General features: G+C 47.3%; 7 protein-coding genes, 3 long non-coding RNA genes and 3 pseudogenes across 15 annotated transcripts; all 13 read right to left on the minus strand.

Moving 5' to 3' along the window:
* Positions 1-11,460: 11,460 nt before the first annotated feature.
* Positions 11,461-14,335, minus strand: LOC143270392 (uncharacterized). Its single transcript, XR_013047570.1, has 3 exons — positions 14,004-14,335; positions 11,708-11,745; positions 11,461-11,493 (listed from the first exon to the last, which is right to left on the minus strand). It is a non-coding gene; the product is annotated as an uncharacterized LOC143270392 (long non-coding RNA).
* Positions 14,336-36,415: 22,080 nt separating this feature from the next.
* Positions 36,416-144,375, minus strand: LOC143270391 (paired immunoglobulin-like type 2 receptor beta; annotated as a pseudogene). Its single transcript, XR_013047569.1, has 4 exons — positions 143,895-144,375; positions 143,191-143,577; positions 140,810-140,999; positions 36,416-36,473 (listed from the first exon to the last, which is right to left on the minus strand). The product of XR_013047569.1 is annotated as a paired immunoglobulin-like type 2 receptor beta (transcript).
* On the minus strand, positions 64,526-66,049 carry LOC121825506 (paired immunoglobulin-like type 2 receptor alpha). The gene is made up of 2 exons (XM_042268565.2): positions 65,788-66,049; positions 64,526-65,470 (listed from the first exon to the last, which is right to left on the minus strand). Exons 1-2 carry the CDS (start codon positions 65,873-65,875, stop codon positions 65,022-65,024), a joined length of 537 nt encoding a protein of 178 aa, XP_042124499.1. The 5' UTR covers positions 65,876-66,049; the 3' UTR covers positions 64,526-65,021.
* LOC102921134 (paired immunoglobulin-like type 2 receptor alpha) lies at positions 87,125-98,884 on the minus strand (annotated as a pseudogene). Its single transcript, XR_013047567.1, has 7 exons — positions 98,120-98,884; positions 97,417-97,804; positions 93,823-94,023; positions 90,886-90,916; positions 88,504-88,541; positions 88,258-88,289; positions 87,125-87,475 (listed from the first exon to the last, which is right to left on the minus strand). The product of XR_013047567.1 is annotated as a paired immunoglobulin-like type 2 receptor alpha (transcript).
* Positions 112,093-120,039, minus strand: LOC102921433 (paired immunoglobulin-like type 2 receptor beta; annotated as a pseudogene). Its single transcript, XR_013047568.1, has 3 exons — positions 118,703-120,039; positions 118,004-118,386; positions 112,093-112,349 (listed from the first exon to the last, which is right to left on the minus strand). The product of XR_013047568.1 is annotated as a paired immunoglobulin-like type 2 receptor beta (transcript).
* Positions 120,067-121,451, minus strand: LOC102919579 (uncharacterized). The gene is made up of 3 exons (XR_013047571.1): positions 121,223-121,451; positions 120,975-121,006; positions 120,067-120,163 (listed from the first exon to the last, which is right to left on the minus strand). It is a non-coding gene; the product is annotated as an uncharacterized LOC102919579 (long non-coding RNA).
* On the minus strand, positions 129,375-130,907 carry LOC102921738 (paired immunoglobulin-like type 2 receptor beta). Its single transcript, XM_042268570.2, has 3 exons — positions 130,433-130,907; positions 129,732-130,138; positions 129,375-129,545 (listed from the first exon to the last, which is right to left on the minus strand). Exons 1-3 carry the CDS (start codon positions 130,518-130,520, stop codon positions 129,375-129,377), a joined length of 666 nt encoding a protein of 221 aa, XP_042124504.1. The 5' UTR covers positions 130,521-130,907.
* A 4,990-nt stretch (positions 144,376-149,365) lies between the features above and the next one.
* On the minus strand, positions 149,366-197,143 carry LOC121825494 (paired immunoglobulin-like type 2 receptor alpha). Of its 2 annotated transcripts, none has more exons than XM_076560276.1 (7): positions 196,580-197,142; positions 195,862-196,263; positions 190,114-190,284; positions 187,972-188,002; positions 185,616-185,653; positions 152,519-152,550; positions 149,366-152,084 (listed from the first exon to the last, which is right to left on the minus strand). In XM_076560276.1, exons 1-7 carry the CDS (start codon positions 196,665-196,667, stop codon positions 151,959-151,961), a joined length of 888 nt encoding a protein of 295 aa, XP_076416391.1. In that variant the 5' UTR covers positions 196,668-197,142; the 3' UTR covers positions 149,366-151,958. The 2 variants fall into 2 exon arrangements, with proteins under 2 accessions (XP_076416391.1, XP_076416390.1); XM_076560275.1 differs by lacking the exons at positions 149,366-152,084; positions 152,519-152,550 and adding exons at positions 182,816-183,562; positions 185,371-185,402 and having other exon boundaries at positions 196,580-197,143.
* On the minus strand, positions 169,976-175,915 carry LOC102919784 (paired immunoglobulin-like type 2 receptor beta-2). Its single transcript, XM_076560605.1, has 4 exons — positions 174,720-175,915; positions 174,019-174,405; positions 171,674-171,863; positions 169,976-170,378 (listed from the first exon to the last, which is right to left on the minus strand). Exons 1-4 carry the CDS (start codon positions 174,805-174,807, stop codon positions 170,366-170,368), a joined length of 678 nt encoding a protein of 225 aa, XP_076416720.1. The 5' UTR covers positions 174,808-175,915; the 3' UTR covers positions 169,976-170,365.
* A 13,056-nt stretch (positions 197,144-210,199) lies between the features above and the next one.
* LOC143270401 (paired immunoglobulin-like type 2 receptor alpha) lies at positions 210,200-222,596 on the minus strand. The gene is made up of 4 exons (XM_076560329.1): positions 222,548-222,596; positions 221,848-222,234; positions 215,761-215,978; positions 210,200-210,612 (listed from the first exon to the last, which is right to left on the minus strand). The coding sequence occupies exons 1-4, from the start codon at positions 222,594-222,596 to the stop codon at positions 210,487-210,489; spliced, it is 780 nt and encodes a 259-aa protein (XP_076416444.1). The 3' UTR covers positions 210,200-210,486.
* A 5,122-nt stretch (positions 222,597-227,718) lies between these two features.
* Positions 227,719-258,735, minus strand: LOC102923509 (paired immunoglobulin-like type 2 receptor beta). Of its 2 annotated transcripts, none has more exons than XM_076560278.1 (4): positions 258,611-258,735; positions 257,907-258,293; positions 254,980-255,169; positions 227,719-228,147 (listed from the first exon to the last, which is right to left on the minus strand). In XM_076560278.1, the coding sequence occupies exons 1-4, from the start codon at positions 258,696-258,698 to the stop codon at positions 228,135-228,137; spliced, it is 678 nt and encodes a 225-aa protein (XP_076416393.1). In that variant the 5' UTR covers positions 258,699-258,735; the 3' UTR covers positions 227,719-228,134. The 2 variants fall into 2 exon arrangements, with proteins under 2 accessions (XP_076416393.1, XP_076416394.1); XM_076560279.1 differs by lacking the exon at positions 227,719-228,147 and adding an exon at positions 252,900-253,320.
* Positions 258,736-268,141: 9,406 nt separating this feature from the next.
* LOC102923815 (uncharacterized) lies at positions 268,142-269,630 on the minus strand. The gene is made up of 3 exons (XR_006067446.2): positions 269,556-269,630; positions 269,310-269,341; positions 268,142-268,492 (listed from the first exon to the last, which is right to left on the minus strand). It is a non-coding gene; the product is annotated as an uncharacterized LOC102923815 (long non-coding RNA).
* Positions 269,631-271,763: 2,133 nt separating this feature from the next.
* LOC143270402 (paired immunoglobulin-like type 2 receptor alpha) lies at positions 271,764-279,727 on the minus strand. Its single transcript, XM_076560330.1, has 4 exons — positions 279,679-279,727; positions 278,974-279,363; positions 275,581-275,781; positions 271,764-271,921 (listed from the first exon to the last, which is right to left on the minus strand). The coding sequence occupies exons 1-4, from the start codon at positions 279,725-279,727 to the stop codon at positions 271,887-271,889; spliced, it is 675 nt and encodes a 224-aa protein (XP_076416445.1). The 3' UTR covers positions 271,764-271,886.
* Between the last annotated feature and the right edge of the window lie 5,145 nt (positions 279,728-284,872).

A 284,872-nucleotide genomic window follows, 5' to 3' on the forward strand; every position in this document is an offset into this window, starting at 1 on the left:
AAATGTAATTTAAACTATTAAAACCAAAGGTAGGCTGGGCATGACGGTGCATGTCTTTATTTCTAGCATTTAGGAGGCAGAGGGAGAGGCTAGTGGATCTCTGTGAGTTTGAGTGTATCCTGGTCTATATGTTCAATTTCAGGCCAGCAAGTGCTATATAGTGATCTCTTATCTAAAAACTAAATAAAACAAACAAAACAAACAAAACTCCAAAATCAATCAAACAAACAAAAACCTACAAAAAAATTAAAAAACAGAGGTGGATCGTATCCTGATTAGCAATGCCTGAGGTTGTCCTCTGGCTTCCACTTACATGAGCACACATTATTTGCAAACACATGCACTTGCACAAAGAACCGTACAAATCACACAAGGCACCTTTCACAGTTGATCTGCCATCACACATTTACCCAGTCCTCATCTTGAGTAAACATGGCCTCCCAGGCATGGCTATGTGACTCTTCAGACTCCAGTTCCTAACAGTGTCCCCAGAATCCAGACTCTGATTTTATACCCAGTTGTGTTTTCCCATAACAGTGGTGGCAGAGAACAGGCTTAACACTTCCTATTTCTGTCTGAATCATCCAATTCCAGTAACTTCCCTCAAATAACACACAGTACAAGCTTTGTGGGTAATGACCCAGCAGATAACCTCATTGATGAAAATCTGTCCATCTGTCCGCCTTTCCTGTCACACCACCTATCCTCCCACTCCTTGATTTCTTTTCCCCAGGGACAACATACAGACCCTAGACGGAATCCCAGTGTCATCTGTCCAGACTGTGTCCTGAGGAGAGTGGAGGAGATGCTAGAGAGGGTGGAAGGATGGCAGCTGGTGGTGTAGACAGGACACTCAGGCTGCACCTGAGACTTTACATTAGCACAGTTGCCCTGCCCCCATCTGACCTCTTCTTTCTCCCCCAGGATGACATCCTCATCTTCATCTCCCTCATGTGCTGCCAACCTCAGCATGAGCACCTCCCTGCACCCCTGCCAGGGGAACCTCAAGAAGAGACTCTATACTATGTCCTAAAGACCCAGTGAGTGGGGCTGGGTGACCAGATCAGTCACCTACTTCTCTGGTATGAATTCTCCCACTGGTATGAAATCTCCCAGCTTCTGCTGATGCCCAAAGCCAACAACAGAAACTCACAAATCATTGATTGGAGGTCATAGAAACTGAGAAACACACAGGTCCTTTTTCAACATTATATATGTTCTATTAAAAAAAACCCCAAAATACCAAAATACAATACCAACAACAAAACAAACCCGAAAAACTATTTATGGTCACAAATTAGTCCAACTGAATCCAAATAGAAAAATGGTGACATCTTCAAGTTCTCTGTCTCCATCTGAAAGTGAACAAATGGATGACCTGCCTCCCTGACCTCTCTGTACTGTTTAGAGCTTCGGTTGACCTTGTTGTCTGTTTATTTCAAGACAAGGTCTCATGTAGCCCAGGCTGGCCTCAAGCTCAATTGGTGCTAATGAGAGCCTTCAATTCATGATCTTCCCATCACTACCTGTCTATGGTTGGGATTAGAGGCATATTCCACCATCTTAGATTAGATGGGCCTGTGAGGAAAGGAAGCCCAACATGGGATCCAATCAAGCCATGGTCTGTCACCTGAGTAGGAGCATGGTGGGATTGAGACTCTAGGTAAGATGTCAGTGTCCAGGGACATAGGGAGAGAGGAACCAGGATTCTGAGTGTGGACCATGGTCCCTGCCTCTCTCTGTGTCCCTTGTCATGGACACAATTACGTCACTCTCTAAGAGGTCTCACATGGGGGGTCAAGAGAGACACTGAGATGGATTGTTGGAAGTAAGATATTTATTAAAAAGTGTTATTGATTGAATAGACACAGGAAACAGCACAGTAGGGCTCTCAGGACCAGAGACAGACAAATTGACATGTGTTCTGATGGGAGGAAATCAGAGCCCACATGGCAGAAGTGGGGGTTCTCTTCTTGTACTTGTCCAAGGACAGGATGTTTCACACACAAGCCTGCAGCCATGCTCCCTGATTCCCAGGCAGGAGGCAGGGAAGTGGGGAGATGCTGCATGTGTGACCACCACATGATGTAAAGGGACCTCCCTGGTGAGAGATCCTGGCCCCTGGAGTCTGTTAGCTGGGGACTAACAGACAATGTCTCTCGGCAGGTGCCTGTGGGTGACCCAGAGAGGAGGAGGACAGTTTTCCAGAGTCAGTTTTCTTCTTGTACCATTTGGATCCCTAGAAAGCAAACCCAGGTTATTGGGCTAGGCAGCAGGCACCTTTTCTACTGAGCTATCTTGCTGGCTCACACAATTTTTTGTTCATAGAAATTCACGAACTTTAGATTGACATCTGTGGAAAAGGCATGAGACTGAACTAGATAGACCCTCTGCATACAGGAGACAGTTGTGTAGCCGGGTCTATTTGAGGAGCCCTTGGCAGAGTGATTAGGATCTACCCCTGGTGCATTAGGTGGCTTTCTGGGTCTGATTACTATGGTTGGACAACTTGCTCACCCTTGAGACATGGGGGAGGGGCTTGGTCCTGTTTCAACTGAATGTACCAGGCTTTGCATTCGCCTCATGGGAGAACATACTCTTTTGTAGGAGGGAATGGGGGTGGTTGAGGGGACTAGAAGGGGGTGGAGGGGACAGGAGGAGGGATGAGAGGGAGTTCTGTGGTTGGTCTTCATAATGAGTGAAATATTTTTTTAAAAAAATTTAGAAAATGTTATTATCATGATTTATCCTCGTGGGGAATCTCCTTTTTTTTTTTTTTAATGATACAGCTTCTCACTGGCTTGGAACTCACAAATTTGGCTGGAGTATCTGGACAGCCAACCCCACGTTTCTGAAAGGCTCTTGCTTGTCCAGCAAGGAGATTACAATTCCTGGCAACCCACAGGCTTATAATGTGGGTCTCCAGTTCAAGTTCAGGTCCTCCTGCCTATGTGCAAGGCTTTTCTGACTGAATCATCTCTCTGCTCCCTTGGATGCCTCTCATAACAAACTTCCCCACACAGTCCCTCAGCTGCTCCTTTGGATGACAGGCTCTCCCCTGGCTGGGGTTCATCTTTAGTCTCCTGACTTGTAGGAGAAGAAACAGTGTCAGTGTGGCAGCCATGCTGATCCTCCATCTGACTCTCAGCTCTTCTCTGTGTTCAGACAACATTAGGGGCCCAGGGCAGCAAACAGCTCTGCAGCAGACATTCAGGGACAGCTGTGAGAGTCACCAGGACCTGAGGACAGTCCTCAGCTGTCCTTCTGCACAGCACAGCCAATCAGAGGACAGCTCTCCTGGTCCTTTGCCCCTTGTCCACGTCCTTCTCCCTCTGCTTCCTTCCCCTGTCTTGAACCCATGTCTCCTCCCTGCTTTCCCTGCTCTGCACTCACCATGCCTCCCTTTTGTCTCCCTTTGGTCTCTCTAGCTCTTCCTGTGAGTGCAGGCTGCTGCCACCCTGCAGATTCAGCCTCAGGGTTCGAATCCCAGTCAGACTTCTGCTGCCTCTCAGGCTGCTGCTCTCCAGCTCTCAGATGCCCCTCTCACCTATTGGAGGTCTGAGCCCTTCTGACAACCAGGAGATACATGTTCAAGTCCGTATTCTTGGCTTTTTATTGCATTCTACTTGTCTCTGTACCTATCCTAGTCTTCTTCTTAACATACAATTAAATCTGCTCTGATGCCACGCAACACTTGTGGTTTTTTTTTCTTGTGGTGTGTGTGTGTGTGTGTGTGTGTGTGTGTGTGTGTGTGTGTGTGTGTACAAGGTCTCCATGAACTCAGGTGGGCCTTTAATTTGCTATGTACCTGCCTATGACCTTGAACTCCTGAGTCCCCTCTCTGTACTTCTCTCTTGTTTGCATTACAGGTGTTCCCCCAGTGTGTACCCTTTTTTGTGTTCTTAGAATCCCCATGCATTTTAGAACACTAATCTACAACGTTTTGTATCTCTACAAAAATGTAACTGAGATTTGAATGGAAATTGCATTGAATTTTTAGAGTGTTTTGCAATGTGAAGACTTATTGTATAAAAATAACCATTCTGCAAATATCCTTACATTTATTTCCCTAAATTTTTAAAAAATTATTTTTAATGCTTTATGTATATGTATGTGTACATTTGAAACTCTGCTTGCACATGTGGATGGCATCAGACAACCTTCGACAGTATCCTGAAGGAGCTGTCCACTATGGATTTAGGGACAGGTCTGTCATTGGCTTCTCACTGACTGGGCAAGCCTGTCAGCACAGTGAGCCGCAGAGACCCTACTGTCTCTGCCTCTCCAAGTATCTGAAACATTGTCAACTCTTTAGGGGGATCTTGAGGATGGAACTCATGTCCTCCCGTTTCTAGGGCAAGCACTTTACCAACCGAGCCATCTCCCGGCTGTTCTGTGATTTCTCTCACAGTGTTTTGTTTTTAGGACAATTTTTTGCCTCTTTTAGGGTAGCTTCTTCGCAGACATGTTCTTTTCAACTGTTGGTTATTACACGCCATTTTCTTCTGTTTTAATACCATATCCCCAAGTCAATCAGTATCTTTTCACAGATTCCACTTCCTGTGAGATGTTATCCCTGAGCGCTGGTCTACCTCAGACCTTGTTTAGAAGCCACACCTCTTTCCAAATGAGCAGTTGTCCCCGAGACACATCAGTGCCCTCTTGAATCCCCTAGCACAGGCTCTGTGTTCATCTGCACTTGCTCCTCTGATTTCCAGCTGGGATTCTAAGGAAGGAGGTGCAGATTCAGTCCTGGGTGAGTTCAACTCCTTTCTGTCCTTGTGTTCTCTGGACTCTGCCAAGCACAAGCTCAGCCTTTTCCATCTCCAAAGCTGAGACACTCAGAGGGGAAGCTCAGGTGAGGGCTGTCCTGGACCACTTACTTTTTCTTCCACCAGAGAAAGACCATCAACACATACACGGGGGTTATGAGCACAACCATGGCCACCATCACCCGACTGTGGTTCCCAGGTTCACAAGTGAAGGATTCCTCTGGTCCTCTGTGTCCTCCAGGCCAGCTGTGGTGACTGCAGAGGTGATGATGGAGGGGCTCTTCATGGTGGTCCTGATGGCTGGGGAGAGATGAGGAGTGAGCAGATCCCCTGGATGAGGGAGGGATGGGGTGAGTGTCATGCCTTGTCTCCTCTGTGGGATGTGGGATGGGGACAGAGGTTAGAAGTTCACAGAGGGGAACACATGCTGAAGGCTGAGACTCCAGGAGAGTGAGCTCAAATGTTCACTCTCCACCTCTCCTGGAGCTGTGTCCTCAGATTGTCATCTGGTCACAGACAACTAAGCCACAGAAGTACAGCTGATTTTGTTGTGAAGGTTTGTAACATGCAGATAAGACTCAGTCTATAGAGTGTTGCTGCTTTCTGCCTTAGATCCTGAGTTTCATATCTAGTGTGCATATAAAGTGCTGGTTTAAGCTGGTTTGACCTTTAATCTTAGCCCTAGAGCCAGAGGCAGCCAGATTTCTGTGAGTTAAAGCCAACCTTGTCTATACATACTTAGTTCCAAACCAAACAGAGCTGAGAGAGTTGTAATCCCTGTACTGAGGAGGCAGAGACAGGCTTGTCCCTGCGCCTCACTGGTCATACAGCCTAGCCTACTTGGGAATCTGGAAGCCAGTGAGAGACATTGTCTCAAAAAATAAGGTGGATGCCACCTGAAGTTATCCTTTGTCCATTATAGGGACATGACAAATATGCACATTCATGCATTCACAAACACACACACCCGATTTAAAGACCCACATGTTCACACACACTGACTACATAAAAAATGTATAACAGAAAATATGTAATCTTAGCTCTAAGTGTACAGATCAATGCAGAGTACACTCGTTTTCTCTACAAACATCACTATGGTTAATATCCACAACCTACTTATTTGGATCAAAACCCAGCGGTTCTCAACTTGTGGGTCCTTAACCCCACAAGGGTCTCACGCTGCAGAAGATCCTTCCTTGTGGTCACTGACAGGATGGCTGAGCCCTTGAGCCCAGATTCCATTTTTGCTAGGAAGATACGGAACTGACCTCACCATGCCGGGCTGTCCTCTCTTCCATCTTGACCTCCTGTCTTGTCCAGTCTCGTCCATTTCCCATGTGGCCTCTAATCACTGTTTTCTCACCTCCAGATTCCTCCACTCCTGCCCTCCCCTCCTCAACTTTTTCTCATTATGTGTCCCACCATGCTGATTGTCTGTCTGTCTGTCTGTCTAATAACCTCAGGCACAAAAGTGGTCAGTTTCTGCTCACTTCAGACTCAGCAAGGATGGAGGTGATGAGGAAACACATTCAGTCCCAGCCCTAGGTCAGTGTCCCCACCACCATCTGCTCTGTGTCCTCTTCTTGTCCTTCAGGGACTCTTCACAGCACCCGGCAGAACCAAGGCCCAGGGGACACTCTTGTCCTGGCCTGCTAGCTTGCCTAGTCTGTAACTATCCTAGGCTTCCAGGGTATTGTCTCCCTCCCCCAGACAGTGACTCCAGGCTACTCCTTTGTGCTCAGCCTCACTGCTGCCACCTGCTGGCCCCTTAATCCCAAGACATAGGCACTGTCAGACTCTCCTGGACTGAACTCAATTGAATCAACATAGGGACCCTGTGGTGGGATGTGATTTATGTCCAGGATGCTGTAATCAGTCCCCTGTAATGCCAACCATGTTTCCCATAATAGCAGTGACTGGGCCCGGCAGTCATGACACTTTCATGGGGGAGGGGCACTTTCTGTAGAAGAGCAGCCTGGATCTTTGGTGTGTGCAGTGTTTGGGAGTGTCAGTTTGCAGTGTTAGTGCCCGGCTGCTGCTCAGGCTGTAGCACATGCATGCCCGCTCCCTGTAGAATGAATAAGTAAATATAATGGAAGAAATTAAACCCGAAAATGGGCATGGTGGTCCATGCTTTTAATTCTAGCATTTGGGAGGCAGAGCTGTGCAGATGAGTGAATATCTGTTAGCTTGAATGTAGATTGGTCCATATATTGAATTCTGGACCAGCCAGGGATACACAGTGAGAACTTGTCCCCACCCCCAAAAACAAACAAACGAACAAAAACAAGGACCAACTAACCAAACAAATAGTCCAAGGTGCATGGTGTCCTGAGTAGGAGTAATGCCCGAGGTTGTCCTCTGGCACACAAAAACAGAAGCACATACTTCCTTGCACACACGTGCAGCTGCACACAGATACACACAATCATGCAAGGCACCTCACAGCTGATCTGCCACCACTTGCTTACCCAGTCCTCATCCTGAGTAAACATGATCTCTCCAGGCATGGCTCTGAGACTCTTCGGATCTAGTTCCTGACAGTGTCCCCAGCATCCAGACTCTGACATTATACCCAACAGGCTCAATACTCTCTATTTTTCTCCTAAATATCCAGTTCCAGAAACTCCCCTCAATTACCAACAGTGCAGTTCCTGTTCCTGTGGGTCCTGACCCTACAGATATCATTGTTGATGAAAACTGTCCATCTGTCCACCCATCCTGTCATACTAGAATACCACCGCACTCATGATTTGTTTACCCCAGTGATAACACAGACCCAGAGTAACCTGTCCAGATTGGGTCCTGAGGAGAGTGGAGGAGATGCTAGAGAGGGTGGAAGGGTGGAGGCTGGTGGTGTAGACAGGACACTCAGGCTGCACCTGAGATTTGACATTAGCACAGTTGCCCCGCCCCCATCTGACCTCTTCTTTCTCCCTAGGATGACATCATCATCTTCATCTCCCTCATGTGCTGCCAACCTCAGCATGAGAACCTCCCTGCACCCCTGCCAGGGGAGCCCCAAGAAGAGACTCTACAGTGTGTCCTAAAGACCCAGTGAGTGGGGCTGGTGACCAGCTCAGTCTCCTGATCCTCTGGATGAAGTCTCCCAACTTCTGCAGATAGCAAAGGCCAGGCACAGAAACTCACAGGTCACTGAGCCTGAGGTCACAGAAATGGAGAAACTCCCAATTTCTCTTCAACATTATATATATTATTTAAAAGAAAATATTAATTGTCTCACAATTTGTTTAAGTGAATCTAAAGAGGAAACTGGTGACATGTTCAAGTTCTCTGTCTCCAACCAAAATGAGCTAATGGATGACCAGGTTCATGACCTCTCTGGATTTTTATGAGATTTGCTGTTTGTCCGGTTTTGAGACAGGGTCTCATGTAGCCCAGACTGGCCTCAAACTCAGTAGGTACTAATGATAGCCTCCAATTCATGATCTTGCTATCTCTACAGTCAGTAATATTGTTGAGAATGTCGGTGCTGTGAAGTCTTTGCTGTGGGCTCCTTTGCTGTTTCTTCCTTTTGAACAGTGGAAACTGACATGGCAAGTCACATGACCACTAGAGGAACAGCTTTGAGGCTCCTTCCCTGTGCCCAGTTGTCTGGAATGAGGAGATGATGAACAGACATAGATGTTCATAGATGACTGGCCAGACCTTCATCCTGGCAGCCTGCTTGTGTGAACACCTCATGGGTGCTCAGAGGAGACACCACCCCAGCTGCCAAGATAACTGTGACCCTGGCTGCTGCTCAGTTCCGCTCTCCTGGTCCTTTGTCCCATGTTTATGTCCTTCTCCCTTGAACCCATGTCTCCTCCCTGCTTTCCCTGCTCTGCATTAACCACGCCTCCCTTTTGTCTCCCTTTGGCTCTCTAGCTCTCCCTGTGAGTGTAGGCTGCTTCGAACCTGCAGATACAGCCTCAGGGTTCAAATCCCATTCAGTCTTCTGCCTTTCAGGCTGCTGCTGTCCAGCTCTCAGTTGCCCCTCTTACCTATTGGAGGCCTGAGCCCTTCGGAAAAACTGGGCACTTCTTATATGTGATTCATATACATGCAGGCAAAACAGCCATACACACAAATAGAATTATACCTTTTGTAAACAACGCCAGTACATCTCAGCCTATAGTGAGACATCATGCTCTTTATACTGAATTTTATCTGGTGTAAGCTTGTGTAGATCTTATACCTGCTGTCACAATCCCTGTGAGTTCATATGTACAACTGCCCTCTTGTGTTCAGAAATACTGTTTCCACCACCTCTGGTTCTTACACAGCCTTTTGCCCTGACCCCCCTCTTTTTCAAAGATCCTTGAGCCTTCAGTAGAGGGTTGTGGAGGGCCTTATGAGTACTGAGATGCCACAGTCTCTCATTCTCAGGCCATTGGCCAGTTGAGTGGCTCTGTTGATTGTCACCTGCTGCAAGGAGAAGCAGCTCTGACAAGGTTGAGAGACGCACAGATCTGTGGGGACAGCAGTGAAGTTGTTAGAGTCACTTTAATTCTATGTCCATTAAGTAGAGGATGGGAGTGGATTTTCCTTAGGGCCTAAGATTTGTCTGCACACTATTACCAGTGCTAGCTTTGGGTTCCAGTCTTCTATAAGAGCAGCAAGCTGTCCCAACTGCTGATCCATTCTTCCAGCCCCTTGACATTTCAGATACAAATGTACTAGGTAAGGCTCAGAACTGTTCAGATTTGTTCAAGACCCATGATGAACACACAGCTAACACAAGACTGGAGTCCAAGTGTGACATGAAAGCCCATACTCCTCATTCTATCCTTTCACATGCTTAAAACATAAGAATCCAGAAATCTGGTTTTTAAAACATCAGGATAGGTTGAATAAAGGGACTCTCAAATTGTCCTTAGTTCTCTTTGGTGCTAAAAAAAATTAAGGCTCCTGAAAGCAAGGCCTCAGCTACCAACTTACCCAAGGAGAAGGAAATTAAAACTGTATCAAGTGCCCTGCTCCACCAGCTCCACACAGGGCTTGTCTGTGGGTAAAGGAAGGTCCTGGGCCTCAGGAGCCCCTGACCCAGAAGGAAGCAAGGTTCCTCCTGAAGATGATGGTTCCAGTGACCTGGACTTGGAGAAACTCATGGAAGACACTGGAGAGGCAGAGGAGAGAGGGGAGTCGCAGCAGAGGGATGGCTCAGAAGAGTTCCTGGCGGGCCTGTTTGAGGAGTAGTGTGCTCTGGTCCTTCTACTGCTGACTGCCTATCAGTGATCCTGAGCAGATGTTGAATGTCGGGGTTGGTGACCTGCTCCATGCTTCAGGTCAGAGCTGTGCATCATGGGTAATGAATCAGGTCTCTGGGTCCACTGCTTAGGCTGTGCTTCCTTTCATGTCCCTATGGCAAACTGCCTTCTCTGGAAGGTATAGGAGGCTGGGGACAGCAGCAGGACCCAGGCTTGGGGAACCTTCAGGAAAGCATCTCTGTGAGTCCTGGTTCCCCGACTTCCTGGAAACGACCTTAGGAAAGTATTGTAACCATCTGGTGTTTAGTTCCCTGTCTCACACCATCTATCTGGGGTTGATGCTGATGTCCAGTGTGGTGGTCCATGGGAACCAGTCACAGTGTGTGCTGGTTATTACCCTCCCAGATGTGGGTGTACATCGTGTTGACAGGCTGCCAGAATTTGGGACATTCTCTACTTTGAGCAGTTAAAAAAATGTGATAGAGAAGGGAATCTTAGAGGGCCAGAAGTTAAGGGTTATATGAGTGACTCTTAATTAGATTCATTTAGGCAAATTCTGTGGATTGTTTTATTTTGTGAGGAAGATCTAGGAAGTTAGAAAAAGCAACAGGGAGTTTCTCATTTTCTCTGAGCTCAAAAGCCCTGACGTGTGGATTTCTGTCTCTGGCCATGGGTATCAGTGACCCATGAGATTTTGTCTCTGGCTGTAGGTATCTGTGGAAGCTGGGAGTCTTCCCACTAGAAACACAGGTGACTCTGAGATCGTCACCCAGACCCACTCATTTGGCCTTTACGATGGAGTACACAGTCTCTTCCTGGGGGTTCCCATGGACGGGCTGGCAGGGTGGTGTTCCTGGGGAGGCTGGGCTTGAGCGGACAATGGAGGCGTACACGATGTTGTTATCCTGCGGGGACAAGAGGTTGGATGGCAGCAGTGCAGCTGTGGCCACCATAAAGCAGCAGCTGCAGCCTGAGTGTCCTGCCACACCTGCAGCAGCTGCAGCCTGAGTGTCCTGCCACACCTGCAGCAGCTGCAGCCTGAGTGTCCTGCCACACCTGCAGCAGCTGCAGCCTGAGTATCCTGCCACACCTGCAGCAGCTGCAGCCTGAGTGTCCTGCCCACACTTGCAGCAGCTGCAGCCTGAGTGTGCTGCCCACACCTGCATCAGCTGCAGCCTGAATGTCCTGCCCACACCTGCAGTAGCTGCAGCCTCAGTGTCCTGACCACATCTGCAGCAGCTGCAGCCTGAGTGTCCTAACCAACCTGCATCAGCTGCAGCCTGAGTGTCCTGACCACACCTGCAGCAGCTGCAGCTTGAGTGTACTGCCCACACCTGCAGCAGCTGCAGCCTGAGTGTCCTGCCCACTTCTGCAGCAGCTGCAGCCTGAGTGTCCTGCCCACACCTGCAGCCTCCACCCTTCTGCCTCCTTCTTCAACATCCCTTTAACTTCCCTCAAGCCTGACTCTGAGTGGCTTACCTTGGGGTTCTTTTTGGGGTCCATATATTGTCCTAGAGAAAAGGAACACAGAGTGCTGAGGTCAAGCCAAGACAGGGAGGGAGACAGATGGCTGGGAGTTCCAACAGTGAGGTGAGGATATTGGTTACATGGGAAGGACAGGGTGAAGGAGGAAAGGGAGAAAAAACAGAGGGGTGCTTTTGTAAGTGTGGGGTCTTGGGAGAAGAAGGCAGCGAGGTAGGGAAACAGGAAGCTGGCAGAATTTACCTTCAGGTTCAACATTGTCAGTGTTTTCAATGAGGTCCCTGCACAGGAACAAATGGACAACATATCAGAATCTGGACAGGAAAGGGTTAAGACATCAGGTGCTGGGCTGCAGAGATGGCTCAGTTAGGTAAGTAAGTGTCACATAAACAGGAAGTCCTGATTGCAGACCCAGCACCCACAGGATGCTGGATGCTGGAGAAGCAGAGACAGGCAGATACATCCCTGGAGTTCACTGGCCCGGACTAACAGAAGAGCTCTAGATTCAGAGACAGACCCTGTCTCAAAAGATAGAGTAGAGGGCTGGAGAGACGGTTCAGCTGGCAAAGTGCCCACTTCAGAAACACGAAGACCCAGATGTACATCCCTAAGGACCCATGTGAAAAAAGCTGGACATGATGTGCCTGTAGAGTGGGGATGGAGAGAGGAGGATCCCTGAAGCTCATTGTCTGGGCAGCCTGGCCCAACTGATGAACTCAGGTTAGTGAGAGACCCTGCCTCAAAATAAATATTAAATAAAGGTGGGAGAAACTGAGGGGATTCACTACGTGGACCTCTGGTTTCCACACACATGTACAAGTGCACACACATGCACACACACACACACATACACACACACACACACATACACACACACACACAAACGCACACACACGGGCATATGTGGATATGCACCTGCACATGTATACACACAGGAACAATAACAACACACACTAACTGCGCATGGTGGGCATGCTTGTAATCTCAGTGCTCAGGAGGTGGAGACAGGGGACTCCTGATATTCACTGGCCAATCAATCTCGTCCAACTGTGAGCTGCAGACCAGTGGGAGACCCTGTCTGAACTAAACCAAACAAAATACACCCAAACAATAACAACAACAACAACAATAACAAAGATCCAAAACCAAAGGTGAAATTGCTTCGTGGGTAAGGCCAGACCATGAAGACTGACAACTTGAGTTTCATCCCAAGGGTCCACAAGGTGAAAAGAAAGAGAAAGCTCTCAGAAGTTGTCCTGTGATTGACACATGTGGGCTATGTCAAGTCATACCCACACACATGGATACACATGCACGCAAACATACAAAAATCCAATAAACATATTTATTTAAAAGAGTGGATGGCACTGGAGAACACACACACACACACACACACACACACACACACACACACACACACACACGGAGCTGGTTCCCTCTGAATGGTCTCTGCCATCCTCAGTGACTCAGTTGACATCACGGTGTTTGGCCCTCAGCATTAGACTTTCTCTGGAAGAGAATGAGAGACCATTGGGAAGGTGGCCTGGCCGAGGTCTCTCAGCACTAGCTGAAGGGGAGTCATTCTAGGAATAGGCTTGCCCTGGGCAGGAAAAGAGACTAGAAATAGGAAGAACCAAGTCTATTCTCTCTCACTACCTGGAAAACTAGAAGACAAGAAAGTTTCAGATCTCCTGGTAGCTCAGGCTGGGTTTGAGAAAGAAAGGACCTGAGATGGGACTGGAGGAAGGGCATCTGGCCAAAGAAGCCACAGGAAGAGGAGAGAGGGAGGAAGCTGGGATGCAGTGTTGCTAGTGGATGCTTGAGTTATCTGCACAAGGCCCTGGGTTCCATCCCAGCACCTCATAAACTGGGTGTGGTTCGATGCCTGTCCTTCCAACAGTTGGGAAGGGGAGGAAAAAGATCAAGGTCATCCTTGGCTACAGAGTGAGTTAGAGGCCAGCCTAGACTAAATGAGACTCTTTCTCAGAAAAAAGGGGTTGGAGAAGGAAGAGTCAGAGCAGGCCATGTACAGTAGAAAAAGAAGAGGCAGGAATGAAGGGTGGAGAGGTTGGGAGGTGAAGAGAAAAGGGTAAGAGTTGTGGAAGATCTGGAACAAAGGATTCTGGGGCAGCGGGGCTCACTGACCATAGAGAAAGACAGAGAGAAGAAAGGGAAGGATGGGAGAGCTGTTGAATCCAGGCGGATGTTCAAGGCTGAGAGGAAACAGAGACAGAGAGGTCAGGCCAGGAAATGGAAGGAGAGAGGGAGGAAGAATGAGGTCTAAAGTGGGTGTTGTTCTGGGAAGGAGACTCCTGAGACCCTGCACTCCTTGTCAGTGTGAATCTGGTGTCCTGGGGAGGGAGATGTCATAGAGGACAAGGAGGGAGCAGACAGGATGAGTCAGTGGTTAGTGAAGACCCCGGGGTGTGTTTCTCCTTTTTTTAAAAAGAAAAAAAAATTGTTATTTGAAGGGGCTGGAGAGATGGCTCAGTGGTTAAGAGCGCTGGCTGCTCTTGCAGAAGACCCGGATGGCGCTCACCTGGCTGGGGTTTCGGCTTTAGTCCTCTGTCCTGTGGGGAAGAAACAGTGTCAGTGTGACATCAGTGCTGATCCTCCATCATCCCTCTCAGCTGTCCTCTGTGTGCAGACCACCTTCAGAGGACAGGGGAGCAGAGAACCTGCCCCAGGCAGTCAGAGAGGAGCCTGAGCTCCCTCTGCTGGGCTGTGTCCTACACAGCAACCTCCCCAGATCTCTGCTAGGTCCATGTCCACCCCTGTCTCCTCTGCTTCCTTCACCAACCTTGAGTTCCCCTCACTCCACACGTGCCTCATCTACTCTGCATTCACCAGCCTTCCTTTTTGTGACTTTAGAGACCGTCTATTTCTGGATTATATTTTCCTGTACTGGTCTATTTGTCTTGGTCCATACTATGCTGTTTTAATGACCATAGTTTTTTTTTTTTGCCACTTATTAATTATATGGTACTTGGTGTGGCACAGTTTGTATGGAGGTCAGAGGGCAACTTGTGGCCATCAGTTACCTCCACCTTGTGGTCCCCAGGCTTGGACACTGACACCTTTTACCCTCTGAGGGCTACTGTGTTATTTAGAAAAATCTATTATTCATTTATTTATTTAGCTACTGTAGGTTTTAAAACAAATTGTTTTGTTTTTATAATTTTAAGTTTATGTGCACATGAGAGTAGGTGCCTGTAGAATTCAGGAGAGGGCTTCAGGCAGGCCGATAGCCAGAGTTACAGGAGGTTTTAAACTGCCTGATGTGGATGCTGGAACAGAACTCAGGTCCTCTGCCAGAGCAGCAAGTGTTCTTAACTCCTGACCCATCTCTCTGTGTTTTCTCTTCTGACTTATAAATACACCTTTCTTTGTTGTTCTTTGTTTTCTTGGACAGCTCTGTTAGATCCATACAGGCACTTCAACTGTAACCCAAATCAGCGGGTCAGCCCACCCCTGTGCAGGTTTGAGTTAAAAATCTTCACCACAGGCTCACCTATTCAAAATCTTGTTCATATTATGGAGGTTATGGACTGTTTAGCAGGTGCAGCCTTCTGGAAGAGGTGTGTGTCACTTGGGTTGCGTTTTGAGAACTTATTGCCCCACCTCACTTCCAGCTTTCTCCCTGGGTTTTCTGCATGTGTTGCAGATGTGACTTCTCAGTGTCCTGCTTCAGCTGCCCCACCAGTATTAACCTTCTTTCTGGACCACAAGCCAAATCCAATTCTTCCTTCCACAAGTTACTTTTGATCATGATGTTTTCTCCCCAGTGGAAAAGTAACCACCATTACACACTCTCAAACAGACTTCTTTATTCATTCCCTAAATGGGCTTGTTGGTTTCATCAAAGTATTTTTCAACACACTTAGACTTGTTCCTGTTCCCTGGTCCCTGTGTCATCCATCTAATCACTGAGTGTTTGTTTGAGGTCTTCCACACCCAAGGACGACTTTGAACTACTGATCCTCCTGCCTGCCCCTTCCACACACTGGAGTTACAGACATGCACTACCACCCCAGGCTAATCACAAAGTCTGAAAGCTTTTGCCTGGACATTTTCCTGGTTCTAGCCATTCATCCCCATGTGCAGCCCGACTGTGGCAAAGTGACACAGCCTGGCCCCCTCCAGTCTGTTCTCCACTGAGCCATGACTGGACTGTGGGGTTCACAGACTTAGCCCTGCAGAACTTCACTTGAGGAAGCGGCTTCAGGTAGAATCCCAGAGAGGTTAGCAGTGCAGGGCTGCAGTCACCAAACAAACCACAGCAGCAAACAGACCCCAGGTACTCTAAGCACAAGCCCAGAGCCTGACCCTGGACTCAGGAGGAGGCTGTCAGGGATCTGCCCTGGGGAGGCAAGAATCCACCCTTCGCTATTGCTCCTCTAAATCTGACCACCTTGGTTCTTGTTAAAGACAAGGTCTCTCACTGGGACCTGAGGCTCACCAGTTAGCACAGTATAGCAGCCATCCACCCTCAGGGATCATCTGCCTCCACCTCCTCAGCACTGGGATTACATGGAGTGTGGTCATAGAACCTCCAGCTTGCATGGCAGCACTTTCCTGTCTCAGCCATCCCCTGAGGATTCGCATCTGTGCTGTCGTCAATCCCCTTCCAGGACTCTGGTGTGGACTGTTCTGTGGAAACACCCAGGAAGTGCGATGGGGTGCAGTCTTGGACCACTTACCTTTCCTTCTCCTCCACCCGAGGAACACTGTCAACCCCAAGACCCCAGCCAGGAGTACAGCAGCAGCCACTGCCAACCCAACTCTGGTTCCCAGACCCAGGGTCAGATTCTTCCCGCTCTTCTTCCCTTCTGCGGCTGTGAGTGCAGTTCTGGTGAGTGCAGAAGTTGCAGTGGTGGGGCTTGGAGAGGTGGTCCTGGGGGCTGGGAGGAGACAAAGGAAGTCAGCATGGAACTTCCCTGGCAGGCATGATGCTCTGAGGATGCCTCTGCTGTACCCCTTACCCCTCAGACTACTGAAGCAATGGACTCCAGGGAACTGGGGTCACCCAGGGAGTCTCATGCTGGGAGAAGGAAAAGGTTGAAGTCTGGAGAGTTCACACAGTCCTGAGAACTCCTCAGATCAACCTGCAGGAGAGACTGGACAGAGACAGTGATGGTTCACTGGGGGCGGGGCCACACCAGACCTGGGACTGCTCAGCTCTGCACATGTCTTGTCTTCTATTTAAGCCTAACCTTCATGTCAGGGCCTGTCAAAGCCCCAACTAGGCAGTTGTCACTGAACCTCCAGTATGGCCATGCTGTGTAAACCTCTTTCCTTTTCCGTTCCAGTGACCATCTCTTTCATTGTCTTGTTGATGACAGATGGCCAAGCCTGGCTTGTTAGAGCTGCCGGGGACCAGGTTCTGATCCTGCACTCAAGTAACAAGTGGGTCCTTCTTGAATATGGGGGCACACATGGGCATCTTGTCTCCTTTGGGGGGTGCGGGATGAGGAACAGCTCTTAGAAGCTCACACAGGAAGAAGAGAACATTTGCTGAGCCTGAGAATCGGGTGAGCAAGGACAACTCTCTATTTCCTGGTAGGGATGTCCTCAGACCCTCATGTCATCCCTTACAAAGAGCAATCTCTAAGTCGCACAGATCAAAAACAGTCTGTTTTGTTTTTTTGTTTGTTTTTTCAAGACAGGGTTTATCTGTGTAACTTTGGAGCCTGTCCTGGAACTCAATTTGTAGCCCAGGCTAGCCTCAAACTCATAGAGATCTGCCTGCTTCTGCTTCCCAAGTGCTAGGATTAAAGGCGTGCACCACTACCACCCGGCCAAGCAGTTATTTTCTAATAACAGTTCTTGTTAGAGCAGAAGTAGCCGGCAAGTGTGCACAATGCTGCTCTAAAGACCTGAGTTATTGAATGGAAATCTCAGGACTGGACACGGCTTGTCTCCTATGGGTTATTGGTCAGCAAGGCCCAGAGACCCCAATACAACATAGACTACTGTCATTGCTCTTCGATGCCCCCCATAGCTAGATGGTAAGAACCTATTGCTGAAGACACTGCTCGATTTGATGTAGATAAGATCAAAATACATTGTAGAAATGCATGAAACATTTAAATCATTGAACACTACTAAAAATCTTTTCCCTTTTATTTCATGTATATGTGTATTATGTGTCTGTGAGTGTACATACAGAGCCTACACACACACACACACACACACACACACACACACACACACACACACAGGAAGGTACATGCACACACACACACACATACATACACACAGACAGGCACACACACACACGATAGAGATGGACTCCTGATCATGCATGTGCAGGCCACAAGAGGCTTCTGGTGTCCTCTTGCAACATCCTCCACCTCTTCCTCAGAGGCAGGTCTCTGTGAAATGGGGCTCAAGTACCAGCTAGACTGAAAGTCAACAAACTCAGCAATCCTCCTGCCTCCACCTCCTTGGAACTGGTGTCACAGCATATGCAGGGACACACAGCTTCCTATGTGGGTTTTGGAATTTGATCTTAGGTCTTCATGGTCACAACGCCAGTGCTCTGAAACATTCTTAGCATTTTTTAAAAGATAAAGTCCATGTAGTCAAGATTGGCCTTGAACCTTCTGTGTATTAATGACCTTAAACTCCTGATCTCTTTACCTCTACCTCCCAAGTACTGGGATTACAGGTATGTACCCACCCACTTTTAAAAAGGTCTCCTTTAAACTGACTGGTGGAGCACACCTTTAATCCCAGCATTCAAGACACAGAGACAGGCAGATCTCTATTCGTCCAAGGCCTGTCTAGTTTACATAGCAAGTTCTAGGGCAATATAGTGAGACTCTGTCTCAAAAAAATCTTTCTTTTGGTATAAATGTATGTAATATAAGCTATATCATTTGAACTCTGCAATATACTGCTCAGTGGCTTACAGCACATTCATTCTGTAGAGCAGCCAACCATCGCTATTCAGTACCAGACCTTTTTAAATGAAGAATTTCCTTTGTTGTCCTAATTTTAGCAGGGAGTATAAGCAAACAAATGTGTGTGTGTGTGTGTGTGTGTGTGTGTGTGTGTGTGTGTGTGCATGCACATAGATGTATACAAATATATTACCTTCTTTCTCAAAATGTCTAAAAGAACAGAACAAAAACAAAGTTGTTGGAAATATAGTGGTTGAGTCATAATTGAGATGGGAACAGTCTCAACAGCCATCAACATAGATAAAGTCAGACACTAGGAAAGTGTGTCCTGAGGGAGGAAAGGCAGGTCAGCAACCGAGGAGATGCCTCAGTCCTCAAGAACTTGCCTTGTGTTCTGGTTAGTTATTTTGTTAATTTGTCACAAGCTATAGTTATCTGGGAAGAGGAACTTCAACTGAGAAAATGCCTCCATCATTGCCTGTAGGCAAGTCTGTAGGACATTCTCCTGATTGGTGATTGATGTGGGAGGCCCAGCTCACTGTGGGTGGTACCATGTCAGGGCAAGAGGTCCTGGATGCTATAATCCAAGCAGGCTGAGTAAGCCATGGAAAGCAAGCCAGTGAGCAGCACCCCTCCATGGCTTCTGCCTCAGTTCCTGCTTCCAGGTTCCTGCCTGGAATTCCTGCGCCAACTTCCCTTGATGATGGAACATGATTAGGTGTGGAAGCCAAATAATCATTTTCCTCCACAAGTCCTTTTTTCATGGTGTGTTTCACATCAATAGAAACTCAAACTAGGTCAACTTTGAGGTACAAAGTCCTGAGTCGAGGCCCCAGGGACCTGTGTGTGTGTTGCCATGCACTTGTAATCCAGCACTTCAGGGGGAAGATAGGCAGAGCCCTGGGGCTCACTGCCAGCTGGGCTAAACCACATAGTGAGCTCAGCCTAGAGAAAGACCCCACATGAGAGAGAGAGAGAGGAGAGAGAGAGAGAGAGAGAGAGAGAGAGAGAGAGAGAGAGAGAGAGAGAGAGAGAGATATCCCGGGGTCTTTTTGCTTAGACATGAAAGACAAAAATTGCAAAGGAGAGTACTACTGAATTTGGCTATAAAAATGAAATTATGGAAATAGAATTAATAAGCCAACCACAGGGTTCTTTTCAATACTTGTTGTAAATATTTCTCCAGGTGCTATCTTTGCACTAAATGAGGATATTTTGCTTGGATAAAACATTTCTTTTGAGGTCTGTGGATGCAGCTCAGTGGTAGAGTGCTTGCCAAGGTGCACGAGGTCCTGAGTCCATCTCAAGTGCTGCACACAGGAGTGGTCACACACCCTTGTGATCCCAACACTTGGCAAGTGGAGGCAGGAGGGTCAGGAGTTCAAGGTCATCCTAAGCTATATAACAAGTTTGAAGCCAGCATGGACTACATGAGTCTTTGTCTTTAAAAAAAATGGAAAGAAAATGTAAATGACTTTTTATTATTAATTTTAATATTTTAAACCAATGGGCAGTAATATTCAGTTAGTGGATTATTTTGAAAATAATGATGGAAAAACTCATAGTGGGGTGAGGTGTAACTCAATGGCAGAGCCCTTGTCTAGTGTGGGTGTGGCCTGGGGGACCATCTGAAGTCCTGCTAAAAGGAGAAAAACATGTTGTGTCTGCCGGAAGCAGAGAAAGGCATGGCTGTCTTAAATTGATTGTTCTACAAGTGACTAACAGATTATCACCAAGGCTGGAGACATTGGGAAAGGAGGAAGAGGGAGGAGGTGGAATAACAGGAGCCATTTAGGGAAACATGTAGGAGACACAGGAAATGCAGATGTAAGGTGCCTGTCAGGTCTGTCTGTGGAGTTTATCCTGAACCAGCACAGGGTTAAGATGAGGACTGGTTTTCCAGGGGAGGTGGGTGGGTCTAATTTGGAAGGGACAAACCCACCTATCACTGGCACTGCTCAGAATTGGTGATATAATTAATAATAATTGATTATTATTTGACTATTAATTTTATATTCTATTTTCTAAAATTTATTTTTTATTAAATTCTGCACACACATAAAAATGCATATATGTGTGTGTGTGTTTGTGTGTGTGTTTCTCTGTATGTGTGTGTCTGTAGGTGTCTGTGTGAGGGCAAGAAGCTAACTCTAGGTGTTCCTTCCTCAGATGTCTTTCACCTTATTTGTAAGACAGACCATGTGAGCACCTGTAACTGCAACACCTTGGGAGATGGAGACAAGAGGATCAATGGGGCTTCACAGCTCATCAGCCTGGCCCCAAACAGTGAGCTCCAGGTTCAGTGAGAGACCCTGCCTCAAGGGAATAAGGTGGATCTTAATAGAAGAGGATCACTAATATTCATACTTGGCCTTCCCAAGAACAAAAATGGGGTATATGTACACACACACACACACACACACACACACACACACACACACACACAAGCATGCATGCTTGCACCATATATACACACTGCACAAAATCAAGACAGAAGGCAGGCAAATAAACAATAGTGTGAACTGGAGCAGAGGCCATGTGTCTACTGGTTGAGAGACACTTGGAGGTAAAGGGTCCCTTTCAGGGTCTATTCCTCACAAGAATGATCTTGAGCAGCTGTTGAAATCTGCTGGTCTCTGTGTGTCTCTGTATAATGACCATGAGAGTGCCCAGCAGTGGTGACAGGTGGCCGGGGCAATGTCCACACAGTGACTAGGCTGGGCCTGTGTGCACTCTGTGTGGAAGCTGCAGTTACAGCTGCCATGGAGGAGGAGAAGTGACCAGAGAACCTGATCATGGTGAGAACATGAGGGTCTGTGTGGGAAAGATGGGGGATAGGGAGGAAGGAGGGGAAGAGGGAATTGAGGGAGGGAAAAAAGATACTGGGGCAGGGAGAGGTGAGGGATGTGTCCAGAGACTGGTGAAGTGGGGGGACCCAGAGGAGGATCGGTTCACGGGAGCAGAAGGCACCTACTGTGGAAGGCATGAGATATGGTGTAAAGTCTAGATCTAATATGGAGACCCTGACACAGGACCAGGTGAAGGCTGCTCAGTCCTGGAGAGGCCAGATCCACGTGGATTTGTGTCAACGAGGGTGGGGTGGGCACGGCGGTAGTCAGTTTTGGAGAAAGGAGCAGGAGACTGGGCCATCTGGAAAGAGCTGAGGCTGGGGGTGGGGTGGATCTGAGGGCAATGAGGGGCAGCTCAGAGAGAGCAGCTAAGGCTTGGGAATGGTTGTGGGGAAGAGGAAAGTTGGAGTTGTCAGAGCTCTGGGGAGGGACAGAACACATGAGAGGAGTCTGTGGGAAGGAACAGACATGTAAGAGCTCCAATAGCATCTATGTTACTAGCCATGGTCTGATTCTGTAGCGGTAACGCCCGCATTACCGATACCGGTTTACCATGTCTGAGCGAAGGGCTGCGGATTAAAAAATAGAGACAAGAGACAGCGGATCATTCGTACGATTGGATGTCGAATGCCGTTTATTGAAAGAGGGAAGAAACCTTAAATACAGGCTTACAGCACAAATGGAGGAACCCCCGGAGGGCAGAAGTTCGCTATCAATGGTCTACATTCCAGACCCAATGTTCTACATTCTTGCATCTAAGTAGTTAACACCAAATACAGGATGCACCTAAGTTGTTTACACCACAAGCAGGATGTAGGAACAAAGAACCTCCGGTAAGCTCTCTGATGATCCTAAGGTGAGAAGGACACCGGCAGGGAATCTGAATAGGGAGGACACCTGGAAAAGGTCAGCAAGCAAGGCTGCAGCCACTCACAGTCAGGTGCCAGGGCCCATGGCGCCCACAGGTCCCCCCTTTTTATTAAATGAGCTTCTGACTTAGGTTGCGTGGGACAAGCAGACCACCTTACCCGTCATAGAGACACCTGCCCAGGCCACACAAGTGCTCTGCTTAGGTTGATGGCAGCCCCCCAAGCATTACCCGTCTCTGAATATTCATTATCATACAAACTCAACCATGTGAGCTGTAGAGTGACTGCTGCCAAAGATCTCAAAGTGGCACTGGGCTTGCAATCTGTGCGACACAGAAAAGACCAACAGAAGTCCTAACCCACCCATAGCCAGAAGGCTAAAGGCAATTGAACCATTCCCTATTTAAATGAGCCTACCGCAAATAGGAGTCCTGTAAGGTGGTATCCCGAGCAAATGGAACTTGAGTTTTAAATAATTTACAACTTACAAAGCCAATTATAACGTATAAAGGTGGAATTAAATTTATCATGCCCAATAAGAAGAAAGATTAACTAACTGTGGTAGCTACTTTTGCTGCCAGGGTCTCCATTGTGCTAGCTGTAGTAACCAATTATGAAATAGCAATCCCAGAAACAATAGCAGCAGTGGCCACCACTGCTATAACAGCAACATCGATGTCAGAGTCTCTTCTGGAGCGTGTGAGCATCATCTGTGTCTAGCTGCCACGGTCCACTGGCATGGACACGGCTCCAGGAACACGAACCACCAAGGCCCATTTTTCTTGATCCCAGCACTACTTTGGCTGGCAGGTCTGCAAGAGAACAACTGAGAAACATAAAGAAAACAGAAAACAAAAACAGCAAACAAGGAGCAGAACTAATGGCCTCAATAATGGCTACATTCAGGCTCACAAATTTTGAGGTATCTTCAAAAAGGCTAGATGAATTTCAGGAGGCAAATAAATGTTGCACAGAGCCATTCCTGAAAAGTAGGTACTACACCAGCTTGAGGGGGGTTGAAAAATGCGAAAAAGGCTTAGCTGGCATGCTACTGTTAGCAAATGAAGTTTATTGACCTTCAGAGTTATCCTTAATCTCCAAGGTGTGATACATTCTCAATGTGTTTTGAAAAAAGTTACCATACATTACCTTCTGAAGAATCCAACCACATGGCTACAGTTCCTAGGCTTACAATAATGTTTGCCAAGGCTGGCCGTATTGGGCTCTCAATCCCCATTGGCATCAGAAGGGGAGAGTTTTTTACGAAGGCCCAATAGGTCTCTGCCATGTTGGGATTCAGCAGCAGCCACAGGGCGCACACAGCGTTCAGGAACCCACAGAGGAATTTCATTGTCCTGCGGAAAGACACAAACAGATCCCCGGGCCCACACCAACACCAGATCGGGTCCCCTCCAAGTGCCAGTAGAAAGATCTTTCCATCGCACCAGAGGATGATTTGCAACAGGAGCCCTCCAGTGCTTATCTGCAGCAGATACTCCAGCAGAATCCACCGATAAAAAATTTAAAATATATAAAACAAGGGAAAGAATAGAATGTGGAGAGGAGAGATGAGCCCCTAGCTCCCCCCTTTTTACTTTAGCAATATAAGTTTTTAAGGTACAATGGCAGCGTTCTACTATAGCCTGCCCTTGAGGATTATAAGGAATACCAGTCTTATTAACAATAGAAAAATCTTGGCAGAATTTTGAAAATCCCGTACTACTGTAGGCGGGACCATTATCAGTCTTTATGCATTTTGGCACTCCCATGTAAGCAAAAGCATGAAGACAATGATTCTTTACATCCTTAACCTTTTCCCCTGAATGGACAGAAGCAAAAATTAGAGAAGAATATGTATCAATAGACACATGGACATATTGTAATTTTTCAAAGGAAGGCACGTGTGTGACGTCCATCTGCCACACATGATTAGGTAAAAGTCCTCGAGGATTAACTCCCAAATGAGGAACAGGTAAAAATTCCACACAAATAGGGCATGATTTAACTATCTGGATGGCTTGTTCCCGGGTTATGCCTGTATGATAACGGAGAGATCCAGCATTAAGATGATAACGCTGATGCAACTGAGCAGCCTTATCAAAGGCAGAACAGATTAATGTGACAGCCATACGAGTAATGGCGTCAGCCCTCTGATTACCTTCACTTAGAGGTCCAGGCAATTGAGTATGAGCTCTAATATGGCCCACATAAAGGTTATGTGAGCGAGACCATATAAGTCCTTGCACTTGCAATAAGTATTCATGAATGGAAGAAATGGATGGTATGTAGGCTGTTGTTTCCAAAGGCGTAATGGCATGTGCCACATATTGACTATCGGTATAAATATTTACACTCTCATCAGAAAACATCTGTAAAGCAAGCAACAGCGCCTGTACCTCTGCCACCTGGGCAGAAGTGCCCTGGACTTTTATTCTCTTTACTATGTTACCAGAAACCACCACAGCAAAACCACGTGAAGTGCCATCAGTAAATACCACACGGGCCTGAGGAATAGGAGTCATTTGTACTATTTTGGGAAATATAACAGGATTCAATTTAAAAAATTGACACACATCATTGGAGGGGTAGTGAGTATCAAACTGACCCTGCATGGAGCATGTCAATATGGCCCAATCATTATCATTAGCTTGCAACCATGCTACTTGAGACTGGGTGTATGGGGTCACCACAATATCTGGCTCCTTACCAAAAGTTTGAACACAGATCTTGATTCCCTTAAATATAATCTGAGCGACAGCCTGTGGATAAGGAGTGATGATTTTTGCTGGAGAAGCTGGGGAATGTACCCATAAAATAGGACCTGTTTGCCAAAACACTCCAGTAGGTGAATGAGTAAAACAAAATATCAAATACAATAAGGGAGAATTAAGATCTATATACTGCACTTGAGTCTTTTCCAGGGCCTCTTGCACACGTTGTAGGGCTACACGTCCTTCAGCTGTTAATTTACGGGGAGATGAAGGGTCAGGGTTGCCCTTTAAGACATCATACAAGGGGCGAAGCTGACCTGTCGGAATTTTTAAAGTGGGCCGAAGCCATTGAATATCTCCCAGAAAGGTTTGGAAATCATTAAGTGTGCGTAGCTGATCCATACGCAGAGTAATCTTTTGTGGGCATATGCCCATGTATAACAATTCATGACCTAAATAATGATAGGGAAAAGATACCTGTACCTTTTCTGGGGCTATCTGTAAATTAGCCAAGCTAAGAACCTCTTGTAAATAAGAAAAGGCATCAAAAACAAGTTTTTTATCTTTAGCAGCCATTAATATATCATCCATATAGTGAATTATATAAACACCTGGAAAAGCTTTTTGAACTGGAGCTAGGGCCAAAGACACATAAATTTGACATATAGTAGGGCTATTGGCCATTCCTTGAGGCAATACCACCCACTGATATCTCTAATAAGGTTCCTTAAGGTTTTCTGAAGGAACACTGAAAGCAAAGCGAGGACTGTCCTCGGGATGCAAAGGAATGGTGAAGAAACAATCCCTCAAGTCAACCACAATTAAGTGCCAATGCTTAGGAATTGCCACAGGGGCAGGCAAGCCAGGCTGTGTTGCTCCCATGAGAAGCATGGTTTTATTTACAGCTCTAAGATCCTGTAATAGCCTCCATTTTCCTGATTTCTTTTTAATAACAAATATAGGTGAGTTCCAAGGTGAAGTGGAAGGAATGATATGTCCAGCATCTAACTGCTCCTTAACCAACGCATACGCAGCCTCCAATTTTTCCTTAGTAAGGGGCCACTGCTCCACCCATACAGGGTCATCACTCTTCCAAGTGATTTTTATCGGTTGTATTATTGAAGGCTGCTGTGCAGTGCCCTATGGAAAAGACCCTAATCCTCTAGTATCGCCAGGACCCCTAGTGACACAGTTTTTGTCTGCCGCGGGGAGCGGGTCTCCTTGCAACATTTTCCCTAAGCCTCTGTCCGGGCAGTAGCCCTGACTCTTCAGCATCTGTTGTACAGGCTGTGTAGTAAGCACAGCTCCCATACTATCTAACACACCCGTCCCCACAAGTTCACTGGAGTGTCAGGTAGCACAAAGGGTTGAAAAGTTCCTGCATGACCTTCTTCATCCTTCCAGTTTAAAAGTAGCCTGCTCTGTAATGGCATCTGAGCTGTGCCGATACCTTGTAGGTGAGAGGTATAATTTTTAAGGGGCCAATTGGGATCTCAGGATTCTTGTGAAATTATAGATATACCCAGCACCAGAATCCAATAATCTTTTAATATCAATCCCATATAATTTTATTTTTAATTTATGCTGTTTATCATTGATAACTGTTTGTTAAAACACCTTTTCCCCTGTACTTTCAAAGCCTCCAGTTCTATATATTGGCGCCATTTTGAATTTAAAATATGAAAGCAATAATAATTGAGCAATTCTATCACCAGCTTCTGTTTCCATGGTCCTTATTACATGTGCCAATAATAAAAGCATTAAATACAATCTCTATAGGATTTGAAGAGGTAAACTTTAGGTAATCCTCTTTAGTATTTTTATAAAATCTTAAAAAGAGGATTCTTTTTTATAAATTTCAAGTAATACATTAACACAAATAGCCAATTATTAACAATGTGGACCAAACAATTTACCTGTATTTTATTTACTGGAAAAATAATTTTGTAACCTCTTTATCAGTAAGAGATTATCATTTACGGGTTTATCTTAGCAACATTATTTAATAAGCTAATAACCCAATTCATTTCAGGTGTTATATTTTTATAGAATTAAACCAAGAATTTCTAGAAAGCAACTTAAATTGCAGAGCCAAATTTTCAGTAATGATCAACAGACAAGAGCACATCTAATATATAGTTCAAAATTATGAATTTTGTTCCTCTAGTTTATCTACCATGAAAATCCAAACATTTATCAAGACAATCAAAAGAACAGAACATCCTTTATTCCAACAGTATTGACTTAGCATTCAATGTCCTGACCGAAACCATTTTTCACCAGAAGTTAGGCCTGTTTAAACTTTTAGTGCTAGTTCCTTCCCGGCCTCAGCTCGCTGAGGTGAGAGCTGAGGCTTTAGCTTAGCTTTGCTCTGCCCACTGCTCGGGCTCTATTGCCAGCACCTGCCTGGGCTGCACTCCATCACGGCTCTGCCTCCCACGGGCATGTACCTGTCTGTCTGCTGCTTTTGGCTATCTCGTGCACGCCTTTGTCCGCCACAGCCACTGGGCGCACCCCGTACACACAAACTCACGTTTAAATTTCCTACTCCCATGAAGGGACTACCTAATAATGAGTTATTCCCACCATAAGGGAAAAACAGAAAAACATTTCCCACAAAGGGATCCTAAATATTGAATTATTCCCACTCTGAGGGAAAAATAAAAAACATTTGAGCCAAAATTAAGCAAACAGACAGCAAAACTTTAAGCTCTGGGCTCGCCTGCTGTTCAGCCAGCAGCAATGAGGCCTACCTGCCGATTCTTTGTAATTCAGATACTGCCGCTCTGCACTGGCAGGAAGAAAAAACTCAAGAGTTTTCAGCTATCCTGAGAACTCTACAACTGGAAAAAGTCTTTACATCCTCCATTACCACTGGGAAGAGGCTTCTCTCTTTCCTTCATCCTTCCTCTGCAGGGCCCAAATCTTTAGGCCTAGTTTCAAAAATTTTTCCCCTTTTTACCGGGAAAATCCTTTTTTCTTGATTAAAAATTTTCCCCCATTTTTAACGGGAAATTTCCTTTCCTTCCCTCTTCTTTATTGGGAAGATTTCCTTTTTCATTTAAAATCTTTAGCTGTTTTGTCCTTTCTTAACTTTGGTGCCTTCCTGCTTCAACAGTCCAATTAACTGACTGTGAGCTAATTGCACCCATTTCAATCCACTTTTACCTTTAAAAATGCCGGCCGGCCTTCCAAGAGTGTCCGTCAGCTGGTCCTTCTTTCTCAGATCTCGGTAGGAACCTCCATTTGTAGCGGTAACACCCGCATTACCGATACCCGTTTACCATGTCTGAGCGAAGGGCTGCGGATTAAAAAATAGAGATAAGAGACAGCGGATCATTCCTACGATTGGATGTCGAATGCCGTTTATTGAAAGAGGGAAGAAACCTTAAATACAGGCTTACAGCACAAATGGAGGAACCCCCGGAGGGCAGAAGTTCGCTATCAATGGTCTACATTCCAGACCCCATGTTCTACATTCTTGCATCTAAGTAGTTAACACCAAATACAGGATTCACCTAAGTTGTTTATACCACAAGCAGGATGTAGGAACAAAGAACCTCCGGTAAGCTCTCTGATGATCCTAAGGTGAGAAGGACACCGGCAGGGAATCTGAATAGGGAGGACACCTGGAAAAGGTCAGCAAGCAAGGCTGCAGCCACTCACAGTCGGGGGCCAGGGCCCATGGCGCCCACATGATTCCCTCCAGTTAGACCTGCAGAGCCATCAGGCAGGAGAGGAGCCCTGTGCAGGGACCCTGGGGTGCTCAGGAGTCAGAAGAGAATAAGGGTAAAATGACCAACATTCTCTGAGCCTTCTCATGAGGAGGACAGAGTGGGGCAGGACCTCCCCAACTCCACCTCCTTGTGACAAACAACTTCCGTTATCATTCTGGCTTCTTCTTTCCCATGCTGCAGAAGATCCGCCCTGTGATCACTGACAGGATGGCCGGGCCTTTGAGATCATCCCCCGATTTGGCTAAAAGATACAGCATTGATATCTGTACCTTGGACTCTCTTCGCTTACATCTTGACCTCCTGTCTTATCCAGTCTTGCACATTAACCATGTGGCCTGTAATCACTGTTTCCTCACCTCCAGATTTCCTCCACTCCTGCACTCCCCCTCCTCATGTGTTTCTTGTTATTTCTCCCATCATGTTGGTTGTCTGTCCATCTATCTCTCTCTAATAACCTCAGGAAGACAAATGGTCAGTTTCTGCTCACTTCAGACACAACGAGGATGCAGGTGATGAGGAAACACATTCAGTCCCCAGCCCTAGCTCGGTGTCCCCACCACCATCTGCTCTTTGTCCTCTTCTTGTCCTTCAGGGACTCTTCACAGCACCCGGCAGAACCAAGGCCCAGTGGACACTCTCACCTTGGCCTGCTCACTGCTGCCGAGTCTGTAACTGCCCTGGGCTTCCTGGGTGATCGTCTCCCTCCCCTAGACAGTGACTCCAAAGCTACTCCAGTTTCTGAAGGAGACTTTCTACATCCCACCAACCTTCACACACCTCAGAAGAGGATGCCACGGATCAGAGAAGCCCTGGCACATGTCACATGACTGTCACATGGCAGGTTGGCTGGACTTCATCCCATCAAGTACTTGTAGTCCTCCTCTCCACACAGACTTCAGCCTGCCTGCTCAATGCAGCCTCTGAACTCCCCTCAAAGGCCAGGGATCTGTTGCTGGGCTCCCAGGGGGCTGTTCCCACAAAGCACTTGAATGACTCCCTCTAGCTGTGGCTGTTCTAGAACCTTCTTTGGATGAAGTGGGCAAAGAAGGCTCAGAGCAGCAATGTGTCACTGATGACATGTTGCCTGGGACATCTCTGCGAGTGGACACAGCTGATCTGTGACTAGGGTGGAGGTGTGAGGGGTGGGGGCAGAGCTCATGGTTACCTCAGGGCTGGTTCTGTAGGAGGGTCATCCCACCTTTCCTCATGACATGGTTCCATCAGTTTTGTGGAAGACAAGATTGTTCCAGAGGAAGTGGCATCATTCTCTCTGAGTGACATGTGCAGAGGCGACTTCCCATTTCCTTAGATTCCTGCACTGATTGCCTTCTCCATGCTTCCCTGCAGGTGGCTGTGCAGCCGCCTCTGTCACATCTGCTGTCTCTGCCTTCCTCACAGTCCCCACAGTCCCCATGGTCCTCTGATTTCTTGACCTGAACCAGGCTCAAACACTCATGGCCCTACTCCCAGCTGCACATGGACACACTTCTATATCTATCCATCCTGTACTTTGAGATGCAGAGACACAGAATTTTTGGGATGAGATGGCCCCAGATGGTTAGTCAGGAGAGGGGGTGGCACCCATTGTACTTGTCAGAAAGACCACCTGCCTCTTTATTGGATGGTGTCTCATATAGCCCAGGCTGGGCCTTGAACTTATTATGTAGCCAAGGATGATCTTGAACTCCTGCAGATCCTCATCTCTGTTCTTCCAAGTGTTGTGGTGTTTGATGTGCTCCATCATGCTCCTTTGTCTCCTCCTGGAGATAGAAACCAGGGTTCTGTGCAGGTAAGCACTCTACCAGATGAACCCTGTCTTTATCCTCAGGGAGGACTTATCCTAGTCATGACTTCTTACCTCCAGGCTTCATCTGGTCTTTCCTTACAATCTAGGGTCTTCGGGTAAAATGTCACTGGATTGCTAAGTCTCTGCAGGAAAGGCTCGGCATGATGAGGCTGCCATTATGTCAGGGTTGGACCCCAGCATTTTTACTCAACAGGCTCTGTTGGAATCTACAGGATCCCAGCTGCTCCTTGTGCTCAGCCTCACTGCTGCCACCTGCTGGACCCTGAATCCCAAGTCATGGGCTCTGTTTTAGTTTCAGTTCCTAGACTCAGTTGAATCCCCATAGGGACCCTGCTGTGGTATGATTTCTGTCCAGGATGCTGTAATCAGTCTCCTGCAGTGCCAACCATGTTTTCCCCAATAGCAGTGCACTAGTCAGGGTTGTCTAGCATCAGAGAACTTATGGAATGACTCTCTTTTTCTCTTTCCATATCTATATTTCTGTCTGTCTGTCTGTCCGTCTATGTATCTATCTATGTATCTATTTATGTATGTATGTATGTATGTATGTATGTATGTATCTATCTATCTATCTATCATCTATCTATCCATCTATCAATCAATCAATCAATCAATCAAGATAGACATATATATAAAACAATGGCTAGCTGTGAAATGGAAAGTCCTAGAATCTAGTAGCTGCTCAGTCCCATAAGGCTGGGCTTCTCAGCTGGTCTTCTGTACATGCTAGGATCCTGAAGAAGCAGGCTCCAAGGTCAGTGAGTGAATAGATGTGCTGGCAAGGTGAGAGCAATCAGGCAAATAGCAACAGCTTCCTTCTTCTGTGTCCTTATATAGACTTCCAGCAGAAGATGTGGCCCATTTTAAAGGTTTATCTTCCCATCATCCAGATCAGGGTGTGTGTTTTCCAACCTCAAAGGTCCAGACTAGAAGAGGATTCACCCTCTGCAACCCAAGCAGAAAATCTCTCACAGGTATGCGCTCCACTTCTTGGATGGTAGTTTGTTCCAGACAGAGTCAAGTTGACAACTAAGAACAGCCCTCACGACCTTGACTGGGCCCTGCAGCCATGATGCTCTCAGAGGGGAGGGGCACTTTCTGTGGAAGAGCAGCCTGGGGCTGTGGTGTGCACACGTGGGGCTTCTGCACACAAGTGACTGGGTGTGTCAGACTGCAGTGTGAGAACCTGGCTGCTGCTCAGGCTGCGCCCTGTCCCCACAGAATAGATAAGGAAGTGTAATTCAAAAACTAAAGCTCAAGATGAGCTCAGCAGGGTGTGCATACCTTTAGTTCCAGCATCTGTAAGGCAAAGGGATTGGCAAGGGATCTCTGTGTGTTTGAGGCTAGCCTGATCTAGATATCCATTTCCAGGCCAGCAAGGGCTACATAGTGAGATCTTACCTAAAACAAGACAAACAAAACAAGAAAAACAAACAAATGAACAATAGAACAACAAAAACCTACAAACTAACAAAAAGCCCAAAGTGGATGGTGTTCTGATTAGCAATGCCTGAGGATGTCCTCTGGCCTCCACAAACTTAGGCACACATTTACTTGCACACAAATTCACCTACACACAGATAGATAAATCATGCAAGGTACCTTACACAGTGGATCTGTCACCACATGTTTACCCAGTCCTCATCCTGAGTAAACATGGCCTCCCCTGGCCAGACTCTGTGACCCTTAGACTCCAGTTCCTGATAGTGTCCCCAGAATTCAGTCTCTGATTTTATACCCAGTTGTGTTTTCCCATGACAGTGGTGGCAGAGAACAGGCTCAACCTTTCCTATTTCTGTCTGAACCATCCAATTCCAGAAACTTCTCTCTAATAACGCACAGTGCAGCCACTGTGGGCCCTGATCGAACAGATAACCTTATTGATGAAAACTGTCCATCTGTCCACACTTCCTGTCACACCACCTACCCTCCCACTCCTTGATTTCTTTCCCTTAGTGTCAAGGTACACATCCCAGATGGAACTCCAGAGTTACCTGTCCAGACTGGGTCCCGGAGAGAGTGGAGGAGATGCTAGAGAGGGTGGAAGGATGGCGGCTGGTGGTGTAGACAGGACACTCAGGCTGCACCTGAGACTTTACATTAGCTCAGTTGCCCCACCCCCATCTGACCTCTTCTTTCTCCCTAGGATGACATCATCATCTTCATCTCCCTCATGTGCTGCCAACCTCAGCATGGAACCTCCCTGCACCCCTGGCCAGGGGAACCCTAGGAAGAGACTCTGTACTGTACTAAAGGCCCAGTGAGTGGGGCTGGGTGACCAGCTCAGTCTCCTTCATTTTTGTTAGGAAGAATCCCAGTTTCTGATGATTTTTAGGGTCACAACTAGAAACCCACGTCATTGAGTGTGCAGTCACAGAAAAGTCACAGAAACTGAGGAACACCCAGTTTCTTCTTCAACATTGTATATGTTTCTAGAAAAACAACAAACAGCCAGGTATTGGTGGCACAGGACTTTAATCCCAGCACTCAGGAGGCAGAGCCAGATGGATCTCTGTGAGTTCAAGACCAGCCTGGTCTACAGAGTGAGATCCAGGACAGGCACCAAAACTACACAGAAAAAACCTGTCTAGAAAAACCAAAAAAAGCTGGGTAGTTGTGACACACGCCTTTAATCCCACCACTTGAGGGAGGTAGAGCCAGGCAGATCTCTGTGTGTTTGAGGCCAGCCTGGTCTACTACAGAGTAAGAATCCAGGACAGGAACCAAAGGTACATAGAGAAACCTTGTCTCAAAAAACAAAACAAAAAAGAAGGAAGGAAGGAAGGAAGGAAGGAAGGAAGGAAGGAAGGAAGGAAGGAAGGAAGGAAAAAGGAAAGAAGGAAAGAAGGAAAGAAGGAAAGAAAGAAAACTAAAAGAAAAGAAAATGACTGTTTTTGTTTTTGATCTGTGGGACTTAGAGATGGCTCTTTGCTCTGCTACTCTCCCTGGACTTCTGGGAGGGGGGTTGGTTAGGAGAGACACTGAGATGGGTTGCTAGGAGTAAGACATTTATTAAGTGGACAGGTAGAAACCAGCACAGGAGGGCTGTCAGGACCAGAGAAAGACAAGATGACCTGGGTCCTGAGGAGAGGACATCAGAGCCCACAGGGCAGAAGTGGGGGTTCTCTTCTTGTATCTGTGCAAGGACAGGATGTTTCACACACAAGCCTGCAGCCATGCTCCCTGATTCCCAGGCAGGAGGCAGGGAAGCAGGGAGATGCTGCATGTGTGACAACCACATGATGTAAAGTGACCTCCCTGGTGAGAGATCCTGGCCCCTGGAGTCTGTTAGCTGGGGACTAACAGACAATGTCTCAGCAGGTGCCTGTGGGTGACCCTGAGAAGGAGAGGACAATTTTCCAGAGTCAGTTTTCTCCTTGTACCCTTTGGGTCCCCAGAATCGAATGAATGCATTTTATGGGGCTTTGCTGCAAACACTTTTTCCCCACTGGGTTATCTATGTGCTCCCCACTTTTATTTTGTTCGTTAATAAGTAAATTAAAAATACTTCATTTAAAATAAATTTAGAAAAGTTATTAGCATGATTTATCCCCTTTAGGAATCCATATTATTTTTTTCTAATAACTTTTTTTTTATTTTAAAAGAAGTTTTTTTCTTCATTTTACATACCAATCCTTGTTCCCCTCCTTCCTCTCCTTCTGCCCTCCCCACCTCCCCTCATCCCACCTCCCATCCACTCCTCAGAGAGGGAAAGCCCCTTTTTAGGAGTCAACAAAGTCTGGCATACTAAGTTGAGGCAGGGCCAACTCCCTCCTTGCCATGTCAAGGCTGAGCAAGGAATGCCATCCTAGGGAGTCTATTCCAAAAAGCCATTTCATGCACCCAGGATAAGTCCTGGTACCACTGCCAGGAGCTCCCCAAACAGATCTATCCACATAACTGTCACCCACATTCGGAGAGCCTAGTTCAGTCTCATGCCTGTACCCCAGTTGACAGGCCAGAGTCCACATGTTCCCATCAGCTTGGGTCAGCTGCCTTTATTTTCCCCGTCATGATCTTAAGTCCATTGCTATTAAGAGATATTAATGACCAGTGCTTATTTATTCTTGTTATTTTTGGTTTTATTGATGGTGGTGGTAGTGTTTGTGTGTTTCCTTTCTTTGTGCTTTGTTGATGTGAGGTTTTCTATTTCCTGTGTTTTCCTGGTTGCAGCTCACTTCCTTGGGTTGGAGTTTTCTTCCTAGTACTATCTATAAGGCTGGAATATCTTGATTTCTCCGTCTATGATGATTGAAGGCTTTGCTAGGTATAGTAGTCTGGGCTGGAATCTGTGGTCTCTTAGTGTCTGCAGAACATCTGACCAGAACTTCTGGCTTTCCGAGTCTCTATTGAGAAGTTGGGTGTATTGGGTATAATTCTGATAGGTCTGCCTTTATATATTACCTGACCTTTTTCCTTTGAAACTCTTAATTTTCTTTCTTTATTCTGTGTGTTTAGTGTTTTGATTATTATATGGCAAGGGGACATTTTTTTTTGGTCCAGTCTATTTGGTATCCTGTAAGCTTCTTGTACCTTCATAGCAATGTCCTTCTTTAGGCTGGGAAAATTTTCTTCTATGATTTTGTTGAATATATTTTCTGTGATTTTGAGCTGGTATTCTTCTCCTTCTTCTATCCCTATTATTCTTAGGTTTGGTCTTTTCATGGTGTCCCAGATTTCCTGGATGTTTTGTGTAGCTGGAGTTTTCTTTCCAGGTCCCGCCAAGCCCTGGCATTCTGACAGCCCACTTATAAAATAAACACACAGACACTTATATTATTTAAACTGTTTGGCCTAATGACTCAAGCTTCTAGCTATCTAGTTCTTACATCTTAAATTAACCCATTTCTATTCATCTAAAAGTTGTCACGTGGCTCATGGTTTACCAGTATCTTAACATCTTCTCATGGCGGCGGCTGGCAGCATCTCCTGACTCTCTGCCTTCCTGTTCCCAGAATTCTCTTCTCTGCCTGTCCTGCCTATACTTCCTGCCTGCCTACTGGACAACCAGCATTTTATTTATACAGAGTGATATCCACAAGAGTTTTGTGTTAAGAATTTGTTGGATTTAACATTTTTTTTGACTGATGAATCTATTTCCTCTATCATATTTTCAATGCCTGAGATTCTCTTTTTCATCTCTTGTATTCTTTTGCTTATGCTTGCATCTGAAGTTCCTGATCATTTACCCATATTTCCCATTTTCAGAATTCCCTTGGTTTGTGTTTTCTTTATTGCCTCTACTTCCTTTGTCCAGTCTTGAACTGTTTCCTTCACCTACTTGATCATTTTTTCTTGGCTTCCTTGGCTTTCTTAAAGGGATTTATTGATTCCTTTCAATTTTTTTGTTTGTCTTTTCCATCACTTCTTTAAGAGAATCTTTTATTTCCTCTTTTAGGGCCTCTTTTATCTTCATAAAGTTATTTTTAAGGTTGTTTTCTTCTCTTCTTGCCCATTGGGGTGTTCAGGTCTTGCTGTTGTAGAACCACTAGTTCTGGTGACACCATATTGCTCTTTATGTTGTTGTATGTGTTCATACAGTGCTGTCTACCCATCTCTTTGCAGCTGGAGCCTGTGGCTCCAGTGGTGGTTGCTCCTCCTCCAGGTGCAGCTGACCCTGGGGTGTGCTGATACCACAGGGGATGGTTGGGGGTGTGGGAGGCTGCATCTGGGTCTCTGAGGCTTCAATGGGTGGGGGTGACACATAGGATGTGCCTCTGGAGTGTAGAACCTAGAGAGCAGGGCTGTCCAGTCCTGCTGTGCAGACACTCATGTCCTCCTCCAGGTGCAAATGGTTCCTGTGGCAGCTCCTCCTCTCCACATTATTTTTTATGACATGGTCTCCAATTGGCCTGGAAGTCAGCAATTAGGCTAGACCAGCTGGACAGACAGCTTCACGACTCTGTCTGTCTGTTGCTTGTCCAGCACTAAGATTATAAATTCCTGGCTTATACTGTGGATACTCCCAATAAAAATTCATGTCCTCTTGCCTATGGGCAAGGCTTTTCTGACAGAATCATCTCTCTGCTCCCTTGCATGCCTCTCATAACAAACTTCCCGACATAGCCCCTCACCTGTTTCATGGGATGACAGCCTCTCTCCTGGCTGGGGTTCATCTTTAGTCTGCTGACCTGTAGGAGAAGAAACAGTGTCAGTGTGGCAGCCATGCTGATCCTCCATCTGCCTCTCAGCTCTTCTCTGTGTTCAGACAACATCAGGGGGCCAGGGCAGCAAATAGCTCTGCAGCAGACATTCAGGGACAGCTCTGAGAGTCACCAGGACCTGAGGACAGTCCTCAGCTGTCCTTCTGCACAGCACAGCCAATCAGAGGACAGCTCTCCTGGTCCTTTGTCCCTTGTCCATGTCCTTCTCCCTCTGCTTCCTTCCCCTGCCTTGAACCCATGTCTCCTCCCTGCTTTTCCTGCTCTGCACTCACCACGCCTCCCTTTTGTCTCCCTTTGACTCTCTAGCTCTCCCTGTGAGTGCAGGCTGCTGCCACCCTGCAGATTCAGCCTCAGGGTTCGAATCCCAGTCAGACTTCTGCTGCCTCTCAGGCTGCTGCTCTCCAGCTCTCAGATGCTCCTCTTACCTATTGGAGGTCTGAGCCCTTCTGAATCCCAGGGGCCACATCTTCAAACATTATTTCTGCTTTCTGTTACACTCCACTCTCTGCTCATCTCTCCTCCTGTCCTGCACTGTTCTAGTCACCATGGCTTTAGATCTGCTCTGAACACAGTCCACACACTTGGCTCTTGTTTAGTGTGAGCACAAGGTCTCAACAAGCCCAGGTTGACCTTCAACTTTCTGTGTATCTGCAGATGACCTTGAACTCTTGATTCTACTCTCTGTCATTCCCAATACCTGGATGAGGGTGTCCCCTACTGTGTCCCCATGCTGTTTCTTCGAATCTTTGTTAATTTCAGAAGACGATTCATTTATTTATATAAAATTCAATTGAGATTTGAATTCAGATTGTAATGATAATTAGTGTTTTGCATTGTAAGGACTTAATGTATAAAATTTTCCCTTATGCAAAAAAATTTTCCGTCATGCAAATATTCTTACATATTTTAGTATTTCCATATTTTTAATTTATTTTTCATCAGTATGTACATTGGCATGTGTGCACACATGTATGGATGATTGAGAGGATGCTTATGAGAAATTTGTTATGAGAGGGATACAAGGGATCTAGAGAGATGATTCCCTCAGGAAAGCCTTGCACAGGCAGGAGTATGTTGGGTTCTGTCCTGAAGGAGTTTTCACCTATGTTTTTGAGACAGGTCTGTCGTTGGCTTCTCACTGATTGGGCAAGGCTGGCAGCACAGTCAGAATCAAGGATCCTACAATCTCTGCTGTCCTCATGTCTGCCAGCATGGCCACCATTTAAGTGGGTCCTGGGGATGGAACCCGTGTCCTTGTGTTCCTGGGTGAGCACTTTGCCCACTGAGCTATGTCCTGGCTGTTGTGTAACTTCTCAGCACTGTTCTGTTTTTAGGGTACAGATCTTTCACCTCCTTTGGTGTGGCTTCTTCCCAGACATGTTCTTCTCATTTGTGGATTTATTATTCACCATGGTCTTAATGTCTGTTTTAATACCATATCCTCAACTCAAGTAGCTCTATTCAAGTGAGCTGTTACCCCAGAGGCACATGCATGTCCCTTCAATCCCTTAGCACAGGCTCTGTGTTCATCTGCACTTGCTCCTCTGATTTGCAGCTGGGATTCTAAGGAAGGAGGTGCAGATTCAGTCCTGGTTGAGCTCATCCTTCTCCATGTCCCACAGGTGAGAAAACACAGAGGGGAAGCTCAGGTGAGGCCTGTCCTGGACCACTTACCTTTGCTTCTCCAGAGGAAGACCATCAACACACAGACGGGGGTTATGAACACAGCCTTGGCCACCACCACCCCGACTGTGGCTCCCAGGTTCACAAGATAAGAATGCCAACGGTTCTCTGTGTTCTCCCGGGCAGCTGTGGTGACTGCAGAGGTGATGATGGAGGGGCTCTGCATGGTGGTCCTGATGGCTGGGGAGAGATGAGGAGTGAGCAGATCCCCCCTGCAAGAAGGAGTATGGTGATATATTGTGTACCCCAACATATAGTGTACCCTAATAAATTTATCTGGGGATCATAGGAAAGAGCCAGCCACTAGATTAGACACAGAGGCCAAACAGTGGTGGTACACACCCTTAATTCTGTCACTGAGGAACCAGAGATCTGTCTAGATCTCTGTGAGTTCAAGCCCATATTGGAAAGGTGGCACTTGCATTTAATCCCAGCACTTGAGATCTCATGCCTTTGCTACCAAGTATTTGGGATGCACACACGTCTTTAAGCCCAGCACTTGGAAGGAAGTAAGCTGGCAGGGCAGAGAAATGTGTGTATGAGGCAGGAGTAATCGAAAGTCTCTCTCTGGAGACTGAGGATTTGGTAAGGTAGGCTTGGTTGAAGCTTGTTATGTTTCTCCGATCTTTCAGCTTTCACCCCCATATCTGCCTCTAGGTTTTTTTTTAATTAATAAGACCTTTTAAAATTCGTGTAACAAAGAAAGGATGGGGTGAGTGTCACACCTTGTCTCCTCTGTGGGATGTGGGATGGGGACAGCGGTTAGAAGTTCACAGAGGGGATCACATCCTGAAGGCTGAGACTCCAGGAGAGCAAGCTCAATGTTCACTCTCCACCTGTCCTGGAGCTGTGTCCTCAGATTGTCATCTGGTCACAGACAACTAAGCCACAGATGTAGGTAACATGCAGACATGTCTCAGATCCACAGAGTGCTGCCTTAGAACCCGAGTTTCATCCCTAGGAGTCATGTAAAGAGCTGGATGAATTTGCCATGGTCTTTAATCTTAGCCCTAGCAGCAAAGGCAGGAGATCTTTGTGAGTTCAAAGCCAGCCTCGTCTGTGTAGAGAGCTCCACACCAACCAGAACTGAGTGAGCTGAGATCCCAGTACTGAGGAGGTGGAGACAGGCATGTACATGGGGCTCACTGACTAGCTAGCCTAGTCTACATGGCAAACTTGAAGCTGGTTAGAGACCCTGTATCAAAAATAAGGGATGGACACCTGAATTTATCTTCTAGTCTCCACATGCACACTATGAATTGCAAGCATTCACAAACACACACACACACACACACACACACACACACACACACACACACTCACACACCTGAATTAACAGACCCACATGTTCACACACACACACACTCAGAGTATATAAAAATATATAACAAAAATAAATAATTTTGTCCATAAATGTACAGCTCAGTGCAGGTCAGAGTACATCCATTCTCTCTACAAACCTCACTAAGGTTAACTTCCACCCCATTTACCTATTTGGAAACACTAGACCAAAAGTTCCCAACCTGTGGTTTGCTACAAACACAGTTATAGAATATAAGATATCCCGCACATCAGATATTTACAGTATGATTCATAACAGTAGTGAAATTATAGTTCTGAAGAGGCAATGAAAATAATTTTATGGTTGGGAGGTGACCACATGATGAGGAACTGTATTAAAGGGTCTCTGCATCAAGAAGTTTGAGAAACACTACTCTAGAACTATGAAACAGCTCCTTTCTCTCCCTTCCCGGAGCCCTGGCAGCTGCTGGTTGACATTACATCAGGTCACATTGCAGCCATAGAGACTGCACAGAGAACCCGACTGCTGGATGGGGTGGCCCAGACACTGATCTCAGGACCTCAGAGGCAGAGACAGGCAAATTTCTGTATGTTCCAGAACAGCCAAGGCTAAATGGTGAAACCCTGTCATAGCAACTAAAACACCAAAGTATAAAAAAGAGCCATAGAGCAGGATTGTGGTCAAGGACTACACACACAGTCTTCCAGCTTCTGTAGGGCCCTGTGAAGGGACAAGGGTTAATAGTCACACAGTGTTCCACTCTGTTCCCAGTTACTTCTGCTGCAGAGGAGAGGCAGGGATCAGAAGACAGAGCAACCCCACCATGAAACGGGGACGTTATTTCCCAAGAGCCTTGGAGCTTGTGTGGGAGAGGTGAGGGCAAGAGGGTAAGGAAGGAGAGAGGAAATTGTGAAAAGGGGAGGAGACAAGGGAGTGGGTAGGGAGAGGTAAGGGATGTCTCCTGGGGAGTTAGGAGGGGAAATGGGGGTGGTGGTGCTAGATGGCAGTTTACATATGGATCATAGGACACCAAGCACATCCAACGGGCACCTACTGTTGCTTTGGTTGAAGTTGTGTGGAGATGCTCCCTACAGAGACTCATTGGAGCCCCGCCACAGGACCTAATGGATCAGCTACAGCCTGGAGAAGTTAATCCACCTGAGGTCATGGGGAAGGGGAAGTGGCCTGGACTGCAGTGTTAGTTTGGGACAGAAAGGGGGTGAACTAGGAGGCAGAGCATGCTGAGGTCTAGAGAGGGGGTAGGATTCCATCTTATCAGAGAATGGCAGACAAGGTCAGAGGGGCCAGCAAAAATCTGTCACAACCACAAGGTAAAGATCCTGTTGTCAGAGGCCTGGGCAGAGGCAAGGGAAAGGAGTATGAAAGAAATCTCAGAGTTGTGGAGCCTGAGGTGACATCTAGGGGACAAGGAACCAGAGGCATCAAAATCTGAGCCAGGGTGACTCACCAGAGGAGATGATGAGTTGAGTCCCAGCAATTGACTGCCAACTCTTCTTGCCTTCTCTTGTGTTCAGCATAATTTTACAGAAATAAGTGGTCTGGTCCTTGGTTTTCAAGTCCAGGATTCTGAGAACTCCAGATGTCTGAGGCTGTGTCCAGTTCAGGATGAGCCGGTTCTTGAAATGCTCATGTATGAAACCCGAAGAAGAGTTGTAGATATAATCCCCATGGAAGATCTTCCATCTCCAGAGAATCCTCATCTGTGGATCCTCTGCCAACTCCCAGGGGAAGTAGAAGGAGAAGGGGATCTCCATGGAGCTACCCTGGACACCAGAGAGTCGGGCTGGTTGGTTGACCCCAAAGGCATTTAATTTGTTGGATCCTGCAGAGTTACCTGGGAAGGATGGGGAGAATCTGAAAACACTTCAGGGGATGGAAAGGACAACCCAGAATGTCCCAGCCTTCACCCACAGGCTGGTGTGTGACACAGGGCAGAACTGTCCCTATGGCTGGGACAGAAAAGATGGGAAAGTTTGGGTTGTTTCTTCTCTGAGGTATGAGCTCTCTCTTGGGGCACAGCAGACTGCCTGCCTCCCCTAGCAGTCACCTGTGTGCATGACAGTCCACTCTTCCCAGCCCCACTGGTCTCTCTTGTGGTTAAGGCAGAGACCCTGCTAACAAGGTCCCCACCACTCACCAGTTTGCAGACATGCAGCTGACTGCAATAGAAGTAGTATCCAAGCCATGACGCGATTCCCTCCAGGAAATGAGACAAGCGGAGTCATCAGGCAGGAGAGCAGCCTCTGTGACAGGCCCTGGGGCGTACAGGAGTCAGGGGAGAATCTGGGTAAAATGACCCACATCCCCTCAGCATTCTCCTTTGGAGGACTGACTGGGGGCAGGATCTCCCCATCTCCACATCTTTGTGATCTGCAACTTCCTTTATCATTCTGGCTTCTTCTTTCTCATGTTTCAGAAGATCCTCCCTGTGGTCACAGATAATGGGGCCATGCTCTTGAGCCCAGCCCCCTTGTTTGGCTGGAAGATATGGTCTTGACCTCACCATGCCAGACTCTCCTCTCTTGCAGCTTGACCTCCTGGATGCCCAGCCTTTCATTTATACCGTGCTGTCCCCTCTCATTCCCTCCTTATCTCTGCCTCCCCTCCCCACTCTCCCTTACCTTCTCCTATCTTGCTGGTTCTCTGTGTGTCTCAGCTTCTCTCTCATCCCAAGGAAGAGGCCACCTGGACCAGCACATGCCTTTCAGGGAGAGAAAAGCTGACCCATCTCTGACCAGCTGAGTCCAATGCTCAGCTAAGAGATGCTGATGACGGTGGTGCTGGAGTGGATGCTTCCTCAGCCCCCAACTCTAGAACGTGGTCCCTAATTCTGCTCTTTGCCTCCTTCTACTTTCCTTCGACCCCTCACATTTCCCTGGCTGAACCAAAGGCTGGTGGACTCTCACTGTCCTGGGCTGCTCCGTGTCTTTCAGTTCACAATGTCCCTAACTTTTCTAGGTAACAGTCTCCATCCCTAGACATGGGTTCTAAACCTTATCCTGAGCCTTTCTGCACTCCCACCCACAGAGGCTCAGGCCATGCCATCATCACATGGCAGTTCTGCTCAGCACAGAGGTGTCAGCCTGGCTGTAAGACATCACTCAGCCCTACCTCAAAGGCCAGGGACAGGTGATACCTTCCACTAAGCTCTAGAGATGACTTTCTCTACCTCTTGTCATTCCAGAAAATTCTATGTATTAATCGAGCGAAGAAGGCTCAGAGCAGCAATGTGTTGCTCATGACATGTTGCCTGGTACATCTCTGAGAATGGACACATTTAGACGTGAATGAAGATGAGACATGAGAGGTGGGGGCAGAGGCTGTGGTGACCTCATGGCTGGTTCTGTAGAGGGGCATCCCACCCTTCCCCATGACATGGTTCCATCAGTTCTCCAAAGGGTAGGAAGACAAGATTGCAGCAGAGGAAGTGGCATCATTCTCCCTGAGTGACATGTGCAGAGGTGACTTCCCATTTCCTCACATTCCTGCACTGATTGCCTTCTCCATGCTTCCCTGCAAGTGGCTGTGCAGCCGCCTCTGTCACATCTGCTGTCTCTGCCTTCCTCACAGTCCCCACAGTTCCCATGGTCCTCAGATCACTTGACCTGAGCCAGGCACAAACTGTCAGGGCCTCACTCCCAGCTACACAAGGACACTTCTGTATTCATTGCACCTTTGGACAGGCCAAGGCACAGAATCTTTTTTTTTTTTCAAGACAGGTTTCTCTGTGTAGCTTTGGTGCCTGTCCTGGAACTCACTCTGTGGCCCAGGCAGCCTTTGAACTCACAGAGATCCACCTGCCTCTACCTCCTGAGTGCTGGGATTAAAGGTGTGCGCCACCACCCACAAGCAAGGCACAGAATCTCAAGGATGAATTGGCCACAGATGTATAGTCAGTCAGGACAGGGCACAAGGCTATTGTACTTTTCCAATGGCTTTTTTTTTTTTTTTTGTGAGGGTGGTGTCTCATGTAGCCCAAGCGAAGCTCCCAAGTGCTGGGTGACAGTTGTGCCCCGTTTGTGCCCCATTATCTCCTGCTGGATATAAAACCTAGCGTTCTGTGTGTGCCAGGCAGGTAAGCACTCTACCAGATGAACCACGTCTTTATCCTCAGTGAGGTCTGAGAGGGGGCCCTCCTGCTCATGACTACTCACCTCCAGGTTTTATCTGGCTCTGCCCTACTATCTGAGGTTTGTGAGTAAAACTTCACCAGTTTCTAAGTCACCAAGGAGGGGCTGGGTCTGATAAGACTGCCATATGGCAGGTGATGGTCCCCAGTCTTTTTACCAACAGGCTCTAGTGGGTTCTCCAAGATCCCAGGTGCCCCTTGTACTCAGCCTCACTGCTGCCACCTGCTGGGCCCCGAATCCCAAGTCCTGGGCTTTGTTCTAGTTTCAAGTTCTCTGTGGAATGCCCATAGGGTCTAGGCTGTGGGATGATTTCTGTCAAGGACACTGTAATCAGTCTCCTGTAATGACAACCATGTTTCCACTAACAGCAGTGACTGGGCCCTGCAGCCATGATGCTTTCAGAGGGGAGGGGCACTTTCTGTGGAAGAGCTGCCTGGGCTTTGGTGTGCACACAGGGAGCTTCTGCACACATGTGACCATGGGGAGTGTCAGACTGCTGTGTGAGAACCTGGCTGCTGCTCAGGCTGTATCAGGAGTGTGCCCTGTCCCCACAGAATAAATAAGTAAGTGTAATTTTAAAATTTAAAAACCAAGGTGGGGTACGAATAATGGTGTATACCTTTAATTCTAGTATTTTGAAGGCAGAGGAGAAGCAAATGGATCTATGTTCATTTGAGGTTGTTATGTCTCCATTGTGGGGACCCCAAAAAAACCACCATGGGCACCAAATTTGTAAAATCAAGGACCCTTTGTTTCATTCAAGCTCCAAGCTTAGTCTCTCTGTCTGTCCTGACACAGTGGTGAAAACAGAGACCCCTGAGCCTGTGCAGGGTGGGGTGGTTATCATAGCAGCAGTTTGATGAAGGGGTTTCTAGGGTTCGGGACCCTGATTGGCTGACATTTGTCTAGGGGTATAGGTGTGTCCTGGGGATGTTTGTAATGTAGTATTCTCCCTTAGATGTTGGCTCTCCCTGGGTGGGGTCAGCTTATGGCTTTTCCTGGATCCAGGTATTGCCTACCAGTAAGCATGTCACAGAAGCTTGTCTGTACCCCTAAACTTGTCATGGCAGCTGTGTGGTCAAGCTGTTTTGGGGCCCCCTCATTCCTCCCTTCACAAGTACCAATGACAGGACTCAATCATGTGTCCTATCTGTTCAATGGTATTGGGAACTAAGAACTATTAGCTAACATATTTTTCTAGGGTGGTGAAATCTGTATCTATTGCCATTCTTAAAGTCCTGTAGTTCTGAGCTTTGAGTATAGTCAGATTATAATCCTGAATGATTTATATAGAAATGATAGATTCTTAAGGCCATATGATACCTCTTTGGTTCTGCAGAAAGAAGGTCAAGTGCCTTATCTTACTGCAGAACCATTTTAGTTAATAAATTCATCAATTGAGAAACTCTGATTCTATTTTTCTGGTATGACAATGGTCATATAGTCAGCCATTTTTCCCCTATGCCAGGGAGTTTCTTTTTGACCCAGAATTTCAACCTATTTTGGGAAGGGAGCATGGGACGACACATTCTCTTCTGGAACTTCTTTAAGCTAACACTGGGGTGCTGTTGTCAAGGCCCAGAAAGGCTGAAAGGCTAGTCAAATGCTGGGCAATGGGGCATTTGTCAGGAGCATGTGGTTATCTGACCCAGCTGTTGAGACAGGGATCAATCACATTAGCTGTGCTGGTCCACATCTGCTCTCTACAAGTCCAGAGATCATAGCAGCAGTTTGGATGAAGGGATTTCTAGGGTTCAGGACCCTGAATGGGTGGCAGTGAAATCAGCAACTGAAGCTTGGAGGTGACTGCCAGCCAAGTGGAAACCTGTTGAGACAAATTTAAAGTAGGAACAGAAGTTAAAATTTATGAACTTATTTGGAAGTTTCGGGCCCATAATCTTAGTAATTGGGAAGGGCAGGAGTCCCAACAAAAGGAGAGAGAAAAATACCATCCTTAGGAATAGACAAGTGGGGAAATTTAAGCTGTACTTAACTGGAGTCCTTTGAACTCTGTTTAGTGGATCCAAGTATCATGACTCTTTTAATGCTCTGAGGCCTACATGAATTATCTTACAAAATGCCATAAAAATTTTAGATGCATTAGTATTACCAATCTGTACTGAAATCCATGTCATAGACAAAGCAGATAATGTGATCTGTAAAACAGCAGAAGTAGACTCAGACCTTTTATGAGTCCAAGCAAAAACTACAGATTTGGGTTAAAAGCATGTTCATTTTCCTTCTGATCAGAGAGCCAGGTATAGATTAGACAGAGATTTCTTTAGCATGATGGCAAGCACTTTTAAGTTTATATTTAGATGACAATCAAAATAAATCTAAAATGTTGAGCTTGTGAATGAACAGTAAGTAATCAATCTCTACCAGCTCATCAGAACTCTACTATATGTTAAGCTCTGACCTTTTATGTCATAGAAGCTGAAAGCAATATAAAACATTTCTCATAATATAAATCATTAACTTATATCTTCACAACTTGCATGTATATCTTAAATTATTTTTTGAGATCCTCAAAGCTTATAAGCTTTCATATCCTCAGAACTTTATATATCTTAAATAATTCTTAGACCTTTAAAACTTGCGTAGATTTTCATATCCTAAGACTTTTTTTCAGACCCATATTTCAAACTTTGACTTATTTAAACTTTCATATCTTAGAACATTTTCTTAAAGATGAACTAACAAGCTGGCTATAGCCTTGTAGAAGAACGTGCTTGTCTGATGCTGCCAAGCTGACAAAGTTATAGCCAGTCTAGCCATCAATATTATCAGAGATCTTAGAAGGATAAAATTATACCTGAATGCAGATGAAGCAGCTTCTGATTCTATTAAAAATGACAGGGACCAGTCCATTCCCAGTTAGCCACACCCAGGTCTCCATAGTTCTGGAGGCAGAAGTATCAAAACAGCATCAGTCTTGGGCTTCAAGTCCCATCAGGAGAGAATTATTCCTGTGAAATATGGACAAGGGGAAGACTGACCTTATTTGTCTAGGCCAAAGGGGTGTAATCAATTCCCCAGTGTCCTGCTGCTTATCCACAGCATAGGCCTATACTGTCTGGAGACAGGTGTTGCATCAGGGATTCTCACCTTGTGGTCAGCATTGCCATAATCCAAGTGGAGACATCATAACGCCCACAATCTTCTTTGGAGACCTTGAGTCACTGCTAGGATCTGGGAGTCTCTGTCTGATATAATAAGCTTTTTAATCAAGATTTTAAATGCCATATTCTGCAGATCTCTGAAGTATGAGGGCTGTCCAGGTATATCTGAATAGACAAACATTGTTTCTAGTGACTTGTTTTAAGTTCAACCCTGAAAACACTTGCAAGGGACTAAGTAAAGCTCATCCCTGTCATTAATTAAATCAGTCCCATAGCTTATAAATTTAAATCTTTTAAAAAGTGTTCTTAAAAAGGTTAAAATCTCTCAAATGTCTTCCTACAATATCAAAAATAAAGTACTCTACTCTCTTTTACTTCTAGAGGAAGAAAACATGGCATAACCATAATCAGTATAAAGCAAAACCAAGCTCCAAAATGCATACAATCCCCAAGTTGACATCTGGAATTCATTCACAATCCTTTGGATTGTTTAATTTAGAGGCTTGGCCTAAAACATTTCTTTGACCCCACCATTGACAGCATATACATAGCTTGCCTTCTGTGAGAGTCACCAGGACCTGTGGCTGGTCCTCAGCTGTCCTTCTGCACAGCACAGCCAATCAGAGGACAGCTCTCCTGGTCCTTTGCCCCTTGTCCATGTCCTTCTCCCTCTGCTTCCTTCCCCTGCCTTGAACCCATGTCTCCTCCCTGCTTTCCCTGCTCTGCACTCACCACGCCTCCCTTTTGTCTCCCTTTGGTCTCTAGCTTTCCCTGTGAGTGCAGGCTGGTGCCACCCTGCAGATTCAGCCTCAGGGTTGGAATCTCAGTCAGACTTCTGCTGCCTCTCAGGCTGCTGCTCTCCAGCTCTCAGATGCTCCTTTTACCTACTGGAGGGCTGAGCCCTTCTGAAAACCAGGGCACTTCCCATATGTGATTCATATACATGCTGGCAAAACAGCCATATACATGAAACATATTTAAATCTTTTTAAAAGAAATGCCAGTAGCTTTTCAGTCTCTGGTTAGATTTCATGCCTTTTCCACACTGAATTTTATCTGGCCCAAGCTTTGGTAGATCTTGTGCCTGCTGTCACAATCACTGTGAGTTCATTTGTGCAACTATCCTGATGTGTTCAGAAAATACTGTTTCTGTCACCTGGCTCTTATACAGTCTTTTGCCCTGACTCCCCTCTTTCTCAAAGATCCTTGAGCCGTGGGTAGAGGGGTGTGGTATGTCCTGATGAGGACTGAGATGGCACAGTCTCTTATTCTCAAAATGATGTAGGCCCCTTGAGTGACGCTGTTAATTGTCACCTGCTGCAAGGAGAAGCATCTCTGACAGGGTTGAGAGACACACAGATCTGTGGGGACAGCAGTGAAGTTGTTAGAGTCACTTTAATTCTGTGTCCATTAAGTAGAGGATGGGAGTGGATTTTCCTTAGGGCCTAAGATTTGACTACACACAGGTTCTTGGACCCTTTGAAAGTGCCAGGTATGGGTTCCATCTCATGGAATGGGCCTTAGAATTTTGACATTTTATTTATTTATTTTTAATATACATTTTTAAAATTTGTATGTGTATGGGTGTTTTGCTTGCACATATATCTGTGCACCACATTCATACTTGGTGCTCACAGAGGCCAGAAGAAGGTATCATTGTGGCTAGCCACACGAATATGTGGAATATAAGGAGTCTAGATGTATATAATAAGCTATGCCTTGGCTGGCCAAGGCTCTTTCAAGTGGGAAGCCATTTATCATGGAATATTTGGTGTTATTCAGCTTTTATATTCAGCTGCTCATTTTGATGAATTTCTTGTGCTCATAATTCTCATAGAACGTGTATGTATGAGCATCCTGCTTGGGCCAGTACTTAGATCATGTCACAAAGGCAGGGAATTCTGCCTCCGAGCTCCCTGCTCCCTTTTAGCATTTGAATTGGGTGTCTGCCTTTTGCAAATTTCCCCTTTAGGTAGGGGCAGCCTCAAACAAAGCACTGAAGGGCTCTCAGGGGACAGAATAGCTGAGACCATCTCTTGCCTTCAGGCCTACTGGCTCTCCAGAGCAATTGACTGAGAACAAAGGAGGTTTTTACATATCCAGGTACAGGGAAAAGTGGAACAGGATTCCTGGGAGACAGAAGGACATGGCCAGAGAGAAGGGAGGAAGATAGAGATTCTGTAGAGAGTAAGGCAGATCTCTTGTTGAGTTTTTTGAGAGCCAGGAGTAAAGAGCTAAGTAGGCGAGATGGAGGACAAAGGAACAGGATGAAGATGAGGTCAAAAGCATAGGAGCTTACTAAAACTATGAGGACAGGAAAAATAGGCACAGAGAGGTGGGGCCCCATCATCCTTCTGGAGACTTCAAATTCACATAACAGCCTCTATATTAAATGTCAAGGTTTAGACAGTGGTAGCACATGCCTTAAATCCTAGCATTCCAGAGGCAGAGATGCATCTGCTAGTTCAAGGCAACACTGTAAACAGAGCCAGGCAGCGGTGACAGACACCTTTAATCCCAGAGCTTGAGATCTCATGTCTTCATTGGGAAAGACAGATGCCTTTAATCCCAGGAAGTAATGACAGGAAGCAGAAAGGTACATAAGGCATGAAAACCAGAAACTAGAGGTTTTTTAAGCTTTTAGGCTTTTGAGCAGCAGTTCAGCTGAGATCCATTTGGATGAGGACTCAGAGGCTTCCAGTTGTGGAAACAGGATTGGCTGAGAAGTAGGACAGGTGATGTTAGCTGTGGCTTGTTCTGCTTCTCTGATCTCTCTAAGGCTTTAACCCAAATTTCTGTCTCCATGTTTTTTATTTAATAAGACCATTTAGAAATTAATCTACAGAGAGGAACTGAATGTGAGGATGGGGCTCAAGCTGTATAGACAGAATTTTGTCATAGAGGAATAAAGTAAATGGACAAAGAACTTGGTGAATCTAGATTCATTCCCCCGACAATTGTAGCAATTCTTTTGGGCCCCTGGGAAGAATATTGTTAAGGCTGGTCCATGGATAATATTCAAGATGTCATATCCTCTGGAACTGGAGTTACAGGTGGTTGTGAGCCACTGTGTGGGCACTGGGAATTCAAACACAGTCTTCTACAAGAGCAGCAAGTTGTGTTAACTGCTGAGCCGTCTTTCCAGACCCTTGACATTTCAGATACAAATATACTAAGTAAGACTCTGAAAAGTTCAGATTTGTTCAAGACCCATGTTGAACACACAGCTAACACAAGGCTGGAGTCCAAGTGTGACCTGAAAGCCCATGTTCTGAATTCTGATGAAGACTATCATTTCAGATGCTTTAAGCATAAGAATCCAGAAATCTGGCTTGTAAAACATCAGGATAGGTTGACTTAAAGGGACTCTCAAGTTGTCCTTTGTTCTCTTTAGGCCCTAAAAAAATTAAAATTCCTGAAAGCAAGGCCTCAGTGACCACTTACCCGTGGAGAAGGAAATTAAAATCATACCAAAGTGCCCTGCTCCACCAGCTCCACATGGGGCTTGTCCATTGGAAAAGGAAGGAACTGGACCTCATGAGCCCCTGACATAAGAGGCAGCAAGTTTCCCCCCTGAAGATGATGGTTCCAGTGACCTGGACTTGGAACAACTCATGGAAGACATTGGAGAGGCAGAGGAGAGAGGGGAGTCGCAGCAGAGGGATGGCTCAGAAGAGTTCCATGCGGGCCTGTTTGAGGAGTAGTGTGCTCTGGACCTTCTACTGCTGACTGCCTCTCAGTGATCCTGAGCAGATGTTGAATGTCAGGGTTGGTGACCTGCTCCAGGCTTCAGGTCAGAGCTGTGCATCATGGGTAATAAAGCAGGTCTCTAGGGCCCCTGCTTAGGCTATGCTTCCTTTCATGTCGCTATGGCAACCTGCCTTCTCTGGAGGGTATAGGAGGCTGGGGACAGCAGCAGGACCCAGGCCTGGGGAACCTTCAGAAAAGCATCTCTGTTAGTCCTGATCCCCTTTTTTCCTGGTAGTGACATGGCCTTAGGAAAGCATTGTGACCATCTGGTGTTTAGTTCCCTGTCTCACACCATCTATCTAGGGTTGTTGCTGATGTCCAGTGTGGTGGTCCATGGGAACCAGTCACAGTGTGTGCTGGTTATTACCCTCCCAGATGTGGGTGTACATTGTGTAGACTGGCTGCCAGCATTTGGGGCATTCCCTGCCTTGGGCAGCCAGAAAAAAAGTGATAGAGGAGAGGATCTTAGAGGGTCACAAGTTATGGGTCACATGAATGACTCTTAATTAGATTCATTAGGCAAATTATGTGGATTGTTTTATTTTTGTGAGAAAGGTTCAGAAAGTTAGAAAAGGGAACTGGGAATTTCTGATTTTCTCTGAGCTCAAATGCCCTGACATGTGGATTTCTGTCTCTGGCCATGGGTATCAGTGACCCATGAGTTGTTGTCTCTGGCTGTGGGTATCAGTGGAAGCTGGGAGTCTTCCCACTAGAAACACAGGTGACTCTGAGATCGTCACTCAGACCCACTCATTTGGCCTTTACGATGGAGTACACAGTCTCTTCCTGGAGGTTCCCATGGACGGGTTGGCAGGGTGGTGTTCCTGGGGAGGCTGGGCTTGAGAGGGGAATGGAGGCGTACATGATGTTGTTATCCTGCGGGGACAAGAGGTTGGATGGCAGCAGTGCAGCTGTGGCCACCATAAAGCAGCAGCTGCAGCCTGAGTGTCCTGCCACACCTGCAGCAGCTGCAGCCTGAGTGTCCTGACCACACCTGCAGCAGCTGCAGCCTGAGTGTCCTGCCCACACCTGCAGCAGCTGCAGCCTGAGTGTCCTGTCACACCTGCAGCAGCTGCAGCCTGAGTGTCCTGCCCACACCTACAGCAGCTGCAGCCTGAGTGTCCAGCCCACACCTGCAGCAGCTGCAGCCTGAGTGTCCTGCCCACACCTGCAGCAGCTGCAGCCTGAGTGTCCTGCCCTCACCTGCAGCAGCTGCAGCCTGAGTGTCCTGTCACACCTGCAGCAGCTGCAGCCTGAGTGTCCTGACCACACCTGCAGCAGCTGCAGACTGAGTGTCCTGACCACACCTGCAGCAGCTGCAGCCTGAGTGTCCTGTCACACCTGCAGCAGCTGCAGCCTGAGTGTCCTGTCACACTTGCAGCAGCTGCAGCCTGAGTGTCCTGACCACACCTGCAGCCTCCACCCTTCTGCCTCCTTCTTCAACATCCCTTTAACTTCCCTCAGGCCTGACTCTGAGTGGCTTACCTTGGGGTTCTCTTTGGGGTTCATATATTGTCCTAGAGAAAAAAGAACATGGAGTGCTGAAGTCAAGTTGTCACAGGAAGGGAGACAGATGGCTGGGAATTCCAAAAGTGAGGTGAGGACATTGGTTACATGGGAGGGACAGGGTGAAGGAGGGAAATGAGAAAATATAGAGGAGTTCTAATGTAAGTGTGGGGTCTTGGGAGAAGAAGGCATAGGTAAGTGGGGAAACAGGGAGCTGGCAGAATTTACCTTCAGGTTCAACATTCTCAGTGTTTTCAATGAGGTCCCTGCACAGGAACAAATGGACAACATATCAGAATCTGGACAGGAAAGGGTTAAGACATCAGGTGCTGGGCTGCAGAGATGGCTCAGTTAGGAAAGTAAGTGTCACATAAACAGGAAGTCCTGATTGCAGACCCAGGACCCACAGGATGCTGGATGCTGGAGAAGCAGAGACAGGCAGATACATCCCTGGAGTTCACTGGCCTGGACCAACAGAAGAGCTCTAGATTCAGGGACAGACCCTGTCTCAAAAGATAGAGTGGAGGGCTGGAGAGATGGTTCAGCTGGCAAAGTGCCAGCTTAACAAACAGGAAGACCCAGATTTAGAACCTCAAGGACCTATGTGACAAACACTGAACAAGATGTGCCTGGAGAGACAGGAGGATCCCTGAAGCTCATTGTCTGGGTAGCCTGTCCCAACTGATGAACTTAGGTTAGTTGAGACCTTGCCTGAGGGGAGTTACCACATAGACTCTGGATTCCACACACATGCACAGGTGCACACACACACACACACACACACACACACACACACACACACACAAACATGCAGGACACAATACATAATGGAGAGTAACTGAGAGACACTCCATTGATCTCTGGCTTCTACACACATGGACACTCTTGGATGTGCACCTGCACATGCACACACACACACAGGAACAGTAATGACACACACAGAACTGGGCATGGTGGTGCATGCTTGTAATCTCAGTGCTCAGGAGGTGGAGACAGAGGACTCCTGGTGTTCAATGGCCAACCAACCTGGTCCAACTGTGAGTTCCAGATCAGAGCCAGACCCTGTCTGAACCAAACCAAACCAAACAAACCCAAACAATAACAACAACAACAATCCAAGGCCCAAGTGGGATCTGGAGAAATGACTTAGTGTTCAGGCCAGACCATCAATACTGACAACCTGAGAAATATCCCAAGGATTCATAATTGGAAGGAAAGAGAAAGCTCTCAGAAGTTGTCCTGTGACCTCCACATGTGTGCCATATCCAGTCATACACATACACATGTATACACATATACACAAACAAAATGTAATAAAAATAATTATTTAAAAGAGTGATTGGCACCAGAGAACACACTCACACAGATACCCAAAGACACACACACACACACACACACACACACACACACACACACACACACACCAGGAGCTGGTCCCCTCTGAGTGGTCTCTGCCATCCTCAGTGACTCTAGATGAGCATGACCGAGTTCCATTCTCAGAATAGACCTTCTCTGGAAGAGAATGAGAGGCCACTGGGAAGGTGGCCTGGCCGAGGTCTCTTAGCACTAGCTGAAGGGGAGTCATTCTAGGAATCAGCTTGTCCTGGGCAGGAACAGAGACTAGAAATAGGAAGAACCAAGTCTATTCTCTCTCAACACCTGGAAAACTAGAAGACAAGAAAGTTTCAGATCTCCTGGGTAGGTGCTTAGACTGGGTTCAAGCAAGAAAGGACCTGAGATGGGACTGGAGGAAGGGCATCTGGCCAAAGAAAGCCACAGGGAGAGGAGAGAGGGAGGAAGCTGGGATACAGTGTGGCTAGTGGATGCTTGAGTTATCTGCACAAGGCCCTGGATTCCATCCCAGCACCTCATAACCCGGGAGTGGTTCGATGCCTGTCCTCCCAATAGGTGGGAGGTGGAGGAAAAAGATCAGAAGTTCAATGTCATCTTGGCTTCATATTTGGTTTGAGGCCAGCCTGGGATAAAGGAGAACCTTTCTCTGAACAAAGGGGTTGGAGAAGGAAGGGTCAGAGCAGGCCATGTACAGTAGGAAAAGAAGAGGCAGGAGAGAAGGGTGGAGAGGTTGGGAGGTGAAGAGAAAAGGGTAAGAGATGTGGAAGATCTGGAACAAAGGATTCTGGGACAGCGGGGCTCACTGACCATAGAGAAAGACAGAGAGAAGAAAGGGAAGGATGGGAGAGCTGTTGAACCCAGGCGGATGTTCAAGGCTGAGAGGAAACAGAGACAGAGAGGGCAGCCCAGGAAATGGAAGGAGAGAGGGAGGAAGAATGAGGTCTAAAGTGGGTGTTGTTCTGGGAAGGAGACCCCTGAGGCCCTCTCCACTCCTTGTCACTGAGAATCTGGTGCCTGAGGATCCTGAGGTCATAGAGGACAAGAAGAGAGCAGACAGGATGAGTCAGTGGTTAGTGAAGATCCCGGAGTGTGGTTCTCCCATTTTTTTTTATGATATTTGAAGGGGCTGGAGAGATGGCTCAGTGGTTAAGAGCACTGGCTGCTCTTGCAGAGGACCCGGATGGCGCTCACCTGGCTGGAGTTTCGGCTTTAGTCCTCTGTCCTGTGGGGAAGAAACAGTGTCAGTGTGACATCAGTGCTGACCCTCCACCATCCCTCTCAGCTGTCCTGTGTTCAGACCACCTTCAGAGGACAGGGGAGCAGAGAACCTGCCCCAGGCAGTCAGAGAGGAGCCTGAGCTCCCTCTGCTGGGCTGTGTCCTACACAGCAACCTCCCCAGATCTCTGCTAGGTCCATGTCCACCCCTGTCTCCTCTGCTTCCTTCACCAACCTTGAGTTCCCTCACTCCACACCTGCCTCATCTACTCTGCATTCACCAGCCTTCCTTTTTGTGCCCATAGAGACCGCCTCTTTCTGGATTATATTTCACTCTATTGGTCTATTTGTCTTGGTCCATACTATGCTGTTTTCATGACCATAGGGTTTTTTTTTTGCCACTTATTTATTATATGGTAGTTGGTGTGGCACAGTTTGTATGGAGGTCAGAGGGCAACTTGTGGCCATCAGTTACCTCCAACATGTGGCTCCCAGGCTTGGACACTGACACCTTTTACCCTATGAGGGCTACCGTGTTCTTTAGAAAAATCTATTATTCATTTATTTATTTAGCTATTGTAGGTTTTAAAACAAATTGTTTTGTTTTTATAATTTTAAGTTTATGTGCACATGAGAGTAGATGCCTGTAGAATTCAGGAGAAGGTTTCAGACAGGCCTTTAGCCAGAGTTACAGGAGGTTGTACACTGCCTGATGTGGATGCTGGAACAGAACTCAGGTTCTCTGCCAGAGCAGCAAGTGTTCTTAACTCCTGACCCATCTCTCTGTGTTTTCTCTTCTGACTTATAAGCACTCCTTTCTTTGTTGTTCTTTGTTTTCTTGGACAGCTCTGTTAGATCCATACAGGCACTTCAACTGTAACCCAAATCAGCGGGTCAGCTCACCCCTGTGCAGGTTTGAGTTAAAAATCTTCACCACAGGCTCACCTATTCGAAATCTTGTTCATATTATGGAGGTTATGGACTGTTTAGGAGGTACAGCCTTCAGGAAGAGGTGTGTGTCACGTGAGTTGCATTTTGACAACTTATTGCCCCGCTTCACTTCCAGCTTTCTCCCTGGTTTTCTGCATGTGTTGCCAATGTGACTTCTCAGTGTCCTGCTTCAGCTGCCCCACCAGTATTAACCTTCTTTCTGGACCACAAGCCAAATCCAATTCTTCCTTCCACAAGTTACTTTTGATCATGATGTTTTCTCCCCAGTGGAAAAGTAACCGCCATTACACACTCTCAAACAGACTTCTTTATTCATTCCCTAAATGGGCTTGTTGGTTTCATCAAAGTATTTTTCAACACACTTAGACTTGTTCCTGTTCCCTGGTCCCCATGTCATCCATCTAATCACTGAGTGTTTGTTTGAGGTCTTCCACACCCAAGGATGACTCTGAACTACTGATCCTCCTGCCTGCCCCTTCCACACACTGGAGTTACAGACATGCACTACCACACCATGCTAATCACAAAGTCTGAAAGCTTTTGCCTGGACATTTTCCTGGTTCTGGCCGTTCATCCCCATGTGCAGCTCCACTGTGGCAAAGTGACACAGCCTGGTCCCCTCCAGTCTGTCCTCTGCACCCTAAGACTGTGATGTCAGAATCCAGCTGCTGCTCAGGGCACAGCACCGCCCTTCACCTCTCACAGAGACACTGCTGTCCAGACTCTGTTCTCTCCAGCTGACCTGCTTCCATCCAGGTCCAGGGTTTCACCTGGGCAGTGATTTTAGTCAATGATGGTATTAGTGACCACACATCCTGTTCCCTTTCCTGCCTCCTTCCAGGTTCAGCTTGTGCAGTGAAACCACCTCTATCCCCAGAAGGATATAAAAAGAACTCCCCTTCCCTCTTTGGAATCTCTGCCATGTTGGTGGAGCCTGAAATCTTCTTAGCGTGCCCTGTCATGCTGCTATTTACCGTTCTGTCTGTCCATGGCATTGGTAACTCTTATCAAACTCCTTCCTCCCCGGTAATCTGTCTCAGTGATCCTCTTGAAGACATTTACACACACTGATGTCACCATAGCAGGGTGCTGAGGTGGCCACTTCATTTGTTCTCTGGTATCAGAGGCTTGGGGACCTGTCTTACCAGGTTCCCTCTGGTCATCTCCTGCCTCCTCCACATGCACCACACTGCTCAAGAGTTCCTGAGATGGTTTCCCTTTCCTGGAAGCACAGGGAGTGTCCTCTACAGGACTCCTAGCTCTTTCCTGGCTAATGTATTGAAGAGAGGGGAATGAGATAAATTCTCATATAGTCCAGGCTAGCCTTGAACTCAAGATCCTCCTGCCTCCACCTCCCAGGTGCACTGACTGAGGTGTGAATCACCGTTGGCTGTCATTGTTTTCATTTTTTAATCGTAGTATATTTATTTACTTACCGTGTGTGTGTATGCACATGCTGTGGCATGCGTGTGTTAGAGGACAATGTCCGGGACTCAGCACTTTCCTTCGGCATGTGGGCTCTGAGGATTTCCAGTTCCTTGAACTCCGGAGCCATCTCACCGCCTCTGGCTGTCACTATTTATTCTTTGACATCCTGTTTTTTTCTTCCTCTGAGTTCCTCTAACCACCTGTCTCTCCTCTGACCTCTCTGTCAACACCACAGCTCTTTCAGAAATGAACACTCAGCCCTGGGTGGCTCTGCCATCATCTTGCAGTTACTGGAGGAACCAGATGTTCATCCACATGTGATCCTCCAGTTTCAAGCCAGACTTTGGGAAGTGGAGCAATACAGCTTTGCTGAGGCGACCTCCGGTCCCTGGTGCTTCCCCTCCCCAGGTTTCTCCTGGGCAGCCCCTTTCTCCTCTGTAACCATAGGGGAGGACTGATGACCTGTGACTAAGTCAACAGAGATGAACTGAGCCATGACTGGACTGTGCGTTCACAGACTTAGCCCTGCAGAACCTCACTTGAGGAAGCGGCTTCAGGTAGAATCCCAGTGAGGTTAGCAGTGCAGGGCTGCAGTCACCAAACAAACCACAGCAGCAAACAGACCCCAGGTACTCTAAGCTCAAGCCCAGAGCCTGACTGGGGAAACAGGAGGAGGCCGTCAGGGATCTGCCCTTGGGAGGCAAGAATCCACCCTTAGGTATTGCTCCTCTAATGCTGTCCACCTTACTTCTTTTTAAAGATAAGTTCTCTCACTGGGACACTAGTCTCACCAGTTAGGACAGTATAGCAGGCATCCAGCCTCAGGGATCATCTGCCTCCACCTCCTCAGCACTGGGATCACATGGAGTGTGGTCATGGAACCTCCAGCTTGCATGGCAGCACTTTCCTGACTCAGCCATCCCCTGAGCCCTTGCATCTGCGCTGTCAAAAATCACCTTGGAGGACTCTGGTGTGGACTGTTCAGGAAGTGCGATGGGGTGCAGTCTTGGACCACTTACCTTTCCTTCTCCTCCACCTGAGGAACACTGTCAACCCCAACACCCCAGCCAGGAGTACAGCAGCAGCCACTGCCAACCCAACTCTGGTTCCCAGATCCAGGATCAGATTATTTCTGCCCATCTTGCCTTCAGAAGTTCCTGTGGTGAGTCTTGAAGAGGTGGTCCTGGGGGCTGGGAGGAGACAAAGGAGGTCAGCATGGAACTTCCCTGACAGGAATGATGCTCTGAGGATGCCTCTGCTGCACTCCTTGCCCCTCAGACTACTGAAGCAATGGACTCCAGGGAACTGGGGTCACCCAGGGAGTCTCACGTTGGGAGAAGGAAAAGACTGAGGTCTGGAGACAGCCAGAGGAAGAACTGGTCTCCCAGAAAGAGAGTTCACACAGTCCTGAGAACTCCTCAGATCAACCTGCAGCAGAGACTGGACAGAGACAGTGATGGCTCACTGGGGGCGGGGCCACACCAGACCTGGGACTGCTCAGCTCTGCACATGTCTTGTCTTCTGTTTAAGCCTAAACCTCATGCCAGTGCCTGTCAAAGCCCCAAATAGGGAGTTGGGGGTTGCCACTGAATCTCCTTGTTCCTTTTCCCAATCTGGCCATGCTGTGTAAGCCTTTTTCCTCTGCTTTTCACTGTGACTGTCTCTTTAATTGTCCTGTTGAGGACAGATGGCCAAGTCTGGCTTGTTAGAGCTGCTGGGGACCAGGTTCTGATCCTGCACTCAAGTAACAAGTGGGTCCTTTTTGAATGGAGGATGGGCACACATGGGTATTTTGTCTCCTTTGGGGGGTGCGGGATGAGGAACAGCTCTTTGAAGCTCACACAGGAAGAAGAGAACATTTGCTGAGGCTGAGAATCGGGTGAGCAAGGACAACTCTTTATTTTCTGGTAGAAATGTCCTCAGACCCTCATGTTATCCCTTACAAAGAACAATCTCTAAGTCACACAGATCAGAAACAGTAGTTTTTGTCTTTTTTGTTTGTTTGTTTGTTTGTTTTGTTTTGTTTTGTTTTGTTTTGTTTTGAGACAGGATTTATCTGCGTAGCTGTGGAGCCTGTCCTGGATCTCACTCTGTAGACCATGCTGGCCTGGAACTCACAGAGATCCGCCTGGCTTTGCCTCCCGAGTGCTGCGATAAAACCCATGTGCACCACCACCGCCCGGCTAAACAGTCATTTTGTAAAAACAGTTCTTGTTAGAGCAGAAGTAGCCGGCAAGTGTAGACAATGATGCTCTAAAGACCTGAGTTATTGAATGGAAATCTCAGGACCGGGCATGGCTTGACTCCCTATTGGTTATTGGTCAGCAAGGTCCAGAGACCCCTTGTACAATATAGACTACTGTCATTGCTCTTGGATGCCCACCATAGCTAGATGATAAGAACCTGTTGCTGAAGACACTGCTTGATTTTGATGTAGATATGGTCAAAATTCATTGTATAAATGCATGAAACATTTAAATCATTGAACACTACTTAAAATCTTTTTCCATTTATTTTATGTATCTGTGTTGTATATGTCTGTGAGTGTACATACAGGAACCTACATACACAAGCAGATAAGCCTGTGTACACACACACACACACACACACACACACACACACACGGACATACATACATACACACAAACACACACACACACACACACACACACACACACACACACACACACACACACACACGATAGAGACGTGTGCCTGATTATACATGTTGAGACCACAAGAGGCTTCTGGTGTCCTCTTGCAACATTCTCCACCTGTTCTTCAGAGGCAGGTCTCTGTGAAATGGAGGCTTCAGAATCAGCTAGGCTGAAAGCCAACAAACTCAGCAATCCTCCTGCCTCCACCTCCTTGGAACTGGTGTCACAGCATATGCAGGGACACCCAGCTTCCTGTGTTGGTGTTTGAATTTGAACTTTGGTCCTCACAATCACAAAGCCAATGCTCTGAACCACTCTTAACATTTTTTTAAAGCCCTTGTAGTCCAGACTGGTCTTGACCTTGTTGTGTAGTCAATGACATTAAATTCCTGATCTCAGTACCTCCCAACTACTGGGATTACAGTTATATACCAAACCACTTTAAGAAAGGCCACCTTGGGTTCTAGAGATGGATCCGATGGTTAAGAGCACTGGCTTCTCTTCAGGAGGTCCTGAGTTCAACTCCTGCATCCACATATATCACAATGATCTATAATGATATATGGTGTCCACTTCTGGCATACATGCAGGCATAACACTGTATACATAATAAATAAATAAATTAAAAAAAAAGAAAGGTCACATTGGCTGGCTGGTGGTGGTACCAGCCTTTAATCCCAGCACTCTAAAGGCAGAGCTAGGCAAATCTTTGTATGTTAGAGGTTAGCCTGGTCTACAGAGTGACATCCAAGACATGCACCAAAACAGATCTTTATGAGCTAAAGGCTTGTCTAGTCTACATAGCAACTTCCAGGCCAGCTAAGGCTACATAGTGAGTCCTTGTTGCAAAAAATATCATTTTTGTTGGTATAAATGTATGTAATATAAGCTATATCATTTGAACTCTGCAATATACAGCTCAGTGACTTACAGCACATTCATTCTGTGGAGCAGCCACCATCACTGTTCAGTACCAGATGTGCACGCACACATTGATGTATACATATATATTACCTTCTCTCCCAGAATGTCCCAAAAGAACAAAGCAAAAAACAAAGGTGTTGGAAGTACAGTGGTAGAATAATAACACAGATGGGAACAGTCTCTTCAGCCATTGACATGGATAGAGTCAGACACTAGGAAAGTGTGTCCTGAGGGGGAAAAGGCAGGTCAGCAACCGAGGAGATGCCTCAGTCCTCAAGTACCTGCCTTGTGTCCTGGTTAGTTATTTTGTCAATGTGACACAAGCTGTAGTTATCTGCGAAGAGGAACCTCAACTGAGAAAAGGCCTCCATCAGATTGCCTGTAGGCACGTCTGTAGGACATTTTCCTGATTGGTGATTGATGTGGGAGGCCCAGCTCACTGTGGGTGGTACCATGTCTGGGCGAGATCTTGGATGTTATAATCTAAGCACACTGAGCAAGCCATGGAAAAGCAAGCCAGTGAGCAGCACCCCTCCATGGCTTCTGCCTCAGTTCCTGCTTCCAGGTTCCTGCTTGGAATTCCTGCCCTGACTCCCCTTGATGATGGAACATGACTGGTATGTGTAAGCCAAATAAACCTTTTCCTTCCCAAGTTCTTTGGTTATGGTGTTTTTTTTTTTCACAGCAATAGAAACTTGAACTAGGACACCTCTGGATCACAAAGTCCTGAGTTGCATCCCCAGGGACCTGTGTGTGTTGCCATGCACTTGTAATCCAGCACTGCAGTGGGAAGACAGGCAGAGCCCTGCGGTTCACTGCCAGCTGGCCTAGAGCATTGGTGAGTTCAGCCCAGAGAAATACAGAGAGAGAGAGAGAGAGAGAGAGAGAGAGAGAGAGAGAGAGAGAGAGAGAGAGAGAGAGAGAAATCATCTGAGGTCTTTTTGCTTAGACACCAAGAGAAAATTGCAAAGCAGAGTACTATTGAATTGGCTACAAAAATGAAATTATGGAAAGAGAATTAATAAGCCAATCACAGGGTTCTTTTCAATACTTGTTGCACATATTTCTCTGGGTGTGATATCTTTGTACTAAATGAGGATATTTTGCATGGATAAAACATTTCTTTTGAGGTCTATGTATGCAGCTCAGTGGTGGAGTGCTTGCCTAGGGTGCACAAGGCCCTGAGTCCATCTCAAGTGCTGCATACAGGAGTGGTCACACACCTTTGTGATCCCAGCACTTGGCAAGTGGAGGCAGGAGAGTCAGAAGTTCAAGGTCATCCTTAGCTATCTAGTAAGTTTGATGCCAGCCTAGAATACAGGTGATTCTGTCTTTAAAAAAAATGGAAATAAAATAAAAATGTCTTTTTATCATTAATTTTAATATTTTAAAAACAATGGGCTGGAATATTCAGTAGTGAATTAATTTTAAAAATACCGATGGAAGAAGTCACAGTATAAGTGAGGTATAACTCAGTGGCAGAGCCCTTGTCTAGTGTGGGTGTGGCCTTGGGGACCATCGGAAGTTCTGCTAAAGGAGAAAAACATGGTGTGTCTGCCGGAAGCAGAGAAAGGCATGGCTGCCTTAGATTGATTGTTCTACAAGCACCTAACAGATTATCACCAAGGCTGGAGAAATTGGGAAAGGAGGAAGAGGGAGGAGGTGGAAGAACAGGAACCATTTAGGGAAACATGTAGGAGACACAGGAAATGCAGTTGTAAGGTGCCTGTCAGGTCTGGCTGTGGAGTTTATCCTGAACTAGCACAGGGGTTAAGATGAGGAGTGGTTTGCCAGGGGAGGCAGGTGGGTCAAACCTGGAAGGGACAAACCCACTTATCACTGGCACTGCTGAGGATTGGCAATGTAATTAATGATGATTGTTGTTTTACTATTAATTTTATAATTTATTTTCTAAAATGTATTTTTTATTAAATTTTTGCACATACATAATGGTGCATGAATGTGTGTTCATTTGTGTGTCTCTGTGTGTGTGTGTTTGTGTGTGTGCCAGATGTTAACCTTGGGCGTTCCTTCCTCGAATGTCATACATATTATTTGTAAGACAGGCCATGAAAACACTTGTAACCACAACACTGGAGATGGAGGATCAATAATGCTTCGTAGCCAATCAGCCAGCTGTAAACAGTGAGCTCCAGGTCAGTGAGAGACCCTACCTCTAGGGAATGAGGGAGGTCACAGGAGGACCCCCAATGTCCACCTCTCTGGTTTTCCCATGTACAATAATAGGGTACATGTAACACACACACACACACACACACACACACACACACACACACACATACTGTCATACTTTATATATGCTCTACTTCTGTTTAGGATATTCGGTATATTGATATGTATTTAATATTGTTGTCATATTGCATATCGCACTATATATTCCTACCTCTGTTATAAATATCTTGTGTATTGTCACAATTTTGAAGTCATCGTTCTTCACCATACATTTGCTTATAGACTGTTTACCTTATTTATGTGAAGCCTTAGTCCTTAGGTTATTTCGATAGATAATATTTATAGATTTATAGTCGCCTATGCCTGTCATCTCTATAGTTACGTTAGTTAGGTTATCCAGATTTACAGATACATAGGTCAGATGGGCAGGTAATCTTCAAACACTTCATAGACCTGGAGAATATGTCATTTAAATAACTTAGAATTCTGTTGACGTGAGACACAATTGCTCCTGGCTGCACCAATTGATCCCGAGAGAATGTTGGGCTTCTAAGACATTTCCATTTGGAAGTTTGTCTTTTGGCACAAAATGGCCTACTGGGCAAAGAACTGCCCTTGCCTTGATGGCTGACAGTACAAATGCAATGCTCTCCTTTCTGGACAAGCGGGACACAAGGAAAGCGACCACTGTACTCTGCCAAGACAGGGTAAGATGGTCTTTCAGAAATCCTGCTTCTGAAAATGGTCTGTCAGATACTCTAGGCCTGTAGCCAATTTGAATGCACCAACAATGCTGAGAAACATTAGGTGACTGTCCAGGCTGCCAGCTGTCTTGGTCTACTCTTGCAAGATTCCCGAAAGTTGCTTGCATCCATCTACCATTTCTCAGGGACCATTATGTTCCTTCTCAGGTCTTTGATGGGATTGAAGACTAACAGTTATAGTTACAACTTAGTATATATAATATCTTAGATAGAACATATTAAGTATTAGGTTCAGGTTCTTTAGGATAGGACACCTTTGAATGATCTTTATAACATGCTGTTTACCTATGCTCTATACTTCTCTGGATTTTAATATGTGTTTCTTGCTTGATATTGTTTGCATTGGTTGTAGTTACATCTTATCAAGGTCATTATCTCTCATTATTTCTGGACAATATTTGATAACCATTCCTTTGTATATAGTCTTGTATTAGTTTAGAACCTTCTTATTTAGACAAAAAGGGGGAGATGTAGTGGGTAGCCATCCCAGCTTGGTTCTGGAAGTTCCAACCCCCATTGAGACTCTGGCAACTGTCACGCCTACGAGGCGGGGCGAGGGGAGGCGCCTGGGGACCCGAGAGCTGGATGGGCCAGCGCTCGCTCTGGGCGCTCTCTCGGTGCCGGAACGCTGACCGGTGCAGATTGACTGTGCAGAGCTCCGGAGAACACCGCTAGACTGCATTACACCTTCCCCAGACCCTGCGACCTACCCAATACTTAATTTGTGAGTTACGCCATTTAATAAATATCCTTTTAACTACGTGGAGTGGCCAAAATAATTTCTCCAATAAGCATGACCTTGGGCAGGGGTGGAAATCTGCTTGTCTCCCTGTCTCTCTCTGTATAATGACCATGAGAGTGCCCAGCAGTGGTGACAGGTGGCCGGGGTAATGTCCACACAGTGACTAGGCTGGGCCTGTGTGCACTCTGTGTGGAAGCTGCAGTTACAGCTGCCATGGAGGAGGAAAAATGACCAGAGAACCTGATCATGGTGAGAACATGAGGGTCTGTGTGGGAAAGATGGGGGACGGGGAGGGAGGAGAGGAAGAGGGAAATGAGGGAGGGAAAAAAGAAACTGGGGCAGGGAGCCATGAGGGATGTGTCTAGAGACTGGTGAAATGGGGGGACCCAGAGGAGGAAGGGTACCCGGGACCAGAAGGCACCTACTGTGGAAGGCACGAGATATGGTGTAAAGTCTAGACCTAATGGAGACCCTGACACAGGACCAGGTGAAGGCTGCTCCGTCCTGGAGAGGCCAGATCCACATGGATTTGTGTCAACGAGGGTGGGGTGGGCAGGGTGGTAGTCAGTTTGGAGAAAGGAGCAGGAGACTGGGCCATCTGGGAAGAGCTGACTGGGGGTGGGGTGGATCTGAGGGCAATGAGGGGCAGCTCAGAGAGAGCAGCTAAGGCTTGGGGATGGTTGTGGGGAAGAGGAAAGGTGGAGTTGTCAGAGCCTTGGGGAGGGTCAGAACACATGAGAGGAGTCTGTGGGAAGGACCAGAAGTGTAGGATCTCTAATGACATCTGTGGTACAAGGAAGTCAGGACCACAAGGGCCTGACCTGGGATGTGCTCACCAGGAGTGATGGTGATTTGGGTCCCAGTAATCGACTGAAACACCTCCACGCCATATCTTGTGTTCAGACTAACTCGGCAGAAGAACACTGTCTGGTCCGACTCCTTCAAGTCCAGGATTCTGAGGACTCCGGATGTCTGAGGCTGTGTCCAGTTCAGGATGAAACGCTTCCTGAAATGCTCATGTATGAAACCCAAGAAGGAGTTGTAGATAAATTCCCCATGGAAGTGCTTCCATCTCCAGAGAATCCTCATCTGTGGATCCTTTGCCAACTCCCAGGGAAAGTAGAAGGAGAAGGGGATCTCGATGGAGCTGCCCTGGACACCAGAGAGGTTTGCTGGTTGGTTGACCCCAAAACGTCTTTCTCTGTTGGATCCTGCTGAGTTACCTGGAAGGGATGAGGAGAATCTGAAGTCACCTCAGGGAATGGAAAAGAAAACTCAGGGCTGTCTAAGCCTTCACCCACAGGAGGGTGTTTGACACAGGGCAGGACTGTCCCTATGTTCCACTGTCCCAAATGGGACAGGACAGACAAGGACGTGTTCGGCTGGACCCACTCTGAGGATGAGCTCTCTCTTGGGGCACACAGCACTGGCTGGCTCCTCTAGCAGACCCCTGTCCACACGACAGTCTGCTCTTCCCAGCCCCACTGGCCCCTCCTGTGGTTAGGGCAGAGTCCCTGCTAACAAGGTCCCCACCACTCACCAGCTTGCAGACATGCAGCTGACATCAGCAGAAGCAGGATCCAAGCCATGGCCTGATTCCCTCCAGGAAGTGAGACCAGCAGAGCCATCAGGAAGGAGAGGAACCCTGTGCAGGGACCCTGGGGTGCTCAGGAGTCAGGAAGAATCAGTGTAAAGGGGCACACAACCCCAGGGCCTGCTCATGTGAAGGACAGAGTGGGGCAGGACCTCCCCATCTCCACCTCCTTGTGACCAGCAACTTCCTTCATGATTCTGGCTCCTTCTTTCCCATGCTGCAGAAGATCTGCCCTGTGGCCACTGACTGGATGGCCGTGCCCTTGAGCCCAGATCCGATTATTGCCAGAAAGATACAGAACTGACCTCACCAGGCCAGGCACTCCTCTCTTCCATTTTGACCTCCTGTCTTATCCAGTCTCGTCTATTTCCCATGTGGCCTGTAATCACTGGTTCCTCACCTCCAGATTTCTTCCACTCCAGTGCTCCCCTCCCCCTCTGTTTCTCATTATGTCTCCCACCATGCTAGTTCTCTCTCTCTCTCTCTCTCTCTCTCTCTCTCTCTCTCTCTCTCTCTCTCTCTCTCTCTCTCTCTCTCTCTCTCCTTGTTTTTTCCCTCCCTCCTTCCCTGTCTCCCCCTCTCTCTAATAACCTCAGGCACAGAAGTGGTCAGTTTCTGCTCACTTCAGACTCAGCGAGGATGGAGGTGATGAGGAAACACATTCAGTCCCAGCCCTAGCTCTGTGTCCCCACCACCATCTGCTCTTTGTCCTCTTCTTGTCCTTCAGGGACTCTTCACAGCACCAGGCAGAACCAAGGCCCAGTGGACACTCTCGCCCTGGCCTGCTCACTGCTTCCGAGTCTGTAACTGCCCTGGGCTTCCTGGGTGATCATCTCCCTCCCCTAGACACTGACTCCAAAACTACTCCAGTTTCTGAAGGAGACTTTCTATGTCCCACCAACCTTCACATACCTCAGAAGAGGATGCCAAGGATCAGAGAAGCCCTGGCACATGTCACATGACTGCCACATGGCAGGTTGACTGGACTTTGTCCCATCAAGTACTTGCAGTCCTGCCTGCTCTGTGCAGCATCTGAACTCCCCTCAAAGGCCAGGGATCTGCTTCTGGGTTCCCAGGAGACTGTTCCCACAAAGCACTTGAGTGACTCCGTCTAGCTGTGGCTGCTCTAGAACCTTCTTTGAATGAAGTGAGCAGTGAAAAGTCAGACCCTCAACGCTTCCCTTATAACATATTGTCTGGGACATCTCTGAGTGTGGACACAGCTGGTCTGTAACTGGAGTGAAGCGGTGAGAATTGAGGGGGGTTGTCTGGACTCAGGGCTGGTTCTGTAGGAGCATCATACTTCCCCTTCCCCATGACAGGGTTCCATCAATTCCATGGTAGACAAGATTGTACCAGAGGAAGAGGCATCATTCTCCCTGAGTGACATGTGCAGAGGCGACTTCCCATTTCCTTAGATTCCTGCACTGATTGCCTTCTCCATGCTTCCCTGCAGGTGGCTGTGCAGCCGCCTCTGTCACATCTGCTGTCTCTGCCTTCCTCACAGTCCTCACAGTCCTCACAGTCCTCATGGCCCTCTGATCCCTTGACCTTAGCCAGGCACAACCAGTCATGGCCTCAGTCCCAGGTGCACATGGACACACTTCTGTATCCATCCATGCTGCCCTTGGAGACTCAGAGACACAGACCTTTGGGATGAGTTGGCCCCAGATGGCTAGTCAGGAGAGGGGATGGGACCTATTTTAAATGTCAGAAAGACCACCTGCCCCTTAATTGGATGGGATCTGATGTAGCCCAGGCTGGGCCCTGAACTTGTTGTGTAGACAATGATGACCTCAAACTCCTACAGATCCTCCTCTCTGCCCTTCTAAGTGATGGAATGACAGGTGTGCCCCTCATGCCCCTTTGTCTCCTGCTGCAGATAGAACGTAGGGTTCTGTGTGTGCCAGGCAGGTGATCACTCTACCAGATCAACCACATTTTTCAATTCAGTGAGGTCTGAGAGGGGGCTCTCCTGGTCATGGATACTCACCTCCAGGCTTCATTTGCCCTACTCTCTGGGGTCTGTGGGTAAAAGGACATCGGTTTCTAAGTCACCAATAGGGTTGGACCTGATGACGCTGCCATATGTCAGGTGCTGGTCACCAGCTTTTGAACACAACTTGCTCTCCTTGATCCTTCAGGATCCCAGTTGCAACTTGTGCTCAGCCTCAACGGAGCCACCTGCTGGCCCCTGAATCCCAGGTCGAGGTCTGTGTTCTAGTTTCAAGTCTTGAACCCAGTTGCATCCCCATAGGGACCCTGCTGTGGGATGATTTCTGTCTAGGATGCTGTAATCAGTCTCCTGCAGTGCCAACTCCATTTCCCCCATTAACAGTGACTGGGCCATGTATCCATGATGCATTCAAAGGGGAGGGACGCTTTCTGTGGTAGAGCAGCCTGGGGCTTTGGGGTGTAAACAGGGCTTCTGCACACATATGACCATGGGGAATGTCAGACTGCAGTGTGAGAACCTGGCTGCTGCTCAGACTGTAGCACATGTGTGCCCTGCTCCCACAGAATAAAGAAGGAAGTGTAATTTTAAGTAATTAAACACAAGGTGGGCTGAACATAAAGATGCATTCCATTAATTCTATTTTTTTTGGGGGGGGGGGAGGCAGAGGGAGAGGCAAATGGATCTTTTTGAGTTCCAGGCTATCCTGATCTACATATACAGTTCCATGCCTGCAACAGCTATATAGTTACTGTTTCAAAAAACAAATTTTTGAAACAAATCTCCCTCATGTGCTGCCAACCTCAGCATGAGCACCTCCCTGCACCCCTGCCAGGGGAGCCCCAAGAAGAGACTCTATATAGTACTAAAGGCCCAGTGAGTGGGGCTGGGTGACCAGCTCAGTCTCCTGCTCCTGTGCATGAATTCTTCCATCTTCTGCAGATAGACAAGGCCGGAGGCAGAAACTTACATGTCACTGAGTTTCAGGTCACAGAAATGAAGAAACTCCCAATTTCCTCTTCAACACTGTATATTGCTTAAATGAAACTATAAATAGTCACATGATTTGTTTGAGAGAATCTAAAGAAAAAACAGGTGATATCTTCAAGTTCTCTGTCTCCTACCAAAGTGAACTAACAGATAACCAGCCTCCATGACCTTGCTGACTCTGGATTTATGGTTAGCTTGATGTTTGTTTAGTTTTGAAACAGAGTCTCATGTAGCCCAGGCTGACCTCAAGCTCAGTAGGTACTAATGACAGCCTCTAATTCATGGTCTTGCTATCTCTACAGTCAGTCATTGGATTACAGACATAGGCCACCTTGCCTGACTTCCTCTAGAACTTCTTTTAACTGACTGGCTCAGGCCAGGGAACACAAATCCCAAACAGAGGTAGGCATGCTAGAACCCATGTCTGCTCCCCATTCCAACAGTAATGTTCCTTCACCCTGAGGGGATTTGACCTAAATGTTGTTGAGAATGTTGGTGCTGTGAAGTCTTTGCTGTGGGCTCCTTTGCTTTTTCTTCCTTTTGAACAATGAAAATTGACTTGGCAAGTCACGTGAGCACTAGAATAACAGTTTTGAGGCTCCTTCCTGTGCCCGGGTGTCTGGAGAAGGAGATGATGAATGGATATTCCCACTGATGACTGGTCAGACCATCATCCTGGCAGCCTGCTGGTGTGAACACACCAGGGATGCTCAGAGGAGACACCACCCCAGCTGCCAAGATTACTGAGACCATGGCTGCTGCTGAGTTCAGCCTCAGGAGGCTTGGATCCAGTTACACGTCTGCAGACATCTCACAGCTGCCTCAGGAGACTTCACTTCAGTCAGGAGAAGCCCGGGTGACTTCTCCAGGACCCCTCCTGTCTTCTCTAGTCTCATGGAAATTGGGGACCGTTTCTTAATAGACTCATCAAGTTGATATGCCATGAGACATGATTAGTAAGTGTGGCCATATTTTGTGCACCCCAATAAATTTTATCTGGGGATCAGAGGACAGAGCCAGCCACTAGATTAGACATAGATGTCAGAATGTGATGGCACATATCCTTAATCCTATCAGTGGGAAACAGTGATTTGTGTGGAGATCTGTGTGGATCTCTGTGAGTTCAAGACCACACTGGGAACGGAGCCAGGTGTGGTGAAACACACCTTTAATCCCAACACTTGAGATCTCATGCCTTTGCTTGGGAAGCATATATGCCTTTGATTCCAGGAAGTAAGATGGCTGGGCAGAGAAAGGTTTATAAGGCGTGAGGAAACAGAAACTCACTGTCCTGAGACTGAGGATTTTCTAGAGGTAGGAGGTAGTGGCTGGCTTGTTCTAATGCTCTGATCTTTCAGCTTTCACCCCAATAACTGGCTCTGGGTTTTTTTTTATTAATAAGACTGTTTAGCAATTTGTGCTTAAAAAAGAAAAAGGGTTGATAGCTCCAGGGACAGTCAGGAAGAGCAGCGTTGTGCTCTCGGGACCAGAGACAGACACAGGACATCAGAGCCCACATGGCAGAAGTGGGGGTTCTCTTCTTGTACCTATCCAAGGACAGGATGTGTCCCAGCACAAGACTGCACCCATGCTCCCTGATTCCCAGGCAGGAGACAGGGAAGTGGTGAGATGCAGGATGTGTGGCCATCAATCCCCACTTTGATGTAAACTGACCTCCCTGGTGAGAGTTCACAGCCCTGGAGGTCTGTTAGCTGGGGACTGACAGACAATGTTTGTCTCTAGAAGGAGAGAAACATTTTCCAGAGTCAGTTTTCTCCTTGCACCATTTGGGTTCCCAGAATCAAATGCAGATCATTGGGCTAGGCTGCCAACACCCTTTCACACTGAGCTTTCAATCTGCTCCCCACTTTTCTCCATTAATTTGTAATTTTTAAATACTTGTTTTTAAAATAAAATTGGAAAATGTTATCACCATGATTTATCCCCTTGATGAATCCACATTATTTTTTATGACATGGTGTCTCATTTTTCTGGAACTCGGCAATTAGGCTAGATTAGCTGGACAGACAGCTCCATGACACTGACTGTCTCTTGCTTGTCCATGGCTGGGATTACAAATTTCCATCACCTCCCTAGTTTATACTGAGGGTGCTCCCAATCAAACTCAGGTCCTCCAGCCTGTGTGCAAGGCTTTTCTGGTGAAATTATCTCTCCAGATCCCTTGCATGCCTCTCATAAAAATTCCCCAAACAGCCTGTCTTAACCAAAGTTTCATTGCTTTGAAGAGACACCATGACCACGGCAACTCTTATAAAGGAAAACATTTAATTGGGGTTGGCTTACAGTTTCAATAGGTTAGCTGATTATCCCCAAGGTAGGAAGGTTGGAGATACATAGGCAGGCATGATGCTGGAGAGGTAGCTGAACATTCTACATTCAGATAGCAGACTGCAGGAAGAGAGAGGGAGACACTGTTCCTGGCTGGAGGATTTGAAGTGTGAAAGCCCACCCCCAGTGACTCACTTCCTCCTACAAGGCCACAACCTACTCTAACAATGCCACACATCCTATGTGCCACTGCCTTGGGATGAAGCAGACAAATCCTTGAGGCTATCTGTAAATTCTTATTCAAACCAACACACAGGTCCTCATCTGTTCCTTCAGATGACAGGCTCTCCTCTGGCTGAGGTTCATCTTTAGTCTGCTGGCCTGTAGGAGAAGAAACAGTGTCAGTGTGGCAGCCATGCTGATCCTCCATCTGACTCTCAGCTCTTCTCTCTGTTCAGACAACATCAGGGGGCCAGGGCAGCAAACAGCTCTGCAGCAGACATTCAGGGACAGCTCTGAGTGTCACCAGGACCTGAGGACAGTCCTCAGCTGTCCTTCTGCACAGCACAGCCAATCAGAGGACAGCTCTCCTGGTCCTTTGTCCCTTGTCCATGTCCTTCTTCCTCTGCTTCCTTCCCCTGCCTTGAACCCATGTCTCCTCCCTGCTTTCCCTGCTCTGCACTCACCATGCCTCCCTTTTGTCTCCCTTTGGCTCTCTAGCTCTCCCTGTGAGTGCAGGCTGCTGCCACCCTGCAGATTCAGGCTCAGGGTTCAAATCCCAGTCAGACTTCTGCTGCCTCTCAGGCTGCTGCTCTCCAGCTCTCAGAATCCCCTCTCACCTATTGGAGGTCTGAGCCCTTCTGACGACCAGGAGATACATGTTCAAGTCTGTATTCTTGGCTTTTTATTGCACTCTACTTGTCTCTGTACCTATCCTAGTCTTCTTCTTAACATACAATTAAATCTGCTCTGCAGCCACTCAACACTTGTGGGGTTTTTTTCTTGCGGTGTGTGTGTGTGTGTGTGTGTGTGTGTGTGTGTGTGTGTGTGTGTGTGTACAAGGTCTCCATGAACCCAGGTGGGCCGTAAATTTGCTATGTACCTGCCTATGACCTTGAACTCCTGAATCCCCTCTCTGTACTTCTCTCTTGTTGGGATTACAAGTGTTCCCCCATTGTGTCCCCTTTATTGTGTTCTTAGAATCCCCATGCATTTTAGAAAACAAATCTGCAACATTTTGTATCTCTACAAAAATGTAACTGAGATTTGAATGAGGATTGCATTGAATTTTTAGAGTGTTTTGCATTGTGAAGACTTATTGTATAAAAATAACCATTCTGCAAATATCCTTACATTTATTTCTCTAAATTTTTAAAAATTTATTTTTAATGCATTATGTATATGTATGTGTACATTTGCAACTCTCCATGCACATGTGGATGGCATCAGACAACCTTGGAGAGTATCCTGAAGGAGCTGTCCACTATGGTTTTAGGGACAGGTCTGTCATTGGCTTCTCACTGACTGGGCAAGCCTGTCAGCACAGTGAGCCGCAGAGACCCTACTGTCTCTGTCTCTCTGCGTATCTGAAACATCGTCAACTCTTTAGGGGGATCTTGAGGATGGAACTCATGTCCTCCCATTTCTAGGGCAAGCACTTTACCAACTGAGCCATCCCCAGCTGTTCTGTGATTTCTCTCACAGTGTTGTGTTTCTAGGACAACTTTGCCTCTTTTAGGGTAGCTTCTTCCCAGACATGTTCTTTTCATGTGTGGGTTATTACACACCATTGTCTTAATTTCTGTTTTAATATCATATCATTTCTCTTCTCACAGGCTCCACTTCCTGTGAGATGTTATCCCTGAGCGCTGGTCTACCTCAGACCTTGTTTAGAAGCCACAGCTCTTTCCAAATGAGCAGTTGTCCCCTCAGACACATGAGTGCCCCACTGAACCCCCTAGCACAGCCTCTGTGTTCACTGCACTTGCTCCTCTGATTTCCAGCTGGGATTCTAAGGAAGGAGGTGCAGAATCAGTCCTGGTAGACTTCAGCTTCCTTTCTGTCTTTCTGTTCTCTGGACTCTGTCCTGTATAAGTCCATCCTTCTCCATGTCCACAGCTGAGAAAACTCAGAGGGGAAGCTCAGGTGAGGGCCTGTCCTGGACCACTTACCTTTTCTTCCACCAGAGGAAGATCCTCAACACACAGACGGGGGTTATGAGCACAGCCGTGGCCACCACCACCCCGACCTTGGCTCCCAGGTTCACAAGTGATGGATTCCTCTGGCCCTCTGTGTCCTCCAGGCCAGCTGTGGTGACTACAGAGGTGATGATGGAGGGGCGCTGCATGATGGTGCTGATGGCTGGGGAGAGATGAGGAGTGAGCAGATCCCCTGAATGAGGGAGGCATGGGGTGAGTGTCACACCTTGTCTCCTCTGTGGGATGTGGGATGGGGAACAGCTGTTAGAAGTTCACAGAGGGGATCACATGCTGAAGGCTAAGAGTCCAGGAGAGCAAGCTCAAATGCTTACTCTCCGCTGTCCTGGAGGTGTGTCCTAAGACTGTCATGTGGTCACAGACAACTAAGCCACAGAAGTACTGTTGTTCTTGTCATAGATGTAGATAACATGCAGATATGACTCAATCCATAGCGTTTGTTGCTCAGGCCATAGAACCTGAGGTTGATCTCCAGTATCCATATCAAGAACCTGGTGAACTGGATGTCCTTCAATCTTAACCCTAGAAGCAGAGGCAGCCAGATCTCTGTCAGTTAAAACCAGGCTGTCTCTATACATTTAGTTCAATACCAAACAAGCTGAGTAAGATGTAATCCCTGTACTGAGGAGCTGGAGACAAGCATGTTGCTATGGCTCACTGGTCATACAACCTAGTCTACTTGGCAAACTTGAAGCTAGTGAGAGACCCTGTCTCAAAATAAGGGAAGGACACCTGAAGTTTTCCACTAGGTCCATATGCACAATAAGAAATGTGAACATTCTCACACTCACACATGCACAGAAAGACACACACACACACACACACACACACACACACACACCCCTGAATTAACAGACCACCCACATGTTCACACACTCTGAATACATAAAAATGCATAATAGAAAATATATAGTTTGTTTTAGTCATAAGTGAACAGGTCAATGTAGGGTAGAGTACATTCATCTCTCTACAAACATCACTAAGGATAATTTTCACAACATTTACTTATTTGGAAACACTAGACTAACAGTTCCCAACCTGTGGTTTGCAACCCCCACAGTGGTAGTATATAGGATATCCTGCATATCAGATATTTACATTATGATTCATGACAGTAGAAAAAGTACAGTAATGAATTGTCAATGAAAATGTTTTATGGTTGGGAGTCACTACAACATGAGGAACTGTATTAATGGGTCTCTGCATCAGGAAGGTTGAGAACCACTACTCTAGACCCAAGAAACAGCTCCTCTTCCTCCTGGCCCTGAGCCCTTGCAGCTGCTGGTTGACATTACATCAGGTCAACATGGCAGCCACACAGACTGTGCAGAGAACTGTGCTGTGGGCGTCCTCTCATAGGGTGGCTTAGTCCAGTCAAGAGCCACTGCTGGATGTGGTTGCACCTGAGTGTAATCTCAGCACTTGGGAGGTGGAGGCAGGTAGATCTCTCTGAGTTCCAGAACAACCAGGGTTAAATGGTTAGACCCTGTCTTATAAAAAAAACCCAAAACACCAAATATAAATATAAAAATATACAAAATATTAAAAAAGCCACAGAGCAAGATTATGTTCAGCAACTAAGCACACAGAGTCTCCCAGCTGCTGCAGGGCCATGGGAAGAGCACAGGGGTAACAGTCACAGAGTGACGAGGCTGGACCTCAGTGCTCCCTGTGCACGGGACTGCAGTTACTTCTGCTGCAGAGGAGAGGCAGGGATCAGAAGACAGAGCAGCCACATCATGAAAATGGGGACGTTGTTTCCCAAGAGCCTTGGAGCTTGTGTAGGAGAGGTGAGGGTAAGAGGGTAAGGAAGGAGAGAGGGGGTTGTGAAAGAGGAGGAGACAAGGGAGTGGGTAGGGAAAGGTGAGAGATGTGTGCTGGGGAGCTAGGAGGGAAAACAGGGCACTGTGGTGACAGGTGGCAGTTTACACTTGGACTGGAGGACTCCAAGAACATCCGGCAGGCACCTGCTGTTTGTTCTGGGCTTAGGTTGAGCTGTGTGGAGATGCTCCATACAGGGACTCAGCGGAGCCCTGCCCCAGGACCAAGTGAGTCAGTTACATCCTGGAAAAGTCACTCAGTTGAGGTCCTGGAGAAGTGGCCTGGCCTGCAGTGTTAGTTTGGGACAGGTGGGGGTAAATTGACTAGTGGGGGGGGGCAGGCTGAATCCTAAAGAGGTCATAGGTTTCCATCTTAGAAGAAAATGACAGACAAGGTCAGAGGAGACAGCAAAGACTTGTCACAACAGCAAGGGAAAGGAGTATGAAAGAAAGCTCAGAGTTGTGGAGCCTGAGGTGACATCAAGGGGACAAGGAACCAGAGGCATCAAAGTCAGAGCCAGGGTGGCTCACCATGGGTGATGGTCAGCTGGGTCCCTGCAACTAACTGCAAACCCTTCATGCCTTCTGTTGTGTTCAGTTGAACTTGGCAAAAGTACTTTGTCTGGTCCTTCTCCTTCAAGTCCAGGATTCTGAGGACTCTGGATGTCTGAGGCTGTGTCCAGTTCAGGAAGAGCCGGTTCTTGAAATGCTCATGTGTGTAACCTGAGGAGGAGTTGTAGATAAATACCCCAAGGAGGTGTTGCCATCTCCAGAGAATCCTCATCTGTGAATTCTGTGCCATCTCCCAGGGGAAGGAGAAGGAGAAGGGGATCTCGATGGAGCCGCCCTGGACACCAGAGAGGTTTGTTGGTTGGTTGACTCCAAAGGTACTTTTATTCTTGGATCCTGGTGAGTTACCTGGGAAGGATGGGGAGAATCTGAAGTCTCTGCAGAGAATGGAAAGAAAAACTCATAGCTTCCTGACCCTTGACCCACAGGCAGGTGTGTGTCACAGGGCAGGACTGTCCTTATGTCCCATTATCCCATATGGGACTGGAAAGACAAGGAAGTGTTGGGCTGGACCCACTCTGAGGATGAGCTCTCTCTTGGGGCACACAGCAATGGCTGGCTCCTCTAGCAGACCCCTGTCCACATGACAGCCTGGTCTTCCCAGCCCCACTGGCTCCTCCTGTGATTAGTGCAGAGTTCCTGCTAACAAGGTCCCCACCACTCACCAGCTTGCAGACAAGCAGCTGACATCAGTAGAATCAGGATCCAAGACATGGCCTGATTCCCTCCCAGAAGTGAGACCAGCAGAGCCATCAGGCAGGAGAGGAGCCCTGTGCAGGGACCCTGGGGTGCTCAGGAGACAGGAAGATTCTGGGTAAAGGGGCACACAACCCCTGAGTTTTCTCATGTGGAGGACAGATGGAGGAGGACCTTCCCATCTCCACCTTCTTGTGACCAGCAACTTCCTTCATGATTCTTTCTTCCTTCCCACGTTGCAGAACATCCTTCCTTGTGGTCACTGACAGGATGGCCATGCCCTTGAGCCCAGATCCCATTTTTGCCAAGAAGATATGCAATTGATTGTAGACGAAATTCTAAACGGTCTTATTAAATAAGAAACACAGAGCCAAATACAGAGTTAAAGCCTAAGAGATGAGAGCAAGAGCCACGACTCCCTTTAGCTTACCACTCGCTGTCGTCCTTCTCCTGAGAGAGAGAAAATTTCTTCCTGTGTGTGTTGCGTTTTATTGCTTTCCTGTTCTGCCTCCTCATTGGCTCTAAGCCCAGCCACATGACTTCCTCGTCACTGCCTGTCTATACAGACCTCCTGGTCTCTATGGTTGATACTGGGATTAAAGACTGAAGGGTCACCATGCTTGGCTGTGTCCTTGACCACACAGAGACTCTGCCTGCCATGTGATCGGATTAAGGGTAAAGGTACCACCACCTGACTTCTATTCCTGGCTTGCTAATGACCTCTGATCTCCAGGCAAACTTTATTTATTAACAAAAATAAAATCACATTTCAGCACAATTAAAATATCACCACCTTTCCCCTATTATTCTAATAAAAAGAAAAAAATTAGAAAAAGTTATAACTAGTATAAAAAAACTATATGCAAAAGTACAATAATTATATACAATATATACAAGCAATAAATACCTAAACAATGTCTAGTCCATTTGCATTTGACAAACTCAGAGAAAATATTCCATTATCTATCCTATTTTGGTAAGTCCAAAATGTACCTGATTCACTTTCTATCCTAACTTATATTACTAACAGAGAACTATCTTATAATGTATTCCAAATTTATACACTTTACACATCTTAGTGAGTTTCTTTTGTGATTCTTCACAAGGAAAACTATAACTATAACTATCTAATCTTCATCACCCTCAGAGACCCAAGAAGGAAATTATATTACCTAAATAAACAGGAAATACATGTAAGCAGCTTCCAAAATAAATGTGCCTTGACAGAAACAGCCAACTGCCTGGACAGTCACCAGAGGTTTCTCTGCAGTGTTTGGATATCATGTTCAGCCTATAGGCTTAGCTTATCTGACAGACTCAATTGTGAAGTAAGATGTACACAAGGCCTACAGTTCGACCTCACATTTGGTGAGAGTAGTCCATGTACCAGAAACACCTGAATTCCACTAGTGTCCTATCATGATTCAGGATTTTAAATTCTGGAAATTGTTGTTATTTTTTTTTTAAATTCAGCTGTCTATTCTTCTTGGCTTGAGGTTGTGGCTTTAGCAACAGGCATCCTCTGAGGCCAGGTCAATATGGCACCATCGCTGATGTGGCCTTTGCAATCTGGAAAAGGTACAGGGGACCGATGGCTTCTGGTGTGCAGTGGAACAGTAGCTGAAACAGTTATTCTTGAAAGAGTAATTAAGCTGATGGAGGCTAACCTCTCAATGGTAGACTGGCATTTAATAAAAGAGATGAAGCCACCCCCAAGCTGAGAAGAGTGGAATGCAGAGAAGAATGGGATGCCAAGATGAAGCTCAGAGCAGCCATGTGTCACTGATGACATATTGCCTGGAACATCTCTGAGAGTGGACACAGCTGATCTGTGATTGGGGTGGTGGCGTGAGAGGTTGGAGCAGAGGCTGTGGTGACCTCAGGGCTGGTTCTGCAGGAGGGTCACCCCACCCTTCCCCATGACATGGTTCCATCAGCTCCCAGTAGGACAGACGGACAAAATTTTACTAGAGGAAGAGGCATCATTTTCCCTGAGTGACATGTGCCTGCCTTTGCCTCCTGAGTGCTGGGATTAAAGGTTTGCAACACTGCCCAGCAAGGCACAGAATCTTAAGAATGAATTGGCCACAGTTTTACAGTCAGTCAGGACAGGGGACAAGGCCATTGTACTTTTCCAAGGGCTTTTTTTTTTTTTTGCAGGGGGTGGTGTCTCCTATAACCCAAGTTGGGCCTTGAACATGTTATATAGCCAAAGATGACCTTGAACTCCTACAGAAACCCTGTTTCACCCAACAGCAGCCCATTATCTCAGGCTGGATATTGATCCTAGGGTTCTGTGTGTGCCAGGCAGGTAAGTACTCTACTAGATGCACCACATCTTTATGCTCAGTGTGATCTGATAATGGTCCTGAGTTTTCACCTCCAGGTCTTATCTGGCTTTGCCCTACTGTCTGGAGTCTTTGAGTAAAACTTCAACAATTTCTACGTCACCAATGAGGGGCTGGACCTGATGAGGTAGCCATGTCAGGTGCTGGTCGCCAGCCTTTTTACACAACAGGGTCTGGTTGGTTCCCCAGGATCCCAGCTGCCCCTTGTGCTCAGCCTCACTGCTGCCACCTGCTGGACCCCGAGTCCCACGTCATGGGCTCTGTTCTAGTTTCAAGTTCTCTCTGGAATGCCCATAGAGACTCTGCTGTGGGATGATTTTGTCCAGGATGCTGTAAACAGTCTCCTGTAATGCCAACCCTGTTTCACCCAACAGCAGTGACTGGGCCCTGCAATCATGATGCTTTCACAGGGGGAGGGGCACTTTCTGTGGAAGAGCAGCCTGGGGCTGTGGTGTGCATACATGGGACTTTTGTATACATGAGAGGCCATAAAATGCCTCTTTGGTTCTGCAGAAAGAAGATCAAGTGTCTTATCTTACTGCAGAACCATTTTAGTTAATAAATTCATCAATTGATAATTCTGAACCTATTTTCCTGGTATGCCAATGGTCATATAGTGAGCCATTTTGCCCCCTATGCCAGGGAGTTTCTTTTTGACCCAGCATTTCAACCTATTATGGGTAGGGAGCATGAGACATCCTATTCTCTTCTGGAACTGCTTTGAGCTGACAGTGGGGTGTTGTTGTCAGGGCCCAGAAATGCTGAAAGGCTAGTCAAAGGCTGGGCAATGGGGCATTTGTCAGGAGCTTGTGGTTATCTGACCCTGCTGTTGAGACAGGGATCAATCACATTGGCTGTGCTGGTCCACATCTGCTCTCCACAAGTCCAGAGATCATAGTCACTGTGGCAGTGTAGTCAGGAACTGAAGCTTGGAGGTGACTGCCAGCCAAGTGGAAACCTGTTGAGACAAATTTAAACTAGGAACAGAAGTTAAAATTGTGAACTTATTTGGAAGTTTTAGGCCCATAATCTAGTAATTTGGAAGGTCAGGAGTCCCAACACCAGGAGAGAGAAAAATACCATCCTTAGGAATAGACAAGTGGAGAAAATTTAAGCTGACCTTTATTGGAATCCTTTTTACCTCCATTTAGAGCATCCAATTTTTGTGACACTTTTAATCCTCTGAGGCCTATATGAATTATTTTACAAAATGCCATAAAAGTTTTAGATGCATTAGTATTACTAATCTGTACTGAAATCCATGTCATAGACAAATCAGATAATGTGATCTGTAAAACAGCAGAAGTGAACTCATACCTTTTATGAGTCTAAGCAAAAACTACAGATTTGGGTTAAAAACATGTGTATTTTCCTTCTGTCCAGAGAATCAAGTGTAGATTAGACAGAGATTTCTTTAGCTTGATCACAAGCACTTTTAAGTTTATATTTAATTATATATAATTTATATTTAAGTAAATATTTAGCTTAATTTATATTTAAGTTATTATTTATATTGATGACAAGAAAAATAAATCTAAAACGTTGAGTTGTGACTGAACAGTAAGTAGTCACTGTTCTACCAGCTTATCAGAACTCTATTAAATGTTAAGCTCTGACCTTTTATGTCATAGAAGAGGAAAGTGATCTGAAATATTTCTCATAATCTAAATCATTCATTTATATCTTCATACCTTGCATTTATATCTTAATTCATTTCCTGAGAGCCTCAAAGCATATACACTTTCGTATCCTCAGACCTTTATATATTTAAAAATATTCTTAGACCCCTAAAACTTGCCTAGACATTAATATCTTCAGACCTTTTTTTCAGACCCATATTTAAACCTTTATGACTTATTTCAACACTCATATCTTAGAACATATTCTTAAAAATGAGCTAACAAGCTGACTATAGCCTTGTAGAAGCATCTGGTTGTCTGCTGTTGCCAAGCTGACAAAATTATAGCCATCCTAGCCATCAATACTATCAGAGATCTTAGAAAGATAAAATTATACCTGAGTGAAGATGAAGCAGCTTCTGAATCTATTAAAAATGACAGGGACCATTCCATTCCCAGTTAGCCATCCCCAGGTCTCCAAATCAGTGGAGGCAGAAGTATCAAAACAGCATAAATCTTCAGCCTGAAGTCCCATAAGGGGAGAATTTTTTGTTTGGCAGAAGGACAAGGGGAAAGCTGACCTGATTTGTCTAGGCCAAAGGGGTATAATCAATTCCCCAGTGTCCTGCTGCTTGTCCACAGTCTGGGCTGTGTCCTGGAGGCAGGTGTTGCATCAGGGCTATATGCCCTGTGGTCAGCATTGCCATAATCCAAGTGGAGACATTGTTGTGTCCCATAATCTTCTTTGGAGACCTTGAGTCACTGCTAGGATCTGGGAGTCTCTGTCTGATATGATAAGCTTTTTAATCAAGATTTTAAATGTCATATTCTGCAGATCTCTGAAGTATGAGGGCTGTCCAGGTATATCTGAATAGACAAACATTGTTTCTAGTTACTTGTTTGAAGCTCAGCCCTGAAAACACTTGCAAGGGACTAAGTAAAGCTCATCCCTGTCATTAATCACATCAGTCCCATAGCCTTATAATTTAAATATTTTTAAAAGTGTTCTTAAAAAGGTTAAAGTGTCTCAAATGTTTTCCTGCAGTATCAAAAATAAAGTACTCTCTTCTACTTCAAGAGGAAGAAAACATGGCAAAACCATAATCAGTATAAGGTAAAACCAAACTCCAATGAGCACACAATCCTAAAGTTCAACATTTTGGATTCATTCACAATCCTTTTGATTGTTTAATTTAGAGGCTTGGCTTAAATCATTTCTTGACCCCATCCTTGTCAGCATATACATAGCTTGCCTTCTCTGAGAGTCACCAGGACCTGAGGACAGTCCTCAGCTGTCATTCTGCATAGTACAGCCAATCAGAGGACAGCTGTCCTGGTCCTTTGCTCCTTGTCCATGTCCTTCTCCCTCTGCTCCCTTCCCCTGCCTTGAACCCATGTCTCCTCCCTGCTTTCCCTGCTCTGCACTCACCACGCCTCCCTTTTGTCTCCCTTTGGCTCTCTAGCTCTCCCTGTGAGTGCAGGCTGCTGCCACCCTTCAGATTCAGTCTCAGGGTTGGAATCTCAGTCAGACTTCAGCTGCCCATGAGGCTGCTGCTCTCCAACTCTCAGATGCTCCTCTTACCTATTGGAGGGCTGAGCCCTTCTCAAAACCTGAGTACTTCCCATATGTGATGCATATACATTCAGGGAAAACACCCATATACATTAAATTAAATTAAATCTTTGTTTTGAAAATGCCAGCAGCATCAGGCTGTAGTGAAATATCATGCCTTTTCAATAATGAATTTTATCTGGCCTAAGCTCTTGTAGATCTTATACTCACTGTGAGTTCATATGTGTGACTGCCCTGGTTTGTTCAGAAAATACAGTTTTCACCACCTCTGGCTCTTACACAGCCTTTTGCCCTGACCCCCCTCTTTTTCAAAGATCCTTGAGCCTTGGGTAGAGGGGTGTTAGTGTGTCCCCATGAGGACTGAGATGCCACAGTCTCTTATTTACAGGATGTTGGCCAGTTGAGTGACTCTGTTGATTGTCACCTGCTGCAAGGAGAAGCATCTCTGACAAGGTTGAGAGACGCACAGAACTGTGGGGACAGCAGTGAAGTTATTAGAGTCACTTTAATTCCATGTCCATTAAGTAGAGGATGGGAGTGGATTTTCCTTAGGGCCAAGGATTGTCACATAGAGGTTCTTGGAACCTTTAACAGTGCCAGGTGTGGGTTCCATTTCATGGAATGGGCCTTAGACTTTTGACATTTTATTTATATTATTTAATATATATTTAAAATGTTTATGTGTGTGGGTGTTTTGCTTGCATATATATCTGTGCACCACATGAATGCTTGGTGCTCACAGAAGCCAGAAGAGGGTGTCATTGTGGTGAGCCATAAGAATATGTGGAATATAATGAGTCCAGCAGTATATAATAAACTATACCTTGACTGATCAAGGGTCCTTCAAGTGATAACCATTTATCATGTTATATTTGGTGTTATTCAGCTTCAATATTCAGCTGCTCCTTGTGATGAATTTCTTGTGCTCATAATTCCCATAGAACGTGTGTGTGAGCATCCTGCTCAGTCCTATTTTGGGTACGTTCACAGAGTCAGGACCTTCTGCCTCTGAACTCCCTGTTCTCCTTTAGCCATTGAGTTGGGTGTCTGACGTTTATAAATTTCCGCTTTAGCTAGGGCCAGCGCCAAACAAAGCACTGAAGGACTGGGAGGGGACAGAATAGCTGAGACCGTCCTTGCCTTCAGGCCTAGTGGCACTCCAGAGCAACTGACTGAGAACAAAGGAGGGTTTTACATGTCTAGGTAGTGTGAAAGGTGAAACAGGATTCCTGGGAGACAGAATCACATGGCCAGAGAGAAGGGAGGAAGGCAGAGATTCTGTAGAGGGTAAGGCAGATCTTCTGTAGTGTTTCTCAGAGCCAGGAGTAAGGAGCTAGGAAGGAGAGATGGAGGATGAAGGAACAGAGGACGAAGATGAGGTCAAAAGCATAGGATCTTACTAAAACTATGAGGACAGGAAAAATAGGCACAGAGAGGTGGGGCCCCATCATCTTTCTGGAGACTTCAAATTCACAGAACAGCCACTATATTAAATGTCGAGGTTTAGGCAGTGGTAGCACATGCCTTAAACCGTAGCATTCCAGAGGCAGAGATCCCTTTGTATCTCTGTGATTTCAACACTGTAAACAGAGCCAGGCAGTGGAGAAAGACACCTTAATCCCAGCACTTGAGATCTCATGTCTTGCTTGGAAAAGACACATGCCTTTAATCCCAGGAAGTAATGGCAGGGACATAAGGCATGAAAACCAGGAACTAGAGGTTTTTTTTAAACTTTTAGTCTTTTGAGCGGAGTGAGAAGTCATTCTTTGAAGAGTTTCTTTTTTCAATAGATGGTTGATGTTGGGATGGTTACTCAAATCAAGTGATGAGTGATGAACTCCAAGTCATCCTTGGAAATAGCAAATCTGTAGCCCAACATAATTATCCTTTAAACTAGAGAATATCACTTGTGAGAAAGCCATCATGGCCACATGGCTGATCTAGAGTGGAGTGCTGAGTTCTGGCAAACAGCTGCATCTTTCTTCCAGTGAGTACCTAAACAGGGCTGATGTGAATTATGTATAGTCCAGATTTTAAGAATCATACTTTCTCAGGGATCTCCACAAACTAGTGGGTGTCCTCGCTGCCCCTGTGAGACAGCCTCTGTATGGGAGAGGCCTCACGTGACTTTGTCCCTGGTGTTCCTCTGGGGACACCTGTGTGAGAGACTGCATGCTCCAGAACCAGCTCTCTTTGGCCAATGCCGGAGTGTAAAATAGTCCAACGTGGGATTTTTCTTACTGGTAGTAAACAAAGGATGATCCCAATCGGGAATCGTGACTTTTTTTTTTTTTTGATGGTCATATTCTGTTTTGAAATAACCTCTGTGTATTTCATTTATTTTCTTTTACCTGGTGATCTCTGAGCAGGCTTCAGATTTTGACAGTTGATGAAAGATACAACAAGCATTAATGTGTGGGTGAAAAGCTTGGTGAAATTCTGAGTGAAGTTTTAGTTAAAGTTGGTTGAACTTGGGATTGACTGGGAGGCCAAAGATTTAAAAAGCAGAAGATTCTCTCAAGACACAAGTTGTGTGATAATAGTGTGTTTTGTGTGTGTGAATGAGAATTTGTAAATGTTGAATTCTAGGCTCCTACAATCATTGTCAGTGCAGATCAAGCTGCAAGTATTTATGTTTTAAAACTTAAATTATAAAGCTAGTTACGTCTTTCTAACAACTAGTTTTAATGTTTAAGAGCATATTTTACCTACATTACCTTTTCAGGATGTTGAGAAAGATGCATCACAAGCACAGGCTGGAGGCTGGGGGCTAGATGGTTTTGAGGAAGAGGTCTTGGTGGACTCTTTCATAGAGCAAAGGGAAGCAATGCCTTCAAGGAATTGAGCTAAGTTTTAATCTAGTCTTTAAGATTAGAAGTCAAAAACAAAAATATTAAGGAAATGAAAACCTAATTGATCTTTGAAGCATTGTTATGTGGAATTGAGTGGGACTTTTGAGGCCTTTCTTTCAGAAAACAAGGACTTGGTTGTCAGGCCTATATTAGGCCTAAACCTTGGTGCCATGTATTTGTACTTAAATCATTTCAATGGAAAGTGTCTTAATGATTGGAACTTCTAGTGCAGTTTGGAGTTCTTCCATTTGAAAAATGTGATATTTGCATGGGATTGTTTGAATCTTGTTTTCTAGTCCCTCCCCATCACCACCCTCAGAGTCTGAAGGTAGATTTTTCTCTTGATAAAGGAACAAAAAAAGTGAACATCTTGTTTGTAAATTGGTATCTAGTAACTAGTGGTAAACTTGAAATGGTAGAATTCTTTAAAGCCTAATTCTAGGTAGCCTTAGAAAAATGTATCTTAATTATTTTTGAACCTGTATTCACCTTGTTTTTTTCAAATATCTTAAGTTATATTTTCTTTTTCAGAGCTGCTTCTCATTTGGGGCTACTTTTTTTTTTTAAATTGAGGTGTAATTCATAAAAGGGTACATTGTTTTGATGAGACTTTTTACAACTGTGGCTGGATGTCTTTCTTTAGTCTTCCAAGAAGGGCCATTTTACTTTTTTAGAGTTACTTTTTAAAGTCATGAGGTCAACAACTTGGACTACTATGCATGTAAGTGCAAATGCAAATTAAAGCCCAAGTTGACCTCCAGCAGCAGTTCATTCTATGTTGACAGTGAGAGAACACTTTGCCTGTTCGGATACTGTTACTCATGGACTGAAATGCTGAAGAAACCCCTCCCCCTATTTTGTTTTTTGCAAAAATCAAGGTATATTCTAGGGTTTCCTGGTTGACCTCAACAGATAAACTGAGCTGATAGTCTTAGTTCAGAAATGATCTGAATGTAGATTTACAGTCTACGCGTACAGCTGGCTAAGTGAGATCGCTTTTTACAGTTCTGCATGTATCCCATCGGCTCCCCATTAGTTACTGAACTCTTAAAACTGGTATTGTAAAATTACCAGAATGTTTTGCGCTAATTTTATAAACTTTACAGTGCAATATGTGTTCCTTTTCTGAGGCAAACCAAAGGTATATTTCTCAAGGTTCTGCTGCTATCAGCAGCGTTGATGGAGGATCTTTTATACATTTGTAATAGATAGAAATAAACCAGATTGCAGTTTAAAAAAAAAAAAAGAATCCAGAAATCTGGCTTATAAAACATCAGGATAGGTTGACTTAAAGAGACTCTCAACTGTATCCTTTGTTCTCTTTAGCTCTCCCGCCCCCAATATGTAAATAAATTAAGAGGCCCGGCCATGGGAGCACACACCTTTAATCCGTGCACTTGGGAAGTAGAGGCAGGTGGATCTTTGAGTTTGAGGCCAGTCTGGTGTGCAGAGTGAGTTCCAGGACAGGCTCCAAAGCTGCACAGAGAAACCCTGTTGGAAAAACAAATAATAATAATAATAATTGGTGTTTCTAAAAGCAAGGACTGAGTGACCACTTTCCCAAGGAGAAGAAAATAAAAATTGTATCAAAGTGCCCTACCCCACCAGCTCCACATGGGGGGCTGTCCATTGGGAAAGGAAGGTCCTGGACCTCAGGAGCCCCTGACACAGGAGGCAGCAAGTTTCCCTCCTGCAGATCATGGTCCCAGTGACCTGGACTTGGAGCAACTCATGGAAGACACTGGAGAGGCAGAGGAGAGAGGGAGTCGCAGCAGAGGGATGGCTCAGAGGAGTTCCTGGCGGGCCTCTTTGAGGAGTAGTGTGCTCTGGTCCTTCTACTGCTGACTGCCTCTCAGTGATCCTGACAGATGTTGAATGTTGGGGTTGGTGACCTGCTCCAGGCTTCAGGTCAGAGCTGTGCATCATGGGTAATAAAGCAGGTCTCTGGGGCCCCTGCTTAGGCTGTGCTTCCTTTCATGTCGCTATGGCAAACTGCCTTCTCTGGAAGGTATAGTAGGCTGGGGACAGCAGCAGGACCCAGGCCTGAGAGAACCTTCAGAAAAGTATCTCTGTGAGTCCTGGCTCCCTGAATTCCTGGGAGCAAGATGGCCTTAGGAAAGCATTGTAACCATCTAGTGTTTAGTTCCCTGTCTCACACCGTCTATCTAGATTGTTGCTGATGTCCAATGTGGTGGTCCATGGGAACCAGTCACTGTGTGCTGGTTATTACCCTCCCAGATGTGGGTGTACATCGTGTAGACTGGCTGCCAGCATTTGGGGCATCCCCTGAATTGGGCAACCAGAAAAAAGTGATAGAGGAGGGGATGTGACTCTTAATTAGATTCATTTAGGCAAATTCTGTGGATTATTTTATTTTGTGAGAAAGGTCTAGGAAGTTAAAAAAGAGAACTGGGAATTTCTGATTTTCTCTGAGCTCAAACGCCCTGATGTGTGAATTTCTGTTTCTGGCCATGGGTATCAGTGACCCATGAGACTTTGTCTCTGGCTGTGGGTATCAGTGGAAGCTGGGAGTCTTCCCACTAGAAACACAGGTGACTCTGAGATCGTCACCCAAACCCATTCATTTGGCCTTTATGATTGAGTACAAAGTCACTTCCTGGGGGTTCCCATGGACAGGCTGGCAGGGTGGTGTTCCTGGGGAGGCTGGGCTTGAGCGGGCAATGGAGGCGTACACGATGTTGTTATCCTGCGGGGACAAGAGGTTGGAGGGCAGCAGTGCAGCTGTGGCCACCATAAAGCAGCAGATGCAGCCTGAGTGTCCTGTCACACCTGCAGCAGCTGCAGCCTGAGTGTCCTGCCACACCTGCAGCAGCTGCAGCCTGAGTGTCCTGCCCACACCTGCAGCAGCTGCAGGCTGAGTGTCCTGCCCACACCTGCAGCAGCTGCAGCCTGAGTGTCCTGCCACACCTGCAGCAGCTGCAGCCTGAGTGTCCTGTCACACCTGCCCCAGCTGCAGCCTGAGTGTCCTGTCCACACCTGCAGCAGCTGCAGCCTGAGTGTCCTGCCCACACCTGCAGCAGCTGCAGCCTGAGTGTCCTGCCCACACCTGCAGCAGCTGCAGCCTGAGTGTCCTGTCACACCTGCCCCAGCTGCAGCCTGAGTGTCCTGCCCACACCTGCAGCAGCTGCAGCCTGAGTGTCCTGCCCACACCTGCACCAGCTGCAGCCTGAGTGTCCTGTCCACACCTGCAGCAGCTGCAGCCTGAGTGTCCTGCCCATACCTGCAGCAGCTGCAGCCTGAGGTTCCTGCCACACCTGCAGCAGCTGCAGCCTGAGTGTCCTGCCCACACTTGCAGCAGCTGCAGCCTGAGTGTCCTGTCACACCTGCAGCAGCTGCAGCCTGAGTGTCCTGCCCACTTCTGCAGCAGCTGCAGCCTGAGTGTCCTGCCCACTTCTGCAGCCTCCACCCTTCTGCCTCCTTCTTCAACATCCCTTTAACTTCCCTCAGGCCTGAGTCAGAGTGGCTTACCTTGGTGTTCACTTTGAGGTCCATATATTGTCCTAGAGAAAAGGAACACAGAGTGCTGAGGTCAAGATGTGACAGGAAGGGAGACAGATGGCTGGGAGTTCTAAAAGTGAGGTGAGGACCTTGGTTATATGGGAGGGACAGGGTGAAGGAGGGAAGGGAGAAAATATAGAGGGGTGCTCATGTAAGTGTGGAGTCTTGGGAGAAGACAGCAGCAAGGTTGGGAAACAGGAAGCTGGCAGAATTTACCTTCAGGTTCAACATTGTCAGTGTTTTCAATGAGGTCCCTGCACAGGAACAAATGGACAGCATATCAGAATCTGGACAGGAAAGGGTTAAGACATCAGGTGCTGGGCTGCAGAGATGGCTCAGTTAGGAAATGTCACATAAACAGGAAGTCCTGATTGCAGACCCAGGACCCACAGAACGCTGGATGCTGGAGAAGCAGAGACAGGCAGATACATCCCTGGAGTTCACTGGCCCGGACTAACACATGAGCTCTAGATTCAGGGACAGACCCTGTCTCAAAAGATAAATGGAGGGCTGGAGAGATGGTTCAGCTGGCAAAGTGCCCACTTCACAAACACGAAGACCCAGATTTAGATCCCCAAGGACCCATGTGAAAAAAGCTGGACATGATGTGCCTGGAGAGTGGGGATGGAGAGAGGACGATTCCTGAAGCTCATTGTCTGGGCATCCTGGTCTAACTGATGAACTCAGGTTAGTGAGAGACCCTGCCTCAAAATAAATATTGAATAAAGGTGGGAGAAAGTGGGGGGAGTCACTACATAGACCTCTGGTCTCCACATACAATACAGATGCATACACACACACACACACACACACACACACACACACACACACACACAGACCCCAAACATGCAGGAATACAAAACAGAATGGAGAACAACTGAGAGACACACCATTGATCTCTGGCTTCTACACACTGGGCACATGTGGATGTGCACCTACACATGCACACACACAAGAACAGTAACAACACACACAGAACTGGGCATGGTGGTGCATGCTTGTAATCTCAGTGCTCAGGAGGTGGAGACAGGGGGACTCTGATGTTCACTGACCAATGAACCTGGGCGAACTGATGAGTTCCAGACTAGTGAGAGACCTTTTCTGAACCAAACCAAACAAAACAAAGCCAAACAATAATAACAACAATAATAACAAAAATCCAAACCCAAGGTGAAATGACTTCGTGGGAAAGGCCAGACCATCAAGACTGACAACTTGAGTTTCATCCCAAGGATCCACAAGGTGGAAGGAAAGAGAAAGCTCTCAGAAGTTGTCCTGTGATCGCCACATGTGGGCCATGTCAAGTCATTTCCACACATATGGATACACATGCACACAAACAGATAAAATGTAATAAAATAATTATTTAAAAGAGTGGATGACACTGGAGAACACACAAAGACACAGACACACAGACACACAGACACAGACACACACACACACACACATACACACACACACACACACACACACACACAGGAAGCTGCTTCCCTCTGAATGGTCTCTGCCATCCTCAGTGACTCTAGATGAGTATGACTGAGTTCATTCTCAGAATTAGATCTTCTCTGGAAGAGAATGAGAGGCCATTGGGAAGGTGGCCTGGCCGATGTCTCTCAGCACTAGCTGAAGGGGAGTCATTCTAGGAATCAGCTTGCCCTGGGCAGGAACAGAGACTAGAAATAGGAAGAACCAAGTCTATTCTCTCTCACTACCTGGAAAACTAGAAGACAAGAAAGTTTCAGATCTCCTGGTAGGTGCTCAGACTGGGTTCTGTAAGAAAGGACCTGAGATGGGACTGGAGGAAGGGCATCTGGCCAAAGAAAGCCACAGGGAGAGGAGAGATGGAGGAAGCTGGGATGCAGTGTGGCTAGTGGATGCTTGAGTTATCTGCACAAGGCCCTGGGTTCCATCCCAGCACCTCATAAAATGGGTGTGGTTCGATGCCTGTCCTTCCAACAGGTGGGAGGTGGAGGCAAAGATCAGAAATTCAATGTCATCTTGGCTTCATAGTGGGTTTGAGGCCAGCCTGGGATAAAGGAGAACCTTTCTCTGAACAAAGGGGTTGGAGAAGGAAGGGTCAGAGCAGGCCATGTACAGTAGGAAAAGAAGAGGCAGGAGAGAAGGGTGGAGAGGTTGGGAGGTGAAGAGAAAAGGGCAAGAGATGTGGAAGATCTGGAACAAAGGATTCTGGGACAGCGGGGCTCACTGACCATAGAGAAAGACAGAGAGAAGAAAGGGAAGGATGGAAGAGCTGTTGAATCCAGGCGGATGTTCAAGGTTGAGAGGAAACAGAGACAGAGAGGGCAGCCCACGAAATGGAAGAAGAGAGGGAGGAAGACTGAGGCCTAAAGTGGGTGTTGTTGTGGGAAGGAGACTCCTGAGACCCTGCACTCCTTGTCAGTGTGTGAATCTGGTGGCCCTGAGGAGGGAGATGTCATAGGCGAAAAGGAGGGAGGAGACAGGATGAGTCAGTGGTTAGGGAGATGTGAAGAGCCCTGTGTGTGGTTCTCCTTTTTTATGTTATTTGAAGGGGCTGGAGAGATGGCTCAGTGGTTAAGAGCGCTGGCTGCTCTCGCAGAGGACCCGGACGGCGCTCACCTGGCTGGGGTTTCAGCTTTAGTCCTCTGTCCTGTGGGGAAGAAACAGTGTCAGTGTGACATCAGTGCTGATCCTCCATCATCCCTCTCAGCTGTCCTCTGTGTGCAGACCACCTTCAGAGGACAGGGGAGCAGAGAACCTGCCCCAGGCAGTCAGAGAGGAGCCTGAGCTCCCTCTGCTGGGCTGTGTCCTACACAGCAACCTCCCCAGATCTCTGCTAGGTCCATGTCCACCCCTGTCTCCTCTGCTTCCTTCACCAACCTTGAGTTCCCTCACTCCACACCTGCCTCATCTACTCTGCATTCACCAGCCTTCCTTTTCGTGACTTTAGAGACCGTCTCTTTCTGGATTATATTTCACTCCACTGGTCTCTTTGTCTTGGTGCATACTATTCTCTTTTAATTATTAAGCTTTTTAAAATTGTCACTTATTTATTATGTGGTAGGGGGTGTGCCACAGTTTGTATGGAGGTCAGAGGGAAACTTGCAGAAGTCGATTTCCTCCACCATGTGGTTCCCAGGCTTCCATACTGACTCCTTTTAACCTCTGAGGGCTACTGTAGCTTTTTTTTTTTTTTTTTTAAAAAGCACAAAACTTTCATTATTTATTTATTTAGCTACTGTAGCTCTAAAAGTTTTTGTTGATGTTGTTTTGTTTGGTTTTGCTTTAAGAATTTTAAAATTATCTGCACCTCTTTTGGTGTGGATGCCCTGAGAGCAGAGGCCTGTGGGATTCAGGAGAGGGCTTCTGATAATTTGCCTGGAGCTATAGTTACAGGCGGTTGTAAACTGCCTGATGTGGGTGCTGGAGCAGAACTCAGGTTCTCTGCCAGATCAGCCAGTGCTCTTAACTGCGGAGCCATTCCTCCAGCCTCCTGTTGTAACTTTGATAAACTCTGGGATCAGACAGCGGGGGTGCTCCATTATTGGCCATTTTTTTTGTTATTTTATCTCATTTTATTTTTGAGAATGCATGTGAATTTGAGAAGATGAATTATTTTTCAAAACTCCCATTGTACTTTAGATAAGAATTATATTGAATTTACTGATTATTTTTGTAGTACAGACTTCTTTTTAAAAAAATCCTTAATTCATTTTTATTGTATGACTGTTTGCCTGCTGGTATTTCTGTTTGCCACACATGTGTCTGGTCCCTTGTGGCAGTCAGAAGAGGGCATCAGATCCCCTGGAACAGCAGTTACAGGTTATTGTGAGCCATTGTCTGGGTGCTGGAATCAAACCCTGGTCCTCTGCAAGAGCAGCCAGTGCTCTTAACAAATGATCCGTCTCTCCAGCCTCCTAATACAGACATCTGAACTAATTTTTCTATTTTAAGAATGAGCTGATTCCTACTCACCCGCTTCCTCTTTCTTTCAACAATGTCAGCCACTGTGTTTTGGAGAACAAGTCATTTGGTGCCTTAGTTTCCCTAACTGTTTTTTCCGTAACTGTTTTTTTTTTTTTCATGTCCTGGAGTTTGCTCTGTAGACCTGGCTGGCCTCAAACTCACAGAGATCCTCCTGACTCTGCCTCCTGAGTACTCAGATTAAAGATGTGTGCCACTGCCGCCTGGCCTTCCCTAAGTGTTTTTAGATTATAATTTTAGTTTTAGAGATTTATTTTCATTTGTGTGTGTATATATATGTGTGCATGATTGTGTATGCCATCCTGTTCCCATATGTCCAAGGAGGCCAGAAGAGAGCCCTGGGTGCCTGAAGCTAGACTTACAGGAGGTTGTGAGCTGCGCCCTATGGGTGCTGGGAACTGAACTGGGGTCCTCTGCCAGAGCAGCAAGTGCTCTTAACTCCTGAACCATCTCTCTATGTTTTCTTTTGGACTTAAAAATACACTTTATTTGTTTGTTTTTTGACAGCTCTGTGAGATCCACACAGGCACGTCTAGTAGATTCCCAACTCAGCTGGTTAGCCCACTCCTAACTAACCCGAACAATTAAATTGTTTTCATTGTTTAATTGTTGGGGTTAGGTTAGGGTTAGATTTGAATGAAAAATCTTCATAACAGTCTCATCTATTTGAAATCTTTGTCATATTTGGGAGGTTGTGGACCATTTAGGAGATGCAGCCTTCTGGAAGATTTATGTGTCACTGGAGGTGTGTTTTGAGAATGCATTGCCCCTCACCCCACTTTCAGATTTCTCCCTGGTTCTCTGCATTGTTACAGATATGACTTCTCAGTGTCCTGCTTCAGCTGCCCCTCCACTATTAACCTTCCTTCTGGACCACAAGCCAAATCCAATTCTTCCTCCCACAAGTTACTTTTGATCATGTTTTATCACTGCAGTGGAAAAGTAATCGCTATTACACACTCTCAATCTCACTTCCTCTTTCAGTCCCTATATGGCTTGGTGGTTTCATCAGAGTGTTTCTCAATACACTTAGACTTGTTCCTGTTCCCTGGTCCCCGTGTCATCCATCTAATCACTGAGTGTTTTCTTGAGGTCTTCCACACCCAAGGATGACTTTGAACTACTGATTCTCCTGCCTGCCCCTTCCACACACTGGAGTTACAGACATGCACTACCACACCAGGCTAATCACAAAATCTGAAAGGTTTTGCCTTGACTTTTTCCTGGTTCTGGCCATTCATCCCCATGTGCAGCTCCACTGTGGCAAAGTGACACAGCCTGGTCCCCTCCAGTCTGTCCTCTGCACCCTAAGACTGTGATGTCAGAATCCAGCTGCTGCTCAGGGCACAGCACCGCCCTTCTCCTCTCACAGAGACACTGTTGTCCAGATACTGTTCTCTCCAGCTGACCTGCTTCCATCCAGGTCCAGGGTTAGAGGACAATATCAAGGACTCAAGCACTTTCCTGACTCAGCCTTCCCTGAGCCCTCGCATCTGTCCTGTCACAATCCCCTTAGAGGACTCTGTTGAAACACGAAGGACGTGTGATGGGGTGCAGTCTTGGACCACTTACCTTTCCTTCTCCTCCACCTGAGGAACACTGTCAACCCCAAAACCCCAGCCAGGAGTACAGCAGCAGCCACTGCCAACCCAACTCTGGTTCCCAGACCCAGGGTCTGACTCTTCCCGCTCTTCTTCCCTTCTGTGGCTGTGAGTGCAGTTCTGGTGAGTGCAGAAGTTGCAGAGGTGGGACTTGGAGAGGTGGTCCTGGGGGCTGGGAGGAGACAAAGGAAGTCAGCATTGAATGTGATTGGGAAGTGTAAGCCAAATAAACCTTTTCCTCCCTAAGTTCTTTGGTCATGGAGTTTTTCACAGGAATAGAAACTCGAACTAGTACACCTGCCGGCCCCTGCATCCCAAGTCATGGGCTCTGTTCTAGTTTCAAGTCCTCTGTTGAATCCGCATAGGGACCCTGCTGTGGGATGATTTCTGTCCAGGATGCTGCAATCCGGATCCTGCAGTGCCAACTCCATTTCCCCAATAGCAGTGACTGTACCCTGCAGCCATGATGCAGTCACAGGGGTCGGGCACTTTCTGTGGAGGAGCAGCATGGGACGTTGGTGTAATTGTAAGTTTCTGTCCCTCCAGCAGCTCCCAAATACCTGGCAGCTGCTTCTCAAATTTCCACCCAGAGACTTAAATAATTAATATATATTGTATTATATTATATTATATATTAATATAATTATATGTAAATGTTCCACTGGTAGCTCAGGCTTATTACTAACTGGCTCTAACACTTAAATTAACCCATAATTGTAATCCATGTTTAACTTGGTACCTTTTCTCAGTAGCGCAGTCTCATCATGAGTCCTCTGCATCTGCCTGAGGACTCCTGACTCAACCCTTCCTCTTCCCAGCATCCCCAGGGACCTGTGTGTGTTGCCATGCACTTGTAATCCCAGCACTTCAAGGGAAAATAGGCAGATCCCTGTGGCTCACTGACAGCTGTCCTAGGCCACTTTGTGAGTTGAGCCCAGAGAAAGACCCATCAAAGGAAACATAAGGAGAGAGAGAGAGAGAGAGAGAGAGAGAGAGAGAGAGAGAGAGAGAGAGAGAGAGAGAACACTAGGGGTCTTTTTGCTTAGACATGAAAGAGAAAACATGCAAAGGAGAGTACTCTTGAATTTGGCTACAAAATTGAAATTATGGAAAGAGAATTAGTAAGTCAACCACAGGGCTTTTTAAAATACATGTTGCACATATTTCTCCAGGGGGGATATCTTTTCCCTAAATGAGGATATTTTGCTCCAATAAAACATTTCTTTTGAGGTCTGTGGATGCAGCTCAGTGGTGGAGTGCTTGCCTAGGGTGCACGAGGCCCTGAGTCCATCTCAAACAGGGGACACAGGAGTGGTGAAACGCCCTTTTGGTCCCTTCTCTAGGCAAAGAGTTCAAGGCCATCTTTAGTTATATAGTAAATTTGAGACCAGCATGGACACATGAGACTCTGTCTTAAAGAAATGGAAAAAAAGTCTTCTTAATGTTAATTTTAATATTTTAAAAACAATGGGCAGGAATATTCAGTTAATGAATTAATTTTTAAAATTAATGACAAAAAATACTGATGAAGAACTCACAGTGGAGGTGAGGTGTAAGTCAATGACAGAGCCCTTGTCTAGTGTGCACGTGGCTCTGGGTACAAGAAGAAAAACATGGTGTGTCTGCCTGAAGCAGAGAAAGACATGGCTGCCTTAAATTGATTGTTCTACAAGATATCTAATAGATATCTCAAAGGCTGGAGACATTAGGATTTGAGGAAAAGGGAGGAGGCTGGAAGAAGAGAAGCCATTTAGGGAAACTTGTAGAAGACACAGGAAATGCAGATGTAAGGTGTCTGTCAGTTCTGGCTGTGTAGTTTATCCTGAACTAGCACAGGGGTTAAGATGAGGACTGGTTTGCCAGGGGGAGGCTGGTGGGTCTAACCTAGAAGGGACAAACCCACTTATCACCTGCACTGCTGAGAATTGGCAATGAAATTAATGATGATTAGTATTTAGCTATTAATTTTATATTTTATTTTCTAAAAAAATATATTTTTAAAGATTTATTTATTTATTTATTTATTTATTTATTTATTTATTTATTTATTTATTTATTTAATATGTATACAGCATGTATGCCTACAGGCCAGAAGAGGGCATCGGATCTCATTACAGATGGTTGTGAGCCACCATGTGGTGCTGGGAATTGAACTCAGGACCTCTGGAAGAGCAGCTAGTACTCTTAACCACTGAGCCATTACTCTAGCCCTAAAAATATATTTTTTATTAAATTTTTGCACACACAATGGTGCATGAATTTTGTGTGTGTGTGTGTGTGTGTGTGTGTGTGTGTGTGTGTGTGAGAGAGAGAGAGAGAGAGAGAGAGAGAGAGAGAGAGAGAGAGAGAAGTTAACCTTGGGCGTTCCTTCCTCAGATGTCATTCACCTTATTTGTAAGACAGACCACGTGAGCACCTGTAACCCCAACACCGTGGGACATTGAGACAAGAAGATCAATGGGGCATCACAGCCTACCAGCCTAGCCATAAACAGTGAACTCCAGCTTCAGTGAGAGACCCTGCCTCAAGGGAATAAGGTGGGTCTTACTAGAGGAGGAACCCTAATGTCCACTTCTGGCCTTCCAAAGTACAAAAATGGAGTACACACACACACACACACACACACACACACACACACACACACTTATACCATGTATACACATCCCACAAAATCAAGATAGAAGAGAGGCAAGCAATAGTGTGAACTCCACAGAGGCCACGTCTCTACTGGTTGAGAGATGTTTGGAGGTAAAGGGTTCCTTTCGAGGCCTGTTCCTCACCAACATGACATTGGGCAGGGGTTGAATTCTGCTGGTCTCCCTGTTTCTCTCTGTACAATGACCATGAGAGTGCCCAGTAGTGGTGACAGGTGGCTGGTGTAATGTCCACACAGGGACTAGGCTGGGCCTGTGTGCACTCTGTGGAAGCTGCAGTTACAGCTGCCATGGAGGAGGAGAAGTGACCAGAGAACCTGATCATGGTGAGAACATGAGAGTCTGTGTGGGAAGATGGGGAATGGGGAGGAACGAGGGGAAGAGGGAAATGAGGAAGTAGAAAAGAAACTGGGGCAGGTAGAGTTGAGGGATGTGTCTAGAGACTGGTGAAGTGGGGGACCCAGAGGAGGAGGGGTACCTGGGACCAGAAGGCACCTACTGTGGAAGGCACTAGATATGGTGTAAAGTCTAGATCTAATGGAGACCCTGACACAGGACCAGGTGAAGGCTGCTCCGTCTTGGAGAGGCCAAATCCACGTGGATTTGTGTCAACAAGGGTGGGGTGGGCAGGGCGGTAGTCAGTTTGGAGAAAGGAGCAGGAGACTGGGCCATCTGGGAAGAGCTGACTGGGGGTGGGGTGGATCTGAGGGCAATGAGGGGCAGCTCAGAGAGAGCAGCTAAGGCTTGGGGATGGTTGTGGGGAAGAGGAAAGGTGGAGTTGTCAGAGCTCTGGGGAGGGGACAGAACACATGAGAGGAGTCTGTGGGAAGGACCAGAAGTGTAGGATCTCTAATGACATCTATGGTACAAGGAAGCCAGGGCCACCAGGGTCTGACCTGGGATGTGCTCACCAGGAGTGAGGGTGAGTTGGGTCCCAGGAATCGACTGAAACTCCTTGATGCCTTCCTTTGTGTTCATGTGAACTTGGCAGAAGTACACTGTCTGGTCCTTCTCCTTCAAGTTCCAGATTCTGAGGACTCCAAGATGTCTGAGGCTGTGTCCAGTTTAGGCTGAGTCGGTCCTTGAAATCCTCATGTGTGAAAGATGGGGTAGAATTGTAGATATATTTTCCATGGAAGTTCTTCCATCTCCAGAGAATCCTGATCTGTGGATCCTCTGCCAACTTCCAGGGGAAGTAGAAGGAGAAGGGGATCTCGATGGAGCCACCCTGGACACCAGAGAGGCGTGATGGTTGTTTGACCCCATAGGCATTTACTTTGTTGGATCCTGGTGAGTTACCTGGGGAGAATGGGGATCTGAAGCCACTGCAAAGGATGGAGAGGGCAACCCTAGTTTCCTGAGTCATCATCCAGAGTCAGGTGTGGGACACAGGGCAAGATTTTGCTTATGTCCCCCACTGTCACATACAGGCCAGGACAGACAAGGAAGGGTTGAACTGGATCCACTCTGAGGATGAGCTGTCTCTTGGGGCACAGGGCACCCTCTGGCTCCTCTAGCAGACCCCTGTCCACACGACAGTCTGCTCTTCCTAGCCCCACTGGCCCCTCCTGTGGTTAGGGCAGAGTCCCTGCTAACAAGGTCCCCACCACTCACCAGCTGGCAGACATGCAGCTGACATCAGCAGAAGCAGGATCCAAGCCATGGCCTGATTCCCTCCAGGAAGTGAGACCAGCAGAGCCATCAGGCAGGAGAGGAGCCCTGTGCAGGGACACTGGGGTGCTCAGGAGTCAGGAGAGAATTGGGGTAAAGTGGAATATAACTCTTGGGCCTTCTCATGTGGAGGACAGAGTGGGGCAGGACCTCCCCATCCCACCTCCTTGTGACCAGCAACTTCCTTCATGATTCTGGCTTCTTCTTTCTCACACTGCAGAAGATCTGCCCTGTGGTCACTGACAGGATGGCCGTGCCCTTGAGCCCAGCCCCCATTTTTGACAGGAAGATATGGAACTGACCTCACCATGCCGGGCTCTCATCTCTTCCATCTTGACCTCCTGTCTTAACCAGTCTCGTCCATTTCCCATGTGGCCTGTAATTACTGTTTCCTCACCTCCAGATTTCCTTCACTCCTGTTTTTCCCCCTCTTCAATCTGTTTTTCATTATGTCTCTCATCATGCTGTCTGTCTGTCTGTCTCTCTAATAACCTCAGGTACAGAAGTGGTCAGTTTCTGCTCACTTCAGACACAGCGAGGATGGAGGTGATGAGGAAACACATTCAGTCCCAGCCCTAGCTCGGTGTCCCCACCACCATCTGCTCTTTGTCCTCTTCTTGTCCTTCAGGGACTCTTTACAGCACCAGGCAGAACCAAGGCCCAGGGGACACTCTCGCCCTGGCCTGCTCACTGCTGCCGAGTCTGTAACTACCCTGGGCTTCCTGGGTGATCATCTCTCTCCCCTAGACAGTAACTCCAAAGCTACTCCAGTTTCTGAAGGAGACTTTCTATGTCCCACCAACCTTCACATACCTCAGAAGAGGATGCCAAGGATCAGAGAAGCCCTGGCACATGTCACATGACTGCCACATGTCAGGTTGACTGGACTTCATCCCATCAAGGACTTGTAATCCTCCACTCCACACAGACTTCAGCCTGCCTGCTCCGTGCAGCATCTGAACTCCCCTCAAAGGCCATGGATCTGCTGTTGGGTTCCCAGGACACTGTTCCCACAAAGCACTTGAGTGACTCCCTCTAGCTGTGGCTGTTCTAGAACCTTCTTTGGATGAAGTGGCAAAGAAGTCTCAGAGCAGCAATGTGTCACTTATGACATGTTGCCTGGGACGTCTCTGAAAGTGGACACAGATGACCTGTGACTGGGGTGGAGGCGTGAGTGTGGGTGCAGTGGTTCTGGTGGCCACATGGATGATTCTGCAGGAGGTTCACCCCACCCTTCCCCAAGGCATGGTTCCATCAGTTCCCTGAAGGGTAGGAAGACAAGATTGTACCAGAGGAAGAGGCATCATTCTCCCTGAGTCACATGTGCAGAGGCGACTTCCCATTTCCTTAGATTCCTGCACTGATTGCCTTCTCCATGCTTCCCTGCAGGTGGCTGTGCAGCCGCCTCTGTCACATCTGCTGTCTCTGCCTTCCTCACAGTCCCCACAGTCCCCATGGCCCTCTGATTCCTTGACCTGAGCCAGGAACAAACTCTCATGGCCTCACTCCCAAGTTACATGGACAGAAAATTCTATATTCATTGTACTTCTGCACACTCCAATCACAGAATCTTAATAATGAGTTGGTCCTAGATGCACTGTCAGTCAGGACACGGGACAAGGCTATTCTACTTGTCTAAAAGGGCATCTCATGTTTAGGGGGTGTCTCATGTATCCCAAGCTGGGTTTGAACTTGTTATGTACCCAAGGATGACCTCGAACTCATACAGATCCCCCTCTCTGCCCTCAGAAGAGCTGGGGTGACAGGTGTGTGACATCATGCCCCCTGTCTCCTGCTGGTGATAGAACCTAGGGTTCTGTGAATGTCCTAAGTATGTAAGTAAGTAAGTAAGTAAGTAAGTAAGTAAGTAAAAACTCCTCAAGATGAAACTTGACTTTAGCCTCCTTGAAATTCAAAGAGGGGCCCCTCCTGGTCACAAGTACTCACCTCCAGGTTTTATCTGGTCCTGCCCTACTGTCTGGGATCTGTCAGTAAAGGTTCACTGATTTCTAAGTCACCAAGGAGGGGCAAATCCTGATGAAGCTGCCTTATGTCAGCCTCTGGTCCCCAGCATTTTAACACATGAGTGTCTGTATTCAGGCTATTGAACCTTTTAACAGTGCCAGGTCTGGGTTCCAGTCTTCTATAAGAGCAGCAAGCTGTCCCAACTGCTGATCCATTCTTCCAGCCCCTTGACATTTCAGATACAAATGTACTAGGAAAGGCTCAGAAGTGTTCAGATTGGTTCAAGACCCATGTTGAACACACAGCTAACACAAGGTGTGACCTGAAAGCCCATACTCCTCATTCTATCCTTTCAGATGCTTTAAACATAAGAATCCAGATCTGACTTTTAAAACATCAGGGTAGGCTGACTTAAAGGGACTCTCAAATTGTCCCTTTTTCTCTTTAGGCCCTAAAAAGAAATTAAGGCTCCTGAGAGCAAGGCCTCAGCTACCAACTTACCCAAGGAGAAGGAAATTAAAATTGTATCAAGTGTCCTGCTCCCACAGCTCCACACAGGGCTTGTCTGTGGGTAAAGGATGGTCCTGGGTCTCAGGAGGCCCTGACCCAGAAGGAAGCAAGTTTCCCCCTGAAGATGATGGTTCCAGTGACCTGGACTTAGAGCCACTCATGGAAGACACTGGAGAGGCAGAGGAGAGAGGGGAGTCGCAGCAGAGGGATGGCTCAGAGGAGTTCCTGGCGGGCCTCTTTGAGGAGCAGTGTGCTCTGGTCCTTCTACTGCTGACTGCCTCTCAGTGATCCTGAGCAGATGTCGAATGTTGGGGTTGGTGACCTGCTCCAGGCTTCAAGTCAGAGCTGTGCATCATGGGTAATGAAGCAGGTCTCTGGGTCCACTGCTTAGGCTGTGCTTCCTTTCATGTCGCTATGGCAACCTGCTTTCTCTGGAAAGTATAGGAGGCTGGGGAAAGCAGCAGGACCCAGGCCTGAGGGAATCTTCAGAAAAGCATCTCTGTGGTCTTGACTCCCCTACTTCCTGGGGGCGACATGGCCTTAGGAAAGCATTGTAACCATCTGGTGTTTAGTTCCCTGTCTCACACCATCTATCTAGGGTTGCTGCTGATGTCCAGTGTGGTGGTCCATGGGAACCATTCACAGTGTGTGCTGGTTATTACCCTCCCAGATGTGGGTGTACATCGTGGAGACAGGCTGCCAGCATTTGGGATATTCCCTACTTTGAGCAGTTAGAAAAATGTGATAGAGGAGGGAATCTTAGAGGACCAGAAGTTAAAGGTCACATGAGTGACTCTTAATTAGATTCATTTAGGCAAATTCTGTGGATTGTTTTATTTTGTGAGGAAGATCTAGGAAGTCAGAAAAAGCAACAGGGAGTTTCTCAATTTCTCTGAGCTCAAACGCCTTGACGTGTGGATTTCTGTCTCTGCCGATGGGTATCAGTGACCCATGAGATTTTGTCTCTGGCTGTGGTATCAGTGGAAGCTGGGAGTCTTCCCACTAGAAACACAGGTGACTCTGAGATCGTCACCCAGACCCACTCATTTGGTCTTTACAATGGAGTACACAGTCTCTTCCTGGGGGTTCCCATGGACGGGCTGGCAGGGTGGTGTTCCTGGGGAGGCTGGGCTTGAGCGGGCAATGGAGGCGTACATGATGTTGTCATCCTGCGGGGACAAGAGGTTGGATGGCAGCAGTGCAGCTGTGGCCACCATAAAGCAGCAGCTGCAGCCTGAGTGTCCTGCCCACACCTGCAGCAGCTGCAGGCTGAGTGTCCTGCCCACACCTGCAGCAGCTGCAGGCTGAGTGTCCTGCCCACACCTGCAGCAGCTGCAGGCTGAGTGTCCTGCCCACACCTGCAGCAGCTGCAGCCTGAGTGTCCTGCCACACCTGCAGCAGCTGCAGCCTGAGTGTCCTGCCACACCTGCAGCAGCTGCAGCCTGAGTGTCCTGCCACACCTGCAGCAGCTGCAGCCTGAGTGTCCTGCCCACTCCTGCAGCCTCCACCCTTCTGCCTCCTTCTTCAACATCCCTTTAACTTCCCTCAGGCCTGAGTGTGAGTGGCTTACCTTGGTGTTTACTTTGAGGTCCATATATTGTCCTAGAGAAAAGGAACACAGAGTGCTGAAGTCAAACTGTGACAGGGAGGGAGACAGATGGCTGGGAGTTCCAACAGTGAGGTGAGGACATTGGTTACATGGAGAGACAGGGTGAAGGAGGGAAAGGTGGAAATACAGAGGGGTGCTCATGTAAGTGTGGGGTCTTGGGAGAAGAAGGCAGAGCCAGGTGGGGAAAGAGGAAGCTGGCAGAATTTACCTTCAGGTTCAACATTGTCAGTGTTTTCAATGAGGTCCCTGCACAGGAACAAATGGACAGAATATCAGAATCTGGACAGGAAAGGGTTAAGACATCAGGTGCTGGGCTGCAGAGATGGCTCAGTTAGGTAAGTAAGTGTCACATAAACAGGAAGTCCTGATTGCAGACCCAGGACCCACAGGATGCTGGATGCTGGAGAAGCAGAGACAGGCAGATACATCCCTGGAGTTCACTGGCACGGACTAACAAATGAGTGAAAGACCCTGTCTCAAAAGATAAATGGAGTGCTGGAGAGATGGTTCAGCCGGCAAAGTGCCCATTTAACAAACACGATACCCAAATTTAGATCCCCAAGGACCCATGTGAAAAAAGCTGGACAGGATGTGCCTGGAGAGTGGGGATGGAGAGAGGAGGATCCCTGGAGCTCATTGTCTGGGCAGCCCGGCCCAACTGAACTCAGGTTAGTGAGAGACCCTGCCTCAAAATAAATATTGAATAAAGGTGCGAGAAACTGAGGGCAGTTACAACATAGAACTCTGGCCTCCACATACAATACTGGTGCATACACACACACACACACACACACACACACACACACACACACACACGCACTTGTGGATGTGCACCTGCACATGAACACACTCAGTAACAACACACACAGAACTGGGCATGGTGGGCATGCTTGTAATCTCAGTGCTCAGGAGGTGGAGACAGGGGACTCCTGATATTCACTGGCCAATCAACCTCATCCAACTGTGAGTTCCAGACCAGTGGGAGACCCTGTCTCTACTAAACCAAACAAAATATACCCAAACAATAACAACAACAACAATAACAAAGATCCAAAACCAAAGAAGAAATGGTTTTGTGGGTAAGGCCCGACCATGAAGACTGACAACTTGAGTTTCATCCCAAGGATCCACAAGGTGGAAGGAAAGAGAAAGCTCTCAGAAGTTGTCCTGTGACCTCCCATGTCGGTCATGTCAAGTCATACTCACACACATGGATACACATGCACGCAAGCATGTAAAATGCAATAAACATAATTATTTAAAAGAGTTGATGGCACTGGAGAACACACACACACACACACACACACACACACACACACACACACACACACACACCAGGAGCTGGTCCCCTCTGAGTGGTCTCTGCCATCCTCAGTGACTCTAGATGAGTATGACTGAGTTCATCCTCAGAATAGATCTTCTCTGGAAGAGAATGAGAGGCCATTGGGAAGGCGGCTTGGCTGAGGTCTCTCAGCACTAGCTGAAGGGGAGTCATTCTAGGAATCAGCTTGCCCTGGGCAGGAAAAGAGAATAGAAATAGGAAGAACCAAGTCTATTCTCTCTCACTACCTGGAAAACTAGAGGAAAAGAAAGTTTCAGATCTTCCTGGTAGGTGCTCAGGATGGGTTAGAGGAAGAAAGGACCTGAGATGGGACTGGAGGAAGGGCATCTGGCCAAAGAAAGCCACAGGGAGAGGAGAGATGGAGGAAGCTGGGATGCAGTGTTGCTGTGGATGCATGAGTTATCTGCACAAGACCTTGGGTTCCATCCCAGCACCTCATAAACCGGTGTGGTTTGATGCCTGTCCTTCCAACAGTTGGGAGGTAGAGGCAAAAGATCAGAAATTCAAGTTCACTTTTGGCTTTGAGTGAGTTCGAGGCCAGCCTGGACTAAATGAGACCCTTTTTCAGAAAAAAAAAAAAAAAGGTGTTAGAGGAGGAAGGGTCAGAGCAGGCCATGTACAGTAGGAAAAGAAGAGGCAGGAGAGAAGGGTAGAGAGGTTGGGAGGTGGAGAGAAAAGGGTAAGGGATGTGGAAGATCTGGAACAAAGGATTCTGGGGCAGCGGGGCTCACTGACCATAGAGAAAGACAGAGAGAAGAAAGGGAAGGATGGGAGAGCTGTGGAATCTAGGCGGATGTTCAAGGCTGAGAGGAAACAGAGACAGAGAGAGGGAAGCCCAGAAAATGGAAGGAGAGAGGGAGGAAGTCTGAGTCCTAAAGTGGGTGTTGTTCTGGGAAGGAGACTCCTGAGACCCTGCGCTCCTTGTCAGCATGTGAATCTGGTGCCTGAGAAGCCTGAAGTCATAGAAGACAAGGAGGGAGGAGACAGGATGAGTCAGTCGTTAGGGAGATGTGAAGAGCCCTGTGTGTGGTTCTCTTTTTTTATGTTATTTGAAGGGGCTGGAGAGATGGCTCAGTGGTTAAGAGCGCTGGCTGCTCTTGCAGAGGACCCAGATGGCGCTCACCTGGCTGGGGTTTAGGCTTTACTCCTCTGTCCTGTGGGGAAGAAACAGTGTCAGTGTGACATCAGTGCTGATCCTCCATCATCCCTCTCAGCTGTCCTCTGTGTGCAGTCCACCTTCAGAGGACAGGGGAGCAGAGAACCTGCCCCAGGCAGTCAGAGAGGAGCCTGAGCTCCCTCTGCTGGGCTGTGTCCTACACAGCAACCTCCCCAGATCTCTGCTAGGTCCATGTCCACCCCTGTCTCCTCTGCTTCCTTCACCAACCTTGAGTTCCCTCACTCCACACCTGCCTCATCTACTCTGCATTCACCAGCCTTCCTTTTTGTGACTTTAGAGACCGCCTCTTTCTGGATTATATTTCATCAACTGGTCTATTTGTCTTGGTCCATACTATGCTGTTTTAATGACTATAGTTTTTTTTAAATCGTCACTTATTTATTATATTGTCGGGAGTGTGCCACAGTTTTTATAGACGTCAAGGACAACTTGCAGGAGTTGATTTTTTCACCATGTGGCTCCTAGGCTTCCACCCTGACTCCTTTTATGCTCTGAGGGCTACTGTAGCTTAAAAAATAATCTATTGTTCATTTATTTATTTATATTTACTTAGCTACTATAGCTTTAAAGTTTTTTGTTGATGTTGTTTTGTTTTGCTTTGCTTTAAGAATTTTAAAATTATCTGCATGTAGCAGGAATCTTAAAAGTTCTAATTAATAAAATCAAACCCGAGGCCAGTTATTGGGGTCATGCTGGAAGGTCAGAGAGACAGAACAAGCCACAGCTATCTCACCTCGCCGGATCCTCAGCTGGTCTTGTTTCCTCAGACTGGAGGCCTCTGGGTCCTCATTTGGAATAGGTCTCAGCTGAATTACTGCTCAAAAGCCTGAATGCTTAACCAGCCACATGCTTAATCTTCTAGTTTCTGGTCCTCACGCCTTATATATCTTTCTGCTTTCTACCACCACTCCCTGGGATTAAAGGCTGGCTTTCTGGGATTAAAGGCATGTGTCACCATGCTTGGCTATTTCCAATGTGGCCTTGAACTCATAGAGATCCAGAGGGATTTCTATCTCTGGAATGCTAGGATTAAAGGTGTGAGTGCCACCATTTCCTAGCCTTTGTATCTAGTGGCTGTCTGTTCTCTGACCCCAGATAAATTTATTAGAATACACAATATTTTGGGGAACACAATACCACCACATTTCCTCTCTTTTTGTCTAAAATTAAAAAAGCTTATAACTAATACAAGAAAAACTTCAATAAGTATATGCAATATACAGTCAAGATTACATTAACAATGTCTAGTCCATTAACATTTGACAGATCCAGACAAAAAAACTCCATTATATATATTAACAATACCCAGTCCAGTAACATCTGATAAACTCAGACCAAAAAATTTTCATTACTTATCTTATTTAAAACAAGTAGTTCCTTTTTAAAAGTAGATTCCATAATCTCCCTTTTTATCTTATCATATCCATATTCTTTCTCTTTTCTTTTCATAATAGATTCATTAGTCTACCTTTTGTCATTTTTATATCTTCCCCTTTTTCTTCAGTGTAGATTCAGTGATCTACCTATTTATCCTATTATTTCTTTATCTTTTTTCTCAGAGTAGATTCAATGATCTATCTCATATCTATATTCTCTTTTTCTTTTTGCTTTCTAGGGGTGAATATATCTTTAGGGAATCTTGAAAAGAAAATTTTTGGGTTAATCATCAAGTCCTGTATCATTTGTCCATTCTCTGCATAAAAGGAAAGTTCAGGGCTTGTTTCAAGTCCTTGTTCGAGTAGTCTGTCAGGCTGTATCATCTCAGCTAGTCCCCTCAAATTGTCCTGACCAGTTTGTAGTCCAAAGTCGATTTTTCCATGGTGTTAATCGGCTTAATGGCTTTATCATAGTCCATGTGGAATCATCATTGTAGGATCCTGTCATCTTTTTGAAGATTTCAAAGTCACTGTTAGACATAGTCATGGTTTCCTGTGGCTTTTTTTTTTTTTTTTTTTTTGCCTCCTCTGTGGTTTGGAGCAATCACAGTCTGACAAATTTCTGTCTCTCGGAACCATGAACATTCTCCCCTAGAACAGAAAATCTTCACAATTTCTCCCCACCATTTGTCTTGCCAAACTTTTCCAAACTGACCTTTGCCGATGCTTTCTTGTAACACAATGGTCCTGGCAATTCTCTGAACCAGCAGCAGTAAACCCTTCATCCCAGGTAGCAGTATCACCGCAGTCACCAACATGATGAGAAGGAGCTGGCAACGTGGAGCAGTAGCCACTGCTTCCATGGTCCCACCACTGTTTGTGGCTCAGTCTGGGCCAAAGCTTCTCCCAAACCTCCTAGGCCGGCTCAAACTCAGGATCCTCCTGCCTCTGTCTCCTTCAGCAAATCCTACCGGCGTGCACCGCCACCACCACCAGCTGAGTGTAGCTTGGGCCTGAGCTTGGGCTCACAAGGCCACAGGCAAACAGCTTTTTCATGAATCCGTAACACGAACGTTGGGCGCCAGATGTAACAGGAATCTTAAAAGTTCTAATTAATAAAATCAAACCCTGCCGGGCGGTGGTGACACACACCTTTAATCCCAGCACTCGGGAGGCAGAGCCAGGCGGATCTCTGTGAGTTCGAGGCCAGCCTGGGCTACCAAGTGAGCTCCAGGAAAGGCGCAAAACTACACAGAGAAACCCTGTCTCGAAAAACCAAAAAAAAAAAAAAAAAAAAAAAATCAAACCCGAGGCGAGTTATTGGGGTGAATACTGGAAGGTCAGAGAGACAGAACAAGCCACAGCTATCTCACCTCACTGGATCCTCAGCTGGTCTTGTTTCCTCAGACTGGAGGCCTCTGGGTCCTCATTTGGAATAGGTCTCAGCTGAATTACTGCTCAAAAGCCTGAATGCTTAACCAGCCACATGCTTAACCAGCCAAATCTTCTAGTTTCTGGTCCTCACGCCTTATATATCTTTCTGCTTTCTACCACCACTCCCTGGGATTAAAGGCTGGCTTTCTGGGATTAAAAGCATGTGTCACCATGCTTGGCTATTTCCAATGTGGCCTTGAACTCATAGAGATCCAGAGGGATTTCTATCTCTGGAATGCTAGGATTAAAGGTGTGAGTGCCACCATTTCCTAGCCTTTGTATCTAGTGGCTGTCTGTTCTCTGACCCCAGATAAATTTATTAGAATACACAATATTTTGGGGAACACAATACCACCACATCTGCACCTATTTTGGGGTAGATGCCATGAGAGCAGAGGCCTGTGGGATTCAGGAGAGGGCTTCAGATCGATATGCCTGGGGCCAGAGTTATAGGCAGTTGTAAATTGCCTGATGTGGGTGCTGGAGCAGAACTCAGGTTCTCTGCCAGAGCAGCCAGTGTTCTTAACTGCGGAGCCATCTCTCCAGCCTCCTCTTGCAACTTTGATAAACTCTGGGATCAGGCAGCGGGGGTGCTCCATTATTGGCCATTTTTGTTGTTATTTTATCTCATTTTGTTCTCTAGAATGTATGTGAATTTGAGAAGATGAATTATTTTTGCAAAACTCCAATTGTACTTTAGATAAGAATTATATTAAATTTACTGATTATTTTTGTAGTACAGATATCATTTTTTTTAAAAAAAATCCTTAATTCATTTTTATTTTATGACTATTTGCCTGCTTTTTTATTTGTTTGCCGCACATGTGTCTGGTCCCTGTGGCAGTCAGAAGAGGGCATCAGATCCCCTGGAACAGCAGTTACAGGTTATTGTGAGCCATTGTCTGGGTGCTGGAATCAAACCCTGGTCCTCTGCAAGAGCAGCCAGTGCTCTTAACAAATGATCCGTCTCTCCAGCATCCTAATACAGACTAATTTTTCCAATTTAAGAATTCCATCCTAATCTGAACTAATTTTTCCAATTTAAGAATGAGATGATTCCTACTTACCTGCTTCCTCTTTCTTTCAACAATGTCCCCCATTGTGTTTTGGAGAACAAGTCATTTGGTGCTTTAGTTTAGGCTTTTTCCCTGTTTTTTTTTTTTTTGTTTGTTTGTTTTTCAAGACAAGGTTTCTCTGTGTAGTTTTGGTGCCTGTCCTGGAATTTGCTCTGTAGTCCAGGCTGGCTTCGAACTCACAGAGATCCTCCTGGCTCTGCCTTCTATGCGCCAGGATTAAAGATGTGTGCCACTGCCACCTAGCCTTTTCTAAGTGTTTTTAGATTATAATTATAGTTTTAGAGATTTATTTTCATTTGTGTGTGTATATATAGGTGTGCATGATTGTTTATGCCATCCTGTTCCCATGCCCAAGAAGGCCAGAAGAGAGACCTGGGTGCCTGAAGCTAGACTTACAGGAGGTTGTGAGCTGCTCCCTATGGGTGCTGGGAACTGAACAGGGGTCCTCTGCCAGAGCAGCAAGTGCTCTTAACTCCTGAACCATCTCTCTATGTTTTTTCTTTTGACTTAAAAATGCATTTTGTTTGTTTGTTTGTTTTTGGACAGCTCTATGAGATCCACACAAGTACTTCAAATATTCCTCCAACTAAACTGGTTAGCCCACCCATGTGCAGGTTTGAGTGAAAAATATTGGCACAGGCTCATGTATTTGAACCCTTGGTCATATTGTGAAGGGTATGAACCATTTAGAAGGTGCAGCCTTCTGGAAGTTATGTGTTACTGGAGGTGCATTTTAAGAATATATTACTGCAACTTACTTCCAGCTTTCTCCCTGGTTTTCTGCATGTGTTGCAGATGTGACTTCTCAGTGTCCTGCTTCAGCTGCCCCACCACTATTAACCTTCCTTCTGGACCACAGGCCATATCCAATTCTTCCTTCCACAAGTTACTTTTGATTATGATGTTTCATCACCACAGTGGAAAAGTAACCGCCATTACACACCCACAAATAAACTTCCTCTTTCAGTCCCTATATGGCTTTGTGGGTTCACCAGAGTATTTTTCAACACACTTAGACTTGTTCCTGTTTCCTGATCCCCATGTCATCCATCTAATCACTGAGTGTTTGTTTGAAGTCTCCCACACCCAAGGATGACTTTGAACTACTGATCCTCCTGCCTGCCCCTTGCACACACTGGAGTTACAGACATGCACTATCACACCAGGCTAATCACAAAGTCTGAAAACTTTTGCCTCTGCATTTTCCTGGTTCTGGCCATTCATCCCCATGTGCAGCTCCACTGTGGCAAAGTGACACAGCCTGGTCCCCTCCAGTCTGTGCTCTGCACCCTAAGACTGTGATGTCAGAATCCAGCTGCTGTTCAGGGCACAGCACCGCCCTTCACCTCTCACAGAGACACTGCTGTCCAGACACTGTTCTCTCCAGCTGACCTGCTTCCATCCAGGTCCAGGGTTTCTACCTGGGCAGTGATTTTAGTCAATGACGATATCAGTGACCACACATCCTGTTCCCTTTCCTTTCTGGTTCAGCTTGTGCAGTGAAACCACCCGTATCCTCAGAAAGATATAAAAAGAAAACCCTTCCCACTTTGGAACTGCTACCATGTGGGTGGAGCCTGAAATCTCCTTAGAGTTCCCTGCCATGTAGATATCTACATTCCTGTCTGTCCATAGCATCGATAACCTTTAGTAAACATCTTCCTCCTGGGTAATCTGTGTCAGTGACCCTCTTGAATCCCCATCTGAGACCTTTCCCACCCACTGATGTCATCATAGGTCTGAAATGGCCGCTCCATTTGTCCTCTGTTATCAGAGGCTTGGGGACCTGACTTACCAGGTTCCCTTTGGTCATCTCCTGCCTCGTCCACCAGCTCCACAGTGCTCAAGAGTTCCTGAGGTGGTTTTCCTTTCATGGAAGGCCAGAGAGTGTCCTCTACATGACTCCCAGGACTCTCCTGGCTATTATATGGAAGAGCGGGGGTGGGGGTGATGGGGGGGTGGTTTGAGATAAATCCTCATATAGTCCAGGCTAGCCTTGAATCCTTGATCCTCCTGCCTCCATCTCCCAGGTACACTGACTGAGGTGTGGATCACCACTGGCTGTCATTGTTTTCATTTTTTAATCGTATTATATTAATTTACTTACGGTGTGTGTGTGTGTGTGTGTGTGTGTGTGTGTGTGTGTGTGTGCACAATATGGTTTGCGTGTGTTAGAGGACAATGTCCAGGACTCAGCTCTTTCCTTGGGCATGTGTGCTCTGAGCATTTCCAGTGCCCTGACCTCCTGAGGCATCTCACTGCCTATGGCTGTCCCTATTTATTCTTTAACAGTCTATGTTATTTTTCTTCCTCTGAGACTTCCTCTAACCACCTGTCTCTCCTCTGACCTGTCTGTCAACACCACAGCTCTTTCAGAAATGAACACTCAGCCCTTGGATGGCTCCCCCATCACCATGCAGTTACTAGAGAAACCAGATGTTCATCTACTTGGGATCCTCCAGTTTCAAGGCAGACTTTGGGAAGTGGAGCAATACAGCTTTGCTGAGGCAACTTCTGGTCCCTGGTGCTTTCCTCTCCCCAGGTTTCTCCTGGGCAGCCCCTTTCTCCTCTGTAACCACAGGGGAGGACTGATGACCTGTGACTAAGTCAACAGAGATGAACTGAGCCATGACTGGACTGTGCGTTCACAGACTTAACCCTGCAGAACCTCACTTGAGGAAGCGGCTTCAGGTAGAATCCCAGTGAGGTTAGCAGTGCAGGGCTGCAGTCACAGTCTCTGTGTAGCTTTGCGCCTTTCCTGGAACTCGCTTGGTAGCCCAGGCTGGCCTCGAACTCACAGAGATCCGCTTGCCTCTGCCTCCCAAGTGCTGGGATTAAAGGCGTGCACCACCACTGCCCGGCCTCAGTGACGCTCTTGAATCCCCATCTGAGATTTTTCACACGCACTGATGTCATTACACCAGGGCGCTGTGGTGGCCACTTCATTTTTCCTCTGGTATCAGAGACTTCGGGACCTGATTTACCAGGTTCCCTCTGGTCATCTCCTGCCTCCTCCACCAGCACCACACTGCTCTAGAGTTCCTGAGATGTTTTCCCTTTCATGGAGGGCCACAGAGTGTCCTCTACATGACTACCAGTCCTTTCCTGGCTATTTTGTGGAAGGAGGAGGGTTGAGATAAATTCTCATATAATCCAGGCTAGTCTTGAACTCAAGATTCTCCTGTCTCCACCTCCCAGGTGCACTTACTGAGGTGTGGATCACCATTGGCTGTCATTGTTTCATTTTTTAATTGTATTAGATATATTTATTCACTGTGTATGTGAGTGTGCACACACCATGGTGTGGGTGTGTTAGAGGACAACGTCCAGGACTCAAGCTCTTTCCTGACTCAGCCATGCCCTGACACTGGCATCTGGGCTGTCGTCAATCCCCTTCAAGGACTCTGGTGTAGACTGTTCTTGGAAACACTCAGGAAGTGCGATGGGGTGCAGTCTTGGACCACTTACCTTTCCTTCTCCTCCACCTGAGGAACACTGTCAACCCCACAACCCCAGCCAGGAGTACAGCAGCAGCCACTGCCAATCCAACTCTGGTTCCCAGACCCAGGGTCTGATTCTTCCTGCTCTTCTTCCCTTCTGTGGCTGTGAGTGCAGTTCTGGTGAGTGCAGTTCTGGTGAGTGCAGAAGTTGCAGAGGTGGGGCTTGGAGAGGTGGTCCTGGGGGCTGGGAGGAGACAAAGGAGGTCAGCATGGAACTTCCCTGACAGGAATGATGCTCTGAGGATGCCTCTGCTGCACCCCTTGCCCCTCAGACTACTGAAGCAATGGACTCCAGGGAACTGGGGTCACCCAGGGAGTCTCATGCTGGGAGAAGGAAAAGGCTGAGGTCTGGAGACAGCCAGAGGAAGAACTGGCCTCCCAGAAAGAGAGTTCCCACAGTCCTGAGAACTCCTCAGATCAACCTGCAGCAGAGACTGGACAGAGACAGGGATGGCTACTGGGGGCGGGGCCACACCAGACCTGGGACTGCTCAGCTCTGCACATGTCTTGTCTTCTATTTAAGCCTAAACCTCATGTCAGGACCTGTCAAAACCCCAACTATGGAGTTGTCACTGATCTTCCAGTATGGCCATGCTGTGTAAACCTCTTCCCTCTGCTTTTCCTGAGACCGTCTCTTTAACTGTCCCATTGGGGACAGATGGCCAAGCCTGGCTTGTTAGATATGCCGGGGACCAGGCTCTGATCCTGCACTCAAAGAACAAATGGTTCCTTCTTGAATATGGGGGCACACATGGGCATCTTGTCTCCTTTGGTGGGTGCGGGATGAGGAACAGCTCTTAGAAGCTCACACAGGGAGAAGGGAACATTTGCTGAGGCTGAGAATCCGGTGAGCAAGGACAACTCTCTATTTTCTGGTAGAAATGTCCTCAGACCCTCATGTCATCTCTTACAAAGAGCAATCTCTAAGTCACACAGATCAAAAAACAGTCATTGTCTTTTCTTTTGTTTTGTGTTTTGTTTTGTTTTGTTTTTTCGAGACAGGGTTTCTCTGTGTAGCTTTGGAGCCTGTCCTAGAACTCACTTTTTAGCCCAGGCTGGCCTCGAACTCACAGAGCTCCACCTGCCTCTGCCTCCCGAGTGCTGGGATTAAAGGTGTGCACCACTGCTGCCCGGCTAAACAGTCATTTTCTAATAAAGTTCTTGTTAGAACAGAAGTAGCCGGCAAGTGTGGACAATGCTGCTCTAAAGATTAGAGTTATTGAATGAAAATCTCAGGACCGGGCACGGCTTGCCTCTCTATGGGTCAGCGAGGTCCAGAGACCCCTTGTACAATATAGACTACTGTCATTGCTCTTGGATGCCCCCCATAGCTAGATGGTAAGAACGGATTGCTGAAGATACTGCTCGATTTTGATGTAGATATGATCAAAATTCATTGTATAAATGCGTGAAACATTTAAATCATTGAACACTACTTAAAATGTTTTTCCATTTATTTTATGTATGTGTGTAGTATATATCTGTGAGTGTACATACAGGAACCTACACACACAAGCAGATGAGCCTGTGTACACAGACAGATAGACAGACAGACATACACACAGACACAGACACACACACACACACACACACACACACACACACACACACACACGATAGAGACGTGTGCCTAATTATTCATGTGCAGGCCAGAAAGGCTTCTGGTTCCTCTTGCAACATTCTCCACCTGTTCCTCAGAGGCAGGGTCTCTGTGAAATGGGGGCTTCAGAATCAGCTAGGCTGAAAGCCAACAAACTCAGCAATCCTCCTGCCTCCACCTCCTTGGAACTGGTGTCACAGCATATGCAGGGTCACCCAGCTTCCTATGTTGGTGTTTGAATTTGGGCTTTGGTCCTCACAATCACAAAGTCAATGCTCTGAACCACTCTTAACATTTTTTTAAAGTCCTTGTAGCCCAGACTGGTCTTGACCTTGCTGTGTAGCTAATGACATTCCTGATCTCAGTACCTCCCAGCTACTGGGATTACAGTTATGCACCAAATCACTTTAAGAAAGGCCACCTTGGGCTGGAGAGATGGTTCAAATGGTTAAGAGCACTGGCTTCTCTTCAGGAGGTACTGAGTTCAACTCCTGCATCCACATATATCACAACCATCTATAATGAGATCTGGTGTCCTCTTCTGGCACACATGCAGGCATAACACTGTATACATAATAATTAATTAATTAATTAAAAAAAGAAAGTTCATCTTGACCGGCCAGTGGTGGCACCAGCCTTTAATTCTAGCACCCGGAAGGCAGAGCCAGGCCGATCTCTGTGTGTTAGAGCCCTGCCTGGTCTACATAACAACTTCCAGGCCAGCTAAGGCTACATAGTGAGTCCTTGTCACAAAAAAATCATTTTTGTTGGTATAAATGTATGTAATATAAGCTATATCATTTGAACTCTGCAATATACAGCTCAGTGCTTACAGAACATTCATTCTGTGTAGCAGCCAACCACTGCTATTCAGTACCAGACCTTTTTAAATAGAATTTCCTCTGTTGTCCTTATTTTAGCAGGGAGTGTAGTCAAATCTGTGTGTGTGCTTGTGTGTGTGTGTGTGTGTGTGTGTGTGTGTGTGTGTGCACGCATGCACACATAGGCCACACACATTGATGTATACATATATATTACCTTCTCTCCCAGAATGTCCAAAAAAACAAAGGAAAAAACAAAGGTGTTGGAAGTACAGTGGTAGAATAATAACACAGATGAAAACAGCCATTGACAAGGATAAAGGCAGACACTAAGAAAGTGTGTCCTGAGGGAGAAAAGGCAGGTCAGCAACCGAGGAGATGCCTCAGTCCTCAAGTACTTGCCTTGTGTCCTAATTAGTTATTTTGTTAATTTGTCACAAGCTATAGTTATCTGGGAAGAGGAACCTCAACTGAGAAAATGCCTCCATCATTGCCCGTAGGCAAGTCTGTAGGACATTTTCCTGATTAGTGATTGGTTTGGGAGGCCCAGCGCACTGTGGGTGGTACCATGTCAGGGCAGAGGTCCTGGATGCTATAATCCAAGCAGGCTGAGCAAGCCATGGAAAGCAAGCCAGTGAGCAGCACCCCTCCATGGCTTCTGCTTCAGTTCCTGCTTCCAGGTTCCTGACTGGAATTCCTGCCTGACTCCCCTTGATGATGGAAAGTGATTGGGATGTGTAAGCCAAATAATCATTTTCCTCCACAAGTCTTTTTTTTTCATGGTGTGTTTCACATCAATAGAAACTCAAACTAGGTCATCTTTGAGGCACAGAGATCTGAGTCGCATCCCCAGGGACCTGTGTGTGTTGCCATGCACTTGTAATCCAGCACTTCAGGGGGAGATAGGCAGAGCCCTGGGGCTCACTGCCAGCTGGCCTAGACCATTGGTGAGTTCAGCCCAGAGAAAGACTTCCAGAGAGAGAGAGAGAGAGACAGAGACAGAGAGAGACAGAGAGAGACAGAGAGAGACAGAGAGAGAGAGACAGACAGAGAGAGAGAGAGACAGAGAGAGACAGAGAGAGAGAGAGATCACCCGAAGTCTTTTTGCTTAGACACCAAAGAGAAAATTGCAAAGGAGAGTAATATTGAATTGGCTACAAAAATGAAATTGTGGAAAGAGAATTAATAAGCTAATCACAGGTTTTTTTCAATACTTGTTGCACATATTTCTCTGGGTGTGATATCTTTGTACTAAAAGAGGATATTTTGCATGGATAAAACATTTCTTTTGAGGGCTGTGGATGCAGCTCATTGGTGGAGTGCTTGCCTAGGGTGCACGAGGCCCTGAGTCCATCTCAAGCAGTAAACACAGGAGTGGTCACACACCCTTGTTATCCCAGCACTTGGCAAGTGGAGGCAGAAGAGTCAGAAGTTCAAGGTCATCGTCAGCTATATAACAAGTTTGAGGCCAGCATGGACTACATGAGATTTTTGTCTTTTAAAAAATGGAAAGAAATTAAAAATGTCTTTTTATCATTAATTTTAATATTTTAAAAACAATGGTCAGGAATATTCAGTTAGTGAACTAATTTTAAAAGTACTAATGGTAGAACTCACAGTAGAAGTGAGGTGTAACTCAATGGCAGAGCCCTTATCTAGTGTGCATATGGCCTTGGGGACCATCTGAAGTCCTGCTAAAAGAAGAAAAGCATGGTGTGTCTGCCTGAAGCAGAGAAAGGTATGGCTGCCTTAGACTGATTGACTGCGAAGCACCTAATAGACTATTGCAAAGGTCAGGAGAAATTAGGAAAGGAGGAAGAGGGAGGAGGCTGGAAGAAGAGAAGCTATTTATGGAAACATGTAGGAGAAACTTGTAGGAGACACAGGAAATGCAGATGTAAGGTGCCTGTCAGTTCTGGGTGTGGAGTTTATCCTGAACCAGCAGAGGGGAGGCGGGTGGGTCTAACCTAGAAGGGACAAACCAACTTATCACAGGCATCGCTGTAATTGGGGATGTAAATTATTTAACTATTCACTTAATATTTTATTTTCTAAAAATTTATTTTTTATTAAATTTTTGCATGCACATATTGGTACCTGAGTGTGTGTGTGTGTGTGTGTGTGTGTGTGTGTGTGTGTGTGTGTGTCTTTGTTTCTGTCTGTGTGTGAGGACCCAAAATTAAACTTGGATGTTCCTTCCTCAGATGTCATACTTCTTATTTGTAAAATAGACCACGTGAGCACTTGTAAATGCAACACTGTGGGAGAATGAGACAAGAGGATCAATGGGGTTTCACAGCTCATCAGCCTAGCCCAAAACAGTGATCTCTAGGTTCAGTGAGAGACCCTGCTCTAGGGAATGAGGTGGATCTTACTAGAGGAGGATCACTAATGTTCATACGTAGCCTTCCCAAGAACAAAAATGGGGTATATGTACACACACACACACACACACACACACACACACACACACACACAAGCATGCATGCTTATACCATATATACACACTGTACAAAATCAAGACAGAAGGCAGGCAAATAAACAATAGTGTGAACTCGAGCAGAGGCCATGTGTCTGCTGGTTGAGAGACACTTGGAGGTAAAGGGTCCCTTTCAGGGTCTGTTCCTCACCAGAATGATCTTGAGCAGCTGTTGAAATCTGCTGGTCTCTGTGTCTCTCTGTATAATGACCATGAGAGTGCCCAGCAGTGTGACAGGTGGCTGGGGTAATGCCCACACAGTGACTAGGCTGGGCCTGTGTGCACTCTGTGTGGAAGCTGCAGTTACAGCTGCCATGGAGGAGGAGAAGTGACCAGAGAACCTGATCATGGTGCAAACATGAGGGTCTGTGTAGGAAGGTGGGGGATGGGGAGGAAGGAGGGGAAGAGGGAAATGAGAGATGGAAAAAAGAAACTGGGTCAGGGAGAGTTGAGGGATGTGTCTAGAGACTGGTGAAGTGTGGGGACCCAGAGGAGGAGGGGTACACAGGACCAGAAGGCACCTACTGTGGAAGGCACAAGATATGGTGTAAAGTCTAGATCTATCGGAGACCCTGACACAGGACCAGGTGAAGGCTGCTCCGTCCTGGAGAGGCCAGATCCACGTGGATTTGTGTCAACGAGGGTGGGGTGGGCAGGGCGGTAGTCAGTTTGGAGAAAGGAGCAGGAGACTGGGCCATCTGGGAAGAGCTGAGGCTGGGGGTGGGGTGGATCTGAGGGCAATGAGGGGCAGCTCAGAGAGAGCAGCTAAGGCTTGTGGATGGTTGTGGGGAAGAGGAAGGTGGAGTTGTCAGAGCTCTGGGGAGGGGACAGAACACATGAGAGGAATCTGTGGGAAGGAACAGAAATGTAGGATCTCTAATGACATCTGTGGTACAAGGAAGTCAGGGTCACCAAATCCTGACCTGGGATGTGCTCACCAGGAGTGATGGTGAGTTGGGTTCCATGATATGGCTGCCACCTCTCTTCATGTTTTCTTGTGTTCAGAGAAACTCGGCAGAAGTACACTGTCTGGTCCTTCTTCAAGTTCAGGATTCTAAGGATTCCGGATGTCTGAGGCTGTGTCCAGTTCAGAATGAGCCGGTTCTTGAAATGCTCATGTATAAAACCCAAAGAAGAGTTGTACATATATTCCCCATGGAAGTTCTTCCATCTCCAGTGAATCCTCATGTGTGGATCATGTGCCAACTCCCAGGGGAAGTAGAAGGAGAAGGGGATCTTGATGGAGCCGCCCTGGACACCAGAGAGGTGGGCTGGTTGGAACCCCCAAAGGGTCTTTCTCTGTTGGATTCTGCTGAGTAACCTGGGAAGGATGAGGGAGATTCTGAAGCCACTGGAGGGGATGGAAAGGACAACTCAGAGCTTCCTGAGCCATCATCCTTAGGAAGCTGTGGGACACAAGGCAGGACTGTCCCTGTGTCCCACTGTCCCATTCAGGACAGGACAGACAAGGAAGCGTTGGGCTGGACTCACTCTGAGGATGAGCTCTCTTGGGGCACAGAGCACTGGCTGGCTCCTCCAGCAGACCCCTGTCCACATGACAGCCTGCTCTTCCCAGCGCCACTGGCCCCTCCTGTGGTTAGGGCAGAGTCCCTGCTAACAAGGTCCCCACCACTCACCAGCTTGCAGACATGCAGCTGACATCAGCAGAAGCAGGATCCAAGCCATGGCCTGATTTCCTCCAGGAAGTGAGACCAGCAGAGCCATCAGGAAGGAGAGGAGCCCTGTGCAGGGACCCTGGGGTGCTCAGGAGTCAGGAAGAATCGGGGTAAAATGACCCACATACACAGAGGCTTCTCATGTGGGGGACATGAGTGGGGCAGGACCTCCCCATCTCCACCTCCTTATGACCAGCAACTTCCTTCATCATTCTGGCTTCTTCTTTCCCATGCTGCAGAAGATCCGCCCTGTGGTCACTGACAGGATGGCCGGGCCCTTGAGCCCAGATCCCATTGTTGCCAGAAAGATACGGAACTGACCTCACCAGGCCGGGCTCTCCTCTCTTCCACCTTGACCTCCTGTCTTGTCCAGTCTTGTCCATTTCCCATGTGGCCTGTAATCACTGTTTCCTCACCTCCACATTTCCTCCACTCCTGCCCTCCCCCTCCTCATCTGTTTCTTATTATGTATCCCACCATACTGGTTGTCTGTCTGTCTGTCTGTCTGTCTGTCTAATAACTTCAGGCACAGAAGTGGTCAGTTTCTGCTCACTTTAGACACAGCGAGGATGGAGGTGATGAGGAAACACATTCAGTCCCAGCCCTAGCTCAGTGTCCCCACCACCATCTGCTCTTTGTCCTCTTCTGTACTAACTTTCATGTCCCTGTGGCACCCTGCATTCTCTGAAGGGTGTAGGAGGATGGGGACAACAGCAGGACCCAGGCCTGGGGAACCTTCAGAAAAGCATGTCTGTGAGTCCTGGCTCCCCGATGTCCTGGGAGCGACATGGCCTTAGGAAAGCATTGTGACCATCTGGTGTTTAGTTCCCTGTCTCACACCATCTATCTAGGGTTGTTGCTGATGTCCAGTGTGGTGGTCCATGGGAACTAATCACAGAGTGTGCTGGTTATTACCCTCCCAGATGTGGGTGTACATCTTGTAGACTGGCTGCCAGCATTAGAAGCATCCCCTGACTTGAGGAGTTAGAAAAAAAATGTTAGAGGAGGAGATCTTAGAGGGCCAGAAGTAAAAAGTCACATTAGTTACTCTTAGTTAGATTCATTTAGGCAAATTCTTTAGATTGTTTTATTTGTGAGAAAGGTCTAGGAAGTTAGAAAAAGGAACTGGAATTTCTATTTTTCTCTGAGCTCAAACGCCCTGACACGTGGATTTCTGTCTCTGGCCATGGGTATCAGTGACCCATGAGATTTTGTCTCTGGCTGTGGGTATCAGTGGAAGCTGGGAGTCTTCCTACTAGAAGCACAGGTGACTTTGAGATCGTCACCCAGACCCACTCATTTGGTCTTTACGATGGAGTACACAGTCTCTTCCTGGGGGTCTTCATGGACGGGCTGGCAGGGTGGTGTTCCTGGGGAAGCTGGGCTTGAGCGGGCAATGGAGGCGTACACGATGTTGTTATCCTGTGGGGACAAGAGGTTGGATGGCAGCAGTGCATCTGTGGCCACCATAAAGCAGCAGCTGCAGCCTGAGTGTCCTGCCCACACCTGCAGCAGCTGCAGCCTGAGTGTCCTGTCACACCTGCAGCAGCTGCAGCATGAGTGTCCTGCCACACCTGCAGCAGCTGCAGCCTGAGTGTCCTGCCCACACCTGCAGCAGCTGCAGCCTGAGTGTCCTGCCCACACCTGCAGCAGCTGCAGCCTGAGTGTCCTGCCCACACTTGCAGCAGCTGCTGCCTGAGTGTCCTGCCCCACCTGCAGCAGCTGCAACCTGGGTGTCCTGTCACACCTGCAGCAGCTGAAGCTGAGTGTCCTGCCCACACCTGCAGCAGCTGCAGCCTGAGTGTCCTGTCACACCTGCAGCAGCTGCAGCATGAGTGTCCTGCCACACCTGCAGCATCTGCAGCCTGAGTGTCCTGCCCACACCTGCAGCAGCTGCAGCCTGAGTGTCCTGCCCACACCTGCAGCAGCTGCAGCCTGAGTGTCCTGCCCACACTTGCAGCAGCTGCTGCCTGAGTGTCCTGCCCCACCTGCAGCAGCTGCTGCCTGAGTGTCCTGCCCCACCTGCAGCAGCTGCAACCTGGGTGTCCTGTCACACCTGCAGCAGCTGAAGCTGAGTGTCCTGCCCACACCTGCAGCAGCTGCAGCCTGAGTGTCCTGCCACACCTGCAGCAGCTGCAGCCTGAGTGTCCTGCCCATCCTGCAGCCTCCACCCTTCTGCCTCCTTCTTCAACATCCTTCTAACTTCCCTCAGGCCTGAGTCTGAGTGGCTTACCTTGGGGTTCTCTTTGGGGTCCATATATTGTCCTAGAGAAAAGGAACATAGAGTGCTGAGGTCAAACTGTGACAGGAAGGGAGACAGATGACTGGGAGTTCCAACAGTGAGGTGAGGACCTTGGTTACATGGGAGAGACAGGGTGAAGGAGGGAAGGGAGAAAATACAGAGGGGTGCTCATGTAAGTGTGGGGTCTTGGGAGAAGAAGGCAGAGTCAGGTGGGGAAACAGGAAGCTGGCAGAATTTACCTTCAGGTTCAACATTGTCAGTGTTTTCAGTGAGGTCCCTGCACAGGAACAAATGGACAACATATCAGAATCTGGACAGGAAAGGGTTAAGACATCAGGTGCTGGGCTGCAGAGATGGCTCAGTTAGGTAAGTTAAGTGTCACATAAACAGGAAGTCCTGATTGCAGACCCAGGACCCACAGGATGCTGGATGCTGGAGAAGCAGAGACAGTCAGATACATCCCTGGAGTTCACTGGCCTGGACCAACAGAAGAGCTCTAGATTCAGGGACAGACCCTGTCTCAAAAGATAGAGTGGAGGGCTGGAGAGACGGTTCAGCTGGCAAAGTGCCAGTTTAACAAACAGGAAGACCCAGATTTAGAACCTCAAGGACCTATGTGACAAACACTGAACAAGATGTGCCTGGAGAGACAGGAGGATCCCTGAAGCTCATTGTCTGGGTAGCCTGTCCCAACTGATGAACTTAGGTTAGTTGAGACCTTGCCTGAGGGGAGTCACCACATAGACTCTGGATTCCACACACATGCACAGGTGCACACACACACACACACACACACACACACACACACACACACACACACAAAAACATGCAGGACACAAAACAGAATGGAGAGTAACTGAGAATCACTCCATTGATCTCTGGCTTTTACACACATGGACACACGTGGATGTGCACCTGCACATGCACACACACACAGGAACAGTAATGACACACACAGAACTGGGCATGGTGGTGCATGCTTATAATCTCAGTGCTCAGGAGGTGCACACAGAGGACTCCTGGTGTTCAATGGCCAACCAACCTGGTCCAACTGTGAGTTCCAGATCAGAGCCAGACCCTGTCTGAACCAAACCAAAACAAACAAACCCAAACAATAACAACAACAACAACCCAAGGCCCAAGTGGGATCTGGAGAAATGACTTAGTGGTCAGGCCAGACCATCAAGACTGACAACCTGAGAAATATCCCAAGGATTCACAAGGTGGAAGGAAAGAGAAAGTTCTCAGAAGTTGTCCTGTGACCTCCACATGTGTGCCATATCCAGTCATACACATACACATGTATGCACATATACACAAACAAAATGTAATAAAAATAATTATTTAAAAGAGTGATTGGCACCAGAGAACACACTCACACAGATACCCAAAGACACACACACAAACACACACACACACACACACACACACACACACACACACACACACACACACCAGGAGCTGGTCCCCTCTGAGTGGTCTCTGCCATCCTCAGTGACTCTAGATGAGCATGACCGAGTTCCATTCTCAGAATAGATCTTCTCTGGAAGAGAATGAGAGGCCATTGGGAAGGTGGCCTGGCCGAGGTCTCTCAGCACTAGCTGAAGGGAGTCATTCTAGGAATCAGCTTATCCTGGGCAGGAACAGAGACTAGAAATAGGAAGAACCAAGTCTATTCTCTCTCAACACCTGGAAAACTAGAAGACAAGAAAGTTTCAGATCTCCTGGTAGGAGCTCAGGCTGGTTTCTGTAAGAAAGGACCTGGGATGGGACTGGAGGAAGGGCATCTGGCCAAAGAAAGCCACAGGGAGAGGCGAGATGGAGGAAACTGGGATGCAGTGTGGCTAGTGGATGCTTGAGTTATCTGCAAAAGGCCCTGGATTCCATTCCAGCACCTCATAACCCGAGTGTGGTTCGATGCCTTTCCTCCCAATAGGTGGGAGATGGAGACAAAAGATCAGAAGTTCAATGTCATCTTGGCTTCATAGTTGGTTTGAGGCCAGCCTGGGCTCATTGAGACTTTTTCTCAGAGAAAAAGTGTTGGAGAAGGAAGGGTCAGAGCAGGCCATGTATAGTAGGAAAAGAAGAGGCAGGAGAGAAGGGTGGAGAGGTTGGGAGGTGAAGAGAAAAGGGCAAGAGATGTGGAAGATCTGGAACAAAGGATTCTGGGACAGCGGGGCTCACTGACCATTGAGAAAGACAGAGAGAAGAAAGGGAAGGATGGGAGAACTGTTGAATCCAGGCATATGTTCAAGGCTGAGAGGAAACAGAGACAGAGAGAGGGCAGCCCAGGAAATGGAAGGAGAGAGGGAGGAAGACTGAGGTCTAAAGTGGGTGTTGTTCTGGGAAGGAGACTCCTGAGACCCTCTCCACTCCTTGTCACTGAGAATCTGGTGCCTGAGGATCCTGAGGTCATAGAGGACAAGAAGAGAGCAGACAGGATGAGTCAGTGGTTAGTGAAGACCCCGGGGTGTGGTTCTCCCATTTTTTTTTTTTATGATATTTGAAGTGGCTGGAGAGATGGCTCAGTGGTTAAGAGCGCTGGCTGCTCTTGCAGAGGACCCGGATGGCGCTCACCTGGCTGGGGTTTCGGCTTTAGTCCTCTGTCCTGTGGGGAAGAAACAGTGTCAGTGTGACATCAGTAATGACCCTCCACCATCCCTCTCAGCTGTCCTCTGTGTTCAGACCACCTTCAGAGGACAGGGGAGCAGAGAACCTGCCCCAGGCAGTCAGAGAGGAGCCTGAGCTCCCTCTGCTGGGCTGTGTCCTACACAGCAACCTCCCCAGATCTCTGCTAGGTCCATATCCACCCCTGTCTCCTCTGCTTCCTTCACCAACCTTGAAGTTCCCTCACTCCACACCTGCCTCATCTACTCTGCATTCACCAGCCTTCCTTTTTGTGCCCATAGAGACCGCCTCTTTTTCTGGATTATATTTCACTCTATTGGTCTTTTTGTCTTGGTCTATACTATGCTGTTTTCATGACCATAGGTTTTTTTTTTTTGCCACTTATTGATTATATGGTAGTTGGTGTGGCACAGTTTGTATGGAGGTCAGAGGGCAACTTGCGGCCATCAGTTACCTCCACCTTGTGGCTCCCAGGCTTGGACACTGACACCTTTTACCCTCTGAGGGCTACTGTGTTCTTTAGAAAAATCTATTATTCATTTATTTATTTAGCTATTGTAGGTTTTAAAACAAATTGTTTTGTTTTTATAATTTTAAGTTTATGTGCACATGAGAGTAGGTGCCTGTAGAATTCAGGAGAGGGCTTCAGGCAGGCCTGTAGCCAGAGTTACAGGAGGTTTTAAACTGCCTGATGTGGATGCTGGAGCAGAACTCAGGTTCTCTGCCAGAGCAGCAAGTGTTCTAACTCCTGACCCATCTCTCTGTGTTTCCTCTTCTGATTTATAAGCACACCTTTCTTTGTTGTTCTTTGTTTTCTTGGACAGCTCTGTTAGATCCATACAGGCACTTCAACTGTAACCCAAATCAGCGGGTCAGCCCACCCCTGTGCAGGTTTGAGTTAAAAATCTTCACCACAGGCTCACCTATTCGAAATCTTGTTCATATTATGGAGGTTATGGACTGTTTAGGAGGTACAGCCTTCAGGAAGAGGTGTGTGTCACGTGGGTTGCATTTTGACAACTTATTGCCCCGCCTCACTTCCAGCTTTCTCCCTGGTTCTCTGCATGTGTTGAAGGTGTGACTTCTCAGTGTCCTGCTTCAGCTGCCCCACCACTATTAACCTTCCTTCTGGACCACAAGTCAAATCCAATTCTTCCTTCCTCAAGTTACTTTTGATTATGATGTTTTATCACCACAGTGGAAAAGTAACCGCCATTACACACTCTCAAACAGACTTCTTTATTCATTCGCTAAATGGGCTTGTTGGTTTCATCAAAGTATTTTTCAACACACTTAGACTTGTTCTTGTTCCCTGGTCCCCGTGCCATCCATCTAATCACTGAGTGTTTGTTTGAGGTCTTCCACACCCAAGGATGACTTTGAACTACTGATCCTCCTGCCTGCCCCTTCCACACACTGGAGTTACAGACATGCACTACCACACCAGGCTAATCACAAAGTCTGAAAGCTTTTGCCTGGACATTTTCCTGGTTCTGGCCATTCATCCCCATGTGCAGCTCCACTGTGGCAAAGTGACACAGCCTGGTCCCCTCCAGTCTGTGCTCTGCACCCTAAGACTGTGATGTCAGAATCCAGCTGCTGCTCAGGGCACAGCACCACCCTTCACCTCTCACAGAGACACCGCTGTCCAGACTCTGTTCTCTCCAGCTGACCTGCTTCCATCCAGGTCCAGGAGTTCGCACCTGGGGGTGATTTTAGTCAATGACGGTATTAGTGACCACACATCCTGTTCCCTCTCCTGCCTCCTTCCTGGTTCAGCTTGTGCAGTGAAACCACCCCTATCCCCAGAAGGACATAAAAAGAAAACCCTTCCCACTTTGGAGTCCCTGCCATGTTGGTGGAGCCTGAAATCTCCTTATAGTGCCCTGCCATGTTGATATGTAATTTCTGTCTGTTCATCACATCAATAACCTTCAGTAAACTCCTTCCTCCCCGGTAATCTGTCTCAGTGGTCCTCTGGTCCTCTTTTTTTTTTTTTTTTGGTTTTTTCGAGACAGGTTTTCTCTGTGTAGCTTTGCGCCTTTCCTGGAACTCGCTTGGTAGCCCAGGCTGGCCTCGAACTCACAGAGATCCGCTTGCCTCTGCCTCCCAAGTGCTGGGATTAAAGGCGTGCACCACCACTGCCCGGCCTCAGTGACGCTCTTGAATCCCCATCTGAGATTTTTCACACGCACTGATGTCATTACACCAGGGCGCTGTGGTGGCCACTTCATTTTTCCTCTGGTATCAGAGACTTCGGGACCTGATTTACCAGGTTCCCTCTGGTCATCTCCTGCCTCCTCCACCAGCACCACACTGCTCTAGAGTTCCTGAGATGTTTTCCCTTTCATGGAGGGCCACAGAGTGTCCTCTACATGACTACCAGTCCTTTCCTGGCTATTTTGTGGAAGGAGGAGGGTTGAGATAAATTCTCATATAATCCAGGCTAGTCTTGAACTCAAGATTCTCCTGTCTCCACCTCCCAGGTGCACTTACTGAGGTGTGGATCACCATTGGCTGTCATTGTTTCATTTTTTAATTGTATTAGATATATTTATTCACTGTGTATGTGAGTGTGCACACACCATGGTGTGGGTGTGTTAGAGGACAACGTCCAGGACTCAAGCTCTTTCCTGACTCAGCCATGCCCTGACCCTGGCATCTGGGCTGTCGTCAATCCCCTTCAAGGACTCTGGTGTAGACTGTTCTTGGAAACACTCAGGAAGTGCGATGGGGTGCAGTCTTGGACCACTTACCTTTCCTTCCCCTCCACCCGAGGAACACTGTCAACCCCAAAACCCCAGCCAGGAGTACAGCAGCAGCCACTGCCAACCCAACTCTGGTTCCCAGACCCAGGGTCTGATTCTTCCCTCTCTTCTTCCCTTCTGTGGCTGTGAGTGCAGTTCTGGTGAGTGCAGTTCTGGTGAGTGCAGAAGTTGCAGAGGTGGGGCTTGGAGAGGTGGTCCTGGGGCCTGGGAGGAGACAAAGGAAGTCAGCATGGAATGAGATTGGGAAGTGTAAGCCAAATAAACCTTTTCCTCCTTAAGTTCTTTGGTCATGGAGTTTTTCACAGCAATAGAAACTCGAACTAGGACACCTGCTGGCCCATGCATCCCAAGTCATGGGCTCTGTTCTAGTTTCAAGTCCTCTGTTGAATCCCCATAGGGGCCCTGCTGTGGGATGATTTCTGTCCAGGATGCTGCAATCCATCTCCTGCAGTGCCAACTCCATTCCCCCAATAGCAGTGACTATGCCCTGCTCTCACAGGGTTTGGGCACTTCCTGTGAAGAGTAGCCTGGGTCTTTGGTTTGTGTAAGTGGAAGTTTCTCTCCCTTCAACAACCCCGAAATACCTGGCAGCTGCTTCCCAAATTACCACCCAGAGACTTATATAATTAATATATATAATATTAATATAATTATATATAAATGATCTGCTGGTAGCTCTGGCTTATTACTAACTGGCTCTTATGCTTAAATTAACCCATAATTCTTATCCATGTTTAACTTGGTACCTTTTTTCAGTAGGGCAGTCTCATCTTGTGTTCTCTGCATCTGCCTGAGGACTCCTGATCCAACACTTCCTCTTCCCAGCATCCCCAGAGACCTGTGTGTGTTGCCATGCACTTGTAATCCCAGTACTTCAAGGGGAAAATAGTCAGGTCACTGGGACACACTGCCAGATGTCCTAGGCTACTTTGTGAGTTCAGCCCAGAGTAAGATCCATCAAAGGAAACGTAAGAAGAGAGACAGAGAGACAGAGAGCTAGAGAGAGGGAAAGAGAGACACAGAGAGAAATCTATCACTAGGGGTCTCTTTGCTTAGACATGAAAGAGAAAACGTGCAAAGAAGAGTACTATTGAATTTGGCTACAAAAATGAAATTATGGAAAGAGAATTAATAAGCCAACCACAGGGATCTTTTCAGTACTTGTTGCAAATATTTCTCCAGGTTCGATATCTTTGCCCTAAATGAGGATATTTTGCTCGGATGAAACATTTCTTTCTTTTTTTTTTTTTTTTGAAACATTTCTTTTGAGGTCTGTGGATGCAGCTCAGTGGTGGAGTGCTTGCCTAGGGTGCATGAGGCCCTGAGTCCATCTCAAGCAGGGGACACAGGAGTGGTGAAACTCCCTTTTGGTCGCAGCTCTTGGGAAAGAGTTCAAGGCCATCTTCGGTAATATAGCAATTTGAGACTAGCATGGACACATGGGACTCTGTCTTAAAGAAATGGAAAAAAAAAGAAAGATGTCTTTTTATCGTTAATTTAATTATTTTAAAAACAATAGGCAAGAATATTCAGTTAATGAATTAATTTTTAAAATGCTGATAAAAAATACTGATGAAGAACTCACAGTGGAGGTGAGGTGTAAGTCAATGACAGAGCCCTTGTCTAGTGTGCATGTGGCCTTGGGAACAACAAAAAAACATGGTGTGTCTTCCTGAAGCAGAGGAAGGCGTGGCTGCCTTAAATTGATTGTTCTACAAGCACCTAATAGATTATCACCAAAGCTGGAGACATTAGGAAAGGAGGAAGAGGGAGGAGGCTGGAAGAACAGGAGCCATTTAGGAAAAGGTGTAGGAGACACAGGAAATGCAGAGGTAAGGTGTCTGGCCAGTTCTGGCTGTGGAGTTTATCCTGAACCAGCACAGGGTTAAGATGAGGACTGGTTTGCCAGGGGAGGCTGGTGGGTCTAACCTGGAAGGGACAAACCCACTTATCACCTGCACTGCTGAGAATTTGGTGATATAATTAATGATAATTGATTATTATTTGATTATTAATTTTATAATTTATTTTCAGCAGTGGTACATGAATGTGTGTATGTGTTTGTGTACCTGTGTGTGTGTGTTTGTGTGTGTGTCAGATGTTAACCTTGGGTGTTCCTTCCTCAGATGTCATTCACCTTATTTGTAAGACAGACCATGTGAGCACCTGTAACCCCAACACTGTGGGAGATGGAGACAAGAGGATCAATGGGGCTTCACAGCCCATCAGCCCAGCCTCAAACAGTGAGCTCCAGGTTCAGTGAGAGACCCTGCCTTAAGGGAATGAGGTGGGTCTTACTAAAGTAGGAATCCCAATGACCATCCACTGTGGCCTTCCCAAGCACAAAAATGAAATACACCCCCCACATACAAGTGAACTCATGCAAACACACACACACACACACACACACACACACACACACACACACACACACACACACACATGTTTACACCATATGTACACACTCCACAAAATAAAGACAGAAGGCAGGGGAGCAATAGTGTGAACTCAAGCAGAGGCCACGTGTCTACTGGTTGAGAGATGTTTGGAGGTAAAGGGTCCCTTACGGGGCCTGTTCCTCACCAGCATGACCTTGGGCAGGGCTTGCATTCTTCATGTCTCCATGTCTCTCTCTGTATAATGACCATGAGAGTGCCCAGCAGTGTGACAGGTGGCTGGGGTAATGTCCACACAGGGACTAGGCTGGGCCTGTGTGCACTCTGTGTGGAAGCTGCAGTTACAGCTGCCATGGAGGAGGAGAAGTGACCAGAGAACCTGATCATGGTGAGAACATGAGGGTCTGTGTGGGAAGATGGGGGACGGGGAGGGAGGAGGGGAAGAGGGAATTGAGGGAGGGGAAAAAAGAAACTGGGGCAGGGAGAGGTGAGGGATGTGTCTAGAGACTGGTGAAGTGGAGGGACCCAGAGGAGGAGGGGTACCCGGGACCAGAAGGCACCTACTGTAGAAGGCATGAGATACGGTGTAAAGTCTAGATCTAACGGAGACCCTGACACAGGACCAGGTGAAGGCTGCTCCGTCCTGGAGAGGCCAGATCCACGTGGATTTGTGTCAACGAGGGTGGGGTGGGCAGGGCGGTAGTCAGTTTGGAGAAAGGAGCAGGAGACTGGGCCATCAGGGAAGAGCTGAGGCTGGGGGTGGGGTGGATCTGAGGGCAATGAGGGGCAGCTCAGAGAGAGCAGCTAAGGCTTGTGGATGGTTGTGGGGAAGAGGAAGATGGAGTTGTCAGAGCTCTGGGGAGGGGACAGAACACATGAGAGGAGTCTGTGGGAAGGAACAGAAGTGTAGGATCTCTAATGACATCTATGGTACAAGGAAACCATGACCACAGGGCCTGACCTGGGATGTGCTCACCAGGAGTGATTGTGATTTGGGTCCCAGGAATTGACTGCCACCTCTCCATGCCTTCACTCGTGTACAGACTAACTCGGCAGAAGTACACTGTCTGGTCCTTCTCCTTCAAGTCCAGGATTCTGAGGACTCCAGATGTCTGAGGCTGTGTCCAGTTCAGGATGAGACGGTTCTTGAAATGCTCATGTATGAAACCCGAAGAGGAGTTGTAGATAGTTTCCCCAAAGAAGTTCTTCCATCTCCAGAGAATCTTCATCTGTGGTTCCTCTGCCAACTTCCAGGGGAAGTAGAAGGAGAAGGGGATCTTGATGGAGCCGCCCTGGACACCAGAGAGGTGTGCTGGTTGGTTGACCCCAAAGGGTCTTTCTCTGTTGTATCCTGCTGAGTAACCTGGGAAGAATGGAGAGAATATGAAGTCTCTTCAGGGAATGGAAAAGACAATTCAGAGCTTCCTGAGCCATTATCCACAGGACAGTCCTGTGTCCCATTGTCCCAAACAGATCAGGACAGACAAGGCTGTGTTGGACTGGACCCACTCTGAGGATGAGCTCTCTCTTGGGGCACAGAGCACTGTCTGGCTCCTCCAGCAGACCCCTGTCCACGTGACAGCCTGCTCTTCCCAGCTCCACTGGCCCCTCCTGTGGTTAGGGCAGAGTCCCTGCTAACAAGGTCCCCACCACTCACCAGCTTGCAGACAAGCAGCTGACATTAGCAGAAGCAGGATCCAAGCCATGGCCTGATTCCCTCCCGGAAGTGAGACCAGCAGAGCCATCAGATAGGAGAGGAGCCCTGTGCAGGGACCCTGGGGTGCTCAGGAGTCAAGAGAATAATGATAAGATGACCCAGATGCACTGGACCTTCTCATGTGGAGGACAGAGTGGGGCAGGACCTCCCCATCTCCACCTCCTTGTGTCCAGCAACTTTCTTCATGATTCTGGCTTCTTCTTTCCCATGCTGCAGAAGATCTGCCCTGTGGTCACTGACAGGGTGGCTCTGACATTGAGCTCAGCCCATATTTTTAGCTGGAAGATGTGGAATTGACCTTTGTATGCCTGGCTCTTCTCTCTTACTTCTTGACCTTGTGTCTTATCCAGTCTTACCCATTTCCTATGTGGCCTGTAATTACTGTTTTCACAACACCTCTAGAGATCTTCCTCTCCTGCCATTTTCCTCCTCAATTTTCCTTTTTTTTTTTTTTTTTTTTTAAATTTTGTTTTTCAAGACAAGGTTTCTCTGTATAGCTTTGTGCCTTTTCCTGGAACTTCCTTTGGAGACCAGGCTGGTTTTGAACTCACAGAGATCCGCTGGCCTCTGCCTCCCGAGTGCTGGGGTTAACGGCGTGCACCAACAGCCCAATCTATTTTTAATTATGTTTCCCATCATGCTGTCTGTCTGTCTGCCTGTCTGTCTAGTAATTTCAGGCACAGAAGTGGTCAGTTTCTGCTCACTTCAGACACAGTGAGGATGGAGGTGATGAGGAAACACATTCAGTCCCAGCCCTAGCTCGGTGTCCCCACCACCATCTGCTCTTTGTCCTCTTCTTGTCCTTCAGGGACTCTGCACAGCACCCGGCAGAAACAAGGCCCAGTGGACACTCTCGCCCTGGCGTGCTCACTGCTGCCGAGTCTGTAACTACCCTGGGCTTCCTGGGTGATCATCTCCCTACCCTAGACAGTGACTCTAAAGCTGCTCCAGTTTCTGAAGGAGACTTTCTACATCTCACCAACCTCCACACAACTCAGAAGAGGATACCAAGGATCAGAGAAGCCCTGGCACACATCACATGACTGCCACATGGCAGGTTGACTGGACTCCACACAGACTTCACTCTGCCTGCTACTTGCAGCTTCTGAACTCTCCTCAAAGTTTAGAGATCAGCTGCTGGGTTCACAGGAGGCTGTTCCCACAAAGCACTTGAGTGACTCCCTTTAGCTGTGGCTGTTCTAGAACCTTCTTTGGGTGAAGTGGGCAAAGACTCAGAGCAGCAACATTCACTTATGATCCCAGCTGCCCCTCGAGCTCTTCTTCACTGCTGCTACCTGCTGGGTCCTTAATCCCAAGTCATGGGTCTGTTCTAGTTTCAAGTCCTGGACTCAGTGAATCCCCACAGGGACCCTGCTGTGGGATGATTTCTGTCCAGGATGCTGCCATCAGTCTCCTGCAGTGCCAACCCTGTTACCCCCAACAGCAGTGACTGGACCCTGCAGTCATGATGCTTTCACAAGGGAGAGGCACTTCGTGTGGGAAAGCAGCCTGGGGCTTTGGTATGCACACATCAGGCTTTTACATACATGTGACCATGGGGAGTGTCTCTACTTATATGAGTGCATACATTCACTTGCACACAGACACACACAAATACTAAAGACACCTTTCACAGCTGATCTGCCACCACACGTTTACCCAGTATTCATCCTGAGTAAACACAGCCTCCCAGGACAGGCTTTGTGATTCTTTAGACTGCAGTTCCTGATGGTGTCGCCAGTATTCAGACTTTGATTTTATACCCAGCTGTGTTTTCCCATGACAGTGGTGGCAAGAACAGGCTCAACTCTTCCTGTTTCTGTGTAAATCATCCAGGTAGAACCTTGAGGGGACAGTAGATAAACATAGAGAGAAATTAGGCAAGAAAGGAGCTAGACATGAGAGCAGAATAGAAGCTGTGCAGAGAGAGAACTATCACAGAATAACAAAGTGTATGAACTAAGGAGTTTCGTGTACATAGATTCATTTCTTTTCATCAAAGGTTAATTATCAGCTGGTTGTAGATTCTTCCCGGACCCTGGGAGGGGACTATCGAGGGACTGGACCCCCATAGTCCCCGATAGAGGAGGAAGGTTCAGAGGAGGCCATGTACAGTAGGAAAAGAAGAGGCAGGAGAGAAGGGTGGAGAGGTTGGAAGTGGAGAGAAAAGGGTAAGAAATGTGGAAGATCTGGAACAAAGGATTCTGGGGCAGCAGAGCTCACTGACCATAGAGAAAGAGAGAGAGAAGAAAGGGAAGGATGGGAGAGCTGTTGAATCCAGACGGATCTTCAAGGCTGAGAGGAAACAGAGACAGAGAGGGCAACCCAGGAAATGGAAGAAGAGAGGGAGGAAGAATGAGTCCTAACGTGGGTGTTGTTCTGGGAAGGAGACTCCTGAGATCCTCTGCACTCCTTGTCAGTGTGTGAATCTGGTGCCTGAGGAGCCTGAGGTCATAGAGGACAAGGAGGGAGCAGACAGGAAGAGTCAGTGGTTAGGGAGATGTGAAGAGCCCTGGGTGTGGTTTTCCTTTTTAATGTTATTTGAAGGGGCTGGAGAGATGGCTCAGTGGTTAAGAGCGCTGGCTGCTCTTGCAGATGACCTGGATGGCGCTCACCTGGCTGGGGTTTCGGCTTTAGTCCTCTGTCCTGTGGGGAAGAAACAGTGTCAGTGTGACATCAGTGCTGATCCTCCATCATCCCTCTCAGCTGTCCTCTGTGTTCAGACCACCTTCAGAGGACAGGGGAGCAGAGAACCTGCCCCAGGCAGTCAGAGAGGAGCCTGAGCTCCCTCTGCTGGGCTGTGTCCTACACAGCAACCTCCCCAGATCTCTGCTAGGTCCATGTCCACCCCTGTCTCCTCTGCTTCCTTCACCAACCTTGAGTTCCCTCACTCCACACCTGCCTCATCTACTCTGCCTTCACCAGCCTTCCTTTTTGTGACTTTGGAGACCGCCTCTTTCTGGATTATATTTCCCTCTACTGGTCTATTTGTCTTGGTGCATACTATGCTGTTTTCATGACTATAGGGTCCCCCCTCCCCCCACTTATTTATTACGTGGAAGGATGAGCCACAGTTTGTATGGAGGTCAGAGGGTAACTTGTGGCCATCAGTTCCCTCCACCATGTGGCTCCCAGGCTTGGACACTGACACCTTTTACTCTCTGAGGGCTACCGTGTTCTTTAGAAAAATCTATTATTCATTTATTCATTTATCTACTGTAGGTTTTAAAGTTTTTTGTTAATGTTTTGTTTTTAGAATTTTAAATTTATGTGCACATGAGAGTAGATGCCTGTGGGATTCAGGAGAGGACTTCCAACAGACCTGCAGCCAGAGTTACAGGAGGTTGTAAACTGCCTGATGTGGGTTCTGGGAGCAGAACTCAGGTTCTCTGCCAGAGCATCAAGTATTCTTAACTCCTGACTAATCTCTCTGTGTTTTCTCTTTTGACTTAAGTACACTTTCCTTGGTTGCTCTTTGTTTTTTGGACAGCTCTGTCAGATCCACATGAGCACTTCAACTGTAATCCCAAATCACCTGGTCAGCCCACCGCTGTGCAGGTTTGAGTGAATAATCTTCAGCATAGGCTCACCTATTTGAAATCTTGGTCATATTGGAAAGGTGTTTTCTGCTTGTGTTGCCGATGTGACTTCTCAGTGTCCTGCTTCAGCTGCCCCTCCACTACTAACCTTCCTTCTGGACCACAAGCCAAATCCAATTCTTCCTTCCTCAAGTTACTTTTGATTATGATGTTTTATCACCACAGTGGAAAAGTAACCGCCATTACACACTCTCAAACAGACTTCCTCTTTCTGTCCCTATATGGCTTGGTTGTTTCACCAGAGTGTTTCTCAACACACTTACACTTGTTCCTGTTCCCTGGTCCCCATGTCATCCATCTAATCACTGAGTGTTTGTTTGAGGTCTTCCACACCCAAGGATGACTTTGAACTACTGATCCTCCTGCCTGCCCCTTGCACACACTGGAGTTACAGACATTCACTACCACACCAGGCTAATCACAAAGTCTGAAAGGTTTTTCCTTGACATTTTCCTGGTTCTGGCCATTCATCCCCATGTGCAGCTCCACTGTGGCAAAGTGACACAGCCTGGTCCCCTCCAGTCTGTCCTCTGCACCCTAAGGCTGTGATGTCAGAATCCAGCTGCTGCTCAGGGCACAGCACCGCCCTTCACCTCTCACAGAGACACTGCTGTCCAGACACTGTTCTCTCCAGCTGACCTGCTTCCATCCAGGTCCAGGGGTTCTCACCTGGGCAGTGATTTTAGTCAATGACGGTATTAGTGACCACACATCCTGTTCCCTCTCCTGCCTCCTTCCTGGTTCAGCTTGTGCAGTGAAACCACCCCTATCCCCAGAAGGACATAAAAAGAACTCCCCTTCCCTCTTTGGAGTTCCTGCCATGTTGGTGGAGCCTGAAATCTCCTTAGAGCGCCCTGCCATGTTGACTGTAATTCGTCTCCTGCAATGCCAACTCCATTCCCCTAATAACAGCATCTGTGTCCTGCAGCCATGATGCTTTCAGGGGGGAGAGGCACTTTCTGTGGAAGAGCAGCCTGGGGCTGTGGTGTGCACAGTGCTTCTGCACATATGTGACCATGGGGAGTGTCAGACTGCAGTGTGAGAACCTGGCTACTGCTCAGACTGTAGCACATGTGTGCCCTGCCCCCACAGAATAAAGAAGGAAGTGCAATTTTAAATATTTAAACTCAGGGTGGGCTGGACAGAAGGATGCATTCCTTTAATTCTATTTTTTTGGCGGGGGGGGGGGGGAGTTGGGGAGGCGGTGGAAGAAGCAGAGCAAGAGGCAAATGGATCTTTTTGAGTTCCAGGCTATCCTGATCTACATATACAGTTCCAGGCCTGCAAGAGCTATATAGTTACTGTTTCAAAAAACAAAAGCAATCAAAATAAAAAACAAAATCCAAACCAAAGAACAAAAACCACAAAAAAGAACCAAAAATTCAAGGTGAATGGTGTCCTGAGTAGTAATGCCTGGGGCTGTCCTCTGGCCTCCACATGCACAGACTCACTTGCACACACATGCACATGAACACAGACACACACAATCATGCAAGGCACCTTTCACAGCTGATTTGTCACCACATGTTTACCCAGTCCTCATCCTGAGTAAACATGGTCTCCCCGGCCAGGCTCTGTGACTCTTCAGACTCCAGTTCCTGACAGTGACCCCAGCATTCAAACTCTGATTTTATACCCAGCTGTGTTTTCCCATAACAGTGGTGGCAGAGAACGGGATTGGCCCACCTATTTCTGTGTGAAAAATCCAGTTCCAGAAACTTCCCTCAAATAACGCACGGTGCAGACCCTGTGGGCCTGACACACCAGATAACCTCATTGATAAAAAATGTCCATCTGTCCACCCCTCCTGTTACCTTGGTTTTCCTAGAACTCTTTGAATTCATTTTCTGAATGACAACATACAGACCCAGAGTTACCTGTCCAGACTGGGTCCTGGGGAGAGTGGAGGAGATGCTAGAGAGGGTGGAAGGATGGCGGCTGGTGGTGTAGACAGGACACTCAGGCTGCACCTGAGACTTTACATTAGCACAGTTGCCCCACCCCCATCTGACCTCTTCTTTCTCCCTAGGATGACATCATCATCTTCATCTCCCTCATGTGCTGCCAACCTCAGCATGAGTACTCCCTGCACCCCTGCCAGGGGAGCCCCAAGAAGAGACTCTATACTGTACTAAAGCTCCAGTGAGTGGGCCTTGTGACCAGCTCAGTCTCCTGCTACTCTGCATGAATTCTCCCATGTTCTGCAGATAGACAAGGCCGGAGGCAGAAACTCACATGTCACTGAGTTTCAGGTCACAGAAATGGAGAAACTCCCAATTTCCTCTTCAATACTGTATATTGCTTAAATGAAACTATAAATAGTTACATGATTTGTTTGAGAGAATCTAAAGAAAAAACTGGTGATATCTTCAAGTTCTCTGTCTCCTACCAAAGTGAACTAACAGATAACCAGCCTCCATGACTTTGCTGACTCTTTGGATTTATGGTTAGCTTGCTGTTTGTTTAGTTTTGAAACAGAGTCTCATGTAGCCCAGGCTGACCTCAAGCTCAGTAGGTATAATTCATGGTCTTGCTATCTCTACAGTCAGTCATTGGATTACAGGCATAGGCCACCTTGCCTGGCTTCCTCTAGTACTTCTTTTAACTGACTGGCTCAGGCCAGGGAACACAAATCCCAAACACTGGTAGTCACGATAGAACCCATGTCTGCTCCCCATTCCAACAGTAATGTTCCTTCACCCTGAGGGGATTTGACCTAAATGTTGTTGAGAATGTTGGTGCTGTGAAGTCTTTGTGGTGGGTTCCTTTGCTGTTTCTTCCTTTTGAACAATGAAAACTGACATGGCAAGTCACGTGAGCACTGGAGTAACAGCTTTGAGGCTCCTTCCCTGTGCCCAGCTACCTGGAAGGAGGAGATGATACTCCCATTGATGACTGGTCAGACCATCATCCTGGAAGCCTGCTGGTGTGAACACACCAGGGATGCTCAGAGGAGACACCACCCCAGCTGCCAAGATCACTGAGACCATGGCTGCTGCTGAGTTCAGCCTCAGGAGGCTTGGATCCAGTTACACCACTGCAGACATCTCACAGCTGCCTCAGGAGACCTCACTTCAGCCAGGAGAAGCCTGGGTGACATCTCCGGGACCCCTCCTGTCTTCAACCAGTCTCATGGGAATTGGGGACAGTTTCTTAATAGACTCATCAATTTGATATGCCATGAGACATGATTAGTAAGTGTGGTGATATATTGTGCACCCCAATAAATTTTATCTGGGGATCAGAGGACAGAGCCAGCCACTAGATTAGACATAGATGTCAGAATGTGATGGCACATATCCTTAATCCTACCAGTGGGAGACAGTGATTTGTGTGGAGATCTGTGTGGATCTCTGTGAGTTCAAGACCACACTGTGAACAGAGCCAGGTGTGGTGAAACACACCTTTAATCCCAACACTTGAGATCTCATGCCTTTGCTTGGGAAGCATATATGCCTTTGATTCCAGGAAGTAAGATGGCTGGGCAGAGAAAGGTTTATAAGGCGTGAGGAAACCGAAACTCACTATCCTGAGACTGAGGATTTCCTAGAGGTAAGAACTAGTGGCTGGCTTGTTCTAATCATCTGATCTTTCAGCTTTCACCCCAATAACTGGCTCTGGGTTTTTTTTATTAATAAGACTGTTTAGCAATTTGTGCTTAAAAAAGAAAAAGGGTTGATAGCTCCAGGGACAGACAGGAACAGCAGCGTTGGGCTCTCGGGACCAGAGACAGACACAGGACATCAGAGCCCACATGGCAGAAGTGGGGGTTCTCTTCTTGTACCTATCCAAGGACAGGATGTGTCCCAGCACAAGACTGCACCCATGCTCCCTGATTCCCAGGCAGGAGACAGGGAAGTGGTGAGATGCAGGATGTGTGGCCATCAATCCCCACTTTGATGTAAACTGACCTCCCTGGTGAGAGTTCACAGCCCTGGAGGTCTGTTAGCTGGGGACTGACAGACAATGTTTGTCTCTAGAAGGAGAGAAACATTTTCCAGAGTCAGTTTTCTCCTTGCACCATTTGGGTTCCCAGAATCATATGCAGATCATTGGGCTAGGCTACAAACACCCTTTCACATTGAGCTATCAATCTGCTCTCCACTTTTCTTTTTTCCATTAATTTGTAATTTTTAAATACTTGTTTTTAAAATAAAATTGGAAAATGTTATACCATGATTTATCCCCTTGATGAATCCACATTATTTTTTATGACATGGTGTCTCATTTTTCTGTAACTCAGCAATTAGGCTAGATTAGCTGGACAGACAGCTCCATGACACTGGCTGTCTCTTGCTTGTCCATGGCTGGGTTTACAAATTCCCATCACCTCCCTAGTTTATACTGAGGGTTCTCCCAATCAAACTCAGGTCCTCCAACCTGTGTGCAATGCTTTTCTGGTGAAATTATCGCTCCAGATCCCTTGCATGCCTCTCATAAAAATTCCCCAAACAGCCTGTCTTAACCAAAGTTTCATTGCTTTGAAGAGACACCATGACCACGGCAACTCTTATAAAGGAAAACATTTAATTGGGGTTGGCTTACAGTTTCAATAGTTTAGCTGATTATCCCCAAGGTAGGAAGGTTGGAGGTACATAGGCAGGCATGGTGCTGGAGAGGTAGCTGAACATCTACATTCAGATAGCAGACTGCAGGAAGAGAGAGGGAGACACTGGTCCTGGCTGGAGGATTTGAAGTGTGAAAGCCCACCCCCAGTGACTCACTTCCTCCTACAAGGCCACAACCTACTCTAACAATGCCACACATCCTATGTGCCACTGCCTTGGGATGAAGCAGACAAATCCTTGAGGCTATCTGTAAATTCTTATTCAAACCACCACACAGGTCCTCATCTGTTCCTTCAGATGACAGGCTCTCCCATGGCTGGGGTTCATCTTTAGTCTGCTGGCCTGTAGGAGAAGAAACAGTGTCAGTGTGGCAGCCATGCTGATCCTCCATCTGCCTCTCAGCTCTTCTCTGTGTTCAGACAACATCAGGAGCCCAGGGCAGCAAACAGCTCTGCAGCAGACATTCAGGGACAGCTCTGAGAGTCACCAGGACCTGAGGACAGTCCTCAGCTGTCCTTCTGCACAGCACAGACAATCAGAGGACAGCTCTCCTGGTCCTTTGCCCTTGTCCATGTCCTTCTCCCTCTGCTTCCTTCCCCTGCCTTGAACCCATGTCACCTCCCTGCTTTCCCTGCTCTGCACTCACCATGCCTCCCTTTTGTCTCCCTTTGGCTCTCTAGCTCTCCCTGTGAGTGCAGGCTGCTGCCACCCTGCAGATTCAGTCTCAGGGTTCAAATCCCAGTCAGACTTCTGCTGCTTCTCAGGCTGCTGCTCTCCAGCTCTCAGAATCCCCTCTCACCTATTGGAGGTCTGAGCCCTTCTGACGACCAGGAGATACATGTTCAAGTCTGTATTCTTGGCTTTCTATTCCACTCTACTTGTCTCTGCACCTATCCTAGTCTTCTTCTTAACATACAATTAAATCTGCTCTGCAGCCACTCAACACTTGTGGGGTTTTTTTCTTGCGGTGTGTGTGTGTGTGTGTGTGTGTGCGCGTGTATGTGTGTGTGTGTGTGTGTACAAGGTCTCCATGAACCCAGGTGGGCCTTTAATTTGCTATGTACCTGCAGATGACCTTGAACTCCTGAGTCCCCTCTCTGTACTTCTCTCTTGTTGGCATTACAGGTGTTCCCCCATTATGTCCCCTTTTTTGTGTTCTTAGAATCCCCATGCATTTTAGAAAACAAATCTACAACATTTTGTATCTCTACAAAAATGTAACTGAGATTTGAATGGGGATTGCATTGAATTTTTAGAGTGTTTTGCATTGTGAAGACTTATTGTATAAAAATAACCATTCTGCAAATATCCTTACATTTATTTCCCTAAATTTTTAAAAATTTATTTTTAATGCATTATGTAAATGTGTGTGTACATTTGCAACTCTGCATGCACATGTGGATGGCATCAGACAACATTGGAGAGTATCCTGAAGGAGCTGTCCACTATGGTTTTAGAGACAGGTCTGTCATTGGCTTCTCAGTGAGAGGGCAATTCTGTCAGCACAGTGAGCCGCAGAGACCCTACTGTCTCTGCCTCTCCAAGTATCTGAAACATCGTCAACTCTTTAGGGGGATCTTGAGGATGGAACTCATGTCCTCCCGTTTCTAGGGCAAGCACTTTACCAACTGAGCCATCTCCTGGCTGTTCTGTGATTTCTCACACAGTGTTTTGTTTCTAGGACAATTTTTTTGCCTCTTTTAGGGTAGGTACTTCCCAGACATGTTGTTTTCATGTGTGGGTTATTACACACCATTTTCCTAGTTTCTGTTTTAATACCATATCCCTGAGTCAAACAGTTCCCTTTTCACAGATTACACTTCCTGTGAGATGTTATCCCTGCCTGAGCACTGGTCTACCTCAGACCTTGTTTAGAAGCTACAGCTCTTTCCAAATGAGCAGTTGTCCCCCGAGACACATGAGTGCCCCATTGAACCCCTAGCACAGCTCCGTGTTCATCTGCACTTGCTCCTCTGATTTCCAGCTGGGATTCTAAGGAAGGAGGTGCAGATTCAGTCCTGGGTGAGATCAGCTCCTTTCTGTCCTTCTGTTCTCTGAACTCCGCCCTGCACAAGCTCGTCCTTCTCCATGTCCACAGCTGAGAAAACTCAGAGGGGAAGCTCAGGTGAGGCCTGTCCTGGACCACTTACCTTGGCTTCCACCAGAGGAAGACCATTTATACACAGACGGAGTTTATGAGCACAGCTGTGGCCACCACCACCCCGACTGTGGTTCCCAGGTTCACAAGTGAAGGATTCCTCTGGTCCTCTGTGTCCTGCAGGCCAGCTGTGGTGACTGCAGAGGTGATGATGGAGGGGCTCTGCATGGTGGTCCTGATGGCTGGGGAGAGATGAGGAGTGAGCAGATCCCCTGGATGATGGAGGGATGGGGTGAGTGTCACACCTTGTCTCCTCTGTGGAATGTGGAATGGGGACAGCGGTTAGAAGTTCACAGAGGGGAACACATGCTGAAGGCTGAGACTCCAGGAGAGCAAGCTCAAATGTTCACTCTCCACATGTCCTGGAGCTGTGTCCTCGGATTGTCATCTGGTCACAGACAACTAAGCCCCAGAAGTACAGCTGATTTTGTTGTGAACGTTTGTAACATGCAGATAAGACTCAGTCTATAGAGTGTTGCTGCTTTCTGCATCAGAACCCGAGTTTCATCCCTAGCGTCCATATAAAGAGCTGGTTTAAGCCGGTTTGAACTTTCATCTTAGCCCTAGAGCCAGAGGCAGCCAGGTCTCTGTGAGTTAAAGCCAACCTTGTCTATACATACTTAGTTCCAAACCAAACAGAGATGAGGGAGTTGTAATCCCAGTACTGAGGAGGCAGAGACAGGCTTGTCCCTGGGCCTCACTGGTCATACAGCCTAGCCTACTTGGGAATCTGGAAGCCAGTGAGAGACATTGTCTCAAAAAATAAGGTGGTTGCCACCTGAAGTTATCCCTTGTCCTCTACAGGGACATGAACAAATGTGCACATTCATGTGTTAACACACACACACACACACACACACACACACACACACACACACACACACACACACACAAATGATCAGATCCACATGATCACACACACTGAATTCATAATATATAACAAATGTGTAATCTTAGGCATAAATGCACAGCTCAATGCAGAGTACACTGGTTTTCTCTACAAACATCACTATGGTTAATTTCCACAACCTTTACCTATTTGGATCAAATCCCAGCAGTTCTCAACTTGTGGGTCCCTAACCCCACTAGGGTCCCATATGGGGTATCCTGCCTATCAGTTATTTACATTACAATTTCATTAGAGTATCGGAATTAAAGTTATGAAACAGTAACACAATAATTACATGGATGGGCGTCACCACAGCACCAGGAACTCTTTTAAAGGATAGGTAGGGAACCACTGCCCTAGACCTTTCCAACAGCTCCTTTCCCTTCCCTGAGCCCTGGCAGCTGCTGGTTGTCATTACATCATGTCAATACGGCAGCCGTAGAGACTGCACAAGAACTGTGCTGTGAGTGTCCTCTCACAGTTTGACCTTAATATAGTCAAGAGCCACAGCTGAGCATGGTTGCACATGACTGTCTCAGCACTTGAGAGCCAGAGGCAGGCAGATTTCTGTGAGGTCAAGGCCAGTCTGGTCTACGTAGTGTATTTTGGGACAGCCAGGAATATATAGTGAGACTCTTTGTTGTAAAAACCAAATATAAATAAACAAATTAATACCCACAGAGGGAGATTGTGATCGATTACCAAGCACATAGTCTCCCTCAGCTCCAGTATGGCCATGTGTGGAACCACACAGTGACTAGGATGGGTCTCGGTGATTCCAGGGCATGCATGGGCCTGCAGTTACTTCTGCTTCAGAGTCAGTCAGTGCTCTGTCTGGAGACAGAGAGCCACATCATGAAACTGGAGACACTGTATTGAAAATCCTGGGGGCTTGTGTGGGAAAGGGGAGGGCAAGGAAGGAGGAAAGAGAGTTGGGGAACTGAGAGGAGACAAGGGATTGGGTGGAGAGGTGAGGGATGTGTCCTGGGAAGCTAGGATGGGTAATGGAGACTGTGGTGACAGGCGGGGGTTAAAACTGGATTGTAGGACATGAAGAATATCCAGTGGGCGCCTACTGTTTGTATTTGTGTGGAGATGCTGCATAGATGGACTAATTGGATCCCTGCTGTAGGACCAAGTGAGGCAGCTACATCCTAGAGAATAAATCCACCTCGAGGGAATGGGGAATGGTTGAAGTGGGAAGAACCACAGTATCAGATTTGGAACAAAAAGGGGGTGAACTAGGGGGAGGACCCATGATGAAGCCTAGTGTGGGGTGGGGTTCCCTCTGAGCAGAGAATGACAGACAAGGTCAGAGGGGCAGCAAAGGCTTGTCACAACTACAGGGGAAGATCCTGTTAGCAGAAGTCTGGGCAGAGCCAAGTGAAAGGAATATGAAACAAAGCTCAGAACTGTGGAGCCTGAGGTGACATTTAGGGGACAAGGAAGCCAGAGGCATCAAAGCCTGAGCCAGTGTGGCTCACCATGGGTGATGGTCAGCTGGGTCCCAGTAATCGACTGAAACTCTTTTATGCCTTCTCTTGTGTTCAGATGAATTCGGCTGAAGTACACTGTCTGGTCCTTCTCCTTCAAGTTCAGGATTCTGAGGACTCCGGATGTCTGAGGCTGTGTCCAGTTCAGGATGAGCCGGTTCCTGAAATGCTCATGTATGAAACCCGAGGAGGAATTGTAGATAAATTTCCCATGGTAGTTCTTCCATCTCCAGAGAATCCTCATTTGTGGATCCTCTGCCAACTCCCAGGGGAAGAAGAAGGAGAAGGGGATCTCGATGAAGCCGCCCTGGACACCAGAGAGGCGGGCTGGTTGGATGATCCCATAGGCATTTAATCTGCTGGATACTGCTGAATAACCTGGGAGGGATGGGGAGAATCTGAAGTCACCTCAGGGGATGGAAAAGAAAACTCAGGGCTGTCTCAGCCTTCACCCACAGGAGGGTGTTTGACACAGGGCAGGACTGTCACTATGTCCCACTGTCCCATATGGGACAGAACAAACAAGGAAGGGTTGGACTGCACCCACTCTGAGGATGAGCTCTCTCTTGGAGCACACAGCACTGGCTGGCTCCTCTAGCAGACCCCTGTCCACATGACAGCCTGCTCTTCCCAGCCCCACTGGCCCTTCCTGTGGTTAGGGCAGAGTCCCTGCTAACAAGGTCCCCACCACTCACCAGCTTACAGACAAGCAGCTGACATCAGCAGAAGCAGAATCCAAGCCATGGCCTGATTCCCTCCAGGAAGTGAGACCAGCAGAGACATCACAGGAGAGGAGCCCTGTGCAGGGACCCTAGGGTGCTCAGGAGTCAGGAAGAATCAGTGTAAAGGGGCACACAACCCCAGGGCCTTCTCATGTGGAGGACAGAGTGGGGCAGGACCTCCCCATCTCCACCTCCCTGTGACCAGCAACTTCCTTTATCATTCTGGCTTCTTCTTTCTCAAGCTGCAGAAGATCAGCCCTGTGGTCACTGACAGGATGGTCGTGCCCTTGAGCCCAGATCCTATTTTTAGCTGGAAGATATGAAATTGACCTCTGCATGCTGGCCTCCCATTCCCTGTCTTATCCAGTTTTGCCCATTTTCTATGTAATCACTGTTTCCTCCACTCCTCACAACCCCTCCTCTTGTTTCTCATTATGTCTTCCACCATGCTGGTTCTCTGCCTCTGTCTCTCTGTCTCTGTCTCTGTCTCTTTCCCTTCCTTTCTTCCCTCCCTCCTTCCCTGTCTCCCCCTCTCTCGAATAACCTCAGGCACAGAAGTGGTCAGTTTCTGCTCACTTCAGACACAGCAAGGATGTAGGTGATGAGGAAACACATTCCGTCCCATCCCTACCTCAGTGTCCCCACCACCATCTGCTCTTTGTCCTCTTCTTGTCCTTCAGGGACTCTTCACAGCACCCGGCAAAACCAAGGCCCAGTGGACACACTTGCCCTGGCCTGCTCACTGCTGCCGAGTCTGTAACTGCCCTGGACTTCCTGGGTGATGGTCTCCCTCCCCTAGACAGTGATCCAAAGATACTCCAGTTTCTGAAGGAGACTTTCTACATCCCACCAGCCTTCACCCACTTCAGAAGAGGATGCCCAGGATCAGAGAAGCCCCGGCACATGTCATGTGACAGCCATATGGCCGTTTGACTGGACTTCATCCCATCAAGGACTTGTAGTCCTCCACTCCAAACAGACTTCAGCCTGCCTGCTCCATGCAGCCTCTGAACTCCCCTCAAAGGCCAGGGATCTGCTGCAGGGTTCCCAGTAGACTGTTCCCACAAAGCACTTGAGTGACTGTGGCTGTGGCTGCTCTAGAACTTTCTTTGGATGAAGTGAGCAATGAAAGGTCAGACTGGCAATGCATCCCTTATAACATATTGCCTGGGACATCTCTGAGTATGGACACAACTGGCCTGTACTGTTGTGAAGGTGTGTGACGTGGGGGGGGGTGTTGTCTGGACTCAGGGCTTGTTCAGTCGGAACAAGGTTCCATAAGTTCCATGACAGGGTTCCATAAGTTCCATGGTAGACAAGATTGTACCAGAGGAAGTGGCATCATTCTCCCTGAGTGACATGTGCAGAGGCGACTTCCCATTTCCTTAGATTCCTGCACTAATTGCCTTCTCCATGCTTCCCTGCAGGTGGCTGTGCAGCCACCTCTGTCACATCTGCTGTCTCTGCCTTCCTCACAGTCCCCATGGTCCTTAGATGCTCTGACCTGAGCCAGGGAAACCTCTCAAGGCCTCACTCCCAGCTTTACATGGACACACTTCTATAGTCATTGCTCCTTTGGACAGGCCAAGACACAGAATGTTTTTTGTTTGTTTGTTTGTTTTTCAGACAGGGTTTCTTTGTGTAGTTTTGGTTCTGGTCATAGATATTGCTCTGTAGACCAGGCTGGCATTGAGCTCAGAGATCTTCCTGGCTCTGCCTCCGATGCTGAGATTAAAGGCATGCACCATCACTGCCCAGCAAAGCACAGATTTTTTTTTCATTTTCTTTATTAAAATTTTCTACTCACTCCACATACCACCCCAGATCTTCCCTCCTCCCTCCTCCCATCCCCACACCTCTCTCCCAAGCCACCCTGCATCCCCACATCCCCCAAATCAAAGTCTCCCATGGGGAGTCAGCAGAGCCTGGCACACTGAACCTAGGTAGGTAAAAGGCCCTTCCCACTGCACCAAAGCTGTTCAAGGCGTCACACCGCAGGCACTGGATTCCCAGAAGCCTGCCCATGCACCAGGGACAGATCCCAATCCCCTTGCCTGGGTGCCCCCCAAAACAGTTTGAGCCAAACAACCGTTTTCTGTATCCAGAGGGCCTAGTCCAGTCCAATGGGGACTCCATAGCCACCAGTCCATAGTTCATGTGCTTCCTCTAGTGTGGCTGGTCATCATCTCTGCATGTCCTCCCATCATGATCTCAACGTCCCCCGCCTGCAGAATCCCTCCTCTCTCTCATCAATTGGATTCCCAGAGCTCAGCCTGGTGCCTGGCTGTGGATGTCTGCATCTGCCTCCACTAGTCACTGGACAAAGACTCTATGATGACAGTTAGGTTATTTGCTAGACCGGTCACCAGAGTAGACCAGTCCAGGCACCCTCTGGACCACTGTCAGCAGATCAAGGTGGGGTCATCCTTGTGGATTCCTGAGAATCCCCAGACCCAAAAGTGTCTAAGCTCTACAAAAACAGATTAATATAACCATCTATTGCTGTTAAATGCTCTCAACAGTTGATCGCCTGTGTCTCCTGTATGCTTAACTATTAAAGGAAACATGTGCCTCAAATAATCTGTCTCTGATAAACCTTACCTCAGGTTAAAAAATTTAAAAATATGTTTCAATCTCTCTGTCCCTCTCATTAGCACTAACTACTACAAGCAGAGTACTAAACATTATAACTGTCACTAATTTTCTCATGGCTGCTTCTTAATAAGTTCAATTTTTTTCTCAAGCTCCAGAAACTAGCTTAAGTCTGTCTGGTCAGGTTGGTTCTACTTCAGGTAAGTGCCAAACACAAACTTTCCAGGTCTGGGAACACTCCAAAGAAAATGAAAACAATAATAATCCTTTTTTCCTAAACTTTCTCTGTCTCACCAGCATCCTGTCAGACACAAAAACAGCCAGAGTGCCAAGCCGAGAGGGATGGACGGCTCCCAGGCCAGCAGGACAGACCACCATCCCAGGACGCCCACCTCCCGAAAAGCCAACTGACACCTGGAAGCAGTTTTTCTGGGAGAAACAATGCCCTTATTCCAATTCACTCGCTTTTTTATAATAAGCAAAAAGTCTGGAGAAAGATGGGGAGGAGAGAGAGAGCAGAGGGAAGGTGGGGTCTGCGTCTGGCTTTTAAGGACCCCTGGTATGGAGCTGCACCTCGCATGCACTGATTGTGTGACCATGCCTCATGTATGTAGTCAACAGTGCCCACTGATAACGTAGGATGCAAAACCCTGAACTGCATGTGTAGAGGAAGTAAGTACAGAATTCTAACAGATCTTGTGCCTGCTGTCACAATCACTGTGAATTCATATGTGTGACTGCCCTGGTGTGTTCAGAAAATACAGTTTCCACCACCTCTGGTTCTTACACAGCCTTTTGCTTTGACCCCTCTCGTTTCTCCAAGATCCTTGAGCCTTGTGTAGAGGGGTGTGGTATGTCCCCATGAGGACTGAGATGCCTCAGTCTCTTATTCTCAGGACGTTGGCCAGTTGAGCGACACTGTTGATTGTCACCTGCTGCAAGGAGAAGCATCTCTGACAAGGTTGAAAGATGCACAGATCTGTGGGGACAGCAGTGAAGTTATTAGAGTCACTTTAATTCCATGTCCATTAAGTAGAGGATGGGAGTGGATTTTCCCTGAGGGCGTAATTTTGTCCACACACAGGTTCTTGAACCCTTTAACAATGCCAAGAGTGGGTTTCATCTCATGGAATGGGCCTTAGAATTTTGACATTTTATTTATTTATTTATAATATATATTTAAAATGTTTATGTGTGTGGGTGTTTTGCTTGCATATATATCTGTGCACCACATGCATGCTTGGTGCTCACAGAGGCCAGAAGAGGGTGCCATTGTGGTGAGCCACAAGAATATGTGGATATAAGGAGTACAGCTGTATACAATAAGCTATACCTTGACTGACCAAGGGCCCTTCAAGTGGGAAGCCATTTATCATAGAATATTTGGTGTTATTCAGCTTTCATATTCAGCTGCTCATTGTGATGAATTTCTTTTTTTTTTTTTGACTTTTTTTTATTAAGATTTTTTTCTATTTGTTTTAAATATCAACCACGGATTCCCTTGTTCTCCTTCCTCCCATCCCCTAGCTTTTCCCGCCAACCCACTTTCCATTCCCGCCTACTCCAAGGCAAGGTCTCCTCTGGGGAGTCAGCAGAGCCTGGGATGATCAGTTGAGGCCAGTCCAATCCCCTCCTCCCTGCAACAAAGCTGAGTAAAGTGTCTCAGCATAGCCACTAGGTTCCCAAAAGCCAGCTCATGCACTAAGGACAGGTCCTGGTTTTACTGCCTGGGGTCACCCTAAGCAGTTCAAGCTAAACAACTGTTTCGCTTATCCAGAGGCCTTGTCAAGTACCATGGGGGCTCCTCAGCTATTGGTTCACAGTTCATGTGTTTCCACTAGTTTGGCTAGTTGTCTGTACTTTTTCCATTCATGGTCTCGATATCTCTTGCTATATAATCCCTCTTCTCTCTCCTTGATTGGACTCCTGTAGCTCCACCTGAGACTTGGCCGTGGATCTCTGTATCTGCTTCAATCAGTCACTGCATAAGGGTTCTATCATGACAGTTAGGGTGTTCAACTATGTGATGAATTTCTTGTGCTCATAATTCCCATAGAACATGTATGTGTGAGCATCCTTCTCAGACCAGTATTTGGGTAAGTTCAAATAGGCTGGGCCTTCTTCCTCTGAGCTTACTGCTCCATTTCAGCATTTGAATTTGGTATTAGCCTTTTGCAAAATTCCTATTTAGCTAGGGCCAGCCCTAATCAAAGCACTGAAGGACTCGCAGGGGACAGAATAGCTGAGACCATCCCTTGTCTTCAGGCATAGTGGCATTCCAGAGCAATTGACTGAGAACAAGGAGGTTTTTACATATTCAGGTAGTGTGAAAGTGATAGGCCACAGACCCAGGGTACTAACTTCTCAAGGGGGCACCCCAAGAAGCCAGACTCCAGTCCAGTTGATGCAACAGCAAGAGGTGTTTATTGAACATCTGTACAGACAGGCAAACTCTGCTCCTAAGAGCAAGAGTCACATCTTACTGCAGCCCCATGGAGGCTTTTAAAGGGAAAACCCACAAAAGCCATAAGATTACAATTCCCATACAAATTTGTTTCATGAGAGATCATGGTCTGGTTACAGAGTGATCACAGAGGGGGTACAGTTGTCAGCATGCACATTCTTCCTGAAACCTCAAGGGGGGTATCAGGGCAGGAGTGGAGTTTACACAAAGGTCACAGTGGTCCTTCCTGGAACACCTGCAACTATCCCAGTCACAGTTGAGCACATCTCTTAACAGAAACCTTTTTACATTGTTACATTGTGGCGGGGATGGTTGAACAATGGCTGAGTCAACTTGCCCTTGGAACTAGATTTTTAGTTTCTCATTTCCTGAGGCTGGGGGGGGGGGGCGGCGTGTAAGCCTGAAGGGTTAGGGTCTTTCATAAGGTGGAACAGGATTCCTGGAAGACAGACCATGTGACCAGAGAGAAGGAAGGAAGGCAGAGATTCTGTAGAGGATAAGGCAGATCTCTTGTAGAGTTTTTTGAGAACCAGGAGTAAGGAGCTAAGTAGGAGAGATGGAGGACAAAGGAACGGAATGAAGATGAGGTCAAAAGCATAGGAGCTTACTAAAACAATGAGGACAGGAAAAATAGGTACAGAGAGGTGGGGCCCCATCATCTTTCTGCAGACTTCAAATTCACATAACATCCTCTATATTAAACGTCGAGGTTTAGGCAGTGGTAGCACACACTTTAAATACTAGCATTCAAGAGGCAGAGATGCATCTCGATCTCTGTGAGTTCAAGGCTACACTGTAAACAGAGCCAGGCAGTGGTGACAGACACCTTTAATCCCAGTGCTTGAGATCTCATGTCTTGCTTGGGAAAGACATATGCCTTTAATCCCAGGAAGTGATGGCAGGGAGCAGAAAGGTATATAAGGCATGAAAAACAGGAACTAGAGGTTTTTTTTTTTTTAATTTTAAGATTTTAGGCTTTTGAGCAGCAGTTCAGCTGAGATCTACTCGGATGAGGACTCAGAGGCTACCAGTTCATGGAAACATGATCGGCGGAGAAGTTGACGAGGAGATGTTAGTTGTGGCTTGTTCTGCTTCTCTGATCTCTTTCAGGCTTTAACCCAAATTTCTGTCTCCATGATTTTTATTTAATCAGACCATTTAGAAATTTGTCTACAGAAAGGAACTGAATGTGAGGATGGAGCTGAGCTGTATAGATAGAATTTTGTCAAGAGGAATACAGTAAATGGTCAAAGAACTGGTGAATCTAGATTTATTAATCCGATGTTGGTAGTGTCTCTCAGGGCCCCTGGGAAGAGTATTGTTAAGGCTGGTCCATGAATATTATTCGAGGTCATATCCTCTGGAACTGGAGTTACAGGTGGTTGTGAGCCATCGTGTGGGCACTGGGAATTGAAACAGTCTTCTACAAGAGCAGCAAGTTGTTTTAACTGCTGAGCCGTCTTTCCAGCCCCTTGACATTTCAGATACAACTGTACTAAGTAAGGCTCAGAAGTGTTCAGATTTGTTTAAGACTCATGTTGAACACACAGTTACCACAAGGCTGGAATATAAGTGTGACCTGAAAGCCCATGTTCTGAATTCTGGCAAAGACAATCCTTTCAGATGCTTTAAACATAAGAATCCAAAAATATCAGGATAGGTTGACTTAAAGGGACTCTTAACTTTATCATTTGTTCTCTTTAGGCCCTAAAAAAATGTGTGACTGTGGTGGCACACACCTTTAATCCCAGCACATGGAAGGCAGAGGCAGGTGGATTTCTGAGTTTGAGGCCAGCCTGGTCTACTGAGTGAGTTCCAGGACAGGCTCCAAAGCTATGCAGAGAAACCTTGTTGGGAAAAACAAAAACAAAACAAAACAAAACAAAATTTTGGAGTTTCTAAAAGGAAGGCCTCAGTGAACACTTACCGATGGAGAAGGAAATTAAAATTGTATCAAAGTGCCCTGCTCCACCAGCTCCACACAAGGCTTGGCAATTGGGAAAGGAAGGTCCTGGGTCTCAGTAGGCCCTGACCCAGAAGGAAGCAAGGTTCCCCCTGAAGATGATGGTTCCAGTGACCTGGACTTGGAACAACTCATGGAAGACATTGGAGAGGCAGAGGGGAGAGGGGAGTCGCAGCAGAGGGATGGCTCAGAAGAGTTCCTGGCGGGCCTCTTTGAGGAGTAGTGTGCTCTGGTCCTTCTACTGCTGACTGCCTCTCAGTGATCCTGAGCAGATATTGAATGTTGGGGTTGGTGACCTGCTCCATGATTCAGGTCAGAGCTGTGCATCCTGGGTAATAAAGCAGGTCTCTGGGTCCACTGCTTAAGCTATACTTCCTTTCATGTCACTATGGCAACCTGCCTTCTCTGGAGGGTGTAGGAGGCTGGGGACAGCAGCAGGACCCAGGATTGGGGAACCTTCAGAAAAAGCATCTCTGTGGTCTTGAATCCCCTACTTCCTGGGGGCGACATGGCCTTAGGAAAGCATTGTGACCATCTGGTCTTTAGTTCCCTGTCTCACACCATCTATCTAGGGTTGCTGCTGATGTCCAGTGTGGTGGTCCAGGGGAACCAGTCACTGTGTGCTGGTTATTACCCTCTCAGATGTGGGTGTACATTGTGTAGACTGGCTGCCAGCATTTGGGGCATCCCCTGCCTTGGGCAGCCAGAAAAAAAGTGATAGAGGAGGGAATCTTAGAGGGCCAGAAGTTAAGGGTCACATTAGTGACTCTTAATTAGAATCATTTAGGCAAATTCTGTAGATTGTTTTATTTTTGTGAGAAAGATCTAGGAAGTTAGAAAAGGGACCAGGGATTTTCTCATTTTCTCTGAGCTCAAATGCCCTGACACATGGATTTCTGTCTCTGGCCATGGGTATCAGTGACCCATGAAATTTTGTCTCTGGCTGTGGGTATCTGTGGAAGCTGGGAGTCTTCCTACTAGAAGCACAGGTGACTCTGAGATCATCACCCAGACCCACTCATTTGGTCTTTACGATGGAGTACAGAGTCTCCTCCTGGGGGTTCCCATGGACAGGCGGGCAGGGTGGTGTTCCTGGGGAGGCTGGGCTTGAGCGGGCAATGGAGGCGTACACGATGTTGTTATCCTGCGGGGACAAGAGGTTGGATGGCAGCAGTGCAGCTGTGGCCACCATAAAGCAGCACCTGCAGCCTGAGTGTCCTGCCCACACCTGCAGCAGCTGCAGCCTGAGTGTCCTGCCCACACCTGCAGCAGCTGCAGCCTGAGTGCCCTGTCACACCTGAAGCAGCTGCAGCCTGAGTGTCCTGCCCACACCTGCAGCAGCTGCAGCCTGAGTGTCCTGCCCACACCTGCAGCAGCTGCAGCCTGAATGTCCTGCCACACCTGCAGCAGCTGCAGACTGAGTGCCCTGTCACACCTGCAGCTGCTGCAGCCTGAGTGTCCTGCCCACACCTGCAGCAATGCAGCCTGAGTATCCTGCACTTCCTGCAGCCTCCACCCTTCTGCCTCCTTCTTCAACATCCCTTTAACTTCCCTCAGGCCTGAGTCTGAGTGGCTTACCTTGGGGTTCACTTTGGGGTCCATATATTGTCCTAGAGAAAAAGGAACACAGAGTGCTGAGGTCAAACTGTGACAGGAAGGGAGACAGATGGCTGGGAGTTCCAACTGTGAGGTGAGGACCTTGGTTACATGGGAGGGACAGGGTGAAGGAGGGAAGGGAGAAAATATAGAGGGGTGCTCATGTAAGTGTGGGGTCTTGGGAGAAGACAGCAGCAAGGTTGGGAAACAGGAAGCTGGCAGAATTTACCTTCAGGTTCAACATTGTCAGTGTTTTCAATGAGGTCCCTGCACAGGAACAAATGGACAACATATCAGAATCTGGACAGGAAAGGGTTAAGACATCAGGTTCTGGGCTGCAGAGATGGCTCAGTTAGGAAAGTAAGTGTCACATAAACAGGAAGTCCTGATTGCAGACCCAGGACCCACAGAAAGCTGGATGCTGGAGAAGCAGAGACAGGCAGATATATCCCTGGAGTTCACTGGCCCGGACTAACAGAGGAGCTCAAGATTTGGTGAAAGACCCTGTCTCAAAAGATAGAGTGGAGGGCTGGAGAGACGGTTCAGCTGGCAAAGTGCCCACTTCACAAACATAAAGACCCAAATTTAGGTCCCCAAGGACCCATGTGAAAAAAGCTGGACACGATGTACCTGGAGGGTGGTGATGGAGAGAGGAGGATCTCATTGAAGCTCATTGTCTGGGCAGCCTAGCCAAAGTGATGAGCTTCAGGTTAGTGAGAGATCCTGACTCAAAATAAATATTGAATAAAGGTTGGAGAAACTGAGGGGAGTTACAACATAGACCTCTGGCTTCCACAAACATGTACAAGTGCACACACACACACACACACATGTGGATGTGCACCTGCACATGCACACATACAGGAACAGTAACAACACACAGAACTGGGCATGGTGGTGCATGCTTGTAATCTCAGTGCTCAGGAGGTGGAGACAGGGGACTCCTGATGTTCACTGGCCAACCAACCTGGTCCAACTGGTGAGTTCCAGACCAGTGGGAGACCCTGTCTCTACTAAACCAAACAAAAGACACCAAACAATAACAACAACAACAATCACGAAAACCCAAAATCCAAGGTGAAATGACATAGTGCATAAGGCCAGGCCATCAAAACAGACAACCTGAGTTTCATCCCAAGGATCCACAAGGTGGAAGGAAAGAGAAAGCTCTCAGAAGTTGTCCTGTGATCGCCACATGTGGGCCATGTCAAGTCATACCCACACACATGTACACAAACAAATAAAATGTAATAAAATAATTATTTAAAAGAGTGCATGACACTGGAGAACACACAAAACACAGACACAGACACAGACACAGACACACACACACACACACACACACACACACACACACACACACACCAGGAGCTGGTCCCCTCTGAATGGTCTCTGCAATCCTCAGTGACTCTAGATGAGCATGACTGAGTTCATTCTCAGAATAGATCTTCTCTGGAAGAGAATGAGAGGCCATTGGGAAGGTGGCCTGGCCGAGGTCTCTCAGCACTAGCAGAAGGGGAGTCATTCTAGGAAATCGGCTTGCCCTGGGCAGGAACAGAGACTAGAAATAGGAAGAACCAAGTCTATTCTCTCTCACTACCCTGAAAACTAGAAGGCAAGAAAGTTTCAGATCTCCTGGTAGGTGCTCAGGCTGGGTTCGGTAAGAAAGGACCTGAGATGGGACTGGAGGAAGGGCATCTGGCCAAAGAAGCCACAGGGAGAGGAGAGAGGGAGGAAGCTGGGATGCAGTGTTGCTAGTGGATGCTTGAGTTATCTGCACAAGGCCCTGGGTTCCATCCCAGCACCTCATAAACCGGGTGTGGTTCGATGCCTGTCCTTCCAACAGTTGGGAGGTGGAGGCAAAAGATCAGAAATTCAAGTTGGAGGCCAGCCTGGACTAAATAAGACCCTTTTTCAGAAAAAAAGAGGTTTGAGAAAGAAGGATCAGAGCAGGCCATGTACAGTAGGGAAAGAAGAGGCAGGAGAGAAGGGTGGAGATGTTGGGAGGTGAAGAGAAAAGGGTAAGAGATGTGGAAGATCTGGAACAAAGGATTCTGGGGCAGCGGGGCTCACTGACCATAGAGAAAGACAGAGAGAAGAAAGGGAAGGATGGGAGAGCTGTTGAATCCAGGCGGATGTTCAAGGTTGAGAGGGAACAGAGACAGAGAGGGCAGCCCAGGAAATGGAAGGAGAGAGGGAGGAAGACTGAGGCCTAAAGTGGGTGTTGTTCTGGGAAGGAGACTCCTGAGACCCTGCACTCCTTGTCAGTGTGTGAATCTGGTGTCCTGAGGATCCTGAGGTCATAGAGGACAAGGAGGGAGCAGACAGGATGAGTCAGTGGTTAGGGAGATGCGAAGGGTCCTGGGTGTGGTTCTCTTTTTTTAATGCTATTTGAAGGAGACTGGAGGGATGGCTCAGTGGTTAAGAGCGCTGGCTGCTCTTGCAGAGGACCCTGATGGCGCTCACCTGGCTGGGGTTTCGGCTTTAGTCGTCTGTCCTGTGGGGAAGAAACAGTGTCAGTGTGACATCAGTGCTGATCCTCCATCATCCCTCTCAGCTGTCCTCTGTGTGCAGACCACCTTCAGAGGACAGAGGAGCAGAGAACCCGCCCCAGGCAGTCAGAGAGGAGCCTGAGCTCCCTCTGCTGGGCTGTGTCCTACACAGCAACCTCCCCAGATCTCTGCTAGGTCCATGTCCACCTCTGTCTCCTCTGCTTCCTTCACCAACCTTGAGTTCCCTCACTCCACACCTACCTCATCTACTCTGCATTCACCAGCCTTCCTTTTTGTGCCTTTAGAGACCACCTCTTTCTGGAATATATTTCACTCTACTGGTCTATTTGTCTTGGTCCGTACTATGCTGTTTTCATGACCACATTTTTTTGCCACTTATTTATTATGTGGTAGGGGGTGCCGCAGTTTGTATGGCGGTCATAGGGTAACTTGCAGGAGTCGATTTCCTCCACCATGTGGCTCCCAGGCTTCTACACTGACACCTTTTACCCTCTGAGGGCTACCGTATTTCTTTAGAAAAAGTCTATTATTCATTTATTTATTTAGCTACTATAGCTTTTAAAGTTTTTTGTTATTGTTTTGTTTTTTGAATTTTAAATTTATGTGCACATGAGAGTAGATGCCTGTGGGATTCAGGAGACGCCTTCAGACAGGCCTGGAGCCAGAGTTGATGTGGGTGCTGGAGCAGAACTCAGGTTCTCTGACAGAGCAGCAAGTGTTCTAACTTCTGACCCATCTCTCTGTGTTTTCTCTTTTGACTTTTAAGCACACTTTTCTTGGTTGTTCTTTGTTTTTTGGACAGCTCTGTCAGATCCACACAGGCACTTCAACTGTAACCACAAATCACCTGGTCAGCCCACCCCTGTGCAGGTTTGAATGAAAAATCTTCACCACAGGCTCACCTATTTGAACCCTTGGTCACATTGTGGAGGTTATGGACTATTTAGGAGGTGCAGCCTCCTAGAAGAGGTGTGTGTCACGTGGGGTGCGTTTTGAGAACATAATGCCCCACCTCACTTCCAGCTTTCTCCCTGGTTCTCTGCATTGTTGCAGATGTGACTTCTCAGTGTCCTGCTTCAGCTGCCCCTCCACGATTACACTTCCTTCTGGATCACAAGCCAAATCCAATTCTTCCTTCCTCAAGTTACTTTTGATGATGATGTATTATCATTGCAGTGGAAAATACCCACCATTACACAGTTTGAACAGACTTCCTTATTCAGCCCCTAAATGGGCTTGTTGGTTTCATCAAAGTATTCTTCAACACACTTAGACTTGTTCCTGTTCCCTGGTCCCCATGTCATCCATCTAATCAGTGAGTGTTTGTTTGAGGTCTTCCATACCCAAGGATGACTTTGAACTACTGATCCTCCTGCCTGCCCCTTCCACACACTGATGTTACAGATACACACTATCATACCAGGCTAATCACAAAGTCTGAAAGCTTTTGCCTGGACATTTTCCTGGTTCTGGCCATTCATCCCCATGTGCAGCTCCACTGTGGCAAAGTGACACAGCCTGGTCCCCTCCAGTCTGTGCTCTGCACCCTAAGACTGTGATGTCAGAATCCAGCTGCTGCTCAGGCCACAGCACCGCCCTTCACCTCTCATAGAGACACAGCTTTTCAGACACTGTTCTCTCCAGCTGACCTGCTTCCATCCAGGTCCAGGGGTTCTCACCTGGGCAGTGATTTTAGTCAATGACGGTATTAGTGACCACACATCCTGTTCCCTCTCCTGCCTCCTTCCTGGTTCAGCTTGTGCAGTGAAACCACCCCTATCCTCCTCAGAAGGATATAAAAAGAATCCCCCTCCCCTCTTTGGAATCTCTGCCATGTTGGTGGAGCCTGAAATCTCCTTAGCATGCCCTGTCATGCTGCTATTTACCGTTCTGTCTGTCCATGGCATTGGTAACTCTTATCAAGCTCCTTCCTCCCCGGTAATCTGTCTCAGTGACCCTCTTGAAGACCTTTACACACACTGATGTCACCATAGCAGGGCGCTGAGGTGGCCACTTCATTTGTCCTCTGTTATCAGAGCTTGGGGACCTGATTTACCAGGTTCCCTCTGGTCATCTCCTGCCTCCTCCACATGCACCACACTGCTCAAGAGTTCCTGAGGTGGTTTCCCTTTCCTGGAAGCACAGAGAGTGTCCTCTACACGACTCCTAGCACTTTCCTGGCTAATGTATTGAAGAGAGGGGAATGAGATAAATTCTCATATAGTCCAGGCTAGCCTTGAACTCAAGATCCTCCTGCCTCCACTTCCCAGGTGCACTGACTGAGGTGTGCATCACCGTTGGCTGTCATTGTTTTCATTTTTTAATCGTAGTATATTTATTTACTTATTGTGTGTGTGCATGCACATGCTATGGTATGCATGTTTTGGAGGACAATGTCCAGGACTCAGCTCTTTCCTTGGGCATGTGGGCTCTGAGCATTTCCAGTGCCCTGACCTCCTGAGCCATCTCACCGCCTCTGGCTGTCACTATTTATTCTTTGACATCCTATGTTATTTTCTTCCTCTGAGTTCCTCTAACCACCTGTCTCTCCTCTGGCCTGTCTGTCAACACCACAGCTCTTTCAGAAATGAACACTCAGCCCTTGGGTGGCTCCCCTATCACCTTGCCGTTACTGGAGGAACCGATGTTCATCCACATGTGATCCTCCAGTTTCAAGCCAGACTTTGGAAAGTGGAGCAATACAGCTTTGCTGAGGCAACTTCTGGTCCCTGGTGCTTTCCCCTCCCCAGGTTTCTCCTAGGCAGCCCCTTTCTCCTCTGTAACCACAGGGGAGGACTGATGACCTGTGTCTAAGTCAACAGAGATGAACTGAGCCATGACTGGACTGTGCGGTTCACAGACTTAACCCTGCAGAACCTCACTTGAGGAAGCGGCTTCAGGTAGAATCCCAGTGAGGTTAGCAGTGCAGGGCTGCAGTCACTGAACCAACCACAGCAGCAAACAGACCCCAGGTACTCTAAGCTCAAGCCCAGAGCCTGACTGGGGAAACAGGATGAGGCCGTCAGGGATCTGCCCTCGAGAGGCAAAAAGTCACCCTTAGGTATTGCTCCTCTAACGCTGTCCACCTTACTTCTTTTTAAAGATAAGTTCTCTCACTGGGACACTAGTCTCACCAGTTAGGCCAGTATAACAGCCATCCAGCCTCAGGGATCATCTGTCTCCACCTCCTCAGCACTGGGATCACATGGATTGTGGTCATGGAACCTCCAGCTTGCATGGCAGCACTTTCCTGACTCAGCCATCCCCTGAGGATTCACAACTGCGCTGTCATCAATCCCTTTCCAGGACTCTGGTGTGGACTGCTCTGTGTAAACACTCAGGAAGTGTGATGGAGATGCTGTCTTGGACTACTTACCTTTCCTTCTCCTCCACCCGAGGAACACTGTCAACCCCACAACCCCAGCCAGGAGTACAGCAGCAGCCACTGCCAACCCAACTGTGGTTCCCAGTCCCAGGCTCTGATTATTTCTGCCCATCTTGCCTTCAGAAGTTCCTGTGGTGAGGCTTGAAGAGGTGGTCCTGGGGGCTGGGAGGAGACAAAGGAGGTCAGCATGGAACTTCCCTGACAGGAATGATGCTCTGAGGATGCCTCTGCTGCACTCCTTGCCCCTCAGACTACTGAAGCAATGGACTCCAGGGAACTGGGGTCACCCAGGGAGTCTCATGCTGGGAGAAGAAAAGGTTGAAGTCTGGAGACAGCCAGAGGAAGAACTGGTCTCCCAGAAAGAGAGTTCACACAGTCCTGAGAACTCCTCAGATCAACCTGCAGCAGAGACTGGACAGAGACAGTGATGGCTCACTGGGGCGGGGCCACACCAGACCTGGGACTGCTCAGCTCTGCACATGTCTTGTCTTCTATTTAAGCCTAAGCCTCATGTCAGGACCTGTCAAAGCCCCAACTAGGGATTTGGGGGGTTGTCACTGAATCTCCTTGTTCCTTTTCCCAATCTGGCCATGCTGAGTAAGCCTTTTTCCTCTGCTTTTCACTGTGACCGTCTCTTTAATTGTCCTGTTGAGGAAAGATGGCCAAGCCTGGTTTGTTAGAGCTGCTGGGGCCCAGGTTCTGATCCTGCACTCAAGTAACAAGTGGGTCCTTTTTGAATGGAGGATGGGCACACATGGGCATTTTGTCTCCTTTGGGGGTGCGGGATGAGGAATAGCTCTTTGAAGCTCACACAGGAAGAAGAGAACATTTGCTGAGGCTGAGAATTGGGTGAGCAAGGACAACTCTCTATTTTCTGGTAGAAATGTCCTCAGACCCTCATGTTATCCCTTACAAAGAACAATCTCTAAGTCACACAGGTCAAAAGCAGTCATTGTCTTTTTTGTTTGTTTTGTTTTGTTTTGTTTTGTTTTGAGACAGGATTTATCTGCATAGCTTTGGAGCCTGTCCTGGATCTCACTCTGTAGACCAGGCTGGCCTGGAACTCACAGAGATCCACCTGGCTTTGCCTCCCGAGTGCTGCGATTAAACTCGTGTGCACCACCACCGCCCAGCTAAACAGTCATTTTTGTAAAAACAGTTCTTGTTAGAACAGAAGTAGCCGGCAAGTGTGGACAATGCTGCTCTAAAGACCTGAGTTATTGAATGGAAATCTCAGGACCGGGCATGGCTTGATTCCCTATTGGTTATTGGTCAGCAAGGTCCAGAGACCCCTTGTACAATATAGACTACTGTCATTGCTCTTGGATGCCCACCATAGCTAGATGGTAAGAACCTGTTGCTGAAGACACTGCTTGATTTTTATGTAGATATGGTCAAAATTCATTGTATAAATATGTGAAACATTTAAATCATTGAAAACTACTTAAAATCTTTTACCATTTATTTTATGTATGTGTGTAGTATATGTCTGTGAGTGTACATACAGGAACCTACACACACAAGCAGATAAGCCTGTGTATACACACACACACACACACACACACACACACACACACACATACACACACACACAGACATACATACATACAGACACACACACACACACACACACACACACACACACACACACACGGGATAGAGACATGTGCCTGATTATGCATGTGGAAACCACAAGGGGCTTCTGGTTCCTCTTGCAACATTCTCCACCTGTTTCTCAGAGGCAGGTCTCTGTGAAATGGAGGCTTCAGAATCAGCTAGGCTGAAAGCCAACAAACTCAGCAATCCTCCTGCCTCCACCTCCTTGGAACTGGTGTCACAGCATATGCAGGGACACCCAGCTTCCTGTGTTGGTGTTTGAATTTGAGCTTTGGTCCTCACAATCACAAAGCCAATGCTCTGAAACACTCTTAACATTTTTTTAAAGTCCTTGTAGCCCTGACTGGCCTTGACCTTGTTGTGTAGTCAATGACATTAAATTCCTGATCTCAGTACCTCCCAACTACTGGGATTACAGTTGTGTACCAAACCACTTTAAGAAAGGCCACCTTGGGCTATAGAGATGGATCCGATGGTTAAGAGCACTGGCTGCTCTTCAGGAGGTCCTGAGTTCAACTCCTGCATCCACATATATCACAACGATCTATAATGATATATGGTGTCCTCTTCTGGCATACATGCAGGCATAACACTGTATACATAATAAATAAATAAATTTTTTAAAAAAAGAAAGGTCACCTTGGCTGGCTGGTGGTGGTACCAGCCTTTAATCCCAGCACTCTAAAGGCAGAGCTAGGCGAATCTCTGTATGTTAGAGGTTAGCCTGGTCTACAGAGTGACATCCAAGACATGCAACAAAACAGATCTTTATGAGCTCAAGGCCTGTCTAGTCTACATAGCAACTTCCAGGCCAGCTAAGGCTACATAGTGAGTCCTTGTTGCAAAAATATCATTTTTGTTGGTATAAATGTATGTAATATAAGCTATATCATTTGAACTCTGCAATATACAGCTCAGTGGCTTACAGCACATTCATTCTGTGGAGCAGCCACCATCACTATTCAGTACCAGATGTGCACGCACACATTGATGTATACATATATATTACCTTCTCTCCCAGAATGTCCCAAAAGAACAAAGCAAAAAACAAAGGTGTTGGAAGTACAGTGGTAGAATAATAACACAGATGGGAACAGTCTCATCAGCCATTGACATGGACAAAGTCAGACACTAAGAAAGTGTGTCCTGAGGGAGGAAAGGCAGGTCAGCAACCGAGGAGATGCCTCAGTCCTCAAGTACCGGCCTTATGTCCTGGTTAGTTATTTTGTCAATGAGACACAAGCTATAGTTATCTGGGAAGAGGAACCTCAGCTGAGAAAAGGCCTCTATCAGATTGCCCGTAGGCACGTCTGTAGGACATTTTCCTGATTGGTGATTGATGTGGGAGGCCCAGCTCACTGTGGGTGGTACCATGTCTGGGCAGAGGTCCTGGATGCTATAATCCAAGCAAGCTGAGCAAGCCATGGAAAGCAAGCCAGTGAGCAGCACCCCTCCATGCCTTCTGCCTCAGTTCCTGCTTCCAGGTTCCTGCCTGGAATTCCTGCCCTGACTCCCCTTGATGATGGAACGTGACTGGGATGTGTAAGCCAAATAAACCTTTTCGCCCCAAGTTCTTTGGTCATGGAGTTTTTCACAGCAATAGAAACTTGAACTAGTTCACCTCTGGATCACAAAGTCCTGAATCGCATCCTCAGGGACCTGTGTGTGTTGCCATGCACTTGTAATCCAGCACTTCAGGGGGAAGACAGGTGGAACCCTGGGGTTCACTGCCAGCTGGCCTAGACCATTGGTGAGTTCAGCCCAGAGCAACACACACACACACACACACACACACACACACAGAGAGAGAGAGAGAGACAGAGACAGAGACAGAGACAGAGATCATCTGAGGTCTCTTTGCTTAGACACCAAAGAGAAAATTGCAAAGCAGAGTATTGTTGAATTGGCTACAAAAATTAAATTATGGAAAGAGAATTAATAAGCCAATCACAGCAATCAATACTTGTTGCACATATTTCTCTGGGTGTGATATCTTTGTACTAAATGAGGATAATTTGCACGGATAAAACATTTCTTTTGAGGGCTGTGCATGCAGCTCAGTGGTGGAGTGCTTGCCTAGGGTCAACGACGCCCTGAGTCCATCTCAAGTGCTACACACAGGAGTGGTCACACACACTTGTGATCCATGCACTTGGCAAGTGGAGGCAGGAGAGTCAGAAGTTCAAGGTCCTCTTCAGCTATATAGTAAGTTTGAGGCCAGCCTAGAGTACAGGTGATTCTGTCTTTAAAAAAAATGGAAATAAAATTAAAATGTCTTTTTTATCATTAATTTTAATATTTTAAAAACAATGTGCAGGAATATTCAGTAGTGAATTAATTTAAAAATACCGATGGAAGAAGTCACAGTGGAAGTGAGGTGTAATTCAGTGGCAGAGCCCTTGTCTAGTGTGGGTGTGGCCTTGGGGACCATCTGAAGTTCTGCTAAAGGAAGAAAAACATGGTGTGTCTGCCAGAAGCAGAGAAAGGCATGGCTGCCTTAAATTGATTGTTCTACAAGTGCCTAACAGATTATCACCAAGGCTGGAGACATTGGGAAAGGAGGAAGAGGGAGGAGGTGGAAGAAGAGAAGCCATTTAGGAAAACGTGTAGGAGACACAGGAAATACAGATGTAAGGTGCCTGTCAGTTCTGGCTGTGGAGTTTATCCTGATCCAGCACAGGGTTAAGATGGTTAAGTGTTTTGCCAGGGAGAGGCGGGTGAGTCTAACTTGGAAGGGACAAACCCACTTATCATTGGCACTGCTGAGAATTGGCAATGAAATTAATTATGATTATTGTTTGACTATTAATTTTATAATTTATTTTCTAAAAATGTATTTTTATTAAATTTTGGCACATACATAATGGTGCATGAATGTGTGTACATTTGTGTGTCTCTGTGTGTGTGTTTGTGTGTGTGCCAGATGATAACCTTGGGCGTTCCTTCCTCATATGTCATACACATTATTTGTAAGACAGGCCATGAAAACACTTGTAACCACAACACTGGAGATGGAGGATCAATAATGCTTTGTAGCCCATCAGCCAGGTGTAAACAGTAAGGTCCAGGTCAGTGAGAGAACCTGCCTCTAGGGAATGAGGGAGGTCTTACAGGAGGACCCCCAATGTCCACCTCTCTGGTTTTCCCATGTACAAAAATAGGGTACATGTAACACACACACACACACACACACACACGAACCCACACATACACACATGCACACACATCCATACTCACACCATATAAACATGCTCCACAAAATCAAGATAGAAGGAAGGCAAGCAATAGTGTGAACTCCACAGAGGCCACATGTCTACTGGTTGAGAGATGTTTGGAGGTAAAGGTCCCTTTCGAGGCCTGTTCCTCACCAGCATGACCTTGGGCAGGGTGGAATTGTGCTGGTCTCCCTGTCTCTCTCTGTATAATGACCATGAGAGTGCCCAGCAGTGGTGACAGGTGGCTGGGGTAATGTCCACACAGTGACTAGGCTGGGCCTGTGTGCACTCTGTGTGGAAGCTGCAGTTACAGCTGCCATGGAGGAGGAGAAGTGACCAGAGAACCTGATCATGGTGAGAACATGAGGGTCTGTGTGGGAAAGATGGGGGATGGGGAGGAACGAGGGGAAGAGGGAAATGAGGGAGGGGAAAAAAGAAACTGGGGCAGGGAGCCATAAGGGATGTGTCTAGAGACTAGTGAAGAGGGGGGACCCAGAGGAGGAGGGGTACCCGGGACCAGAAGGCACCTACTGTGGAAGGCACGAGATATGGTGTAAAGTCTAGATCTAATGGAGACCCTGACACAGGACCAGGTGAAGGCTGCTCCGTCCTGGAGAGGCCAGATCCACGTGAATTTGTGTCAATGAGGGTGGGGTGGGCAGGGCGGTAGTCAGTTTGGAGAAAGGAGCAGGAGACTGGGCTCTGGGAAGAGCTGACTGGGGGTGGGGTTGATCTGGGGGCAATGAGGGGCAGCTCAGAGAGAGCAGCTAAGGCTTGGGGATGGTTGTGGGGAAGAGGAAAGGTGGGGTTGTCAGAGCTCTGGGGAGGGGACAGAACACATGAGAGGAGTCTGTGGGAAGGACCAGAAGTGTAGGATCTCTAATGACATCTGTGGTACAAGGAAGTCAGGGCCACCAAAGCCTGACCTGGGATGTGCTCACCAGGAGTGATGATGAGTTGGGTCCCAGGAATTGACTGAAACTTCTTCATTCCTTCTTTTGTATTCATATGAACCCAGAAGAAGTACTTTGGTCCTTCTTCAAGTCCAGGATTCTGAGGCTGTGTCCAGTTCAGGATGAGCCTGTTCTTGAAATGCTCATGTATGAAACCCGAGGAGGAGTTGTAGATAATTTCCCCATGGAAGCTCTCCCATCTCCAGAGAATCCTCATCTGTGGATCCTCTGCCAACTCCCAGGGGAAGTAGAATGAGAAGGGGATCTCGATGGAGCTGCCCTGGACACCAGAGAGGCATGCTGGTTGGTTGACCCCAAAGGGTATTTCTCTGTTGGATCCTGCTGAGTTACCCGGGAGGGATGGGGAGAATCTGAAGTCACCGCAGGGGATGGAAAAGAAAACTCAGGGCTGTCTAAGCCTTCCCCCACAGGAGGGTGTTTGACACAGGGCAGGACTGTCCCTATGTTCCACTGTCCCATAGGGGAGAGGACAGACAAGGAAGCATTGGACTGGACCCACTCTGAGGAGGAGCTCTCTCTTGGGGCACAGAGCACTATCTGTCTCCTCCAGCAGACCCCTGTCCACATGACAGCCTCCTCTTCCCAGCCACACTGGCCCCTCCTGTGGTTAGGGCAGAGTCCCTGCTAACAAGGTCCCCACCACTCACCAGCTTGCAGACAAGCAGCTGACATCAGCAGAAGCAGGATCCAAGTCATGGCCTGATTCCCTACTGGAAGTGAGACCAGCAGAATCATCAGGAAGGAGAGGAGCCCTGTGCAGGGACCCTGGGGTGCTCAGGAGTCAGGAAGAATCAGTGTAAAGGGGCACACAACCCCAGGGCCTTCTCACGTGGAGGACAGAGTGGGGCAGGACCTCCCCATCTCCACCTCCCTGTGACCAGCAACTTCCTATATCATTCTGGCTTCTTCTTTCCCAAGCTGCAGAAGATCCGCCCTGTGGTCACTGACAGGATGGCCGTGCCCTTGAGCCCAGATCCCGTTATTGCCAGAAAGATACGGAACTGACCTCACCATGCCGGGCTCTCCTCTCTTCCAATTGACCTCCTGTTTTATCCAGTCTGCACAGCACCTGGCAGAACCAAGGCCCTGTGGACACTCTCGCCCTGGCCTGCTCACTGCTGCCGAGTCTGTAACTGCCCTGGGCTTCCTGGGTGATCGTCTCCCTCCCCTAGACAGTGACTCCAAAGCTACTTCAGCTTCTGAAGGAGACTTTCTACATCTTACCAACCTTCACACACCTCAGAAGAGGATGCCAAGGATCAGAGAAGCCCTAGCACATGTCACATGACTGCTACATGGCAGGTTGACTGGACTTTGTCCCATCAAGTACTTGCAGTCTTCCACTCCACACAGACTTGAGCCTGCCTGCTCCGTGCAGCATCTGAACTCCCCTCAAAGGCCAGGGATCTGCTTCTGGGTTCCCAGGAGACTGTTCCCACAAAGCACTTGAGTGACTCCGTCTAGCTGTGGCTGTTCTAGAACCTTCTTTGAATGAAGTGAGCAATGAAAGGTCAGACCAGCAATGCAACCCTTATAACATATTGCCTGGAACATCTCTGAGTGTGGACACAGCTGGCTTGTAACTGGGGTGAAGGGGTGAGAATGGAGGGGGGTTGTCTGAACTCAGGGCTGGTTCTGTAGGAGCGTCATCCTTCCCCTTCCCCATGACAGGGTTCCATCAATTCCATGGTAGACAAGATGGTACCAGAGGAAGAGGCATCATTCTCCCTGAGTGACATGTGCAGAGGCGACTTCCCATTTCCTTAGATTCCTGCACTGATTGCCTTCTCCATGCTTCCCTGCAGGTGGCTGTGCAGCCGCCTCTGTCACATCTGCTGTCTCTGCCTTCCTCACAGTCCTCACAGTCCTCATGGTCCTATGATCCCTTGACCTGAGCCAGGCTCAACCAGTCATGGCCTCAGTCCCAGGTGCACATGGACACACTTCTGTATCCATCCATGCTGCCCTTGGAGATGCAGAGACACAGAACCTTTGGGATGAGTTGGACCCAGATGGCCAGTCAGGAGAGGGGATGGGATCCTTTATTGGATGGGGTCTGATGTAGTCCAGGCTGGGCCTTGAACTTGTTATGTAGACAATGATGACCTCAAACTCCTACAGATCCTCCTCTCTGCCCTTCCAAGTGATGGAATGACAGGTGTGCCCCTCATGCCCCTTTGTCTCCTGCTGCAGATAGAGCCTAGGGTTCTGTGTGTGCCAGGCAGGTGATCACTCTACCAGATCAATCACATTTTTCACCTCAGTGAGGTCTGAGAGGGGGCCCTCCTGGTCATGGACACTCACCTCCAGGCTTCATTTGCCTTACTCTCTGGGGCCTGTGGGTAAAAGGTCAGTGGTTTCTAAGTCACCAATGAGGGTTGGACCTGATGACACTGCCATATGTCAGGTGCTGCTCACCAGCTTTTGAACACAATTTGCTCTTGTTGATCCTTCAGGATCCCAGCTGCCCCTTGTGCTGAGCCTCACTGCAGCCACCTGCTGGCCCCTGAATTCCAGGTCAAGGTCTGTTTTCTAGTTTCAAGTCCTGAACTCAGTTGCATCCCCATAGGGACCCTGCTGTGGGATGATTTCTGTCTAGGATGCTGCAATCAGTCTCCTGCAGTGCCAACTCCATTTCCCCCATTAACAGTGACTGGGCCATGTATCCATGATGCATTCAAAGGGGAGGGGCGCTTTCTGTGGAAGAGTAGCCTGGGGCTTTGGGGTGTGTACAGGGCTTCTGCACACATATGACCATGGGGAGTGTCAGACTGCAGTGTGAGAACCTGGCTGCTGCTCAGGCTGTAACACATGTGTGCCCTGCCCCCACAGAATAAAGAAGGAAGTGTAATTTTAAGTATTTAAACACAAGGTGGGCAGGACATAAGGATGCATTCCTTTAATTCTATTTTTTTTTGGGGGGGGGGTGGAGGCAGCGGGAGAGGCAAATGATACTTTTTGAGTTCCAGGCTATCCTGATCTACATATACAGTTTCAGGCATGCAAGAGCTATATAGTTACTGTTTCAAAAATCAAATTCAATCAAAATAAAAAACAAAATCCAAACCAAAGAACAAAAACCACAAAAAAGAACCAAAAACCACAAGGTGAATGGTGTCCTGAGTAGTAATGCCTGGGGCTGTCCTCTGGCCTCCACATGCACAGACTCACTTACACACACATGCACATGAACACAGACACAACAATCATGCAAGGCACCTTTCACAGCTGATTTGTCACCACATGTTTACCCAGTCCTCATCCTGAGTAAACATGGTCTCCCTGGCCAGGCTCTATGACTCTTTAGACTCCAGTTCCTGACAGTGTCCCCAGCATTCAGACTCTGATTTTATACCCAGCTGTGTTTTCCAATAACAGTGGTGGCAGAGAACCAGATTGACCCACCTATTTCTGTGTGAAAAATCCAGTTCCAGAAACTTCCCTCAAATAACCCACAGTGCAGACCCTGTGGGCCTGACACACCAGATAACCTCATTGATAAAAAATGTCCATCTGTCCACCCCTTCTGTCACCCTAGTTTTCCTAGAACTCTTTGAATTCTTTTTCTGAATGACAACATACAGACCCAGAGTCACCTGCCCAGACAGGGTCCCGGAGAGAGTGTAGGAGATGCTAGAGAGGGTGGAAGGATGGCGGCTGGTGGTGTAGACAGGACACTCAGGCTGCACCTGAGACTTTACATTAGCTCAGTTGCCCCGCCCCCATCTGACCTCTTCTTTCTCCCTAGGATGACTTCATCATCTTCATCTCCCTCATGTGCTGCCAACCTCAGCATGAGCACCTCCCTGTATCCCTGCCAGGGGAGCCCCAAGAAGAGACTCTACAGTGTGTTCTAAAGACCCAGTGAGTGGGGCTGGTGACCAGCTCAGTTTCTTGCTTATTTACATGAATTCTCCCATCTTTTGCAGATAGACAAGGCCGGAGGCAGAAACTTACATGTCACTGAGTTTCAGGTCACAGAAATGGAGAAACTCCCATTTTCCTCTTCAACACTGTATATTGCTTAAATGACACTATAAATAGTCACATGATTTGTTTGAGAGAATCTAAAGAAAAAACTGGTGATATCTTCAAGTTCTCTGTCTCCTACCAAAGTGAACTAACAGATAACCAGCCTCCATGACCTTGCTGATGCTTTGGACTTATGGTTAGCTTGCTCTTTGTTTAGTTTTGAAACAGAGTCTCATGGAGCCCAGGCTGTCCTCAAACTCAGTAGGTCCTAATGACAGCCTCCAGTTCATGATCTTGCTATCTCTACAGTCAATCTTTGGGATCACAGGAATATGCCGCCTCTCCTGGCTTCCTCTAGTAATTCTTTTAACTGACTGGCTCAGGCCAGAGAACACAAATCCCAAACACAGGTAGCCATGCTAGAAGCCATGTCTGCTCCCCATTCCAACAGTAATGTTCCTTCACCCTGAGGGGATTTGACCTAAATGTTGTTGAGAACGTAGGTTCTGTGAAGTCTTTGCTGTGGGCTCCTTTGCTGTTTCTTCCCTTTGAACAATGGAAACTGATGACATGGCAAGTCACATGACCACTGGAGAAACAGCTTTGAGGCTCCTTTCCTGTGCCCAGCCTCCTGGAAGGAGGAGATGATGAATAAACACTCCCATTGAAGACTGGCCAGACCATCATCCTGGCATTCTGCTTGTGTGAACACCCAGGGATGCTCAGAGGAGACACCACCCCAGCTGCCAAGATCACTGTGACCATGGCTGCTGCTGAGTTCAGCCTCAGGAGGCTTGGATCCAGTTACACCACTGCAGACATCTCACAGCTGCCTCAGGAGACGTCACTTCAGCCAGGAGAAGCCCGGGTGACTTCTCCAGGACCCCTCCTGTCTTCAACCAGTCTCATGGGAATTGGGGACAGTTTCTTAATAGACTCATCAAGTTGATATGCCATGAGACATGATTAGTAAGTGTGGTGATATATTGTGCACCCCAATAAACCTTATCTGGGGATCAGAGGACAGAGCCAGCCACTAGATTAGACATAGATATCAGAATGTAATGGCACATATCCTTAATCCTATCACTGGGAGACAGTGATTTGTGTGGAGATCTGTGTGGATCTCTGTGAGTTCAAGATCACAGTGGGAACAGAGCCAAGTGTGTTGAAACACACCTTTAATCCAAGCACTTAAGATCTCATGCCTTTGCTTGGGAAGCATATATGCCTTTAATTCCAGGAAGTAAGATGGCTGGGCAGAGAAAGGTATATAAGGCCTGAGGAAACAGGAACTCACTGTTCTGAGTCTGAGGATTTCCTAGAGGTAAGAACTAGTGGCTGGCTTGTTCTAATCCTCTGATCTTTCAACTTTCACCCCAATAACTGGCTCTGGGTTTTTAATTTTTTATTAATAAGACTGTTTAGCAATTTGTGCTTAAAAAAGAAAAAGGGTTGATAGCTCCAGGGACAGGACAGGAACAGCAGCGTCGTGCTCTCGGGACCAGAGGCAGACACAGGACATCAGAGCCCACAGGGCAGAAGTGGGGGTTCTCTTCTTGTACCTATCCAAGGACAGGATGTGTCCGAGCACAAGACTGCACCCATGCTCCCTGATTCCCAGGCAGGGGACAGGGAAGTGGTGAGATGCAGGATGTGTGGCCATCTCCAGGTCCCTTGCATGGCTCTCATAAAAAAATTCCCCAAACAGCCTGTCTTAACCACGTTTCATTGCTGTGAAGAGACCCCATGACCATGGAAACTCTGATAAAGGAAAACATTTAATTGGGGTTGGCTTACAGTTTCAATAGTTTAGTTGATTATCCCCAAGGTAGGAAGGATGGTGGTACACAGGCAGGCATGGTGCTGGAGATGTAGCTGAGCATTCTACATTCAGAGAGCAGACTGCAGGAAGAGAGGGGGAGACACTGGTCCTGGCTGGAGGATTTGAAGTGTGAAAGTCCACCCTCACTGACTCAGTTCCTACAGCAAGGCCACACCTGCTCTAACAAGGCCACACATCCTATGTGCCACTGCCTTGTGACAAAGCATACCAATCCTTGAGCCTATGGGGGTCATTCTTTTTCAAATCACCACACAGCCCCTCAGCTGCTCCTTTAGATGACAGGCTTTCCCCTAGCTGGGGTTCATCTTTAGTCTGCTGGCCTGTAGGAGAAGAAACAGTGTCAGTGTGGCAGCCATGCTGATCCTCCATCTGCCTCTCAGCTCTTCTCTGTGTTCAGACAACATCAGGGGGCCAGGGCAGCAAACAGCTCTGCAGCAGACATTCAGGGACAGCTCTGAGAGTCAGCAGGACCTGAGGACGGTCCTCAGCTGTCCCTCTACACAGCACAGCCAATCAGAGGACAGCTCTCCTGGTCCTTTGTCCCTTGTCCATGTCCTTCTCCCTCTGCTTCCTTCCCCTGCCTTGAACCCATGTCTCCTCCCTCCTTTCCCTGCTCTGCACTCACCATGCCTCCCTTTTGTCTCCCTTTGTCTCTCTAGCTCTCCCTGTGAGTGCAGGCTGCTGCCACCCTGCAGATTCAGGCTCAGGGTTCAAATCCCAGTCAGACTTCTGCTGCCTCTCAGGCTGCTGCTCTCCAGCTCTCAGATGCTCCTCTTACCTGTTGGAGGGCTGAGCCCTTCTGAATCCCAGGGGCCACATCTTCAAACATTATTTCTGCTCTCTCTGTTACACTCCACACTCTGCTCATCTCTGCTCCTGTCCTGCAGTCTTCTAGTCACCATGGCTTTAGATCTGCTCTGAACACAGTCCACACTTGGCTCTTGTGTTGTGTGAGCACAAGGTCTCAAGGAGACCAGGTTAACCTGTAACTTCTATATATGTGCAGATGGCCTTCAAGTCCAGATCCTTCTGTCTCTATTTCTCAGATACTGAGTTTAGAGATGTTCCCAGCTGTGTCCCCATATTTGTTTCTCAGAATCTATAAGAATGTTAGAAGACAAGTAATTTGTCTTTACATAAATGCAATAGGAATTGAATAGGGATTACATTGATTTCTAACTTCTTTTGCAGTATAAGTACTTAGAGTATACATCTTCCATTATGCAAATATCCTTACTTTTTTTTAGTACTCCTTAAATTTTTTAAAAATTTGTATTTAGACTGTATATACATACATATATATACATATATATGTATATTTGCATACATGCACACACATGAGGATGGCAGAGAACTACCTTAGTCATTGACCTGCATGATCTGAGACATCCCCATATTCCCTTGATATCCTTAGGGGCAGGCTCTGTGTTCATCTGTACCTGATCCAGCAGGTCTCTAAAGAAAGTAGGAGACCATTCAGTCCTTGTTTAATTAAGTCACATTCCTGTCCTTCTGTTCTATTTACTTTTCCCTGCACCTCTTTACCTTTCTCCATGTCTCACAGCTGAGAAACTCAGACGGGAAGCTCAGGTGAGGCCTGTCCTGGACCACTTACCTTTTCTTCCTCCAGAGGAAGATCATCAATACACAGATGGGGGTTATGAGCACAGCCGTGGCCAAAACCACCCCGACCATGGCTCCCAGGTTCACAAGTGAAGGATTCCTCTGGCCCTCTGTGTCCTCCAGGCCAGCTGTGGTGACTGCAGAGGTGATGATGGAGGGGCTCTGCATGGTGGTGCTGATGCCTGGGGAGAGATGAGGAGTGAGCAGATCCCCTGGATGAGGGAGGGATGGGGTGAGTGTCACACCTTGTCTCCTCTGTGAGATGTGAGATGGGGAACAGCTGTGAGAAGTTCACAGAGGGGATCACATGCTGAAGGCTGAGACTCCAGGAGAGCAAGCTCGAATATTCACTCTCCACCTGTCCTGGAGCTGTGTCCTCAGATTGTCATCTGGTCACAGATAATTATGCCATAGAAATACAGTTGTTTATCACAGATGTAGGTAATATGCAGACATGTCTCAGTTCACAGAGTGTTGGCTACTTGCTGCCTCAGAATTGAGTTTGATCCCTAGTAGTTATGTAAAGAGCTGGATGAACTTGTCATGGCCTTTAATCTTAACCCACGGGGCAGAGGCAGGAGATCTTCACAAGTTCAAAGCCAGCCTCATCTATAAGTAGAGCTTCACACCAAAGAGGGCTAGTGAGCTGTAATCCCAGCCCTGAGGATATGAAGACAGGAATGTCTCTGGTTCTCACTGCCCATCCAGCCTCATCTACTTGGCAAACTTGAAGCTAGTGAGAGACCCTGTCTCAAAATAAGGGAAGGACACCTGAAGTTGTCCTCTGGCCTACATATGCACATGAAGAAATAGGAACATTAACACACACATAGACACCTGGAGAAACAGGCTTACATGCTCACACACAGAGAATACATAAAAATATATAACAGAAAATGCATAATTTTAGCCATAAGTGTACAACTCAGTGCAGGACAGAGTGCATTCATTTGCTCTACAAAAATCACTGTTATTAATCCACAAATTACCTATTTGGAAACAACAGTTTCCCAACCTGTTGTTTGCTATCCCCAGAGTGGTGAATATAAGACATCCTGCATATCAGACATTTACAGTATGATTCATAACAGTATCAAAATCACAATTATGAAAGAGGAATGAAAATAATTTTATGGTGTAGGGTGGTCATCACAACATGAGGAACTGTATTAAAGAGTCTCTGCATTAGGAAGGTTGGGAATCACTACTCTAGACCCAAGAAACAGCTCCTTTCTCCCCCTGCCCAGAGCCCTGGAAGCTGCTGGTTGACATTACATCAGGTAAACATGGCAGCCACACAGACTGTGCAGAGAACTGTGCTGTGGGTGTCCTCTCACAGGGTGGCTTAATCCAGTCAAGAGCCACAGCTGGATGTGGTGGCACAGGCCTCTAATCTCAATACTTGGGAGACAGAGGCAGGTAGATTTCTGTGAGTTCCAGAACAACAAGGGCTAAATGGTGAGACCCTGTCTTATAAAAATTAAAATACTAAAATATAAAGAAAGAGCCACAGAGCAAGACTGTGATCAACAACTAAGCACAGAGTCTCCCAGCTGCTGCAGGGCCATGGGAAGAGCACAGGGGTAACAGTCACAGAGAGACCAGGATGGACCTCAGTGCTCCCTGTGCATGGGACTGCAGTTACTTCTGCTGCAGAGGAGAGGCAGGGATCAGAAGACAGAACAGCCACATCATGAAAATGGGGACGTTATTTCCCAAGAGCCTTGGAGCTTGTGTGGGAGAGGTGAGGGTAAGAGGGTAAGGAAGGAGAGAGGGGGTTGTGAAAGTGGAGGGGACAGGGAGTTGGGTAGAAAGAGGTGAGGGGTGTGTGCTGGGGAGCTAGGAGGTGAAATGGGGGACTGTGGTGCTAGATGGCAGTTTACACTTAGACTGGAGGACTCCAAGAACATCCGGTGGGCACCTGCTGTTTGTTTTGGGCTTAGGTTGAGCTGTGTGGAGATTCTCTATACAGGGACTCAGGGGAGCCCTGCTATGGACCAAGTGAGTCAGCTACATCCTGGAGAAGTCACTCAGTTGAGGTCCTGGAGAAGTGGCCTGGCCTGAGTGTTAGCTTGGGACAGGTAGGGGGTGAACTTACTCGGGGGGGCAGGCTGAATCCTAAAGAGGGCATAGGTTTCCATCTTAGAAGAAAATGACAGACAAGGTCAGAGGAGGCAGCAAAGACTTGTCACAACTACAGGGAATGATTTGTTTGCAGAGGCCTGGGCAGAGCCAAGGGAAAGGAATATGAAAGAAATCTCAGAGTTGTGGAGCCTGAGGTGACATCTAGGGGACAAATAAGCCAGAGGCATCAAAGCCAGAGCCAGGGTGGCTCACCATGGGTGATGGTCAGCTGGGTCCCTGCAATTGACTGCAAACCCTTCATGCCTTCTGTTGTGTTCAGTTGAACTTGGCAAAAGTACTTCATCTGGTCCTTCTCCTTCAAGTCCAGGATTCTAAGGCATCTGGATGTCTGAGGCTGTGTCCAGTTCAGGAAGAGCCGGTTCTTGAAATGCTTATGTGTGTAACCTGAGGAGGAGTTGTAGATAAATTCCCCAAGGAGGTGTTGCCATTTCCAGAGAATCCTCATCTGTGGATTCTGTGCCATCTCCCAGGGGAAGGAGAAGGAGAAAGGAATCTCGATGGAGCTGCCCTGGATACTGGAGAGATTTGTTGGTTGGTTGACTCCAAAGGTACTTTTATTCTTGGATCCTGCTGAGTTACCTGGGAAGGATGGGGGAATCTGAAGTCTCTGCAGAGAATGGAAAGGACAACTCAGAGCTACCTGATCCTTGACCCACAGGCAGGTGTGGGACACAGGGCAGGACTGTCCCTATGTTCCACTGTCCCATATGGGACAGAACAGACAAGGAAGGGTTAGACTGGACCCACTCTGAGAATGAGTCTCTCTAAGGACAGTCTGTCTCTCTGGCTCCTCTAGCAGACCTCTGTCCACATGACAGCCTGCTCTTCCCAGCCCCACTGGCCCCTCCTGTGGTTAGGGCAGAGTCCCTGCTAACAAGGTCCCCACCACTCACCAGCTTGCAGACACGCAGCTGACATCAGCAGAAGCAGGATCCAAGCCATGGCCTGATTCCCTCTAGGAAATGAGACCAGCAGAGCCATCAGGAAGGAGAGGAGCCCTGTGCAGGGACCCTGGGGTGTTCAGGAGTCAGGAAGAATTGGGGTCAAGGGGCCCACAACCCCTGAGTTTTCTCATGTGGAGGACAGATGGAGGAGGACCTTCCCATCTCCACCTCCTTGTGACCAGCAACTTCTTTCATGATTCTGCCTTCTTCCTTCCCACGTTGCAGAACATCCTTCCTTGTGGTTACTGACAGGATGGCCGTGCCCTTGAGCCCAGATCCCATTTTTGCCAGGAAGATATGCAATTGACTGTAGACGAAATTCTAAACAGTCTTATTAAATAAGAAAAACAGAGCCAAATACAGAGTTAAAGCCTAAGAAATCAGAACAAAAGCCACGACTACCTTTAGCTTACCACTCGCTGTTTCCTTCCCCTGAGAGAGAGACCTTCTTCCTGTGTGTGTTGTCTTTTATTGCTTTCTCGTTCTGCCTTCTCATTGGCTCTAAGCCCAGGCAGATGACTTCCTCGTCACTGCCTGTCTATACAGACCTCCTGGTCTCTATAGTTGGTACTGGGATTAAAGACTCAAGGGTCACCATGCTTGGCTGTGTCCTTGACCACACAGAGACTCTGCCTGCCATGTGATTGGATTAAGGGCAAGGGGTACCGCCACCACCTGACTTCTATTTCTGGCTCACTAATGACCTCTGATCCCCAAGCAAGCTTTATTTATTAACATACCAATAAAATCATATTTCAGCACAATTAAAATATCAACATCTTTCCCCTATTATTCTAATAAAAAGAAAAAATTAGAAAAAGTTATAACTAATATAAGAAAAACTATATACAAAAGTACAATAACTATATACAATATATACAAGCAATGAATGCCTAAACAATGTCTAATCCATTTGCATTTGATGAACTCAGAGAAAATATTCCATTATCTATCCTATGTTGGTAAGTCCAAAATGTAACTGATTCACTTTCTATTAACTTATATTACTAACAGAGAACTATCTTATAATGTATTCCAAATTTATACTCTTTACACATCTTAGTGAGTTTCTTTTGTGAAATTCTTAATAAGGAAAACTAGAACTATAACTATCTAATCTACAACGCCATCAGAGACCCAAGAAGGGAATTATATTACCTAAAAAAACAGGAGTTGCATGTAACAGCTTCCAAAAAAAAAATGTGATTTGACAGAAACAGCCAGTTCCCTGGACATTCACCCGAGATTTCTCCGCAATATTGGGGCATCATCTTCAGCCTATAGGCTTAGCGTATCTGACAGACTCAATTGTGAAGTAAGATGTACACAAGGCCTACAGTTCGACCTCACATTTGGTGAGAGCAGTCCATGTACCAGAAACACCTGAATTCCACTAGTGTCCTATCATGATTCAGGATTTTAAACTCTGGAAATTGTTGATGATTTTGAAATTCAGCTGTCCATTCTTCTTGGCTTCTGGTTGTGGCTTTAGCAACAGGCATCCTCTGAGGCCAGGACAATATGACACCATCGCTGAAGTGGCCTTTGCAATCCGGAAAATGTACAGTGCCCCTTTCTTCTAAGGCAGCTGAACAGGCAAGGGACCGATGGCTTCTGGTGTGCAGCAGAACAGTAGCTGAAACAGTTATTCTTGAAAGAGTAATTAAGCTGACGGAGTCTAACCTCTCAATTGTAGACTGGCATTTAATAAAAGAGATGAAGCCACCCACAAGCTGAGAAGAGTGGGATGCGGAGAAGAATGGGATGCTGAGATGAAGCTCAGAGCAGCAATGTGTCACTGATGACATATTGCCTGGAACATCTCTGAGAGTGGACACACTGCCCTGTGACTGGGGTGGTGGTGTGAGAGGTTGGGGCAGAGGCTGTGGTGACCTCAGGGCTGGTCCTGCAGCAGGGTCATCTCACCTTTCCCCATGACATGGTTCCATCAGCTCACCGTAGGACAGGAAGACAAGATTGTACCAGAGGAAGAGGCATCATTCTCCCTGAGTGACATGTGCAGAGGCGACTTCCCATTTCCTTAGATTCCTGCACTGATTGCCTTCTCCATGCTTCCCTGCAGGTGGCTGTGCAGCCGCCTCTGTCACATCTGCTCATATTTTTTATAGTCCCCATGGTCCTCAGATCCCTTGACCTGAGCCAGGCAAAACTCTCAGAGCCTCACTCCCAGCTGCCCAAGAACACATTTCTTTATTCATTGCACCTTTAGCCTGATCATGGCACAGAATCTTTTTTTTTTTTCAAGACAGGGTTTCTCTGTGTAGTTTTGGTACCTGTCCTGGATCTCACTCTGTAGACCGGGCTGGCCTAGAAATCACAGAGATCCGACCTGGCTCTGCCTCCTGAGTGCTGGGATTACAGGCTTGCCCAGCAAGGCACAGAATCTCAAGGATGAATTGGCCACAGTTTTACAGTCAGTCAGGACAGGGGACAAGGCCATTGTACTTTTCCAAGGGCTTTTTCTTCTTTTTTGGCAGGCAGTGGTGTCTTCTATAACCCAAGCTGGGCCTTGAACATGCTATGTAGCCAATGATGACCTTGAACTACTACAGATCCTCTTCTCTGTCCTCCCAAGTGCTGGGGTGACAGGTGTGCCCCATTTGTGCTCCATTATCTCAGTCTGGATATTGATCCTAGGGGTCTGTGTGTGCCAGGCAGGTAAGTACTCTACTAGATGAACCACATCTTTATCCTCAGTGAGGTCTGAGAGTGTGTCCTCCGGGTCATTAGTATTCACCTCCAGGTCTTACTGGCTTTGCCCGACTGTCTGGAGTCTGTGAATAAAACTTCAACAATTTCTATGTCACCAAGGAGGGGCTGGACCTGATGAGGTGGCCATGTCAGGTGCTGGTCCCCAGCCTTTTTACACAACAGGGTTGGTTGGATCTTCAGGATCCCAGCTGCCCCTTGTGCTCAGCCTCACTGCTGCCACCTGCTGGACCCTGAGTCCCAAGTCATGGGCTCTGTTCTAGTTTCAAGTCCTCAGTTGAATCTCCATAGGGACCCTGCTGTGGGATGATTTCTGTCCAGGATGCTGTAAACAGTCTCCTGTAATGCCAACCCTGTTTCACCCAACAGCAGTGACTGGGCCCTAGAGCCATGATGCTTTCACAGGGGGAGGGGCACTTTCTGAGGAAGAGCAGCCTGGAACTTTGATGTGCACACATGGGACTTTTGTATACATGTGAGGCCATAAAATACCTCTTTGGTTCTGCAGAAAGAAGATCAAGTGTCTTATCTTACTGCAGAACCATTTTAGTTAATACATTCATCAATTGACAATTCTGAATTTATTTTTCTCATATGTTAATGGCCATATAGTGAGCCATTTTGCCCCCTATGCCAGGGATTTTCTTTTTGACCCAGAATTTCAACCTATTTTGGGAAGGGAGCATGAGACATCCTATTCTCTTCTGGAACTGCTTCAAGCTGACACTGAGGTGTTGTTGTCAGGGCCCAGAAATGTCGAAAGGCTAGTCAAAGGCTGGGCAATGGGGCATTTGTCAGGAGCTTGTGGTTATCTGACCCAGCTGTTGAGACAGGGATCAAACACATTGGCTGTGCTGGTCCACATCTGCTTTCCACAAGTCCAGAGATCATAGTCACTGTGGCAGTGTAGTCAGCAACTGAAGCTTGGAGGTGGCTGCCAGCCAAGTGGAAACCTGCTGAGACAAATTTAAACTAGGAACAGAAGTTAAAATTTGTTAACTTATTTGGAAATTTCAGCCCCATCATCTTAGTAATTGGGAAGGGCAGGAGTCCCAACACCAGGAGAGATAAAAATACCACCCTTAGAAATAGACAAGTGGGGAAAATTTAAGCTGTACTTAATGGGAGTCCTTTTTACCTCCATTTAGAACATCCAAGTTTTGTGACTCTTTTTAATCCTCTGAGGCCTATTTGAATTATCTTACAAAATGCCATAAAAATTTTAGATGCATTAATATTACCAATCTGTATTGAAATCCATGTCATAGACAAAGCATATAATGAGAATCTGTAAAACAGCAGAAGTGGACTCAGACCTTTTATAACTCCAAGCAAAAACTACAGATTTTGGTTAAAAGTATGTGCATTTTCCTTCTGACCAGAGAGCCAGGTGTAGATTAGACAGAAATTACTTTAGCTTGATGAGAAGCACTTTTAAGTTTATATTGAGATGACAACCAAAATAAATCTAAAATGTTGAGCTTGTGACTGAACAGGAAGTAATCACTATTCTACCAGCTTATCAGAACTCTATTAAATGTTAAGCTCTGACCTATGACATAGAAGCTGAAAGCAATTCAAAACATTTCTTATAATATAAACCATTAATTTATATCTTCACAACTTGCATTTATATTTTAAACCAGTTTTTGAGATCCTCGAAGCTTATAAGCTTTTATATCCTTAGAACTTTATATATGTTAAGACATTCTTGGGCATTGGAGAGATGGCTCAGAGGCTAAGAGCACTGACTGCTCTTCCAGAGGTCCTGAGTTCAATTCCGAGCAACCACATGGTAGCTCACAACCATCTGTAATGAGATCTGGTGCCCTCTTCTGGCCTGCAGGGATACAGGCAGACAGAACACTGTATACACAATAAATAAATAAATCTTAAAAAAAAAAAAAGACATCATTAGACCTTTAAAACTTGCATAGACTTTCATATCCTAAGACCTTTTTTTCAGACCCATATTTAAAACTTTATGACTTATTTAAACATTCATATCTTAGAACATTTTCTTAAAGATGAGCTAACAAGCTGGCTATAGCCTTGTAGAAGAATCTGGTTGTCTGATGCTGCCAAGCTGACAGAGGTATAGCCAGCCTAGCCATCAATACTATCAGAGATTTTAGAAGGATAAAATTATACCCGAGTACAGATGAAGCAGCTTCTGATTCTATTAAAAATGACAGGGACCATTACATTCCCAGTTAGCCATCCCAAGGTCTATATAGTGGTGGAGGCTTAAGTATCAAAACAGCATAAATCTTCAGCTCCAAGTCCCATAAGGGGAGAGTTTTTCTTCAGCAGAAGGACAAGGGGAAAGCTGACCTTATTTGTCTAGGCCAAAGGGTTGTCATCCATTCTCCAGTGTCCTGCTGCTTGTCCACAGTCTGGGCTGTGTCCTGGAGGCAGGACTTCTTGCCCTGTGGCCCGCATTGCCATAATCCAAGGGGAGACATTGTGGTGCCCAATAATCTTCATTGGAGACCTTGAGTCTCTGCTAGGATCTTGGAGTCTATGTCTAATATAATAAGATTTTTAATCAAGATTTTAAATGCCATATTCTGCAGAACTCTGAAGTATGAGGGCTGTCCAGACATATCTGAATAGACAAACATTTGTTTCTAGTTACTTGTTTTAAGTTCAACCTTGAAAACACTTGCAAGGCACTAAGTAAAGCTCATCCCTGTCATTAATTAAAGCAGTCCCATAGCCTTATAAATTTAAATCTTTTAAAAAGTATTCTTAAAAAGGATAAAGTCTCTCAAATGTCTTCCTGCAGTATCAAAAATAAAGTACCCTCTTTTACTTCAAGAGGAAGAAAACATGGCATAATCATAATCAGTATAAGGCAAAACCAAGCTCCAACGCGTAAACAATCCCCAAGTTCAACATCTGGGATTCATTCACAATCCTTTTGATTGTTTAATTTAGAGGCTTGGCCTAAAACATTTCTTTGACCCCACCCTTGACAGCATATACATAGCTTGCCTTCTGTGAGAGTCACCAGGACCTGAGGCTGGTCCTCAGATGTCCTTCTGTACAGCACAGCCAATCAGAGGACAGCTCTTCTGGTCCTTTGCCCCTTGTCCATGTCCTTCTCCCTCTGCTTCCTTCCCCTGCCTTGAACCCATGTCTCCTCCCTGCTTTCCCTGCTCTGCACTCACCATGCCTCCCTTTTGTCTCCCTTTGTCTCTCTAGCTCTCCCTGTGAGTGCAGGCTGCTGCCACCCTGCAGATTCAGCCTCAGGGTTCAAATCCCAGTCAGACTTCTGCTGCCTCTCAGGCTGCTGCTCTCCAGCTCTCAGATGCTCCTCTTACCTACTGGAGGGCTGAGCCCTTCTGGAAACCTGGGCACTTCCCATATGTGATGCATATACATGGAGGCAAAGCAGCCATATACATGAAACATATTTAAATCTTTTTAAAACAAATGCCAATAGAATTTCAGTCTATTATTAGATTTCATGCCTTTTCCACACAGAATTTTACCTGGTTTAAGCTTGCATAGAACTTATAGCTGCTGTGACAATCCCTGTGAGTTCATTTGTGCAACTGCCCTGGTGTGTTCAGAAAATATGTTTCCATCACCTCTGTCCCTTATACAGTCTTTTGCCCTGACCCCCCTTTCTCAAGGATCCTTGAGTTTGGGGTAGAGATGTGTTGTATGTCCCATTGAAGGCTGAGTTGCAACAATCTTATTCTCTGGATGTTGGCCATTTGAGCAACTCTGTTAATTGTCACCTGCTGCAAGGAGAAGCATCTCTGACAAGGTTGAGAGACGCACAGATCTGTGGCGACAGCATTGAAGTTGTTAGAGTCACTTTAATTCTATGTCCATTAAGTAGAGGATGGGAGTGGATTTTCCTTAGGGCCTAGGATTTGTCCACACACAGGTTCTTGGACCATTTAACAGTACCAGGTGTGGGTTCCATTTCATGGAATGGGCCTTAGAATTTTGACATTTTATTTATTTATTTTTAATATACATATTTAAAATTTGTATGTGTATGGGTGTTTTGCTTGCACATATATTTGTGTGCCACATTCATACTTGGTGCTCACAGAGGCCAGAAGAGGGTGTCTTTGTGGTGAGCCACAAGAATATGTGGATATAAGGAGTACAGCTGTATACAATAAGCTATACCTTGACTGACCAAGGCTCTTTCAAGTTGGAAGCCATTTACCACAGAATATTTAGTGTTATTCAGCTTTAATATTCAGCTGCTCCTTGTGATGAATTTGTGTGTTCAAAATTCCCATAGAACGTGTATGTGTGAGCATCCTGCTTAGGCCTGTACTTAGATAAGGTCACAAAGGCAGGGACTTCTGCCTCTGAGCTCCCTGCTCCATTTAAGCATTTGAATTGGGTGTCTGCCTTTTGCAAATTTCCCCTTTAGCTAGGGCCAGCTGCAAACAAAGCACTGAAGGACTAACAGGTTACAGAACAGCTGAGACCATACTTGCCTTCAGGCCTACTGGCACTCCAGAGAAATTGACTGAGAACAAAGGAGGTTTTTACACATCCAGGTACAGGGAAAGGTGGAACAGGATTCCTGGGAGACAGTACCACAGGGCCAGAGATAAGGGAGGAAGACAGAGATTCTGTAGAGGGTAAGGCAGATCTCTTGTAGAGTTTTTTGAGAGCCAGGAGTAAAGAGCTAAGTAGGCAAGATGGAGGACAAAGGAACAGAGGATGAAGATGAGGTCAAAAGCATAGGATCTTACTAAAACTATGAGGACAGGAAAAATAGGCACAGAGAGGTGGGGCCCCATCATCTTTCTGGAGACTTCAAATTCACGGAACAGCCACTATATTAAATGTCGAGGTTTAGGCAGTGGTAGCACATGCCTTAAATCCTAGCATTCCAGAGGCAGAGATCCCTTTGTATCTCTGTGATTTCAACACTGTAAACAGAGCCAGGCAGTGGAGACACACACCTTAATCCCAGCACTTGAGATCTCATTTCTTGCTTGGAAAAGACACATGCCTTTAATCCCAGGAAGTGATGGCAGGGACATAAGGCATGAAAACCAGGAACTAGAGTTTTTTTTTTTTTAAAAAAAAAAAAAACTTTTAGTCTTTTGAGCGGCAGTTCAGCTGAGATCCATTTGGATGAGGACACAGAGGCTCCCAATTTGTGGAAACAGGAACGGCTGAGAATTTGGTGAGGTGATGTTAGCTGTGGCTTGTTTTGCTTCTCTGATCTTTCTAAGGCTTTAACTCAAATTTATGGCTCCATATATATATATGTATATATATATGTATATGTATATGTATATATATATATATATATATATATATATATATTTACTAAATAAGACCATTTAGAAATTCATCTACAGAGAGGAACTGAATGTGAGGATGGAGCTGAAGCTGTGTAGACAGAATTTTGTCATAGAGGAATAAAGTAAACGGACAAAGAGTTTGGTGAATCTAGGTTCATTAACCCGATGTTGGTAGCGGCTCTTCTGGGCCCCTGGGAAGAGTATTGTTAAGGCTGGTCCATGAATAATAATCGAGATGTCATATCCTCTGGAACTGGAGTTACAGGTGGTTGTGAGCCACCATGTGAGCACTGGGAATTGAAACCCAGTCTTCTACAAGAGCAGCAAGTTGTTTTAACTGCTGAACCGTCTTTCCAGCCCCTTGATGATTCAGATACAACTGTACTAAGTAAGGCTCTGAAGAGTTCAGATTTGTTCAAGACCCATGTTGAACACACAGCTAACACAAGGCTGGAGTCCAAGTGTGACCTGAAAGTCCATGTCCCGAATTCTGACGAAGACAATCCTTTCAGATGATTCAAACATAAGAATCCAGAAATCTGGCTTGTAAAACATCAGGATAGGTTGACTTAAAGAGACTCTCAACTTTATCCTTTGTTCTCTTTAGCCCCCCCCCAATATATAAATAAATTAAGAGGCCGGGCCGTGGGAGCACACACCTTTAATCCATGCACTTGGGAAGCAGAGGCAGGTGGAGCTCTGAGTTTGAGGCCAGTCTGGTGTGCAGAGTGAGTTCCAGGACAGGCTCCAAAGCTTCACAGAGAAACCCTGTTGGAAAAACCAAATAATAATAATAATAATAATAATATTAATAATAATTGATGTTTCTAAAAGCAAGGACTCATTGACCACTTTCCTAAGGAGAAGGAAATAAAAATTGTATCAAAGTGCCCTACCCCACCAGCTCCACACGGGGGGCTGTCCATTGGGAAAGGAAGGTTCTGGACCTCAGGAGCCCCTGACACAAGAGGCAGCAAGTTTCCCCCCGAAGATGATGGCTCCAGTGACCTGGACTTGGAACAACTCATGGAAGACACTGGAGAGGCAGAGGAGAGAGGGGAGTCGCAGCAGAGGGATGGCTCGGAGGAGTTCCTGGCGGGCCTCTTTGAGGAGTACTGTGCTCTGGTCCTTCTACTGCTGACTGCCTCTCATTGATCCTGAGCAGATGTTGAATGTCAGGGTTGGTGACCTGCCCCATGCTTCAGGTCAGAGCTGTGCACCATGGGTAATAAAGCAGGTCTCTGGGTCCACTGCTTAGGCTGTGCTTCCTTTCATGTCGCTATGGCAACCTGCCTTCTCTGGAGGGTGTAGGAGGCTGGGGACAGCAGCAGGACCCAGGCCTGGGGGATCCTTCAGAAAAGCATGTCTGAGCCATGGCTCCCTGTATTCTTGGGAGCAAGATGGCCTTAGGAAAGCATTGTAACCATCTAGTGTTTAGTTCCCTGTCTCACACCATCTATCTAGTTTGTTGCTGATGTCCAGTGTGGTGGTCCATGGGAACCAGTCACTGTGTGCTGGTTATTACCCTCCCAGATGTGGGTGTACATCGAGTAGACTGGCTGCCAGCATTTGGTGCATCCCCTGAAATGGGCAACCAGAAAAAAGTGATAGAGGAGGGGATGTGACTCTTAATTAGATTCATTTAGGCAAATTCTGTGGATTATTTTATTTTGTGAGAATGGTCTGGGAAGTTAAAAAAGAGAACTGGGAATTTCTGATTTTCTCTGAGCTCAAATGCCCTGACCTGTGAATTTCTGTCTGTGGCCATGGGTATCAGTGACCGATGAGATTTTGTATCTGGCTGTGGGTATCAGTGGAAGCTGGGAGTCTTCCTACTAGAAACACAGGTGACTCTGAGATCGTCACCCACACCCACTCATTTGGAATTTACGATGGAGTACAAAGTCACTTCCTGGGTGTTCCCATGGACAGGCTGGCAGGGTGGTATTCCTGGGGAGGTTGGGCTTGACGGGCAATGGAGGCGTACACGATGTTGTTATCCTGCGGGGACAAGAGGTTGGATGGCAGCAGTGCAGCTGTGGCCACCATAAAGCAGCAGCTGCAGCCTGAGTGTCCTGCCCACACCTGCAGCAGCTGCAGCCTGAGTGTCCTGTCCACACCTGCAGCAGCTGCAGCCTGAGTGTCCTGCACACACCTGCAGCAGCTGCAGCCTGAGTGTCCTGCCCACACCTGCAGCAGCTGCAGCCTGAGTGTCCTGTCACACCTGCCCTAGCTGCAGCCTGAGTGTCCTGTCACACCTGCAGCAGCTGCAGCCTGAGTGTCCTGTCACACCTGCCCCAGCTGCAGCCTGAGTGTCCTGCCCACACCTGTAGCAGCTGCAGCCTGAGTGTCCTCTCCACACCTGCAGCAGCTGCAGCGTGAGTGTCCTGCCCACACTTGCCCCAGCAGCAGCCTGAGTGTCCTGCTCACACCTGCAGCAGTTGCAGCCTGAGTGTCCTGCCCACATCTGCAGCAGCTGCAGCCTGAGTGTCCTGCCCTTCCTGCAGCCTCCACCCTTCTGCCTCCTTCTTCAACATCCCTTTAACTTCCCTCAGGCCTGAGTCAGAGTGGCTTACCTTGGTGTTCACTTTGAGGTCCATATATTGTCCTAGAGAAAAGGAACACAGAGTGCTGAAGTCAAACTGTGACAGGAAGGGAGACAGATGCCTGGGAGTTCCAACAGTGAGGTGAGGACATGGTTACATGGGAGGGACAGGGTGAAGGAGGGAAGGGAGAAAATATAGAGGGGTGCTTATGTAAGTGTGGGGTCTTGGGAGAAGATGGCAGCGAGGTTGGGAAACAGGAAGCTGGCAGAATTTACCTTCAGGTTCAACATTCTCAGTGTTTTCAATGAGGTCCCTGCACAGGAACAAATGGACAACATATCAGAATCTGGACAGGAAAGGGTTAAGACATCAGGTGCTGGGCTGCAGAGATGGCTCAGTTAGGTAAGTGAGTGTCACATAAACAGGAAGTCCTGATTGCAGACCCAGGACCCACAGGATGCTGGATGCTGGAGAAGCAGAGACAGGCAGATACATCCCTGGAGTTCAATGGCCCGGACTAACAGATGAGCTCTAAATTCGGGGACAGACCCTGTCTCAAAAGATAAAGTGGAGGGCTGGAGAGATGGTTCAGCTGGCAAAGTGGCCACTTCACAAACATGAAGATTTAGATCCCCAAGGACCCATGTGAAAAAAGCTGGACATGATGTGCCTGGAGAGTGGGGATGGAGAGAGCAGGATCCCTGAAGCTCATTGTCTGGGCAGCCTGGCCCCACTGATGACCTCAGGTTAGAGAGAGACCCTGCCTCAAAATAAATATTGAATAAAGGTGGGAGAAAGAGGGTGGAGACACTACATAGACCTCTGGTCTCCACATACAATACAGGTGCATACACACACACACACACACACACACACACACACACACACACACATACACACACACACCTCAAACATGCAGGAATACAAAACAGAATGGAGAACAACTGAGAGACACACCATTGATCTCTGGCTTCAACACACTGGGCCCATGTGGATGTGCACCTGCACATGCACACACACAGGAACATAAAAACACACACAGAACTGGGCATGGTGGTGCATGCTTGTAATCTCAGTGCTCAGGAGGTGGAGACAGGGGGACACTGATGTCCACTGACCAAGCAACCTGGGCCAACTGATGAGTTCCAGACCAGTGAGAGACCTTTTCTGAACCAAACCAAACCAAACCAAAAGAAGCCAAACAATAATAACAACAATAATAACAAAAATTCAAAACCCAAGGTGAAATGACTTCGTGGGTAAGGCCAGACCATGAAGACTGACAACTTGAGTTTCATCCCAAGGATCCACAAGGTGGAAGGAAAGAGAAAGCTCTCAGAAGTTGTCCTGGGATCTCCACATGTGGGCCATGTCAAGTCATAGTCACACACATGGATACACATGAACACAAACATATAAAATGTAATAAAATAATTATTTAAAAGAGTGGATGACACTGGAGAACACACAAAGACACACACAGACACAGACACACACACACGCGCGCACCAGGAACTGGTTCATTCTGAATGGTCTCTGCCATCCTCAGTGACTCAAGATGACATCACGGTGTTCGGCCCTCAGCATTAGACTTTCTCTGGAAGAGAATGAGAGACCATTGGGAAAGTGGCCTGGCCGAGGTCTCTAAGCACTAGCTGAAGGGGAGTCATTCTAGGAAATGGGCATTCCCTGGGCAGGAGAAGAGACTAGAAATAGGAAGAACCGAGTCTATTTTCTCTCACTACATTGAAAACTAGAAGGCAAGAAAGTTTCAGATCTCCTGGTAGGTGCTCAGGATGGGTTCGGTAAGAAAGGACCTGAGACGGGACTGGAGGAAGGGCATCTGGCCAAAGAAGCCACAGGGAGAGGAGAGAGGGAGGAAGCTGGGATGCAGTGTTGCTAGTGGATGCTTGAGTTATCTGCACAAGGCCCTGGGTTCCATCCCAGCACCTCATAAACCGGGTGTGGTTTGATGCCTGTCCTTCCAACAGTTGGGAGGTGGAAGAAAAAGATCAGAAGTTCAAGGTCATCAATGGCTACAGAGTGAGTTTGAGGTGAGACTGGACTAAATGAGACTCTTTCTCAGAACAAAGGTGTTGGAGAAGGAAGAGTCAGAGCAGGCCATGTACAGTAGGAAAAGAAGAGGCAGGAGAGAAGGGTGGAGAGGTTGGGAGGTGGAAAGAAAAGGGTAAGAGATGTGGAAGATCTGGAACAAAGGATTCTGGGGCAGCAGGGCTCACTGACCATAGAGAAAGACAGAGAGAAGAAAGGGAAGGATGAGAGAGCTGTTGAATCCAGGCGGATGTTTCAGGCTGAGAGGAAACAGAGACAGAGAGGGCAGCCCAGAAAATGGAAGAAGAGAGGGAGGAAGACTGAGGCCTAAAGGGGGTGTTGTTCTGGGAAGGAGACTCCTGAGACCCTGCACTCCTTGTCAGTGTGTGAATCTGGTGCCTGAGGAGGGAGATGTCATAGGCGAAAAGGAGGGAGCAGACAGGATGAGTTAGTGGTTAGGGAGATGTGAAGAGCCCTGTGTGTGGTTCTCCTTTTTTGATGTTATTTGAAGGGGCTGGAGGGATGGCTCAGTGGTTAAGAGCACTGGCTGCTCTTGCAGAGGACCCGGATGGCGCTCACCTGGCTGGGGTTTCGGCTTTAGTCCTCTGTCCTGTGGGGAAGAAACAGTGTCAGTGTGACATCAGTGCTGATCCTCCATCATCCCTCTCAGCTGTCCTCTGTGTGCAGACCACCTTCAGAGGACATGGGAGCAGAGAACCTGCCCCAGGCAGTCAGAGAGGAGCCTGAGCTCCCTCTGCTGGGCTGTGTCCTACACAGCAACCTCCCCAGATCTCTGCTAGGTCCATGTCCACCCCTGTCTCCTCTGCTTCCTTCACCAACCTTGAGTTCCCTCACTCCACACCTGCCTCATCTACTCTGCATTTACCAGCCTTCCTTTTTGTGCCTTTAGAGACCGTCTCTTTCTGGATTATATTTCCTCTACTGGTCTGTTTGTCTTGGTCCATACTATGCTGTTTTAGTGATTATAGTGTTTTTTTTTGCCACTTATTTATTACGTGGAAGGATGAGCCACAGTTTGTATGGAGGTCAGAGGGCAACTTGCGGCCATCAGTTTCCTCCACCATGTGTCTCCAAGGCTTGGACACTGACATCTTTTACACTCTGAGGGCTACCGTATTCTTTAGAAAAGACTATTATTCATTTATTTATTTTTTATCTACAGTAGATTTTAAAGTTTTTTGTTATTGTTTTGTTTTGAGAATTTTAAATTTATGTGCACATGAGAGTAGATGCCTGTGGGATTCAGGAGAAAGCTTCAGACAGGCCTGCAGCCAGAGTTACAGGAGGTTGTAAACTGCCTGATGTGGGTGCTGGAGCAGAACTCAGGTTCTCTGCCAGAGCATCAAGTGCTCTTAACTCCTGACCCATCTCTCTGTGTTTTCTCTTTTGAGTTTTAAGTACACTTTCCTTGGTTGTTTTTTGTTTTTTGGACAGCTCTGTCAGATCCACATACGCACTTCAACTGTAACCGCAAATCAGCTGGTCAGCCCACCGCTGTGCAGGTTTGAGGGAAAAATCTTCACCACAGGCTCACCTATTTGGAATCTTGGCCATACTGGGGAGGTTATGGACAATTTAAGAGGTGCAGCCTTCTGGAAGTTATGTGTTACTGTTATGTGTCATTTTAAGAATATATTACTGCAGCTTACTTTGAGCTTTCTCCCTGGTTTTCTGCATGTGTTGAAGATGTGACTTCTCAGTGTCCAGCTTCAGCTGCCCCTCCACTATTAACCTTCCTTCTGGACCACAGGCCAAATCCAATTCTTCCTTCCACAAGTTACTTTTGATCTCGATGTTTTACCACCACAGTGGAAAAGTAACCGCCATTACACACTCTCCAACAGACTTCCTCTCTCTGTCCCTATATGTCTTGGTTGTTTCACCAGAGTGTTTCTCAACACACTTAGACTTGTTCCTGTTCCCTGGTCCCCATGTCATCCATCTAATCACTGAGTGTTTTCTTGAGGTCTTCCACACCCAAGGATGACTTTGAACTACTGATCCTCCTGCCTGCCCCTTCCACACACTGGAGTTACAGACATGCACTACCACACCAGGCTAATCACAAAGTCTGAAAGCTTTTGCCTGGACATTTTCCTGGTTCTGGCCATTCATCCCCATGTGCAGCTCCACTGTGGCAAACTGACACAGCCTGGTCCCCTCCAGTCTGTTCTCCACTGAGCCATGACTGGACTGTACGTTCACAGACTTAACCCTGCAGAACCTCACTTGAGGAAGTGAGGTTAGCAGTGCAGGGCTGCAGTCACCAAACAAACCACAGCAGCAAACAGACCCCAGGTACTCTAAGCTCAAGCCCACAGCCTGACTGGGGACTCAGGAGGAGGCCGTCATGGATCTGCCCTGGGGAGGCAAGAATCCACCCTTCGCTATTGCTCCTCTAAATCTGACCACCTTGGTTCTTGTTAAAGATAAGTTCTCTCACTGATACACTAGTCTCACCAGTTAGGCCAGTAAAGCAGCCATCCTCCCTCAGGGATCATCTGCCTCCACCTCCTCAGCACTGGGATCACATGGATTGTGGTCATGGAACCTCTAGCTTGCATGGCAGCACTTTCCTGACTCAGCCATCCCCTGAGGATTCGCATCTGTGCTGTCAAAAATCACCTTGGAGGACTCTGGTGTGGACTGTTCTTGGAAACTCTCAGGAAGTTTTGTGGGGTGCAGTCTTGGACCACTTACCTTTCCTTCTCCTCCACCCGAGGAACACTGTCAACCCCAAAATCCCAGCCAGGAGTACAGCAGCAGCCACTGCCAACCCAACTCTGGTTCCCAGATCCAGGATCAGATTATTTCTGCCCATCTTGCCTTCAGAAGTTCCTGTGGTGAGGCTTGGAGAGGTGGTCCTGGGGGCTGGGAGGAGACAAAGGAAGTCAGCATGGAACTTCCCTGGCAGGCATGATGCTCTGAGGATGCCTCTGCTGCACTCCTTGCCCCTCAGACTACTGAAGCAATGGACTCCGGGGAACTGGGGTCACCCAGGGAGTCTCATGTTGGAGAAGGAAAAGGCTGAAGTCTGGAGACAGCCAGAGGAAGAACTGGTCTCCCAGAAAGAGAGTTCACACAGTCCTGAGATCAACCTGCAGCAGAGACTGGACAGAGACAGTGATGGCTCACTGGGGCGGGGCCACACCAGACCTGGGACTGCTCAGCTCTGCACATGTCTTGTCTTCTATTTAAGCCTAAACCTCATGCCAGTGCCTGTCAAAGCCCCAACTAGGGAGTTGTCACTGAACCTCCTTGTCCCTCTTCCCAATATGGCCATGCTGAGTAAGCCTTTTTCCTCTGCTTTTTACTCTGACCGTCTCTTTCATTGTCCTGTTGATGACAGAATGCCAAGCCTGGCTTGTTAGAGCTGCGGGGGACCAGGTTCTGATCCTGCACTCAAGTAACAAGTGGGTTTTTATTGAATGGGGGATGGGCACACATGGGTATCTGTCTCCTTTGGGGGGTGCGGGATGAGGAACAGCTCTTTGAAGCTCACACAGGAAGAAGAGAACATTTGCTGAGGTTGAGAATTGGGTGAGCAAGGACAACTCTCTATTTTCTGGTAGAAATGTCCTCAGACCCTCATGTCATCCCTTAGAAAGAGCTATCTCTATGTCACACAGATCAAAAACAGTCGTTGTCTTTCTTGTTTGTTTGTTTGTTTTTTGTTTTTGTTTTTGATTTTTTTTTTTTTGAGACAGGGTTTCTCTGTGTAGCTTTGGAGCCTGTCCTTGAACTCACTTTGTAGATCATGCTGGCCTCAAACTCACAGAGATTCGCCTGGCTCTACCTCCCAAGTGCTGCGATTAAACGCATGTGCACCACCACCGCCTAGCTAAACAGTCATTTTGTAAAAACAGTTCTTGTTAGAGCAAAAGTAGCCGGCAAGTGTGGAAAATGCTGCTCTAAAGACCTGAGTTATTGAATGGAAATCTCAGGAACGGGCATGGCTTGACTCCCTATTGGTTATGGGTCAGCAAGGTCCAGAGATCCCTTGTACAATATAGACTACTGTCATTGCTCTTGGATGCCCACCATAGCTAGATGGTAAGAACCTGTTGCTGAAGACACTGCTTGATTTTGATGCAGATATGGTCAAAATTCATTGTATAAATGCATGAAACATTTAAATCATTGAACACTACTTAAAATCTTTTTCCATTTATTTTATGTATGTGTGTAGTATATGTCTGTGAGTGTACATACAGGAACCTACACACACAAGCAGATAAGCCTGTGTACACAGACACACACACACAGACATACAGACAGACAGACATACATACATACATACAGACACACACACAGACATACATACATACAGACACACACACACACACAAATGCACACACACACAGGATAGATACATGTGCCTGATTATGCATGTGGAGGCCACAAGAGGCTTCTGGTGTCCTCTTGCAGCTTTCTCCACCTCTTCCTCAGAGGCAGGTCTCTGTAAAGTGGAGGCTTCAGAATCAGCTAGGCTGAAAGCCAACAAACTCTGCAATCCTCCTGCCTCCACCTCCTTGGAACTGGTGTCGCAACATATGCAGGGACACCCAGCTTCCTATGTGGGTGTTTGAATTTGAGCTTTGGTCCTCACAATCACAAAGCCAATGCTCTGAAACACTCTTAACATTTTTTTAAAGTCCGTGTAGCCCTGACTGGCCTTGACCTTGTTGTGTAGTTAATGACATGAAATTCCTGATCTCAGTACCTCCCAACTACTGGGATTACAGTTGTGTACCAAACCACTTTAAGAAAGGCCACCTTGGGCTGGAGAGATGGTTCAAATGGTTAAGAGCACTGGCTGCTCTTCAAGAGGTCCTGAGTTCAACTCCTGAAACTACATATATCACAATGATCTATAATGAGATATGGTGTCCTCTTCTGGCATACATGCAGACATAAGGCTGTATACATAATAAATAAATAAATATTTTAAAAAAAGAAAGGTCACCTTGGCTGGCAGGTGGTGGTACCAGCCTTTAATCCCAGCACTCTAAAGGCAGAGCTAGCGAATCTCTGTATGTTAGAGGTTAGTCTGGTCTACAGAGTGACATCCAAGACATGCACCAAAACAGATCTTTATGAGCTCAAGGCTTGTCAAGTCTACATAGCAACTTCCAGGCCATCTAAGGCTACATAGTGAGTCCTTGTTGCAAAAAATTTCATTTTTGTTGGTATAAATGTATGTAATATAAGGTATATCATTTGAACTCTGCAATATACAGCTCAGTGACTCACAGCACATTCATTCTGTGTAGCAGCCACCATCACTATTCAGTACCAGATGTGCACGCACACATTGATGTATACATATATATTACCTTCTCTCCCAGAATGTCCCAAAAGAACAAAGCAAAAAACAAAGGTGTTGGAAGTACAGTGGTAGAATACTAACACAGACGGGAACAGTCTCATCAGCCATTGACAAGGACAAAGTCAGACACTAGGAAAGTGTGTCCTGAGGGAGGAAACGACAGGTCAGCACCGAGGAGATGCCTCAGTCCTCAAGTACCGGCCTTGTGTCCTGGTTAGTTATTTTGTCAATGTGACACAAGCTGTAGTTATCTGGGAAGAGGAACCTCAACTGAGAAAAGGCCTCCATCATTGCCCATAGGCACGTCTGTAGGACATTTTCCTGATTGGTGATTGGTGTGGGAGGCCCAGCTCACTGTGGGTGGTACCATGTCAGGGCAGAGGTCCTGGATGCTATAATCCAAGCAGGCTGAGCAAGCCATGGAAAGCAAGCCAGTGAGCAGCACCCCTCCATGGCTTCTGCCTCAGTTCCTGCTTCCAGGTTCCTGCTTGGAATTCCTGCTCTGACTCCCCTTGATGATGGAACGTGACTGGGATGTGTAAGCCAAATAAACCTTTTCCATCCCAAGTTCTTTGGTTATGGTGTTTTTTTTCACAGCAGTAGAAACTTGAACTAGGACACCTCTGGATCACAAAGTCCTGAATTGCATCCCCAGGGACCTGTGTGTGTTGCCATGCACTTGTAATCCAGCACTTCAGGGGGAAGACAGGCAGAGCCCTGGGGTTCACTGCCAGCTGGCCTAGAGCATTGGTGAGTTCAGCCCAGAGAAATACAGAGAGAGAGAGAGAGAGAGAGAGAGAGAGAGAGAGAGAGAGAGAGAGAGAGAGAGATCATCTGAGGTCTTTTTGCTTAGACACCAAGAGAAAATTGCAAAGCAGAGTACTATTGAATTGGCTACAAATATGAAATTATGGAAAGAGAATTAATAAGCCAATCACAGGGTTCTTTTCAATACTTGTTGCACATTTTTCTCTGGGTGTGATATCTTTGCCCTAAATGAGGATATTTTGCATGGATAAAACATTTCTTTTGAGGGCTGTGCATGCAGCTCAGTGGTAGAGTGCTTGCCTAGGGTGCTTGAGGCCCTGAGTCCATCTCAAGTGCTGCACACAGGAGTGGTCACACACCCTTGTGATCCCAGCACTTGGCAAGTGGAGGCAGTAGAGTCAGAAGTTCAAGGTCATCCTTAGCTATCTAGTAGGTTTGAGACCAGCCTAGAATACAGGTGATTCTGTCTTTAAAAAAAATGGAAATAAAATAAAAATGTCTTTTTATCATTAATTTTAATATTTTAAAAACAATGGGCTGGAATATTCAGTAGTTAATTAATTTTAAAAATACCGATGGAAGAAGTCACAGTGGAAGTGAGGTGTAACTCAGTGGCAGAGCCCTTGTCTAGTGTGCGTGTGACCTTGGGGACCATCTGAAGTTCTGCTAAAGGAAGAAAAACATGGTGTGTCTGCCTGAAGCAGAGAAAGGCATGGCTGCCTTAGATTGATTGTTCTACAAGTGCCTAACAGATTATCACCAAGGCTGGAGACATTAGGAAAGGAGGAAGAGGGAGGAGGTGGAAGAAGAGAAGCCATTTAGGGAAACTTGTAGGAGACACAGGAAATGGAGATGTAAGGTGCCTGTCAGTTCTGCCTGTGGTGTTTATCCTGAACCAGCACAGGGTTAAGATGAGGCATGGATTGCCAGGGGAGGAGGGTCTAACCTGGAAGGGCCAAACCCACTTATCACCTGCACTGCTGAGAATTGGCAATGTAATTAATGATGATTGTTGTTTGACTATTAATTTTATAATTTATTTTCTAAAAATGTATTTTTATTAAATTTTTGCACATACATGCATGAATGTGTGTACATATGTGTGTCTGTGTGTGTGTGTTTGTGTGTGTGCCAGATGTTAACCTTGGGCTTTCCTTCCTCGTATGTCATACACATTATTTGTAAGACAGGCCATGAAAACACTTGTAACCACAACACTGGAGATGGAGGATCAATAATGCTTCGTAGCCCATCAGCCAGCTGTAAACAGTGAGCTCCAGGTCAGTGAGAGACCCTGCCTCTAGGGAATGAGGGAGGTCTTACAGGAGGACCCCCAATGTCCACCTCTCTGGTTTTCCCATGTACAAAAATATGGTACATGTAATACAACATACACACACACACACACACACACACACACACGAACCCACACACGCATACTCACACCATATAAACATGCTCCACAAAATCAAGATATAAGGCAGGCAAGCAATAGTGTGAACTCCACAGAGGCCATGTGTCTACTGGTTGACAGCTGTTTGGAGGTAAAGGGTCCCTTTCTAGGCCTGTTCCTCACCAGCATGACCTTGGGCAAGGGTTGAATTCTGCTGGTCTCCCTGTCTCTCTCTGTACAATGACCATGACAGTGCCCAGCAGTGGTGACAGGTGGCTGGTGTAATGTCCACACAGTGACTAGGCTGGGCCTGTGTGCACTCTGTGTGGAAGCTGCAGTTACAGATGCCATGGAGGAGGAGAAGTGACCAGAGAACCTGATCATGGTGAGAACATGAGGGTCTGTGTGGGAAGATGGCGGATGGGGAGGAAGGAGGGGAAGAGGGAAATGAGGGAGGGAAAAAAGAAACTGGGGCAGGGAGCCATGAGGAATGTGTCCTAGAGACTGGTGAATTGGGGGACCCAGAGGAGGAGGGGTTCACGGGACCAGAAGGCACTTACTATGGAAGGCACGAGATATGGTGTAAAGTCTAGATCTAACGGAGACCCTGACACAGGACCAGGTGAAGGCTGCTCGATCCTGGAGAGGCCAGATCCACATGGATTTGTGTCAACGAGGGTGGGGTGGGCAGGGCGGTAGTCAGTTTGGAGAAAGGAGCAGGAGACTGGGCCATCTGGGAAGAGCTGAGGCTGGGGTGGGGTGGATCTGAGGGCAATGAGGGGCAGCTCAGAGAGAGCAGCTAAGGCTTGGGGATGGTTGTGGGGAAGAGGAAAGGTGGAGTTGTCAGAGCTCTGGGGAGGGGACAGAACACACGAGAGGAGTCTGTGGGAAGGGACAGAAGTGTAGGATCTCTAATGACATCTGTGGTACAAGGAAGCCAGGGTCACCAGGGCCTGACCTGGGATGTGCTTACGATGGGTGATGGTGAGGTTGGTCCCAGGAATGGACTGAAACTCCTTCATGCCTTCTTTTGTGTTCAGATGAACTCGGCAGAAGTACGCTGTGTGGTCCTTCTCCTTCAAGTCCAGGATTCTGAGGACTCCGGATGTCTGAGGCTGTGTCCAGTTCAGGATGAGACGGTTCTTGAAATGCTCATGTATGAACCCCGAGAAGGAGTTGTAGATATATTCACCATGGAAGTGCTTCCATCTCCAGAGAATCCTCATCTGTGGATCCTCTGCCAACTCCCAGGGAAAGTAGAAGGAGAAGGGGATATCGATGTAGCCACCCTGGACACCAGAAAGGCATGCTGGTTGGTTGACCCAAATGACATTTTCTTTGTTGAATCCTGCTGAGTTACCTGGGAAAGAGGAGGAGAATCTAAAGACTCTGCAGTGGATGTGAAGGACAACCCAGAGCTTCCTGACCCTCATCCACAGGCAGGTGTGGGGCACAGGGCAGCACTGTCCCTGTGTCCCACTGCCCCATATAAGACAGGACAGACAAGGATGTGTTGGGCTGGACCCACTCTGAGGATGAGCTCTCTCTTGTGGCACAGAGCACTGGCTGGCTCCTCTAGCAGACCCCTGTCCACATGACAGCCTGCTCTTCCCAGCCCCACTGGCCCCTCCTGTGGTTAGGGCAGAGTCCCTGCTAACAAGGTCCCCACCACTCACCAGCTTGCAGACAAGCAGCTGACATCAGCAGAAGCAGGATCCAAGTCATGGCCTGATTCCCTCCCGGAAGTGAGACCAGCAGAGCCATCAGGCAGGAGAGGAGCCCTGTGCACGGACCCTGGGGTGCTCAGGAGTCAGGAAGAATCGGGGTAAAGGGGCACACAACACAAGGGCCTTCTCATGTGGAGGACAGAGTGGGGCAGGACCTCCCCATCTCCACCTTTTTTTGACTAACAACTTCCTTCATCTTTCTGGCTTCTTCTTTCCCATGCTGCAGAAGATCCGCCCTGTGGTCACTGACAGGATGGCCGGGCCCTTTAACCCAGCCCCCATTTTTAGCTGGAAGATATGGAACTGGCCTCTGTATGATGGGCTCTCTTCCCCTGTCTTATCCAGTCTTGTCCATTTCTCATGTGGTTTGTAATCACTGTTTCCTCACCTCCAGATTTCCTCCACTCCTGCCCTCCCCCTCCTCATCTATTTCTCATAGTGTCTCTGATCATGCTGGTTGTCTGTCTGTTTGTCTCTCTAACAACCTCAGGCACAGATGTATTCAGTTTCTGCTCACTTCAGATACAGCGAGGATGGAGGTGATGAGGAAACACATTGCGTCCCCAGCCCTAGCTTGGTGTCTCCACCACCATCTGCTCTTTGTCCTCTTCTTGTCCTTCAGAGACTCTTCAAAGCACCCTGCAGAACCAAGGTCCAGTGGACACTCTTGCCCTGGCCTGCTCGCTGCTGCCGAGTCTGTAACTGCCCTGGGCTTCCTGGGTGATTGTCTCCCTCCCCTAGACAGTGACTCCAAAGCTGCTCCAGTTTCTGAAGGAGCCTTTCTACATCCTACCAACCTTCACACACCTCAGAAGAGGATGCCATGGATCAGAGAAGCCCTGGCACATGTCACATGACTGCCACATGGCAGGTTGACTGGACTTCATCCCATCAAGGACTTGTAGTCCTCCACTCCACACAGACTTCAGGTCTGTCTGCTTTGTGCAGCCTCTGAACTTTCCTCAATAACCAGGAATCTGTTGCTGGACTCCAAGAACGCTGTTCCCCCAAAGCACTTGAGTGACTCCCTCTAGCTGTGGCTGTTCTAACCTTCTTTGGATGAAGTGGGCAAAGAAGGTTCAGAGCAGTAACGCCTCACTCATGACATATCCTCTGAGATGACTCCGAGAGTGGACGCAGCTGACCAGTGACTGGGGTGGAAGTGTGAGAGGTGGGGGCAGAGGCTGTGGTGGCCGCAGGGCTGGTTCTGTAGGAGGGTCATCCTATCCTTCCTCATGACTTGGTTCCATCAGCTCTGTGGGAGACAAGTTTGTACCAGAGGAAGTGGCATCATTTTCCCTGAGTGACATGTGCAGAGGTGACTTCCCATTTCCTTAGATTCCTGCACTGATTGCCTTCTCCATGCTTCCCTGCAGGGGGCAGTGCAGGCGCCTCTGTCACATCTGCTGTCTCTGCCTTCCTCACAGTCCCCATGGCCCTCTGGTCCCTTGACCGAGGCTCTCATGGATCATGACCTCATTATTATGGCCTCATAGCCAGCTAAACATGGACACATTTCTATATCCATTCATCCTGCCCTTGGAGACGCTGAGCACAGATCCTTTGGGATGAGTTGGCCCAAGTGGTAGTCAGGAGAGAGGGCGAGGTCTATTGTTCCTGCCAGAAAGTCTTTCCTCCATTATTGGATGGGGTGCATGTGGCCCAGGCTGGGACTTTGAACTTGCTATTTGGACAAGGATGACTTTGAACTCCAAAGATCCTCCTCTCTGTCCTCCCAAGTGCTGGGTGACAGGTTTGCCCCTCATGCCCCTTTGTCTCCTGCTGGAGATAGAACCTAGAGTTCTGTGCATGCCAGGCAGGTAAGCAATCCACTTTAGCCTCAGGGATGGCAGAGAGGGGGCTCTCCTGGTCCTGAGAACTCACCTCCAGGTTTCATCTGGCCTGGCCCTACTGTCTGGCATCTTGGGTAAAATATGTAAGTCTCTCAAGGAAGGACTGGAGCTGATGTGGCTGCCATATGTCTGTGTTGGACCCCAGCATTTTTACACAACTGCCTCTGTTGGGGTCTTCAGGATCCCAGCTGTCCCTTGTGCTCGGCCTCACTGCTGCCACCTGCTGGACCCTGAATGCCAAGTCATGGCCTCTGTTGGAGTTTCAAGGCCTGGACTCTGTTGAATTCCCATAAAGATGCTGTTGTGGGATGATTTCTGTCTAGGATGCTGAAAGTAGTCTCCTGCAAGCCAACTCTCTTTACCCCAAGACCAGTGACTGGGTCCTGCAGCCATGATGCTTTCACAGGTGAGGGGAAGTTTCTGTGGAAGAGCAGCCTGAGGCTTTGGTGTGTACACAGGGCTCCTGCATACATGTGACCATGGAGAGTATCATACTACAGTGTGAGAACCTGGCTGCTGCTCAGAATGTAGCACCTGTGTACCCTGCCCCCATGGAGTAAAGAATTAAGTGTAATTTAAAAAATTAAAATTCAATGTGGGCTAGGCATGGTGGCACATGCCTTTAATTCTAGCTTTTGGGAAGCAGAGTCAGAGGCAAGTGGTTCTCTGTGAGTTTGAGGCTAGCCTGGTCTACATGTCCATATCCAGGTCAGTATTGACTTCATAGAACTTGTCTGAAAAAAACAAACAAACAAATAAATAAACAAGAAAACTAAACCCCCAAATCTAAATACAGAAACAAAAACCAAATTAAACAACAAAAACCTAAAACAAACAAATAAAAAACACAAAGTGGAAGGCTTCAAGAATAGTAATGCAGGAGGTTGTCCTCTGTCCTCCACATACATGAAAGCACACTCACTTGCACATAGACACACACAATCATTCAAGGCATGTTTCGCAGCTGATCTGACACCACACATTTACCCAGTCCTCATCTTGAGTAAACACGGACTCCCAGGCATGCTATGACCCTTCAGACTCCATTTTCTGACAGTGTCCCCAGCATTCAGACTCTGATTTTATACCCAGCTGTGTTTTCCCATAACAGTGGTGGCAGAGAACAGGCTCAACCCTTCCTATTTCTGTCTGAACCATCCAATTAAAGAAATATCCCTCTAATAACCTACACTGAAGACCCTGTGGGTCCTGACGCTACAGATATCATCATTGATGAAATCTGTCCAGTCTGTCCACCCATCCTGTCACACTAGGTTCCTAGCACTCCTTGAGTTCTTTTTCTGAATGACAACATACAGACCCAGAGTCACCTGCCCAGACTGGGTCCCGGAGAGAGTGGAGGAGATGCTAGAGAGTGTGGAAGGATGGCGGCTGGTGGTGTAGACAGGACACTCAGGCTGCACCTGAGACTTTACATTAGCACAGTTGCCCCGCCCCTACCTGACCTCTTCTTTCTCCCCCAGGATGAGATCATCATCTTCATCTCCCTCATGTGTTGTCAACCTCAGCATGGTACCTCCCTGCACCCCTGCCTGAGGGCCCCCAAGAAGAGACTCTATAGTGTGTACTAAAGGGTCAGTGAGTAGGGCTAAGAACCAGTTCAATCTCCTGCTTCTGTGTTACAAAATCTCCCAGCTTCTGCCGATGTGAAAGGTCAGGAACAGAAACTCAAGTCATTGAGTGTGAGGTCACAGAAACTGAGAAACACACAGTTCCTTCTTCAACATTAATTATGTTGCATAAAAAACCCAAAATACCAAAATACAACAATAACAAACAACAGCAACAAAACAAACCCAAAAAATTATTTATGGTCACAAAATTAGTCTAACTGAATCCAAATAGAAAATCTTTAAGTTCTCTGTCTCCAACTGAAAGTGAACAAATGGATGACCTGCCTCCCTGACCTCTCTGTACTGTTTAGAGTTTCGGTTGATCTTCTTGTTCTTTATTTCTAGAAGGGTCTCATGTAGCCCAGGCTGGCCTCAGGCTCAATATGTGCTAATGAGAGCCTGCAATTCATGATCTTCCCATCACGACCTGTCTATGGTTGGGATTACAGACATATGCCACCATCCTAGATTAAATGGGCTTGTGAGGAAAGGAAGGCCAACATGGGATCCAATCAAGCCATGGTCTGTCACCTGAGTAGGAGCTTGGTGAGATTGGGACTATGGCTAAGATATCAGTGTCCAGGTACATAGGGAGAGAGGAACCAGGGTTCTAAGTGTGGACCATGGTCCCTGCCTCTCTCTGGGTTCCCTGTCATGGACACAATTACGTCACTCTCTAAGAGATCTCACATAGGGACACAAGAGAGACACTGAGATGGATTGTTGGGAGTAAGATATTAATTAAAAAGTGTTATTGATTGAATAGACACAGGAAAGAGCACAGTAGGGTTCTCAGGACCAGAGACAGACAAATTGACAAGTGTTCTGATGGGAGGAAATTAGAGCCCACAGGGCAGAAGTGGGGTTTCTCTTCTTGTATCTGTGCAAGGACAGGATGTTTTACACACAAGCCTGCAGCCATGCTCCCTGATTCCCAGGCAGGAGGCAGGGAAGCGGTGAGATGCCATGTGTGACCACCACATGATGTAATATGACCTCCCTGGTGAGAGATCCTGGCCCCTGAAGTCTGTTAGCTGGGGAATAACAGACAATATCTCAGCAGGTGCCTAAGGGTGACCCAGAGAGGAGGAGGACAATTTTCCAGTCAGTTTTCTTCTTGTACCATTTGGGTTCCTGGAAATTGCACCCAGGTTATTGGGCTAGGCAGCAGGTACCTTTTCCACTGAGCTATCTAGCTGGCTCACACAATTTTTTGTTCATAGAAATCACGAACTTTAGATTGAGAGATGTGGAAAAGGCATGAGACTGAACTAGATAGACCCTCTGCATACAGGAGACAGTTGTGTAGCTGGGTCTATTTGAGGGACCCTTGGCAGTGTGATCAGGATCTATCCCTGGTGCACGAGGTGGCTCTCTGGATCTCATTACTATAACTGGATACTTTGCTCACCCTTGAGACATGGAGGAGGGGCTTGGTCCTGTCTCAACTGAATGTACCAGGCTTTGCAGTCGCCTCATGGGAGAACATACTCTTTTGTAGGAGGGAATGGGGGTGGGTAAGGGTATTCGAGGGGGGTGGAGGGGACAGGAGGAGGGATGAGAGGGAGTTCTGTGGTTGGTCTTCAAAATGAGTAAAATATTTTTTTAAAAAATTTAGAAAATGTTTTTATCGTGATTTATCCTCTTGGGGAATCTCCTTTTTTTTTAATGATACATCTTCTCACTGGCTTGGAACTCATAAATTTGGCTGGAGTATGTGGACAGCCAACCCCCATGTTTCTGAAAGGCTCTTGCTTGCCCAGCAAAGAAATTACAATTCCGGGCACCCCACTGGCTTATAATGTGGGTCTCCAGTTCAAGCCCAGGTCCTCCTGCCTATGTGCAAGGCTTTTCTGACTGAATCATCTCTCTGCTCCCCTGCATGCCTCTCATAACAAACTTCCCCACACAGCCCCTCAGATGCTCCTTGGGATGACAGGCTCTCCCCTGGCTGGGTTTCATATTTAGTCTGCTGGCCTGTAGGAGAAGAAACAGTGACACTGTGGCAGCCATGCTGATCCTCCATCTGCCTCTCAGCTCTTCTCTGTGTTCAGACAACATCAGGGGGCCAGGGCAGCAAACAGCTCTGCAGCAGACATTCAGGGACAGCTCTGAGAGTCACCAGGACCTGAGGACAGTCCTCAGCTGTCCTTCTGCACAGCACAGGCAATCAGAGGACAGCTCTCCTGGTCCTTTGTCCCTTGGCCATGTCCTTCTCCCTCTGCTCCCTTCCCCTGCCTTGAACCCATGTCTCCTCCCTGCTTTCCCTGCTCTGCACTCACCACGCCTCCCTTTTGTCTCCCTTTGGCTCTCTAGCTTTCCCTGTGAGTGCAGGCTGCTGCCACCCTGCAGATTCAGCCTCAGGGTTCGAATCCCAGTCAGACTTCTGCTGCCTCTCAGGCTGCTGCTGTCCAGCTTTGAGATGCCTCTCTTAACCTATTGGAGGTCTGAGCCCTTCTGACGACCAGGAGATACATGTTCAAGTCTGTATTCTTGGCTTTCTATTGCACTCTACTTGTCTCTGTACCTATCCTAGTCTTCTTCTTAACATACAATTAAATCTGCTCTGAAACCACTCAACACTTGTGGGTTTTTTTTTCGTGTGTGTGTGTGTGTGTGTGTGTGTGTGTGTGTGTGTATGTGTGTGTGTGTGTGTGTGTGTGTGTGTCTACAAGGTCTCCATGAACCCAGGTGGGCCTTTAATTTGCTATATACCTGCAGATGACCTTGAACTCCTGAATCCCCTCTCTGTACTTCTCTCTTGTTGGCATTACAGGTGTTGCCCCATTGTATCCCTTTTTTTTTTTTTGTTCTTAGGATCCCCATGCATTTTAGAAAACAAATCTACAACATTTTGCATCTCTACAGAAATGTAACTGAGATTTGAATGGGGATTGCATTGAATTTTTAGAGTGTTTTGCATTGTGAAGACTTATTGTATAAAAATAACCATTCTGCAAATATCCTTACATTTATTTCCCTAAATTTTTAAAAATTTATTTTTAATGCATTATGTATATGCATGTGTATATTTGCAACTCTGCATGCACATGTGGATGGCATCAGACAACCTTGGACAGTATCCTGCAGGAGCTGTCCACCATAGTTTTAGGGACAGGTCTGTCATTGGCTTCTCACTAACTGGGCAAGCATGTCAGCACAGTGAGCCGCAGAGACCCTACTGTCTCTGCCTCTCCAAGTATCTGAAACATCAGCAACCCTTTAGGGGGATCCTGAGGATGGAACTCATGTCCTCCCATTTCTAGGGCAAGCACTTTACCAACTGAGCCATCCTCCAGCTGTTCTGTGATTTTTCACACAGTGTTTTGTTTTTAGGACAATTTTTTTTGCCTCTTTTAGGGTAGGTTCTTCCCAGTTATGTTCTTTTCATGTGTGAGTTATTACACACCATTACCTTAATTTCTGTTTTAATACCATATCCCCGAGTCAAACAGTTCCCTTTTCACAGGCTCCACTTCCTGTTAGATGTTATCCCTGAGTGCTGGTCTATCTCAGACCTTGTTTAGAAGCCACAGCTCTTTCTAAATGAGCAGTTGTCCCCTGAGACACGTCAGTGCCCTCTTGAATCCCCTAGCACAGGCTCTGTGTTCATCTGCACTTGCTCCTCTGATTTCCAGCTGGGATTCTAAGGAAAGAGGTGCAGATTCAGTCCTGGGTGAGTTCAGCTTCTTTTCTGTCCTTGTGTTCTCTGGATTCTGCCCTACACAAGCTCGTCCTTCTCCATGTCCACAGCTGAGAAAACTCAGAGGGGAAGCTCAGGTGAGGGCCTGTCCTGGACCACTTACCTTGGCTTCCACCAGAGGAAGACCATCAACACACAGACGGGGGTTATGAGCACAGCTCTGGCCACCATCACTCTGACCGTGGCTCCCAGGTTCACCAGTGAAGGATTCCTCTGGTCCTCTGTGTCCTCCAGGCCAGCTGTGGTGACTGCAGAGGTGACGATGGAGGGGCTCTGCATGGTGGTCCTGATGTCTGGGGAGAGATGAGGAGTGAGCAGATCCCCTGGATGAGGGAGGCATGGGGTTAGTGTCACACCTTGTCTCCTCTGTGGGATGTGGGATGGGGAATAGCTGTTAGAAGTTCACAGAGGGGAACACATGCTGAAGGCTGAGACTCCAGGAGAGCAAGCTCAAATGTTCACTCTCCACCTGTCCTGGAGGTGTGTCCTCAGATTGTCATCTGGTCACAGACAACTAAGCCACAGAAGTACAGCTGATTTTGTTGTGAATGTTTGTAACATGCAGATAAGACTCAGTCTATAGAGTGTTGCTTCTTTCTGCCTTAGATCCTGAGTTTCATATCTAGTGTGCATATAAAGTGCTGGTTTAAGCCGGTTTGACCTTTCATCTTAGCCCTAGAGCCAGAGGCAGCCAGATCTCTGTGAGTTAAAGCCAACCTAGTTCATACATACGTAGTTCCAAACCAAACAGAGCTGAGAGAGTTGTAATCCCAGTACCGAGGAGGCAGAGACAGGCTTGTCCCTGGGCCTCACTGGTCATACAGCCTAGCCTACTTGGGAATCTGGAAGCCAGTGAGAGACATTGTCTCAAAAATTAAGGTGGATGCCCCACAAAGATACCCCCTCAAAAGACTGCTGGCAATGGTCGAGAGATGGCAGGAACTGATCTACTCTGGTGATGGGATGGCCAGACACCCAGATAGTGGTGCCATAAACCCCATCCAAGGACTGAGGAATCTGAAGGCAGACATCCACGGCTGGGCCCCTGGTGGAGCACTGGGAGTCTAATTAGTGAGTAAGAAGAGGGTTTATATGAGCGAGAATTGTTGAAGCCAAGGTTGGATAAAGCACCGGGACAAATAACCAAATGAATGGAAGCACAGGATCTATGAACCAAAGGCTGAGGGGCCCCCAACTGGATCAGGCCCCCTGAACGGGTGAGACAGTCATTTGGCTTGATCTGTTTGGAAGGCAGCTGTGCATTGTTGCCAGGTCCTGGGCTCGTTGCATGAGTTGGCTGTTTGAATCCTGGGACTTATGCAGGGATATTTGGCTCGGTCTGGAAGGGGGAATGGACCTGCCTGGACTGAGTCTACCAGGTCAACCCCGGTCCTCGGGGGAGACCTTGATCTGGAGGAGGTGGGAATGGGGGGTGGGCTGGGGGGAGGGGTGGGCGAGAGGGGCAGAACAGGGGAATCTGTGGCTATTATGTTGAACTGAATGGTGTTGTAAAATAATAATAATAAGAATAACATAAAAAAAAAAATAAGGTGGATGCCACCTGAAGTTACCCTTTGTCCTCTACAGGGACATGAACAAATGTGCACATTCATGCATTCACAAACACACACACCCGATTTAATAGACCCACATGTTCACACACACTGACTACATAAAAAATGTATACCAGAAAATATGTAATCTTAGCTCTAAGTGTACAGCTCAATGCAGAGTACACTCATTTGCTCTACAAACATCACTATGGTTAATTTCCACAACGTTTATCTATTTGGATCAAAAACCAGCAGTTCTCAACTTGTGGGTCCATAACCCCACAAGGGTCTCACGCTGCAGAAGATCCTTCCTTGTGGTCACTGACAGGATGGCTGAGCCCTTGAGGCCAGATTCCATTTTTGCTAGGAAGATACAAAACTGACCTCACCATGCCGGCCTCTCCTCTCTTCCATCCTGACCTCCTGTCTTGTGCAGTCTTTTTCATTTCCCATGTGGCCTGTAATCACTGTTTTCTCACCTCCAGATTCCTCCACTCCTGCCCTCCCCTCCTCAACTTTTTCTCATTATGTGTCCCACCATGCTGATTTTCTGTCTGTCTGTCTGTCTGTCTAATAACCTCAGGCACAAAAGTGGTCAGTTTCTGCTCACTTCAGACTCAGCGAGGATGGAGGTGATGAGGAAACACATTCAGTCCCAGCCCTAGCTCGGTGTCCCCACCACTATCTGCTCTGTGTCCTCTTCTTGTCCTTCAGGGACTCTTCACAGCACCCGGCAGAACCAAGGCCCAGTGGACACTCTTGCCCTGGCCTGCTGGCTTGCCTAGTCTGTAACTATCCTAGGCTTCCAGGGTATCATCTCCCTCTCCTAGACAGTGACTCCAGGCTACTCCTTTGTGCTCAGCCTCACTGCTGCCACCTGCTGGCCCCTTAATCCCAAGACATACGTACTGTCAGACTCTCCTGGACTGAACTCAATTGAATCAACAAAGGGACCCTGCAGTGGGATGTGATTTATGTCCAGGAGGCTGTAATCAGTCCCCTGTAATGCCAACCATCTTTCCCATATTAGCAGTGACTGGGCCCGGCAGTCATGACACTTTCATGGGGGAGGGGCACTTTCTGTAGAAGAGCAGCCTGGATCTTTGGTGTGTGTGCAGTGTTTGGGAGTGTCAGTTTGCAGTGTTAGTGCCCGGCTGCTGCTCAGGCTGTAGCACATGCATGCCCGCTCCCTGTAGAATGAATAAGTAAATATAATGGAAGAAATTAAACCCGAAAATGGGCATCGTGGTGCATGCTTTTAATTCTAGCATCTGGGAGGCAGAGCTGTGCAGATGAGTGAGCATCGGTTAGCTTGAATGTAGATTGGTCCATATATTGAATTCTGGACCAGCCAGGGATACATAGTGAGAAATTGTCCCCACGCGCCAAAAAACAAACAAACGAACAAAAACAAGGACCAACTAACCAAACAAATAGTCCAAGGTGCATGGTGTCCTGAGTAGGAGTAATGCCTTAGGTTGTCCCCTGGCACACACAAACAGAAGCACACACTTCCTTGCACACACGTGCAGCTGCACGCAGATACACATAATCATGCAAGGCACCTCACAGCTGATCTGCCACCACATGCTTACCCAGTCCTCATCCTGAGTAAACATGATCTCTCCAGGCATGGCTCTGAGACTCTTCGGATCTAGTTCCTGACAGTGTCCCCAGCATCCAGACTCTGACATTATACCCAACAGGCTCAACACTCTCTATTTTTCTCCTAAATATCCAGTTCCAGAAACTCCCCTCAATTACCAACAGTGCAGTTCCTGTTCCTGTGGGTCCTGACCCTACAGATATCATCGTTGATGAAAACTGTCCATCTGTCCACCCATCCTGTCATACTAGAATACCACCGCACTCATGATTTGTTTACCCCAGTGATAACACAGACCCAGAGTAACCTGTCCAGATTGGGTCCTGAGGAGAGTGGAGGAGATGCTAGAGAGGGTGGAAGGGTGGAGGCTGGTGGTGTAGACAGGACACTCAGGCTGCACCTGAGATTTGACATTAGCACAGTTGCCCCGCCCCCATCTGACCTCTTCTTTCTCCCTAGGATGACATCATCATCTTCATCTCCCTCATGTGCTGCCAACCTCAGCATGAGAACCTCCCTGCACCCCTGCCAGGGGAGCCCCAAGAAGAGACTCTACAGTGTGTCCTAAAGACCCAGTGAGTGGGGCTGGTGACCAGCTCAGTCTCCTGATCCTCTGGATGAAGTCTCCCAACTTCTGCAGATAGCAAAGGCCAGGCACAGAAACTCACAGGTCACTGAACCTGAGGTCACAGAAATGGGGAAACTCCCAATTTCTCTTCAACATTATATATATTATTTAAAAGAAAATATTAATTGTCTCACAATTTGTTTAAGTGAATCTAAAGAGGAAACTGGTGACATGTTCAAGTTCTCTGTCTCCAACCAAAATGAGCTAATGGATGACCAGGTTCATGACCTCTCTGGATTTTTATGAGATTTGCTGTTTGTCCGGTTTTGAGACAGGGTCTCATGTAGTCCAGACTGGCCTCAAACTCAGTAGGTACTAATGATAGCCTCCAATTCATGATCTTGCTATCTCTACAGTCAGTAATATTGTTGAGAATGTCGGTGCTGTGAAGTCTTTGCTGTGGGGTCCTTTGTTGTTTCTCTCTTTTGAACAGTGGAAACTGACATGGCAAGTCACATGACCACTAGAGGAACAGCTTTGAGGCTCCTTCCCTGTGCCCAGTTGTCTGGAATGAGGAGATGATGAACGGACATAGATGTTCATAGATGACTGGCCAGACCTTCATCCTGGCAGCCTGCTTGTGTGAACACCTCATGGGTGCTCAGAGGAGACACCACCCCAGCTGCCAAGATAACTGTGACCCTGGCTGCTGCTGAGTTCCGCTCTCCTGGTCCTTTGTCCCATGTTTATGTCCTTCTCCCTTGAACCCATGTCTCCTCCCTGCTTTCCCTGCTCTGCATTAACCACGCCTCCCTTTTGTCTCCCTTTGGCTCTCTAGCTCTCCCTGTGAGTGTAGGCTGCTTCGAACCTGCAGATACAGCCTCAGGGTTCAAATCCCATTCAGTCTTCTGCCTTTCAGGCTGCTGCTGTCCAGCTCTCAGTTGCCCCTCTTACCTATTGGAGGCCTGAGCCCTTCGGAAAAACTGGGCACTTCTTATATGTGATTCATATACATGCAGGCAAAACAGCCATACACACAAATAGAATTATACCTTTTGTAAACAACGCCAGTACATCTCAGCCTATAGTGAGACATCATGCTCTTTATACTGAATTTTATCTGGTGTAAGCTTGTGTAGATCTTATACCTGCTGTCACAATCCCTGTGAGTTCATATGTACAACTGCCCTCTTGTGTTCAGAAATACTGTTTCCACCACCTCTGGCTCTTACACAGCCTTTTGCCCTGACCCCCCTCTTTTTCAAAGATCCTTGAGCCTTCAGTAGAGGGTTGTGGAGGGCCTTATCAGTACTGAGATGCCACAGTCTCTCATTCTCAGGCCATTGGCCAGTTGAGTGGCTCTGTTGATTGTCACCTGCTGCAAGGAGAAGCAGCTCTGACAAGGTTGAGAGACGCACAGATCTGTGGGGACAGCAGTGAAGTTGTTAGAGTCACTTTAATTCGATGTCCATTAAGTAGAGGATGGGAGTGGATTTTCCTTAGGGCCTAAGATTTGTCTGCACACTATTACCAGTGCTAGCTTTGGGTTCCAGTCTTCTATAAGAGCAGCAAGCTGTCCCAACTGCTGAACCATTCTTCCAGCCCCTTGACATTTCAGATACAAATGTACTAGGTAAGGCTCAGAACTGTTCAGATTTGTTCAAGACCCATGATGAACACACAGCTAACACAAGACTGGAGTCCAAGTGTGACATGAAAGCCCATACTCCTCATTCTATCCTTTCACATGCTTAAAACATAAGAATCCAGAAATCTGGCTTTTAAAACATCAGGATAGGTTGAATAAAGGGACTCTCAAATTGTCCTTAGTTCTCTTTGGTGCTAAAAAAAATTAAGGCTCCTGAAAGCAAGGCCTCAGCTACCAACTTACCCAAGGAGAAGGAAATTAAAATTGTATCAAGTGCCCTGCTCCCACAGCTCCACACAGGGCTTGTCTGTGGGTAAAGGAAGGTCCTGGGCCTCAGGAGCCCCTGACCCAGAAGGAAGCAAGGTTCCCCCTGAAGATGATGGTTCCAGTGACCTGGACTTGGAACAACTCATGGAAGACACTGGAGAGGCAGAGGAGAGAGGGGAGTCGCAGCAGAGGGATGGCTCAGAAGAGTTCCTGGCGGGCCTGTTTGAGGAGTAGTGTGCTCTGGTCCTTCTACTGCTGACTGCCTATCAGTGATCCTGAGCAGATGTTGAATGTCGGGGTTGGTGACCTGCTCCATGCTTCAGGTCAAAGCTGTGCATCATGGGTAATGAATCAGGTCTCTGGGTCCACTGCTTAGGCTGTGCTTCCTTTCATGTCCCTATGGCAAACTGCCTTCTCTGGAAGGTATAGGAGGCTGGGGACAGCAGCAGGACCCAGGCTTGGGGAACCTTCAGGAAAGCATCTCTGTGAGTCCTGGTTCCCCGACTTCCTGGAAACGACCTTAGGAAAGTATTGTAACCATCTGGTGTTTAGTTCCCTGTCTCACACCATCTATCTGGGGTTGATGCTGATGTCCAGTGTGGTGGTCCATGGGAACCAGTCACAGTGTGTGCTGGTTATTACCCTCCCAGATGTGGGTGTACATCGTGTTGACAGGCTGCCAGAATTTGGGACATTCTCTACTTTGAGCAGTTAAAAAAATGTGATAGAGAAGGGAATCTTAGAGGGCCAGAAGTTAAGGGTTATATGAGTGACTCTTAATTAGATTCATTTAGGCAAATTCTGTGGATTGTTTTATTTTGTGAGGAAGATCTAGGAAGTTAGAAAAAGCAACAGGGAGTTTCTCATTTTCTCTGAGCTCAAAAGCCCTGACGTGTGGATTTCTGTCTCTGGCCATGGGTATCAGTGACCCATGAGATTTTGTCTCTGGCTGTAGGTATCTGTGGAAGCTGGGAGTCTTCCCACTAGAAACACAGGTGACTCTGAGATCGTCACCCAGACCCACTCATTTGGCCTTTACGATGGAGTACACAGTATCTTCCTGGGGGTTCCCATGGACGGGCTGGCAGGGTGGTGTTCCTGGGGAGGCTGGGCTTGAGCGGACAATGGAGGCGTACATGATGTTGTTATCCTGCGGGGACAACAGGTTGGATGGCAGCAGTGCAGCTGTGGCCACCATAAAGCAGCAGCTGCAGCCTGAGTGTCCTGCCACACCTGCAGCAGCTGCAGCCTGAGTGTCCTGCCCACACCTGCAGCAGCTGCAGCCTGAGTGTCCTGCCACACCTGCAGCAGCTGCAGCCTGAGTGTCCTGCCCACACTTGCAGCAGCTGCAGCCTGAGTGTGCTGCCCACACCTGCATCAGCTGCAGCCTGAGTGTCCTGCCCACACCTGCAGTAGCTGCAGCCTCAGTGTCCTGACCACATCTGCAGCAGCTGCAGCCTGAGTGTCCTGACCACACCTGCAGCAGCTGCAGCCTGAGTGTCCTGTCACACCTGCAGCAGCTGCAGCCTGAGTGTCCTGCCCTTCCTGCAGCCTTCACCCTTCTGCCTCCTTCTTCAACATCCCTTTAACTTCCCTCAAGCCTGACTCTGAGTGGCTTACCTTGGGGTTCTTTTTGGGGTCCATATATTGTCCTAGAGAAAAGGAACACAGAGTGCTTAGGTCAAGCCAAGACAGGGAGGGAGACAGATGGCTGGGAGTTCCAACAGTGAGGTGAGGATATTGGTTACATGGGAAGGACAGGGTGAAGGAGGAAAGGGAGAAAAAACAGAGGGGTGCTTTTGTAAGTGTGGGGTCTTGGGAGAAGAAGGCAGCGAGGTAGGGAAACAGGAAGCTGGCAGAATTTACCTTCAGGTTCAACATTGTCAGTGTTTTCAATGAGGTCCCTGCACAGGAACAAATGGACAACATATCAGAATCTGGACAGGAAAGGGTTAAGACATCAGGTGCTGGGCTGCAGAGATGGCTCAGTTAGGTAAGTAAGTGTCACATAAACAGGAAGTCCTCATTGCAGACCCAGGACCCACAGGATGCTGGATGCTGGAGAAGCAGAGACAGGCAGATACATCCCTGGAGTTCACTGGCCCGGACTAACAGAAGAGCTCTAGATTCAGAGACAGACCCTGTCTCAAAAGATAGAGTAGAGGGCTGGAGAGACGGTTCAGCTGGCAAAGTGCCCACTTCAGAAACACGAAGACCCAGATGTACATCCCTAAGGACCCAGGTGAAAAAAGCTGGACATGATGTGCCTGTAGAGTGGGGATGGAGAGAGGAGGATCCCTGAAGCTCATTGTCTGGGCAGCCTGGCCCCACTGATGAACTCAGGTTAGTGAGAGACCCTGCCTCAAAATAAATATTAAATAAAGGTGGGAGAAACTGAGGGGATTCACTACGTGGACCTCTGGTTTCCACACACATGTACAAGTGCACACACATGCACACACACACACATACACACACACACACACACACACACACACACACACAAACGCACACACACGGGCATATGTGGATATGCACCTGCACATGTACACACACAGGAACAATAACAACACACACTAACTGCGCATGGTGGGCATGCTTGTAATCTCAGTGCTCAGGAGGTGGAGACAGGGGACTCCTGATATTCACTGGCCAATCAATCTCGTCCAACTGTGAGCTGCAGACCAGTGGGAGACCCTGTCTGAACTAAACCAAACAAAATACACCCAAACAATAACAACAACAAAAACAATAACAAAGATCCAAAACCAAAGGTGAAATTGCTTCGTGGGTAAGGCCAGACCATGAAGACTGACAACTTGAGTTTCATCCCAAGGGTCCACAAGGTGAAAAGAAAGAGAAAGCTCTCAGAAGTTGTCCTGTGATTGCCACATGTGGGCTATGTCAAGTCATACCCACACACATGGATACACATGCACGCAAACATACAAAAATCCAATAAACATATTTATTTAAAAGAGTGGATGGCACTGGAGAACACACACACACACACACACACACACACACACACACACACACACACACGGAGCTGGTTCCCTCTGAATGGTCTCTGCCATCCTCAGTGACTCAGTTGACATCACGGTGTTTGGCCCTCAGCATTAGACTTTCTCTGGAAGAGAATGAGAGACCATTGGGAAGGTGGCCTGGCCGAGGTCTCTCAGCACTAGCTGAAGGGGAGTCATTCTAGGAATAGGCTTGCCCTGGGCAGTAAAAGAGACTAGAAATAGGAAGAACCAAGTCTATTCTCTCTCACTACCTGGAAAACTAGAAGACAAGAAAGTTTCAGATCTCCTGGTAGCTCAGGCTGGGTTTGAGGAAAAAAGGACCTGAGATGGGACTGTAGGAAGGGCATCTGGCCAAAGAAGCCACAGGAAGAGGAGAGAGGGAGGAAGCTGGGATGCAGTGTTGCTAGTGGATGCTTGAGTTATCTGCACAAGGCCCTGGGTTCCATGCCAGCACCTCATAAACTGGGTGTGGTTCGATGCCTGTCCTTCCAACAGTTGGGAAGGGGAGGAAAAAGATCAAGGTCATCCTTGGCTACAGAGTGAGTTAGAGGCCAGCCTAGACTAAATGAGACTCTTTCTCAGAAAAAAGGGGTTGGAGAAGGAAGAGTCAGAGCAGGCCATGTACAGTAGGAAAAGAAGAGGCAGGAATGAAGGGTGGAGAGGTTGGGAGGTGAAGAGAAAAGGGTAAGAGTTGTGGAAGATCTGGAACAAAGGATTCTGGGGCAGCGGGGCTCACTGACCATAGAGAAAGACAGAGAGAAGAAAGGGAAGGATGGGAGAGCTGTTGAATCCAGGCGGATGTTCAAGGCTGAGAGGAAACAGAGACAGAGAGGTCAGGCCAGGAAATGGAAGAAGAGAGGGAGGAAGAATGAGGTCTAAAGTGGGTGTTGTTCTGGGAAGGAGACTCCTGAGACCCTCTGCACTCCTTGTCACTGTGAATCTGGTGCCCTGAGGAGGGAGATGTCATAGAGGACAAGGAGGGAGCAGACAGGATGAGTCAGTGGTTAGTGAAGACCCCGGGGTGTGTTTCTCCTTTTTTTAAAAAGAAAAAAAATTGTTATTTGAAGGGGCTGGAGAGAACGCTCAGTGGTTAAGAGCGCTGGCTGCTCTTGCAGAAGACCCGGATGGCGCTCACCTGGCTGGGGTTTCGGCTTTAGTCCTCTGTCCTGTGGGGAAGAAACAGTGTCAGTGTGACATCAGTGCTGATCCTCCATCATCCCTCTCAGCTGTCCTCTGTGTGCAGACCACCTTCAGAGGACAGGGAAGCAGAGAACCTGCCCCAGGCAGTCAGAGAGGAGCCTGAGCTCCCTCTGCTGGGCTGTGTCCTACACAGCAACCTCCCCAGATCTCTGCTAGGTCCATGTCCACCCCTGTCTCCTCTGCTTCCTTCACCAACCTTGAGTTCCCCTCACTCCACACGTGCCTCATCTACTCTGCATTCACCAGCCTTCCTTTTTGTGACTTTAGAGACCGTCTATTTCTGGATTATATTTCCCTGTACTGGTCTATTTGTCTTGGTCCATACTATGCTGTTTTAATGACCATAGTTTTTTTTTTTTGCCACTTATTAATTATATGGTACTTGGTGTGGCACAGTTTGTATGGAGGTCAGAGGGCAACTTGTGGCCATCAGTTACCTCCACCTTGTGGTCCCCAGGCTTGGACACTGACACCTTTTACCCTCTGAGGGCTACTGTGTTATTTAGAAAAATCTATTATTCATTTATTTATTTAGCTACTGTAGGTTTTAAAACAAATTGTTTTGTTTTTATAATTTTAAGTTTATGTGCACATGAGAGTAGGTGCCTGTAGAATTCAGGAGAGGGCTTCAGGCAGGCCGATAGCCAGAGTTACAGGAGGTTTTAAACTGCCTGATGTGGATGCTGGAACAGAACTCAGGTCCTCTGCCAGAGCAGCAAGTGTTCTTAACTCCTGACCCAACTCTCTGTGTTTTCTCTTCTGACTTATAAATACACCTTTCTTTGTTGTTCTTTGTTTTCTTGGACAGCTCTGTTAGATCCATACAGGCACTTCAACTGTAACCCAAATCAGCGGGTCAGCCCACCCCTGTGCAGGTTTGAGTGAAAAATCTTCACCACAGGCTCACCTATTCGAAATCTTGTTCATATTATGGAGGTTATGGACTGTTTAGGAAGTGCAGCCTTCTGGAAGAGGTGTGTGTCACTTGGGTTGCGTTTTGAGAACTTATTGCCCCGCCTCACTTCCAGCTTTCTCCCTGGGTTTTCTGCATGTGTTGCAGATGTGACTTCTCAGTGTCCTGCTTCAGCTGCCCCACCAGTATTAACCTTCTTTCTGGACCACAAGCCAAATCCAATTCTTCCTTCCACAAGTTACTTTTGATCATGATGTTTTCTCCCCAGTGGAAAAGTAACCACCATTACACACTCTCAAACAGACTTCTTTATTCATTCCCTAAATGGGCTTGTTGGTTTCATCAAAGTATTTTTCAACACACTTAGACTTGTCCCTGGTCCCTGTGTCATCCATCTAATCACTGAGTGTTTTCTTGAGGTCTTCCACACCCAAGGATGACTTTGAACTACTGATCCTCCTGCCTGCCCCTTCCACACACTGGAGTTACAGACATGCACTACCACCCCAGGCTAATCACAAAGTCTGAAAGCTTTTGCCTGGACATTTTCCTGGTTCTAGCCATTCATCCCCATGTGCAGCCCGACTGTGGCAAAGTGACACAGCTTGGCCCCCTCCAGTCTGTTCTCCACTGAGCCATGACTGGACTGTGCGGTTCACAGACTTAGCCCTGCAGAACTTCACTTGAGGAAGCGGCTTCAGGTAGAATCCCAGAGAGGTTAGCAGTGCAGGGCTGCAGTCACCGAACCAACTACAGCAGCAAACAGACCCCAGGTACTCTAAGCTCAAGCCCAGAGCCTGACCGGGGACTCAGGAGGAGGCTGTCAGGGATCTGCCCTGGGGAGGCAAGAATCCACCCTTCGCTATTGCTCCTCTAAATCTGACCACCTTGGTTCTTGTTAAAGACAAGGTCTCTCACTGGGACCTGAGGCTCACCAGGTAGGACAGTATAGCAGCCATCCAGCCTCAGGGATCATCTGCCTCCACCTCCTCAGCACTGGGATTACATGGATTGTGGTCATGGAACCTCCAGCTTGCATGGCAGCACTTTCCTGACTCAGCCATCCCCTGAGGATTCACAATTGCACTCTCATCAATCCCCTTCCAGGACTCTGGTGTGGACTGTTCTGTGTAAACACTCAGGAAGTGCAATGCGGTGCAGTCTTGGACCACTTACCTTTCCTTCTCCTCCACCCGAGGAACACTGTCAACCCCAAGACCCCAGCCAGGAGTACAGCAGCAGCCACTGCCAACCCAACTGTGGTTCCCAGACCCAGGTTCTGATTCTTCCCGCTCTTCTTCCCTTCTGTGGCTGTGAGTGCAGTTCTGGTGAGTGCAGAAGTTGCAGAGGTAGGGCTTGGAGAGGTGGTCCTGGGGGCTGGGAGGAGACAAAGGAGGTCAGCATGGAACTTCCCTGACAGGCTTGATGCTCTGAGGATGCCTCTGCTGCACTCCTTGCCCCTAAGACTACTGAAGCAATGGACTCCAGGGAACTGGGGTGACCCAGGGAGTCTCATGCTGGGAGAAGGAAAAGGCTGCAGTCTGGAGACAGCCAGAGGAAGAACTGGCCTCCCAGAAAGAGAGTTCACACAGTCCTGAGAACTCCTCAGATCAACCTGCAGGAGAGAATGGACAGAGACAGGGATGGCTCACTGGGGGCGGGGCCACACCAGATCTGGGACTGCTCAGCTCTGCACATGTCTTGTCTTCTATTTAAGCCTAAACCTCATGCCAGTGCCTGTCAAAGCCCCAACTAGGGAGATGTGGGTTGTCACTGAACCTCCTTGTTCTTTTTCCCAATATGGCCATCCTGAGTAAGCCTTTTTCCTCTGCTTTTCACTGTGACTGTCTCTTTCATTGTCTTGTTGATGACAGATGACCAAGCCTGGCTTGTTAGATCTGCTGGGGACCAGGTTCTGATCCTGCACTCAAGTAACAAGTGGGTCCTTTTTGAATGGAGAACACACATGGGTATCACATCTCTATTGTGGGATGCCGGGAGAGGTCCAGCTCATAGAAGCTCACACAGGAAGAAAGGAACACTTGTGCTGAGCCTGAGAATTGGGTGAGCAAGGACAAGTCTCTGCCTCCTGGTAGGAATGTCCTCAGACCCTCATTTCATCCCTTACAAAGAGCAATCTCTAAGTCACACAGGTCAAAAGCAGTCATTTTCTAACAACAGTTCCTGTTAGAACAGAAGTAGTCGGCAAGTGCGGACAGTGCTGCTCTAAAGACCTGCGTTATTGAATGGAAATCTCAGGACCGGGTCTGGCTTGTCTCCCTATGGGTTATTGGTCAGCAAGGCCCAGAGACCCCAATACAACGTAGACTACTGTCATTGCTCTTGGAGGCCCCTTCATAGCTAGATGGTAAGAACCTATTGCTGAAGACACTGCTCTATTTGATGTAGATAAGATCAAAATACATTGTAGAAATGTAGGAAATATTTAAATAATCAAATACTTCTTAAAATCTTTTTGCCATTAATTTTATGTATGTGTACAGTATGTGTCTGTGAATGTACATATGTGCACCTACACATACATGTGCACATGAACATGTGTTCACACACACATACACAGGCAGGTACACACACACACACACACACACACACACACACACACACACAGAGGATAGAGATGTGCTCTTGATTATACATGTGGAGGCCAGAAGAGGCATGTGGTGTCCTCTTCCAACATTCTTCACCTGTTCCTCAGAGGCAGGTCTCTGTGAAATGGGGGCTCGAGTGTCAGCTAGGCTGAAGGCCAACAAACTCAGCAATCCTCCTGCCTCCACCTGCTTGGAACTGGTGTCATAGTATATGCAGGGACACCCAGCTTCCTGGGATTTGAACTTTGGTCCTCACGGTCACAAAGCCAGTGCTCTGAACCACTCTTAATACACACACACACACACACACACACACACACACACACACACACACACACACACACACACATTTAAAGATAAATACCATTTAGTAAAGATTAGCTTTGAACTTGCTATGTATTAATGACCTTAAACTTCTGATCTCCTTACCTTCACCTCCCAAGAGCTGGGATTACAGGTTGCACCACCCCACTTTAAAAAAGTCACTTTTTAAGTTGGCACACACCTTTAATCCCAGCATTCAAGAGGCAGAGACAAGCAGATCTCTGTGAGTTCAAGGCCCATCTAGTATACATTGCAAGTTCTAGGCTACCTGGAGCTACATAGTGAGACCCTGTCTAAAAGAAAAAAAATCATTTCAAATGTATAAATATATATAATATAAAATATATCATTTGAACTATGTAACATATGGTTCAGTGGCTTATAGCACATTCATTCTATGAGCAGCCACCATCCACTATTCAGTTCCAGACCTTCTTCTTTTTTTTTTTTTTTTTTTTTTTTTTGGTTTTTCGAGACAGGCTTTCTCTGTGGTGTAGCTTTGCGCCTTTCCTGGAACTCACTTGGTAGCCCAGGCTGGCCTCGAACTCACAGAGATCCGCCTGCCTCTGCCTCCTGAGTGCTGGGATTAAAGGCGTGTGCCACCACCGCCCGGCAAAGATTTATTTATTTATTATATATACAGCATGTATGACTGCAGGCCAGAAGAGGGCATCAGATCTTGTTACAGATGGTTGTGAAGCACCATGTGGTTGCTGGGAATTGAACTCAGGACCTCTGGAAGAGCAGTCAGTGCTTTTGACCTCTGAGCCATCTCTCCAGCCCCGAGCCATCTCTCCAGCCCCGAGTCATCTCTCCAGCCCCACTTCTTTAAATAAAGAATGTCCTTTGTTGTTCTAATTTTAGCAGGGTGTGTAGGCAAACGTGTTTGTGTGTGTGTGTGTGTGTGTGTGTGTGTGTGTGTGTGTGTGCGCGCACATAGATGTATACATATATATTTCCTTCTTTCCCAGAATGTCCCAAAAGAACAAAATAGAAAACCGAGTTGTTGGAAGTACAGTGGTGGAATAATGAAACAGACTCATCAGCCGTGGATAGAGTCAGACACTAGGAAAGTGTGTCCTGAGGGGGAAACGACAGGTCAGCAACTGAGGAGATGCCTCAGTCCTCAAGTACCGGCCTTGTGTCCTGGTTAGTTATTTTGTCAATGTGACACAAGCTGTAGTTATCTGGGAAGAGGAACCTCAACTGAGAAAAGGCCTCCATCAGATTGCCCGTAGGCACGTCTGTAGGACATTTTCCTGATTGGTGATTGATGTGGGAGGCTCAGCTCACTGTGGGTGGTACCATGTCTGGGCAGAGTATTTTATTTGCATTGAAATGTGATTTTATTTGTATGTTAATAAATAAGGTTGCCTGGGGGTCAGTGCTAATAGCAAGCCATAGCAGAGCTGGGCGTTCGTGGTGCACGCCTTTAATCCCAGCACTTGGTAGGCAGAGCTAGGTAGATCTCTGTGTGGTCAAGAATACAACCAGCATTGGAGACACTCGCCTTTAATTTCAATACCATGGAAGACCTGGAGGGCTGTACATACATGCAGTGATGAGGCAGTCATGTGGTTGGGTTTACAACCAATGAGAAGGCAGAACAGAAAGTCTATATAAAGACAAACAGACAGGAAGTAGGTATCTTTCAGAGAGATCTCTTGGCTGAAGAGGCTAGCTGCAGCAGGCGGGTAAGGCTCTTAGCTCTGATCTCTTGGCTTTCTTCTTTGGATTGTTTCTGTGTTTCTTATTTAATAAGATGGTTGGTTACATCTACAATCCTGGATGCTATAATCAAAGCAAGCTGAGCAAACCATGGAAAGCAAGCCAGTGAACAGCACCCCTCCATGGCTTCTGCCTCAGTTCCTGCTTTCAAGTTCCTGCCTGGAATTCCTGCCCCAACTTCCCTTAAAAATGGAATGTGATTGGGATGTGTAAGCCAAATAAAGCTTTTCCTTCCCAAGTTCTTTGGTTATGGTGGTTTTTTTTTTTTCACAGCAATAGAAACATGAACTAGGACACCTCTGGATCACAAAGTCCTGAGTTGCATCCCCAGGGACCTGTGTGTGTTGCCATGCACTTGTAATCCAGCACTACAGGGGAAAATAGGCAGATCTTGGGGCCCACTGCCAGCTGGCCTAGACCACTTGGTGAGTTCCAGGCGGAGAAAGATCCCCTCCCCAATGAAAGAGAGAGAGACAGAGACAGAGAGGGAGAGAGATCTATCACTAGGAGTCTTTTGCTTAGACATGAAAGAGAAAATTGCAAAGGAGACTACTATTGAATTGGCTACAAAAATGAAATTATGGAAAAAGAATTAATAAGCCAACCGCAGGGTTCTTTTCAATACTTGTTGCACATATTTCCTCTGGGTGTGATATCTTTGCCCTAAATGAGGATATTTTGCTCAGATAAAACATTTCTTTTGAGGGCTGTGGATGCGTTCATTTGGTGGAGTGCTTGCCTAGGGTGCACGAGGCCCTGAGTCCATCTCAAGCAGAAGACACAGGAGTGGTGAAACGCCATTTTGGTCCCTTCTCTGGGGAAAGAGTTCAAGGCCATCTTAGGTTATATAGCAATTTGAGAATAACATGGACACATGAGACTCTGTCTTGAAGAAATGGAAAAAAAAGGAAAATGTCTTTTTATCATTAATTTTAATATTTTAAATACAATGGGCAGGAATATTCAGTTAATGAATTAATTTTTAAAATGCTGATGGAAAAAATACTGATGGAAAAACTCATAGTGGAGGTGAGGTGTAAGTCAATGACAGAGCCATTGTCTAGTGTGCACGTGGCCCTGGAGACAAGAAAAAAAACATGTTGTGTCTGCCTGAAGCAGAGAAAGGCATGGCTGCCTTAAATTGATTGTTCTTCAAGTACCTAATAGATATCTCAAAGGCTGGAGACATTAGGAAAGGAGGAAGAGGGAGGAGGCTGGAAGAAGAGAAGCCATTTAGGGAAACTTGTAGGAGACACAGGAAATACAGATGTAAGGTGTCTGTCAGTTCTGGCTGTGGAGTTTATCCTGAACTAGCACAGGGGTTAAGATGAGGACTGGTTTGCCAGGGGCAGGGGGGTGGAGGGGAAGGGGGAGGTGAGTTGTTCTAACCTGGAAGAGAAAAACCCGCTTATCCCTGGCACTGCTGAGAATTGGTGATACAATTTATGATGATTATTATTTGACTAATAATTATATATATATATTTAATGTATTTTTTATTAAAGTTTTGTGCACACACACAATGGTGCATGAATGTGTGTGTGTTTGTGTGTGTGTCAGAGGTTAACCTTGGGTGTTCCTTCCTCAGATATCATACACCTTATTTGTAAGACAGACCACGTGAGCACCTGTAACCACAACACCGTGGGAGATGGAGACAAGAGGATCAATGGGCTTCACAGCCCATCAGCCTGGCCCCAAACATCCCACAAAATCAAGAGAGAAGGGACGTAAGCAATAGTGTGAACTCGATCAGAGTCCATGTGTCTACTGGATGAGAGATGTTTGGAAGTAAAGGGTTCCTTACAGAGCCTGTTCCTCACCAGCATACTTTGGGCAGGGGTGGAATTCTTCTGGTCTCTGTGTCTCCCTGAGTGTGTCCAGCAGTGATGCCAGGCAGCTGGGGTAATGCCCACACAGTGAGTAGGTTGGGCCTGTGTGCACTCTGTGCGGAAGCTGCCATGGAGGAGGAGAAATGACCAGAGAACCTGATCATGGTGAGAACATGAGGGTCTGTGTGGGAAAGATGGGGGAAGGGGAAGGAGAAGGGGAAGAGGGGAATGAGGAAGCGGGGGGCGGGGGGACTGAGTCAGGGAGAGGTGAGGTATGTCTTAGAGACTGGTGAAGTTAGGGGACAGAGGAGGAGGGGTATCTGGGACCAGAAGGCACCTACTGTGGAAGGCACGAGATATGGTGTAAAGTCTAGATCTAATGGAGACCCTGACACAGGATCAGGTGAAGGTTGCTCAGTCCTGGAGAAGCCAGATCGACGTGGATTTGTGTCAACGAGGGTAGGGTGGGCAGGGCGGTAGTCAGTTTGGAGAAAGGAGCAGGAGACTGGGCCATCTGGGAAGAGCTGACTGGGGGTGGGGAGGATCTGAGGGCAATGAGGGGCAGCTCAGAGAGAGCAGCTAAGGCTTGGGGATGGTTGTGGGGAAGAGGAAAGGTGGAGTTGTCAGAGCTCTGGGGAGGGGACAGAAGACATGAGAGGAGTCTGTGGGAAGGAACAGAAGTGTAGGATCTCTAATGACATCTATGGTACAAGGAAGCCAGTGTCACCAGGGCCTGACCTGGGATGTGCTCACCATGGTTGATGGTGAGGTTGGTCCCATTAATTGACTGCCAGAACTTAATGCCTTCTCTTGTGTTCAGAAAAACTCGGCAGAAGTACACTGTCTGGTCCGTCTCCTTCAAGTCCAGGATTCTGAGAACTCCAGATGTCTGAGGCTGTGTCCAGTTCAGGATGAGCCGGTTCTTGAAATGCTCACGAATGAAAGGTGGGGTAGAGTTGTAGATAAATTCACCATGGAAGTGCTTCCATCTCCAGAAAATCCTCATCTGCGGATCCTCTGCCAACTCCCAGGGGAAGTAGAAGGAGAAGGGGATCTCGATGGAGCCACCCTGGACACCAGAGAGGTTTGCTGGTTGGTTGACCCCAAAGGCATTTAATCTGTTGGATCCTGCTGAGTTACCTGAAAAGGATGGGGATCTGAAGTTATTGCCCAGGATGGAGAGGGCAACCCTAGCTGACTGAGCCATCATCCATAGTCAGGTGTGGGACACAGGGCAGGACAGTCCTTATGACCCATTGTCCCATACAGGACAGGACAGACAAGGAAAGGTTGGACTGGACCCACACTGAGGATGAGCTCTCTCTTGGAGCAAAGAGCACTGACTGGCTCCTCTAGCAGATCCCTGTCCACATGACAGCCTGCTCTTCCCAGCCCCACTGGCCCCTCCTGTGGTTAGGGCAGAGTCCCTGCTAACAAGGTCCCCAGCACTCACCAGCTTGCAGACATGCAGTTGGCAGGTGAAGAAGCAGGATCCAAGCCATGGCCTGATTCCCTCCAGAAAGTGAGATCAGCAGAGCCATCAGGAAGGAGAGGAGCCCTGTGCAGGGACCCTGGGGTGCTCAGAAGTCAGGAAGAATCAGGGTAAAGAGACAGACAATTCCTGAGTCTTCTCATGTGGAGGACAGAGTGGGGCAGGACCTCCCCATGTCCACCTTCTTGTGACCAGCAACTTCCTTCATGATTCTGACTTCTTCTTTCCTATTCCGCAGAAGATCTGCCCTGTGGTCACTTACAGGATATCTGTGCCCTTGAGCCCAGCCCTCATTATTGACAGGAAGATACAGAACTGACCTCATCGTGCCAGACTCTCCTCTCTTCCATCTTGACCTCCTGTCTTATCCAGTCTTGCCCATTTCCCATGTGGCCTGTTATCACTGGTTCCTCACCTGCAGATTTCCTCCACTCCTGTACTCCCCTCCTCATCTGTTTCTCATTGTGTCTCCTCCCATCATACTGGTTGTCTGTCTGTCTGTCTGTCTCTCTAATAACCTCAGGCACAGAATTGGCCAGTTTCTGCTCACTTCAGACACAATGAAGATGGAGGTGATGAGGAAACACATTCCGTCCCCAGCCCTAGCTTGGTGTCCCCACCACCATCTGCTCTTTGTCCTCTTCTTGTCCTTCAGGGACTCGTCACAGCACCTGGCAGACCAAGGCCCAGTGGACACTCTCACCCTGGCCTGTTCACTGCTGCCGAATCTGTAACTACCCTGGGCTTCCTGGGTGATCGTCTCCCTCCCCTAGACAGTGACTCCAAAGCTGCTCCAGTTTCTGAAGGAGCCTTTCTACATCCTACCAACCTTCACACACTTCAGAAGAGGATGCCAAGGATCAGAGAAACCCTGGCACACGGCACATGTCTGCCACGTGGCAGGTTGACTTGACTTCGTCCCATCAAGGACTTGTAGTCCTCCACTCCACACAGACTTCAGCCTGCCTGCTCCGTGCAGCCTTTGAGCTCTCCTCAAAGACCAGGGATCTGCTGTTGGGTTCCCAGGAGACTGTTCCCACAAAGCACTTGAGTGACTCCCTCTAGCTGTGGCTGTTCTAGAACCTTCTTTGGATGAAGTGGGCAAAGAAGGTTCAGAGCAGTAACGTCTCACTCATGACATATCCTCTGAGATGACTCTGAGAGTGGACACAGATGACCTGTGACTGGGGTGGAGGTGTGTGAGGCGGGGGCAGAGGCTGTGGTGGCCACAGGGCTGGTTCTGTAGGAGGGTCATCCTACCCTTCCTCATGACATGGTTCCACCTGTTCCCTTGAAGACAAGATTGTTCCAGAGGAAGAGGCATCATTTCTGAGTGACATGTGCAGAGGTGATTTCCCATTTCCTTAGATTCCTGTATTGATTGCCTTCTCCATGCTTCCCTGCAGGTGACTATGCAGCCGGCCTCTGTCATATCTGCTGTCTCTGCCTTCCTCACAAACCCCAGGGTCCTCTGACATGTGTTTGAGCCAGGCTCAAACACTCATGGCCTCACTCCCAGCAGTACATGGACAAACTTCTTTATCCATCCACCCTGCCCTTGGAGATGCAGAGTCACAGAACCTTTGGGATGAGTTTGCTTGATATGGTTAGTAAGGAGAGGGAATGGGTCTATTGTACCTACCAGAAACCATCACACACACCGCTGTTATTGAATAGGGTCTCATATATCTCAGGCTGGGCCTTGAACTTCTTATGTAGCCAAAGATAACCTTGAACTTCTATGGATCCTTCTTTCTGCCATCCCAAATACTGAGGGACATGTGTGTTGCTTTGTGCCCCTTTATCTCCTCCTGGAGATAGAACCCAGGGATCTGTGCAAGTAAGCTCTCTACCAAAAGAACCTTGTCTTTATCCACAGGGAGGTCTTCGAGGGGGCTCTCCTGGTCTTGACCACTCACCTCCAGGCTTCATTTGTCCTTGCCTTACTCTCTGGGGTTCTGTGAAAAAGGTCACTGGATTGCTGTGTCTCTGGAGGAAGGGCTGACCTGATGTGGCTGCCACCTGTCAGGTGTTGACCCCAGCATTTTTACACAACAGGCCCTAGTGGGTTCTGTGAGATCCCAGCTGCTCCCTGTGCTCAGCCTCACTGCTGCTACCTGCTGGATCCTTAGTCCCAAGTCATGGGCTCTGTTCTAGTTTCAAGTCCTTGACTCAGTGGAACCCCCATAGGGACTCTGCTGTGGGATGATTTCTGTCCAGGATGCTGTAATCAGTCTCCTGCAATGACAACTCCATTTTTGCAGTAGCAGTGACTGGGCCCTGCAGCCATGATGCTTTCAGAGGGGAGGGGCACTTTCTGTGGAAGAGCAGCCTGGGGCTGTGGTGTGCACACGTGGGGCTTCTGCACACAAGTGACTGGGTGTGTCAGACTGCAGTGTTAGGTCCTGGCAGCTGCACACATTAGTATGTGTGTGTCCTGCCCCCACAGAATAAATAAGTAAATGTAATTTAAACTATTAAAACCAAAGGTAGTCTAGGCATGATGGTGCATGTCTTTATTTCTAGCATTTAGGAGGCAGAGGGAGAGGCTAGTGGATCTCTGTGAGTTTGAATATATTCTGGTCTATATGTTCAATTCCAGGCCAGCAAGTGCTATGTAGTGACCTCTTATCTAAAAACTAAATAAAACAAACAAAACAAACAAAAACTCCAAAATCAATCAATCAAACAAAAACCTACAAAAAAATTAAACAACAGAGGTGGATCGTATCCTGATTAGCAATGCCTGAGGTTGTCCTCTGGCTTCCACTTACATGAGCACACATTATTTGCAAACACATGCACTTGCACAAAGAACCGTACAAATCACACAAGGCACCTTTCACAGTTGATCTGCCATCACACATTACCCAGTCCTCATCTTGAGTAAACATGGCCTCCCAGGCATGGTTATGTGACTCTTCAGACTCCAGTTCCTGATGGTGTCCCCAGAATCCAGATTCTGATTTTAAGTACCTAGTTGTGTTTTCCCATAACAGTAATGGCAGTGAACAGGCTTAACACTTCCTATTTCTGTCTAAACCATCCAATTCCAGTAACTTCCCTCAAATAACACACAGTACAAGCTTTGTGGGTAATGACCCAGCAGATAACCTCATTGATGAAAATCTGTCCATCTGTCCGCCTTTTCTGTCACACCACCTATTCTCCCACTCCTTGATTTCTTTTCCCCAGGGACAACATACAGACCCTAGACGGAATCCCAGTGTCATATGTCCAGACTGTGTCCTGAGGAGAGTGGAGGAGATGCTAGAGAGGGTGGAAGGATGGCGGCTGGTGGTGTAGACAGGACACTCAGGCTGCACCTGAGACTTTACATTAGCACAGTTGCCCCGCCCCCATCTGACCTCTTCTTTCTCCCCCAGGATGACATCCTCATCTTCATCTCCCTCATGTGCTGCCAACCTCATCATGAGCACCTCCCTGCACCCCTGCCAGGGGAACCTCAAGAAGAGACTCTATACTGTGTCCTAAAGACCCAGTGAGTGGGGCTGGGTGACCAGCTCAGTCACCTACTTCTCTGGTATGAAATCTCCCACTGGTATGAAATCTCCCAGCTTCTGCTGATGCCCAAAGCCAACAACAGAAACTCACAAATCATTGAGTGGAGGTCACAGAAACTGAGAAACACACAGTTCCTTTTTCAACATTATATATGTTCTATTAAAAAAAAACCCAAAATACCAAAATACAATACCAACAACAAAACAAACCCGAAAAACTATTTATGGTCACAAATTAGTCCAACTGAATCCAAATAGAAAAATGGTGACATCTTCAAGTTCTCTGTCTCCATCTGAAAGTGAACAAATGGATGACCTGCCTCCCTGATCTCTCTGTACTGTTTAGAGCTTCGGTTGACCTTGTTGTCTGTTTATTTCAAGACAAGGTCTCATGTAGCCCAGGTTGGCCTCAAGCTCAATTGGTACTAATGAGAGCCTTCAATTCATGATCTTCCCATCACTACCTGTCTATGGTTAGGATTACAGGCATATGCCACCATCTTAGATTACATGGGCTTGTGAGGAAAGGAAGCCCAACATGGGATCCAATCAAGCCATGGTCTGTCACCTGAGTAGGAGCTTGGTGGGATTGAGACTCTAGGTAAGATGTCAGTGTCCAGGGACATTGGGAGAGAGGAACCAGGGTTCTGAGTGTGGACCATGGTCCCTGCCTCTCTCTGTTTCCCTTGTCATGGACACAATTACGTCACTCTCTAAGAGGTCTCACATGGGGGGTCAAGAGAGACACTGAGATGGATTGTTGGAAGTAAGATACTTATTAAAAAGTGTTATTGATTGAATAGACACAGGAAACAGCACAGTAGGGCTCTCAGGACCAGAGACAGACAAATTGACACGTGTTCTGATGGGAGGACATCAGAGCCCACAGGGCAGAAGTGGGGGTTCTCTTCTTGTACTTGTCCAAGGACAGGATGTTTCACACACAAGCCTGCAGCCATGCTCCCTGATTCCCAGGCAGGAGGCAGGGAAGCGGGGAGGTGACCATCACATGATGTAAAGTGACCTCCCTTGTGAGAGATCCTGGCCCCTGGAGTCTGTTAGCTGGGGACTAACAGACAATGTCTCTCAGCAGGTGCCTGTGGGTGACCCAGAGAGGAGGAGGACAGTTTTCCAGAGTCAGTTTTCTTCTTGTACCATTTGGATCCCTAGAAAGCAAACCCAGGTTATTGGGCTAGGCAGCAGGCACCTTTTCTACTGAGCTATCTTGCTGGCTCACACAATTTTTTGTTCATCGAAATTCACTTTAGATTGACATCTGTGGAAAAGGCATGGGACCGAACTAGACCCTGTGCATACAGGAGACAGTTGTGTAGCCGGGTCTATTTGAGGGGCCCTTGGCAGAGTGATTAGGATCTATCCCTGGTGCATTAGGTGGTTTTCTGGGTCTGATTACTATGGTTGGACACCTTGCTCACCCTTGAGACATGGGGGAGGGGCTTGGTCCTGTCTCAACTGAATGTACCAGGCTTTGCAGTCGCCTCATGGGAGAACATACTCTTTTGTAGGAGGGGATGGGGGTCGGAGGGGGGACTTGGAGGGAGTGGAGGGGACAGGATGAGGGATGAGAGGGAGTTCTGAGGTTGGTCTTCAGAATGAGTGAAATATTTTTTAAAAAAAATTTAGAAAATGTTATTATCATGATTTATCCTCTTGGGGAATCTCCTTTTTTTTTTTTTTTTTTTTTTTTTTTTTTTTTTTTTTTTTTTAATGATACAGTTTCTCACTGGCTTGGAACTCACAAATTTGGCTGGAGTATCTGGACAGCCAACCCCCACGTTTCTGAAAGGCTCTTGCTTGTCCAGCAAGGAGATTACAATTCCTGGCAACCAACAGGCTTATAATGTGGGTCTCCAGTTCAAGTTCAGGTCCTCCTGCCTATGTGCAAGGCTTTTCTGACTGAATCATCTCTCTGCTCCCTTGGATGCCTCTCATAACAAACTTCCCCACACAGTCCCTCAGCTGCTCCTTGGGATGACAGGCTCTCCCCTGGCTGGGGTTCATCTTTAGTCTGCTGGCCTGTAGGAGAAGAAACAGTGTCAGTGTGGCAGCCATGCTGATCCTCCATCTGACTCTCAGCTCTTCTCTGTATTCAGACAACATTAGGGGCCCAGGGCAGCAAACAGCTCTGCAGCAGACATTCAGGGACAGCTGTGAGAGTCACCAGGACCTGAGGACAGTCCTCAGCTGTCCTTCTGCACAGCACAGCCAATCAGAGGACAGCTCTCCTGGTCCTTTGTCCCTTGTCCATGTCCTTCTCCCTCTGCTTCCTTCCCCTGTCTTGAACCCATGTCTCCTCCCTGCTTTCCCTGCTCTGCACTCACCACGCCTCCCTTTTGTCTCCCTTTGGTCTCTAGCTCTCCCTGTGAGTGCAGGCTGCTGCCACCCTGCAGATTCAGTCTCAGGGTTCGAATCCCAGTCAGACTTCTGCTGCCTCTCAGGCTGCTGCTCTCCAGCTCTCAGATGCCCCTCTCACCTATTGGAGGTCTGAGCCCTTCTGACAACCAGGAGATACATGTTCAAGTCTGTATTCTTGGCTTTTTATTGCATTCTACTTGTCTCTGTACCTATCCTAGTCTTCTTCTTAACATACAATTAAATCTGCTCTGATGCCACGCAACACTTGTGGTTTTTTTTCTTGTGGTGTGTGTGTGTGTGTGTGTGTGTGTGTGTGTGTGTGTGTGTGTGTGTGTACAAGGTCTCCATGAACTCAGGTGGGCCTTTAATTTGCTATGTACCTGCCTATGACCTTGAACTCCTGAGTCCCCTCTCTGTACTTCTCTCTTGTTTGCATTACAGGTGTTCCCCCAGTGTGTACCCTTTTTTGTGTTCTTAGAATCCCCATGCATTTTAGAACACTAATCTACAACGTTTTGTATCTCTACAAAAATGTAACTGAGATTTGAATGGGAATTGCATTGAATTTTTAGAGTGTTTTGCAATGTGAAGACTTATTGTATAAAAATAACCATTCTGCAAATATCCTTACATTTATTTCCCTAAATTTTTAAAAAATTATTTTTAATGCTTTATGTATATGTATGTGTACATTTGAAACTCTGCTTGCACATGTGGATGGCATCAGACAACCTTCGACAGTATCCTGAAGGAGCGGTCCACTATGGATTTAGGGACAGGTCTGTCATTGGCTTCTCACTGACTGGGCAAGCCTGTCAGCACAGTGAGCCGCAGAGACCCTACTGTCTCTGCCTCTCCACATATCTGAAACATCGTCAACTCTTTAGGGGGATCTTGAGGATGGAACTCATGTCCTCCCGTTTCTAGGGCAAGCACTTTACCAACCGAGCCATCTCCCGGCTGTTCTGTGATTTCTCTCACAGTGTTTTGTTTTTAGGACAATTTTTTGCCTCTTTTAGGGTAGCTTCTTCGCAGACATGTTCTTTTCAACTGTTGGTTATTACACGCCATTTTCTTCTGTTTTAATACCATATCCCCGAGTCAATCAGTATCTTTTCACAGATTCCACTTCCTGTGAGATGTTATCCCTGAGCGCTGGTCTACCTCAGACCTTGTTTAGAAGCCACAGCTCTTTCCAAATGAGCAGTTGTCCCCGAGACACATCAGTGCCCTCTTGAATCCCCTAGCACAGGCTCTGTGTTCATCTGCACTTGCTCCTCTGATTTCCAGCTGGGATTCTAAGGAAGGAGGTGCAGATTCAGTCCTGGGTGAGTTCAGCTCCTTTCTGTCCTTGTGTTCTCTGGACTCTGCCAAGTACAAGCTCAGCCTTTTCCATCTCCAAAGCTGAGACACTCAGAGGGGAAGCTCAGGTGAGGGCTGTCCTGGACCACTTACTTTTTCTTCCACCAGAGAAAGACCATCAACACATACACGGGGGTTATGAGCACAACCATGGCCACCACCACCCCGTCTGTAGCTCCCAGGTTCACCAGTGAAGGATTCCTCTGGCCCTCTGTGTCCTCCAGGCCAGCTGTGGTGACTGCAGAGGTGATGATGGAGGGGCTCTTCATGGTGGTCCTGATGGCTGGGGAGAGATGAGGAGTGAGCAGATCCCCTGGATGAGGGAGGGATGGGGTGAGTGTCATGCCTTGTCTCCTCTGTGGGATGTGGGATGGGGACAGAGGTTAGAAGTTCACAGAGGGGAACACATGCTGAAGGCTGAGACTCCAGGAGAGTGAGCTCAAATGTTCACTCTCCACCTGTCCTGGAGCTGTGTCCTCAGATTGTCATCTGGTCACAGACAACTAAGCCACAGAAGTACAGCTGATTTTGTTGTGAAGGTTTGTAACATGCAGATAAGACTCAGTCTATAGAGTGTTGCTGCTTTCTGCCTTAGATCCTGAGTTTCATATCTAGTGTGCATATAAAGTGCTGGTTTAAGCTGGTTTGACCTTTAATCTTAGCCCTAGAGCCAGAGGCAGCCAGATTTCTGTGAGTTAAAGCCAACCTTGTCTATACATACTTAGTTCCAAACCAAACAGAGCTGAGAGAGTTGTAATCCCTGTACTGAGGAGGCAGAGACAGGCTTGTCCCTGCGCCTCACTGGTCATACAGCCTAGCCTACTTGGGAATGTGGAAGCCAGTGAGAGACATTGTCTCAAAAAATAAGGTGGATGCCACCTGAAGTTATCCTTTGTCCATTATAGGGACATGACAAATGTGCACATTCATGCATTCACAAACACACACACCCGATTTAATAGACCCACATGTTCACACACACTGACTACATAAAAAATGTATAACAGAAAATATGTAATCTTAGCTCTAAGTGTACAGATCAATGCAGAGTACACTCGTTTTCTCTACAAACATCACTATGGTTAATTTCCACAACCTTTACTTATTTGGATCAAAACCCAGCAGTTCTCAACTTGTGGGTCCTTAACCCCACAAGGGTCTCACGCTGCAGAAGATCCTTCCTTGTGGTCACTGACAGGATGGCTGAGCCCTTGAGCCCAGATTCCATTTTTGCTAGGAAGATACGGAACTGACCTCACCATGCCGGGCTGTCCTCTCTTCCATCTTGACCTCCTGTCTTGTCCAGTCTCGTCCATTTCCCATGTGGCCTCTAATCACTGTTTTCTCACCTCCAGATTCCTCCACTCCTGCCCTCCCCTCCTCAACTTTTTCTCATTATGTGTCCCACCATGCTGATTGTCTGTCTGTCTGTCTGTCTAATAACCTCAGGCACAAAAGTGGTCAGTTTCTGCTCACTTCAGACTCAGCGAGGATGGAGGTGATGAGGAAACACATTCAGTCCCAGCCCTAGCTCAGTGTCCCCACCACCATCTGCTCTGTGTCCTCTTCTTGTCCTTCAGGGACTCTTCACAGCATCCAGCAGAACCAAGGCCCAGTGGACACTCTTGCCCTGGCCTGCTGGCTTGCCTAGTCTGTAACTATCCTAGGCTTCCAGGGTATTGTCTCCCTCTCCTAGACAGTGACTCCAGGCTACTCCTTTGTGCTCAGCCTCACTGCTGCCACCTGCTGGCCCCTTAATCCCAAGACATATGCACTGTCAGACTCTCCTGGACTGAACTCAATTGAATCAACATAGGGACCCTGCAATGAGATGTGATTTATGTCCAGGAGGCTGTAATCAGTTTCCTGTAATGCCAGCCATCTTTCCCAAATAGCAGTGACTGGGCCCGGCAGTCATGACACTTTCATGGGGGAGGGGCACTTTCTGTAGAAGAGCAGCCTGGATCTTTGGTGTGTGCAGTGTTTGGGAGTGTCAGTTTGCAGTGTTAGTGCCCGGCTGCTGCTCAGGCTGTAGCACATGCATGCCCGCTCCCTGTAGAATGAATAAGTAAATATAATGGAAGAAATTAAACCCGAAAATGGGCATGGTGGTCCATGCTTTTAATTCTAGCATTTGGGAGGCAGAGCTGTGCAGATGAGTGAATATCTGTTAGCTTGAATGTAGATTGGTCCATATATTGAATTCTGGACCAGCCAGGGATACACAGTGAGAACTTGTCCCCACCCCCAAAAAACAAACAAACGAACAAAAACAAGGACCAACTAACCAAACAAATAGTCCAAGGTGCATGGTGTCCTGAGTAGGAGTAATGCCTTAGGTTGTCCTCTGGCACACAAAAACAGAAGCACATACTTCCTTGCACACACGTGCAGCTGCACACAGATACACACAATCATGCAAGGCACCTCACAGCTGATCTGCCACCACATGCTTACCCAGTCCTCATCCTGAGTAAACATGATCTCTCCAGGCATGGCTCTGAGACTCTTCGGATCTAGTTCCTGACAGTGTCCCCAGCATCCAGACTCTGACATTATACCCAACAGGCTCAACACTCTCTATTTTTCTCCTAAATATCCAGTTCCAGAAACTCCCCTCAATTACCAACAGTGCAGTTCCTGTTCCTGTGGGTCCTGACCCTACAGATATCATCGTTGATGAAAACTGTCCATCTGTCCACCCATCTTGTCATACTAGAATACCACCGCACTCATGATTTGTTTACCCCAGTGATAACACAGACCCAGAGTAACCTGTCCAGATTGGGTCCTGAGGAGAGTGGAGGAGATGCGAGAGAGGGTGGAAGGATGGCGGCTGGTGGTATAGACAGGACACTCAGGCTGCACCTGAGACTTTACATTAGCACAGTTGCCCCGCCCCCATCTGACCTCTTCTTTCTCCCTAGGATGACATCATCATCTTCATCTCCCTCATGTGCTGCCAACCTCAGCATGAGAACCTCCCTGCACCCCTGCCAGGGGAGCCCCAAGAAGAGACTCTACAGTGTGTCCTAAAGACCCAGCGAGTGGGGCTGGTGACCAGCTCAGTCTCCTGATCCTCTGGATGAAGTCTCCCAACTTCTGCAGATAGCCAAGGCCAGGCACAGAAACTCACAGGTCACTGAGCCTGAGGTCACAGAAATGGAGAAACTCCCAATTTCTCTTCAACATTATATATATTATTTAAAAGAAAATATTAATTGTCTCACAATTTGTTTAAGTGAATCTAAAGAGGAAACTGGTGACATGTTCAAGTTCTCTGTCTCCAACCAAAATGAGCTAATGGATGACCATCTTCATGACCTCTCTGGATTTTTATGAGATTTGCTGTTTGTCCGGTTTTGAGACAGGGTCTCATGTAGTCCAGACTGGCCTCAAACTCAGTAGGTACTAATGATAGCCTCCAATTCATGATCTTGCTATCTCTACAGTCAGTAATATTGTTGAGAATGTCGGTGCTGTGAAGTCTTTGCTGTGGGCTCCTTTGCTGTTTTTCTCTTTTGAACAGTGGAAACTGACATGGCAAGTCACATGACCACTAGAGGAACAGCTTTGAGGCTCCTTCCCTGTGGCCAGTTGTCTGGAATGAGGAGATGATGAACGGACATAGATGTTCATAGATGACTGGCCAGATCTTCATCCTGGCAGCCTGCTTGTGTGAACACCTCATGGATGCTCAGAGGAGACACCACCCCAGCTGCCAAGATAACTGTGACCATGGTGCTGCTGAGTTCCGCTCTCCTAGTCCTTTGTCCCATGTTTATGTCCTTCTCCCTTGAACCCATGTCTCCTCCCTGCTTTCCCTGCTCTGCATTAACCACGCCTCCCTTTTGTCTCCCTTTGGCTCTCTAGCTCTCCCTGTGAGTGTAGGCTGCTTCGAACCTGCAGATACAGCCTCAGGGTTCAAATCCCATTCAGTCTTCTGCCTTTCAGGCTGCTGCTGTCCAGCTCTCAGATGCCCCTCTTACCTATTGGAGGCCTGAGCCCTTCGAAAAAACTGGGCACTTCTTATATGTGATTCATATACATGCAGGCAAAACAGCCATACACACAAATAGAATTATACCTTTTGTAAACAACGCCAGTACATCTCAGCCTATAGTGAGACATCATGCTCTTTATACTGAATTTTATCTGGTGTAAGCTTGTGTAGATCTTATACCTGCTGTCACAATCCCTGTGAGTTCATATGTACAACTGCCCTCTTGTGTTCAGAAATACTGTTTCCACCACCTCTGGCTCTTACACAGCCTTTTGCCCTGACCCCCCTCCTTGTCAAAGATCCTTGAGCCTTCAGTAGAGGGTTGTGGAGGGCCTTATGAGTACTGAGATGCCACAGTCTCTCATTGGCCAGTTGAGTGGCTCTGTGGATTGTCACCTGCTGCAAGGAGAAGCAGCTCTGACAAGGTTGAGAGACGCACAGATCTGTGGGGACAGCAGTGAAGTTGTTAGAGTCACTTTAATTCGATGTCCATTAAGTAGAGGATGGGAGTGGATTTTCCTTAGGGCCTAAGATTTGTCTGCACACTATTACCAGTGCTAGCTTTGGGTTCCAGTCTTCTATAAGAGCAGCAAGCTGTCCCAACTGCTGATCCATTCTTCCAGCCCCTTGACATTTCAGATACAAATGAACTAGGTAAGGCTCAGAAGTGTTCAGATTTGTTCAAGACCCATGTTGAACACACAGCTAACACAAGGCTGGAGTCCAAGTGTGACATGAAAGCCCATACTCCTCATTCTATCCTTTCACATGCTTAAAACATAAGAATCCAGAAATCTGGCTTGTAAAAAATCAGGATAGGTTGACTTAAAGGGACTCTCAAATTGTCCTTTGTTCTCTTTAGGCCCTAAAAAAAATTAAGGCTCCTGAAAGCAAGGCCTCAGCTACCAACTTACCCAAGGAGAAGGAAATTAAAATTGTATCAAGTGTCCTGCTCCCACAGCTCCACACAGGGCTTGTCTGGGGGTAAAGGAAGGTCCTGGGCCTCAGGAGCCCCTGACCCAGAAGGAAGCAAGGTTCCCCCTGAAGATGATGGTTCCAGTGACCTGGACTTGGAACAACTCATGGAAGACACTGGAGAAGCAGAGGAGAGAGGGGAGTCGCAGCAGAGGGATGGCTCAGAAGAGTTCCTGGCGGGCCTGTTTGAGGAGTAGTGTGCTCTGGTCCTTCTACTGCTGACTGCCTCTCAGTGATCCTGAGCAGATGTTGAATGTTGGGGTTGGTGACCTGCTCCATGCTTCAGGTCAGAGCTGTGCATCATGGGTAATGAATCAGGTCTCTGGGTCCACTGCTTAGGCTGTGCTTCCTTTCATGTCCCTATGGCAAACTGCCTTCTCTGGAAGGTATAGGAGGCTGGGGACAGCAGCAGGACCCAGGCTTGGGGAACCTTCAGGAAAGCATGTCTGTGAGTCCTGGTTCCCCGACTTCCTGGAAACGACCTTAGGAAAGTATTGTAACCATCTGGTGTTTAGTTCCCTGTCTCACACCATCTATCTGGGGTTGATGCTGATGTCCAGTGTGGTGGTCCATGGGAACCAGTCACAGTGTGTGCTGGTTATTACCCTCCCAGATGTGGGTGTACATCGTGTTGACATGCTGCCAGAATTTGGGACATTCCCTACTTTGAGCAGTTAGAAAAATGTGATAGAGAAGGGAATCTTAGAGGGCCAGAAGTTAAGGGTTATATGAGTGACTCTTAATTAGATTCATTTAGGCAAATTCTGTGGATTGTTTTATTTTGTGAGGAAGATCTAAGAAGTTAGAAAAAGCAACAGGGAGTTTCTCATTTTCTCTGAGCTCAAAAGCCCTGACGTGTGGATTTCTGTCTCTGGCCATGGGTATCAGTGACCCATGAGATTTTGTCTCTGGCTGTAGGTATCTGTGGAAGCTGGGAGTCTTCCCACTAGAAACACAGGTGACTCTAACATCGTTACCCAGACCCACTCATTTGGTCTTTACGATGGAGTACACAGTATCTTCCTGGGGGTTCCCATGGACGGGCTGGCAGGGTGGTGTTCCTGGGGAGGCTGGTCTTGAGAGGGCAATGGAAGCGTACACGATGTTGTTATCCTGCAGGGACAAGAGGTTGGATGGCAGCAGTGCAGCTGTGGCCACCATAAAGCAGCAGCTGCAGCCTGAGTTTCCTGTCACACCTGCAGCAGCTGCAGCCTGAGTGTCCTGACCACACCTGCAGCAGCTGCAGCCTGAGTGTCCTGCCACACCTGCAGCAGCTGCAGCCTGAGTATCCTGCCACACCTGCAGCAGCTGCAGCCTGAGTGTCCTGCCCACACTTGCAGCAGCTGCATCCTGAGTGTCCTGTCACACCTGCAGCAGCTGCAGCCTGAGTGTCCTGCCCACACCTGCATCAGCTGCAGCCTGAGTGTCCTGCCCTTCCTGTAGCCTTCACCCTTCTGCCTCCTTCTTCAACATCCCTTTAACTTCCCTCAAGCCTGACTCTGAGTGGCTTACCTTGGGGTTCTTTTTGGGGTCCATATATTGTCCTAGAGAAAAGGAACACAGAGTGCTGAGGTCAAGCCAAGACAGGGAGGGAGACAGATGGCTGGGAGTTCCAACAGTGAGGTGAGGATATTGGTTACATGGGAGGGACAGGGTGAAGGAGGAAAGGGAGAAAATACAGAGGGGTGCTTTTGTAAGTGTGGGGTCTTGGAAGAAGAAGGCAGCGAGGTGGGAAAACAGGAAGCTGACAGAATTTACCTTCAGGTTCAACATTGTCAGTGTTTTCAATGAGGTCCCTGCACAGGAACAAATGGACAACATATCAGAATCTGGACAGGAAAGGGTTAAGACATCAGGTGCTGGGCTGCAGAGATGGCTCAGTTAGGTAAGTAAGTGTCACATAAACAGGAAGTCCTGATTGCAGACCCAGCACCCACAGGATGCTGGATGCTGGAGAAGCAGAGACAGGCAGATACATCCCTGGAGTTCACTGGCCCGGACTAACAGAAGAGCTCTAGATTAGGGGACAGATCCTGTCTCAAAAGATAGAGTAGAGGGCTGGAGAGACGGTTCAGACTTCAGAAACAGGAAGACCCAGATGTACATCCCTAAGGACCCATGTGAAAAAAGCTGGACATGATGTGCCTGTAGAGTGGGGATGGAGAGAGGAGGATCCCTGAAGCTCATTGTCTGGGCAGCCTGGCCCCACTGATGAACTCAGGTTAGTGAGAGACCCTGCCTCAAAATAAATATTAAATAAAGGTGGGAGAAACTGAAGGGATTCACTACGTGGACCTCTGGTTTCCACACACATGTACAAGTGCACACACATGCACACACACACATAAACACACGGGCAAATGTGGATGTGCACTTGCACATGTACACATACAGGAACAATAACAACACACACTAACTGCGCATGGTGGGCATGCTTGTAATCTCAGTGCTCAGGAGGTGGAGACAGGGGACTCCTGATATTCACTGGCCAATCAATCTCGTCCAACTGTGAGCTGCAGACCAGTGGGAGACCCTGTCTGAACTAAACCAAACAAAATACACCCAAACAATAACAACAACAACAACAATAACAAAGATCCAAAACCAAAGGTGAAATTGCTTCGTGGGTAAGGCCAGACCATGAAGACTGACAACTTGAGTTTCATCCCAAGGATCCACAAGGTGGAAAGAAAGAGAAAGCTCTCAGAAGTTGTCCTGTGATTGCCACATGTGGGCTATGTCAAGTCATACCCACACACATGGATACACATGCACGCAAACATACAAAAATCCAATAAACATATTTATTTAAAAGAGTGGATGGCACTGGAGAACACACACACACACACACACACACACACACACACACACACACACACACACACGGAGCTGGTTCCCTCTGAATGGTCTCTGCCATCCTCAGTGACTCAGTTGACATCACGGTGTTTGGCCCTCAGCATTAGACCACTGGAAGAGGATGAGAGACCATTGGGAAGGTGGCCTGGCCGAGGTCTCTCAGCACTAGCTGAAGGGGAGTCATTCTAGGAATAGGCTTGCCCTGGGCAGGAAAAGAGACTAGAAATAGGAAGAACCAAGTCTATTCTCTCTCACTACCTGGAAAACTAGAAGATAAGAAAGTTTCAGATCTCCTGGTAGCTCAGGCTGGGTTTGAGGAAAAAAGGACCTGAGATGGGACTGGAGGAAGGGCATCTGGCCAAAGAAGCCACAGGGAGAGCAGAAATGGAGGAAGCTGGGATGCAGTGTGGCTAGTGGATGCTTGAGTTATCTGCACAAGGCCCTGGGTTCCATCCCAGCACCTCATAAACCGGGTGTGGTTCCATGCCTGTCCTTCCAACAGTTGGGAAGGGGAGGAAAAGATCAGAAGTTCAAGGTCATCCTTGGCTACAGAGTGAGTTAGAGGCCAGCCTAGACTAAATGAGACTCTTTCTCAGAAAAAAGGGGTTGGAGAAGGAAGAGTCAGAGCAGGCCATGTACAGTAGGAAAAGAAGAGGCAGGAATGAAGGGTAGAGAGGTTGGGAGGTGAAGAGAAAAGGGTAAGAGTTGTGGAAGATCTGGAACAAAGGATTCTGGGGCAGCGGGGCTCACTGACCATAGAGAAAGACAGAGAGAAGAAAGGGAAGGATGGGAGAGCTGTTGAATCCAGGCGGATGTTCAGGGCTGAGAGGAAACAGAGACAGAGAGGGCAGCCCAGGAAATGGAAGGAGAGAGGGAGGAAGAATGAGGTCTAAAGTGGGTGTTGTTCTGGGAAGGAGACTCCTGAGACCCTCTGCACTCCTTGTCAGTGTGAATCTGGTGTCCTGAGGAGGGAGATGTCATAGAGGACAAGGAGGGAGCAGACAGGATGAGTCAGTGGTTAGTGAAGACCCCGGGGTGTGTTTCTCCTTTTTTTAAAAAGAAAAAAAAATTGTTATTTGAAGGGGCTGGAGAGATGGCTCAGTGGTTAAGAGCACTGGCTGCTCTCGCAGAGGACCCGGATGGTGCTCACCTGGCTGGGGTTTCGGCTTTAGTCCTCTGTCCTGTGGGGAAGAAACAGTGTCAGTGTGACATCAGTGCTGATCCTCCACCATCCCTCTCAGCTGTCCTCTGTGTTCAGACCACCTTCAGAGGACAGGGGAGCAGAGAACCTGCCCCAGGCAGTCAGAGAGGAGCCTGAGCTCCCTCTGCTGGGCTGTGTCCTACACAGCAACCTCCCCAGATCTCTGCTAGGTCCATATCCACCCCTGTCTCCTCTGCTTCCTTCACCAACCTTGAGTTCCCTCACTCCACACCTGCCTCATCTACTCTGCATTCACCAGCCTTCCTTTTTGCCTTTAGAGACTGTCTCTTTCTGGATTGTATTTCACTCTACTGGTCTATTTGTCTTGGTCCATAGTATGCTGTTTTCATGACCATAGGTTTGTTTTTTTTTTTTTTTGCCACTTATTAATTATATGGTACTTGGTGTGGCACAGTTTGTATGGAGGTCAGAGGGCAACTTGTGGCCATCAGTTACCTCCACCTTGTGGCTACCAGGCCTGGACACTGACACCTTTTACCCTCTGAGGGCTACCGTGTTCTTTAGAAAAATCTATTTTTCATTTATTTATTTAGCTACTGTAGGTTTTAAAGTTTTTCTATTGTTTTGTTTTTAGAATTTTAAGTTTATGTGCACATGAGAGTAGATGCCTGTAGAATTCAGGAGAGGACTTCAGACAGGCCTGTAGCCAGAGTTACAGGAGGTTTTAAACTGCCTGATGTGGGTGCTGGAGCAGAACTCAGGTTCTCTGCCAGAGCAGCAAGTGTTCTAACTCCTGACCCATCTCTCTGTGTTTTCTCTTCTGACTTATAAGTACACCTTTCTTTGTTGTTCTTTGTTTTCTTGGACAGCTCTGTTAGATCCATACAGGCACTTCAACTGTAACCCAAATCAGCGGGTCAGCCCACCCCTGTGCAGGTTTGAGTTAAAAATCTTCACCACAGGCTCACCTATTCGAAATCTTGTTCATATTATGGAGGTTATGGACTGTTTAGGAGGTGCAGCCTTCTGGAAGAGGTGTGTGTCACTTGGGTTGCGTTTTGAGAACTTATTGCCCCGCCTCACTTCCAGCTTTCTCCCTGGGTTTTCTGCATGTGTTGCAAATGTGACTTCTCAGTGTCCTGCTTCAGCTGCCCCACCAGTATTAACCTTCTTTCTGGACCACAAGCCAAATCCAATTCTTCCTTCCACAAGTTACTTTTGATCATGATGTTTTCTCCGCAGTGGAAAAGTAACTGCCATTACACACTCTCAAACAGACTTCTTTATTCATTCCCTAAATGGGCTTGTTGGTTTCATCAAAGTATTTTTCAACACACTTAGACTTGTTCCTGTTCCCTGGTCCCCGTGTCATCCATCTAATCACTGAGTGTTTGTTTGAGGTCTCCCACACCCAAGGACAACTTTGAACTACTGATCCTCCTGCCTGCCCCTTCCACACACTGGAGTTACAGACATGCACTACCACCCCAGGCTAATCACAAAGTCTGAAAGCTTTTGCCTCAACTTTTTCCTGGTTCTGGCCGTTCATCCCCATGTGCAGCCCGACTGTGGCAAAGTGACACAGCCTGGCCCCCTCCAGTCTGTTCTCCACTGAGCCATGACTGGACTGTGCCTTCACAGACTTAGCCCTGAAGAACCTCACTTGAGGAAGCGGCTTCAGGTAGAATCCCAGAGAGGTTAACAGTGCAGGGCTGCAGTCACCAAACCAACCACAGCAGCAAACAGACCCCAGGTACTCTAAGCTCAAGCCCAGAGCCTGACTCTGGACTCAGGAGGAGGTCGTCAGGGATCTGCCCTGGGGAGGCAAGAATCCACCCTTCGCTATTGCTCCTCTAAATCTGACCATCTTGGTTCTTGTTAAAGACAAGGTCTCTCCCTGGGACCCGAGGCTCACCAGTTAGGCCAGTATAGCAGCCATCCAGCCTCAGGGATCATCCTGTCTCCACCTCCTCAGCACTGGGATTACATGGATTGTGGTCATGGAACCTCCAGCTTGCATGGCAGCACTTTCCTGACTCAGCCATCCCCTGAGGACTCACTACTGCGCTCTCATCAATCCCCTTCCAGGACTCTAGTGTCGACTGTTCTGTGTAAACACTCAGGAAGTCTGATGGGGGTGCAGTCTTGGACCACTTACCTTTCCTTCTCCTCCACCCGAGGAACACTGTCAACCCCAAGACCCCAGCCAGGAGTACAGCAGCAGCCACTGCCAACCCAACTCTGGTTCCCAGACCCAGGGTCTGACTCTTCCTGCTCTTCTTCCCTTCTGTGGCTGTGAGTGCAGTTCTGGTGAGTGCAGTTCTGGTGAGTGCAGTTCTGGTGAGTGCAGTTCTGGTGAGTGCAGAAGTTGCAGAGGTGGGGCTTGGAGAGGTGGTCCTGGGGGCTGGGAGGAGACAAAGGAGGTCAGCATGGAACTTCTCTGACAGGAATGATGCTCTGAGGATGCCTCTGCTGCACTCCTTGCCCCTCAGACTACTGAAGCAATGGACTCCAGGGAACTGGGGTCACCCAGGGAGTCTCATGCTGGGAGAAGGAAAAGGTTGAAGTCTGGAGACAGCCAGAGGAAGAACTGGCCTCCCAGAAAGAGAGTTCACACAGTCCTGAGAACTCCTCAGATCAACCTGCAGGAGAGACTGGGCAGAGACAGGGATGGCTCACTGGGGGCGGGGTCACACAGACCTGGGACTGCTCAGCTCTGCACATGTCTTGTCTTCTATTTAAGCCTAAACCTCATGTCAGGGCCTGTCAAAGCCCCAACTAGGGAGATGGGGGTTGCCACTGAACCTCCTTGTTCTTTTTCCCAATATGGCCATACTGAGTAAGCCTTTTTCCTGTGCTTTTCACTGTGACCGTCTCTTTCATTGTCTTGTTGATGACAGATGACCAAGCCTGGCTTGTTAAAGCTGCTGGGGACCAGGTTCTGATCCTGCACTCAAGTAACAAGTGGGTCCTTTTTGAGTGGAGAACACACATGGGTATCACATCTCTATTGTGGGATGCAGGGAGAGGTCCAGCTCATAGAAGCTCACACAGGAAGAAAGGAACACTTGTGCTGAGCCTGAGAATTGGGTGAGCAAGGACAAGTCTCTGCTTCCTGGTAGGAATATCCTCAGACCCTCATTTCATCCCTTACAAAGAACAATCTCTAAGTCACACAGGTCAAAAGCAGTCATTTTCTAACAACAGTTTTTGTTAGAACAGAAGTAGCCGGCAAGTGCGGACAATGCTGCTCTAAAGACCTGAGTTATTGAATGGAAACCTCAGGACCGGACCCAGCTTGTCTCCCTATGGGTTATTGGTCAGTAAGGCCCAGAGACCCCAATACAACATAGACTACTGTCATTGCTCTTGGATGCCCCTCCATAGCTAGATGGTAAGAACCTATTGCTGAAGACACTGCTCTATTTTATGTAGATAAGATCAAAATACATTGTAGAAATGTAGGAAATATTTAAATAATCAAATACTTCTAAAAATCTTTTTGCCATTAATTTTATGTATGTGTACAGTATGTGTCTGTGAGTGTACATATGTGCACCTACACATACATGTGCACATGAACATGTGTTCACACACACATACACAGGCAGGTACACACACACAACACACACACACACACACACACACACACACACACACAGCACACAGGATAGAGATGTGCTCTTGATTATACATGTGGAGGCCAAAAGAGGCATGTGGTGTCCTCTTTCAACATTCTTCACCTGTTCCTTATAGGCAGGGTCTCTGTGAAATGGGGACTCTAGTGTCAGCTAGGCTGAAAGCCAACAAACTCAGCAATCCTCCTGCCTCCACCTCCTTGGAACTGGTGTCATAGTATATGCAGGGACACACAGCTTCCTGGGATTTGAACTTTGGTCCTCACGGTCACAAAGCAAGTGCTCTGAACCACTCTTAACACACACACACACACACACACACACACACACACACACACACACACACACTCACACACACATTTAAAGATAAATACCATGTATTAAAGATTAGCCTTGAACTTGCTGTGTATTAATGACCTTAAACTTCTGATCTTCTTACCTTCACCTCCCAAGAGCTGGGATTACAGGTTGTACCACCCCACTTTTAAAAAGTCACTTTTTAAGTTGGCACACACCTTTAATCCCAGCAATCAAGAGGCAGAGACAAGCAGATCTCTGTGAGTTCAAGGCCCATCTAGTATACATTGCAAGTTCTAGGCTACCTAGAGCTACAAAGTGAGACCCTGTCTAAAAGAAAAAAAATCATTTTCAAAGGTATAAATGTATATAATATAAGATATATCATTTGAACTATGTAATATATGGTTCAGTGACTTATAGCACATTCATTCTATGGAGCAGCCACCGTCACTATTCAGTTCTAGACCTTCTTTTTTTTTTTTTCCGAGACAGGGTATCTCTGTGTAGCTTCGGGCTTTTCCTGGAACTCACTTGGTAGCCCAGGCTGGCCTCAAACTCACAGAGATCCACCTGCCTCTGCCGCCCGAGTGCTGGGATTAAAGGCATGTGCCACCACCGCCCGGCGAAGAGTTATTTATTTATTATATGTACAGCATGTATGACTGTAGGCCAGAAGAGGGCATCAGATCTTGTTACAGATGGTTGTGAAGCACCATGTGGTTGCTGGGAATTGAACTCAGAACCTCTGGAAGAGCAGTCAGTGCTTTTAACCTCTGAGCCATCTCTCCAGCCCCAAGCCATCTCTCCAGCCCCCCTTCTTTAAATAAAGAATTTCCTTTGTTGTTCTAATTTTAGCAGGGTGTGTAGGCAAACGTGTGTGTGTGTGTGTGTGTGTGTGTGTGTGTGTGTGTGTGTGCACAGAGATGTATACATATATATTTCCTTCTTTCCCAGAAGGTCCCAAAAGAACAAAACAAAAAACCGAGTTGTTGGAAGTACAGTGGTGGAGTAATGAAAGAGACTCATCAGTCATGGATAGAGTCAGACACTAGGAAAGTGTGTCCTGAGGGAGGAAAGGCAGGTCAGCAACCGAGGAGATGCCTCAGTCCTCAAGTACTTGCCTTGTGTCCTGGTTAGTTATTTTGTCAATGTGACACAAGCTGTAGTTATCTGGGAAGAGGAACCTCAACTGAGAAAAGGCCTCCATCAGATTGCCCGTAGGCAAGTCTGTAGGACATTTTCCTGATTGGTGATTGATGTGGGAGGCCCAGCGCACTGTGGGTGGTACCATGTCAGGGCAGAGTATTTTATTTGCATTGAAATGTGATTTTATTTGTATGTTAATAAATAAGGTTGCCTGGGGGTCAGCGCTAATAGCAAGCCATAGCAGAGCTGGGCGTTCGTGGTGCACGCCTTTAATCCCAGCACTTGGTAGGCAGAGCTAGGTAGATCTCTGTGTGGTCAAGGATACAACCAGCATTGGAGACACACGCCTTTAATCTCAATACCATAGAAGACCTGGAGGGCTGTACATACAGGCAGTGATGAGGCAGTCATGTGGTTGGGTTTACAACCAATGAGAAGGCAGAACAGAAAGTCTATATAAAGACAAACAGACAGGAAGTAGGTCTCTTTCGGAGAGGTCTCTTGGCTGAAGAGGCTAGCTGCAGCAGGCGGGTAAGGCTCTTAGCTCTGATCTCTTGGCTTTCTTCTTTGGATTGTTTCTGTGTTTCTTATTTAATAAGATGGTTGGTTACATCTACAATCCTGGATGCTATAATCAAAGCAAGCTGAGCAAACCATGGAAAGCAAGTCAGTGAACAGCACCCCTCCATGGCTTCTGCCTCAGTTCCTGCTTTCAAGTTCCTGCCTGGAATTCCTGCCCCAACTTCCCTTAAAAATGGAATGTGATTGGGATGTCTAAGCCAAATAAAGCTTTTCCTTCCCAAGTTCTTTGGTTATGGTGTTTGTTTTTTTTTTTTTCACAGCAATAGAAACATGAACTAGGACACCTCTGGATCACAAAGTCCTGAGTTGCATCCCCAGGGACCTGTGTGTGTTGCCATGCACTTGTAATCCAGCACTACAGGGGAAAATAGGCAGATGCTGGGGCCCACTGCCAGCAGGCCTAGAGCACTTGATGAGTTCCAGGCAGGAGAAAGATCCCCTCCCCAATGAAAGAGAGAGAGACAGAGAGACAGAGACAGAGAGCGAGAGAGATCTATCACTAGGAGTCTTTTGCTTAGACATGAAAGAGAAAAATTGCAAAGGAGACTACTATTGAATTGGCTACAAAAATGAAATTATGGAAAAAGAATTAATAAGCCAACCACAGGGTTCTTATCAATACTTGTTGCACATATTTCCCTGGGTGTGATATCTTTGCCCTAAATGAGGATATTTTGCTCAGATAAAACATTTCTTTTGAGGTCTGTTTATGCGTTCATTTGGTGGAGTGCTTGCCTAGGGTGCACGAGGTCCTGAGTCCATCTCAAGCAGTGGACACAGGAGTGGTGGAACGCCATTTTGGTGCCTTCTCTGGGGAAAGAGTTCAAGGCCATCTTAGGTTATATAGCAATTTGAGAATAACATGGACACATGAGACTCTGTCTTGAAGAAATGGAAAAAAAAGGAAAATGTCTTTTTATCATTAATTTTAATATTTTAAATACAATGGGCAGGAATATTCAGTTAATGAATTAATTTTTAAAATGCTGATGGAAAAAATACTGATAGAAAAACTCATAGTGGAGGTGAGGTGTAAGTCAATGACAGAGCCATTGTCTAGTGTGCACGTGGCCCTGGAGACAAGAAAAAAAACATGTTGTGTCTGCCTGAAGCAGAGAAAGACATGGCTGCCTTAAATTGATGGTTCTTCAAGTACCTAATAGATTATCTCAAAGGCTGGAGACATTAGGAAAGGAGGAAGAGGGAGGAGGCTGGAAGAAGAGAAGCCATTTAGGGAAACTTGTAGGAGACACAGGAAATACAGATGTAAGGTGTCTGTCAGTTCTGGCTGTGGAGTTTATCCTGAACTAGCACAGAGGTTAAGATGAGGACTGGTTTGCCAGGGCCAGGGTGGTGGAGGGGAAGGGGGAGGTGAGTTGTTCTAACCTGGAAGAGAAAAACCCGCTTATCCCTGGCACTGCTGAGAATTGGTGATACAATTTATGATGATTATTATTTGACTAATAATTATATATATATATATAATGTATTTTTATTAAAGTTTTGTGCACACACACAATGGTGCATGAATGTGTGTGTGTTTGTGTGTGTCAGAGGTTAACCTTGGGCATTCCTTCCTCAGATGTCATTCACCTTATCTGTAAGACAGACCACGTGAGCACCTGTAACCACAACACCGTGGGAGATGGAGACAAGAGGATCAATGGGCTTCACAGCCCATCAGCCTGGCCCCAAACATCCCACAAAATCAAGAGAGAAGGGACGTAAGCAATAGTGTGAACTCGATCAGAGGCCATGTGTCTACTGGATGAGAGATGTTTGGAGGTAAAGGGTTCCTTACAGAGCCTGTTCCTCACCAGCATACTTTGGGCAGGGGTGGAATTCTTCTGGTCTCTGTTTCTCCCTGAGTGTGTCCAGCAGTGATGCCAGGCAGCTGGGGTAATGCCCACACAGTGAGTAGGTTGGGCCTGTGTGCACTCTGTGCAGAAGCTGCCATGCAGGAGGAGAAATGACCAGAGAACCTGATCATGGTGAGAACATGAGGGTCTGTGTAGGAAAGATGGGGGAAGGGGAAGGAGAAGGGGAAGAGGGGAATGAGGAAGCTGGGGGGGGGGCAGACTGGTCAGGGAGAGGTGAGGTATGTCTTAGAGACTGGTGAAGTGAGGGGATCCAGAGGAGGAGGGGTACCCAGGACCAGAAGGCACCTACTGTGGAAGGCACGAGATATGGTGTAAAGTCTAGATCTAATGGAGACCCTGACACAGGACCAGGTGAAGGCTGCTCCGTCCTGGAGAGGCCAGATCCACGTGGATTTGTGTCAACGAGGGTGGGGTGGGCAGGGCGGTAGTCAGTTTGGAGAAAGGAGCAGGAGACTGGGCCATCTGGGAAGAGCTGAGGCTGGGGGTGGGGTGGATCTGAGGGCAATGAGGGGCAGCTCAGAGAGAGCAGCTAAGGCTTGTGGATGGTTGTGGGGAAGAGGAAGATGGAGTTGTCAGAGCTCTGGGGAGGGGACAGAACACATGAGAGGAGTCTGTGGGAAGGAACAGAACTGTAGGATCTCTAATGACATCTATGGTACAAGGAAGTCAGGACCACAGGGCCTGACCTGGGATGTGCTCACCAGGAGTGATGGCGAGGTTGGTCCCATCAATTGACTGCCAGAACTTAATGCCTTCTCTTGTGTTCAGAAGAACTCGGCAGAAGTACCCTGTCTGGTCCTTCTCCTTCAAGTCCAGGATTCTGAGGACTCCGGATGTCTGAGGCTGTGTCCAGGTCAGGATGAGCCTGTTCTTGAAATGCTCATGTATGAAACCCGAAGAAGAGTTGTAGATAAATTCCCCATGGAAGTGCTTCCATCTCCAGAAAATCCTCATCTGCGGATCCTCTGCCAACTCCCAGGGGAAGTAGAAGGAGAAGGGGATCTCGATGGAGCCGCCCTGGACACCAGAGAGGTTTGCTGGTTGGTTGACCCCAAAGGCATTTAATCTGTTGGATCCTGCTGAGTTACCTGAAAAGGATGGGGATCTGAAGTTATTGCCCAGGATGGAGAGGGCAATCCTAGTTGACTGAGCCATCATCCATAGTCAGGTGTGGGACACAGGACAGGACAGTCCTTATGACCCATTGTCCCATACAGGACAGGACAGACAAGGAAAGGTTGGACTGGACCCACACTGAGGATGAGCTCTCTCTTGGGGCAAAGAGCACTGGCTGGCTCTTCTAGCAGATCCCGGTCCACATGACAGTCTACTCTTCCCAGCTCCACTGGCCCCTCCTGTGGTTAGGGCAGAGTCCCTGCTAACAAGGTCCCCACCACTCACCAGCTTGCAGACATGCTGTTGGCAGGTGAAGAAGCAGGATCCAAGCCATGGCCTGATTCCCTCCAGAAAGTGAGAGCAGCAGAGCCATCAGGAAGGAGAGGAGCCCTGTGCAGGGACCCTGGGGTGCTCAGAAGTCAGGAAGAATCAGGGTAAAGAGACAGACAATTCCTGAGTCTTCTCATGTGGAGGACAGAGTGGGGCAGGACCTCCCCATGTCCACCTTCTTGTGACCAGCAACTTCCTTCATGATTCTGACTTCTTCTTTCCTATTCTGCAGAAGATCCGCCCTGTGGTCACTGACAGGATATCTGTGCCCTTGAGCCCAGCCCTCATTATTGACAAGAAGATACAGAACTGACATCGTGCCAGTCTCTCCTCTCTTCCATCTTGACCTCCTGTCTTATCCAGTCTGGTCTATTTCCCATGTGGCCTGTAATCACTGTTTCCTCACCTCCACATTTCCTCCACTCCTGTACTCCCCTCCTCATCTGTTTCTCATTGTGTCTCCTCCCATCATACTGGTTGTCTGTCTGTCTGTCTCTCTAATAACCTCAGGCACAGAATTGGCCAGTTTCTGCTCACTTCAGACACAATGAAGATGGAGGTGATGAGGAAACACATTCCGTCCCCAGCCCTAGCTTGGTGTCCCCACCACCATCTGCTCTTTGTCCTCTTCTTTTCCTTCAGGGACTCGTCACAGCACCCGGCAGACCAAGGACCAGTGGACACTCTCACCCTGGCCTGTTCACTGCTGCCGAATCTGTAACTACCCTGGGCTTCCTGGGTGATCGTCTCCCTCCCCTAGACAGTGACTCCAAAGCTACTCCAGTTTCTGAAGGAGCCTTTCTACATCCTACCAACCTTCACACACTTCAGAAGAGGATGCCAAGGATCAGAGAAACCCTGGCACACGGCACATGTCTGCCACGTGGCAGGTTGACTTGACTTCGTCCCATCAAGGACTTGTAGTCCTCCACTCCACACAGACTTCAGCCTGCCTGCTCCGTGCAGCCTTTGAGCTCTCCTCAAAGACCAGGGATCTGCTGTTGGGTTCCCAGGAGACTGTTCCCACAAAGCACTTGAGTGACTCCCTCTAGCTGTGGCTGTTCTAACCTTCTTTGGATGAAGTGGGCAAAGAAGGTTCAGAGCAGTAACGCCTCACTCATGACATATCCTCTGAGATGACTCTGAGAGTGGACACAGATGACCTGTGACTGGGGTGGAGGTGTGTGAGGTGGGGGCAGAGGCTGTGGTGGCCACAGGGCTGGTTCTGTAGGAGGGTCATCCTACCCTTCCTCATGACATGGTTCCATCTGTTCCCTTGAAGACAAGATTGTTCCAGAGGAAGAGGCATCATTTCTGAGTGACATGTGCAGAGGCGATTTCCCATTTTCTTAGATTCCTGTATTGATTGCCTTCTCCATGCTTCCCTGCAGGTGACTATGCAGCCGGCCTCTGTCACATCTGCTGTCTCTGCCTTCCTCACAGTCCCCAGGGTCCTCTGACATGTGTTTGAGCCAGGCTCAAACACTCATGGCCTCACTCCCAGCAGTACATGGACAAACTTCTTTATCCATCCACCCTGCCCTTGGAGATGCAGAGTCACAGAACCTTTGGGATGAGTTTGCTTGATATGGTTAGTAAGGAGAGGGAATGGGTCTATTGTACCTACCAGAAACCATCACACACACCGCTGTTATTGAATAGGGTCTCATATATCTCAGGCTGGGCCTTGAACTTCTTATGTAGCCAAAGATAACCTTGAACTTCTATGGATCCTTCTTTCTGCCCTCCCAAATACTGGGGGACATATGTTCCCCTTTGTGCCCCTTTATCTCCTCCTGGAGATAGAACCCAGGGATCTGTGCAGGTAAGCTCTCTACCAAAAGAACCTTGTCTTTATCCACAGGGAGGCCTTCGAGGGGGCTCTCCTGGTCTTGACCACTCACCTCCAGGCTTCATTGGTCCTTGCCTTACTCTCTGGGGGTCTGTGAAAAAGGTCACTGGATTGCTGTGTCTCTGCAGGAAGGGCTGACCTGATGTGGCTGCCACATGTCAGGTGTTGACCCCAGCATTTTTACACAACAGGCCCTAGTGGGTTCTGTGAGATCCCAGCTGCTCCCTGTGCTCAGCCTCACTGCTGCCACCTGCTGGATCCTTAGTCCCAAGTCATAGGCTCTGCTCTAGTTTCAAGTCCTGGACTTAGTTGAACCACCATAGGGACTCTGCTGTGGGATGATTTCTGTCCAGGATGTTGTAATCAGTCTCCTGCAATGACAACTCCATTTTTGCAGTAGCAGTGACTGGGCCCTGCAGCCATGATGCTTTCAGAGGGGAGGGGCACTTTCTGTGGAAGAGCAGCCTGGGGCTGTGGTGTGCACACGTGGGGCTTCTGTACACAAGTGACTGGGTGTGTCAGACTGCAGTGTTAGGTCCTGGCAGCTGCACACATTAGCATGTGTGTGTCCTGCCCCCACAGAATAAATAAGTAAATGTAATTTAAACTATTAAAACCAAAGGAAGGCTGGGCATGATGGTGCATGTCTTTATTTCTAGCATTTAGGAGGCAGAGGGAGAGGCTAGTGGATCTCTGTGAGTTTGAATATATTCTGGTCTATATGTTCAATTCCAGGCCAGCAGTGCTATGTAGTGACCTCTTATCTAAAAACTAAATAAAACAAACAAAAACTCCAAAATCAATCAATCAAACAAAAACCTACAAAAAATTAAAAAACAGAGGTGAATCGTATCCTGATTAGCAATGCCTGAGGTTGTCCTCTGGCTTCCACTTACATGAGCACACATTATTTGCAAACACATGCACTTGCACAAAGAACCGTACAAATCACACAAGGCACCTTTCACAGTTGATCTGCCATCACACATTTACCCAGTCCTCATCTTGAGTAAACATGGCCTCCCAGGCATGGTTATGTGACTCTTCAGACTCCAGTTCCTGATAGTGTCCCCAGAATCCAGACTCTGATTTTAAATACCTAGTTGTGTTTTTCCATAACAGTAATGGCAGAGAACAGGCTTAACACTTCCTATTTCTGTCTAAACCATCCAATTCCAGTAACTTCCCTCAAATAACACACAGTACAAGCTTTGTGTGTAATGACCCAGCAGATAACCTCGATGAAAATCTGTCCATCTGTCTGCCTTTCCTGTCATACCACCTATCCTCCCACTCCTTGATTTCTTTCCCCCAGGGACAACATACAGACCCTAGACGGAATCTCAGTGTCTTATGTCCAGACTGGGTCCTGAGGAGAGTGGAGGAGATGCTAGAGAGGGTGGAAGGATGGCGGCTGGTGGTGTATGTAGACAGGACACTAAGGCTGCACCTGAGACTTTACATTAGCACAGTTGCCCCACCCCCATCTGACCTCTTCTTTCTCTCCCAGGATGACATCCTCATCTTCATCTCCCTCATGTGCTGCCAACCTCAGCATGAGCACCTCCCTGCACCCCTACCCAGGGGAACCTCAAGAAGAGACTCTATACTGTGTCCTAAAGACCCAGTGAGTGGGGCTGGGTGATCATCTCAGTCTCCTACTTCTCTGGTATGAAATCTCCCACTGGTATGAAATCTCCCAGCTTCTGCTGATGCCCAAGGCCAGGAACAGAAACTCACAAATCATTGAGTGGAGGTCTCAGAAACTGAGACACACACAGTTCCTTCTTCAACATTATATATGTTGCATAAAAAAACCCAAATACCAAAATACAGCAACAACAACAACAAAACAATCCAACAATCCCTAAAACTACTTATGGTCACAAATTAGTCCAACTGAATCCAAATAGAAAAATGGTGACATCTTCAAGTTCTCTGTCTCCATCTGAAAGTGAAGAAATGGATGTCCTGCCTCCCTGACCTCTCTGTACTGTTTAGAGCTTCGGTTGACCTTGTTGTCTGTTTATTTCAAGACAAGGTCTCATGTAGCCCAGGCTGGCCTCAGGCTCAATGGGTGCTAATGAGAGTCTCCAATTCATGATCTTCCCATCACTACCTGTCCATGGTTGGGATTACAGGCATATTCCACCATCTTAGATTAGATGGGCCTGTGAGGAAAGGAAGCCCAACATGGGATCCAATCAAGCCATGGTCTGTCACCTGAGTAGGAGCTTGGTGGCATTGGGACTCTGACTGAGATGTCAGTGTCCAGGGACATAGGGAGAGAGGAACCTGGGTTCTGTGTGTGGACCATGGTCCCTGCCTCTCTCTGTGTCCCCTGTCATGGACACAATTACATCACTCTCTAAGAGGTCTCACATGGGGAGTCAAGAGAGACACTGAGATGGATTGCTGGGAGTAAGATATTTATTAGAAAGTGTTATTGATTGAATAGACACAGGAAACAGCACAGTAGGGCTCTCGGGACCAGACAGACAAACTGACACGTGTTCTGATGGGAGGACATCAGAGCCCACAGGGCAGAAGTGGGGGTTCTCTTCTTGTACTTGTCCAAGGACAGGAAGTTTCACACACAAGCCTGCAGCCATGCTCCCTGATTCCCAGGCAGGAGGCAGGGAAGCAGGGAGGTGACCATCACATGATGTAAAGTGACCTCCCTGGTGAGAGATCCTGGCCCCTGGAGTCTGTTAGCTGGGGAAGAACATAAGTCTCAGCAGTGCCTATGGGTGACCCTGAGAGGGAGAGGACAATTTTCTTCTTGTACCATTTCAGTCCCTAGAAATCAAACCCAGGTTATTGGGCTAGGCAGCAGGTTCCTTTTTCCACTAAGCTATTTTGGTGGCTCACACAACTTTTTGTTCATAGGAACTCACAAAATTTAGATTGACAGCTGTGGAACCTGCATGGGACCAGAATAGACCCTCTGAGTACAGGAGACAATTGTGTAGCCAGGTCTGTTTGAGGGGCCTTTTGCAGTGTGATTAGGTTATATTCTTAGTGCATGAACTGGCTTTCTGGATCTGATTACTATGGTTGGACACCTTGCTCACCCTTGAGATATGGGGGAGGGGCTTGGTCCTGTCTCAACTGAATGTACCAGGATGTGCTGTCACCTCATGGGAGAACTTACTCTTTTGGAGGAGGGGGTTAGGTGGGGTCGGGGGAGGAGGAAGAGGGATTAGAGGGGGATCTGTGGCTTGTACGCAAAATGAACAAAATATTTTTAAAAAAATTAGAAAATGTTATTAGCATGATTTATCCTCTTTGGCAAGCTACATTTTTTTGTTTGTTTGTTTTTTAATGTTATAGCTTCTCATTGGCTTGGAACTCACCAATTTGGCTGGAGTATCTGGACAGCCAGTCCCATGTTTATGAACGAGTCTTACTTGTTCAGCAAGGAGATTACAATTCCTGGCACCCCACTGGCTTATAATGTGGGTCTCCAGTTGAAGCTCAGGTCCTCCTGCCTATGTGCAAGGCTTTTCTGACAGAATCATCTCTCTGCTCCCCTGCATGCCTCTCATAACAAACTTCCCCACACAGCCCCTCAGCTGTTCCTTGGGATGACAGGCTCTCCCCTGACTGGGGTTCATCTTTAGTCTGCTGGCCTGTAGGAGAAGAAACAGTGTCAGTGTGGCAGCCATGCTGATCCTCCATATGCCTCTCAGCTCTTCTCTGTGTTCAGACAACATTAGGAGCCCAGGGCAGCAAACAGCTCTGCAGCAGACATTCAGGGACAGCTCTGAGAGTCACCAGGACCTGAGGACAGTCCTCAGCTGTCCTTCTGCACAGCACAGCCAATCAGAGGACAGCTCTCCTGGTCCTTTGTCCCTTGTCCATGTCCTTCTCCCTCTGCTTCCTTCCCCTGCCTTGAACCCATGTCTCCTCCCTGCTTTCCCTGCTCTGCACTCACCACGCCTCCCTTTTGTCTCCCTTTGGTCTCTAGCTCTCCCTGTGAGTGCAGGCTGCTGCCACCCTGCAGATTCAGTCTCAGGGTTCGAATCCCAGTCAGACTTCTGCTGCCTCTCAGGCTGCTGCTCTCCAGCTCTCAGATGCTCCTCTTACCTATTGGAGGGCTGAGCCCTTCTGAAGACCAGGGGCCACATCTTCAAACTTTATTTCTGCTCTCTGTTACACTCCACTCTCTGCTCATCTCTGCTCCTGTCCTGCAGTCTTCTAGTCACCATGGCTTTAGATCTGCTCTGAACACAGTCCACACTTGGCTCTTGTGTTGTGTGAGCACAAGGTCTCAATGAGCCCAGGTTGACCTGCAACTTTCTGTGTATCTGCAGATGACCTTGAACTCTTGATTCTCCTCTCTGTCATTCCCAATACCTGGATGAGGGTGTCCCCTACTGTGTCCCCATGTTGTTTCTTAGAATCCTTGTTAATTTTAGAAGATGATTCATTTACTTTTACAAAATTCAATTGGGATTTGAATTCAGATTGCATTGATAATTCAAGTGTTTTGCATTGTAAGGGCTTAATGTATAAAATTTTACCTCATGCAAAAAAAATTTCTGTATGCAAATATCCTTACATATTTTAGTATTTCCATATTTTTTAATTTATTTTTCATCAGTATGTACATTGGCATGTGTGCACACATGTATGGATGTTAGAGGGGATACTTGGAGAAATTTGTTATGAGAGGGATGCAAGGGATCTAGAGAGATGATTCCCTCAGGAAAGCCTTGTACAGGCAGGAGGACCTTGGGTATTGTCCTGAAGGAGCTGTTTTTGAGACAGGTCTGTCATTGGCTTCTCACAGATTTAGCAAGGCTGGCAGCACAGTCAGAATCAAGGATCCTACTCACTCTGCTGTCCTCATGTCTGCCAACATGGCCAGCATTTAAGTGGGTCCTGGGGATGGAACCCATAGTCCTGTGTTCCTGGGTGAGCACTTTACCCACTGAGCTATGTCCTGGCTGTTGTGTAACTTCTCAGCACTGTTTTGTTTTTAGGCTACAGATCTTTCACCATATTCTCAACTCAAATAGCTCTATTCAAATGAGCAGTTACCCCAGAGGCACATGCATGCTCCTTCAATCCCCTAGCACAGGCTCTGTGTTCATCTGCACTTGCTCCTCTGATTTCCAGCTGGGATTCTAAGGAAGGAGGTGCAGATTCAGTCCTGGGTGAGTTCAGCTTCCTTTCTGTCCTTCTGTTCTCTGGACTCTGTCCTGCACAAGCTCGTCCTTCTCCATGTCCACAGCTGAGAAAACTCAGAGGGGAAGCTCAGGTGAGGGCTGTCCTGGACCACTTACCTTGGCTTCCACCAGAGGAAGACCATCAACACACAGACGGGGGTTATGAGCACAGCTGTGGCCACCACCACCCCGACTGTGGCTCCCAGGTTCACAAGTGAAGGATTCCTCTGGCCCTCTGTGTCCTCCAGGCCAGCTGTGGTGACTGCAGAGGTGACGATGGAGGGGCTCTGCATGGTGGTGCTGATGCCTGGGGAGAGATGAGGAGTGAGCAGATCCCCTGGATGAGGGAGTGTGGTGATATATTGTGTACCCCAATATATTGTGTATCCTAATAAATTCATCTGGGGATCATAGGACAGAGCCAGCCAAGAGATTAGACATAGAGGCCAGACAGTGGTGGCACACACCCTTAATCCCATCACTCAGGAAGCAGAGATCTGTCTAGATCTTTGTGAGTTCAAGACCATATTGGAAACAGAGCCAGGAGCGATGGCACATTCCTTTAATCCCAGCAGTAGGAAGTAAGATGGCAGGGCACAGAAATGGCCATATAAGGAGTGAGTCAACAGGAAGTCTCGATCTGGAGGCTGAGGAGTTGGTAAGGTAAGCTTGGTTGTGACTTTTTCTGTTTTTCTGAAATTTCAGCTTTCACCCCAGTACCTGGCTCTGTTGTTGTTTTGGATTTTTTTTTCTAAAACAGGGTTTCTCTGTGTAGCTTTGTGCCTTTCCTGGATCTTGCTCTGTAGATCAGCCTGGCCTCGAACTCACAGAGATCCGCCTGCCTCTGCCTTCCAAGTGCTGGGATTAAAGGTGTGCGCGAATACCTCCCAGCTGTTTTTTTGGTTTGTTTTGTGTTGGATTTTTTGTTGTTGTTGTTGTTGTTGTTAATTAGACCTTTTAAAATTCGTGTTACAAGGGAGGGACAGGTATGAGTGTCACACCTCATCTCCTCTGTGGGATGTGGGATGGGAACAGCTGTGAGAAGTTCACAGAGGGGAACACATGCTGAAGGCCGAGACTCCAGGAGAGCAAGCTCAAATGTTCATTCTCTACCTGTCCTGGAGCTGTGTTCTCAGATGGTCATCTGGGCACAGGTATTTAGGCCATGGGAACACTGTTGTTTTTGTCATATATATAGGTAACATGAGGATATGTCTCAGTCCTTAGAGTGTTGGCTGCTTGTTGCCTTAGATCCTGAGTTTGAACCTTAGTAGTCATATGAAGAACGGCATGAATTTGCCTTTAATCTTAGCCCTGTAGCCGAGGCAGGAGATCTTTGCAAGTTCAAACCAGCCTTGTCTGTGTATAGAGCGCCACACCAACCAGAACTGAGTGAGCTGTGATCCCAGTACTGAGGAGGTGGAGACAGGCGTGTGAATGAGGCTCACTGGCCAGCCAGCCTTGTCTACATGGCAAATTTGAAGCTAGTGAGAGACCCTGTCTCAAAATAAAGGAAGGCCACCTGAAGTTGTTTTCTAGCCTCCACATGCACATCATGAAACACATTCACACACATGTCCCTCAACCAACACACCTGAATAAACAGACCCACATGTTCACACATAGAGAGAATACAGAAAATGTACAACAAAAAATACTTAATTTTGGCCATAAATGTACAGCTCAGTGCAGGGTGGAGCACATCCATCCACTCTACAAACATTACTAAGGTTAAATTGCACACCATTTACCTATTTGCATTCACTAAAACAACAATTCCCGAGCTGTGGTTCAGTACCCCCACAGTGGTAGAATATAAGATATCCTGCATATCAGACATTCACAGTATGATTCATAACAGTAGCAACATCACAGTTATGAAGTAGCAATGAAAATAATTTTATGGTGTGCCGTGGTCACCACAACATGAGGAACTGTACTAAAGGGTCTCTGCATTAGGAAGGTTGAGAACCACTGCTCAAGACCCATGAAACAGCTCCTTTCTCTCCCTTCCCTCAGCACTAGCAGCTGCTGGTTGACATTACATCAGGTCAACATGGCGGCCATAGAGACTGCACAGAGAACTGTGCTGTGGGCGTCCTCTCACAGGGTGGCTTAGTCCAGTCAAGAGCCACAGCTGGATGTGGTGGCACAGGCCTCTAAGCAGCACTTGGGAGATAGAGGCAGGTAGATATGTGTTAGTTTCAAATCAACCAGGGCTAAATGGTGAGACCCTGTCATATAAAAAACAAAACACCAAATATAAATATAAAAATATACAAAAATTTTTTAAAAAGCCACAGAGCAAGACTGTGATCAACAACTCAGCACACAGAGTCTCCCAGATCCTGCAGGGCCACATAAAGGGCACAGGGATAACAGTCACAGAGTGACGAGGCAGGACCTCAGTGCTCCCTATGCACGGGACTGCAGTTACTTCTGCTGCAGAGGAGAGGCAGGGATCAGAAGACAGAGCAGCCATATCTTGAAAATGGGGACATTAGTTCCCAAGAGCCTTGGAGCTTGTGTGGGAGAGGTGAGGGGTGTGTGCTGGGGAGCTAGGAGGGGAAATGGGGGACTGTGGTCACAGGTGGCAGTTTACACTTGGACCGGAGGACTCCAAGAACATCCTGTGGGCACCTGCTGTTTGTTCTGGGCTTAGGTTGAGCTGTGTGGAGATTCTCCATACAGGGCCTCGGGGGAGCCCTGCCCCAGGACCAAGTGAGTCAGTTACAGCCTAGAGAAGTCACTCAGTTGAGGTCCTGGAGAAGTGGCCTGGCCTGAGTGTTAGTTTGGGACAGGTAGGGGTGAACTCTCTGGCGCAGGGGCAGGCTGAATCCTAAATAGGGCATAGGGTTCCATCTTAGAAGAAAATGACAGACAAGGTCAGAGGAGACAGCAAAGACTTGTCACAACAGCAAGGAAATGATCTGTTTGCAGAGGCCTGGGCAGAACCACAGGAAAGGAATATGAAAGAAATCTCAGAGTAGTGGAGCCTGAGGTGACATCGAGGGGACAAGGAAGCCAGTGCCAGTGTGGCTCACCATGGGTGATGGTCAGCTGGGTCCCTGCAACTGACTGCAAACTCTCCATGCCTCGTTTTGAGTTCAGTTGAAATCGGCAGAAGTACACTGTCTGGTCCTTCTCCTTCAAGTCCAGGATTCTGAGGACTCCGGATGTCTGAGGCTGTGTCCAGTACAGGATGAGCCGGTTCTTGAAATGCTCATGTATGAAAGGTGGGGTGGAGTTGTAGATAAATTCCCCATGGAAGTGCTTCCATCTCCAGAAAATCCTCATCTCTGGATCCTCTGCCAACTCCCAGGGTAAGTAGAACGAGAAGGGGATTTCGATGGAGCCGCCTTCCACACCAGAGAGGTGTTCTGGCTGAATAACATTGAAGAGTCTTTCTCTGTTGGGTCCTACTGATTGACCTGGGAAGGGTGGGGAAAATCTGAAGAGTCTGCAGGGGATGTAAAGGACATCCCAGAGCTTTGGTTGAGCCATCATCCACAGGCAAGTGTGGGACACAGGGCAGGACTGTCCCTATGTCCCACTGTCTCATACAGGACAGGACAGACAAGGACGTGTTGGGCTGGACTCACTCTGAGGATGAGCTCTGTTGGGGCACAGGGCACCCTCTGGCTCCTCTAGCAGACCCCTGTCCACATGACAGCCTGCTCTTCCCAGCCCCACTGGCCCCTCCTGTGGTTAGGGCAGAGTCCCTGCTAACAAGGTCCCCACCACTCACCAGCTTGCAGACACGCAGCTGACATCAGCAGAAGCAGGATCCAAGCCATGGCCTGATTCCCTCCCGGAAGTGAGACCAGCAGAGCCATCAGGAAGTAGAGGAGCCCTGTGCTGGGACCCTGGGGTGCTCAGAAGCCAGAAAGAATCAGGAGCAGGGCACACAACCCCTGAGTCTTCTCAGGTGGAGAACAGATGGGGCAGAACATCCCCATCTCCACTTCCTTGTGATCAGCAACTTCTTTCATCATTCTTCCTTCTTTCCACATTGCAGAACATCCTTCCTTGTGGTCACTGACAGGATGACAGTGCTCATATGCCCAGATCCCATTTTTTCCAGGAAGATATGCAATTAACTGTTCACAAAATTCTAAACAGTCTTATTATATAAGAAACACAGAGCCAAATATAGAGTTAAAGCCTAAGAGATCAGAGCAAGATCCACGACTACCTTTAGCATACCACTCGCTATCATCCTGTCTTCCCCTGAGAGAGGGACCTTCTTCTTGTGTGTGTTGTCTTTTATTGCTTTCTCGTTCTGCCTTCTCATTGGCTCTATGCCCAGCCACAACTTCCTCATCACTGCCTGTCTATATAGACCTCCTGGTCTCTATGGTTGGTACTGGGATTAAAGACTGAATGGTCACCATGCTTGGCTGTGTCCTTGACCACACAGAGACTCTGCCTGCCATGTGATCAGTTAAAGGGCATGGACTACCACTACCTGACTTCTATTCCTGGCTCGCTAATGACCTCTGACCTCCAGGCAAACTTTATTTATTAACATACAAAAAATCACATTTATTGCAATTAAAATATAACCACATTTCCTCCTATTATTCTAATAAAAAGAAAAAAAGAAGAAAAAGTTATAACTAATATAAGAAAAACTATATATAATAAGCACAACTATATACAATATATACAAACAATAATATCTAAACAATGACTAGTTTATTTGCTTTGACGAACTCAGAGAAAATATTCCATTATCTATCCTATTTTGGTAAGTCCAAAATGTACCTGATTCACTTTCTATCTGAACTTATGTTACTAATGAGAACTATCTTATAATGTATTCCAAATTTATACACTTTACACCTCTTAATGCGTTTCTTTTGTGAAATTCTTAACAAGGAAAGCTATAACTATAACTATTTAGTCTCAACTTACTATACCTATAACTATCTAATCTTCAACGTCCTCAGATACCCAAGAAGGAAATTATATTACCTAAAAAAACAGGAAGTGCATGCATGCGGCTTCCAAAAATGTGAGTTGACAGAAACAGCCAGCTGCCTGGACCTGAGGTTTCTCCGCAGTGTTGGGACATCATCTTCAGCCTATAGGCTTAGCGTATCTGACAGACTCATTTGTGAAGTAAGATGTACACAAGGCCTACAGTTCGACCTCACATTTGGTGAGAGTAGTCCATGTACCAGAAACACCTGAATTCCACTAGTGTCCTATCATGATTCAGGATTTTAAATTCTGGAAATTATTGATATTTTTTTTAAATTCAGCTGTCTATTCTTCTTGGCTTGTGGTTGTGGCTTTAGCAACAGGCATCCTCTGAGGCCAGACAATATGGCACCATAACTGAAGTGGCCTTTGCAATCTGGAAAAGGTACGGTGCCCCTTTCTCCTAAGGCAGCTGAACAGGCAGGGGACCGATGGCTTCTGGTGTGCAGTGGAACAGTAGCTGAAACAGTTATACTTGAAAGAGTAATTAAGCTGACAGAGTCTAATCTCTCAATGGTAGACTGGCATTTAATAAAAGAGATGAAGCCACCCACAAGCTGAGAAGAGTGGGATGCGGAGAAGAATGGGATGCCAAGATGAAGCTCAGAGCAGCAATGTGTCACTGATGATATATTGCCTGGAACATCTCTGAGAGTGGACACACTGCCCTGTGACTGGGGTGGTGGCGTGAGAGGTTGGAGCAGAGGCTGTGGTGACCTCAGGGCTGGTCCTGCAGCAGGGTCATCTCACCTTTCCCCATGACATGGTTCCATCAGTTCTGTGGAAGACAATATTGTACCAGAGGAAGTGGCATCATTCTCCCTGAGTGACATGTGCAGAGGCGACTTCCCATTTCCTCAGATTCCTGCACTGATTGCCTTCTCCATGCTTCCCTGCAGGTGGCTGTGCAGCCGCCTCTGTCACATCTGCTGTCTCTGCCTTCCTCACAGTCCCCACAGTCCCCATGGTCCCCAGATCCCTTGACCTGAGCCAGGCACAAACTCTCAGGGCCTCACTCCCAGCTACATAAGGACACATTTCTATATTCATTGAATCTTTGGTCGGGCCATGGCAGAGAATCTTTCTATTTATTTATTTATTTATTTATTTATTTATTTATTTATTTATTTTTGGTTTTTCAAGACAGGGTTTCTCTGTGTAATTTTGGTGCCTGTCCTGGAACTCGCTCTGTAGCCTGTGCTGGCCTTGAACTCAGAGATCCACCTGCCTCTGCCTCTTGAGTGCTGGGATTAAAGGCAAGCAACACTACCCAGCAAGGTACAGAATCTTAAGGATGAAGTGGCCATAGTTTTACAGTCAGTCAGGACAGGGGACAAGGCCATTGTACTTTTCCTAGGGCTTTATTTTTTTTTATTTTTTTATTTTTTCAAGGGCAGTGGTGTCTCCTATAACCCAAACAGGGCCTTGAATATGTTATGTAGCCAAGGATGACCTTCAACTCCTACAGATCCTCTTCTCTATCCTCCCAAGTGCTGGGGTGACAGATGTGCCCCATTTGTGCCCCATTATCTCAGGCTGCATATTCATCCTAGGGTTCTGTGTGTGCCAGGCAGGTAAGTACTCTACTAGATGAACCACATCTTTATCCTCAGTGAGGTCTGATAATGGTCATGAGTATTCATTTCCAGGTCTTATCTGGCTTTGCCCTACTGTCTGGGTCTTTGAGTAAAACTTCAACAATTTCTACGTCACCAAGGAGGGGCTGGACCTGATGAGGTGGCCATGTCAGGTGCTGGTCCCCAGCGTTTTTACACAACAGGGTCTGGTTGGATCTTCAGGACCCCAGCTGCCCTTGTACTCAGCCTCACTGCTGCCACCTGCTGGACCCTGAATCCCAAGTCATGGGCTCTGTTCTAGTTTCAAGTCCTCAGTTGAATCCCCATAGAGACTCTGCTGTGGGATGATTTTGCCCAGGATGCTGTAAACAGTCTCCTGTAATGCCAACTGTGTTTCACCCAACAGCAGTGACTGGGCCCTGCAGCCATGATGCTCTCAGAGGGGAGGGGCACATTCTGTGGAAGAGCACTCTGGGGCAGTGGTGTGCACACGTGGGACTTTTGTATACAGGAGAGGCCATAAAATACCTCTTTGGTTCTGCAGAAAGAAGATCAAGTGTCTTATCTTACTGCAGAACCATTTTAGTTAATAAATTCATCAATTGATAATTCCGAACCCATTTTCCTGGTATGTTAATGGCCATATAGTGAGCCATTTTGTCCCTTAGGCCAGGGAGTTTGTTTTTGACCCAGCATTTCAACCTATTATGGGTAGGGAACATGAGACATCCTATTCTCTTCTGGAACTGTGACGAGCTGACACTGAGGTGTTGTTGTCAGGGCCCAGAAATGTCAAAAGGCAAGTCAAATGCTGGGCAATGGGGCATTTGTCAGGAGCTTGTGGTTATCTGACCCAGCTGTTGAGACAGGGATCAATCACATTGGCTGTGCTGGTCCACATCTGCTCTCCACAAGTCCAGAGATCATAGTCACTGTGGCAGTGTAGTCAGCAACTGAAGCTTGGAGGTGACTGCCAGCCAAGTGGAAACCTGTTGAAACAAATTTAAACTAGGAACAGAAGTTAAAATTGTGAACTTATTTGGAAGTTTCAGCCCCATAATCTTAGTAATTTGGAAGGTCAGGAGTCCCAACACCAGGAGAGAGAAAAATACCATCCTTAGGAATAGACAAGTGGGGAAATTTAAGCTGAACTTATATGGAGTCCTTTTTAACCTCCATTTAGAGCATCCAATTTTTGTGACACTTTTTAATCCTCTGAGGCCTATATGAATTATCTTACAAAATGCCATAAAAGTTTTAGATGCATTAGTATTACTAATCTGTACTGAAATCCATGTCATAGACAAAGCAGATAATGGGATCTGTAAAACAGCAGAAGTGGACTCAGACCTTTTATGAGTCCAAGCAAAAACTACAGATTTGGGTTAAAAACATGTGCATTTTCCTTCTGTCCAGAGATCCAGGTATAGATTAGACAGAGATTTCTTTAGCTTGATGACAAGCACTTTTAAGTTTACATTTAATTATATATAATTTATATTTAAGTTAATATTTAACTTAATTTATATTTATTATTTATATTGATGACAACAAAAATAAATTTAAAATGTTGAGCTTGTGACTGAACAGTAAGTAGTCACTGTTTTACCAGCTTATCAGAACTCTATTAAATGTTAAGCTCTGATCTTTTATGTCATAGAAGGGGAAAGTGATCTGAAACATTTCTCATTATCTAAATCATTTATATCTTAAATTATTTTCTGAGATCCTCAAAGCTTATACCCTTTCATATCCTCAGACCTTTATATATTTAAAAATATTCTTAGACCCTTAAAACTTGCTGAGACATTCATATCTTCAGACTTTTTTCAGACCCATATTTAAACCTTTATGACTTATTTCAACACTCATATCTTAGAACATTTTCTCAAAAATGTGCTAACAAGCTGGATATATCCTTGTGGGAGAATCTGGTTACCTGATGCTGCCAAGCTGACAAAGTTATAGCCAGCATAGCCATCAATACTATCAGAGATTTTAGAATGATAAAATTATACCTGAGTGCAGATAAAGCAGCTTCTGAATCTATTAAAAATGACAGGGACCATTACATTCCCAGTTAGCCATCCCCAGGTCTCCATAGCAGTGGAGGCAGAAGTATCAAAACAGCATAAATTTTCAGCCCCAAGTCCCCTAAGGGGAGAGTTTTTTGTTTGGCAGAAGGACAAGGGGAAAACTGACCTGATTTGTTTAGGCCAAAGGGGTGTAACCCATTCCCCAGTGTCCTGCTGCTTGTCCACAGTCTGGGCTGTGTCCTGGAGGCAGGTGTTGCATCAGAGCTTCTTGCCCTGTGGTCAGCATTGCCATAATCCAAGTGGAGACATTGTTGTGCCCCATAATCTTCTTTGCAGACCTTGAGTCACTGCTAGGATCTGGGAGTCTCTGTCTGATATAATAAGCTTTTTAATGAAGATTTTAAATGCCATATTATGCAGATTTTTGAAGTATGAGGGCTGTCCAGGTATATCTGAATAGACAAACATTGTTTCTAGTTACTTGTTTGAAGCTCAGCCCTGAAAACACTTACAAGGGACTAAGTAAAGCTCATACCTATCATTAATTACATCAGTCCCATAGCCTTAAAAATTTAAATATTATTTAATAAATTTAAATATTTTAAAAGTGTTCTTAAAAAGGTTAAAGTCTCTCAAATGTCTTCCTGCAGTATCAAAAATAAAGTACTCTCTTTTACTTCTAGAGGAAGAAAACATGGCAAAACCATAGTCAGTATAAGGTAAAACCAGGCTCCAAAGTGCATACAATCTTAAAGTTCAACATCTTGGATTCATTCACAATCCTTTTGATTGTTTAATTTAGAGGCTTGGCCTAAATCATTTCTTTGACCCCACCCTTGGCAGCATAAACATAGCTTGCCTTCTGGGAGTCACCAGGACCTGAAGCTGGTCCTCAGCTGTCCTTCTGTACAGCACAGCCAATCAGAGGACAGCTTTCCTGGTCCTTTGCCCCTTGTCCATGTCCTTCTCCCTCTGCTTCCTTCCCCTGCCTTGAACCCATGTCTCCTCCCTGCTTTCCCTGCTCTGCACTCACCACGCCTCCCTTTTGTCTCCCTTTGGCTCTCTAGCTCTCCCTGTGAGTGCAGGCTGCTGCCACCCTGCAGATTCAGTCTCAGGGTTCGAATCCCAGTCAGACTTCTGCTGCCTCTCAGGCTGCTGCTCTCCAGCTCTCAGATGCTCCTCTTACCTGTTGGAGTGCTGAACCCTTCTCAAAACCTGGGCACTTCCCATATGTGATGCATATACATTCAGGGAAAACACCCATATATGTAAAATTAAATTAAATGTTTGTTTTGAAAATGCGAGCAGCATCAGGCTGTAGTGAAATATCATGCCTTTTCAATACTGAATTTTATCTGGCCTAAGCTCTTGTAGATCTTATACTCGCTGTCACAATCCCTGTGAGTTCATATGTGCGACTGCCCTGGTTTGTTCAGAAATACTGTTTCCACCACCTCTGGCTCTTATACAGTCTTTTGCCCTGACTCCCCTCTTTTCAAAGATCCTTGAGCCGTGGGTAGAGGGGTGTTAGTGTGTTCCTATGAGGACTGAGATGCCACAGTCTCTCATTCTCAGGATGTTGGCCAGTTGAGTGACTCTGTTAATTGTCACCTGCTGCAAGGAGAAGCGGCTCTGACAAGGTTGAGAGACGCACAAATCTGTGGGGACAGCAGTGAAGTTGTTAGAATCACTTTAATTCTGTGTCCATTAAGTAGAGGATGGGACTGGATTTTCCTTAGGGCCTAGGATTGTCACATAGAGGTTCTTGGACCCTTTAACAGTGCCAGGTGTGGGTTCCATTTCATGGAATGGGCCTTAGAATTTTGACATTTTATTTATATTATTTAATATATATTTAAAATGTTTATGTGTATGGGTGTTTTGCTTGCATATATATCTGTGCACCACATGCATGCTTGGTGCTCACAGAGGCCAGAAGAGGGTGCCATTGTGGTGAGCCACACGAATATGTAGAATATAATGAGTCTAGTTGTATATAATAAACTATACCTTGACTGATAAAGGGTCCTTTAAGTGATAACCATTGATCATGGAATATTTGGTGTTATTCAGCTTCAATATTCAGCTGCTCCTTGTGATGAATTTCTTGTGCTCATAATTCCCATAGAACGTGTGTGAGCATCCTGCTCAGTCCTATTTTGGGTAAGTTCACATCGGCAGGACCTTCTGCCTCTGAGCTCCCTGTTCTCCTTTAGCCATTGAGTTGGGTGTCTGACGTCTATAAATTTCCCCTTTAGCTAGGGCCAGCCCCAAACAAAGCACTGAAGGACTCGCAGGGGACAGAATAGCTGAGACCGTCCTTGCCTTCAGGCCTAGTGGCACTCCAGAGCAACTGACTGAGAACAAAGGAGGGTTTTACATGTCTAGGTAGTGTGAAAGGTGAAACAGGATTCCTGGGAGACAGAATCACATGGCCAGAGAGAAAGGAGGAAGGCAGAGATTCTGTAGAGGGTAAGGCAGATCTTCTGTAGTGTTTCTCAGAGCCAGGAGTAAGGAGCTAGGAAGGAGAGATGGAGGATGAAGGAACAGAGGACGAAGATGAGGTGAAAGCATAGGAGCTTACTAAAACTATGAGGACAGGAAAAATAGGCACAGAGAGGGTGGGGCCCTATCATCTTTCTGGAGACTTCAAATTCACAGAACAGCCACTATATTAAATGTTGAGGTTTAGGCAGTGGTAGCACATGCCTTAAACCGTAGCATTCCAGAGGCAGAGATCCCTTTGTATCTCTGTGATTTCAACACTGTAAGCAGAGCCAGGCAGTGGAGACAGACACCTTAATCCCAGCACTTGAGATCTCATGTCTTGCTTGGAAAAGACACATGACTTTAATCCCAGGAAGTGATGGCAGGGACATAAGGCATGAAAACCAGGAACTAGAGGTTTTTTTTTTTTTTTTTTTTAAACTTTTAGGCTTTTGAGCGGCAGTTCAGCTGGGATCCATTTGGATGAGGACTCAGAGGCTCCCAATTTGTGGAAAAAGGAATGGCTGAGAATTTGGTGAGGTGATGTTAGCTGTGGTTTGTTTTGCTTCTCTGAACTTTCTAAGGCTTTAACTCAAATTTCTGGCTACATTTTTTTTTTTACTAAATAAGTCCATGTGAGGATGGAGCTGAAGCTGTGTAGACAGAATTTTGTCATAGAGGAATAAAGTAAACGGACAAAGAGTTTGGTGAATCTAGATTCATTAACCTGATATTGGTAGTGGCTCTTCTGGGCCCCTGGGAAGAATATTATTAAGGCTGGTCCATGAATAATAATCGAGATGTCATATCCCCTGGAACTGGAGTTACAGGTGGTTGTGAGCCACTGTGTGAGCACTTGGAATTGAAACCCAGTCTTCTACAAGAGCAGCAAGTTGTTTTAACTGCTGAGCCGTCTTTCCAGCCCCTTGACGATTCAGATACAAATGTACTAAGTAAGGCTCTGAAGAGTTCATTAGATTTGTTCAAGACCCATGTTGAACACACAGCTAACACAAGGCTGGAGTCCAAGTGTGACCTGAAAGTCCATGTCCCGAATTCTGACGAAGACAATCCTTTCAGATGATTCAAACATAAGAATCCAGAAATCTGGCTTGTAAAACATCAGGATAGGTTGACTTAAAGAGACTCTCAACTTTATCCTTTGTTCTCTTTAGCCCCCCCCCCCCTCAATATATAAATAAATTAAGAAGCCGGGCCGTGGGAGCACATACCTTTAATCCCTGCACTTGGGAAGCAGAGGCAGGTGGATCTCTGAGTTTGAGGCCAGTCTGGTGTGCAGAGTGAGTTCCAGGACAGGCTCCAAAGCTGCACAGAGAAACCCTGTTGGAAAAACAAATATTAATAATAATAATAATTGATGTTTCTAAAAGCAAGGACTCATTGACCACTTTCCCAAGGAGAAGGAAATAAAAATTGTATCAAATTGCCCTACCCCACCAGCTCCACACGGGGGGCTGTCCATTGGGAAAGGAAGGTCCTGGACCTCAGGAGCCCCTGACCCAGAAGGAAGCAAGATTCCCTCCTGTAGATCATGGTCCCAGTGACCTGGACTTGGAGCAACTCATGGAAGACACTGGAGAGGCAGAGGAGAGAGGGAGTCACAGCAGAGGGATGGCTCAGGGGAGTTCCTGGTGGGACTCTTTGAGGACCTTCTACTGCTGACTGCCTCTCAGTGATCCTGAGCAGATGTTGAAAGTCGGGGTTGGTGACCTGCTCCAGGCTTCAAGTCAGAGCTGTGCACCATGGGTAATAAAGCAGGTCTCTGGGTCCACTGCTTAGGCTGTGCTTCCTTCCATGTCACTATGGCAAACTGCCTTCTCTGGAAGGTATAGGAGGCTGGGGAAAGCAGCAGGACCCAGGCCTGGGGGAACCTTCAGAAAAGCATGTCTGTGAGTCCTGGCTTCCTGAATTCCTGGGAGCAAGATGGCCTTAGGAAAGCATTGTAACCATCTAGTATTTAGTTCCCTGTCACACCATCTATCTAGTTTGTTGCTGATGTCCAGTGTGGTGGTCCATGGGAACCAGTCACTGTGTACTGGTTATTACCCTCCCAGATGTGGGTGTACATTGTGTAGACTGGCTACCAGCATTTGGGGCACCCCCTGAATTGGGCAACCAGAAAAAAGTGATAGAGGAGGGGATGTGACTCTTAATTAGATTCATTTAGGCAAATTCTGTGGATTATTTTATTTTGTGAGAAAGGTCTAGGAAGTTAAAAAAGAGAACTGAGAATTTCTGATTTTCTCTGAGCTCAAACGCCCTGACGTGTGGATTTCTGTCTCTGGCCATGGGTATCAGTGACCCATGAGTTGTTGTCTCTGGCTGTGGGTATCAGTGGAAGCTGGGAGTCTTCCCAATAGAAACACAGTTGACTCTGAGATCGTCACCCAGACCCACTCATTTGGAATTTACGTTGGAGTACACAGTCTCTTCCTGGGGGTCTTCATGGACGGGCTGGCAGGGTGGTGTTCCTGGGGAGGCTGGGCTTGAGCGGGCAATGGAGGCGTACACGATGTTGTTATCCTGCGGGGACAAGAGGTTGGATGGCAGCAGTACAGCTGTGGCCACCATAAAGCAGCAGCTGCAGCCTGAGTGTCCTGACCACACCTGCAGCAGCTGCAGCCTGAGTGTCCTGTCACACCTGCAGCAGCTGCAGCCTGAGTGTCCTGCCACACCTGCCCCAGCTGCAGCCTGAGTGTCCTGCCCTCACCTGCAGCAGCTGCAGCCTGAGTGTCCTTCCCACACCTGCAGCAGCTGCAGCCTGAGTGTCCTGCCCACACCTGCAGCAGCTGCAGCCTGAGTGTCCTGTCACACCTACAGCAGCTGCAGCCTGAGTGTCCTGCCCACACCTGCAGCAGCTGTAGCCTGAATGTCCTGCCCACACCTGCAGCAGCTGCAGCCTGTGTGTCTTGCCCACACCTGCAGCAGCTGCAGCCTGAGTGTCCTGTCCACACCTCAGCATTTGCAGCCTGAGTGTCCTGCCCACACCTGCAGCAGCTGCAGTCTGAGTATCCTGCCACACCTGCCCCAGCAGCAGCCTGAGTGTCCTGCCCACACCTGCAGCAGCTGCAGCCTGAGTGTCTTGCCCACACCTGCAGCAGCTGCAGTCTGAGTGTCCTGCCCACACCTGTCCCAGCTGCAGCCTGAGTGTCCTGCCACACCTGTCCCAGTGCAGCCTGAGTGTCCTGCCCTCACCTGCAGCAGCTGCAGCCTGAGTGTCCTGCCCACACCTGCAGCAGATGCAGCCTGAGTGTCCTGCCCACACCTGCAGCCTCCACCCTTCTGCCTCCTTCTTCATCATCCCTTTAACTTCCCTCAGGCCTGAGTCTGAGTGGCTTACCTTGGTGTTCACTTTGAGGTCCATATATTGTCCTAGAGAAAAGGAACACAGAGTGCTGAGGTCAAACTGTGACAGGAAGGGAGACAGATGCCTGGGAGTTCCAACAGTGTGGTGAGGACCTTGGTTACATGGGAGGGACAGGGTGAAGGAGGGAAGGGAGAAAATACAGAGGGGTGCTCATGTAAGTGTGGGGTCTTGGGAGAAGACAGCAGTGAGGTTGGGAAACAGGAAGCTGGCAGAATTTACCTTCAGGTTCAACATTGTCACTGTTTTCAATGAGGTCCCTGCACAGGAACAAATGGACAACATATCAGAATCTGGACAGGAAAGGGTTAAGACATCAGGTGCTGGGCTGCAGAGATGGCTCAGTTAGGAAAGGAAGTGTCACATAAACAGGAAGTCCTGATTGCAGACCCAGACCCACAGGATGCTGGATGCTGGAGAATCAGAGACAGGCAGATAAATCCCTGGAGTTCACCAGCTCTGACTAACTGATGAGCTCTAGATTCAGTGAAAGACCCTGTCTCAAAAGATAGAGTGGAGGCCTGGAGAGATGGTTCAGCTGGCAAAATGCCAACTTCAAAAACACGAAGATTTAGATCCCCAAGGACTCATGTGATAAAAGCTGGACACGATGTGCCTGGAGAGTGGGGATGGAGAGAGGAGGATCCCTGAAGCTCATTGTCTGGGCAGCTTGGCCCAACTGATGAACTCAGGTTAGTGAGAGACCCTGCCTCAAAATAAATATTGAATAAAGGTGGGAGAAAATGGGGGGAGTCACTACATAGACCTCTGGTCTCCACATACAATACAGGTGCATACACACACACACACACACACACACACACACACACACCAAACATGCAGGAATACAAAACAGAATGGAGAACAACTGAGAGACACACCATTCATCTCTGGCTTCAACACACTGGGCCCATGTGGAAGTGCACCTGCACATGCACACACACAGGAACAGTAACAACACACACAGAACTGGGCATGGTGGTGCATGCTTGTAATCTCAGTGCTCAGGAGGTAGAGACAGGGGGACTCTGATGTTCACTGACCAACGAACCTGGGCCAACTGATGAGTTCCAGACCAGTGAGAGACCTTTTCTGAACCAAACCAAACCAAACAAAGACAAACAATAATAACAACAATAATAACAAAAATCCAAAACCCAAGGTGAAATGACTTTGTGGGTAAGGCCAGACCATCAAGACTGACAACCTGAGTTTCATCCCAAGGATCCACAAGGTGGAAGGAAAGAGAAAGCTCTCAGAAGTTGTCCTGTGATCGCCACATGTGGGCCATGTCAAGTCATACCCACACACATGGATACACATGCACGCAAACATACAAAATCCAATAAACATGATTATTTAAAAGAGTGGATGGTACTGGAGAACACACACACACACACACACACACACACACACACACACACACACACACACCAGGAGCTGGTTCATTCTGAATGGTCTCTGCCATCCTCAGTGACTCAAGATGACATCACGGTGTTCGGCCCTCAGAATTAGACCTTCTCTGGAAGAGAATGAGAGGTCATTGGGAAGGTGGCCTGGCCAAGGTCTCTCAGCACTAGCTGAAGGCAAGTCATTCTAGGAAATGGGCATTCCCTGGGGAGGAAAAGAGACTAGAAATAGGAAGAACCGAGTCTACCCTCTCTCACTACCTTGAAAACTAGAAGACAAGAAAGTTTCAGATCTCTTGGTAGGTGCTCAGGCTGGGTTCGGTAAGAAAGAACCTGATATGGGACTGGAGGAAGGGCATCTGGCCAAAGAAGCCACAGGGAGAGGAGAGATGGAGGAAGCTGGGATGCAGTGTGGCTAGTGGATGCGTGAGTTATCTGCACAAGGCCCTGGGTTCCATCCCAGCACCTCATAAATCGGGTGTGGTTCGATGCCTGTCCTTCCAACAGGTGGGAGGTGGAGGCAAAAGATCAGAAGTTGAAGGTCATCAGTGGCTACAGAGTGAGTTTGAGGTGAGACTGGACTAAATGAGACTGTTTTTCAGAAAAAAGGTGTTGGAGAAGGAAGGGACAGAGCAGGCCATGTACAGTAGGAAAAGAAGAGGCAGGAGAGAAGGGTGGAGAGGTTGGGAGGTGAAGAGAAAAGGACAAGAGATGTGGAAGATCTGGAACAAAGGATTCTGGGGCAGCGGGGCTCACTGACCATAGAGAAAGACAGAGAGAAGAAAGGGAAGGATGGGAGAGCTGTTGAATCCAGGCAGATGTTCAAGGCTGAGAGGAAACAGAGACAGAGAGGGCAGCCCAGGAAATGGAAGGAGAGAGGGAGGAAGAATGAGTCTTAACGTGGGTGTTGTTCTGGGAAGGAGACTCCTGAGACCCTGCGCTCCTTGTCAGTGTGTGAATCTGGTGTCCTGATGAGCGAGATGTCATAAACGAAAAGGAGGGAGCAGACAGGATGAGTCAGTGGTTAGGGAGATGTGAAGGGTCCTTTGTGTGGTTCTCCTTTTTTAATGTTATTTGAAGAGGCTGGAGAGATGGCTCAGTGGTTAAGAGCACTGGCTGCTCTTGCAGAGGACCCGGATGGCGCTCACCTGGCTGGGGTTTCGGCTTTAGTCCTCTGTCCTGTGGGGAAGAAACAGTGTCAGTGTGACATCAGTGCTGATCCTCTATCATCCCTCTCAGCTGTCCTCTGTGTGCAGACCACCTTCAGAGGACAGGGGAGCAGAGAACCTGCCCCAGGCAGTCAGAGAGGTGCCTGAGCTCCCTCTGCTGGGCTGTGTCCTACACAGCAACCTCCCCAGATCTCTGCTAGGTCCATGTCCACCCCTGTCTCCTCTGTTTCCTTCACCAACCTTGAGTTTCCCTCACTCCACACCTGCCTCATCTACTCTGCATTCACCAGCCTTTTTGTGCCTTTAGAGACCGTCTTTTTCTGGATTATATTTCACTCTACTGGTCTATTTGTCTTGGTCCATATTATGCTGTTTTAATGACTGTAGTTTTTTTAAATTGTCACTTATTTATTTTATGGTTGGGAGTGTGCCACAGTTTTTATAGAAGTCAGAGGACAACTTGCAGGAGTTGATTTTTTCAATATGTGGCTCCCAGGCTTCCACACTGACTCCTTTTAAACTCTGAGGGCTCCTGTAGCTTAAAAAAAAAAATCTATTGTTCATTTATTTATTTATATTTATTTAGCTACTGTAGCTTTAAAAGTTTTTAGTTGATGTTATTTTGTTTTGCTTTGCTTTAAGAATTTTAAAATTATCTGCACCTCTTTTGGTGTGGATGCCATGAGAGCAGAGGCCTGTGGGATTCAGGAGAGGGCTTCCGATAATTTGCCTGGAGCCAGAGTTACAGGCGGTTGTAAACTGCCTGATGTGGGTGCTGGAGCAGAACTCAGGTTCTCTGCCCGAGCAGCCAGTGCTCTTAACTGCTGAGCCATCCCTCCAGCCTCCTGTTGCAACTTTGATAAACTCTGGGATCAGACAGTGGGGGTGTTCCATTATTGGCCATTTTTGTTATTTCATTTCATTTTGTTTTCGAGAATGTATGTGAAATTGAGAAGATGAATTATTTTTCAAACTCCCATTGTACTTTAGATAAGAATTATATTGAATTTACTGATTATTTTTGTAGTACAGACATCTTTTTTTAAAAAAAATCCTTAATTCATTTTTATTGTATGACTGCTTGCCTGCTGGTATTTCTGTTTGCCACACATGTGTCTGGTCCCTGTGGCAATCAGAAGAGGGCATCAGATCCCCTGGAACAGCAGTTACAGGTTATTGTGAGCCATTGTCTGGGTGCTGGAATCAAACCCTAGTCCTCTGCAAGAGCAGCCAGTGCTCTTAACAAATGATCCGTCTCTCCAGCCTCCTAATACAGACATCTGAACTAATTTTTCTATTTTAAGAATGAGATGATTCCTACTCACCCGCTTCCATTTTCTTTGAACAATGTCAGCCACTGTGTTTTGGAGAACAAGTCATTTGGTGCCTTAGTTTAGGCTTTTTCACTGCACCCCCCCCCCACAGAGTTTCTCTGTGTGGTTTTTTTTTTCCTTTGCGTGTCCTGAAGCTTGCTCTGTAGTCCAGGCTGGCGTCCAACTCACAGAGATCCTCCTGGCTCTGCCTCCTGTGTGCCTGGATTAAAGGCATGTGCCACTTCTGCCCGGCCTTCCCTATGTGTTTTTAGATTATAATTTTAGTTTTAGAGATTTACTTTCATTTGTGTGTGTATATATATATGTGTGTGTGCATGATTGTGTATGCCATCCTGTTCCCATATGTCCAAGCAGGCCAGAAGAGAGCCCTGGGTGCCTGAAGCTAGACTTACAGGAGGTTGTGAGCTGCTCCATCTGGGTGCTGGGAACTGAACTTGGGTCCTCTGCCAGGGCAGCAAGTGCTCTTAACTCCTGAACCATCTCTCTATGTTTTTTCTTTTGATTTATAAATACACTTTATTTGTTTGCTTTTTGACAGCTCTGTGAGATCCACACAGGCAGGTCAAATAGACTCAACTGGTTAGCCCACTCCTAACTAACCCAAACAATTAAATTGTTTTCATTTTTTAATTGTTTGAGTTAGGTTAGGGTTAGATTTGAATGAAAAATCTTCATAACAGGCTCATCTATTTGAAATCTCTGTTGTATTTGGGAGGTTGTGAACCATTTAGGAGGTGCAGCCTTCTGGAAGAGGTGTGTGTCACTGGGTGTGCGTTTTGAGAATGTATTGCCCCCACCTCACTTCCAGCTTTCTCCCTGGGTTTTCTGCATGTGTTGCAGATGTGACTTCTCAGTGTCCTGCTTCAGCTGCCCCTCCACTATTAACCTTCCTTCTGGACCACAAGCCAAATCCAATTCTTCCTTCCACAAGTTACTTTTGATCATGATGTTTTATCACCACAGTGGAAAAGTAACCGCCATTACACACTCTCAAACAGACTTCCTCTTTGTGTCCCTATATGGCTTGGTGGTTTCACCAGAGTGTTTCTCAACACACTTAGACTTGTTCCTGTTCCCTGGTCCCCGTGTCATCCATCTAATCACTGAGTGTTTGTTTGAGGTCTTCCACACACAAGGATGACTTTGAACTACTGATCCTCCTGCCTGCCCCTTCCACACACTGGAGTTACAGACATGCACTACGACGCCAGGCTAATCACAAAGTCTGAAAGCTTTTTCCTGGACATTTTCCTGGTTCTGGCCGTTCATCCCCATGTGCAGCTCCACTGTGGCAAAGTGACACAGCCTGGTCCCCTCCAGTCTGTCCTCTGCACCCTAAGACTGTGATGTCAGAATCCAGCTGCTGCTCAGGGCACAGCACCGCCCTTCACCTCTCACAGAGACACTGCTGTCCAGACACTGTTCTCTCCAGCTGACCTGCTTCCATCCAGGTCCAGGGGTTCTCACCTGGGGAGTGATTTTAGTCAATGATGGTATTAGTGACCACACATCCTGTTCCCTTTCCTGCCTCCTCCTGGTTCAGCTTGTGCTTGAAACCATCCCTATCCCCAGAAGGATATAAAAAGAACCCCCCTTCCCTCTTTGGAGTCCCTGCCATGTGGGTGGAGCCTGAAATCTCCTTAAGTACCCTGCCATGTAGATATCTACATTCTTGTCTGTCCATAGCATCGATAACCTTCAGTAAACTCCTTCCTCCCCGGTAATCTGTTTCAGTGACCCTCTTGAATCCCCATCTGAGATTTTCACACACACTGATGTCACCATAGCAGGATGCTGTGGAGGCCACTGCATTTTTCCTCTGGTATCAGAGACTTGGGGACCTGAATTACCAGGTTCCTTTTGGTCATTTCCTGCCTCCCCCACCAGCACCGCACTGTTCAAGAGTTCCTGAAATGGTTTCCCTTTCCTAGAAGGCCAAAGAGTGTCCTCTACATGCCTCCCAGCCCTTTTCTGGCTATTTCGTGGAAGGAGGAGGGTTGAGATTAATTCTCATATAATCCAGGTTAGTCTTGAACTCAAGATCCTCCTGCCTCCACCTCCCAGGTGCACTTACTGAGGTTTGGATCACCACTGGCTGTCAGTGTTTTCATTTTTTAATTGTATTAGATGTTTTTATGCACCATGTGTGTGAGTGTGCACACACCATGGTGTGGGTGTGTTAAAGGACAACATTCAGGACTCAAGCACTTTCCTGACTCAGCCATGCCCTGACCCTGGCATCTGGGCTGTTGTCAATCCACATTGAGGACTCTGGTGTGGACTGTTCTCGGAAACACTCAGGAAGTCTGATGGGGTGCAGTCTTGGACCACTTACCTTTCCTTCTCCTCCACCTGAGGAACACTGTCAACCCCAAGACCCCAGCCAGGAGTACAGCAGCAGCCACTGCCAACCCAACTCTGGTTCCCAGACCCAGGGTCTGATTCTTCCTGCTCTTCTTCCCTTCTGTGGCTGTGAGTGCAGTTCTGGTGAGTGCAGAAGTTGCAGAGGTGGGGCTTGGAGAGGTGGTCCTGGGGGCTGGGAGGAGACAAAGGAAGTCAGCATTGAACATGATTGGGAAGTGTAAGCCAAATAAACCTTTTCCTCCCTAAGTTCTTTGGTCATGGAATTTTTCACAGCAATAGAAACTCGAACTAGGACACCTGCTGGCCCCTGAGTCCCAGGTAATGCACTCTGTTCTATTTTCAAGTCCTCTTTTGAATGCCCATAGTGATCTGCTGAGGGATGATTTCTGTCCAAGATGCTGCAATATGTCACCTGCAGTACCAACTCCATTTCCCCAATAACAGTGACTGTACCCTGCTCTCACAGGGTTTGGGCACTTCCTGTGCAGAACAGCCTGGGGCTTTGGTTTGTGTAAGTGGAAATTTCTGTTTCTTCAACAGTTCCTAAATACCTGGCAGCTGCTTCCCAAATTACCACCCAGAGACTTATATAATTAATATATATTATATTATATTAATATAACTATATATAAATGTTCTGCTGGTAGCTCTGGCTTATTACTAACTGGCTCTTACACTTAAATTAACCCATAATTTTTTATCTATATTTAACTTGGTACCTTTTCTCAGTAGGGCAGTCTCATCATGTCTCCTCTGTTTCTGCCTGAGGACTCCTGATCCAACACTTCCTCTTCCCAGCATCCCCAGAGATCTGTGTGTGTTGCCATGCACTTGTAATCCCAGTACTTCAAGGGGAAAATAGGCAGGTCACTGGGACACACAGCCAACTGTCCTTGGCTACTTTGTGAGTTCAGCCCAGAGTAAGATCCATCAAAGGAAACATAAGAAGAGAGACAGAGAGACAGAGAGCTAGAGAGAGGGAAAGAGAGACACAGAAAGAAATCTATCACTAGGGGTCTCTTTGCTTAGACGTGAAAGAGAAAACGTGCAAAGAAGAGTACTATTGAATTTGGCTACAAAAATGAAATTATGGAAAGAGAATTAATAAGCCAACCACAGGATTCCTTTCAATACTTGTTGCAAATATTTCTCCAGGTGTGATATCTTTGCCCTAAATGAGGATATTTTGCTCAGAGAAAACATTTCTTTCTTTCTTTCTTTTTTTTTTTTTTGGAAACATTTCTTTTGAGGTTTGTGGATGCAGCTCAGTGGTGGAGTGCTTGCCTAGGGTGCACGAGGCCCTGAGTCCATCTCAAGCAGGGGACACAGGAGTGGTGAAATGCCCTTTTGGTCGCAGCTCTTGGGAAAGAGTTCAAGGTCATCTTAGGTTATATAGCAATTTGAGACTAGCATGGACACATGAGACTCTGTCTTAAAGAAATGGAAAAAAAGAAAATTGTCTTTTTATCATTAATTTAATAATTTTAAAAACAATAGGCAAGAATATTCAGTTAATGAATTAATTTTTAAAATGCTGATAAAAATACTGATGAAGAACTAGCAGTGGAGGTGAGGTGTAAGTCAATGACAGAGCCCTTGTCTAGTGTGCATGTGGCCTTGGGAACAACAAAAAAACATGGTGTGTCTTCCTGAAGCAGAGGAAGGCATGGCTGCCTTAAATTGATTGTTCTACAAGCACCTAATAGATATCTCAAAGGTTGGAGACATTGGGAAAGGAGGAAGAGGGAGGAGGCTGGAAGAACAGGAGCCATTTAGGGAAACATGTAGGAGACACAGGAAATGCAGATCAAGGTGCCTGTCAGCTCTGGCTGTGGAGTTTATCCTGAACCAGCACAGGGGTAAGATGAGGAGTGGTTTGCCAGGGGAGGTGGGTGGGTCTAACCTGGAAGGGACAAACCCACTTATCACCTGCACTGCTGAGAATTGGTGATATAATTAATGATAATTGATTATTATTTGACTATTAATTTTATAATTTATTTTCAGCAGTGGTACATGAATGTGTGTATGTGTTTGTGTATCTCTGTGTGTGTTTGTGTGTGTGTGTGTTTGTGTTTGTGTGTGTGTGTGTGTGTGTGTGTGTGTGTCAGAGGTTAACCTTGGGTGTTCCTTCCTCAGATGTCATTCACCTTATTTGTAAGACAGACCACGTGACCACCTGTAACCACAACACCGAGGGAGATGGAGACAAGAGGATCAATGGGGCTTTACAGTCCATCAGCCTGGCCCCAAACAGTGAGCTCCAGTTTCAGTGAGAGACTCTGCCTCAAGGGAATAAGGTGGGTCTTCCCAGAGGAGGAATCCCAATGACCATCCACTGTGGCCTTCCCAAACAAAAAAATGAAATACACCCCCCAACACACATACAGGTGAACCCATGCAAACACACACTCACACACACACACACACACACACACACACACACACACACACACGTTTACACCATATGTACACACTCCACAAAATCAAGACAGAAGAGAGGTAAGCAATAGTGTGAACTCAAGCAGAGGCCACGTGTCTACTGGTTGAGAGATGTTTGGAGGTAAAGGGTCCCTTATGGGGCCTGTTCCTCACCAGCATACTTTGGGCAGGGCTTGCATTCTTCATGTGTCCATGTCTCTCTCTGTACAATGACCATGAGAGTGCCCAGCAGTGGTGACAGGTGGCCAGGGTAATGTCCACTCAGTGACTAGGCTGGGCCTGTGTGCACTCTGTGTGGAAGCTGCAGTTACAGCTGCCATGGAGGAGGAGAAGTGACCAGAGAACCTGATCATGGTGAGAACATGAGAGTCTGTGTGGGAAGGTGGGGGATGGGGAGGAAGGAGAGGAAGAGGGAAATGAGGGAGGGAAAAAAGAAACTGGGGCAGGGAGAGGTGAGGGATGTGTCTAGAGACTGGTGAAGTGGGGGACCCAGAGGAGGAGGGGTACCCGGGACCAGAAGGCCCCTACTGTGGAAGGCACGAGATATGGTGTAAAGTCTAGATCTAATGGAGACCCTGACACAGGACCATGTGAAGGCTGCTCTGTCCTGGAGCGGCTAGATCCACGTGGATTTGTGTCAACGAGGGTGGGGTGGGCAGGGCGGTAGTCAGTTTGGAGAAAGGAGCAGGAGACTGGGCCATCTGGGAAGAGCTGACTGGGGGTGGGGTGGATCTGAGGGCAATGAGGGGCAGCTCAGAGAGAGCAGCTAAGGCTTGTGGATGGTTGTGGGGTAGAGGAAGGTGGAGTTGTCAGAGCTCTGGGGAGGAGACAGAACACATGAGAGGAGTCTGTGGGAAGGACCAGAAGTGTAGGATCTCTAATGACATCTGTGGTACAAGGAAGTCAGGGTCCAGGGCCTGACCTGGGATGTGTTCACCAGGAGTGATGGTGAGGTTGGTCCCATTAATTGACTGCCAGAACTTAATGCCTTCTCTTGTGTTCAGAAGAACTCGGCAGAAGTACACTGTCTGGTCCTTCTTCTTCAAGTTCAGGATTTTGAGGACTCCAGATGTCTCAGGCGGTGTCCAGTTCAAGATGAGCCTCTTCTTGAAATGTTTATGTATGAAAGGTGGCGTGGAGTTGTAGATAAATTCCCCATGATAGTTCTTCCATCTCCAGAGAATCCTCATCTGTGGATCCTCTGCCAACTCCCAGGGAAAGTAGAAGGAGAAGGGGATCTCGATGGAGCTGCCCTGGACACCAGAGAGGTGTGCTGGTTGGTTGACCCCAAAGGCATTTACTCTGTTAGATCCTGGGAAGTACAGAAAGCATCTGAAGCCGCTGCAGGGATGGAAAGGAATGCCCAGACCTTCCTGAGCCTTCACCCACAGGCAGCGGTGGGACACAGGGCAGGACTGTCTCTTTGTCCTACTGTCCCATATGGACAGGACAGACAAGGAAGGGTTGGGCTGGACCCACTCTGAGGATGAGCTCTCTCTTGGGACACAGAGCACTCACTGGCTCCTCTAGCAGACCCCTGTCCACATGACAGCCTGCTCTTCCCAGCCCCACTGGCCCCTCCTGTGGTTAGGGCAGAGTCCCTGCTAACAAGGTCCCCACCACTCACCAGCTTGCAGACATGCAGCTGACATCAGCAGAAGCAGGATCCAAGCCATGGCCTGATTCCCTCCAGGAAGTGAGACCAGCAGAGCCATCAGAAAGGAGAGGAGTCCTGTGCAGGGACCCTGGGGTGCTCAGGAGTCAGGAAGAATCAGTGTAAAGGGGCACACAACCCCAGGGCCTTCTCATGTGGAGGACAGAGTGGGGCAGGACCTCCCCCTCTCCACCTCCCTGTGACCAGAAACTTCCTTCATGATTCTGGCTTCTTCTTTCCCATGCTGCAGAAGATCCGCCCTGTGGTCACTGACAGGATGGTGGTGCCCTTGAGCCCAGCCCCCATTTTTTACAGGAAGATATGGAATTGACCTCACCAGGCTGGGCTCTCCTCTCTTCCATCTTGACCTCCTGTCTTATCCAGTCTCGTCCATTTCCCATGTGGTCTGTAATCACTGGTTCCTCACCTCCATATTTCATCCACTCCTGTGTTCCTCCTCCTCTGTTTCTCATTGTGTCTCCCACCATACTGGTTGTCTGTCTGTCTGTCTGTCTGTCTGTCTGTCTAATAACTTCAGGCACAGAAGTGGTCAGTTTCTGCTCTCTTCAGACACAATGAGGATGGAGGTGATGAGGAAACACATTCCGTCCCCAGCCCTAGCTTGGTGTCCCCACCACCATCTGCTCTTTGTCCTCTTCTTGTCCTTCAGGGACTCTTCACAGCACCAGGCAGAACCAAGGCCCAGTGGACACTCTCGCCCTGGCCTGCTCACTGCTGCCGAGTCTGTAACTACCCTGGGCTTCCTGGGTGATCGTCTCCCTCCCCTAGACAGTGACTCCAAAGCTACTCCAGTTTCTGAAGGAGTCTTTCTACATCCCACCCAACTTCACACACCTCAGAAGAGGATGCCAAGGATCAGAGAAGCCCTGGCACATGTCACATGACTACCACATGGCAGGTTGACTGGACTTCATCCCATGAAGGACTTGTAGTCCTCCACTCCACACAGACTTCAGCCTGCCTGCTCTGTGCAGCATCTGAACTCCCCTCAAAGGCCAGGGATCTGCTTCTGGGTTCCCAGGAGGCTGTCCCCACAAAGCATTTGAGTGACTCCGTCTAGATGTGGCTGTTCTAGAACCTTCTTTGTATGAAGTGGAAAAAAGACTCACAGCAGCAATGTGTCACTCATGACATGTTTCCCGGGACATCTCTGACAGTGGACACACTGCCCAGTGACTAGGGTGGAGGGGTGGAGGGTGGGGGTAGAGGCTCTGGTGACGTCAGGGCTGGTTCTGTAGCAGGGTCATCCTACTCTTCCTCATTTCTTGGTTCCATCAGTTCCATGGAAGACAAGTTTGTACCAGAGGAAGTGGCATCATTCTCCCTGAGTGACATGTGCAGAGGCGACTTCCCATTTCCTTAGATTCCTGCATTGATCGCCTCTCCATGCTTCCCTGCAGGTGGCTGTGCAGTCGCCTCTGTCACATCTGCTGTCTCTGCCTTCCTCACAGTCCCCACAGTTCCCATGGTCCTCTGATCTCTTGACCTGAGCCAGGTACAAACACTCATGTCCTCACTCCCAGAAGTACATGGACACACTTCTGTATCCATCCATGCTGCCCTTGGAGACACAGATGCACAGAGTCTTTGGGATGAGTTTGTTTCAAATGGTTAGTAAGGAGAGGGAATGGGTCTATTGTACCTACCAGACCCCCCCCCCCGTTATTTAATAGCGTCTCATATATCTCAGGCTGGGCCTTGAACTTTCTATGTAGCCAAAGATAACCTTGAACTCCTACAGATCCTCCTGTCTGCCCTCCCAAATACTGGGGGACATGTGTGCCCCTTTGTGCCCCTTTATCTCCTCCTGGAGATAGAGCCCAGAGTTCTGTGCAGGTAAGCACTCTATCAGATGAACCCTGTCTTTTTTTTTCTTTTTAGAACTTTATTTCAATGTAACTATATGCATAAGAAATACACTCATATTGGTTAATAGAATGCAATTATGTTTAACTTATCCTACACAATCTTGACCAGAAACTTGGTACATGGTTTAAATTTTCAAAAAAAGAAAAACAAAAACTGCAATCTGGTTTATTTCTATCTATTACAAATGTATAAAAGATCCTCCATCAACGCTGCTGATAGCAGCAGAACCTTGAGAAATATACCTTTGGTTTGCCTCAGAAAAGGAACACATATTGCACTGTAAAGTTCATAAAATTGGCACAAAACATTGTGGTAATGTTACAATACCAGTTTTAAGAGTTCAGTAACTAATGGGGAGCCGATGGGATACATGCAGAACTGTAAAAGCGATCTCACTTAGCCAGCTGTACGCGTAGACTGTAAATCTACATTCAGATCATTTCTGAACTAAGACTATCAGCTCAGTTTATCTGTTGAGGTCAACCAGGAAACCCTAGAATATACCTTGATTTTTGCAAAAAACAAAATAGGGGGAGGGGTTTCTTCAGCATTTCAGTCCACGAGTAACAGTATCCTAACAGGCAAAGTGTTCTCTCACTATCAACATAGAATGAACTGCTGCTGGAGGTCAACTTGGGCTTTAATTTGCATTAGCACTTACATGCATAGTAGTCCAAGTTGTTGACCTCATGACTTTAAAAAGTAACTCTAAAAAAGTAAAATGGCCCTTCTTGGAAGACTAAAGAAAGACATCCAGCCACAGTTGTAAAAAGTCTCATCAAAACAATGTACCCTTTTATGAATTACGCCTCAATTAAAAAAAAAAGTAGCCCCAAATAAGAAGCAGCTCTAAAAAAGAAAATATAACTTAAGATATTTGAAAAAAACAAGGTGAATACAGGTTCAAAAATAATTAAGATACATTTTCCTAAGGCTACCTAGAATTAGGCTTTAAAGAATTCTACCATTTCAAGTTTACCACTAGTTACTAGATACCAATTTACAAACAAGATGTTCACTTTTTTTGTTTCTTTATCAAGAGAAAAATCTACCTTCAGACTCTGAGGGTAGTGGTGGGGAGGGACTAGAAAACAAGATTCAAACAATCCCATGCAAATATCACATTTTTCAAATGGAAGAACTCCAAACTGCACTAGAAGTTCCAATCACTAAGACACTTTCCATTGAAATGATTTAAGTACAGAGACATGGCATGAACCCTGTCTTTATCCTCAGGGAGGTCTTCGAGGGGCTCTCCTGGTCTTGACCACTCACATCCAGGCTTCATTGGTCCTTGCCTTACTGTCTGGGGGTCTGTGAAAAAGGTCACTGGATTGCTGTGTCTCTGCAGGAAGGGCTGACCTGATGTGGCTGCCGTGGGTCAGGTGATGACCCCAGCGTTTTTACACAACAGGCCCTAGTGGGTTCTGTGAGACCCCAGCTGCTCCCTGTGCTCAGCCTCACTGCTGCCATCTGCTGGATCCTTAGTCCCAAGTCATGGGCTCTGTTCTAGTTTCAAGTCCTGGACTCAGTGGAACCCCCATAGGGACTCTGCTGTGGGATGATTTCTGTCCAGGATGCTGTAATCAGTCTCCTGCAATGACAACTCCATTTTTGCAGTAGCAGTGACTGGGCACTGAAGCCATGATGCTTTCAGAGGGGAGGGGCACTTTCTGTGGAAGAGCAGCCTGGGGCTGTGGTGTGCACACAGGGAGCTTCTGCACACATGTGACCATGGGTGTGTCAGACTGCAGTGTTAGGTCCTGGCAGCTGCACAGATCATAGCAGGTGTGTGTCCTGCCCCCACAGAATAAATAAGTAAATGTAATTTAAACTATTAAAACCAAAGGTAGGCTAGGCATGACGGTGCATGTCTAATTCTAGCATTTAGGAGGCAGAGGGAGAGGCTAGTGGATCTCTGTGAGTTTGAATGTATTCCAGGCCAGCAAGTGCTATGTAGTGATCTCTTATCTAAAAACTAAATAAAACAAACAAACAAACAAAAACTCCAAAATCAATCAATCAAACAACAACCTACAAAAAAATTAAAAAACAGAGGTGGATCGTATCCTGATTAGCAATGCCTGAGGTTGTCCTCTGGCTTCCACTTACATGAGCACACATCATTTGCAAACACATGCACTTGCACAAAGAACCATACAAATCACACAAGGCACCTTTCACAGTTGATCTGCCTTCACACATTTACCCAGTCCTCATCTTGAGTAAACATGGCCTCCCAGGCATGGCTATGTGACTCTTCAGACTCCAGTTCCTGACAGTGTCCCCAGAATCCAGACTCTGATTTTATACCCAGTTGTGTTTTCCCATAACAGTGGTGGCAGAGAACAGGCTCAACCCTTCCTATTTCTGTCTGAACCATCCAATTCCAGTAACTTCCCTCAAATAACAGACAGTACAAGCTTTGTGGGTAATGACCCAGCAGATAACCTCATTGATGAAAATCTGTCCATCTGTCCGCCTTTCCTGTCATACCACCTATCCTCCCACTCCTTGATTTCTTTCCCCCAGGGACTACATACAGACCCTAGATGGAATCCCAGTGTCTTATGTCCAGACTGGGTCCTGAGGAGAGTGGAGGAGATGCTAGAGAGGGTGGAAGGATGGCGGCTGGTGGTGTAGACAGGACACTCAGGCTGCACCTGAGACTTTACATTAGCACAGTTGCCCCACCCCCATCTGACCTCTTCTTTCTCCCCCAGGATGACATCCTCATCTTCATCTCCTCATGTGCTGCCAACCTCAGCATGAGCACCTCCCTGCACCCCTGCCCAGGGGAGCCCCAAGAAGAGACTCTATACTGTGTCCTAAAGACCCAGTGAGTGGGGCTGGGTGATCATTTCAGTCACCTACTTCTCTGGTATGAAATCTCCCAGCTTCTGCTGATGCCCAAAGCCAGCAACAGAAACTCAAAAATCATTGAGTGGAGGTCACAGAAACTGAGAAACACACAGTTCCTTTTTCAACATTATATATGTTCCATTAAAAAAAAAACCCAAAATACCAAAATACAATACCAACAACAAAACAAACCCGAAAAACTATTTATGGTCACAAATTAGTCCAACTGAATCCAAATAGAAAAATGGTGACATCTTCAAGTTCTTTGTCTCCATCTGAAAGTGAACAAATGGATGACCTGCCTCCATGACCTCTCTGTACTGTTTAGAGCTTCGGTTGACCTTGTTGTCTGTTTATTTCAAGACAAGGTCTCATGTAGCCCAGGCTGGCCTCAAGCTAAATTGGTGCTAATGAG

Source organism: Peromyscus maniculatus, chromosome 23, assembly GCF_049852395.1.
Source record: "Peromyscus maniculatus bairdii isolate BWxNUB_F1_BW_parent chromosome 23, HU_Pman_BW_mat_3.1, whole genome shotgun sequence".
NCBI classification, from domain to species: domain Eukaryota; kingdom Metazoa; phylum Chordata; class Mammalia; order Rodentia; family Cricetidae; genus Peromyscus; species Peromyscus maniculatus.

Excerpts from the sequence above, each read along its gene's own strand:
- LOC143270401 (XM_076560329.1), bottom strand. The coding sequence starts at position 222,596 with ATGGCTTGGATCCTGCTTCTTCACCTGCCAACTGCATGTCTGCAAGCT. Across the intron at positions 215,979-221,847 it reads CAACCTCACCATCAACCATG|CCCCCAGGACCACCTCTCCA; the intron begins GTGAGCACATCC and ends GTCTCCTCCCAG. Across the intron at positions 210,613-215,760 it reads AAGGTAAGTGGTCCAAGACT|GATAACAACATCATGTACGC; the intron begins GCACCGCATTGC and ends TTGTCCCCGCAG.
- LOC102923509 (XM_076560278.1), bottom strand. The coding sequence starts at position 258,698 with ATGGCTCTGCTGGTCTCACTTCCGGGAGGGAATCAGGCCATGGCTTGG. Across the intron at positions 258,294-258,610 it reads AGCTGCGTGTCTGCAAGCTG|GTCAATCAGTAGGACCCAAC; the intron begins GTGAGTGGTGGG and ends CACCCTTCCCAG. Across the intron at positions 255,170-257,906 it reads CCAGCTGACCATCACCCATG|GCATCAGCACCACCATGCAG; the intron begins GTGAGCCACACT and ends ATCTCTCCCCAG.
- LOC102921738 (XM_042268570.2), bottom strand. The coding sequence starts at position 130,520 with ATGGCTCTGCTGGTCTCACTTCCGGGAGGGAATCAGGCCATGGCTTGG. Across the intron at positions 130,139-130,432 it reads AGCTGCTTGTCTGCAAGCTG|GTTACTCAGCAGGATACAAC; the intron begins GTGAGTGGTGGG and ends CATTCTTCCCAG. Across the intron at positions 129,546-129,731 it reads GTGAGCACATCCCAGGTCAG|ATCCACCCCACCCCCAGCCT; the intron begins GCCCTGTGGTCA and ends CATTGCCCTCAG.
- LOC121825494 (XM_076560275.1), bottom strand. The coding sequence starts at position 196,667 with ATGGCTCTGCTGGTCTCACTTCCGGGAGGGAATCAGGCCATGACTTGG. Across the intron at positions 185,403-185,615 it reads TGAGAATGTTGAACCTGAAG|GACAATATATGGACCTCAAA; the intron begins GTAAATTCTGCC and ends CCTTTTCTCTAG. Across the intron at positions 183,563-185,370 it reads ACCTCAAAGTGAACACCAAG|GGTTTCTCTGTGAAGCTTTG; the intron begins GTAAGCCACTCT and ends TTTTTCCAACAG.
- LOC121825506 (XM_042268565.2), bottom strand. The coding sequence starts at position 65,875 with ATGGCTCTGCTGGTCTCACTTCCTGGAGGGAATCAGGCCATGGCTTGG. Across the intron at positions 65,471-65,787 it reads AGCTGCATGTCTGCAAGCTG|GTAACTCAGCAGGATCCAAC; the intron begins GTGAGTGGTGGG and ends CATCCCTTCCAG.
- LOC143270402 (XM_076560330.1), bottom strand. The coding sequence starts at position 279,727 with ATGGCTTGGATCCTGCTTCTGCTGATGTCAGCTGCATGTCTGCAAGCT. Across the intron at positions 279,364-279,678 it reads AGCTGCATGTCTGCAAGCTG|GATCTAACAGAGTAAATGCC; the intron begins GTGAGTGGTGGG and ends TGTACTTCCCAG. Across the intron at positions 271,922-275,580 it reads CAGGTGGAGGAGAAGGAAAG|GACAGAGGACTAAAGCCGAA; the intron begins GTAAGTGGTCCA and ends TCTTCCCCACAG.
- LOC102919784 (XM_076560605.1), bottom strand. The coding sequence starts at position 174,807 with ATGGCTCTGCTGGTCTCATTTCCTAGAGGGAATCAGGCCATGGCTTGG. Across the intron at positions 174,406-174,719 it reads AGCTGCGTGTCTGCAAGCTG|GTAACTCAGCAGGATCCAAG; the intron begins GTGAGTGGTGGG and ends CATCCTTCCCAG. Across the intron at positions 171,864-174,018 it reads CCAGCTGACCATCACCCATG|GCATCAGCACCACCATGCAG; the intron begins GTGAGCCACCCT and ends ATCTCTCCCCAG.